The 288,358-nt window shown below is 46.3% G+C and overlaps 1 protein-coding gene across 6 annotated transcripts; it reads right to left on the bottom strand.

The window, feature by feature from the left end:
* Positions 1-7,434: 7,434 nt before the first annotated feature.
* FAM171A2 (family with sequence similarity 171 member A2) lies at positions 7,435-238,703 on the bottom strand. 6 transcript variants are annotated; one of them, XR_011204773.1, is made up of 9 exons: positions 238,219-238,703; positions 137,963-138,190; positions 89,093-89,185; positions 66,018-66,182; positions 63,515-63,691; positions 43,361-43,477; positions 26,149-26,275; positions 9,750-13,178; positions 7,435-7,918 (listed from the first exon to the last, which is right to left on the bottom strand). XR_011204773.1 is itself a non-coding variant. In XM_069237909.1 (8 exons), the coding sequence occupies exons 1-8, from the start codon at positions 238,334-238,336 to the stop codon at positions 11,606-11,608; spliced, it is 2,598 nt and encodes an 865-aa protein (XP_069094010.1). In that variant the 5' UTR covers positions 238,337-238,703; the 3' UTR covers positions 7,955-11,605. The 6 variants fall into 6 exon arrangements, 4 of the variants coding, with proteins under 4 accessions (XP_069094010.1, XP_069094013.1, XP_069094012.1 ...); XR_011204772.1 differs by having other exon boundaries at positions 137,933-138,190; positions 238,219-238,469; XM_069237909.1 differs by lacking the exon at positions 7,435-7,918 and having other exon boundaries at positions 7,955-13,178.
* Between the last annotated feature and the right edge of the window lie 49,655 nt (positions 238,704-288,358).

Genomic DNA, 288,358 nt, shown 5'->3' on the forward strand with positions numbered 1-288,358 from the left:
ATGTGAGTCCTTTACCCCTTCACTCCACTCAGAAGTGCTCCACCAGAGGTTCGATGACTATGGCAAAGAGGGGTGCCAGTGGGCACCCCTGCCTCTGAAGATTTCATATGACTCAAGATGGTGCCTCCCATTTTTACCCTTGCCGTGGGCTTTGTCCCATCTGACCCATCCCTCACCCTGCCCCATACAGAGCATGACCGCCTCAAGGAATTCCTATTGCACAATATTAAAGGCCTTCTCCAGGTCCACTGAGATGATCATGGAGTGGTGATAGTCTGAACAGTCGGGCCATAGACAATGTTATACAGCCTGCGAAGGTTGAATTGTGAGCAAGGATGAACCCATAGTGATTGAAGTGTATCAGTTCTGGCTTTTATGGCTGCAGCCGGAAGGACAGCACCTTAAAATCGGTGTTGAGCATGGAGAGGGTCAGAAGTCTGATGTCCCAACCCCTGGGGAGCTGGATTTAGGTAACAATGCAACCAGAGAGTTCCTGGTCGAGGCTGGCAGTCACCCGAATGCAAGTGCCTCCTTGTACAGTGCCTCCAGTCTTGGAACCAGCACCCCAATGTATGTCATGTAAAACACTAGGGGGAGCACATCCAGACCTGGGGTCATGCCTGTAGCCATGTTCTTGATGGCATTATTTTTTCCTTGTTATAATTAGATCTCCCCCCCAGTTCCTCCCCTGCCCCTGGGGGAGGCTTTGAAGCTCAAGTTGGCCCAGGAGAGAGTTGAGCATCCTTGGTAAACCTCCAGCAGTCTACAGAGAGAGACATAGTAGTCCTGGAATGCCAAGTTTATTTCTGTGGAAGAGTAGAGCGTATCCCCCTTGGGGACAGCAATTGGATGATAGGGAGAGCCTCTGCATTCTGGGCAAATTAGTCAGGCCAAGAGTTTCCCTGGCGTCCCCTCCTCTTCGTGAGCATGGTAAATGTATTCTTTGTAATTATGGCATCCAAGGTGTTCCAGGGTTGTGCTGAATTACTCCCTGGCTGCCAGTAGTTGGGGGAGGAATATCTCAGTCAAGGTCCAGCTCGTAGGTCCGCGTGTTTTCAAGGTGCATGAGTTTGAAGTCTAGCTCCCGGTGGATCCCCACTGTCTCATGCAGTTCCCCACACACCACTGCCTTGAACGCCAACCATTCTACCAGGGGGTCCAGGGATTCATTGTGTAATATTGCACTATTTGGTCCTTTAGTGTATCCAGGAAGTGTATCCAGAAAGCCAGCATCTGTGAGGGCCGCCACATGCAATTGTCACATTGGGATCATGGGGCGTTTGGGTTGGAATGTCCGTATGAGTGGGCTATGGTTTGATATCCTACAGCTGAGGTATTCAGTGTGTGTTATGTATCACACAGTCCCGTCAACCAAATGTATTGGTCTAGTCTAGAGTGCACCTTATACATGCTACAGTAGTATGAGTATGTAATTACATGTCAAGGCTTTCTGCATGCGCCACACGACTTCAGTGTCCCAGTGCATCACCAAATCCCTCATGCCCTCTGCCGCTGTATGGCCTGGTGCCCCAAGCAGTAGGGTACTGATTGGTCAACCAACACAATTGAAATTGCCCCCGAGAAGCAGAGCTCCCACTGCAAATGGCTTAGCTGTGTCGAGATCCTGGTTCAATGCGAGTACACAGTCCCCAGTGTCACCTGCCTGCAACACAACAGGCCTTCTACCAGAACATACCTCTTTGTCTATCTTGACCACCGTGGCCTCGAAGGGGACACCCACCCTCACCCTTACTATTGCCCTGCGTGCAAATACCAAGTATGTGGTGGCGTGCACCTGCCCACACCGGCAGCCCTGTTGTCATTCTGCCTCTACTCTTGTGGGGTGTGTTTCTTGTAGCAAGGCTGCGTGAACCCCTCGCCTCTCGAGGTACACGTGGATTGTATGGCGCTTGGCCGCCGCCCAGTCCCTCTATTTTTCCATGTCATTAGTTTAAATGTGTATAGTGGAGCAGTCATGGCGGCTGCTGTCGCTTCTCTGGGCTTGTGCCCACCGGTCTGCCCCCAAACCTACCCACCCCCTAGCATCCTCACCCCTGAGACTATAAACCTTAAAGAAAAAAACACATTTGTCCCAACTCCCCAGCCCCACAGCAGCACAGCAATGTCTGGCCACCCAAACAATGTTGAACAAAAGTGCAATCATAATGATTGTCCTCTTTTCCAGCTCCTCTGGAACAGCAGTTAGAGTAGGCTCAAAGTCTAACCAGTTTCACAGCCTCTATCTTTCCGCATCTGCCCCCATTGTAAACCTCATCACACCCGCCTGAGACTCTGGATAAGTCACGGGGCCTCCCCCCTCTTCTCCAGTAGCGATCCCCCATTGCTCTCTCGGCAGGAGGGCACCTCCATACAGTTCCTGGGTCCCCACCCTGCGGCTCCCCCAGAGAATCTCATCTGCTGTCTTGGGGTGAAGATCCAGGGGATATCATCAGTCTGCTCCGACCTGCCGTAATCCGCGTTGGCAGTCCAACTCCCTGAGGCGAAGCCTACCTCTGTATCAGGTGCCTTCACCTCTGTGATCTTCACTGTTGCCCACAGGGCAGCTGCTCTATCTTTATCTGTTTGCGCTCTGGTAGGCTTTGCCAGTGTTCCTCGCCATGGGGTCCCCCAAGAGCTCACTTACGTCTTTACCACTCCTCTCGGTCTGCCAGTGCTGGCGTCTTCTCTCCTGCCTGATGTGCCTCCAACCAAGACCATGCTTCCTCTGGATCCTGGCAAAAGTCGGAGTTGCTGTCCTCCTTAAGCTTCAGCTTTGCTGGGAATAGGAGGGAGTATCGAAGGGCCTCCTCATGTAGCGTCCACTTGACTTCCAAGAATGAAGCTCTTTTGGCCTGAACAGCCACTGTGAAGTCCGGGAACAGGGTACCTGTCCGTTGCCACACTGAATGGGCCTCCTTCACATGCATGTTGCAATAGGGTGTCTCTGTCTTTATAGTGCAACAGCTTAGCCACCACCGGTCTAGGTGGGCGCCTCAGGCCTAGCGGCAGGGTCGGGACCCAGTGTACCCCTTCAAGTGCAAAGAAGATAGTTGTTGTGGGGCTACTTCTGTTCGCAGCCTTGCCTCCAGGTGGTCCACCATGTCAGAGCCCTCTCGTCCTACAGGAAGACCCAGCACTTGCACATTGTTGTGCCAATTGTGCCCTTCCGCCTCTTCCGCCCTGTGTTCAAGTTTGCGCACCCGGGCCATCAAGTCCATCAGTTGTGCATTCATAGCCCTCTGTGCCAGTTGCAGTTTGGTTATGGCCGCTTCTGACTCCCTGACTCTTTCGGCCAATTTATGGTGGTCTGACCGCAGTAGGCCCGATTCGGCTGAACTGAGACAATTTCCCACTGGAGAGTGGTCTTTGTGTCTGTAATGGTGTCAAGGATTTTGTCCAAGGTAAGGTGAATGCGTTGGGGCAGATGGTCCAGGGCCATCTCTGCCTCTTTTTTGTGTTTTGGTGTCTCTTGTGCTTTGTGGGGCTGCCCTGGAGGCCTGTCTCTCAGCTTGCCCATCTCTAACCCCCGCTGCATGGGCAGGGCTAGCTAGCACCTAGTTACCCAGTTGGCCTCTCTCTCTCTCCACGAAGGGTGCCCTGGCTGCTGCAGCTCTGTGTCTTTTTCCTCTTCCCAGGGTATCTCCCAGCAGCGGGGACCTACTCTTGCCTTGCCCAGTGCCCTCTGGTTCTGAGCGCCCAGGCCTGCCCCTCGGCAATCGTGCTCTTGCCAAAGGGGTGCTAGCTTTCACAGGGGATCAGGCTGCTTCTCTCTCCCCGACGTGATCCTTTTTGGTCCTATCAGCAGTCATCTCTGGGCAATCGTGTCAGTTTCCCGGGGCAGGAAACAGTGGTCTAAGCTTGGCACTGCTCTAGTCCGCTGAGCGCTTCTGGTCGCTCTGGCAGGGGTTCCCATTTCTCCTACCGGGCACACCTGGAACTTCCAGGCTATCCATCTTTTGGCGGCCCCCTGGTCCGCCTCGCTCATTCACATGTCAAAGGAGGGATCCCCCTCACCGGCACCGTCCATCCTGTCCCCACCTCAATCCTCTTTGCTAAGACAGGAGGGGCGCTCTACCTGCATGTCCCCCCTCTGCCGTACTTCTGGGCCGACTGCCACCCCCAGGCACTGTCCCCATCGCGGAGCACTCAGCATGGCCCCCCTTAGTGAAAGCTGCTTCAGGTCTGCTGATGTTGCATGTCCCCCTGGGGCGAGTGTGCTGCTCCTCCTGCTCCGCGATTTTAGGCCAAGCCCCTGTCTGCGCTCTTGGGTAGGAGCTAAAGCCTCAACATTTGCTTCACGTGAGGTCTGTTGGCCTGTCCCCACCTAAGTCCTCGCTGGTATGGCGGGGGAGGGAAGCTGTCCTTATGCATGCCCCCTCGCTGTACATTCTGGGCTGACTTCTGCACCCAGGCCTGCCACCTCCGACCACTGCTCCTAGCGCGGTTATCCACTATTCTCCAAGCCGCCAAGCACCTCTGGACCTCGGGTCGCCCCTGTCGCCTGTGTCAGATGCCTTCCTGTGGTGAGGGCGCCACCCCCCGTTTCTCACCATTGCAGCCCAGCTCTCAGGTGGGGGCTGCAGGGATCTCTGGGATCCTCTTGTGGATGGTCGGCTGCCGCGGCCTAACCCCAGCTCGTGTCTGCTCTCTGGGCCCGGCCACCTTCAGATTCGGCACGCCCCCAGGCCGTTCCTCAGTGCGCTCCTGCCGCGTCCAGGGCCATGGGGTTGTTGCTGGCCCCCATGAAGGGTGTGCTGTCATCAGGATTTTGTTAGGCCAGCACGGAGCGCTCCGATCAAGCGTCCGCAACGCTATTTGGCCATGCCACGCTCCATGCTGTGCTATGCAATAATGTCATTTATTCCCGCCATGAAGTGTGTCTGCAGTGGAAGTTATTGTGTTGTCATTTTATACCCTGCAGTAGATCACAGGAGGCGAGCATACGCCAAAGAGTGTTACCATGGTATACGCTATGCCACGTAAAGCAATTCTCACTTGCAAGGGGCAAGAATGGAGTCCGCTATTTTCTGGAGCACTCATTGCAGTACATGCCGCGTCAGAACACCTGCTGCTGGAGGTCCCGCTTGCTATTCATCTCTGTCCACTTACGCTGTGTATGTAGGTTTACCCAAGTCAGCCGAACCACCGACAACAATAATAATTAGCTTGCACATCACTTAGCAATGAACAGCTCAGTAAACTTGGGCCCATATTTATACGTTTTTAGCGCCGCCTTTTTACGCAAAAGCGGCGCACACTTACAAAATACAATCGTATTTTGTAAGTTTGCCCGCTGTGCGTCAAAAAATGACGCAAATGCGGCGCCAAAAGTATAAATATGGGCCTTGGTGTGAGAAGCTCCCAATCTCCCAGATTCTAGCCCTGGACTTAAAAAGTTTAGGCGTCCAGTTCCAGAATAATATGGACAGAGGCATTTTCTGTCTGCTGCTGCTGAGTGCATTGTTTTGCATTTCTCTTGTTTCAAGCTGTTTTTTTCCTTAATATTCCCTGTAACTGAACGAGTCAGTATTCATTGGAACACAGAAAACAGCCAAAGCACAGGGAGGGAGACTGAAATATGTTCTGCTATAAAACCTTACGTCATGCTCTTGGCCGTTCCATAGCAACAGAGATGGCAAATGTTTGAAGAATCCTAACATTTCGAATGGTTACTCCAAAGATTTGGTGACCATAACCATAAAACTTGCAACAAACTTGAAGCAAGATTTCCTAGCACTGATATGTCCAACACAAGAAGACGTATGTTGCAGTAACTGATACTAAGACTTACAATCTTGTGAGACGCACTCCAACCTCAAAAATCTGCCCGCTCAACCTCTGCTGTGCCCTCCCCTCCCGCTCAACGTCTGCTGTGCCCTCCTGCTCAAATTCGGTCCTGCTGCTCAACCTCTGCTGTGCCCTCTCGCTCAACCCATTGGTGTGGTTTGGCTGGACGGTTCCAGGAACTCATGTGGGTTTGGAGGTTGCTGCACATTTTGAGTCACCCCTCTGCCTCTTCCTCTATGTTTCTTTGAAATGATCCACTCTTGAGGTTTTGCAAGGCCTATTCTGCTTGGGCATCGCTTTAGGTTTGGGATCGAGGCCTGCAATGATTTCAGTGCATAGTGACTTGTTGTGTCCCGCAAAAACAAAACTCCTATGCTGTGTGACTCAGCGTACCTTGGCTATTTCTGTCTTGTATAGGATCTTCTGTACTCGTCATCTGCTTGAATCCCATGCATTTTGATCCCATTGTGGAGTACATGCATGTGTGTCTCTGAGGAATCTCCAGGGGCTCGTAGTCATGCATTCGTCCTCATCGAAGTGACCCTAGCGATTCGCCTATTGGCAGCATTTCCCTATGTCGAGAAGAGAACATATGCATCTACACTCTCTCATCTATAATGCCCGGTTCCTCCTCCAGCAGGACTTCCATTAGCTTATTCACATGTCCCACTCCCCACTGTCACTGTGGGCCAACTGAACTGTGGAACTGGTTACCCTTAATATAGAAGCAGTGTGTGTTACGTAGCCCCTTGCATTCTTCACTGGTCTGCTCTTTCTTGGCAAAGTTAGGACTGACAGGGCCTGCAGTTCTTGCAGTGACTAGCTCTGCCGTAGGGTTCCTTCCAGCATAGAGTGGATCCTGAGGGACAGCCTTAAGTGTATTTTCTGATCTGACAGTTATGTGAGTTACACTTTATGTGAAATAGTCCACAGTACGTAGGAAGGGATTTGTATCTGCCTATCTTGTCATTCATAGCCCTGCATTAAATCCAGGTGCACCCCGTTCTAGATTCTGAGTCAGGTGCACATTGGCCTGGATTTTCTTCCCATTCACAATCATCCCTACCGGTATTGTATGGAGGGACTGATGTGGAAGAGGTAGTTTGGAATGTTGGAAAACATTGATTATTTGCCACTCTGAAGATCAGATCCACAATTTTGAATTCACTGAGACTCAGTTTGTTTCAATGAGCATTGTTCTCGCGCTGAACATTTATCTGGTCATCGAGCATCTTGACATCATTGTAATCTCTTGCTGGTTGAACTTACATGAGAGCTTTTGACTCAGTCGTGGCCTTTTAGGCTAAGTGATCAATCCTGAATGGCAAGCTTATGCGCAGAATATGAATCGCTTATGGGTCCATGAACCAATATGGCATAAGCCCAGTACAGTATCACCTTGCTGCGTAAAGACCATGCCCATATATCTGTTGTTCATGTGGATGTGAGGTACAAAAGAGGGCCAGTGGTGTGTAAAATGGATTCCCTTTTCTATTTTAAAAATGGACCATCAGCTCACACAGGATTTCTATACCCAATTACTGCATCAGGTGTTATGGTGAATTGCAGCAAGCAGGCTATCATGGGCCTGAGAAGGGACACAGCTACGGTACGTCTTCCATCAGCATCTACGGCATCTTCTAAAAATCGAGAATATAAAGCACATTTTATTTGCAAACTGGCAACTGAGCATGTTCAGCAGTCTATGTGCTTTTGTCATTGCTTGACATATGAATGTGAAATACACGGTGAACTGGAATTCTGGTTCCATATATTGCCCCTCTACATATATCCAAGGTCAATGGGTACACCAACGGAGGTCACAAACAGATACACCCATACACACAAGACATCTACAGATGTGGGTGAACAAGAGGATCGAGCTGCCCAAATCCACGAGCGGAAAATGGTGACAAAAACAGTGGAGGTCACATGGTCCCGCCTCAACTCCCTTACAGGGATATGGAGTCTCATGAAAGAGGCGGCTTCAGCCTCTGCAGCCTGTCTTCCTCCTTCCCCAAACCCCCAAAACAGTTCACCTCATTCCATCTTCTTTTCTAGGCAGCAGTTGGGGCCCCCTGGTCGAGAGGGCGGGGGTCAGTTTTTAAGGGATGACTTTTTTTCCAATCGCCTAAGTGGAGGAAAGAAGACAAAAGAAAGAGTTGGAGACAATTCTTCGAACTGGTTTATATTGCCGTCACACGTCAAGCCTTACAATTCAACGGTCTTGTTCGCATCAATATCCATTCAGACAGGGTTTATGTACACGTAAGAATGCCTTCAGTCCCTCGGGGTGGGAGAGAGTATTCTCGGATATGAGGAAGGACAGATCAAATGCTCAGGGCTACTCTACACATAAATCAAGTTCACAGATGCACACAGTGGTTGGTTCCAATCAATGAGGCTGTTGACTATTCCAATCCCATCATCGCAGACCTCCCTCAAGAATTACAGTCCTTCTTCCGAAAGAGGAGCATAGCACTGGAAGGCAGGTGGGGAGGGGTAGAAATATCGTGGAGGAGGAGGAGATGCTTCATAAGCACCCACAGAATAACCTTCAAAAGCATCCACAGCATGACCCCTGAATGGCACGTGCCTCTTCTCCCCTCAGTTTAACTATGGAGCTAAAACCCTGTTTAAGGACCCTGTTAAAGAAGCTGAAAGCATGTGATTGAACAAACCTGACCCATACATGAAACAAAAGTGGAGATTGTTGTAAAGATTATAAGGCTAGTGTAACCCTGTAATTTAAGTTATTTAGTTAGTAAAAAAAGGTGCTAGGGTAATATGAAGAAAGGACTTGCAAAGGTCTAGGTTTAAGGTGTGTCTTTCTCAATTTATGATTTTCAAACATGTACTTGACTTCACCCTGTGGGATATAGAGTTATCATATATATCTTTGACATTATGGGCAATGAGTATCTGAAGCTAGCTCAAGAATGTCTATAGGGTCCGGACTGCAGGGATTGACACCAGGACATTTGTTTAGTCATGAAGTCCTCATCTACAGATGCACCTGATCTAAGTGTATTATCTGCACAAAGGTTTCCAGCTTGGGTCCTGCTCTCCCTCTATGTGAGGAGCAAGATGCCTTCAGGAAAAGATCCATTTGGCCAGGCTGTAACATGAGTGCTGCAGAAGCATGTGTCAATCAGCATACAGCAATGCAGACTTGCCCCCCTAAGAAATTCCCTCCATTCTTCCTCCACATTCCGACTGGGAAAGAAAACAAACCTCTGATGTACAGGACGAGGGCTGCACCCAATCATATTAAACCACCAGTAACACATAAGAAGCAGTCACGGAGGTCATTTCACAGACATCGTCCCACACCCATTCTCCTCCCAGCCTACAGAGAGAAACCCTGGGACCGAAGGCACTTAGAGAGGAGGCAAAGGAAGTAGACCGAGCAACAAAAGAAATGACCTAGGGTATATCTCTAAACAAAGACATCACATAGAAAATCACATGGGGGCTGCAGAGCAAGAAATATGTCTCCAGGGCATACAAAAAGAGTTCATTTGGCAGTATAGTGAAATGTATAGAAAAGAAGGCATAAGAGAATTAAAACACTCCCTCCCCACCCCCACCCCACCCACTGAAGACCTGTACACTACGCTTTGACATCGTGTGCCAACAGTCCATTCATTGTTCGTTCATAGTCTACCCTTTCTATCCCGTCCCACCACTGTCCCCTGGTCTGCGTTCTCTGTTCTGTGGATGCTTCTGCCCTAAAGAGTTCAGTCAGATGATCTTTGTCATCGGGGAAGGCAGTGGGAGAACCGACTGTTGTGCTTTGCTACACTGCGATTTGCACTTTTAGGAATGACTTGAATTCTCTTGACAGCTTTACACCTACAGATAACACTGCAGTATAGTAGGGGGTAAGAGTTGTGATGTTTTTCTCTTCCAAGTCCCAACATCCTATAACCACACCTCTCACTATGCCCAAATGTCTTCACCTTTGTCCGCAAAGACGAATCATGTCTTTGAAGGATTATTCCAGTTGAATATTGGCACTATATCAACTGCATTCGCCTTTCACAAATGTTTTGTGAGCACTGGTGGACAGGATTTGTTTCCTCGTCTGATCAATTTAGTGGAAAATGAGCAGTCAGTCTGGTTTATTAAGCTGTGCTTAGATGCCAATGGTGTACTTTACATCACTCTCAAGGTCTTTGGCGTAAAGTGTTATTTCTCAAGCCATTGTCTCCTCCTTGGTGATTTCTCCAGAAGGTGGGTTCAGTTAGTTTTCCAGCTTTAAATAAGGAGTAACTTCTGCCTTACAACAATGCTCAGCTTTTCAAGACACCCTTTAGTCGAGAACTTCCCCCGCTTAGCAGCAAGTCTGTTGAGCATCACTAACTTGTGCTAAAAATGGCCACAATATGGTTTCAGTCTTCACAGGTCTTGGTGGGAGTCATGGTGTCTCTGGCCTGGGGTGTAGAATGGGTCATTATCATTATCTCTGCGCTGCTACTACACTTGTACTTGATTGCATGTGTACATGAGTGCACACTATACCTACAAACCAGACAAACCTCACATTCTGTGTCTTGTGTCCTCTTTGGAACACGTAAGTATCCAATTTTCATTGATGTTACACACTGAATGTTTAACTCAATAGATTAAAGGTCAGAGGCTGACCACGAGAAGGCCAGAGGGTTACAGAGCCTGATCCTTCTTAGTAATAGGACAACACACTCTTGATCCAGGCTCCGAAAGGAGATGGACTGATCAGCAGCACTGGAGGACAGACATTGGACACCTGATCTGGCCTGATGTGGAATTAGAAAGCCTGAAGACAATAAAAAATAGTAGACTGATTGCGTAGATGCTCCTCCAGGAATGCAATGTGATTGCTCCTTTCATTGAACATTTTGCAGATCTAAGGGAGGTAAGCGGGAATGTGAAGGGGCAGATGAATGACAGACCATACCCATCCTCTATAAGGAGCCATGGCAGCAGGTCTAGGGTGCGCTTTGCATGCAAAGGGGCTGCTGAACTCTTCCCAAAGTCTTTATTTTATGCACACATAGCCTAGCTAATATATTCTACTCACTGTGTCACTATGATACAGATATCTCTTTACATTAATCAAGTGTGTGTGTATGTTTGCCTACGCAAAACTTCTCGAAGCAGTGGCACCATGGTCAGTTATCAGGACTCAACTTCTGGTCAGTGGCAGGAGAGCCTGTGTCTGATCCAACAGTTATTTTCACATTCAGGAGCAAATATTTCAAGCTGTTTTATCTCATCTTGGTCCACATCTGCCACCTTAGTTTGCCTATCACTTATTAGTCTTTTAGGCAAGTTCTGTTGTTTTTTTAAATTGCTACAAATCGCAGAAGTGTAATGGTGCCCTGGGCACTGGCTAAAAGGGGAAAGACTGGCAAAATGGTATAAAGAAGGAAGAAAGAGCGCAGCAAGATTGAGGAGAGTGGAACAATAACAGAGTGTCTTCCAAATGGATAGTAAATAGGGAAAGAAGGTGTGGATTTTCTTAAGGCCTAATAGATCAGACAGCATCACTTTTGGCATGAAGAGGCCACACAGGCTCCGGCAAACAGATCCTGGAGTTCCTTGTGGCACAAGAGTTAGGCATGTTGGGTCAGTACCTGTTTCTTTTCTTCCTCAAAACAACTCAATTACATATTAAAGGGAAACATATGCCACTCCCTCCATGCCATAATTGCTTGTCCTTTCTTTTCATCCCAGAAAGGAAAGGAGGCTGCTTTTCCTTTAAGGAGGGTACGACCCTATTTTGTGACACTGAGCACAGCTCTTGTCAATAATGGAAAGAAGATGCACGTAGAGTCTATTTTGTGTTGAAGACCATTAAAGGTCGCTCTTCACGCTTCTGCCATGGGCTCTTCCTGTCCCCACTCTGGTCGTCGCCCCCCTCTGACTGGTCGTTCATATCCTCATCTGGGCTGGTCATAGAGTCTCGACGGAGCTCACTGTTGCTGCTCCGCGAGCTGTCCCCTCTGCTCCGACCTCTTCTGGGGATGGTGGCCCGATGATCTGGATTTTCATCCAGCAGAGGTGTCAGAGAGTTGTCCTCGGGAGAACAGATGGCCGTTCTGCTTTCACTGCTGCTTTGCTCTGTGTCATCGGTGAAGACCAGCTTGGAGTAGGCCATGTTCTGTGCAGTTGGCCTCTCACGTTCTTCCTTGATCCTCTTCACTGGCTTGGCCTCGTTGACATCCACTCCAGAATCCTGACTGGTATCAGTTCTGCGGTTCCTTGCGCTGGTTTGAAGGTCAATGTAGGAGTGTCTGACTTGAGAGTTAGAGCGTCCATCCAAGGATACAAACCATGCTCTCGACTGGGGTTTCACCCCAAGTTCCAGCAACTTCTTTTCAGTCAAAGCCTGAATTTCCCCATTCAGCTGTGCCATTGTTGACTCATTCAACATAACTGGGATAGTGACAGAGCCACTGACAGAGGAGGGGTGAGTGTTCCACCCTTTCCCCTCTGGATCATCTGAAGTTTGATTGGACTGCTGCATTTGCTGATAATGGTGATGTTGTTGCTGAAGTAACTGCTGACGTTGCTGCTGGTCTTGAGGCCCAAACTGGTGGGGCATAGGCATCCCAGACTGGAGAGGCATGCCTTCATGTTCCTGCTGGTTCTCTGCCATGGACTGCTCAGACGCCATTCTCATATAATGTGCAGGTATAACTAACGTTGGCATAACATTTCTGTACATGTTTTCTTTCATATGGTCAATAGAGCCACAGAAAATCAGCTGACCCGCTTGGTTCAAGGAGGTGGGGCGTGCCAGGTGGTCAACAGACTGAGACATCATGTAGTCAGGTGGCTTGCCATCCACTTTGTGCCCCATGTAGTGTTCAAATGGAGGTGGCAGAGGTGGCGGTGAGGGTGTATCACGTGCATACCCCTTGTTCTCGTTCCTGCCATTCCTCCTTTGTGTCTCCGTGCTCTTGTCCTCCATGCGTCCATGGGACACCATAGAGCTGTAACTGCGCTTGTAGTCCTCCAACTCGGGTGGCTCAAGAGCACCTGGGACATCCATGGACCGTGCTGCTTTCAAGGCAAAGCTCTCCACTTGCCTTGGGTACTCATCGTTGGAGCCAGTCCGGTGGCTCATGGTGTCGTTGGAGGCTTTGCTGGTGTGCCTGAGCTTCTGGCATGGCGTCTGCTTGAAGAACTCCTCTCGGGAGCTCTCAAACTCGCGTGATGTGGAGAAGGCTGATTTCATGATAGGCGTGTGCATGTCCGTGTCACAATTCGATGACGTCTCGATGTGGCTGTTGCTAATGAGGTTAATCTGGGACATCGACGTTGCTTGGTCTCTCTTGGAGCCATCTAAGGTGGATGTCATCTGAAGCTTCCTGTGCTGCTGCCTGGGCTTCAGGCACCGCCTCCTGAAAAGGAAACAAAGATGATGTTTAACTTTCATAGCCATATGCTCTGTCTTGTTTTACAGACGTTCTTGACTCCCCACTTTACCCTTTACCCTCCAGATTTGACTGTTCATTTTGCTGACCAACATTTAGAGGCAATGATGTGCTGAAACAGTGCTTGAATAGATATGCCATCATGTCTTTACTTACTAAGCTTACTTTACCTACTACACTGGTTAAGCTGACCTCTTAAAGATGGCTGTAGTTTGATCTAAAGATGGGGGTCGGTAATACTTTTAGGAATCTTCCTGTGTTTTATCATTCAGGGTTACTTTTGCGGAGGCAGTGAGCATTCTGAGACCTTATGTACTTCATGGGTTTCATAGCAGGGGTGGTGGGGGGAGACAGTGTTTGCAGACAAGGAGTGTCTTGTGAGAACGCCTCATACCTTGAACTGCATTATTTGCTGTGCCGGAGCAGTGATCTTGGCAGGATGGGAGTTCTGTCACTCTAAATAGGGCACTATGGCTCTGTCATTTGGATTATGTGGTCACTTTGCAGAAGAGGATAAACTTGTCTCAACATGGACAATTGGTGGTTTGTGTATTTGGCCACAGAATGAATCGGTGAAATGAAGGCAATGAAACGAAGGCAATCTCAGTAACAAAAGTAACGCCTATGATTTTTCTTTTTTTGTTTGACTTTGGGGCAAGCACTAGCATGGAAAGCAATTTCACAGGAGTGATTGAGTTCCTGTTTGATTCACTCCCTATGATACGAACCTCTGTTTCTCCCAGTTCAGATAAAAAAAATGCTATAGTAGCAGGAATTTGTCCTCTAGCACCAATTAAGCATCAGCCGTAAATCAGTATCAATTATTACATTAATTCTTTTGAAAAATCATTATTTTTCATCCTCTCTAGCTGCCACTTTCCTGGTTCTACATCCCCCCTGTAGTTCCATGTTTCTCCTTCCCCTTACCCCAACGGGGCCTTGTTCAATAATGTAGGTGAAGCTTTGTCCCAACAAGAAATTATTTCACAGTAGAAAACAGAGCGAGGGATGCTCTTGATGGACCAGCCAAGAGTTGAGCCCTTCTCATCTGATGCTGCCGCAAGAAGCTGATGTGCATAAGGCATGCTTGCGCTGCGTAGGATTGTTTCAGTGCTTCTGTCAGTCTGTACCTGTTCTATGTGTGTGCGAAGCTTGCACTTCTGTTGTCTGTGCTGTGAAGGCTCTCTGTGTGAGGCACACTCTCATTGTTTCTGTAGCTTCTCTGTGTGAGAGGGATGCTTGTCATACAGTTGCCAATGTTCTTCGTGTTGTATGTGTCTATCAGTGCTGCACATGTGACATGGCTGGATTTCTGCTGTTACCCATTCTGCACCTGTTCTGTGCGTGAAAGACAACTGCACGGCTGGCGGTGCAGTCACTGTTCTCTGTGAGGTATGCATGTGCTGTTTCTCACTGCTGTACATGTTCTGCATGTGAGAGGGAAGCTTGCATGTTGTGTGTGTGTCGGTTCCGCTACTACTGCCCTGGGTGTACATGGAGAGAACATACGAGGGCCGATTCCACCACCTGGTATGGGTGCTTGCGCTGTTTCATTCGGGGTGGCGCCAGCTGGGTGTATGACGCTTGCGCTACCAGTGTATTTGGGGTACATGTGCTGCGCAGTGATAGGGAAGGTTCATCCACGTGCTCTGTACTTATCTACGTGCGGAGTGACCGAGTGTGAGAGACGGGGAGAGAGAAGCATACATTACTACCAGCAGGAAGCGGCAAACTACAGGGGCTAAACACGTTTATTACCGAAAAGACAATTTAACTATGTGGAACTAAAATGGATGCATTTTTAAAATAAGTAAGATATTAGAGTGACATTTCATGCTGATTTGCGGTACTACGGCCCAGATGTAAAGCACAGCAGTATAAATACTCAGAGGAAACAGTCATTGCACCGGGGACAGACCTGCTGCCAAATTCCAGCTGTCCCACTCAGCAGTAGTTCCTCGATGCTGACTACACTGGGACCACTATGGTTTCCACAGTTAGGCACATGTAGACCACTGAAATACGTGGCGGTGAACCTACTGTATTAAGTACTGACATTCTCACTCAACAGCAGTGGTTTTTTACTCTAAGCATTTCTGCCATGGAAACACGGCAGACACACCAAAAGCATAACAAACATTGGCAAAGCCTATAGGCCTGGCTTGCATTTGGATTACTGACTAAAACGTTTCAAAAGTTTGCTGCAATAAAAAAACAAAAACAAACAATAATTGTATTATTATGCAATGCATGAGATGAAGACTTTATTGTGCGATGGCTCAGTTTAGTTTTGTCATGTAAAGTAGTTCCTCATACGTTGCAGTGCAGACAGAAAGGGACTTGATACGAGTAGCTGCTTGCTTGGGTCACGTAGGGGATGGGGGCACACTCGGGGTGTGGTGGGAGGGGATACAATTTATTTAAAAATGTATTTAAAAAAAATAAACACTTAGCCTTACCGCTGCGCGCCGCTCTGCTCCTCCGTCTCCTCTCTGCAGGCTGCAGGCACAGGCTCCCAGCCTCTCCTGCGGCCAATCCTGACGCTGCTCAAAGCAGCATCAGGATTGGCTGGGAGCACCCAGCCAGGGTGCTCCCCGCAGACTGGGAGCCTGTGCAGGCTCTCTCCAACCCGGCAACTGTGTTGCTGGGCTGGAGAGAGCCTACTACGCATGTGTGTTTGGCCAGCCCGAGACGCCCAGCCAAACATGCATGTGCAGTGAGGGGGAGTGCTGTGCACTCTCCCTCACTGCTCGTCACCCCAGTGGCCCTGCTCCTTTAACAAACAAAACAATAATATAATTGTTTTGTTTGTTAAAGGTTTTGCAGCTTCTGCTGCTGGCGGGGATGGGGAGCGACGCTCCTACTCCCATACGCAGGAGCCTCCCCTGCTTGATACACCAAACAGCCAATAACATGAGATGAGAGAAAATTACTCCTCTGGGTGGAGCAAACACAGCCCACTCTTTGTATATTTTAAAGCATGATAAGAACAGGTCAGCAGACAGCTCTGTAGACAAGCCTCATCTAAAAAGCAGTCCCTCTTACTCAGTGAATTTTCATGAGCAGATATATGTGATATGGAATGTAGATCCTGGTATTATACCTCGTCATTAGAGCACATTTGCAGTGTCAGAATTTCTTTGAGTAGCGTTCATCACTAACTGTAATTCTGCCATTAAATGTAGCCATCACAACAGAAATTCCACCAGTGAATTTACCACACTGCCCTCACCAACAGCAGAGATGGCTCATGGCCTGATTTATATTCACCATTGTGACAGAGTAATCTATCCACAGAAATATACATCCTGCCTTAAATTTGGCAGATTAGTTTTGCAGATTGTCAGACAGCAACATGCAAGTGTAAAAGGCAATAAAAGTAGAATCTACCTATGCCAAGCATACAGTACATTATGCCATCATTGCTTATATGATGTCAAACTGTAAAGCTTAGGGCAACTTTCCTATACATTCAGAAAATGGTAGACTGATATTTTGGGAAAAAATTATGCTATTCACAATAAATAAAAATCTATTTTCTGCAACAATATGAGCAAAATTTCAGGAAAGACAAGCTGGTATTTTTTATTAGTATAATCAGATTTTGGTAAAAAAATAAAAAAAAAGTGTATTTCCAAACTTTTGCAAGCTGTCCGAATGATAATTTGTTCTGATTTTGATACGCTTACTGCTGATGTCATGGGGAAATGTAAAGAAGGCATTTGGGGACAATGTAAGTGTAATCTCAGAGAAAGACTGCCTGCAGACCTGCCGACCTGCAAACAAAATTCCCAGTATGAGGATGAGGCGGTGCTGTGGAAGGGATGGGACTTCAGACTTGCACCTACCTGAGAAGCAGTGTGCCTTCCACAGATCCCCTCATGCTCAAAAACACAAAGCGTCACTGAGACTGTCACCGATACCCTGGAGTGTTTCACACCCCTTTCTGGGCATTGGCTGCCTACAGCCTCCGAAAAAGAGCTGGAAAGCAGCTCTGAGCAGTGCTTTCCAGCTGTCTTTCCTGCCACAGTGTGATTTTGACTCCTCACTGGGTTACTGTAGGAAGTTAGCGCTGTATGTACTATTTCAAAGTAAGAAATAGCATGACTAGAGTCCAAGGGTTCCCCTTAGAGGTAAGATAGTGGCAAAAAGAGATAATTCTAATGCTCTATTTTGTGGTAGTGTGGTCGAGCAGTAGGCTTATCAGAGGGTAGCGTTAAGCATTTGTTGTACACACACAGGGAATAAATGAGGAACACACACTCAAAGACAATTCCAGGCCAATAGATTTTTATATAGAAAAATATATTTTCTTAGTTTATTTTAAGAACCACAGGTTCAAGATTTACAAACAATACTTTAAATGAAATGTATTTCACTCAGGTATCTTAGGAACTTTGAATCATCACAATAGCATACAGTTTTGGCAAAAATGGCAATAAGCTATTTTAAAATTGGACACAGTGCAAAATTCAACAGTTCCTGGGGGAGGTACAGTTTTAGGGAAAGAACACTGGTGCTGGGGCCTGTTAGCAGGCCTCAGCACACTTTCAAATCATAACTTGGCATTAGCAAAGGCAAAAAGTCAGGGGGTAACCATGCCAAGGAGGCATTTCCTTACAGTGACCATGTGAAGAAAGCCGAAATAGGGTGACACATGGTAGCACCGTGTGAGTTGGCAGGTCTGTTTCTGTGTTGTGTCTGATGGAAAATGGAAGTTTGTATTGTATATGGCAAGCTGATGTTTTGGGAAAAAGATGAGACTATTTATTGCGGATGTATGACATAATTTCCATGGTGGTAGGGGGCACTTTCTTGCTGCTATACATCTGCTAAACCCGATTGCCATCTTAACTGGTATATATTTCTCTGCCTCTTCCATCTCCTCATACAAATACGAAATACACTGACAATAATGGGTAATTCGGGTGCAGTATCAACATCGTCAACACTCACTCTGTGAAACATCACATACCTTCTCACACCATCCCCTGCTAGGGCTTAAGGGACATAAGTCCTAGGGTGGCTTGAAAAAGCAGTGCCATCCTGCACTGTTAATGTTTTTATGGCCTGCTTTACAAGTTATGGATGAGAATCTACCAGTCTATGATTTTGTGAGCGGTTTAATGCCACTACCTGGGTTCTTCTGCAAACAGAGTTCCAAATTTGAGGGGGGGGGGGGGCTACTTGCAAGGTTAAACCAGGATTTGAGGTGATTGGCAGCTGACTGCAGTCCCATGAGCAGAGGACTATTTGCCTGTACCTCTATATTGGTGAGGGCCTATGTGTCTCTTCACTTTAAACTGCTCCCATGCATCCATAAGTGGCAGCCTTATCTTCCCATGAGTGTGTGTGGTGGGTAATCAGTGGTGCAACATTTGTCTTATGTCTGTGCGACCAGGAGACCATGAGTGGGGTGTCTGGTGTCCCTTGAGGTCTCTGCATGTGGATCTTCACACAATGGTGCTTCATCTACAGGGTGTTTCCATCCAGTGGATATGGAAACGTACATATTTACATGTCCCCCCAAAATTGCAGCTCTGTGGTACGCCATCTAAAAATCATGGTAACTTCCCTGATGAAACAATTTTTGTCACCTAGTCAGACACCCTCTTTCTCTTGTTCTTGGTCAGTGCTAGAAGTAACATCCCTCTGCTGTTTCATTAGAGGGAGTGAAGTTGCAGACCATAAAATATTCAAGTTCCTTTTTCTCTTGTTTGATTGATACCACTTTGATGGAAGTAGCCTTATTAGAGGGGAAACGTAGAGAAGACCAACCTGACTTGGGTCAATAAAGCACCTTTGTAGGTTTTGATCAATAGAATATCTACTTGATTGCCTCATAAGTGCAGAAAATAAGTGGACTAAGTCTTAAGATGCTCTTTCTCTTGATTAAAGGAGTACTTTCAACATTGAAACATCCTGTACTTTGGTGGGCTATCCCTCCTCGCAGGAGTCCTCTACAATGGTGTAAATATTGGCCCTGTGGAGACTTAGCCGAGGACAGGTATACATGCTAACCATTAACCCTTCCATCGCTTAACAAATGTGCACATGTGAAGTGATTCGTGCTTTGAAGCGGGTTAAAGAAGACGAGGAGGCAACTAATCAGTAAAGGGTTAATTCTTCTGTGACAAAAACTACACCAGGCACATTGTATTTACTCCGTAAAACCAGTTTAAATATGTAATTACCAACTTCCACAGACACATGTAAAAATATTGTCATTTTCAGTCATTTCTAGGCTTAACCAATTTCACAAAACATACATACAGGGAGTGCAGAATTATTAGGCAAATGAGTATTTTGACCACATCATCCTCTTTATGCATGTTGTCTTACTCCAAGCTGTATAGGCTCGAAAGCCTACTACCAATTAAGCATATTAGGTGATGTGCATCTCTGTAATGAGAAGGGGTGTGGTCTAATGACATCAACACCCTATATCAGGTGTGCATAATTATTAGGCAACTTCCTTTCCTTTGACAAAATGGGTCAAAAGAAGGACTTGACAGGCTCAGAAAAGTCAAAAATAGTGAGATATCTTGCAGAGGGATGCAGCACTCTTAAAATTGCAAAGCTTCTGAAGCGTGATCATCGAACAATCAAGCGTTTCATTCAAAATAGTCAACAGGGTCGCAAGAAGCGTGTGGAAAAACCAAGGCGCAAAATAACTGCCCATGAACTGAGAAAAGTCAAGCGTGCAGCTGCCACGATGCCACTTGCCACCAGTTTGGCCATATTTCAGAGCTGCAACATCACTGGAGTGCCCAAAAGCACAAGGTGTGCAATACTCAGAGACATGGCCAAGGTAAGAAAGGCTGAAAGACGACCACCACTGAACAAGACACACAAGCTGAAACGTCAAGACTGGGCCAAGAAATATCTCAAGACTGATTTTTCTAAGGTTTTATGGACTGATGAAATGAGAGTGAGTCTTGATGGGCCAGATGGATGGGCCCGTGGCTGGATTGGTAAAGGGCAGAGAGCTCCAGTCCGACTCAGACGCCAGCAAGGTTGAGTACTGGTTTGGGCTGGTATCATCAAAGATGAGCTTGTGGGGCCTTTTCGGGTTGAGGATGGAGTCAAGCTCAACTCCCAGTCCTACTGCCAGTTCCTGGAAGACACCTTCTTCAAGCAGTGGTACAGGAAGAAGTCTGCATCCTTCAAGAAAAACATGATTTTCATGCAGAACAATGCTCCATCACACGCGTCCAAGTACTCCACAGCGTGGCTGGCAAGAAAGGGTATAAAAGAAGGAAATCTAATGACATGGCCTCCTTGTTCACCTGATCTGAACCCCATTGAGAACCTGTGGTCCATCATCAAATGTGAGATTTACAAGGAGGGAAAACAGTACACCTCTCTGAACAGTGTCTGGGAGGCTGTGGTTGCTGCTGCACGCAATGTTGATGGTGAACAGATCAAAACACTGACAGAATCCATGGATGGCAGGCTTTTGAGTGTCCTTGCAAAGAAAGGTGGCTATATTGGTCACTGATTTGTTTTTGTTTTGTTTTTGAATGTCAGAAATGTATATTTGTGAATGTTGAGATGTTATATTGGTTTCACTGGTAATAATAAATAATTGAAATGGGTATATATTTGTTTTTTGTTAAGTTGCCTAATAATTATGCACAGTAATAGTCACCTGCACACACAGATATCCCCCTAACATAGCTAAAACTAAAAACAAACTAAAAACTACTTCCAAAAATATTCAGCTTTGATATTAATGAGTTTTTTGGGTTCATTGAGAACATGGTTGTTGTTCAATAATAAAATGAATCCTCAAAAATACAACTTGCCTAATAATTCTGCACTCCCTGTATGATTTATAAAATGTAGAAATTAAAATATATTATTTTTAGATAATTGTGTGCCTTTACCTTAATTTGTTTTTGTAGTCAGGAAGCCACTTCAGATGATTACTAACCTCATGCCCATGTCACTTTTTTAATGTATCACTGATAATTGCCTTCAACTTTACGGATATCAATGTTTCTAGTTCCAAATATAAATGTCATCTTTAAGGGCACATAGCTTCTTATTCGATATTTATCACTTTACATTTGCTTATCAGAGACATATAACTTCAACCATTCATTCTATGCAAACATTATAAATGTTTAAAAGTGCATGAATTATGCATTAAAAGTCGATTTTCTTATAGTTTAAACATTCGCTGATTTGCATTCACAGACCACAAGATGTACATGTATGTTTGATTTGAATAGAAATTCAGACTGCATCACAGCTTTGCCTGTAATATGGTTCTGTTGCACTTCATGTGACAATACTGTAAACTGCATATCCTAATTAGCCCTACCACTGTTTTTAGATATGGCTTGACAGTGCAGCTCTCACCACACCTTATGTAATCAACAGAAAAGAGCATTCAGAAGCACTACTCAGAGAGGGGCTTTGGCGCTGCTACCTTGTCAGTTGGAAAAGCTTATGCTCAATACAGCAGGACGGATTTGGTTTTGGTGCCAATCCAATGACAAAGGATATAAGCCTGATTTGTTTATTAGTTAAAGTTATGACAAATGCAATAGGCCTGGCATATTTATTGTTAAGAACATATGTTAAAGATAATTGGCATTTCATGGCAGATTGTTATTACACTGTGTTAAAGGCTGTAGAGGTCTAGTTCGTAACCTGGAATGTCACAGATTACCATAGTAGTGAAGGGGTTTGGTGTTGGTTACCCCTTCTGACAAACCCTTGGTGTAGGTGACTTGCAATGTGATAATCCTTGTTGGGCCCTCTTAGGAGGTTTTTTTTGTTTTGTGAACTGCACAAACTTATATATTCTTATTGTAAGACTGTATGCCTGATGGTTGCCTTGCAGAAAAGTTTCTTCTCAATTCAGGTGGTCTGAGCTGGCTACCGTAACAACACTGAGAAAAATGTATGTCTGGTGTCATAGGTCTGATCTATACAGTACACATATTATGAGAACAGTAGTAGGCCTGGCTTATTTATTGTGAAGAATGTTTTATAATGCCAATAGGTCTTTAATGGTGATTTGTTATTAGACTGTATTGAAGGCTACAGGCATTTTGTTTAGATGGAAAATCACACATTACTGTAGTACGCCAGGGTTTTTGTATTGGCCTTCCCCACTGACAAACCCCGGAGTGGGGTTAGAAGATTTTCACTATGATGATCCTTGTTAATTACTCCCAGAAGGGGTTGTATATTGCTTTGCTATCTGTAATGTTGTATATATTTTTAATTGTATGACTGAATGATGATGGTTGCCTTGTGGCATAATCTATGTTCACTGCAGTAGGCCTGAAATGATTATGGTGACAAGCCAAAGATGATCGGTATAGACCTGAGAAAATGTATGTTAGATGCCACAGGTCTGATCTGTTTACCATCAACAGTTAGCTAACCGGTTTATTGTAAAATGCGTATGTGAAAGCAATATCCTTGTAAGATTGGATTGTTATTACACTGTGTGTTAATGCTGTAGACAGATATTTTGCTACATGGAATCTCACCGATTACTGTATTAGGCAAGGATTTTGTGATGATCACACCCTCTGACAAACCTTTGCAGTTTGAGATTTGTATTTTGATACTCATTGTTAGGCCATTTTAAGAGGGGTTAGACAATATTTTGCAAGAGTGATTTTGTAGATATTTGTCATTTTATAACTCTTCTTCTGATAGTTACAAGCTTGTGCACAAATAGGTAGGCCTGAGCTGCTCATGGTGACAAGCCAATGATAAAGGCTAGAGGTGTGATTGATAATTTGGGAAAGATTAAGTCAGATGTCAGAAATCTGACCTGTTTATTATGGAAATGTATGATAAAGGCAGTAGGGCTAATTTATTGATTGTGGTACAGTGCAGACAGGTATATTGTTACATCGAAGCTCACAAATCACCGGAATCCATGCTGGGCCATCATAACAGGGTTTGCATATTGTTTTGCCCACTGTACATCTGTACTTATCTATACTTGTGTGACTGAATGCCTTGTGGGAAAGCCTATATTCAATATAGTAGTTGGGAGAAAGATATGGTGAGAAGCAAATTTTGAATATTTTGTAATAGGCATGCTTGATACGTTGGGAAAAGTTATAACAGATGCCATAGGTCTGATTGTTTTTAAAAATGTGACAAAGGCAGTAGACCTGACTTATTTATTATGGAAAACATATGTTAAAGTAAATAGATCTTAGTGGTGAACTGTTATTACATGCTGCAAAAGCCTGCAGACGGGTATTTTGTTACATTGAATCTCAGTGAGTTCCATGTAGGCAAGATTCTATGTGCTGAATAACCACTTCGGCACAACCTGGAGGTAGAAGATTTGTACTGTGTAGTCCTTTATAGACCCTCTTAGCAGGGTGAAAAATGTGTATTTGTCTGGCAGGCTCTCGTTAAAAAACAAACCAATAAAATACACACATACATATAAATACATACATACATATACATACATTGAAGGTATTTGGGTTGGTTCCCTTCTGCTACTGGTCTATTTGAGTCATTCTCACTTTGCTTTCATCCATTAGAGCGTGCAGCATGAGCCAAGGAGTCTGCCAACATCAGCCATAGGCTCTATTGCCCTAGGAGTGGCGGTATTTTCCTTAATCACGTACACATTTGGTTGAAAATGAGTGAACCCATGTTCTCTGTTTGCATGCCCCTTTTCATTTCTTTCTGTCTCTTTTTTATTTTGTCCTTATTTTTTCAGAGCATACTGTAGCTCCCTAGACAGTGTTCCCAAGTGCATCGCTTGCCGCCCCTTTACTCTGCAGTGTGCTGTATTACGCACAGCCAATGTTCCTGAACTGGGCAGCCATCTTGGAATGGTACTGTCCATAATGTACCACTGATTGTCGTTCTAAGATGGCAAACACGTTGTTTCTAAATGTGGCATTCATGTTGGAACTCTAAAACAACAATACACTATTTACAATACAACTAGACGTTTGCCAGTCACTGTTATATTTTAATTTTAGTTTGAAGCATACCATTTAGTAGGCAGCGTGTGTTATTTTTTCTACTTTAATTCTTCTAACATGCTTGTTGTGCATCTGTGTGCATTTTATAGTGGATTGTTAAGTAGGCAAGTGCAAGAACGAGTCACTGGGTCGATGAATGAATGCTTGAGTGCAAGGATGGACGTCAAATGTTTTTGTGGTGATCCAATGAGTGCATAAACTCACCAGTGACAGAAACTGCACTTTCAGTTATAAGCCACACATTGTGGCATTGCAAAGGCTTGCTTTTATGACTTGTGCCCAGACCACACCATTGTGATTTCACTGCAGGATTCCAAATGAGTGCCCATGGGTTTAACTGTGATTAAAACTGTAAACACGTACTTTGTTCCTATCTAAATATATTATTTCACTTCAATTAAACCAAAAAAGCCTCCAGGAGACAGAATCCATGATGGGTGAGATATACATAGGCAGCTGCAGACGGCACTGAAACTTCACCACTATATGTAAAATAAAACTGGAGCCAATTCCTGAAGCATTTCAATGTAAATGTAATTTAAAAATTGAGCATCCAGGCCAGGTATTAAAAGGGAAAACACATGGGAAAATAAAGAGGGGGGCATTGAGTTCGGGATCAGAAGGTACAGAAACTGAGGACAGAGAAGAGCGCCCTCTAAAAGATTAGATACAAGAGGTCACTTAGAGGGAGGGCATAAAGTGCAAAGGTCTTTGTAAGTGAAGGTATACAGGAACGAGGTCACTGAAAGGAGGCTGACAGAATGCAGAGGTCACTGAAAGTAAATAAAGAGGTCACCAAAAGTGTATAAAGCAAAGTGATCATTTAAAGCAGGAAAGGGGTCACTGAAAGAGTATACATGAAGAGGTTACAGAAAGAGTAGAGAAGAATGGGGTAAATAAAAGCAAGACCTGGGAGTACAGAAGTCACTAAAAGGATGGTGGAAAGCGGTCACTGAAAGGGAGGGAACAGAGTGCTGAGATCATTGAGAGAGAGAGAGCAGATAGACAGCAGGGTCACTGAAAAGGATTGCGAAGAGGGCAAAGGCCAAATAATCCAATGCCATGTATGACATTTGCAGCAGTCCAGGCTTTGTAGCCAAGAGGACATTATATTCTGGGAATTGTAGTTTCTGTTTTTAATACTTTATGAGCTCAAAAATCCCAGCATACAAAGTACTGATGGCTAAGAGCCAGGACTAGCTGAAGGTGTTACACATGGCCAGGCGCATTTAAGCAGTTACTAAGAGGTGCCTGAAATTAGGGGAAGTAGCAGGCAGTGGTCACTGGCATGGACTGTATATGGGGCAGAGGTCATGGAAAGTTATGGTGTAGAGGAAGGTATCACGGAAATGGCAAAAAGGGCGAATGAGCATTAGAGGGAAGGCAGGGGTTACTTAAACTGAGGGCTTTTGAGGCTGAGGTTATTGAAATTGACCGCAACAATCAGGTAATTCCATGAAATGGGATGAAGGCAGACAGAAATCACTGATGGAAGGGTCACTACAGTAGGGGAGGTGTAGAGGGTTGGCACAACAGGAAAGTATATTTGGCATTCGGAAGGGGTATGTGGTTGTTTCAGCAGTGTAGGAGTGGCCGCTAAAGGGTGAGCATTCTATGAGTGGAGGGGATACTACAGGAATGGGAGCACGGTACCTGCAGGTTAGGCTAGCTGAATGTGGCTGGAAGGAGGGGGCTGTTAGGACAGATGTTTGATCTCTCCATGGGGTGCACAGCAAGAATGGTGGGCTCACTTCTGGCAGAGGGAAAGAATAGGCACTGCAGGAGAGGGTATCTCACTATGGCAGCAGTGGTTCATCTGGTAAGAGAGCAGCGTGGTCCATGAAGAAGGGTGGGATGTGTACTGTGGTAGAGGAGGGATAGCTGCTGCACAAGTAAGAAGCCAAGAGGCCTTTTTATTTGCATCGCATGACCTAGCGGAGTTGACTCACCTGCAGTAGTAGATGAGGAGGCAGAGCAGGATGAGCACCAGCATCGCCAGAGCCCCCAAGATGGTGAGGAGGAAGATGGTGTGGTATGCTGTGAAATCCTTCATCCCTGGCCCGATGCCCAGGAAACCTGGAAAGGAATAAAAGATCAATACTCAGTAACTGAGGCAAGAGGCCATGTATTCCTAGAGTAAGAAGGGCACGAAACACATGTACTCTTACAGTCATCCTTTTCATGAACCACATCTAGGGCCTGATTACGACCTTGCCGGAGGGGATTACTCGGTCCCAAATGTGACAGATATATCGCCTGCCGTATAACAAGTTCCATTATATCCCAGCTCCAGTTCTTACCATTTGTACACAGTTCAGGCCTCTGTGCTTGCAGGCATACTGTATTACTATGTGTTAATTGTAATGCTGGTCAATTATAAGGGAGGTTCAACAAGTTAATGAAAGCTTTTATTTCAACATTCTAACCTACCAATTGCTTACAAGACATTAGAGAAATGTCATTAATTATGCACAACCCCATGACTAACACATTTTGAAGATCAGTGGTTCCCAGCCTGTGGTCCGGGGACTCCAGGGGGTCTGCAAAGCCTCCTGAGGGGGTCCGCGACTGCTTAGAAAATTAAAAAATATTAACAGAATAATAAAGTGTTTATAAATAAAGTGGCTAAATGTACAATTGAACATTTTAAAACTTACTGTAAATGTCAATGAATTCCAAGTGGTAGGCTAAAAATTAATACCCTCAGATTGGTTTGTGGGAGCAGTGCAGGAGCATCAAACAGAATATAGTATGGACAATGTGTGGCTTCAATTGAATTTAGAAAAACTGCAACATTCCTTTTAAAATTCATTTATTTTTATTTTTTTATTTATATTTGTTATCAAATTAAAAGGTGGTATTATTTGTGTATGCGATTGATTTATGCTTGTTTCTGTATTTTTGTGTGTATTGTTTTGCAATTCAAATCACCAACAGTGTTTAGGCCAGGGTCTCTGGCGTCTAGTAACGACTTAGTTGGGGGTCCCCAGATTCCAATAGGGATTCAGTGGGGGTCCCCGTGATCCAGTAATGATAAAGTGGGGGTCCACAGAAGTCAAAAGTTTGGGAACCACTGTTTTAGATTGGGTAGCAAGAGCCAGAGTTTAGCTAAGTTTACAGAATATTAAAAAATATAAATTTTTAGGGTAATTTGTAATGATTTGGTTTTAATAACTTCTCAATTAAGGTTTCTTCGTTGTTCATTCGTTATTTGCTCCCTCACAGAGGTATCAAATTGACAGAGTGGTAAATGGAGAGCAGAATGACAGGGGAGTGAAAGACAAGCGACTACAGTCACATCAAAGAAAAACATGGTGGACTACATTGACATCAGATTGAGAGATAAGGTAGCAGAGTGACATTAGAGAGAGACAAGATGGATGACGTTGACTTCTGAGTGACACATAGGGAGCACAGAAAAGAGGCTTTGGGGAGTGCTGTGACAGTGATATGGGAGACATGGAGAAGGTGAATTCAGATATTTGGGGACATTTATTTGGAGAGGATATCTCTGCAGTCCCGCTGCAGCATGCACAGAGGAGGATGGTCCCTAACACAATTGCCTGAGTACTGGAGCTTTGTTTCTTTGTATATGTACACTAGGAAAACATTACATACTTGTAACAATCATTTTGCAGCCTGGGATGCTCAAGGTTCACATGCTGTGCACAATCTTGCAATCTAGAGTTTGCCACTGAGCATTACAAGTTGCTTTACTCAGGAGAAGGAGTTTCAGTTTTAAGGTGAATTGTGGTACCTCCCCTGTACCCCTCTACTCACCAGGACACATATCCCACATAGGATATTGTTTCTATGCCAGGCCTAAATATATGTGTTCACTCATATTGAATATATTGATAAGTTGTTCGCAGTGCTCGTTTCCAGTGGAGTGGGTGGGGTGCATGTGAATTTACAGCACTGCAGGATGCAAAACAACTGTTACGGGTAAGCAACATTTTCTGCTTGCAGCATGTGTAGCGGTAGAGCACACACTATGCATAGATTGAAAACCAGTACAGAGATCCCTAAATCAGTAGCTTGCGAGCAGCTGTGGAAGATGGTGGTACAATGTTTTGAGTGCTGTTTGCCTGAATATTGCTTCTTGGCGGGGGTGAATGTTCACACAGTAGGTTGCATTCCATACGTTTACTACAAGGTTTCAACCTTGCAGATGTCTGCTGTGAAATCTTGCCTAGGAACGACATTGTGCACGTGGAATGCACTATTGGTATGGTATGCAATGCATATTTCCCTTTGGCACAACAAAGCTGAATGCATTTAACATTCCATCTTGCTAGTCCTGCTTTTGAGATAGGATTGCAATAAGTGACTGTGAAAAACTAACAAATAGTTTGGTTTTCCTAATAGAAAGAGCACAGTCAACATAGTATGTGATGGGCTTCCAGAGATCTAATGTGGACAGTGTTTTGTCTGCTACTGACTGAGGCTGTGGGGAAAGGGAAGACAGTTAAACGAACCGAATTAATATTAAATTACCTTAGAAAGAAAACGAGGATGAGTGCATGGAACAATCCTGTCTTTCTATACCTGTAGAAAAGGTTCATCAATTGAAAAACTTGAACCTCTTTTAGAGTGCAAACAGCCACAAGAAAATCTAGATTCGCAGACAGAAATTGTACCAGACATGAATGTAGTGGATTGAAGGGTGTCCCATGAGGTTAGTGAAAGGTGAGGTCCCAAAAAGGTCTTAATGACTGGAATTCTAAAAATAGACCGATGCTTTCTAATTTGATGGTTGGCAGCAATTGTCACTAAATGAAGTGTAAGCTAATCCTGCTTTTGCAGGTGTAACAGGTAACATAAAGTGTGTAGACTGTAATTGTTAAGGGATCAATATGAAGACTGGAACAGTACATGAAAATAGCCTGTGAGTGGTTAGCTTTCTAGATTCTTTTATAATCTACATAGAATCCTTAGCAAGATGCAAATTCTAAGACCTCGGGTGCTAGGTCACAGGGTTGTCTTGAGACTGAAAAGCAGGAGCTTCCCTTGGTGTTGACCGAGTAAGTCTGGAAAAAGTTGTTGTTTTTTGTGCAGGTGTACAGTTATCTCTAATAGTAGGGAGTGCTTAGGTTGATGTGCCCATGTTGGAGAAATACAATTTAGCGTTATTAATGCCTGCCTCCTTTTCTCCACTACGCAATGAATCAGTAGTGGTGGGGGAAAGAATAAGCAAATATACCTGACCAACGTGTCCAAAGGCATTGTCCAGAGTCCTCAGGTATGGGTACCTAGAGGTGATGTGTTGGCATTTTGCATTATTATGGACGATGAACAGATCCACTGTTGGGGTCCCTCAACATTTGAAGTATATGTTTAGAGTGTTAGATATGATCTCCCATTTATGGGTTTCCTGGTTCATATTGCACTGCAGGTCAGCTACGTTCCTGTCCACCCCTGGAACATATTCTGCCAGAAGGTGTACCCAATGTCAAATTGTCTGTACTAGTATGTGGAGAAAATGTCCACCTGTTTTGCAGATACTACATAATGGTCATGCCCATACAAATCAGGACCATAATGTTGTAAAGTGTCATTGGAAGGCACAAAGGGTTACCTACACTGCCATAAGCTCCAGCACATTGATGTGGTGGAATGGTTCTTGTAGAGTCGATCGTCCCTGTTCAGTGAGGGCATCCATATACACTCCTCAACCTGCCATGGCTGCGTCTGTGGTGATGGTCACTTGTGGCTATGGATCCAGAAATTATCTGGTGCATAATAATTTTCCTTTGTTCCATTACTGTATTTTGTCCTGGACACTAGACTCCATCAACACTAGGACCGCTTGCACAATCGTCTGGGCAGGCACTCCCCACACTCTTGGGGGAGATGCTTCTTCCTTGTACACCTCTAGCCCTCATGCAGCTCTCTCCATGAAACGCTTCTCATGCATACTGTCTCTGTTTGGCTTGATGTTAACTTTCTGGAAAAAAAAGTTGTGGTTGGCAATGTGGTCTAGTTCCACTGATGTCTGCTATAGATGTTGGGTGAGTTTGCACTTTGCAGACGCCTTGCTCTTTGCTGTTTGTGCTTTAAAATATCCATCTGTGTGGCTGTATCTGGGTCTTTTTGGGTCTATCATCAAACTGAGGGCTGAACAATCCTGTCCTGTCAAATGGCAGACCGGTCAGGTTTTTCTGTACTTCAGGATGAAAATCAGAAATATATTCTCAACCAAGCCTGTTGTCTCTACAAAACACATTTGATAACCTGTAATGAGGCATGTCCGATACATCCAACGCCTACTATGTAGCACAATTGGAAATAAATCTCCCCTCTTCTGTGACTTCTTTGGTGCTTTTCCTGTATGCATCATGAAGATGGTCGAGCTCTTGCCCTGGGCTTGTGTATTACCTGGCAAACAGTCCCATAGAGTTGGCAATATGCCACTGAGTTGCTGCCTTCTCTCCAGTTGCTTAGTTGCTGCCCTGTCATTTTACTATGTCAGGGTTGGGGGTCCCGCATACCCTACATATGTCTGGATGGGCATGCCCCCATATGTCTAAAGGGCCCTCTGGTGCTGGTTTTAACTTCTTTTGAATCCATTGTGTCAAGAGCTATTGCTTAAACCAGGTTTTTGAAGTTTTTTTAGGATAGTTTTAACATTGGTAAAGACTGAGTACTCCTCTCAGTTCTAAATAATGTCTCAGTAAGGAAGTCTTCCTTTTTAACATGTAGTGGACCCTTGTGAAGTGCCACTGCCCTTATGATGATTGCATGTTAGCTAGAAGTATAGTCCAGTGGATGCCTTTACTAGCTAGGACTCTAACCCTCTATCATCTAAATAATCTGCCTTATAATCAGGCCACACAATATCCTGATGTCATGTTGGTTCTGGCTATGTTATACACGAGGGTGGCCTACATATGGATCCTCATCTGACTTTAAGTATACTGAATATGATGGCGAATACTATGGTAGTGGTGTGGTGTTGTAGCTGTGGTGTCAGCTATTTCCATTTTAGGGATTGAAAAAGATCCTTCTGAGAATCCTATGCATCTGAAGGTGTCTTTGCATCAACAACGTGGCCAGTTTCAGGATCAACATTTGTTGTGCTTTGCCTCTTAGACTGCATGGTTGCCTGGCAGGCAGGGAAACTACGGTCTTCTGAGGGTTGGAGTCCTCAAGACCCCACAACGGAGCTGACCCTGGGGGATGGCTCAGGGAGGGAGCTGCATGTCCCCTTACCTTCATTTAAGATATAGATCCTGGGATCCACGGGGCATCAAGCAGAATAAGGGAGGGTGGTCATGCGCCCCACTCCACTTTAATTTCAAATGTCAGCCCCGTGGGATGGAGTCCCTAGGGCTGATTAAGGCACCCTGAAACTTTACAAAAAGGAGCTGGGGTGGATGAAACTTTTTTGTTAGGAAAGGTCCATGAACGTTTGTCAAACTGTGCCAAAGTTATTAGCAAAACTGAAAAATGTTTTGCCTATGGAAATGTGATCCTAACTATAACTACTAAGTGGTGACTGCCATTTGGCAATATATACATATACAATATGTATCTGCAGCTACACATGCCATCGAACATATATATATATATATATATATATATATATATTTATATATATATATATATATATATATATATATATATATATTGTAGGAAGTTGGCTCTGTATGTGCTATTTCAAAGTAAGGAATAGCATGCACAGAGTCCAAGGGTTCCCCTTAGAGGTAAAATAGTGGTAAAAAGAGATAATACTAATGCTCTATTTTGTGGTAGTGTGGTCGAGCAGTAGGCTTATCCAAGGAGTAGTGTTAAGCATTTGTTGTACGTACACACAGACAATAAATGAGGTACACACACTCAGAGACAAATCCAGCCAATAGGTTTTGTTATAGAAAAATATCTTTTCTTAGTTTATTTTAAGAACCACAGGTTCAAATTTTACATGTATTATCTCATTTGAAAGGTATTGCAGGTAAGTACTCTAGGAACTTTGAATCATTTCATTAGCATGTATACTTTTTACATAAAACACAATAAGCTGTTTTAAAAGTGGACACTGCAATTTTCACAGTTCCTGGGGGAGGTAAGTTATTGTTAGTTTTAACAGGTAAGTAAGTCACTTACAGGTTTCAGTTTTTGGTCCAAGGTAGCCCACCGTTGGGGGTTCAGAGCAACCCCAGAGTTATCACACCAGCAGCTCAGGGCCGGTCAGGTGCAAAGGTCAAAGAGGTGCCCAAAACACATAGGCTTCAATGGAGAGAAGGGGGTGCCCCGGTTCCAGTCTGCCAGCAGGTAAGTACCCGCGTCTTCGGAGGGCAGACCAGGGGGGTTTTGTAGGGCACCGGGGGGGACACAAGTCAGCACAGAAAGTACACCCTCAGCAGCGCGGGGGCGGCCGGGTGCAGTGTGCAAACACGCGTCTGGTTTTCAATGGAAGTCAATGAGAGATCAAGGGATCTCTTCAGCGTCGCAGGCAGGCAAGGGGGGGGGCTCCTCGGGGTAGCCACCACCTGGGCAAGGGAGAGGGCCTCCTGGGGGTCACTCCTGCACAGAAGTTCCGTTTCTTTAGGGGCTGCGGGTGCAGGGTCTTTTTCAGCCGTCGGGAAATGGAGTTCAGACAGTCGCGGTCAGGGGGAGCCTGGGGATTCCCTCTGCAGGCGTCGCTGTGGGGGCTCAGGGGGGACAACTTTGGTTACTCACAGTCGTAGAGTCGCCGGAGGGTCCTCCCTGAGTTGGTTGTTCTCCACCAGTCGAGTCGGGGTCGCCGGGTGCAGTGTTGCAAGTCTCACGCTTCTTGCGGTGAGTTGCAGGGGTCTTTAAATCTGCTCCTTGTAACAAAGTTGCAGTTCTTTTGGAGCAGTGCCGCTGTCCTCGGGAGTTTCTTGTCTTTTTCGAAGCAGGGCAGTCCTCAGAGGATTCAGAGGTCGCTGGTCCCTTGGAAAGCGTCGCTGGAGCAGGGTTCTTTGGAAGGCAGGAGACAGGCCGGTAAGTCTGGGGCCAAGGCAGTTGGTGTCTTCTGGTCTTCCTCTTCAGGGGTTTTTCAGCTCAGCAGTCCTTCTTCTTGTAGTTGCAGGAATCCGTTTTTCTAGGTTCAGGGAAGCCCTTAAATACTAAATTTAAGGGCGTGTTTAGGTCTGGGGGGTTTAGTAGCCAATGGCTACTAGCCCTGAGGGTGAGTACACCCTCTTTGTGCCTCCTCCCAAGGGGAGGGGGTCACATCCCTAATCCTATTGGGGGAATCCTCCATCTGCAAGATGGAGGATTTCTAAATGTTAGAGTCACCTCAGCTCAGGACACCTTAGGGGCTGTCCTGACTGGCCAGTGACTCCTCCTTGTTGTTTTCTTTGTTTCCTCCAGCCTTGCCGCCAAAAGTGGGGGCCGTGGCCGGAGGGGGCGGGCAACTCCACTAAGCTGGAGTGTCCTGTGGTGCTGTGACAAAGGGGTGAGCCTTTGAGGCTCACCGCCAGGTGTTACAGCTCCTGCCTGGGGGAGGTGTTAGCATCTCCACCCAGTGCAGGCTTTGTTACTGGCCTCAGAGTGACAAAGGCACTCTCCCCATGGGGCCAGCAACATGTCTCTAGTGTGGCAGGCTGCTGGAACCAGTCAGCCTACACAGATAGTCGGTTAAGTTTCAGGGGGCACCTCTAAGGTGCCCTCTGTGGTGTATTTTACAATAAAATGTACACTGGCATCAGTGTGCATTTATTGTGCTGAGAAGTTTGATACCAAACTTCCCAGTTTTCAGTGTAGCCATTATGGTGCTGTGGAGTTCGTGTAAAACAGACTACCAGACCATATACTCTTATGGCTACCCGACACTTACAATGTCTAAGGTATTGCTTAGACACTGTAGGGGCACAGTGCTCATGCATTGGTGCCCTCACCTATGGTATAGTGCACCCTGCCTTAGGGCTGTAAGGCCTACTAGAGGGGTGACTTATCTATACCTGCATAGGCAGTGAGAGGCTGGCATGGCACCCTGAGGGGAGTGCCATGTCGACTTACTCGTTTTGTTCTCACCAGTACACACAAGCTGGCAAGCAGGGTGTCTGTGCTGAGTGAGGGGTCTCCAGGGTGGCATAAGACATGCTGCAGCCCTTAGAGACCTTCCTTGGCATCAGGGCCCTTGGTACCAGGGGTACCACTTACAAGGGACTTATCTGGATGCCAGGGTGTGCCAATTGTGTTATCAAAAGTACAGGTTAGGGAAAGAACACTGGTGCTGGGGCCTGGTTAGCAGGCCTCAGCACACTTTCAATTCAAAACATCAGCAAAAGCAAAAAGTCAGGGGGGTAACCATGCCAAGGAGGCATTTCCTTACATATATATATCACATACACATGAACACGCACGCTCTCATGCACCCTCCTTGCTGTATAATGTATTTAACAGTAAATACTAGTGTGATTGTTGGAAAATCTGATGCTCACAGCAGCCCCCTAAAGTAAGAGTGCATGTCTTATTTTTCCTTTATATCACTTCTTCTCTGCGACTCTGCTTTTCTGTCATCTAATTTTCTTAGGTGAGCTGCTGCTGACATCATATTCTAATCACAGAGTGATTAGGGCCCAAGGGAGCTTTCTGCTCAGACATTCAGGCTCCTCGTTCTCTGGGGCTCTTTCTATACAGCTGCTGTCCAGAGGGAGCATTGAAAGCAGACTATGAGGCCTCTCCGTCTTGGTACGCAGACAGAGTGTTGCATCAAGAGGGAGCCCTGTACGCAGACACTGAGACTGAGCAATATGTGATGAGGGCAAGGACACTTGTAAATTTGTCACGGCAGCTGCAACTCCAGCATTTTCTTGCTTAGTTCATTTAAGCTGTGACAACCAGAAAGGATGAAGAATAGACTATTTACAACACAGCTTATCACAGAACTCAATAACATGAAGATATCTGTCCAACGTAAGTACATCATAACCTCCTACCCACGTCACACCCTCTTACTGGCACCAACATCTTCTGCCAACTGGACAAATCTTTACCTACATGAAAATATCAGAAACTTTTATTAATACCAAAAATCTAAAAGACAGTGCCAAGTGCAAAAACTTAGATGAATTCTAAAACCTTCACTTTACAAATTAACCTAATGCTAAATATTCACTTGATGCCAAAACTTTCCAAGAAAGGCAAAACGTCCTATCAGACCTTCTGCTAATGATAAAATCTTCTACCAATAGCAAATGGTGTAACTGTAAGCAATATCGAAGCCAAGTCTACTGAAGTGCACAGAGTCACTCAATGCATAAAAGTCCCGTCGGTGCAACAAAAAACCCTGCCCCAGAAGCAAAAGAATGTCTTCCGGGCGCAAAATGTCAACTACGACAACAAATCATGCTGCTGATGTTCGTATCTGTGGATGCGAAACACTTCAACTGATGTCAAAAACTCCTACCTATAAAAACAAAATCTCCTATTGACACGAAAAATATCCCATCAGTGTCAAATTCACTTTCTGGTACCAAGAGCTCCATTTGGTGCAAAAAAGTCAGCATGGTGCAAATGCATCCTAATAACCTTAGAAACTCTTAATAAGATATATACAGCCTGTAAACAACAGGCCCTCTTTCCTATGAGAAACAAATTTAATCCAAACACTTTGGAAACTTACCCCCTCCCATGAAGCCTAAAATGTCTCCAAAGCATAAAACTCCTAGTAACACCTTAACCCTCAATCAATGGCAAAACATCCCGGGTTCAAACGTTTTCTAATGATGCCTCTATCTGTTATCGCACTAAAACCTCCTACCAAGTGGAAAATCATCCACTGGTGACAATATTGCTCTACCATTGACACACCATACTGAGCTTTGTCCCAATCCCAAAATCAATCGTCGCTTCAAAAACTGCTGTTGACACCTAAACATGGCAACTCCTCTTATGAACACAAAACCTTACCAATCACAACTCCTCCTCCCAGTGATAAAACCTCGTGTTGATATTAATTAAACCTCCTTGTGACATCTAAATCTCACCCAGGCATCTGAACTTCCTTCCAGTAGCAGAACATTATCCCAACAAAAAATTATGTTTTAAAAGACATACCCTCGGCTGTCCATCCCAACACCTACATACAACGTGTGTGCTAGGGCAGATCTTCACCTTGATGCTTAAGCCTTCAAACAAAACAACAAACAAGACTGAATCCTCCTCACGTGACGAGCATCACTCCATGCGAGTGTTCAACTTCCTCTAAGGCCTAAACCTCGTCTTGTGGCTCTAACCACTATCAATGCCAAATTATTTTCCTGATGGCCATTTGTTAAGTAATGTATTACCCTTTCCTTGATGCACTGTCCTCCACCGGATGCTTGAAAGTCCTCCCACGGCCGAAGTGTACATCTCATATCTAAACCCCCTTCTGGCATCTAAACTTTCTCTTGACATTCAAAATTCTCTCTAAAGCCTGGGAGACATCCTCTGAGGCAAGTTCAACTGGCAGCTACAAGGCACAGTAGTTTTCCCCAGAAGCAGAACCAGCGTTGGAAGAAATACAAAGGAGACATCGTTGATACTTCCGAAGGACAAAAACAACCCCCGTAGTAATCTAAAGACTCTTCAGTGCCTATTCTGGAGCTTTTTTTGTTTTTCTTTACTGCTGGTGCTCAAGAAAGAACGCTAAAAACAATCTGAAGGTGTTGAGCATTGTGGTGATGAGAATAATGTACTTGGGGGCCACAGCTGTTTTCATTTTTAGAGCTACTGCATGCAATTGGATGAGTTAGCCACTAGATGGCAGGATATTAACGACCAAATCAGTCTATATGAAAGTCGCTCTACAAAACAATAACAAACATTGACAAAGCCAATCATTTTGTGGATTGACGTGAGACTGAGAGTTTAACAAGCTTCTTTTTCGTACAGCAAGGGTAAATCAAGGACAGCATCAACGCAAGTTTCTCGCTCATACAGCTCTGCATTACAGACTGCCAACGCAAACACGAGATGAGTACAGCATGTGCAGTGCAAGCTTCCTTCGTCAAGTCACGTAGTCCGTTCAAGTATGAGATAATTGGTGGTGATATTGGGATATAATCACCCATTCATCCCAAATCTCTGCTCTAGGGTCAATATGTTTCGGCCATTTCCATCGCCCATCCGTGGAGGTACGAGTGATAAAGGTTGGGGCGCCGATCCCTTGATGAATGTGTGACTGCAGGGAGGTGCTCCTACCGAATTCCAGGTGGGAGATAAATAATGAATACTCGATAATTCAATGTCTGTGTACTTGAAGGGGACAATTGAACCCAAGCTCGTCTGTTGATCAAACCTTTTTTTATGACAGGTAGGGAAATCAATTTCGAGGGGATCGATGGTCCTGATGAAGGCCGACCGACCCAGATGGGCCATGGTAATGGCTGAAACATGTTGACCCTAGAGCAGAGATCTGTGGTGAATGGGTGATTAAATCCCAATACCACCACCATTTATCGAATTCCTTTTTAATCCTATCCGGTGAATCCCGGAATAAAGATTAGGAATAGATTCACACGAGATAGTTTTAGTAATTCTGAGTTGTGTCCTGTATGATTGATCCCCCTTTGTCTTTTGTGTTTTTGTTCCCCTTCCCTTTTGCTCCGTTCTTACTGTTGAACAGCGTGAGAATGTGTTAGCATAGCCCTATGATGAAGCATGCCATGATTAGTGGGTGAGGGCTGTTTTTCTAAACACCATGCTGTCTCTGAAGTGTGGTGGAGCCCACTCTGTTGGAGAAGGGTTTCTACTTTGATTTCTTGTCCTTTGTGTGGTGCTGACCATTATATGGTAGCTAGATTGGTGGGAAATCTGAAGCTCAACCATCTTCCCCGCCCACCATCTTTCTGACCAAGCTACGCCCCTGCCAATATGATGCTTATCTAACTGTGCGCTGATTTGCTGAGAATGTAACACATTTGGTCATAGCACGATAATTCTGCAGTTATAGTGATTTGTATGTGAAAATAGTGTATATAAACTCTCAATTTAGTGAGTGACCCAGTAGGCTTTCTGCATATGCTGCTAGGGATGCTGTCCTTTTCTCTCCTGATCGTGCTGCCCAATAGAACTTAAAATATTTTTGATTATACATTTCTATGTAATTGTCTATTTTCTGAGACCCTTCATGGCAATTAATCAGTTGCACATCATTTGATTTTTGTAGTAAATCCTTTAAACTATTCTGCTGATCTAGAACTCAGTTATTGAGTGTGTGCTTTTGCTGAATTTACTGTATTTATAATATTTTTGATGTGTTCGGAGGTGTCTTACCTCAGAGACACACTGACTCACGAAACTGAGGTTTAAAACCTTCTCCCATTCATCGAATTGTAGACGTTCTGTTGAAGCAAAGTTTTGCACGGTTCCCCAGGCCACACTATCAATTGTGAGGAGAGCAGATGGGTGGTCAGGCTTATTACTTGTTTTCTGTGTTCTACTGCTTAAAACACCACTCCAGTGCACAGCAGGTGATACATGCATGTGGGTGTGGGGTGTAGGAGGCCCTTTTTGCAGAGGTGGCCTGGGCAGAGCATGTGCACACAGTAAGGGGGCTACAGTCAAATGATACTCCGCCACAGAATGTGTCTCCACAGTGTGGGTCCCCTGAGTCTTGCATATCTCACGTACATCTGTTGGCCTTGGGTAGAATGGTGATCCCTTGATGGGCTGGGTGGACCCTGAAGAGTTAGTGGCTCCCCAGCACCACAGGGGATGCAAGGGACAGTGGGTCTGCCCACTGTCCCCACTGCTTCACTCTAACTGTGGGTCCGGTGCAATCGGGCACAGAATTATAGGGTTGTGAGTTTGTGGATCCAGTAAGTCCAGTCACGGGAGACATGGTGGAAGTGAGAGTGGTGCAGACCAGTTTCCTCCCTGGGGATACTGCACCGGGTAATTCGTAATGAGGGTATACAGTGACACAAAGGTGAGGGAATAGTAACACTGTAAAGTGGAGTGGAAAGCTGAGTAGAGCTTGGAGACAGGTGATGTGGAGCACAATGTTAGTCTATAAGAGGAGCAGTACTGAGAGGACGTATGACTTTTTCAAAAGGCTAGTTACTGGAAGGGACATGAGCAGTCACACTGCTACCTGGCATACTTGCCGCACCTGCTAGCGGGTCCCAAACTTGCATTGACTGTGTAGTCCTGCAAAGCAAGCCCTTCAGTCTCCCTTGATTCACCACTAAAGTAGCCATTGGGAGGCATGCCTTGGGATTCCTAGGCAGTCAGCTGTTATAGAAGATATGTGCTGCAGGCCATTTTTCTAGTTATCTGGGTCTTGTACAGGTGTTCCAGCAGTCAGGGCCGGTCCTCTCCTGGCGGAGCAGTGCAACTCCTCAGTGTAATAAAAGTCTCCAGGAAGTTGGGCCTGGTCCCAGCGTGAGGAAGAGCAGCCATCAGTAAAGGCCCAGCTCCAGAGAAGAAGTCTGCTTTGGGCTGATGCACACAGTTTCCCGGATGTCACACGAACTGACAAGTTAATGGAGGAAGGGGTTTATTTCTTAGCCTCCTATGGTGGATGGAGTTAGAAGTCTGAGCCAACCAAAGGCCAGCTTTGTTCAAAATTCAAAGTCTTATTACTATCAGGAATCAGTGCACCTTCTTATTTTTGTCCAGTTTTCACAGGCCTCTGGAACTTGTAGTCCAAGGACTAATCAGTTCAGACTACTCAGGGGGCTTTATTCATCTGAGTCACAGCCCTAGTGGACGGACATTGTTGCTATTCAAGAGCCAGTCAGAGATGAAAAGGGCGGGTTTCAGCAGGATACACCTACGCTGAGGCAAGAAAGTGATGGGAAGTCTCCCTACAATTGTAAGGCTGGTTTTGAGGAACTGGTCCCAATATCAGGGGAGAGCTGGCTACCATGCACGCCATGCACAAGGGTGCAGGGAGACCACCATCTTGTTCACTGTGCACCCAGTGTCTAAATGGACAACATCTTTCTCTCTGTTACTGTGCAACACTCATACATACTGCCACACATGAGGGTTACGGATGACCTTTAACAGGGTGAAGCAGCAGGAAGTTTCCCACTCAGTGCAGGTACAAAGGCCACCACTAATCAACTCCCGGCTAGTGAGGAGGAGGCAGTAGCCAGCCTCACTCAGGATAGGGTTCATTGGGCGCCAGCCTGTGTTCTTCTCATAAACAACAGGAGTACGTCCAGTGTGCTCACAGATTGCCAATTTCCAGGACAGACAACCATCTGCATGCCAGATGGGGAGTACATGTCAGGCCGGCGCAGCTTGTGCATGACACAAAGATGGCTTCCATCCTAACCACTGCCACATGTTCCGAGCATGCATCACCACGCCTGGAGAGGGCGACTCATAGTATGTGCACAGCATTCTGGGAAAGAGAGGTAACACAGAAGAAGGATAAGAAGGCTTGTGGAATCCTTTTAGTGGTTAGCCTTTCTTTCTGCTGTTTGAGCACTATGAGAAATAACATCAATTTTAGTCTTAATATAACCAGTTTGAAGACCTTATTATAAGTCTTTTACTTTAGGAATCCACGGTGTGATGGAAACATCATGCTTTTATCTTTTTGCAATAGTCCTTTTTTTAAATGTTTTTTTTTTTTGTTTACAGTACATCAGCTTGTTTCAACATTTAACTATACTATTATATCCCATATTGCTTCAGGTTTGTGCATATGAATTCTAATCCTAGATGACCACCACAATTCTCAATGTTCCAACCTAAGTTCAAGGAGCCAGCTTGCTGTTCTAGTTATTCTGTTTCCTCTGGCCACCTTTGACTGCTTAAGCTTTAAAGACAATCAGTCTATTTGTTGACTATATTAATAATGATGAGAAGGATATGTAAATAGTAAGGTGTCTGACTGTAAGTAATGGCAGAACAGTGAAGCACATCATGCCGGAAGTTATAATGATATCTGAGGAGGAGGAAGAGATGGTGGGCCGGGGAAAGAGCAAAGAGGGCAGGGGAAAGAGAATGTCTGCCCAGAATTAAGGAAAGCATTCAGGATACACCAACTAGTTAATATTAGTCCTAAATGACTAAATCAAGACCAAGAATGAACATGCTTTTTAGTAGGCACTCTGGGTCGTGATTGTGCTTAGGTGTTTTCATGAACATTTTGGAGTTTGTCAGGTAACAAACATGATAAACAGCTGTGCTACGTGTAGATTGGATTATTCCTGACATGTTTATCTGCTTGGAATAGCCAAAATGGCTTACGCATGAAGAAAAAGAACAGTCCTGGGCTTCTTTGTTTGTTAAGACTTTTGCATTCATCACCAAAAGTGACAGGACAGATAATTCCTCTATACTCAGGAAATGTTGAAAAAGTTGCGCCACTTAAACAAAAAGTTGAGGAACTAACGTTAGCATTACTTTTTAGTGACCAGGAATTAAGTATATGGAGTTTTAAACACGAGACCCAAGTACCCTTTGGGGTGCTGGATTTTGGTGTCTGGGGGCTGCTGTAATGATCAGCAACCCGCCCACTGAGTGATACACCGCTTACGTAATGAGGAGCTATGTTTTCTTCAACACTTAGGAGTTTACCCAAGCTCCTCAGTCAGCACCTGTCATATTATTTAACATTAATTCTAATATTTAAAAACTGTGAAAAGATTTTACCTATCTGTTGAATGCGTGTGCACGGAGGTATCGTTAAAATGAGATTCAAACACAGGCACACAATGACAGTACTGATATAGTACACAACTGGGAGACCAACTCCGGCTGAAGTGTTCCAGTAAAAGGCGCTTTTATAAGTCTTCACTCCTCCTGCCGTGCCGGATCTCACCTCTCGGGGTCCTCAGTCCCCAAACCCTGCCTCACTGAATTGTTGGGTCTGCTGTTGTGCTATTTATTCCCTGCCACACCTCACCTGCTGGGCCTTCATTCACCATCTCCTGCCACGCCTCCGCTGCGGATGGCTTCATACATTCTACCCACCACACCTCATCCACTGGAGTGAAGTCTCTTCCTAGCCTATCCCACATCGACTGCTGGGGTCTTCATTCTTTCTACCCTGTCACACTACACATCCTGCGGGTGTCTTTCCACATCCCTCTGCCACCCTCACACCTTTATGGGTCTTCATTTGTTCTATAACACTTCACCTGAAGGTTTCATTCCTTATCCTCTGTCACACCTCACACCTGCTGGGAACTTCATTCATCATGCTCTGCCACTCTTCAACTGCTCCATTCTCCCCATCACATCTCACTTCATCTTCTGAGGTCTTCATTCCTTCTATCCTGTCACACCTCACAAGCTGGAGTCTTCATTCCTTTTACTCTCTCATCCCTCACCTGCTGGGGGCATCATTGTTTCTGGCTTGTCACACCGCATCTGTTGGACCTTCATTTCTTCCACTCTGACAGATTGCAGCTGCTGGAAGCTTCATTCATCATATACTCCAGCACATCACCTACTGTGGACTCCATCCCTCCTACTCCATTACACCTCATCTACTGGATGGCACCCAGTAATCTCGTTCCTGTTTAGTGGGTTTCATTTATCCTTTCCTTTCACACCTTCCAACAAGATGGGTTCCTATCCTGACACTACTCTGCTATTGTGGAGTATCTTCATTCTCCTGTCACATGTATTTTCCATCTCTGTTACACCTCACCTGCTGAGGTGCAGGTTCATTCTACTGACACACATCATCTGTTGGGGGTGGGGGTGGAGTGTCCTGAGGTGCCACATCAGACCTGCAGGGGTTGCAGTCACCTGCTCTACCATACCACGTCACCTGCTGAGGGGTTCACACTTGATCTGACATAGATCTCACCTGCTGGGGTGCAGGTTCTGTCACCTGATGGGCCCTACCACACCTGCTGGGTTGCTGGTTCCGTCTCCTGCCATGCCCTACCACACCTCCTAGAGTACAAGATCAGTCTCCTGGCACACCTCAAGGGCTGGCTGCAGGTTCAGACTTCTGACACACCTCACCGGTTGGATGCAGGTTCATTCGCCTGACCCACCTCACTGGCTGGCTGCAGGTTCATTCGCCTGACCCACCTCACGGGCTGGCTGTAGGTTCACTCTCCTGACACACCTCACTGGTTGGCTACAGGTTCAGTCTTCTGACAAACCTCACTGTCTGGCTGCAGGTTCAGTGTCCTGACACACCTCAACAGCTCAATGGAGGTTCAGTCTCCTGACACACCTCACCAATTGGCTACAGGTTCAGTTTCCTGCTCTACCAAACCTCACCTGTAGTTGGGGATGGTACTGCTGCCGCCCAGTATCCCAGCTGTGGAGACACCAGAGTCCAGTACAGCTGCCGCCCTTCTCTCCTGATGAGGCCGGTTCCATTTCGGATCCACAGCCCTAGAGAAGGAAGCAAGAAAATAAGATGAGTGTCTAGGTCAGCAAGCAGGAGCAAAGAGAGAAGGAAGAAGGGAAATGGAGAGAAGGGTGGAAGTAAATAGCAGCAAGCATTAGCAAAACCAATAGTTTGGGCTTTGGCAAGTTATTGCAATGGTTTCATTTTTCATAACAAGCATAAGCCATAAAAACTAAAATAAAAAAAAGGCACCACCTAAAAGTAGCAGCACTTTGCTTCCAATAAAAATGTTACCGTAAGCATAGCACATAACTTTAATACAACAGTACGAGTGCTTCCTACCAGGTGGGTCTACTTCAAACAGGTATGGAAACCTGTTTAATTGTAATTCACACCACAGAATATGTTGAATACGAGCACGAATAAGTTGTAATAATGGCTTTGAATGACTATAACCAGCAGCCCTACAGGAAACACACAAGGATGACTTTAAAAAAAGCTCTTAAAAAGAAAAGAAACATAATTGGCAAAGTAAGTTGGCCTACCAGCCTTTGCACTGTAGCACATATGTGGAAGTGTACATGTGATCAGGCAAAGAACAAGACGGCCAATGGTTGAAGTGGGCTAACCCCGTGCTCATACTATATATTGCTGGAGAGGTCTGAACCAGAGCCCTTCGATGTATATTTATATTATGTTTTATTTATTACATGAGGTTGCAAAAGAAGAAAAGCTGTCTCTAGCCCAGGCCTAAAAATGAATAATAAAGGAGGAAGGAGTGCATAACGAAAGGGAAATGAAACAAAGGAAGGGAACGAACTAAAGGGCAAAGGAGAGAGGCCTAAAGAGAGGCGGGTAACTAACCAACAAACAGAATCCAACAAAGATATTACCAGCTGAGCGAGGAGTGCAGACCCCCGCGGCATGGAACGGGTTAACCCTGAACCCGACTTGGCTCAGGAGTTGCTCCCGTATGGAGCTGGTGGTGGAGGGTCCGTGGGGACAGATTAATCGTGTGCACGCGCCACTGCAGAGCAGCCATTACTGCCGCCATCCATAGCTTTTAATGCCTATTACTGCCCGGAATCCCCCCGCCTCCACCTGCTCGCTTTACGATCTCAGGCGGGGAGGCGAGGAGAGGCAGAACCGCGACTCCAGTCCAGGCAGACCCACGACTCCAGTCCCACGTCTACCCAGATGGGGACCCCAGCTGCTCCACAAAGGGCTGTCCGACCTTCCAAACACGCACATCACAATTCCAGGAAAGAACCGCGGTACGAGTCCCAGACTCCGTGGGGAAAGGTGTTGTGCCCCCCTGTAGAGTAAGCATGGCTACAAATAAACCCCACCAGGCTCTATGGCACGGGACCAGGACTCCAGGCTACTGCAAACAAATGCAAAGATGTCCAGTGGATGAGGGCTTGCTCGTGATATCTGTGGGTAACAGATTGGCCTGCTCTTAGAAATTACTTGAAATCTAACACTACGCTACCCTGACCTTTGACCTTGGCTCAAATATTAATCCCACTTGACCCAAACGTTATCACGAATCGCTAGCCTGTCCCTACCGCAACTCTGTAACAGTCTGTGAAGATTACCTTCACTCTAAAAAAAACCACAAGCCCGACCCCTAACCTTGACCTTTACCCTGACACTAATTTGACCTCTCCCTAATTTACATGACTCCAACCCTGACGCTTACCTCTGCCCCTCACGCTTATCCTGACTGAGGCCCAAGTCTAACCCAAACTTCTCTCACATACCTTGAACCTCATCAAACCCTACACCTGGGCTCCCACCACCACCTTCTTATGCCAGTATACATACCTTCAGTATATTTCTGTGGTCTTCTTGGGCGATACTAATGTATTTTCATCAAGTATTTACACTGAAAAGTGTTTCTTATACAAATTTGAGAAATTATTATATTAAATGGCTTTACAGAAGGCGAGGGACCTCAAATCCTAAAAAGAACCCACGTTGTGTTCAATAGTTACAATCTCTGTTATTTTAAGTATATTGGCACTATTCGTGCAACCACTCCCCTCCTTCAATCACACCGAACGCGCTCGATGTGTTAATCCAAAAACACTGATTTGGCAGGGGTTCAATGGGATCTTGTCAATTATTTCTGTAGTATGAAGTTGTAGGAAGTTGGCTCTGTATATACTATCTCAAAGTGAGAGATAGTGCGCACAGAGTCTAAGGGTTCCCCTTAGAGGTAAGATAGTGGCAAAATTAGATAATTCTAATGCTCTGTTTTGTGGTTGTGTGGTCGAGCAGTAGGCTTATCAGAGGTTAGTGTTAAGCATTTGTTGTACACACATAGGCAATAAATGAGAAACACACTCAAAGACAACTCCAGGCCAATAGTTTTTATATAGAAAAATATCTTTTCTTTAATTGAGAACCTCAAAATTCAAGATTTGAAGTAAATACATAAAATGCAAGGTACTCCATACAGGTAAGTAAGGAACTTTGAATTAGAGCAGTAACATTCACAGTATAGGTTAAAATGGCAATAACCTATTTTAAAAGTGGATACTGCAAAAATCAACAGTTCCTGGGAGAAGGTAAGTGTGGTCATTTTTGGCAGATAAGTAAAGCACTTACACAGTCAGTCTCCTGGGCATAGGCAACCCACCGTTGGGGGTTCAGGGCAACCCCAAAGTCACCGCACCAGCAACACAGGGTCGGTCAGGTGCAGAGGTCAACGGAGGGCCCAAAACACATAGGTGCCTATGGAGAACAGGGATGCTCCGGTTCCGGTCTGCTGGCAGGTAAGTACCCACGTCCTCAGGGAGCAGAGAAGGGGGGATTTGTAGTGCACTGGGGGGGCACAAGTAGGCACACAAAACACACCCTCAGTGGCACATGGGCGGCCGGGTGCAGTGTGCTTAGCAGGTGTCGGGTCTTCAATAGGAATTAATGGAGGGACCCGGGGGTTGCCTGATGGACACTCCTGCACTCGAGTTCGGTTCCTTCTGGTCCTGGGGGCTGCGGGTGCAGTGCTTGGTCCAGGCATTGGGTTCTTTGTTCCAGGCAGTCACGGTCAGGGGGAGCCTCTGGATCCTCTCTGCATGCGTCGCTGTGAGGTCCAGGGGGGTCGTCTCAGGTTACTCACGAGGTCGCAATCGCCTGGGAGTCCTCCCTGCAGTGTTGGTTCTCTGGAGCTCGAGCTGAGGGCGTCGGGTGCAGAGTGTGAAGTCTCTTGCTTCCGGCGGGAAGAGTGAAGTCTTTGAAAGCTGCAAGAAAGTTGCAAAGTTTCTACTGTTTTTGAACAGTGCCGCTGTTCTCAGGAGTTTCTTGGTCCTTCAGGTTCAGGGCAGTCCTCTGAGGCTTCAGAGGTTGCTGGTCCCTGTCGGATGCGTCGCCATGCAGGTTCTTTAAGTTTGGAGACAGGCCGGTAGAGCTGGGGCCAAGTCAGTTGTCGTCTCCGTCGTCTCTGCAGGGCTTTCAGGTCAGCAGTCCTTCTTCTTGTTGTAGGTTGCAGGAATCTGATTTCCTGGGTTCTGGGGTGCCCCTAAATACTAGTTTTAGGGGGGTGTTTAAGTCAGAAGGGCAGTAGCCAATGGGTACTGTCCTGGAGGGTGGCTACACCCTCTTTGTGTCTCCTCCCTGAGGGGAGGGGGGCACATCCCTAATCCTATTGGGGGAATCTTCCAAAACCAAGATGGAGGATTTCTAAAAGCAGGGGTCACCTCAGCTCAGGACTCCTTAGGGGATGTCCTGACTGGTGGATGACTCCTCCTTGTTTTTCTAATTATCTCCTTCAGCCTTGCAGCCAAAAGTGGGGGCAGTGGCCGGAGGGGCGGGCATCTCCACTAGCTGGGATGCCCTGGGGTGCGGTGACAAAAGGCATGAGCCTTTGAGGCTCACCACCAGGTGTTACAGTTCCTGTAGGGGGAGGTGAGAAGCACCTCCACCCAGTACAGGCTTTGTTCCTGGCCACAGAGTGACAAAGGCACTCTCCCCATGTGGCTAGAAACTCGTCTGGTTGTTGCAGGCTGGCAGAAACTGGTCAGCCTAGCACTAGGAGTCGGACAGGTATTCAGAGGGCATCTCTAAGATGCCCTCTTGGTGCATTTTACAATGAATTCCACACTGGCATCAGTGTGCATTTATTGTGCTGAGAAGATTAATACAAACTTCCCATATTTCAGTGTAGCCATTATGGAACTGTGCAGTTCGTGTTCGGCAAACTCCCAGACCATATACTCTTTATGGCTACCCTGCACTTACAATGTCTAAGGTTTTGTTTAGACACTGTAGGGGCCTAGTGCTCATGCACATATGCCCCCACCTGTGGTATAGTGCACCCTGTCTTAGGGCTGTAAGGCCTGCTAGAGGGATGTTTTACCTATGTCACAGACAGTGGTTTGTGGGCATGGCACCCTGAGAGGTGTGCCATGTCGACGCTGCCTTTTTCTCCCCACAAGCACTGCAAGTACAGTGTACATGTGGTTATTAAGGGGTTCCCTAAGCAACAGGCTGGTCAAGGCCATCATCATTTGTTTGGGACAGGACTGCTCCTATCCCATGCTCAGAGGCATCTGTCTGCACAATGAACTGTTTAGAATAACCTGGAGCTTTCAAAACTGGTGCTGTACACATAGCTTGCTTCAGGGTGTCAAATGCCTTTTGACAGTCCACGGTCCAGTTAACTTTCTTGGCCATTTTCTTGGAGGTCAGTTCTGTGAGGGGTGTCACTATTGATCCATATCCCTTCACAAACCTCCTATAGTACCCAGTCAAGCCAAGGAATGCCCTGACTTGAGTCTGGGTTTTTGGAGCTACCCAGTCCAGAATAATCTGGATCTTGGGATGGAGTGGCTGAACTTGGCCCCCACCTACAAGGTGACCCAAGTAAACCACAGTACCCTGCCCTATCTGACATTTAGATGCTTTGATAGAGAGGCCTGCTGCTTGCAGGGCCTGCAGAACCTTATTCATGTGGACCAGGTGATCCTGCCAGTTGGAGCTAAAGACAGCAATATCATCAAGATAAGCTGCACTAAAGGACTCCAAGCCAGCAAGGACTTGATTCACCAACCTTTGGAAGGTGGCAGGGCCTTCTTTAAGCCAAAGGGCATCACAGTAAACTGACAGTGCCCATTAGGTGTAGAGAATGCTGTTTTCTGTTTTTCTCCAGGTGCCATTTTTATTGGCCAGTACCCTGCTGTCAAGTCAGAGGCACTTAAGTCTTTGGCAGCACCTATTTTGTCTATTAGCTCATCTGCCCTTGGGATGGGGTGAGCATCTGTCTTGGTGACAGAGTTGAGCCCTCTGTGGTCCACATAAAACCTCATCTCTCTCTTGCCATCTTTTGTGTGAGGTTTGGGGACCAATACCACTGGGCTAGCCCAGGGACTGTCAGAGTGCTCAATTACTCCCAACTCCAGCATCTTGTGGACTTCCACTTTGATGCTTTCCTTGACTTGGTCAGACTGTCTGAATATTTTATTCTTGACAGGCATACTGTCTCCTGTGTCCACATCATAGGTACACAGGTGTGTCTGACCAAGGGTCAAAGAAAAGAGCTCAGCAATCTGCTGGAGGACTTGCCTGCAGTCAGCCTGCTGTTGGCCAGAGAGGGTGTCTGAATAGATCACTCCATCTACTGAGCCATCTTTAGGGTCAGTGGAGAGGAGATCAGGGAGATATTCACTCTCTGGTTCCAGGTCCTCATCTGTAACCATTAACATGTTTACATCTGCTCTGTCATGAATGAGTTTGAGGCGGTTCACATGGATCACCCTCTTGGGGGTCCTGCTAGTGCCTAGGTCTACCAGGTAGGTGACCTGACTCTTTTTCTCAAGAACTGGGTAAGGGCCACTCCATCTGTCCTGAAGTGCCCTGGGAGCCACAGGCTCCAGAACCCAGACTTTCTGCCCTAGCTGAAACTCAACCTTTGCAGCCTTTTGGTCATACCACAACTTCTGGAGTTGTTGGGTGGCCTCAAAGTTTTTGCTTGCCTTTTCCATGTACTCTGCCATCCTTGAACGTAGGCCTAGTACATAGTCCTCCACATCTTGTTTAGGCTCATGGAGATGTCTCTCCCAGCCTTCTTTTACAAGTGCTAGTGGTCCCCTAACAGGATGGCCAAACAGAAGCTCAAAGGGGGAAAACTCTACTCCCTTCTGTGGGACCTTTCTGTAGGCGAAAAGCAGACATGGCAAGAGGACATCCCATCTCCTTTTGAGATTTTCAGGGAGCCTCATGATCATGCCCTTCAATGTCTTGTTAAATCTCTCAACAAGACCATTGGTTTGTGGATGGTATGGTGTGGTGAATGTATTTAGCCAATGGCTACTGTCCTGGAGAGTGGCTACACCCGCTTTGTGCCTCCTCCCTGAGGGGAGGGGGGGGGGGCACATCCCTAATCCTATTAGGGGAATCCTCCAACCTCAAGATGGAGGATTTCTAAAGGCAGGGGTCACCTCAGCTGAGGACACCTTAGGGGCTGTCCTGACTGGTGGGTGACTCCTCCTTGTTTTTCTCATTATCCTCTCCTGCCTTGCCACCAAAAGTGGGGGCAGTGGCCAGAGGGGAGGGCATCTCCACTAGCTGGGATGCCCTGGGGTGCTGTAACAAAAGGCATGAGCCTTTGAGGCTCACCGCCAGGTGTTACAGTTCCTGCAGGGGGAGGTGAGAAGCACCTTCACCCCGTACAAGCTTTTGTTCCTGGCCACAGAGTGACAAAGGCACTCTCCCCATGAGGCCAGAAACTCATCTGGTTGTGGCAGGCTGGCAGAAACTGGTCAGACTAGCACTAGGAGTCGGACTGGTATTCAGTGGGCATCTCTAAGATGCCCTCTGGGGGCATTTTACAATAAATCCCACACTGGCATCAGTGTGCATTTATTGTGTTGAGAAGTTTGATATCAAACTTCTCAGATTTCAGTGTAGCCATTATGGAACTGTGGAGTTCGTGTTTGACAAACTCCCAGACCATATACTCTTTATGGCTATCCTGCACTTACAATGTCTAAGGTTTTGCTTAGACACTGTAGGGGCATAATGTTCATACACATATGCCCTCACCTGTGGTATAGTGCACCCTGCCTTAGGGCTGTATGGCCTGCTAGAGGGGCGACTTACCTATGCCACAGGCAGTGTGAGGTGGGCATGGCACTATGAGGGGAGTGCCATGTCGACTTAGTCATTTTCTCCCCACCAGCACACACAAGCTGTGAGGCAGTGTGCATGTGCTGAGTGAGGGGTCCCCAGGGTGGCATAACACATGCTGCAGCCCTTAGAGACCTTCTCTGGCATCAGGGCCCTTGGTACCAGGGGTACCATTTACAAGGAACTTATCTGTGTGCCAGGGCTAAGCCAATTGTGGGAAGAAAGGTACCGTTTAGGGAAAGAACAAGGGTGCTGGGGCCTGGTTAGCAGGGTCCCAGCACACTTTTAATCATAACTGGCATCAACAAAAGGCAAAAAGTCAGGGGGTAACCATGCCAAGGAAGGCATTTCCTTACAGAAGTCCTATTAAGAACTAACCTCATCAATAATACAAGATAATATTAACCAGTTATGTAATAAATTCTGGAAGCTACCTGATGGTGCTATAACCTAATACACTGCAATCAACCTATAGTGTTGTGATCTCATTTACTGCGACACTGTCATTGTTCCAAGGGCGTGTGATGCAATCATGCTGCCCCTATGATTATGCTGAAATGAAACCTCTGGATGATGGATAAGTAGCTATTTTTTAACAACACGAAGGCACAGCTTCCATGAGTTGGCCCATAAGCTCGCTTCCTAATTCCGGATTATTGCTGGATCCTTATGCTAGTAGAAAACCCAGTAAGCGAAACCTACGGTATTACTTTGACCATTCTCACTGTAGACAAACAGGTAAACAAAGACTCCTGTACCAGCTGCTAATGCATCAACCGCTGCTTCACAACACTAGGAGCAATCGTCTGAATCAAGAATGAATTCTGAAACAACTTCTATACCAGCAAAATACTTGTATCTCCAAAATGTTCCAAACGGGTCTACCACAACAGTAGTCAAGGATAACAGAACATCTCAAACGCCCCCCAAATTCCTGTTACAGCAAATACACTAGCACGAAGAACCTGAGAAAGCATTGTTCAAGACCTTAAGCACTTTCCATAAGATATTGGAAGGGCAACACTCATTGCAAAGGAAAAACAGAAAATCCTGCTGAGAACCATTCACCGTCCAATGATCTGCAACCGCTTCCTCCGTTTACAGAAAGCCACTGAGATGGACAGCTTTTTCTCCATCAGTGGTCCCATCAAATATAACAATCTTGCCCGCCCCATTACACCCCGCAATAAGAGAAGCATCCTCAATGTAAGGAACTGAAGACCCTCCTGTCCTGTCAATGTCTCTAACGGATGCACCCTCTATGTGCCTTGTGATCCAATGTCACATTGGAAACGTATGTTCCAAACCTTTGCTGAGAGAACTATACAAACATCTAAGTCACAAATTTAAACCAACCCTAAAATGTCTCAACCTCTAGTGTTACTACCATTTGAACTGGCACCAAAAACAGTGAAATAGGGTGTACGTTGGGGGTCATCCATCTCTCAGTGCTCTTGAAATATGCTTCTCCTTGCCCTCATTATATTCATGCCAGCTGCCCTCTTTCTCATGCATAATCAGCTTTTCATTAGGTTGAAGAACATCCGGATGACTGTGGCAAGACGGTAGCATATTTTTGTACAAGTGATCCCAGTGAGACTGAGCATCAACTGCCCAGAGTTGACTCGCCCTTAAGGACTGTTTACCACTGTTTGGAGTCTAAGGGCACTACCCCATAACCAGCCAAGGAGGATATAAAGACGGGCATAAAGACTAATGCCAACCTAATGCCCAGATGAGGACATTCTCTTGTGGTTGCTCCTACCTCCTAAAATGAAGACATGGATCTTGGCTTTGGCTTGTCCCACTCTCACCGATTGACGTTTGTCAACATGCTTAGACAATCCAGACTATACTACGGCAAGTGCTTATGAGAAGGCGCAACAGTAGAATCAATATACAGATTTGTTTATGTATGATGTTGTAAAGTATGGATGCCACAACTCGGTTTTCAGAGAGCTATACAGTGATATTAAACCATAAAGTTAATCATATATTAACAGTGGCAGCATTTCACACATTTTTCATTCCGTTTACAAGAGACAAAAAATGCAGCAGTGAGATTGGTATATTACATAGAGCATGGAGGATTGCAGAATCCACACCAAACCGTGAAGAAGTTAAAAGGAGACAAGGATTTAAATGATGGATACTCAATATACTTGCAGTAAAGGCTGATGAGCAACCAGGTTGAAAATCAACCCTCACAATTCAAAAGGTTGCTGTAGGAAGCTGGCTCTGTACATACTATATCAAAATGAGGTATAGTGTGCACAGAGTCCAGGGGTTCCCCAGAGGCTTAATAGAGGCTAAACCCAAACATCCACCACCAGCAACACGGGGACGGCCCGGTCCAGAGGTCAAAGTGTAGGCAAAATTAACATGGTCTGCTATGGAGACTGGGGGCACTCGGTTTTAGATCTGCAGAAAGGCAAGTACTCACATCTTTGGAGGGCAGACATGGGGGGGTTTAGAGGAGCACTGGGGGGGCCACAAGTCGGCACCAAACATACACCCTCAGCGGTGCTGGGGTGGCTGGGTGTAGGGTGCAAACAAGTTGTCAGGACTCCAATGATTCTCTATGAGGTGACCCCAGGGGGTCACTCAGAGGCTGCAGACCAGGTCCAGAGGGTTGTCTAGGGCAAACCACAGGCTGGACAGGGGTCTGCTGAACGTTGCTGCACTGGAGTTCGGGTTCTTCAAGGCCAGGGGGCTGCAGGTGCAGCGTGTCTTTAGACATCGAATATCTTCGCGGTCAGGGGGGTCCTCAGATTCCCTCCGCAGGCATTGTAACTGGAGGGGTGGAGAGGTCAACCCAGGGTGGGCACTTGCTCAGAATTGCTTGGTGATCCTCTCTAGGTGGTTGGGTCACCTGGACATGGGCCGTGGGCTTTGGGTGCAGAGTGGTTAGGACTTACGCATTCAGAGTGAGGTTGGAGTCCTTAGTTGTTGGTTTCTTCTTGGACGGGGCCGCTGTTGACAGGAGCTTTTGGTCCTTTTTGGTGCAGGGCAGTCCTCTGGAGCTTAGCTGAGGTAGCTGGTCCCGCTGGATGCGTTGCTGTTCTTTTTCAGTTTCTTTGAAGCAGGAGACAGACCAGCGGAATCAGTTGTCATCTTCTTTCTTCTCTGCTGGGGGTTCAGCTTACCAGTCCTTCTTTCTTGTCAGGTCGCCAGGAATATGGTGAGCTGGGTTCAGGGAAACCCTTAACTACAAGATTTAGGGGTGTTACAGGGGTCAGAGGGCAGTAGCCAATGGCTACTGTCCCTGAGGGTGGCTACACCCTTCCTGTGACCACTCCCTTTGGGGAGGGGCGCACAAACCTAACCCTATTGGTCCCTGTCCTCCAAACCAAGATGGAGGATTCTGCAGGGAGGGGGTCACCTCAGCTCTGGACATCTTAGGGGTGGTCCTAGCTGGGGAGTTTGGGGGGTTCACTTCCTGTTTTCTCAAATTTCCCCACCATACTTGCTGCCAAAAGTGGGGCTTGTCTGGGGGGCGGGCAACTCCACTAGTTGGAGGGCCCTGGGGCGCTCTAACCCAAGGTTTGGGCCTTTGAGGCTCACTGCCAGGTGTTACAGTTCCTGCAGGGGGGAGGTGTGAACCACCTCCACCCACGACAGGCTTTGTTTCTTACCACCGAGAGCACAAAGGCTCTCACCTCATGTGGTCAGAAATGTGTCTGAAAGTGGCAGGCTGGCACAGATGGGTCACTCCTACACTAGCAGTTTGTCTGATATACAGGGGGCATCTCTAAGATGCACTCTGTGTAAATGTTTCAATAAATCACACACTGGCATCAGTGGGGTTTTATTGTGCTGAGAAGTTTGATATCATACTTCCCAGTATTCAGTGAAGCCATTATGGAGCTGTGGAGTTCACAATTACAAACTCCCAGACCATATACTCAATATGGCTACACTGCACTTACAATGTCTAAGAATGGACTTGGACACTGTAGGGGCATATTGCTCATGCAGCTATGCCCTCACATGTGGTATAGTACACCCTGCCTTAGGGCTGTAAGGCCTGCTAGAGGGGTGTTTTACCTATGTCACAGACAGTGGTTTGTGGGCATGGCACCCTGAGAGGGGTGCCAAGTCGACTTTGCCTTTTTCTCCCCACAAGCACTGCAAAGACAGTGTACATGTGGTTGGTGAGGGGTCCCCTTGGGTGGCATAATACATGCAGCAGCCCTTGGGGACCTTCCCTGGCCACAGGGCCCTTGGTACCATGGGTACCTTATAAAAGGGATTTAACTACGTACCAGGGGTGTGCCAATTGTGGAAACAAAGGTACAGATTTTGCGAAAGAACACTGATGCTAGAGCCTGGTTATTAGGATCCCATCACATTTTCAATCAAATTTGGCATCAACACTAGGCAAAAAGTGGGGGGGTAACCATACCAACAGTGGCACTTTCCTACAGTTGTGCTTTACATGATGAAACCGAGAGTAACACATTGCATGTGAACACATCCAGAAAAAAAGACAGAATTAATGTGATTTGCTCCTTGAATTGAATCAAAATGCTACACCATATCTCTGTGTTTTGACTACGCAAAAAAATGAATTAGTCCAATGGCTGGCAGCCCATAGAAGACTTCTGTTCACATTTATGTACTTCCGGGTGGTTTTTCCATTCCTGAAGACGGAACTCCACCAAAAACAACCTAGTCAGCCACTAACTCCTTGTTAAGGACTGAAAGTCTCAACACTCAAATTCAGTCTTCTGGGTACGAACAGCAAAGTAATGGAGCTCCCTTACATTTGACTTAAGCAGAGAGGCGAACCGCATATTCTACAACCCTATGAAACCTTGCCTAGTTACCCTTTACCTTTAGTGTCATATCAAATTCCCGATCTTCTACAGTGCAGTAAAATCAGATCTCTGTGTAATTAAAATAAGGCAAACCCAAGAAATCATGAACCTGGCATAGGGTTCCTGATGAGGCAAGAATACCTACCTTCTCTTGTCCACTTTAAATCTCAATTAAAAGGATAACACACATGGAACAGTGCCAGGTGGATACCTTGGCTTATCACAATAGCCCACCCCATTGAGTACCTGAATGCACAATTCTAGGTCAGTGACTGTGCTGATCGCTTTTTCAATTTAGGATGCAAGTCAGTTTTGCTTACTCAGATGTGGATTAGTACAAATTCAGACCAAATGTTTAGAGCCCAGAAAGAGAAGCTACTACATGGGCAGCCAGCCTGCTGAGCAGCGAAAGACTGCAACTGTTTTTAGTTAACTCCACAATTTTTACTAGCCACTAAGGAGTCCTGCAGAGTGGAATGTGTTGCACGGCCAGCCAGGACACATGCTGCATGGCAAGGCGAATTGGTGATATATTACCCTTTTTCTACTTTGAACTTGTGCTGGAGCTGTTGCTGTGCATGCAACCCACAATCCCTTTTTGAGTTTGAGTTTGAGTTTATGGGTTTGTAAAGCGCATAGCTACCCTGAGGCATCCCAGCACTGAAGTACGTGAGGGTCCAAGAGAAAAAAGAGAAAAGAAAAGATTAGGTCAAAGAGTTGACAGCAAAAAGAATAGTTTTTTATTTCTTCCTAAATAGGAGCTCAGAAGCCTCGTGTCGAAGCTCGGAAGCAAGGGAGTTCCATAGCCGAGCGGCTTTCACAGTAAAGGAGTTCCTTCCCCAGGATTTCTTGGATCGTACTATAAGTACTTGACGGGAGGTAGATGAGCGCAAAAGTTTAGGAGGAGTGTAGATGGAAAATGAATGTCTGAGAAAAAAGGGGCCCCTAACATGTAGGGCTTTATGGACCAGACATAGTGATTTAAATTGGATACGTGGTTTTATAGGGAGCCAATGAAGTTTTACAAGAGCCGGCTTGGCAGATAGCCTCCTAGATAAGTTGGTGAGCAGTATAGCTGCGGCATTCTGCACCACTTGGAGTTTCCTTATAACATAGTCTGGTGAACTGAGAAACAGAGCATTGCAGTAGTCGAGGCGGGAGAGAATCAGGGCCTGAACAAGGATCCTTTTAGCCCTGGGTGGAAGAAGATTCAAAATCTTCCTAAGGGATCTCAGAAGGCCAAAGCATATAGATGAGAGCTTTTTGGACTGGATTTCCATAGTAAGTCGGGCTCAAGCCAAAAACCAAGGCTCTTGATATGGGTCTTTGGAGATGGAAGGTTAATAAAAGCCTCTGAATAAGAAGTTAAAGGAAAAGCAGGAGGGCCATTACCTATAATCATAACTTCGGATTTCCCATCATTAAAGTTCAGTTTAGATAAGTTCATCCGGTTAGCAATGTCTGCAAGACAGCCAGAGAGACTGGAAGAGGAGGACTGCCTAATGCTGGAGAGGGATACTACTGAGTATCGTCGGCATAGGTAACCACTGAAAGATTATATGGGGAGACGACCTTTGCCAGAGAGGATAGGTACACATTAAATAGAGTCTGGCTCAGAGAAGAACCCTGAGGGACTCCACAAGTTAAAGGATAAATATCAGACAAAAAAGAACAATCTAAAACTTGAAAAGATCTTCCTGTGAGAAAAGAGAGGAGCCACGACAAAGCAGTGCCTCTTATCCCCATCTTAGAGAGTCTGTGAGACAGAAGGTTGTGGTCCACAGTATCAAATGCTGCGCTAAGATCAAGTAATATAATAGCGGCATGGCCGCCTTGATCCAGAAGTTGCCTGGCAGATTCAGTGACTGCTAAAAGAGCAGACTCAGTGCTATGCTGAGCTCTGAAACCCATCTAAGAAGAATCCAAAAGATTCTGGTTCTCCAGATGACTTGTCAGCTGAAGATTAACATGTTTTTCCAGCACTTTTGTGAGAAACGGGAGGAGAGCAATTGGCCTATAGTTATTTAACAAAATGGGATCCAAATTAGGTTTTTTGGGGAGGGGTTTAATGATGGCATGTTTAAAAGACAGAGGCAAAAAGCCTGAGGATAAAGAAAGGTTTACATTTTTGTGTCTCAGTGTCCTTTCATGCTGTTGTCAGGCTCAAAGACTTGTTCAATCATTGTTTAACAGCTTCCCTCTCTTTTCCTTTGTACTGGGGAAAGGTATTCACCAGAGAAGCAGCCCCAGCAAAGCCTCAACCTCCAAGATAAGTTCAAGTTCAAACCCTTTATACCACCATCCTTACAGAACTTCTGCTTGAAGTGGCAGCCTGCAGACTGCTTTCCAAAGTACTACCATTGCCTAGTACTCCCTGACGCTGCTTATTCAGTGTCGCCACAGTGCCAAACTCATGCGAGTGAGTATTTAGTTCCTGCCCCGCCATCAAGAGTGTGAGTCCCTTTAAGTCACCATCACCAATGTTCTCCTCATCCTCACTGCCTGCCACCTCGCTTTCTGCTCCAGCTCGGTGCAAGTGTTGCACTGTGCATCACCACGATGCAAATGCGTTCCAGTGTGACCTAATTTTCAGGGGGTAGGGACTGCACTCCTAGATGGGTAGGCCAATTAACAAAACTTTCTCCTCCCACAACTATGCTAGCCATGATTGATCTAAGCATGCAAACTTGTCTAAGCTAGCACGTTAAGCTTAAAATAGAATTGTAAATAAATTATTCACACCATTTATGTTATGGTATGTTGTTGGCATTTGTATAGCACACAAACTGGCTCTGGGACCTGTGTTTTTGGTTGTGACTTCCCAAACAAGTCTAGAGTTTCCATCTCAGACACCTGAGTCTGAGTTGGCCTGTGAAGTAACACTATCAGTTGTATAAAAGAGTAGTTTCCTATGTGGATTAAATTTCAGCTTTAATGAGTTGTGGGTGAATGTTCTTGTTTTTTTATGGGAGGCCTGTACCAAAGCATGTACGCTGCTTATAGGATAGTAGAGATGTCCACTGCTCACTAATAGTATGTAACATTTGATGGTACCAGGTGATGTGTGCTGCAAGGTCTGAGGGACAAGTCTGTCTGTCTGTCTCTCTCTCTCTCTCTCTTTCTATCTCTCTCTCTCTTTCTATCTCTCTCTCTCTTTCTCTCTCTCTCTCTTTCTCTCTCTCTCTCTTTCTCTCTCTCTCTCTCTTATAATAGTGTCCTGCCACACCCCAAACCTCCTCTCCTGTCATATTAAATGAAGACTACACTGAAGAATATATGAAGCACAGTCACTCACTTATGGCCTGATTGAGAGTTTGAAGGATGGAATAATGCTCATTAGGGCGATGGAGTAAATGACTCCATTGCCCTGACAGACATCCTGTCCCCCAGATATAGAAGTGGCCAAAGCGGGCATCTTTTAGCATTGGCAGGTACTGCCATTATGGTGGTTCCTGTCAATTTTGTAAAACTTTGATGGACAGTTCCATTAAACATGATGGACAGCCTTCAAACTTTTACTTAGTTTTAACCTTCAAAAACAAACTCCCAAAGCAGAAGTTTGTTTTTCAAAAAAAGTTAAATTAATGACACCCACACTATAACAGATTTCTCCAATGGTGTGGGGGTAATTTGTAATGTTTTATGTCCCTCACTATTAAGTTTTAGCTGGCAGTAACAGAAAATAAAAAATAAAAAAACTCATCTGACCACCCACTCTAAATTGGTTGGCTAATTTTCGATGGCCTATACTCCATTGGGCCATCACCGCAGTATGTCGATGATGGAGCCGGAGTAGGGTCTGTTGTCAAAATACTGATGGTCCGCCCACCTCTAAATCAGGCAGGTGAACCATGAGTTTGGCAGAGAGGGCAGGCACATTTTCGCCACTGAAATGGAGTACCTTTTTCACCAAAATCCAAATCAGGACCATAGTCATTCCATGGGGTGGATATGCTTGACATGAAACTCACTGAAAGCCCCAGCTCTTGCTGTGCCCTGCTATTAATCTCAGGTAGCCCCACCCTCGCTGGGATAATTTCCCCAGGGCAGCTGGACAGCACTTTCCTGGTTAGCATCCTGATGGCAGAAGGACAACAGCACCTACTACACTGAGTTTCAAAAATCTCCCAGAGATTCCTAAAATTACTAGGCAGCTCTCCGGAAAGGGTACTGTATATTCAACTCATTATGTGCAAAATGTAAAATGTCTTCTCTAAAAGGGTTTTTTCCCCCCAAACAGGAAGTTACTAGGTAATGGACCTGAGGAACTTATGGCTGGGGCTAATTCATTTTTACACTGTACTACTAGCAGCTGGAACGAAAGTCAATACATACAATTTAGAGGGCAGGCTTCTTAGAGGGTGCCCGGTGTGAGCTGATATGGCTCCTGGCACCTGGGCTTCGGTTCCATAGCTTAAAACCCTGTGTTTGTGAAGGAGATACCTGGAGCGCTGAGTAACCCACACGGGAGGAAAGTGGCAGTGCTAAAATAAAGTGAAGATCATGTGCTTTGAGGGCAGAGCTCATAGGGGGTTATTCTAACTTTGGAGGAGGTGTTAATCCGTCCCAAAAGTGACGGAAAAGTGACGGATTTACCACCAGCCGTATTACGAGTCCATTATATCCTATGGAACTCGTAATAAGGCTGGTGGTATATCCGTCACTTTACCGTCACTTTTGGGACGGATTAACACTCCTCCAAAGTTAGAATAACCCCCATAGTCTGTCCTTCATTCTGTCTCTCACTTAGGACAGGTCTTAACTTGATACTGATGGGATAGGCAGTGGATCTCTTAATTTATAATCTCTCTTACCAGTGATGCGCCGTAAGATTACCACATCAGTGACATGATGGATGTTTGGCTTTTTCCCAGATCATATAGCTTTAAGGGAGTATCAAGTAGCTTCAAAGTTTATATTCTCCCTACGGGACCAGGACACTGGATACTAGGAATGGAATTTAAACAGACCGCAAAGCTTCTTCGAATTTCCAGCGGAAGCTGTGGCTGAGCATTCAAGTCATAGCTGAAGAGAGGCAGTGGGATACATTAAATACAACCCAAATATCCACAAAGTAAACAAAAAAGATTGTGCGGTGACAGATATAGTTTTCAGAAAGGAAAATCACTTTAAATGCACATTATTAAGTAGTACAGCCCAAGCAAACAGAATGGCTCGATGTTGTCCTAAGGACTTTCAGCACCACGGATAGCTTCGTGCTGTCCATGGTGCTGAAAGCCTTTTTAATAGGGATCTATGTTGAGGGAGAGGGCTTATGAAAACATGTCCCCTGTGTGGTCATGAGGGTCACAGTTCTTCCCTTTCCAATTTTTCATGGTCCTACTGGGTTTCCACGCTCTGTAACCTTGTGATTACAGAAACAATCCAAAGCCTGTGCAAACATGTTATTTCTTCATATTACTTTTATTTGGTACATCAGGATAAAGTATTTCACATGCACGCTGAGTTCCTGCTCATGCGCTTCTGGAGGCATTGGGAATCTTGCTTAATGAACATCACACAGCAAACAAGTCTATTTTCTCAGTTCATAACAGTTGCAGGCAGGATTTTCCTGTGTCCCTGGGATCTCTGTAGGATCAGGAAACTTGCAGTTATGGTTATAGGCAGCAAACACTACTCATATCTCGATTCTTGATGGTAAGTCTGTGCCCCGTACCCTGGTAGTCACTGAGGGGTCAGTGACCTTGCTTTAAGAGTCAAGGACGATCAAACAGTCAAACTGGCCCATATCGTGGCCCAGGATGTTTGTAATTAGATTATCGTCCATACTGGAGTCTCTCCTGGAGTCTTTCCTGCCTTTGCAACTTCATGCTTCAAATTATGATATGCAAGAGGCTTGCAAATTCGGATACTGTTGTAACGGAAACACGTTTTGGACCTTAAAGGTGTCTGATGGATGCCATATTCTATAGCACACACTTACAGGAAAAATGAGTGTGTCAGGTGCTCCTGTTCAACACTTCCCCTGTCATCGAACATGTTTGGGGTATGTGGCCCTAGAGGCATCTTTGCCAATGGAAAGGGTTGCTGAACAAAGTCTCTTGCTGGGTCTCCAGTGTTCCTCTGTGAGACAAGGCTTAACAGCTCTAAGACGGCCAGTCAGGTTGGTCATAGCAGACTCGGAAGTTTCTTTTTAAAGGAGCTTGTTCGCAGGATGACAGGCAGGCAGCAAGGTAGGCACCATACCACGTCCACGCTCTGTAGCGCTTGTGAAGTCTCTTGTGTCCCTAAGATTATTCAAAGACCTGGGTCGTCTGGAGGTGCAGCACTTATATAGGCGAGGGGCTCTGGGGCAGCCACAGCTTCCATTCAAGAGTAAGGGTTATTTGATTTCCTCACTCCGAGAAACACAATGATTAGGCCATCTTCACATTGCCTCAGCAAGAAGTGGATTTTCCATTCTCTGCTGCTTGTGGGTGGTGTCTGTTGCTTCCATGTTTTCTAATATTTCTAACAGAAGCATTGTTTTTAATTTTACGCAGTAGCCCCCACCTGCTCTGATGACTTCTTAAGGAGAAAAAGATTTTAAAAAAGCCCTTTGCAGTTGGGTGCGGGGTAGACAGAACGACTAGTTAATGCACAAAATGCTGGTAAACAGGACACTGGATTGAAACATTTCTGGCATTCTATGCACCTGGTAATACATGGCTCAGCAATAAATGAAATGGTGCCACAAGGCAACCAGGGGTTTTAGACTAACAGTGTGAGATGTGTGATGAACAATGTTTGAGGTGTATTTTGTATTGACTCTTAAATCTCTTATCTACTAACTGTAAGATACCAATATTTGTATGTGCACTGATCTTCCGAGTTGGTTGTGGGACCCTTTTATTTTTCACCTATAGAGTAAGAGATTCTCTGACAGGTTTGTTAGATTCCAAGCACCCCTAACTCATGGCAATCTGGGTGAGACCTATTGGCTTTGTCAATGCTTGTTGTACATATGTGATAGCAATGAAGGCATGTGCCCCAATGTGCTCTGCTCTTTGGGGTATTTCTGGATTATCTGTAACTTTTGAGTTTAAATCAGATTTTTTTTCATTTGAGTGACTTTTTCTTTTAATGAACTACTGTTGTTGTACTAAATTCCTGGGGGGGGGGGGGGGGGGGGGAGGGGGTTATGATCTGTATTTTTCAACTGCATTGTTGATTGACTAGTTTTTGCACACATGCCCCATGCATTTTCTCAGGCGAGGCCCTGTTTGCTCGAGCCAAGCTACCAAGAGTGATTCAGGGATGTTTTGATAGAACATTGTGGGAGCTCGGTCACAGCGCGCATCAAGCCTGTGGACTCTCTCCCTAAATCCTAATAATCTGATTTCGTACATGTACATTTAATACTGGCCTTTGTGGTGGCTCCCAATCTGCTCTGAAATTGCTACTCAACCGCTCCAGCTTAAAAACATACCAGAATGACAGTGGACTCTAGGACTTGCAGCACCCGCTCCCATAAAAATGCCAGGGATCCTGCACAGCTTGGCAAACAGCCCGCCCATTGTCCTCAGCATCACCTGCAGTCCCACCAATAGCGTAGTTCTTCCGAAAGACTGCCTCACTTACCTCCAACACTCCCATACCTGGGGCTCCTAGGCATCTCTGCTGGTGGACTCCACCACTTACCAGCAGCCTCGCCTGCAGGCAAGAGTCAGGCTTGAGGCACCAGTATAGATCTGACAATGGACACCCCACTTACCTCCAACACTCCCATACCTGGGGCTCCTAGGCATCTCTGCTGGTGGACTCCACCACTTACCAGCAGCCTCACCTGCAGGTCCAGAGTCAGGCTTGAGGCACCAGTATAGATCTGACAATGGACACCCCACTTACTTCCAGCACTCCCTACAGCTCAAGGCTCTGTTCCGCGAAGGGCCCACTCTGCGTAGTAGCTGCACCCTTTGTAGTCACTGTCTACAGTTCCAGCACAAATCTGCAGAGGGATCCCAGCAGTCACCTCAGCATCCTTTGTGAACACAGGCCTGGGCACCACACAACTCAGTTAATGACTGACAGACCTCTCCTGCACTCCCTCCCGCGACAGAATGCTCATCTTTCAACCACTCTGGTTCAGTAGCTTAAAACCACTGCAACCCTCTCCCTTAGTGCAGAACTCACCGCTTTTGGCATCGAACCTCCATGCTGGTGTAGTGCCTGGTGTCACTGGGCCCATGTCACTGGCCAGTGGGACGGACAGGTGCACTGGGCCGGACAGCTGGACCTCGGTTCCGTTGCCAGTGAAGAGATGGACGCTAGCTGCTGCTATGGGAGCCAGCTCAAGCCAGCTGCTGTTTGCTGCAAAGAAGAACATCCGCTGTCATGTGAGTGGAATGGCGATGAATGCCTAGGAGCTCCCTTCTTCAATACTGAAACATGTCTACAGACAGATGATTCCTTTATCCCCATTTCCTTTTCCTGTAGGCCAGCACCAAATGTACGTAACTTTAGGGTGACAAAGACCTTTCCTTGCAATGAAGGTAATGCAGTGAAGGGAAATGCATTCTACCAAGGCAATGGCATTTATAACAGTCTCCCAAGTAAGATACACCCAAGCTTTGAAGAGCCCAGAATCACTTGTCTTTATTATCGTTGATCTGTAATGTCACAACTACACTATGCCTACCCTGCCGAGAATCCGCTGGCTCCGAACTAAAAAAGGATTGGAAGTCAAAACATCATCCATTGTACAAGCCACTGCACTGCTGAGCCTCAGGTGATCTGTCTATCATCTTCCAGCCTTACCAATCTTCTAGAAGCCTGAGGAGGCTTCCTTGACCTGCAACACAGCCGCAACCCGTAGTACAAAATATTCACATTTTGGGCACCACCCTATGGAACAACCTTGCCACCACTCTAACTCCTCCTACGCAAAGCTGATAGGTAGCACACACATAATTAAGGCTTCTTTCAAACTTGGGTACCACCATCCCAACTCCTATCTCATGCCATTAGGTGGCTAAGGCTTTCCATACCACCTAATAGGAACCACGGTGCTCTCCCAACCCAAGGCATTCCCATTCCTGATGATGTATCAGTGAGGTTTGTAAGGCAGACATATGTGGAAATACCTTTGCCTCTGACTTCTCCATGCCACTGATGTTCAGCCAAGTCCAAGGTGCTCTCAGAGGTTAAAATGCAGATGTTGTGCACTTTGCAATTAAAAAGACTCCTCTTTTTTACCTTTCTCTGTTAGAGGTACCTACCTCACCTACCCTTCCTTCTGAGTTCTTATGTTTCCTTCCTCATGGTTTCATATATACTAGCTGACTTCTTATTGTAAATGTACCTCCACGTGTCTCACATGTTGGCTATGTATCCGATGTGTCTGTTCTGGGGCTAAGTTCTACCTCCCGTTTTGATATCTTCCTCTACCTGTTTTTCTTCCTTCTTTTTCCTACCTTTCCTTCTTTCCTACCTTACTTTTCCTTCCCTCCTTTTTCTTTCTTTCTTCCTCGCCCTGAAGGCAATCCTAGGGAGCCACTCATTGAGCCCTTTTCATGAACATAGTAGTAAATCTTCAGTCGTATGTCTACGTCCTGGTGCAGATTCACTATTATTAGGAATTCGGACACATTCCCAATGCGCCAGTCCAGGTTTCCAGCTGTTCTACTACGATTGTCACGTGAAGTCTTCCCGGGGGCCCTACCCCAGGGTAGGTATTTCTACATAGCCTAGAGAGGGGATGGGGGCCACCGTCTAAACACATTTCTTGCCTTGTTCTCTCTTCACAGGGAAAGTGACATTACCTTTGGAGAAAACACTTCCCTTTACCCCTAAAAACCTGTCTGTGATCTGTACCCCATTCCCACGCTCAAAGGAAGTTATTGCAGCTATTGGCTGAAGTGGCTTTCTGTCCATTCTCAGAGTGGCATGAGGACTGATTTCAGTTTGTGAATGCTCACAAACATTTATGTTTGAGGACTTTCTCCAACTTACACGACAAACCTCACCTTCTAACGCCCTCTCCCACCCCTTGCGTGGGATTTACTGCTTCAGATTTCTCCGTAGTCTGGGCAGAGAAATGCACAGTTTTAAAAGCGTTTATGCCTGCCTGGAATTCTTTCGTGAATTTCTAGCAGGCGTAAATGAGGCCAAAATACATCTGTGAATACGACCTAGTCTTTTCTAATAATACATAAAATACCCCTACTCTGTGCTTGGCCCTAACCTGTGGCATTAACTTCTGAGTTTCTCTTTAGAATGACCTCTAACATCTAGGGAACTTGACCGTACATATTTTAAATACTGTGTTGGAAAATTAATAGTTTGGCCCCATTTTTTTTAAAGTAATTCTTGGGCAAAGAAGGTACCCGAGCACCCCCAGAGAGGCTCAATAGTGTTCTCTGAGACTCACTGTAGTATGGGGTTGGTTTTCAAACATTTGCCTGACCTGCTTTTGGCTTCCAATCCTTCCATCTGGATACCCTCTCGAGTGATTAGAGCGCTATACAAATCAATATAACATAACATAACATAGCCCCCCGTTGATGAACAGCTTCCTTCTTATCTTATTTTGCACCTGGTGGTCTTCTTCTCCTTTCAGTGTGCTCGAATCCCTATTTCCCATGAGTCTTCATTTGGCCATCCCTACACTTCTCCCTCCTCCTGCCCTCTCCCTTACCGCCTCCGGTGCTGTTGCTTTCGCTCCCTATGAAGGCCGGGAACCCCTTCAGATCCTGTTCATTGCTGCCAGTGGTCAGTGAGGCTGATAGTTGGCTATAGGTAGAGCTCCTGGGAAGGCGGGCAGCTTTCCTCTGGAACTGGACCCACGGTTGGTTCCTGGCACCTGAAAATATTAACAAGTTAAGCGCAGGTCAATACAAAAGGCACTATGCTACCCACTAGCGAGCTCCAGACCAAGAGCGATATAAAGCACACTGAGCCCGGCACTAGGTAGTACCTTGCTTACCTGGATGTCGCAGACCTGGACCTGATACATATCTGCTACCACAGAGTCACCGCCTGGTGTGCGGGGACACACACACACACACACACACACACACTTTAAAATTTGCCTTTGAAGTTACAAAGTAATGGTATTACCTATGTAGTGACTCCCAATATTGTGACCTGCAAAGCAGTGACATACAACCGTGGCTGTACACAACTGTGAGCACAGAGAACCCACCCACGAATAAATAAAGCCCCTAGTTTTTCTCCATCGCTCTCTCCATCATCTTTCATTTCACCCATTGTCTTTTTTCCCTCACTTTTTCTCATTTCACATCTTTTATCTTTGATTTTTCAGTCCTCTGTCTCTTACCTCACAGCTTGTATTTTCTTACTGAGTGCTCCAATACCTTTCAATGGCACACCTTGAAGTTAAAATGTGAAATGCCAGAACTAATACAGAGAAAGTAAACCTTGCGAAGAAAATATGAGAAGCGAGGAAGAATATGGAGGCAACTGGAGATTTCAATATGTGAAATCAATCAATATAGTGCTATTTAGTTATTGAGTATGTCTTGTTATGTACTAACTCTGTATTTTTATGTGTTGTTACTTACTGGTTGTATTTCTGTGAGATCATAAGTATTGCATTTGGTGTGACAGTTATGGCTTATCTACAGAATCATATAAGCAATATAGAACCATATTACACATCATGTATTTTTTAGATATTCCATGTGTGTTTTGGTGTAGTTACAGTGAAAAAGCTGCTTACTTCAAAGTGCATCTAACAATGAGCACTGCCCGGAATTAAAATGTTTAGGATTTGTTTACGTTTCTTGAGTAAATTGTTCATAATACAATGGGCAAAGATGGGGACTAGTGGATTTATGTGAGTCTCTGGCTGCAACATTTATTGCTGCTGCGGGACGGCCAACAGGAAAAAAAGCCACACACACACACACAGAGTTTGTTAAGGTTTACCCTATAAAAAATATATAAATATTTATATTCGAATATAGCTTGCACTGGCGACGATAGCACCGGCGCAGTTATGGTTAAGTCTGAGTTTCCATAGGAAAGGCATCTTTTGTTTTCTTAATATTTTAATACCTTTAATAAATTTGGTGCCATTCGATGGATCACACAAAAAAGTACATTCACATTGGGACCTTCATAGCAATTTTTGTTCAGCTCCGTAAGGCGGGAGCTAAGAAAAATTCATTCTCATTGGAAAATTTAATTCCCATAGGATGATTTGCTCTTCGATCTAGAAAAAGAAATCACTGACAAGAATTACACCAAGCTTGGACTGAATCTAGAACTTTAAGGATTGTGCTTTTATTTGTTTGGTCTAAAGACATTCAGAAATTTTATGAGAACTTTGCATTTCCAAAGGTGGTCGAGTTGGGCATAATGAAGCTACATTTTAGAGATATCTGTACCTTTAATTTAAGGAGGATCTTTGACTGCAGAACTGCGGACCTCTGTTACTCCAAAATTTAAAAAATACTCAGATCTGGTTGGCTGAGGGAGCTTTTCGTGGTTTGCGTGGCTGTTGTACGAATTATGGATTGTGCGCCTAACTGTAACTTGTAAATTTCAGTGTTTTTTCTGTATTCAGCCATGCATCCACACCAGCAATTTTCTGACCTACTTCATGACTTTCCTCCAGTGGACTCTATGATCTGTGAGCCCACATGAGGTGCTCTGTTTTCCACTAGAGATGCCCTATACCAAAGATTAGCTCTATATACAGGAGCTACACTGAAATTGCACATGCAACCACAGTGTGGCTGGAAAAGTTTCCCTCTTACCAGGCAATGAGATGAAGTGGTATCAGTGAATTAGAGGTTTGCAGCGCTGGCCCGATACTGTTCTGGGTGCCTGTTTATCTGTATGTGTGAGTACCTGAGACTTCCATGACCCCGGAATTTCCCCATTAGACTTCCTAGACTGGGGACCAGAAAAGGAGTGTGGGAATACATCAAAGTAAGAGGCTCATAGCACTGTGTTACAAAGGACAGACACCACTGCAGCATGGAGGCCCTTTCTGCATTTTTTTAAACTTCACCAACTCCATATTTGGAGAATCTGGGCAGCTGTTCTTAGAAAGCTGTGATTTTTGCAAGTTCACACAAGGTTATTTAAATTCACTTCTTTATGACCTGAGGTAGTTTCCAAACTTTAAATAAAGCTAAATAAAGCTTGACTTTGGTAGACCCAGGCTTCCTGACTGTGCCTCCAAGGTCAGATATTATAGGCATCCTAATGTGACGTGGTTGGAAATGTGCGCCAACTTGACAGTGACTACTGCATCCATGGGTAGCCCCATTGAACTAAACACGGAGACTCTTGATACCATAAAGTCAACATTTTTCTTTTCCTTGGGTGTAACCGTTGGTTTTTAGGGGTGGAAACCGACGTCAATAGATGCTGGGGTTGTTTTACTTGGACACTCAAACTTTTGGTATCAAATCCACTGCGTTCTCCAGTCTAGAGTCAGAAAAATGACCCAAGAGGCCCACACATATATCAATACTGCAATATTTTATCGGGCTGTCTGGTACCTCTGGCAGATTGAGATTATTTGTTTACAAACACTGAAGTAAAACCCTAGTTTGCGAGCAGCCTAACAGTGTCCCTTGGAATAACATTGGTCATCCGGCTCACTATTATTCAAACATAAGGTGCGAGTTGCTTAAACGCTATAGTGTTTAGTTTTGTAGCTTGGCTCTGGAAGATGCCAGTGCTGTGTATCAAAATGTTAATTACACTTTTTGCTTGTAAATAAATTACCTATTCTAATTTGAAGAGTAGCAGTGTTATTTATTATGTATATGACTTTCTAACCTCTACCATCATCTCTCAGAGTTAGCCTTGATTGCACAACCACGCTAAGGGGCATATTTATACTCCATTAGCGCCGAATTTGCTTCATTTGTTTTTACTCGAATTTCGGTGCAAAACTAACTCCATATTTATATTTTGATGCTAGACCCGTCTAACGTCAAAATATTGGAGTTTGCACCATTTTTTAGATGCATGAACCTACCTTGCGTCAATGAGATGCAAGGTAGGCATTCCCATCTAAAAAATGGTGCTAACCACATAGCCCCATATTTATACCCCGTGCTAAAATGATGCACGGTGGGAGGAGGGGTTAATAATGGTGCAAAGATTACTTTGCACCATTATTTAACACCTGGGTCAGACCAGGCATTAGGAGACCTTTGGACCCATTTTCATGGTTAAACACCATGGAATGAGTCCACAGGTGCCCTTCCCAGGCCCAGGGACACCCCCACCCACACCAGAGGGACACCAGAGGATGGGGGACCACATCCCAGGTAGGTAGGGTAAGTATTGGTAAGTAATGTTTTTAAAAATTAAAGTGCCATCATGGCACAGGGTGCAATCGCCATGTCCAGTGGACACTCATGCCCTGTGCTGACCATTGGGGTGGTGGGCATTACTCCTGTCTTTTCTAAGACAGGAGTCAGGTGGTATGGATGGTTTTGTGTCAGAGAATGGCGCTATGCTGGTTAGAGGCATTTTTTTTTTTGCCTCTAACCAGCCTAACATCTTTTTTTGGTGCAAAACCCCCTTCTCCTATACCACCAGCCCCACACGGCTAACGTCATTTTTTTTTTAATGCGAGCCCACCCTTTGCATCAGCTTGCGTCATTCCATAAATATGTCACCCGGCTGGTGCTCAGGAATGGCGCAAGCCAGTGCTAAACTTGTTGGTGCAAAACTGCATTAGTGCAGTTTTGCATCAAAAAGTATAAATATGCCCCAAACATTCAAGTGCCTGAAATTGATCAATTAGAGCACAATGGTATTAATGGCATTGGGTTACTAGTAGTAAATAACAGCACCCACACATGGTAACTGCTCAGTAAGCATTGATTTCCCCACAAAAAGTTGAAAAGAAGAGAGAAAAGGTGTAGAAAGCAAGAGGCAAAAGGAAGAAAGAAGGTCTGAAATGTAAAATGTTGGACAAAGCGGTAGAGAAAATGGCATGAAAAAGAGACAATATAAAACATAGGAAAAATCAGAGGAAAGTGAGAAGAGATATACGAAATGATTCGGAGATGAGAGAAAAAGTGAAACAGTAACAGATATCAAAATGAGACATGAAATGGCAAGGACGATGAACAATGTGAGAGTGAAAAACGGGGTGTGAAGCATGAGAGAATATGGAAAAATAGAATGAAGGAAAAGCAATAAATGAACCTATAGAAATGATGGAAAAACTAAGAGAAGGAAATAAACTTTGAAATGAGACAGAAGGTGAAAAAAAGTGAAAGAGAAAAATAACAGAAGGAAAAAAGATAGAGAAGGTTTGCGAGAGAAACAAAATTAATACCAAAAGATGATTGAAACGATAAAAAATGAAAAATGTGAGGGGGAATCAAGATGTGACTCATGAGCAAGACGACTAAAAGTGACAGGCAGAAGAATAAGGTATGAAGATAATGAGAAGATGGAGAAAATGAGATACACGAAAGGTGTAAAAATGAAATACAGAAGATGAGAGAACGTCAGAGAATAAAAAAGGTATAGCGTAAAGCATAAAATAAAGAAATATGAGAGACAAAAAAGGATCTGCGGGGGTGGTACAGAAATGGGTACGTCCAGACACACCAGTAAGTACGTTGCACCCAGCATGGTGCTGCACCGGTGGGGAGGTACCCATAAGAGAAAATAAAAAAGTAAAATGAGAGACAAGTCAGAGAGCTACACATAGAAAGAGTGAAATGAGACAAAAAAAATGGAGAAAGCAGGGAAAAAATCGACCCGAGCTATGATGAAAAATGGCGAAAATAAAAGTGAATAAATATGATGGTAAATATAAGAGAAGATGAAAGAGAAAATATAAAGTCACAATGTGAAATGATAGAAGATGGAGAAAGTAAAAGAGACAACAAAGTAATTAGAAACAAAATGGAGGTTAAAATAAGCAATAGAAAAATGTAGGTGCTAATATGCAATATGAGACAAAACCATTTAAAATGGGAGAGATAAAATGGAAAAAGTGTTTAGGAAAAACAGTGTCTATAGCAGAGAAAGTTAGTGTGAAATAAAAATAAACCGCAGGAGGGGGAGCTAGGAGCCGACCATGATGGCTGCTTCCTGCTTAAAACCCTGGCGGTGCCAGATATATGTCCCAGGGTCCTGGGAGTGAGAGTCCCTTGCAAACCAGAGTTTGGGGTGGATGATCACCATACCCTGCCACACCAAGCAGCGCTCTCATCGATCACCCCGGGAACATGACAGCGCAGCACCAGATCATGATGCAGGTAGGAGAGCTTCATTGCTCTTTCAGTGCCAGTAACGCTGATGCGAACGTTGATGGCAGGACGTTGACTGACCGGCGGAGAGAGGCGAGGTCTGATGCTGAGTGGCCTTGATCAAAGGCCGCGTTTTTGCCACCATAGGAACTAGGGGCCAGATGTAGCAAACTTCCAAATTGCGACTTGCAATTTGTGAGTCCCAGCGACTCGCAAATTGCAACTCGCAATTTGGAATGCAGAAAGGTGTCTCAGACACCTTCTGCGAGTCGCTATGGGGTCGCAAAGACCCACCTCATTAATATTAATGAGGTGGGTCGCAATTTGCGACCCCATAGCGATTCAGGGCACTCACGGGGATGGTGGCCTGCTGGGAACAGCAGACCACCATGTCTGTGACTGCTTTTAAATAAAGCAGTTTTTTTTTTTCAAAGTGCAACCCGTTTTCCTTAAAGGAAAACGAGCTGCACTTTGAAAAAAAAAACGAAACCTTTTGTTTCGGTATTTTTCAGGGCAGGTAGTGGTCCATTGGACCACTGCCTGCTCTGAAAAATTATTTTTTGTGCCAGACACAAAGGGGAAGGGGTCTCTTGGGGACCCCTTCCCGTTTGCACCTGGGTTACCATCCACTTCAAGTGGATGGTAACTGCACTTTCATTTGCGACCGCAATCGCGGTCGCAAATGAAAATGCATACCATTGCGACTCGCAAATAGGAAGGGAACACCCCTTCCTATTTGCAACTTGGAAATGCATTTTGCGAGTCGGTTCCGACTCGCAAAATGCATTTCAACATAGCAAAGACGCATTTGCGACTCGCAAACGGCGATTTTCGCCGTTTGCGAGTCGCAATGTCTTTGCTACATCTGGCCCTAGATGCCTGGCTTCATACATTACCTGACCCCAGCCCCAATCAGGCACAAGATTACTGGGATGATTGTCTTGGGACGCTCTGTGCTCACCGAGTAGCCTCCAGAGCAGGGACCTGACACTAATGATATAACTTTGTTCCTGGCGGAAGGCGGCACCGAGGACCCTGCTCAGTTGCTATGGTGCATTTAAGCCCCGACGGTCAGCGACTGGTAGATGTATCAGGTCTTTTGGATGCGACACTGGAACTTATGTCCTCTTTGAGTGCAAGCTTGTGTGAATGGAGATCTAAATCACTGAGGCTACAGATCAGGATCATTGACTTGTGTAGGTGGTCCTCCTGCAGGGTGTTGGCTTCCACTACTGGTCCAGGATTGTGCTTGCAGAGAGGTGAGCTTCACCACTGATGTAGTGCTGGTGGCCTAGCTCCCCCCCTTCCAGACGGTTCCCATTATACAATGATTTGCCTTTGGAACTACATGACACCATCTGCAAAATCTTCAGAGTACCAGTTTATGTTCTCAGAAGCAGTGGCGCGGTCAATGGCTACTTCCAAAGCAGATACCCCCAAGCTATCGGATGCCGCAAAGGACACAATATCTGCTATTGGCACCACATTGTGTACTGCGGACTCCAAGATGACTGATTTGACGATGGAAGTGAAATCAGGACATCAGCATTTCAGGCTAGAATAGACACAATAGGCAGGAGGTTAGATAAGGTTTAATGTAATTTAGAGAAACCTCCAGACTGGGGAAACACATTGAGGGGCAGATTTATGGAAAGTGGCGCTGTGCCGAGTGCAGCAGCACTTTCCCTGTGCCCCTTAGCACCCCCCTACCGCCACCATGAGTGCGCCGTATTTAAAATACTGCGCACCATGGCGGCAGGATAGGGGGCAATGGTGTAATTTCTCATGACGCTATTGATGTACTCTGCAGTAGTAGCACCAAAATATTGGCGCTTCTCCTGCAGAGTACACAGGGCCCCATTCTAAAGAATCGAAGGCATCTTTTAACACCTGCTCTGGAGCAGGCATTAAAAGTGCCGTAAAAAATGGTGCAAGGAAATCTCATAGATTTCCTTATGCCATTTTTCCGGCTCCCCTAACGGGAGAACGCCCCCTTTGCATACATTATGCCTGGCACACGCATAATGTAGCACAATGAGTTACAGAGTGGCATAATGCATGCATTGCGCCACCCTGTAAATACGGCACAGGGATTTCAGCCTCATTAGGCCACATTAACGTACAAAATAATGGTGTTAATGTAGCGCAAGGTGGAGCATTATAAATATGCCCCACGAGTACCTTAAAGCCAAGGTCCCCGAACTTGAAGACAAGGGAAGGTGAGACAACATCCTTATATACAGTATAGCAGAAACCATCAAGAAGGACAGCATGATAGGCTTTTAATGAATACAACTCCTTAACTTCCAACTCAAGGAACCACCTGCATTATAGAGCACACACCGGATCAAAACATGTACAAAGCCTAAAGTGAGAAACCACGAGCAACTATAGCATAGAGAATTGTGTCATCAACATTTTAGGGTCATTCTTTTATGAAAGTCACCCAACTTCCTTTTTGGTGTACTATTCAGCGAAAACCAACATCAAAGGTAAGAAGTTTACGGCCCCGGCTGTGATAGTGGGACCCAAAGTACAGTCTATTGGACCCAGCTGAAATTATAGTGACCCTGGACGTAAAGACAAAGGAATTTATGGAGATAAATGGCCTGGAACCTTCCTTAGCACCACAGACGACATTTCAATGGGCACTGCTGGGCCACGAAATTCGCCACCAAACCAGAGGACAGTGCCACACCTTGGAACCATCACAGGTATTCTACTAAACATTAAAATGAGACTAGATTATCTACAAGTGAGCTTGCCTACACCAGACTGTAGATGCACTCCACAGGGACAAAGACAAGTCCCAGCTCACCACCGAAGCTAACTACTGAAAACAGGAATGTCAGTGGTGAAGCCTGAGCGACAAATGGTTGTTGAAATGACTTTCCCGTTGGAGGACTACCAGTGCTTAATTTGTAAATAAAAATGTGCCGGTGCCCCAATCCCTCCTTTTAAACATGCGGATGCTGCAATTGAATGTGCGAACACGGAATACTGAGGCAGCGTCATCCTGAAGCCATCTCGGGCATCTTCAATCCATTTACAGCCACACCCTGCCCCTTCAGCCCACTCTTGCAGCTTTCTACTTGCTCCCATTGTGATGCTTTTGTGTTTTTCTCCCCTTCTGTCTTTCCCACATGTGTCTTTTGCTCACAATAAATGCTTGAAGCAAAAAAAATAAGCGCCGGCCCTCAGAAATAGGCGCTGGTGCTCTGCACCGGAAACTACAAGCACAAATTAAGCACTGAGGACTACCAATGATTGGTGATATGCTCTCTACTCAATTTGATTAAAGGGGGAAAGCTGAGAAGCTGCTGGCAGCATAACTGTGCCAGGGAGAACTTAAGGTGGGTTTACCTGCTGTATAGGGTGAAGATGGTGGTTTATTAATGCACCCCTTAGGCAGAGTGGATTGCTTAGCTTCAAACTGTACATATCTATATACTTCAGAATGTAGGGCAAAAATCGATCAAACTGATGCATTTTTAGACCCCGACATCTTCCCACTCTATAGGATGGCCTGACATACCTTGATGGAAAGATAACCGAAGAGACAACGCTATTCTACCTTACCTAAGTGTAAATCACTTAGGGGAAGATGGATTCCCATGTGAGTTTTATAAGATGGGAAAGTCTCTATTAGTACCATGGTTGCACCAGGTGTGCAGGACGACAGAGACCTATCTAATAAGGCTTCTATAAAACGTATACTTATGGACAATGCAGACCTGCTGGAGTTCTCTAGCTATCACCCTATCTCTCTGATTAATGTGGATCAAAACATTTTGGCCAAAATACTGGTGACGCGCCTATGCAGTGTGAAACTCCGACTACTTCATAAGTCACAGGTAGGTTTTTTGCTGGGCAATTCACCCCATAATCATCTATAGACTATGGCACATCCCCCAGTATCAGATAAAGAATGATCCAGAGAAGATTTTGTCCCTCCTGTTGGACGCATAGAAGACGTTTGATTGGGTCGAGTGGGAATACTGTTTTCAAGTCCTTTCCAGGATGGGGTTAAGTGAGGATTTTATAAGCAAAGTATGTCTTGTCTATGAATCCCCTATAGCAGATACTAATTAAGGATGTTTACTGTCCAGAACAACTGGGATAGGGTTCAGTACCTGGCATCGATGCCCGCTCTCTCCACCTCTATTTGTACTTGCCCTGCAACATTTATCAGGAGCTATTCTGTGCTCCTATAGCGTCCAAGGTATTCCTACTGGGTAGGTGATGTTAAAGTACTATTATAAGCAGATGATATTCTGCTCCCTTTATCCAACTCAAACATTTCATAACTTTGCACCTGTCTGGTTACAAGAATAACTAAAGTAAGTGTAAGGCCCTCCCGACGTCTATTGCATGGCTACAAACCTACAACATGAAGTGGTGCCTAAATGACTTAAATACCTAGATGTCTGCATAAACAGAGGCCTTACACATATGGCTTAAGATAACTTTTTACCCCTTATGACTCGCACCAAACAATAATTTGTGAAGTGGAAACACTTGGAATTGTCTCTGTGAAGAAAGGTGCAGATATTTAAAATGACAATTACACCCAGGCGTAATTAGCTCTTTGGCATTTTACCCTTGTGAGAGCCCAGACAATTACTCCCTCAGATTGATGCTAGTATTAGATCAGATATTTGGAATGGCCGCAAGCCAAGACCGAAGGTTGCTAGGGTATGGCTGAGACCACAGCACGAGGACTTTGCTTGCCTCCCATGCTGTTGTGTAGACTGGATTTCCACTTACCACAGCTGTCATTACATGCAGGACCTGAAAAAGGCCCCTGTGTGGGTATCCTTAGAAGGCCATCTGTTGGAATGGTTGAATTTGTAATTACTTGACTATTTGGTCACTGCCAGTCAGACTGTGGTCAGAATCCAATTCTGGCAGCAACCACAACTGCGTGGTGACTGGTCCATAAAACTAATGGGCATCGCCTCTTTTGCACAAAAAAGCACCCATCTAACACAATGCTGCAGTTCAGACCACAGGCAAACCAATCTTTTGGGGGTCCTGGCATCAGAGTGCCCTAATACAAATTGATCATTCACCTGGACAAGGACATATTAAGTAATTTCACACTTTGCAGACTAAGGGGCATATTTATACTCTGTTTGCACTGAATTTGCATAATTTTTTAACACAAATTCAGCCCAACCTTAACTTCATATTTATATTTTGATAATAGACCCATCTAGCGTCAAAATACTGGAGTTAAGGTCATTTTTTGGAAGTGTGAAACCACATTGCGTCAAAGAGATGCAAGGTAGGCATTCCCGTACAAAAAATTACTCAAAGCCTCTATCGCCTTATTTATCCTCCTGTGCAAACAATGTGCACACGGGGAAGGCGGGCCTGAATAATGGCGCTAAGCCTGCTTAGCATCATTATTTAATGCATGAGTCAGGGCAGGCGTTAGGGGAGCTGTGGACCCACTTCCATGGTCAAACACCATGGAACGAGCCCACAGGTGCCCAGCCCAAGCCCCAGGAACACCCCAACACACACCAGAGGGACACCAGAGGATGGGGGACCCCATCCCAGGTAAGTAGGATAAGTAGAGATAAGTATTTTAAAACGTTTTTTAAGTGCCATTGGGGGACCTGAAATGAGCCCCTTACAAGGCACTGGGTGCAATGGCCATGCCCAGCGGGACCTTGTCCCCTATACTGGACATTGGGGTGGTGGGCATGACTCCTGTCTTTTATAAGACAGGAGTCATGTGGTATGGATGGTTTTGCATCAGGAAATTATGCTAGGCTGGTTAAAGGCATTTTTTTATGCCTCTAACCAGCCTAGCGTGATTTTTTGGGGCAAAACCCCCTTCCTCCATACCGCCACCCCCACCTGACTAACGTCATTTTCCCAGATGCTAGCCCACCCTTTGCGCCGGCTTGTGGGATTCCATAAATTTAGCGCCTGGCTGGCGCTCTGGTATGACGCAAGCCGGAGCTATACTTTTTGACGCAAAAATGCATTTGCGCAGTTTTGCGTCAAAAAGTATAAATATGGGCCTAAGTTCGGCCTGGGAGACACTGATCATAGGAGACATTGACAACTGGTATGCTGTCTCTGAGCCATGTTGGGAGCTCAACCTGTAGAACTAATAGTCTCACCTATGGGGCAATGTTTGCAGGTATGTGGTCAGTCAGAGAAGACTCTGGGCTATATGGTATTATCATAAAAAATCTTCATCTTGGTCCTATCCTTCACTTAGCCTGGCTCGCATGACAGTACTTTGGGGAAGGGACTGCACACCTGAATATTGGGTCTAATTTGAAGTTCCTTTACTTCAAGGTCCAAAATGCTCAGTACTTGGAACATGGGTTACTTATTATGGTACCAAATTCCTATCCTTCCGTATCAATACTTGTACTTCGATGTACTATAGTAATCATGTACAACTGGCTCATTACCGAGACACAGCCTTATATTTATTATTCTTGGCGATACAAGACCCACAAATGGAGTCAAGTAAAGCACTGAACAAGTCCAATATACTACGTTAGTCACCTATGTCATTATCTTAAGTACTATAAATGCAAACAGTGGAGTGATGTGTTTATTAGAGGTGTCTGCACCTGTAAATGTTCCTTGTTATTATTCAGCTCATTACGCCTCTCAGTCCTTTTTATAAAACTGACTGTTTTTTGGAAACCTAGAATGACTTGCTGAGGGCCAAGTGGTCTGTGAGCAGACTAGCTCTTTTGATGGAGGTTGAGATTTTTGCCACCAGCACCTCGATCTCTCTGTATCCTGTGTACGCTGGGACTCAAATATATGTACACCTTGAAACCCACAAAATAAATGCTGAGGGATTCTAACTTGTGCACACATTTCCCACAGATATGGAGTTTTTTTGACAGCACAGGTTAAACTTCAGCAGGTTAAACTTTGTGAATGTTGTGTGGGGACATCTGATATTAAGGGGCATATTTATACTCCGTTTGCGCCGAATGTGCGTCAAAACTTTTGACGCACAATCGGCGCAAACCCTGCCCCATATTTATACTTTGACGTCCGACCCCGCGGGCGTCAAAATTCCACCATGTGCGTCATTTTTTGGAAGGGGGAACCATCCTTGCATTAATTATATGCAAGGTAGGCGTTCCCTTCCAAAAAATGACTTTAAGGCCTGTGCCCCATATTTATACTCTGACATCATTTTGACGCACAGGAGGGGGTGGGCCTTAAAAAACGACGCACAGCCTGATGGGCGCCGTTTTTTAACGCCTGGGTCAGGGCAGGCGTTAAGGGACCTGTGAGCTCGGACGGAGCCCAGAGGTGCCCTCCCCTGCCCCCAGGGACACCCCCTGCCACCCTTGCCCACCCCAGGAGGACACCCAAGGATGGAGGGACCCATCCCAGGGAAGTAAAGGTAAGTTCGGGTAAGTATTTTTTTCAGATTTTTTTTGTGGCATAGGGGGGCCTGATTTGGGCCCCCCTACATGCGACTATGCCCAATGGCCATGCCCAGGGGACATAAGTCCCCTGGGCATGGCCATTGGGCAAGGGGGCATGACTCCTGTCTTTGCTAAGACAGGAGTCATGTCAATGGAGGTTGGGCGTCAAAAGAAATGGTGCAAATCCGGTTTGAGGCCTGAATTTTGCCTCAGACCTGACTTGTCCCATTTTTTAACGCACAACCCCCATTTTCCCATACGCCGGCGCTGCCTGGTGTGAGTCATTTTTTTTGTCGCACACCAGTCCGCAGCGCCGGCTAACGGCATTCCATAAATAAGGCGCCTGCATGGCGCGTTGGAATGGCGTTAGCCGGCGGTAAAATTTTTGACGCACAACTGCGTTGGCACAGTTGTGCGTCAAAAAGTATAAATATGGGCCTAAAAGTTTTACGTATGTGGATCTCAGAATAGGGTGCTAATACCGCACTAGGAAAAAAACAAACACTGTGGTAACAGTGTCCAATGCGTTGTATTAGCTCCTTGTATTAACTATGCCTTGTAATGGGGCTCACAGTACGAAGCAATTCAGAAAGTAAAAGATGGGAAACCAGGTGATGAGATGAGAGAAACAAAGAAGCTGACAATTACAAAAGTGACAGTAAGTCTGTTCTGGCTTACCCAACTAATAACAAACTTCATTTCAAAATGTTTTACTGACTAGGCGACCTACTGCAGAAATCTTCGTGTACCGAGCAATTTCCTGGGCATAATAACAGCAAGATACCTCAGGTGGTTTATGCACTTGCTGGAAAAATGTATGTGCGTAGTCATAAAATAGCATAGAGGGTTAATGTGCCTGCTGCAAAGCACAATGTGCGATAAGCAGGATGCGGCATTGTATTATATGCATACAGCTCAGTGAGTTTCTATTTTTGCTTCAGAGTTCCTTGTGTAACCTGCAGATCACAAGTTATAACCCTTGTAATATAACTCAGTGAGTTACGAACCCTTGTAATATAACTCAGTGAGTTACGAACTGTTGTCAAGCAGCTGCATGCAACCTAGCAGGTATACCTGCAGAAGCTGTTTCTCCTCAATATTTTGTTATTCTAAGGCTGCTGAAAGGGTTCCTTAGGGCAATAATAAGGTCTTATCAGTAGTGTGTTGTACTCATGGTTACTGTGTAAGTACTCACATAGACAGATATATCTGATCTTCTTACAGTGCATGCATTTCTTTTACATACAGAGCTTGCAAAGTGAGAAAACATGCAACCAAAATATAGTTTCGCTCAAGCGCTTGTGAAGTGACAGGCAGAATGTCTTTGTTTTCTCAATGGCTTTGGAATCAAAGTGCTAAGCTCCAGCTAAAACCAGCCAGGATGAGGCTGGAACAAAAGGCATGCTGATGACCTTTTAAGTGAGGGATGTGAGTTGGGCCCAGCTAGAGCTGGAAGTAAGAGACCTCTCACCTCAGGTGCAGGTGTCGCTGAATGTGTCCCGGTAATGGCCAACTGCACAGGGACAAAATCAGCACATTTCACCGAGGCTGGCCCGGATCTGGCTAAATGGGATCTTGAAGGATCCACCTCATTTTCAACATTGAAGGGAATGTAGAAAAAAGGACAAATAAAAGAATCAGTAAGTGGGTAAAACAGAAAGCAAGATGGAGAAAAGCAGGACGGAAATAAAACAGGGGATGCCAAAATAAGAGGAAATAGAACGTGGCATGGTAAAATAGGCACGTGGTGTCAAACAAGAGAAGACAACTAAATAGAAAAGAGATGATCTAAAACTAAAAAGAAAAAAGAAAAAGCAGAGCACGAGGAAGATGTAAAAGGTGAATGAGAAAACAAATCAAGGTAGGAGATGAGAGATAAGGTGGAACGAAAAAAGGCGGATGTGAAACCACAGAAAGAGAGGCAGAGAAAACGTGTGATGTGAAATGAAAGATGATGGAAAAAACGTATGTGAGCGAAAACACTGTGTGAAAGAACAGAGTGGGTGGACAAAGTGAGAAGGAAAGGAAATTGGACAAAGGAAACGTGGGAGCGAAAAAACAATGATCAATTGTGGAGGAATCTGGAGAAAGCAAAAGAAAAAAACAAACAGCAAAATGAGAGAAAAGTTAATAAAGACTGAAAATATAAAGTGCAAACAAAACAAGAGAGAAGATAGAAAAAATGAACGAAAGTTAATGTGTAGCAGCAAATACAAGATAGACAAGGAAAATGATGTAAAATGCTAAGTACTTTGGTGAAAGTAGGAGACTGGGAGAAAGGGACCTGTCGAGGTTAAGAATGTCAGAAAGATGTGAGTGAGAAAATTAGAATGGACTTGGAGAAAGACCCAGATTCACTCAAATCTGTGCAATGCTGTGCACAAATCAGCACTGTTGGTTTGTGTGAATGGTAAAAATACTGCAACATCATATCTACAAATCAACAACAGCTGCAGAGACGTTTTGAGGCATGGACAAAGTGGGCTCTGCCCCAACGCCCCAGCCATTCAGTGGGGGTGCCTTGATAGAGCCAGCTCTTTTCTGCAGAGTCTTGCCCCAATGACCTGGAAAAATCTTGAGCAGATTGTTTTAAATACTGTTTTCCTGTCATATATTTTTAATGTGGGTGATGTGTGAGAGTCTATATCAGACACTTTGCAGAGAAATGTTATGCTTATGTTTCATGCAATATCCATAAAAAAGTTACTTTTAGATCAGAACAGGACCTCACATATGAGACATGGGAGGGTACAGTAGAGATTATGTGCATTAATGTTAGTGAGCAGCTGCTGTGTTACAATGTTCAAAACGCACATCACTATCCCTGAATGTTAGATGTAAACATATTTAGAATTTGGACTAGTGTGTCTGTGCACTGTCACTGACCTGGCCATAGAGGTCATGAAAGAGCAGAAACTAGATCATAAATTCAAAGCTATTCCCAACAGGGCCCCCAAAATACGTTTGGTCCAGGGCCCCCAAAATCCTTAAGATGTCCCTGAACCGTGGTTGACATCATCAATGGCACAAAAAGCCCAATTTAGCACTGGGCCAGGGTGCACAGCTCGTAAACTAGCCCTATCTTATGTTACATCTCTCAAAAAATATAACCCTGGAGTACAATCGTCACCCAGACAACTGCCAAAGGGTGGCTCGCAAATATATACGTAACGTTATCAAAAAGACACATGTATCATGACTGGAAAAATAATGCAATGTTGCTCACCCTGATGCATATGCATTGTTTGCGCTCCTAAGCATGACTTTAGTTTATGTAGCTTTGTGAGGAACCCTAGCTGGGATACTCTTTCGCCCCTTTACACTCTGTGCATGGTCTATTATGGGTTTGGTGCAATACAACATCGATTACTGCAGCGACCACTATCGAAACAGCGTGATAATATGAACAAGCACTGGCAAAGCCAATAGGTCTCACCTATATAAGAGCTATTGGCTTTAGCAATGTGTTTTGCCATGTTGTACACCGGTGTAGCTCCTGTTCAGCATGGTTAAAACATAGTGGCATGGAGTGTCAGAATGGAGTGGGGGAGTAGAGTGTCGTAGAGTATCATAGAGTGGATTTGTTTGAATGTGGTGCAGTGAAGTAGGAGGATTAGAGTGTTATAGAGTTGAATAGAGAGAAGTAGTGTTCAGTGGCAGAGAGCATCTTGGAGTGTGGTGGAATAGGGTGTAGTGGGTTGGAGTGGACTGAGGTAGTGGAGTGGATTAGATTGGAGTTGAATGGGGTGGACTGGATTGGGGTAGAGTGGGGTGGATTTAGTGGAGTGGATTGGACTGAAGTGAGGTGGATTGAAATGGGGTGAGGTGGTTGGAATTAGGGTGGATCCGAGTGGGTTGGATTAGATTGGATTGGGTCGGTGGTTTGGATTGGATTAAATTGGAGTAGATTGGAATGGGCTGGGGTGGATTAGATTGGACTGGAGTGGAGTGGATTAGACCGTACTGGAGTGGGGTGGATTAGATTAGAGAGGAGTGGGGTGGGGTGGATTGGGTTGGAGGGGGTTGTGCTGGATTGGATTGGGAGTGGGGGACTAAACTGAGATGGGGTGGGTGGATTGGACTGGTATAGAGTGGGTGGACTGGAGTAGAGTATGGCTGATTGGAGTGAGAGGGTAGATTGGAATGGGGTGAGGTGGATTGGAGAGGGGTGGAATTGACTGGAATGGGGTTGAGTGGATTCGTTTTAGATGGGGTGTGTTGGATTTGATTGCAGTGCATTGGACTGGGGTGGATTACATGGAGGTGGGGTAGATGGGAGTGAGGTGAGGTGGATGGACTAGATTTGAGTGGGTGTGGTGGACTGAACTGGGATGAGGTGGGGTGGACTGGACTGGGTTGGAGTGGATTGTAGTGGAGTGGATTATATTGGAGTAGGGTGGATGCGAGCAGGGTAGGCTAGGTGGATTGGATTGGAGTGCGGTGGACTGAACTGGGATGGGGTGAGGTGGATTGGGGTAGCGTGGGGTAGACTGGATTGGAGTTCGGTGGATTGAAATGGGGTGGGGTGTACTGGATTGGGGTAGGGTAAATTGGACTGGGATGGATTTGACTGGGGTGTGTTGTGTTGAGGTGATTTGGTTTGGTGTGGGGTGGGGTGGGGTGAACTGGACTGCAGTGGGGTGGGCTATAGTGGTGTGTATCGGATTGGGGTTTATCAAACTGGGGTGGAGTGGAGAAGATTGGAGTGAGGTGGATTGGGTTGGTATGGGGTGAATTTCTCTGCAGTGGGGTGGAGTGGAGTGGGGTGGACAGGAGTGGGATGAACTGGATTGGGGTGTATTGGATTGGGGAGAAGTGGAGTAAAATTGATTAAATCGAGTGGGGTTGATTGGATTGAGTGGACTGGATGGATTGGATAGATGAGGGGTGTACTGGAATGGGGTGGATTGGATAGGGGAGGGGCTAACTGGGTTGGGGAGGATTGGAGTAGAGTGCATTGTGGTGCACTGGACTGGAGTGGGTGGATTGGATTGGAGTAGAGTGGATTGGATTGGTGTGGGGGGTTTATTGGAGAGGGGTGTACAGGATTGAAGTGGGGTAGATTAAGGTGGTTTGGAGTAGGGTGGATTCCACTAGAGTAGGGTATATTCATGTGACTGGACTGGATTGAGTGGGGTGAATTTAAGAGGATTGTATTGGAGTGGGTGGATTGAATTGGAGTGAGGTGGATTGGGGAGCGGTGGACTTGACTTGATTGGAGAGGGGTAGGCTGGATTGGAATAGGGTGGGTTGGATTGGAATGGGCTGGATTGAATGGGGTGGGATGACTGGAGTGGGTTGGGATGGACTGGGGTGGATTGGACTGGAGTGGATTGGGGTGTGGTGGATTGGGGTGAGGAGTATTGGGTTGGACTGGGCTGGATTGGACTGGTGTGTCGAGGTTTGGATTTGTGTGGAGTTGACTGGGTTGTAGTGGGGTGGATTGTGGTGGATTGGAGTGGGGTGAAAAGGGATGGAGCGGGGCAGATTGTTTTGGATTGGAGTGGGGCAGATTGTTTTGGATTGGACCTGGCAGACTGGATTGGGACAGATTGTTTTGGATTGGAGTAGGGTAGACTGGTGTGGGGCAGAATGCTTTGGATTGGAGTGTGGCTGATTGTATTAGGGTGGTTCGGAGTTGGGTGGATTGGATGGGAGTGGAGTGAACTGGGATGAAGTGGGGTGGATTGGATTGGAGTGAGGTGGATTGGATTGGAGTGGGGCATATTGTTTTGGATTGGGGTGGATTGAAGTGGGAGGACTATTTTTGACTGGAGTGGGGCAGATTGGTTCGGATTGGAATGAAGCAGATGGGTGTGGGGCGGATTAAGTGGGACAGATTGTTTTGGACTGAAGTAAGGCAGATGGTAGTAGGGCGGATTGGAGTGGGGCAGATTGTTTTGGACTGGACTGGGGCAGATTGGAGTGGAACAGATTGTTTTGGATTGGAGTGCACCAGATTGCAGTGGGGCAGATTGAGTAAGGCAGATTGTTTTGGATTGGAGGGGACAGATTGTTTTGGATTGGAGTGCAGCAGATTGCAGTGGGGCAGATTGTTTTGAGTTGGGCAGATTGTTTTGATTACATTGGGGCAAATTGGAGTGGAGTGGACAGCTTGTTCTGGGGTGGTGAAGATTGTTTTTGATTAGAGTGGGAGAGAATTGGAGTGATTGTGGTGGGTTGGGAGTATTGAAGTGGGGTGGGTTGGGGTGGATTGGATTGGGGTGGGATTGAAGTGGGGTGGGTTGGGGTGCATTGGATTGGGGTGGGATGGATTGGGGTGGGATAAAGTGGGTTGACTGAGGTGGATTGTAGTGGGGCGGATTGGAGTTAGGTGGACAGGGGTGTACTGCATGACCATGTGTTAAAGCATCATTTCATTGATTACACATAATAAAGAAACACTGTTGCTTTGCACTATTTCTAACAAGTTAATTGTCATCTTTCGAGAAAAGCACCCACAAGCAAAAGATAAAGAAAACATTAATGGAAAGTGGGAAGAGATGGCTGGCCAAATAAAAGAAAGTTAGCTTTAAAAAATAAAACGTTGCAATTGTATTTGTCCTGCTGAGCACACTTTTGCCAGTCACAAGGCTTCTGTTTGCAGGGCACTAGAGGTTAAAAAGAACAAAATGGTACTTCAATCAGTTGTGAGCAGCAGACGGGCACTAATTAAGTTCAGTCAATCAGTGCTTTGGCCCTGCTCCTCACAGAGGAACGGAAATGATGCCAGGCCTACCTTGACGAATTACAAGGTTATAAAGAAGAGTGTCACGCAGACCAACAAATGGTGAGCAACAGGCGGACTCCAAGCCCTTACTGTACACAACAGAGTCTTGCAAGCGTTAGCGCATGTACTTGCAGGCTTGACTCTCAAAATGAAGCCTTGATTAAAAAGTTGACAGTGGTAGAAAAAAGAAAAATGTGTGAAAGAGGACAGCTAGAGAAAAGTTAGAGAAAGACAAGAAAGAAACAAGAGGAATAAGGGGGAAACAAGCAATAGGGCATGGAGTTGTTAAAAACAGTAAGGAGGTTAAAGTGGGGGAAGCCAGAGGGAAAGAGGGTGGAAATAAAAAGAGAGAATAAGAGTGAGAAATGGAGGAAAAACTGAACTAGGGTGAAAGGGCAAAATAGGAGACTGAGGGAAAGCGGAAGGTTATGGCAGGGACAGGGTTGGATAAGAATTTCCTTTTCTAATTTTATTGCTGATCCCTCTGTGATTTACTTTCATCCTTGTGAGCAGAAACATCTGCTGGGGGTCTCTGCAGAGGGCTGTGGCCAACAGTTGCACTTTCGCTGGATCTAAATAGCACATTCCAGGCCTTTCATCTAGTGGGGGTGCAGCTGTCAGAGGCCAGCCACAGCCCATATACCCTGCCACCCAACCTAGGAAGTATGAAGCAAGGAAGAGAAGAAGAAAGGGGAGAGAGATGTAAAACGAATGCAGGAACAAATTAAAGATAGCAGGAAAAAAACAGAATGAAAAAAGAAAAGGACAACGAGAAGGGGGTGGGAAGAAAAAACAGAAAAGGGAGGGGGTTATAATAAAAGAATGGAGTGTGGAAATGAGGGGCAAAATGGAAAGTAGAAAGGAAAACTGATGGGATGGAAAAGGGAAGTAAGGGCGACAAGGATGGGGGAGTATAAGGAAAAAACTGAAAGAAGGAAAAAAGGGAGTAAAGAAGAGTGAAAGGGAAGGACCATGAGGGGGGGGAAGAAAAAGTGAACACAGATAAAGATTTGCAAGGAAATCATGATAGAGGGAAGGCGGGAAACTGGGGTGAAACAAAGGGGCGTTGAAGGTAAGAAGGAAAGAAAAGTGAGGAAGAAAAGAACAAAGGATAATGTAGGGTAGGAAGGATGGAAAGAAAGATGAAACAGAGACATGGAAGATGGGAAAGAACGAAGGAGGACATTTGGGTGGAAGTAGCCAGTGTGTGAGGGAAGAAAGGACGTGAGGGTGAAAGGAATGAAGGAAAGAAGGGTGGAAAGGAGGAAGTCAGACATGGAGAAATGTGGGAAAGGAAAACATGAAGAAAGGAAGGAATGACTGAAAGGGCATACACATAATTGGGTAGGGAAGGACCTTGAAAAAAGGAGAAAGAAGAAGGAGGAGATGGAGGCACGACTGAAAAATTATGTAAGTAAATTAAGAAGTAACCCAGGTTAGATGTATGGAGGCAAGACATTGAAGCACAGAATGAGAGAAGAAATCAAGAAAGGAAGAAAAGGGCAACAAGGAGGAAGGGGAAGAAGAGTAATGTATGAAAGGCAAGGGAGAAAGACAGAGGAAGAAATGGGTGCCAGGGAAAGAAAGGGGGTAGGAACGATGGTTCTGGAAGAAGACAGGAGTAAATGTATAGGGGAGACTTGAAGAAAGGAAGGAAGAAAAGAAGGAAGGAGGGCAGGAATGGCAGAGTGAAGGAGAGAAGATCGGAATGGATGAAGAATAAGGGAGAAGAAAGTAGGAAGTAAAGCTGGAAGGTGGGAAGGTGTAGGGACGGAAAGAAGGATCAGAGATTTGAATAAGGGAGGCGAAAATGAAAGCAGGGGAAGGAAAACACTAAATGATGAAAGAAAAGAAGGGCTGTAAAAGTTCTATGTAAATACGAAATAAAGGAGGGCAGGAATGAGTCCAGGATAAAAAGAGAGAAGTAAAGAACCAAAGGAGGGTGTAGTGAAGATAGTGGCTGGGGGAGGAAAGTAAGAATGATAGGGAAGAAAAAGAAAAAAGAAAAGGAATGAAGGTCAGAGGAAGGACAGAGAGAAAATAAAAGTAAGAAGAAATGCATACTGGCAGAAGAAAAGAATAATAGAAAATCGGAGCAGTAAAAGGAAAAATACACATAAGGAAAGAAAAAAAACAAGAGAAATACAGAATGAAGGAAGAGCGAGAAAAGTAAAAGGGAATTACAGAAAAAAGGAAAGAGAAAATGAAAGGGCACAAAATATAAAAGGACGCATGAAGTGGGAAACGCAGAGCGAGAAAAGAAATAAGATAAACAGAACAAGAGGGACAGACGAGAAGAGGATAAAAGAACAGGAAAAGAAGAGGATAGGAAAGGCGGCAATAAAGGGGCCCGAAAAGCTAAGGATAATATGCCAGTGACCATCAGAGTCCTGCTTATCACCTGTCCAAAAAAATATGGCCGAGTCAGGCCCTCATCCGTCCGAGGTCGATGAGAGGTTTGAGCTGGACATGAATAACCCCATTTGTTGAAGCGCTTACAAATTCTTCAGATGGTGATGCGCAATAAAAGAAACTGAGCAGGACGGGCAGATTGTTTTCGTCAGACTACTACACCAAGCACAGGTCGATAATGGAGGATTAAGGGGGAATGAATGTAGGAGAATCAATGATTCTCTCACTGCTGCAGGTCGGAAAGTTACAGAATAATCGATCTGTGAGGTGACAGGTTGAGGCGGATGAATGTGGAGTGTTTTAGGGCGAAGTTACTCTCCTCCACGTCCTGGACGTGTCCCTTAACACCTCCGGGTGGCTGTGGCTGTCCTGCAATCTGAGAGTCTTTGGTGTGTGCTCCCCTCCCCAAGCATGTTTGTACAATCCTTTCCTGACCTTTGACCTCGAGCCCTCCAAACCGAACTCTATCTCCTCTCTAGGCCTATCTCCCAGCCTGCCACTCCAGGTGCGCAGTCATTCACTTTTGACCCAATGTACAGGCATCTCGCCTCTTCTGACCTCAGTTCACTCCATTCTGGCGCTGTCTATTGCCTCTCATCCGTATATTCGCTTTACATCCTTCGGACCCCATCGCACCTCTTTTCCTCTTCTGACAGTCTATGTAGCCCCGCACGTCCTTCTAATCCCACGTGCAGCCATTTTACACCTCAGGCCACCGTGTAAAGACGTCTCGCGTCACTTCTTGCCCCGGGTGCAGCAGATCAACTCACTTCCGTCTCCCTGCTTAGCCGAACCCTCCGTCTGGCTCACATGCAGTCATGTCACCCCCTAGACCCCCCCCAGTTCGTCTCCTTTTGGACCCCATGCTTATCCCTACCACCTTCAGCCCCACAGACCTGCCCGTGCCCTGCTGACGCAGTTTGCCCACCCTCTGTTGTCTTACCTGGGGAGCCCAGCAGGATCTGCACCACGTCTTCGTACAGGATGAGAGTGGCAGGTCTCTCCGGGATCAGGTACAGGCTGACGGAGGCGTACACTGCGGGAGGAAGCAGAGAACAGTCAGCGCGGCGCTGCACACGGACCGACTCTGCAAGCCACACTCACAGGCGGCCAGCACCTCCCGTCGACATCCCCTGGCTACCACCCTCTCACAGGCAGCTGTCACCCTGCGCCATCACCCTGTCAGTGGCACTGGGGGGTGGAATGTGGGGGAGGGACCGGAGGGAGTCACACATCACTTGCACTGCAGTGAGAGGTCACAGGCTTGGAATGCGGCCCACTCACAGACAGGATTGAGCAGGTGTTAGGGATATGCAGAGGCCCAGCACCTTAATCTGAAGTCAGGCTGTCTGAGGAGGTGAGATCCTGCCCTCCTGCCGCCGCCAAAACACGATCCACACTGGCTGGTGGCAAAGCACAAACAGAGCCCGTGCTCCCTCTGCAGGAAGGCATCTGTAGTCTTGCAAGCACAAGGCAGTCTGGTCGTTTTTAGGTCTTAACTTAGCCAAGACATTTTGTTTTTAATAAACATATATATATATTGTAAATCCTTACCTACAAGCGCTCTCAGCACTCTTCATGAATTGGTCTGATGTATTGTCATTCAAGTTTTACTTGCGCCCAACACAGCATACAGTATGAGGCACAGGTTCAGCCCATGTCAGCCATTGGCTTACCTGACTATGACGGCAATCTACTCTTTCACAATGTGCCCATCGGCGTCATAAGTACCCCTAAACAACTTCAGTGCTAAGACCTGCTTCTGCAATGTGTGCTTCTACATTTTGTATATAAAAATATGAGCTCCCTGGATCCATATTATAGCCAGGACAAACTGCCCAGGTCAACATCACGATGCACCCTAACTGGGTGTGCCAGGCGCAGACCAAGTCAGGGATCCCCTTTGGAAGCAGACTGCAGGGAGATGCCTGGTAGTTTCTGGGCCCACCGTGACGCCTTCACAAGGGGCAACCTCAGTGGTGTAACATAAGCCCCCCAGAGGCCCTGGCCTGAGAGCTCCTGACAATTTAGAAGGGGGGCCCTCCATGTAGTTTGCAGGGGGTCTCCTCAAGTTTCGTTATGCTACTGGGCAACCACGGGGGGTCCACTGATTGACACCAGCTCCAGTGTATAAGTTGTAAAAGAATAAGGGCCTCATTATGAGTTCTATGGAAGGAACCTCCAATGGGAAGGTTGCCGCCACACTGGCTACCTCCCTGCCGGACCCATTAAGAGGTTCCCGCTAGGCTGAATGGCGGAAAACAAGGTTTCGCCAGTCAGCCTAGCGGGAAAGTGGAGGCAGCATTGTCTCTGGCTCGAAATCGAGCCAGCAGCAATGTTGTCGTCTTCAGGGTGCACCAGCACCCTCGCAATGTTCACTGTCTGCAGAACCCCGTGCACCTGTTCTCCACCAGACTTTTCATGGTGGTAGAACCGCCATGAAAAGGCTGGCAGAGGACCAGGTAGTAATCAGCAGGGTGTGGCGCTGCATGTGATTGCGACCTGCACTCATCGTCAACCCATCGGGATCACCGATTCCGGCGGCACCCTGGGGGTCTGACCACCAGGTCATAATGTGGCAGTCGGACTGCCACAGCAGGGGCGGTCCTATCCGCCACCACAAGAAGCCTCGTAATCAGTCCCTAAGTGCCAGAACCCAAACTTTTTCTTATAAGACTGCTACAAGTGCTGCTAAATGTCAGGTATGGCAAATACCGAGACAGCTTAGTCTTGATTCTGCCTCATGCCTCTTTCTTCCTCTTCCCCTGTCTTTGTCTCACTCTTCTAGGTTCTTTTTTAGCTTTGCATTTTCTTTGTCACTGTTTTTATATTATATTTCTCTTTCCCTTTCCTTCCCCTCATTCTGGCTTTCCTTTCTCTCTCTTGTTCCAGATCAAAGTCTGATGATGAAAGAAAGGCCTGGTGCCCAAAAATGAGCACCAGTGGGCCCTACCTGCAATTGCTAAATTATGCACTGGACACTTTTTATGGGGCGCACAATCAGTGCGCCTCCTGGCAGCCTCTTTGCCTCTGCAACTGCCCCTACTCTATGGCAGGAGGGCAAAGACAAAGAATTCCCTCATTTGCGTGGAGTCATGACTTGGCAAATGAGAGAATGCCCTTGAAATTGTGTCAGTGGAAATTTAGTGATGGTGTACTATGTATTGTAGAAGGGGCAAGTGTCTGTGGTCCCTCCTGTAATACCAAGGTGGGTCAGGAGACACAAAAAACAGGCACACTCTCCAATTACACTGTGTGCATATAGGGGACTTGCAGTCACTTTGCCTCTTGGGTCACTGCCAGTATCTTGTTATGAGTTGCTTTTAAAATATCTGGCTTTGGGATGGATCCTGTAAAAATGCCATCTTCACTGAAATCTTAGATAAAGCCTCTTGCAAATAGGGAGCTGAAATCCTGCCTACCTTCCTGAATCAACGCATTACTGGAGCTCTAGAGCCAGCATTTTAAACAGCGATTCTTCATAGACCTATGTGAATTAGAGGAGTTCTTACTGGTCATTACTGATCATCTCCTAAGCTAAGACCATGCTGGAAGATTTTGTGTCTGCAGCCTAAATTAACAAGCATTTGCAATGAAATAGGTCTCTCATTTGCTTGACTTAGAGCTATTAGCTTTGTAAAGTCCTAGCCGGACTTTTGTTGCCACATAAATTGAAAATGAAACGTAATACAGTTGTACATTAGCGAGCCGATTAAAGCACCACACCATGAGCATGAGAATGAAGGAGCACACAAAAGGAAACAGAAGTTCGCTTTCAGTCAAACGTATCAGCAGTCATGAAATTATCCATTTAACAGGGTTGATGCCATGCAAAGCGCTCGACTACTGCCCAGCAATATTGCGCTGCATAGGAAATAAAAATAAAAAGTAGTCCAGAAGCCATGCGGAAAACATGGAGCCTCGTATGTTTTCAGTAGTTGGCCAGTGCGCTCGGGGAGGGCTAAACATGGGAAAAGGCATGACAGATGCATGCCTTTCACAAATAAAATCAAGCAATTTTTAAAAGGCAAGCCCATGAACCAACGAAACTGATGGGTGTGCGGTGGGCGTGGTTAAAAGCCCACAGAGAGATTACAGCAGGCTAGTGCACTTGCGCTCGAACCTAAAAAGGATGCCTATTCGCAGTGCTTGTCCGTGCAGCAGAAGCACAAGGACATCCAAGTCAAGAAGGAACAGCCTGTCACCCTCCTGAGACTGTGAAGATAGCCCAAGGAACCGGAACCACATGGACCACATTGGCGATCTGTCCAGCCATAACAAGACAATGACAACTGATCAGCCCAGAGTAGGGGACCTCCCTGGTGGATGGACATATTCAGGCAGGACCACGGAATTCTTAAAGCCCAGTGCCAGCTGTGTCACAGCACCATCCTCTGGCTGCACATTCACTTTCATTGATTGTGATCGCCTGTGGTGCACTACATTTGATCCAAATCATCACAGGGCGTCATATGGGAAACCTTTCACTGCTTCCCTACAAGTACCACCAGAGAGTCAAGTAAGGAGAGTCTTGCCTAAGCAATGTGGTCTCCGCTTCCAGAATTCTGGGCCAGTATGGGAGAATAGGCACTTTTATCTCTGACACTGATGGGTTCTTCTGATAGCCAACGGGATATTGAGAAATAAAAATCAGTCAAAGAAGGCGTATGTCCTCATTACGAGAGACCACTAATTCCTGATGGGGCCTATATCCCCTTTACAGGCCCTAGCAGGCACAATGAGACCCAAGGAGTTATGGTAGACCTCTGAAAGCAGCTGAAATCTCTGGGGAATACTGCAAGGAAAAATCACAAATTACCAGGGCAACTGGAGAAAAAAATACTGATTCCCCCAGTAATACCTCATTACTCGTGGGAGTTTCAGGATTTAACCCTTAATCCCCATTAATTCTATTCCAGATATTCGCATGCTGGAGAATGTGTTTTTTTGTCAGGTGAAGGTAAGGAAAGTATACAGAGTCCAGACCTTCATAAGCAGGAGTTAGTGCATGTCAGCGAGCTCCAAGTGAGCACACAGAGTCAATGGGTATTCTTTCAGCAGCAACTGGTGCAAGAGCAGCATTACCAGATGAATCTCAGGCCCAGATTCTGAAAAGTATCGCGCAGCGCTGTGCAGCAACCAAAAAAGCTGCGCTGCGTGACAAGAAGTGAGCTGGAGAGCGCCATATTCACATATATGTGGCCCTCTCCTCGCCTCTCCCTAGCGCCGATGCTGATTTCAGCTGCTGTGCGCCACGCACACACCTTAGCGCCATAGTGCTAGGGTGTGTGTATGAGTCTAGCATAGGTTTTGTACAGGGAAGGTACCCTTCCTGTACAAAATACTATGCTTAGACAAGTGAAAATGTTTTTCCTACTTTGTATGTGTGCTGTACAGTGCAGCACACATGCAAAGTTGGAAAAGCAGGGAGAAATAAAAACATTTGTCAGTTAACTCCAGGTGACACATAATATTTTCAGATTCTCGCTGCAGAAACTGGAACAAGAGATCCAATTCTCAAGGAGTGCATGGGATACTACCATCCTTTCTTGTTGAGATACTAAATAGCAGTACACCTGATGTATGTAAAAGCATACACCACAGGGACTATTCACAAACTGCATTTTCTGGTACGTTAGTAGTACTACGAAAGTACTACAAACTGGTATTCACAAACCTACCAGGGGCGGCTCCTCCATTAGGGCGGAGGAGCATCGCCCCCCTGCCAGCAGCGACAGCTGCAAACCTTTTACCAAAAAATGATAATAAACTGGGTTTCAGGCCGGCCAAACACACATGCGCAGTAGGCTCTCTCCAGCCCAGCAAAACAGTTGCTGGGCTGGAGAGAGCCTGCACAGACTCCCAGTCTGTCTGGGAGCTCCCGGGCTGGGCACTCCCAGCCAATCCTGATGCTGCTCTGATCAGCGTCAGGATTGGCCGCAGGGCAGGCTGGGAGCCTGTGCCTGCAGCCAGCAGAGGAGTGGATGGAGCGGTGTGGTGGCGGTGATGGAGGAGTTTAAAAAAAAAATATATATATATTTATTTACCCCCACCCCCTGCGTGCTGCCCCACCCTTTCTGCTCGCTGTGAGCCGCTACTGAAACCTACAAGTGAAAATCTCCACCTCTCCTATCTTTCCTATGGGGAGAGCCTCACACATATAAGTTTACTACTTAGTAGTCTTAGTCTGACCAGGGGATGTGGCTGTAAAAAGGGACATAAACCCTACAAAATGGAAGGGGTTTAGAGAAGAGTAAGGGGGGTTAGGGAAGGCTAGGGAGGTGTTTAGGGAGGGACAACAACCACTCACAAAAGAATAAGTCCATTGCTATTTGCAAACTGCACTTCTGAAGCTACTACAGCCAAAAGGGGATCCAAAACAGTAGTAAATTGCTACAGCTGAGAGCTGGAGTAAATCCAGCTCCACACATGACCAATCACTGGTACTGCAACACCCTCCACTTGAAAATAATGGAGCTAGAGACTTAAAATAAAACCCAATATGAAAATAGTGTTAAATTAAACTGCATTATTTAAAATAGTAAAATAATAAATAAATGTAATGTAAACAAAAATCTCAAAATAAAAGTCCACAAAATTTGGGTGGAGCTCTCCCTATGGTATAGGTAAAATTTTAAAAGTTTATTTAACTTTATAATAAAATAGTAAAAATATTTTAATGATAAATATTAGTATAACTTAATGTTATTTATTCTGCATTTAGAATGAAAGAGAAAATGCTACAGCACTATAATGTTTAGTTTGAATTAAATTGTTCATTATTTTAAACATATTAAATTAAAAAAAAAATCTGAAGTTTAAATTAAAAAATAGATTCACACCTAATCCATATTATGGATTATCAATTATTAAAAGTTATATATAGAATTAATATTATTTTAATTATATTTTAATAAAACACAATATTGCATTAATTTCTAATTACAAAACAGTTGGTAAATTAGTTTTACAATTAATAAATATGCTTGACTTTTAGATGTTTTAACAATAAATTATATATATGTATTTATATTTTACCTATTTTAAATGATTTAACATAACATTATTTCCTATAGGGTTTTATTTTAAGTCCCCATCTCCCTTATTTTGATTTGGAGGGAAGTGTCGTATGAGTGGTTGACCATCTGTGGTGCTGGACATACTACTGTTTCTTTTTTGGCAGTAGTAACTTATTCCTATAAGTTTGGTTCCCTCACCATTTTCAGGGTGTCAAGACGTTCAGTCTACACTTTTGAGTAACTACACTCGAAGATTAAATTACACATGTACATTATTCACAAGTGTAAGTTACCTTTGTGAATAGTTTCCTACATTTATCTATTTGACTTGAAGACAGGGGTTTTCTAAGAACTCATTACCTGTTTCTTCTTTTGTGGCAAACAAGTCCTCCTCCCACCCCAATGAAAGAATGTGGGTGTCTGAAAACATTGGTAGGGGCCATTTTGAATAAAGCGAGACTTCAGTATGACACCTCGATGAGAGGATACTTTTCTCCCTCACTCCCTCCCATGCATTCAAACACAAAAGCGGAGGTGGGGAGAGACTCCATGGCACCCCAAGGATCCGCCAAACCTTGACAGTTCCGTGGCTGATGGAAAAGGCCTGGCCGAGCTTAGGGAGGATGCTGCCTGGCAACGGGACAAGCAGCAAGTGAATGGTTTCCAAAACCCAAAGACAAACAGATGTTCTCACACATCAGCAGTGCAGGAGGGGGTCTTGGGGCGGGAGTTCGGCATACACTGAGGTGGGGTTTTTGCAATGAAATAAAAATGTCCTGGTCTCATGTATGAGGGAGAACGAGACACAGAGAAAAATGTGGCTCTTTGTATCACTACAAGAAAAGAGGGGCTTTGGGGTAGTATGCACTGGATGAGACTACATGGTTCAAGTTCAACAGGATGAGTGTGAGATAGGTGGGAGAGAGATAGGATGGAGGACTGAAATTCACTGGAGAGCCCATACTCACCGAGGGTGCCGGGGGTAACATTTAACAAAAGAGGTGACTTTTTCTGGGAGATCAGCTATCCTCTGACATAGGAGAGCTGATCCCACTGAATAGGGCTGACAGTCACTCAAAGAGCCTTCACTTCCGCCGGGGTGGAGGTGCTAACACTCACAGAGTGAACTGACTGAAATGTAGTGTGGACTGAGCTGGATTGGCCATTCTGCCTATGCCAGTTTCTGGGAGGGCTGCAGACTATGGAGTTGGTTTCACAGCAGAATGGGCTTCCATCACTTACCCATCCCCTACGACCTTATTCTCGTTGTAGAAACCTGCAGTGTCAGACTAGTTTGAACATTTTTGCCAGGGCGGATTTTGATTTCCAGTCTGGCCACGAACATGGAGGTGAAATCCACAAGGGGTGGCGGACATCTACTACACCATGGAGCCAAAATTGACTTAGGAAAGGGGTCTTCAAAATGGGGGTGAAGGGCCCTAGGGGGGCCTCAAGTGATCCCAGAGGGGGCTCCAGGCTCTGGCCAAAAGAATGATTATGCATTATTTTAAGCAGAAAAATGTTTATTGCATTTGTAAAAAGGTAAGATAACTTAACTGCAATGTTTAAATAAGTCCAGACGTATTTAAACATTGCCAACTTAATAGAATAGTTATGAAAAAATCAGAAAGGGGCCCGATGATTTATTTTTTCCCACTAGGGGGGTGCGGCATTAACAAGTTTGGAAAACACTTACTTAGGATCATGCACAAATGTGATACAGTCTTTTAAAAGCTCATAAAAGTGCATTTTTTTTAACCCGTAGAAGAGTACATCTTAGTACATCCAGTGGTATCACTGCATTGAGCGATATTTATTAAAAGTGTTAGCTTATAAGAATCATCTTAGAAAATTCCTACCTCCTTGAGCCTTGAAGACAATGCCATTAGTGAACTAAGTAGCAAATCAGTTGTCATATGTAACCTATATTTGACCTAGAATCTTATTGTAGATGGAATAAAAATATAGGGCCTCATTATGACCCTGGCGGGCGGCGAAGGCCGCCCGCCAGGATGCCGCCCTCCATAATACCGCTCCGCGGTCAGAAGACCGCGGAGGGTATTATGAGTTTTTCCCTGGGCTGGCGGGCGGTCTCCAAAAGACCGCCCGCCAGCCCAGGGAAAAACTCCCTTCCCACGAGGATGCCGGCTCGTAATCGAGCCGGCGGAGTGGGAAGGTGCGACGGGTGCTACTGCACCCGTCGCGTATTTCACTGTCTGCTATGCAGACAGTGAAATACTAGCGGGCCCTCTTACGGGGGCCCCTGCAGTGCCCATGCCATTGGCATGGGCACTGCAGGGGCCCCCAGGGGCCCCACGACAATCCTTACCGCCATCCTGTTCCTGGCGGGCGAGCCGCCAGGAACAGGATGGCGGTAAGGATTGTCAGAATCCCCTCGGCGGCGCAGCGAGCTGCGCCGCCTTGGAGGATTCTTAGGGGCAGTGGAAAACCGGCGGGAGACCGCCGGTTTTCCCGTTCTGACCGCGGCCAAAGCGCCGCGGTCAGAATGCCCAAGGGAGCACCGCCGGCCTGTCGGCGGTGCTCCCGCCCCCGTTGGCCCTGGCGGTTCTCTACCGCCAGGGTCATAATGAGGCCCATAGTGTATTAAATAAAACACTTTTTTTTTTTTACAGCGTATATCCTATTAATGTCTCTTATATGTGATAGTGAAGAAAAAGGCAAGTTGCTGAATTACAATATTTGCCTAGACTAACACAGGTTGGTGAAGTGGGGAAGCCGGGATTCATTCCAGTTTTTCTGGTTTCACGCTGTGCAATTCTGCCACTACATGGGTATCTCTTCCTCTCTATCCTTTATCACATGAAGGGTTAGTGCTTTCTCTTTAACTCGTTCAAGAGGAGTGATGGCTGAGCCAGTCAGGCATCCAGCTCAAGCCTGGCTCAAGTTTTCCAACCCGCGTTTTGCATTACAAATTAGAACTTCAGATCCCTGAATAGGTCTTTAAGTAAGTTTGGAGATGGGTAGTATGCTATTCAGTGGTTCTGCTTGGATTGCATAGTGTGGGTTTCTGGTGTAGTTTAGGTGCCTTTTCTTTTTCTTGCCGCATCTTGGCATGAAAGGAGAAATAGCTTGTCTTTCGTTATCTGCCACTATCTGTCTCAGTTTTTTCCCCTCTTGCTTGACTTGGTCTGGTTATTGTCCTCTTCAGTGTCTCCTTTGCGCTGCACTTTCTGGACGTTTCCTGCCTTTTTCCACCACACTTCCCCTCCCGTCCGATCTCGCCACCCTGGCCGTGCCTGTAGGCCAGGCAGTAGGCCTGTGCGCTCCACCCTACCCAGGACCTACTTAATGAAGGCAGCAGCACGACCCCATTGAGCAGATCCTATGCTAGTTTCCCCGCAAAGTCTCTGGCCTACCTGCCAGGGCTCTGCTGCCCCTAATCCTGCTCATGCCAGCGTGTCACTGTCTCTGTTTTTCCTTTTGTTTGGCTGCCGCCTGTTACCTGCGCCATTGTCTGTCTCTGCTTAGCCTGTCATTCCTTATCTGTGCCACTGTCTGCCGCTGTTTCTCCTCTCATTTAGTCTGTCATTCGTGATCTGTGGTAATGTCTGTCTCTGTTTCTCCTCTTGTTTGGCTTGTCTTTTGTTATCTGTGCCACTTTCTGTCTCTTTTTTTTCCCTCTTGCTTGGCTTGTTCTGGTTATTGTCCTCTGTTTGGTGTCTCCTTTGCGCTGCACCTTCTGGCTGTTTCTCCCCTTGGTTCCCGCTGTCTCGCCCTGCCCACTGCCTGCCATGCCTCGCCCTCCCCAGAACCTACTTATTGGAGGCCACAGCACAGCTGTGCCACTGGTGCGCCAAAGGTGTGCCAAAGGCAAACCAGTCTGCACCCGCCTGCGCCTGGACCGCGCCCAGCACCCGGAATCCTGGTCCTCCCACCACTCAGCACTACACCGCCGAGGAACTCAGAGCCTTGGACCCTGGGCACTACAACCACTACTGGTACTGCTACTGCTACTGCTACACCTCGACCCCCGGGGCAACCAGAGGACCATTCACCTGCCATCAATGCCGATTTTCCTGCAACACAGAACCTCCAGCCAACACTGTACCACGCGACACACCCACCCGGAAGACCATGAACAACCGGAAACACTCCACTGCATCCTGATCAACGATCAATGCCTCTTCAAGCATGCCACAGAAATATGGACACCATCACCCCGCTCCCCCCAACCATTGCCTTCATTACTGAAACCTGACTATATCCCTCCTTGAACCCGACATCGCCCCTGCGACACCTTACGGCTACAAGATGATACACCAAGACTGCACCAACAAACAGAACTGGGACATCATCATCACCTTCTAGAACACCATCCGATGCATCGCCACCAACGACGACCCTACCACCTTCATGGATCACCTCATTTTCCAGTTACAAGCCAATGCCAAGACAACGGTAAGAGGCACCCGCATATACCAACCGCCAGGACCACGACCAGCCTTCTGCAGCACCATCCCCAATATGATTGCACCACTAGCCATCAACTACAACCACTAAATCCTACTCAGAGACCTCAACTTCCACACTGATGACCCCACTGATCCCTACTCCACCACCCTACTCGAGAATATGAGCAACATTGGCCTCACCCAACTGGTCACGACACCCACTTACAAAGCAGGACACACACTCAACTCAGTGAAAGAGTCAGCTTCAGCCATATCACAGAACTCTCCTGGTCTGACCACAGCATCGTCCACTTCACCATCGCTGGCACCCAACACACTACCACCAAGAACCACCAACCCAAATACAGAAGATGGAGCAAAGTAACAGAATCACAGTGAACGCAGGCCCTCAGCACTTCACAACCCAGGATCTCATCCGACTTTGAGCAGGCCGCCTGGAACTTCTCCACCTGAGTCACCAAATGCGCCGACAGAGCCACCCCGCTAAAGCCAGCCAGAACCTAAAGAAACTAAAGCCACACCGGTTGGTACAGCCCAGAGCTCAGAGGCACTAAGTGCATCTGCTACAGACTAGAGAAACAATGGTGATCCAGTAGAAATCCATCCAACAGAACAACCCACAAAGCAGCTCTCCGCAGCTATCATAGACAAATCAAAGAAGCCAGGAGCGCTGCCATCACCCTCAGTATTAACTCAGCACCAAAGAAATGTTAAGAACATCCAAAGAATTCTTCAACCCTACAGCTACAGAGAACACGATCCACCCTTCCCAAGAACTCTGTAACTCCCTCTCAGATTACTCCTACAGCAAAATCGCCACTATCTACAACAACTGCACCCTCCAATGTACAATCTCAAACCTCAGCTCCCTCAACCCAACAGGGCACACCAACAGAGTGATCACCTTGTGGACACCACTCACCATGCAATCCACTGCAGCTATCATGTCATCCATCCACTCCGGGGCCCCCACCATCTGTTCAGCCTCGGAACCAACCACATCAGCACACACCTCACCAGCATCCTCAACTCCTCCATCACCTCCCAGACAAATAGAAACATGCAGAAGTCACACTCCTTCTACAAAAAAAAACAGAGCTGACCTGTCAACTCAAAAACTATGGATCCATCTCCCTCCTCCCATACTCTGCCAAATTGCCCAAGAAGCCCATCAATCAACAGCTCACTAACCACCTGGAAGAAAACAACCTATTGGACATCTCCCAATCGGGATTCCGCACCAACCACGGTACCAAATCTGCACTCATCACTGCCACAGATGACTTCAAAGCACTCCTAGATCGCGGGGAGACCTCTGCCCTGATACCTTCCTAAACCCACCAGCATCTCCCCCCACCTCAGACACCTCCACTGGCTAAGAGATGCTAGTTCAAGCTCCTCTCACATATCTACAAAGCCTTACATGATCAAGGGCCCGCCTACACCAACCATCAACTAAGCCACAACCAACCCGCCAGACACCTTCGCTCTTTCTCGCTGACCTTCGCTCACACTCCCAGACTCCAGCGCAGCTGTGGCCTCTCCTGATTGATTGATTGGCAGATAGTAGGCTTTGGCCAATAAGGCACTGGTGTATTCTGTTGTATTGCAGCATTTATATAGCCTTTGCTACCCCTATCTGGGGTACTGAAGCGCTTGCCTTCATGGGTAGCATGCTACACCTTGTAGTGTGTGTGGTTGGAAGAATGTGATCTTTTTTTTTATTCCATGTCATGTGTGTGACCACCAACGTGTGGTTAACATGGTACAGGACGCAGCGTGTAGCAGTGTGGTATATGAAGAAGTGGGAGAGTCAGATGTGCAGTTTTATGGTTTTCAGTACACTGTTAACTTTAGGCAGCTCTACAGGTCACTTTATGGTATTTCCTATGATATAGTTTGCTTAGGTTGTTAGTACAATGGGTAGTTCAGTCGGAGATGTTGTGTATAGTTGTGGTCCTGAGCTGGCACGGTTGGAGGGGAGAGAGAAATGGAGAGATCTGTTGGGATGGATATTTTTATTATCATCGCATACCTGAGTGCCTTTGTGAGATGTAAAGAAGCGGTCAGGTTGCATAGCTATTTAGGAGCTGCAGTGGTGGCCTATATTAAAGTCCTTTGAATTGTCCAGCAATGTGCGACAGATCTCTTTTTTTTATTCCATACCTTTTCATTTGGTGATGCTTGTTTTTTGGCTGTACAGTGCTGGCAATGGACAACCCTCATAGCAGATATGTATTATGTAAATTATGCTCCTAGCATTGTTTCAGAAATATTGCCTATTTCCTTGTGAGGCCTTCATCTGAGTTCTAGGAAATTCAGTCACAACTGGGCAGTATTTATGTTGGCTTACTGTTCACTTTTCTCTTTTATTTTTTACCCATGGAGGAAAGTAGAGTGGTCTGTGTGGGAAGTGTTTAGTGCCATATGTGTATGGCAGTTGCTACTCCTATTGTGCCACTGGGAGTGTGTATCTGCACTTAGGCGTGAAGTGCAGTAAAAGGGAGGAGGTTCACAAGATGATTGTGCCTACCATCCAGTGGGGGATTTTTTAAAATCATTTTTAGATAGGTATGAATCTGAGTTCTGAGCTGTTCGTGCCCTTGAAGTGATGGTCAGTGAGTCTGTTTCCTAGTTGCATGGCATTTTATCATCACCTTGAGAACAGACTGTCTGTACTACCTTCCTGGATTCCAGGAGTTTGTAGATGTTTCTCACCTCTGTTTGGAACGAGTTCCAAAGCTTTGTGGTCTGTACAAAAAGGAAGAATTCACCCATGTATTTCTTGTTATATGAAGGAACGACCAGATGTGGTGCGAATCTAGAGCAGAGAAAGGGGGCTGACATCCACTGGTGGTGGGGGGAGGGTATGGAGGGATATTGGCGAGTTCAGCCACTGAATGCTTCACATTGAGTTGTTTGGATATAACATAAGAAAATTCACTGGCCATATTTCAGATTTTTCTGTTTCCCATCGATATCTCCACCCTTACTTCAGGCATTCCAAGGTAAAGTCCCTGGAATGGGGAATAACCTATTTGACCTAGAAGTACCCACTCAAACACTGCAGGCTTTTATAGATTCCAAACATTTGTTCAGTGACATTGACCCACAAGTTGCAAGCAGCAGGTAGATGTGAGCAGGCATCTACATTGGGGTGCTCTGTAGGGCCGTGGGGTGGAGAGTGTGTACGGGTCATGGCATGCTCCTTGGCTGCTTGGGGACCGTTGCATGTACCCCTGGCCTAGTGGGAGGGTGTTGATTTAGACACAGTCGAAGCATCTGCTCACGATCTCTACCACAGAGCCCCAACTTTATTTTTGTATTTTGCAAACTTGGCCCTAGGGCATTGGAGAGCTTTACATGAGCACCTGTTACATTACACAAGGTCAGATTAATGTTTTGTTTTAGGCCCAGGGAGATTAAGTGATCTGCCCAAAATTACAGGCTGTTAAACCAACACTGCCACTCTAACCCAGTTTCCCAGTTATAAAGTCGGGAACTCTGGCTGTAACAAAACATGCTCTCCTGATGATTTTACCAAATGCACGTCTGTAGTGTTTTACCAGAATATTACATTTTAAATATTGTGTTACCATAATATCAGGAAATTAAATGCTGACCAGATAATTATGCAAAGGTAGGTAAAATAAGTGTATAGGTAAGTTTAGAATACTTAATTCCACAGATACATCGACCTTGATGATGGCTATATAACTCCAACATGCATACAGATATGTGCAGTTGCAAGTAGTAAATCTATACTTACCTTTATAAACATGATTTATTGATATGTTGTGAGCACACTATTCAAAATTAAATATTCTGATGTAAACTCCATTTTTGCGTCCAGTAAAACCAGGCCAGTTACCCTCGCGCTCAATAACACCAAGTGACATGAAATTGGGTGGACTGAAACAGAGCACATGGTTCCATGGGTCTCAATCATGATAACCCATGAAGTTAAATTATACGTCGGACTTGATTGAGAGATACATGTTTATCTTGGTAGGTGAACATTTGATGCAGTAATAAGCCCAAGAGGTTAATGGGAGCTTCTATGATTCATTTTTCTAGGTGCTTGTCAGACGGACTGTTGTGCGGAGGAGACCGATGCAAATTAACCTGTGGGTCAAAACGTTGACACTGGAGTGGGGATTGTCCAGCATGGAATACTTTTCTGTGCTTGAAGCAGTAGGTATACTGGACTGCACACTGAAGTTGTGTACACCCTCGCGCTGTATATATGCCTCACATTTTAATGGCTTCACCACTGCATTTATGGACACTACGCCGGGTGCACATTTTGGTCTATTTCATCACTTTTTGGATGAAAAATAAATGTAAATGATCAAGTCTGACATGTAAGTTAGCTTCATTGCTTATTATGATTAAGACCTATGGAACAATTTGTTCTGTGTTTCAGTATACCCAGGTTCCCTTGTTTGGTCAGACTGGGTTTTGGTCGTGTGTATCTTTCTATGTTGAAATTGGGTCGGGGATCCCTGCCCAGGTCAGAATGAGTAGAGAGTGCCTTTCAATCAGTCGCAGGCTAAAGTCCACAGAGGAGGCCTGATGTACACTAAGGCAAAGGGGCATGGCTGACATCTACTGAGTGGCATGATCTACAGTGCATTGATGTGGGGTGTGCGCTCTACTGACGGAAAGACGGCTTCTAAGAGGAATGAGGGGTAGAGACATCCACTAATCCATTCCTATGGGTGGGAGCCGATGTCCAATGGAATGTGGTCGCACACGCACACAGGAGGGGATAATATGCCTCAAATCCACATGGAGTGGCTTTCGGCTAACATCCTCTGACCGTGGGCTGAAGCACTTCAAATGACAGGTACCAAGCAAGGCTGACGTTTACTGAGGTAGTCTTGGGGGACTGTCATACATGGATTAGGTGACTGACATCATAGCAGGACTGTAATATTTAATGCATTTTATGTGTTTAATTTTGCAATACATATGACTCATAAGGCACCTGCTTGAGATTGGTATCCAAGGACCTGCTCGCCACTAGATCTGCTCTGTCTTAATGGATAGTCACAGTGGGCACTTATCCACAAGCCCACAAACACATCTGTGGAGTGCCTCACAGTTCATTGCTCAGCCTGACCCTCTTCAATGCATACATGGTTCCTCTGGCCAACATCATTTGCACACATATCAACAACCTCTCCCACGCCAACGACATGCAACATATGCTCTCCTTCTCAGACAAGAACCCAACAAAAGAAACAAGTTCACTGCTTCCATGACCGAAGTCACTAACTGGATGAAAGCCAACTGTCTCGAGCTCAACAATGACAAGACAGAAATAGGGATCTTTGGCAAGAACTCCTCACCATGGGAATCAAACAGGTCGCTGGCCAGACTCGGATCCACAACCAGCACCCATGACAGGAACCTCAGAATAGTCATCCACAGCAAACTGGACATGGCTGCACAAGTCAATGTCATCACTGCATCCTGCTTCCACACCCTTAAGATGCTGAGGAAGATCTTCAAATAGCTCACAAGAAACACCAGAAAAACTGTCACTCACATTCTACTCACTAGCAAGGTGGACTATGGAAACTCTCTCTACGTCAGGATCACCAAGCAACTCGCTACAAGACTACAATCCATCCAGACTCATTGTCAACCTCCCACACAGAACTCACATCACATCACACCCCAGCGAGCTCCACTGACCCCTGAAATACAAACGTGCTACTTTCAAACTCCTCACGCACTCATTCAAGGCACTACACAACAAAGGCCCCACCTTCCTGAATAGTGGCATCTTCTTCCACCAGCCACCCAGACACATTTGTTCTGCTGGACTCCTACTCGCACACATCCCACGCATACACAGAACCAGATCAGGAGGACAGGCATTCTCTTACAACCCTCCTTAAGCATGGAACGGCCTCCTATTACACATCAGAGCCTCCTCCTTTCTTCTTGAATTCCTCGGGAAGCTGAAGAACTAGCTTTTCAATTATCCAACCTACCTTTGGAACAAATAAGCGCACGCCAGGTTCATCTTGGATGATAGTGCAACTTACAAATATACATAACCTAACATAATAACTTGCCACGCTGGTAAAGTATTTTGTATTTTATTGTAGTGTTCTCAGGGTGTAAATGAATGCAAAGAGTAGGGAGCTAACACTGAGTAACTGTGGGGCTGGCAGGCCTCACTGCAGCCCCATGGGCAAAAAAAATAAATGTGTGGGAGAGGGTGGGTCCCTTAAGTGGGTGCCTCAGACTCCACAACTGCCAAGCTAGCGCTCTTGTCTCCGATGAGGGATTGAGATTGGGCTCCAGTCCCCGGGAGCTCCTCGGTTATGGCGGGCAACCGGTTATCTCCTCCAAGGGAAGACAGCTAGCACCCAGGCTGAAGGGAAACACACGAGAGAGGGTCCCAGGAAGCACAGAGCATGAGACAGTGTACTGTGCTAGGAGCTAGGGTGTGAGAGCAGCCCCTCTAGATAGCACCATAGATTCAGCCCACATAAAGCCGAGTGCATAATAGCGGTAGCATGTTAGGAAACAGAGTGCAAGGATGTCTGACTCTCCCTTGGGCAGGTGCATATCTATCAATAGTGTAGCAAGTGCAGTGGCACCAAGTCCATGAGGTGTACAGCCAGATGTTTTTTGTATAATCAAACAAGGTGATGGGGCCCACTTTCCACGCTTGCTGTGAGGCCCAGTTCACCCTTGCTGCGTCACTTGCTACGTCACTGCCCCCAGGTGGCAAAGTGCACAAGAACAGAGCAGGTTGTATGTGAGCAGCTTAAGTTGTGGGGATGGACCCCAGAAAGGCTACTGAAAGAGGTCTGGGAGTACAGGAGGTGATAGAGTTTGAGAATGGACCCAGGAAGAAGAGCACATGGTGAATTGTGAGGACAGGTCTTTTGAGAGAAAGGACAAAAGATTGGGTAATATGTGAGGTGACAGAGATAGAGATTGAGCAGGTCCCTAGGACAAGGATGGAGAGCAGTATGTTATGAAAGAAAGTGTAAAGACGGGAGCAATAGCGCACAGAGTGAGGAGGTAGAGTGATAGAGTGGGAAGACAGTCCCCAAGGGTGGGGGGTTGAAGCATGACATAGGGAGTTATGTGAGGGGTAGAGCATGAGGATGGCAGCTCTTGAGGGAGAGAGCATTCGATGGTTAACGTGATGTCATTTATACCTGAGGAGGATTTCTGAAGACTGTCATGTAAGTTAAAAATCAGTTGTGTATCATCGGCGTATAGACATACCGTGACCCCCGAGTGTTAAAGAGTATTTATTGAAAGGAGTAAGAAGGCACTTAGCCCTGCGGCGAACCCCTTAAGACACTGGTGGTGGGAGATACATTGTTATGCATCTGGACCGTGAGGGAGTGCGACGGGAAGTGATCAAGTCTAATGCTTTGTTTTGTTTTGGACTCCTATTAATTTTATCTAGAGTGCAAGGCAGGGTGATCTACGGATAGAACGTATAGCTACTCTGACCCGTTAGCTATCATTCTGAGGTCATCCATAGCTGAAGTGATGACCAATTCTGTAGACAAGCCTGGCCTTAGACCTTGAGCAGGGGCTAGGATATTGCTCTCTTCAATAAAACGTGGTAGTTGTTTTGTTGATTTGTTACTATTTTTCCATTAATTTGGTTAGATAAGGGAGGATAGAAATCAGCATATAAATTAGCCAGGTTGTTTTTTTGTTTTTTTAGGTAAAGGACGGATAATTATATTCTTAAGAAGAGGGAGTTCTGGGCCCTTCTGAAGAGATGTGTTAATGATGGTTGTTACAGCTTAATGGGATAACATATGACAGCAGAATGTCTTAGAGGCTGGGATCCCAGGAGGGATAACACATGACAGGGGACATTACTTGTAGGCATGTGATGATGACTCCCACTACAGGTCGAGCCTGAAAGGAGACAGGGTGAGAAGGTAGACCCCATGCAGGGGTAAGAGCTTGCGAATGGGAGCTGAGGGTGGGGAAGGGTGGTTCTCCTTAGGGATTGTGTGTAAGTTTGCATCCCGGTGAGGGGTTGTTTGTGAGGACAAGTTCCCTTTCCTTGTCGGGTGTAGAGACATAGGGTCCACTCAGGTGTCCATGGAGGTGAGGCAGTGTAGATTATCAATTTCTATTTCTCCCGACTCACACTGTTGGTAAAATTCCGCCCCCTTCTTGTTTGTGGGGTGATCTATGTTGGACGGTCTATATTTCTAGCCAGTGGTTGCTCAGTCCGAATTTGATGAATGTTTGCTTGTGCTTTAAGTTTTTTCACCGCAGGGAAATAGCCTGAGCAAGTTTCTTTCCAGGGATCTTAGCATTCAAGATTGTTGTCTTGATGCCCCATGATTGACTCCCAGTACACTGACAGAGTGTGCGAGGCTGGAAACAGTGGATGTCTTTTGACAGTCTTCCAGGAGGGGTCTTTCTTAAGCATAATTATTTAAAACAGAAGAATAGGCCCCACTGAAGGATCACCACTCTGTGAGCAGAGGTGGGAGAGCCATTGAGTGCTCAAGCCATATGCCTTGCTGTGGCTCAGTTCGAGATTTATCTCTGACCCTTGACCTCAAAAACGAGCCAATCTATAAAAGGAGGCGATGTGGCCTAGTGGCAACATTTTCCAACCATGTATCTCCTGGAGCAGGGTTCCAATCCAGGCCTCGACTTAGCTTCCTGTGAACCCTAGCAAATCTCCTATGCTAAGAAAAAGGTGTAAGTAGTCTATGTTTGTCGTGAGTCGCTTTTATATCCTTGGGCAGGGTTTGCGCTATGTAATACTGCCCAAAATAAAATGTGCATTCTGCCTCTCACCCACTCTATAAATGTCAACTACAAAGAATTAAAGACAATCATTAAACTTTGGTGTCAGAAAGAGATACCCATTGCAAGAAATACTGTGCACACAGGCTGCAAAGGCAGGCCTGAGATATGTTTTACAGTGCTACTTTAGTGGGTGGTACAATAAGTGGTGCAGCACACTAGTATCATTAAATTTACAAGCCCTTGGTATATGTAGTTCCATGTACTAGAGACATATAAGTAGATTAAATGTACCAATCAGATGTATGCCAATTTGATCATGTTTGGAAGGGAGACAATATGCACTTCACTCCTGCTTTCCAAGAATAAAGTGAGCAGAGTCCTAAAGCCAACAAAAATGGGTTCAGCAAAAACAGGGATGAGAAGGCAAACATCTGGGGGAATGCCATGCAAGGATGATCATTTCCAACACTCAACTACTAGATGAATTGCATAGTGTGAAACTAGAAAATCTGGGATCAATCCCAGCTTGATAGTTTCACCAAAAAATGTCTTATGTTTGATTTAGTATCCTAGAATGTTGCTCCATCTATAGTAAGAATCTTCATCTGTGAGGCGTGACCCCCAGGGGGACCAGTCGAGTCATGGGAAGGGGTGTGCATTCCGCAGCCTTACATTCGTTTGTAATCCAAAAAGTTTGCACTTTGTTTTGGATTTGAAAGTCTACTTCTTAGGGGGGCTGTTTGATTGAACGGCATCGTAAAATGAGCCAGTCATACTGTGGCAACACCATCATGATTGCCCTTCAATCAGAGAGGCTGCAGCATAGATACCAGGAAAAGCATGAAAGATTTAGCTGTGGAATGCTGGATGTATTTCGGGGGAGTGCTTGTGCAATATTCAACTGCATTGCTGCTGTCTTTCAATGCGTGCTGCTGCCTTTCTTTTCTGTGGTCGCTGATGCATGGTTTTCATCTGGTGTCCTTTTCATGCTTCATCTTCGTCCTCTTCATGCTCAGGCTGCATGTCTCCTCGCTGTTTCCCCTGCTGGTTTCCAAGGCAACTGAAGCTTCCCAAAATTAGTAGGTAAGTTGCCTCTTCCACCACCTCCTGCCTCATCCACCATGCCTGGGCTTTTCACCACACAGACACACAGTCAAAACTATCATACACACAGGCACAAACACACATTCCTATTTGTTTACATGATTGATTATTTGCTTAAGGAACTGGGTCATGTTGGGGTTTGGCAAGGGCTCCGATTCATGTAATTTGCAATGTATGGAATTGTAAGTGGTCTTTTTTCTTTTCGCTGTTGTAGCAGCATTTTCTGATGTTGGTTTGTTCAACCACAGTTGCTACCTTTTCCACAGAAAAGTATTGGTCATTTACTCACACTTTATAATTCTGCAAAGGCCTGGACAAGATATTTAAATAAAACTCAGCATAAAATCTTCTGTATATAATTTTAAGATAGGATTTGTTTTTGCTTCATTTAATGATCTGTCAGGGATAGTTGTGGCCGCTTTAGAACACATTTTAAATGCTTATCCCCCATGTGCATAGCTTCCATTGGTTCAGCAGGTGCAGTGGCACTGGGTTCCAAAGAACCCTGATTATTGCCCTATTTCACAGGTTAACCAGCGCCAAAGGGGCCCATTTCCTTCTTTGCACTATGGCTCCTGGCACATTGTCTATGCCACTCTTTCTGCTTGTGTTTAATATGTGAAGCTTTTACTGATAAGTGGAAAATGTATTGGCTTTTTTTCCTCTTTGTGCGTTTGTCCCCCACCTGGATCACAGATGCGCTACTTTTTTCTTCACTTTAACTGAGGGCATCTTTCGAAGCTGGCTCCTTTGTGCACTTCTCCCCCCTCCATGTTTCTCTCTCCCTCATCAGTGTTGCTTTCCGCAACCACCCTCCCTCCCATTGTTGTCAGTGTTGTTGCTTGCGCCACCACCTACCTCGCCCCATGGTCCATACGGTTGTTCCCAGCTCGTCCCTCACACCATCTGCTGGCCCTAATGTTGCCTCATACCCTCGTTTCATCCCACTCCAGCCCCGGCCCCGTCACTGCACATCTTTTTGCTAGCTGTGCTGCGGTACACAGGAGAAACTTTGACAAAACGAAAAGCTTGCTCCTAGATGAAATCTATTTGCTTTGCAAATGTTTATTTGTACAGGAGGTTTTCATTGTCCTTGTCTTGAAATTGTGGGCCTGACGTTTAATAAATACTTTTAAAATAATCTGATGTACTAAGGTGGCATGCTTCTCTACGTTCAAGAAATATACTTCTTGAATTTATAAGTCACATTATGGTATTCTAACATGATGTTTGTTGAATGATTTAAATGCCAAATATTTTCAAGGCTCGGCGGTGGGACCTTGGAGCCAGACTTTGGCTCGGCTCTCCCTGTTAATTTGTTGGCTCGCCCACCGTTTAACTGCGAGGATAAGCACCCAAAGACTGAAAGCGCGAGGACGGGCCCCAGGTAGGATTATGTGCGAGGGTGGGATCCAGGACAGGCCTCAGGAGGAGGTCGTGTGGAGTATATAAGGGATTATATTTGGGGGAGGCGTGCCAGAGAGGGACGGAGGAAGCAACGGAGAGAGGAAAGGGGGACCGCCATCCACCCATGGAAAGCGATGGAGCTCTCAGTGTGATTTCTAGAAATTCCCATCTCGGGTCACAAGGGGCTGTGGGCAACGAGAGGTACACAACATTAAGCCCGACTTAGTGGAAATGGATGGGTTGATGCGGCATATATATAGCTCCCTCTCGTGTGAGACATGGTGAACCGCTAGATGGAACGGTTGGACGGGGGGACTGAGCCCCCTGTATTTTAATTATGCGTTTTATATAGCGCGGGCATTACCCAGGGGTTTCAGAGCGTTTTACAAGACGGCCCAGAAGGGGCGTGGGTTTACAGTTCAGTGTGGGGCCGGGATGGGTTTGCTGGCCGTTTTTAGTGCGGGCGTGGCCCTCTGTGGTATGCGAGGGAAATCCCTGAGTTTACAGCTCCGGCGAGCACTTGGCTGTGAATTCCTCTGGACGCTGGCCAGCGCCTGCTGACCTCTGGGGTCACTTCCAGCTGCTGTCTCTGAAAACAAACCGGTCCAGACCGTGGCCAGGAGGACATCTGTAGCGCTGCTCTGTATAAATAAGACAGCGAATGCTGCTTAGCAGACAGCGCTGAGGCCCTGCTGGGGTGGGGGAAACAGGTGGGGCCAAAAACAGGACTGACCCACCACGGAAATGCCTTAATCACTGCACTTATGCTGGACTAAAAGTAAGTGACTTGGGGTGCAAACTCCACGCGCAGCACCCCATCTACGAATTCGAAAGAATTTCCAATTGCCAGCGGGTGCTATTTGGCTTCATGACCACTAGAGAGAGATGCAGGCTCAGAGAGAGAGAGAGAGAGAGAGAGAGCGTGCGTGCGTGAGCGTTTAGGGCGATGCGTGAGCGTTTAGGGCCGAGTTTCGTTATCTAGGCTTAAGTCGCGTGTGAGTGCGAAATTGTGTGTTTGAACAAGAGAGGGGGAAAGATGTGAGGAAGAGGGCGGTACAGAGGGAACGGAAGAGTGCGGGCTGAAGCAACTAAATGTGTGAACACGGAATACTGAGGCGGCGTAATCCTGAAGCCATCTCGTGCCTCTTCAATCCATATAAAGCCACCCCCTACCTACCCTTCAGATCACACTTGCAGCTTTCTACTTTCTCCTTTTGTGACGCTTTTCCGTTTTTCCCTTCATCCGTCTTTCCCATATGTGTCTTTTGCTCGCACCAAATGCTTGAGGCAGAAGAATAAGCCCCTGCCCTAAAAAATAAGTGCCGGTGCTCAGCACCGGAAACAACGAGCACAAATTAAGCACTGCGGTGACGTCTGGGCCGGGGCAGCGTACAGTTCACAAGTCTTGAGTTTGGGGCACTGGTTCTGGAGGGACTGCACACCCTCCGGTCTGACCCTACGTGTCTGACCCCTGTAAGGAGCACGTGACTCAGCAGCGGAAAGCTCAGACTCCACGTGAAACGCACATCGAGTTAAGGAAAAAATTCGGGGACTCGTGCAGCGTAGATTCGGTCATTGTAAGAGGTTAAAATGCTGTTGGGGTGACCTTTACACCAAACAGCAACAGAATAGGACCCTGTCGTGCTTGGGCCTGCTAAAGACCTCCACTGAGTAACAGGACACGCGCTTCAACACCTGGCAAAACAGGCCTTTTGTGAGGTAAGTGGCACCTGTGGGATGCAGGCGGTGGATGAAATAAGATCTTAGACCACCATCTCCTTCTCTGTTCCAGGGTTAGTGGGGAGCCAAAATCTTGCATATGAAGAGGCGGACACGCCGATCACTTATTCAGTTTCTATGCTGAACTTGCGCTGCAGTTCTCTGCTCCTGTTTATTCCTCTGAAGCTGTGTTCTCTTTTTTTTTCCTGGCATCTGTTGCAGGCCTGTTTCTATTGAACAGAAGGCTTTTATATCAGCGCTTTCATTTATATGCCCAGAGACTCATCAAGTTACCAGGTATGTAAACGCATCCAGCTAAATTAGCCACCTCATTTTAGAGCCGTCCTAGAACGGTTAGACTTCATATATGCATTTGCCAAGATTGCAGTAACATCACCAGAGCGTGCACATATAGTTAGGGTGGCCGGGCGACGGCGTCCAGAGTTTGATGGGACATACCCCGTTAGAATTAGCGCATGCCCCGCTTTTCAGTGGTGGTCGACTGAACACAGAGTGAGGCAATTTTTCAGGTGTCCCAGTGAAGAGTTAGATAGACTTCAATACGGTCCGTAAAAAGTGTTACAAACTGTTGCGTGTTGGTGATGTCATTGGCCACACTCAGGTTAAAAAATACAGTTTTAGGTGCCAAAATAGAAGCTTTGCGCCCCCGCGCAAAGACGAGGCGGCAGGATCTTTCTTGCCATTTGCACTCAAGGTAGAGCCTCCAGTACAAATTTCTATGCAATGACAAATGCCGAAAGCGAAGCCGCATGAAATGTGATATTACTGTTGTCCATGGTTTGTGCTTGTTTTCATTTTGTGCTAGTTTTTTTTAATTCAAAGTCAGGTCATGCTACTTAGATCTGGCTTTGAGCCACATGCTGGGTGTTTGTGCTGTGCCTGCCACGTAATGCCCTCTTTCAGAGTTGGGACAGAAAATAGGCCCGGACACAAAAATAAAAGTGGCCTCCATCAATGAATTAGATAGCCAATAAAATGCCCAGGCTCCCAAAGTGGGGCAGTCTTGAACTTGTAAGGACAAGCTGTACAAGTGTTTTGCAAGTTATTGAAGACTGCATGGATTTGTGCTTGCTGCAAGCAATGTTTATGCTCATGTCAGAGAAATCAACAGTAAAAACCAACCCAACAGATCATAAAACCGGACCACAAACAGCCAAAAAGCCAGCCCACACACTGACCTGTCAGACCGGTCCATCCAGGGCCGGACTGGCCATAGAGGGCATTGGGCATTTCCCTGGGAGACTGAAAGGGTGGGGGGTGGGAGGGTTTGGCAGCGGTGCGGGCCGGTTTTGCAGCAGTGCTGCAATATTGGCCTTCAGTAACAAAAGCAGCAGTACTTCACACTTGCCCCCCCACCTCTGGGAGGGTGGCGAGGGGGTTGGTCTGACAATATTTCCAGGGCTGCTTTGGGTTCCCAGTCCGGCCCTAGGTCCATCGGCCTCTGCTGGACCAGTCCGTTTATTATTGGGAGTTAGGTGCATTGCGTCGCCATGCTATTTGATGTTGCGCTCACACCAACTTTTCCATGCAAACTATATTTTACATTAGAAAGTTGTCTGACGCTGCCGATTGCTCCGAACAAGTGTCCTCGCAAACAGAGTAAATCCTGGCTTCACTTTACTTTGTGCTATACGTTGTGCATCTTGCTGAATCTGAATAAGCCTTGACTGCTCGACTTTAGAAACAAAACATTAAGGCCCATATTTATACTTTTTTAGCGCCGCATATGCCCCGCTTTTTAACGCAAAAGCAGCGCTAACTTACAAAATACAATTGTATTTTGCAAGTTTGCGCCGCTTTAGTGTCAAAAAATGACGCAACTGCGGCGCTAAAAAAGTATAAATATGGGCCTTAATGGCGTAACTTTCTTATACTGACTGTAATTGGGGGTACCAATTGAAATTAAAAGTACTCACATTAAATCCTCACGTTTTGATATTACAAACAGAAAGGTATGGATGGGAATAGTGAAAGCTTCCCTCAGACTTGCCAAAGGGTTCAGCATTGGGCCTTCAGTGCAAGCTCCCCTTCCTCACTGACAAGGCACTGCATGGACAGCTGTGGTGCAAGCTTCTCCCGTGCAAGCACTGGTAAAACAAAGACGACGCCACAGCAAGCTTCCTTAACAGATCACAGGGACAACATGAACAGCAGCAGTGCACGCACACAAGAGGTACAGTATGTGTAGCCTACATGCAAGCTGCCCTCCACTTCTCGCACACACTCCCACTCGTCCTCGTGCAGCTGACATGCAAGCTACCCTTCACAACGCACACACTCCCACCCATCCTTATGTACAGCTGATATGCCATCTACCTTTTCCCCACACACACACACACCCTCCTGTGTAGCTGGCATGCAAACTACCCATCCCCTTCATGCACACACTCCCACCTACCCTCATGTAGCTGGCATGAAAGCTACCCCCTACACACACACACACACACACACACACTCCCATCCACTCTCAATTGCAGCTGACATGCAAGCTACTCTATCCCTAAATGTACACGCACAACACAATCTCATGTGCAGCAGACATGCAAGTACTCTCTCCCTAGACACACACACCCACCCTCGTGCAGCTGACATGTAAGCTACCCTCCCTCTACACACATGCAAAAACTTTCTACCACACTCATGTGCAGCTGACATGAAAACTACTCACCCCACACACACACTTCCACCCACCTTCCTGTGCGACTGACATGCAAACTACACTCCCCTACACACTCCCATCTACCCTCAAGTGCAGCTAGAATGCAAGCTACCCACCCCTACACACAACTCGCTCCTTCCCACCCTCATGCGCAGCTGACGTGCAAGCTACCCTCTCCTACACACTCCCATCTACCCTCAAGTGCAGCTAGAATGCAAGCTTCCTACCCCTACACACAACAGGCTCCTTCCCACCCTCATGCGCAGCTGACATGCAAGCTACCCACCCCTACACACACAAGCTCCCTCCCACCCTCATGCGCTGCTGACATGCAAGCTACCCTCCCCTACACACTCCCATCTCCCCTCAACTGCAGCTAGAATGCAAGCTGCCCATTCCTACACACACACACACACTCCCTCCCACCCTCATGCACAGCTGACATGCAAGCTACCCTCTCCTAAACACTCCCATTTACCCTCAAGTGCAGCTAGAAGGCAAGCTTCCTACCCCTACACACAACAGGCTCCTTCCCACCCTCATGCGCAGCTGACATGCAAGCTACCCACCCCTACACACACAGCTCCCTCCCACCCTCATGCGCTGCTGACATGCAAGCTACCCTCCCCTACACACTCCCATCTACCCTCAACTGCAGCTAGAATGCAAGCTGCCCATCCCTACACACACACACTCCCTCCCACCCTCATGCACAGCTGACATGCAAGCTACACTCCCCTGCACACAGTGACCCTCATCCTCAAACAACATGTTTACACATACAAAAGGGGTATGGTACTGGCAGCAACGGAATCCGTATGCACACAGACACAGTGGTAATGTCGCTAATGTTCTAACCTCGGAATCTTGGGTTAGGTTTGGCAAGATTAGTCATGTGAAGTGCAGTGAAACAAACATCCTAGCAGCAAGTGCTGAAACCTCCGAGCTATCCTCCTGGCTGGCCGAAGCCACTGTGTGCATTTTTGTTGTTGCATGATGACTTCATATAAGGTGTCCCTAGCATTTATACAAACCCAATATTTCATTAGTAAAGCGAGCTTCCACTGTTTACCTTACTTTTTCCTTAATATTGTTTTTATCTGATAGAAATATCGTTCTATGTGAATTCTATATTAGTCTATTACTTTTTATATTATTTACTAGCTTTTAATATATTTGCACCTTGCACACTCCTCGCACCAGAGCTTTGTATATTTGTTTGTTTGTTATTTAATGGCGGGGGAGACCCCCAGTGCCCCATCTCTTCACCTTACTCTTTTATGTGCCCTTCCCTTTTGTTTTACCCTTTTCTCTCCACACCTATCAGTTTTTTGCTGTTTTTTATTGTTTTCTTCTGATGTTATTTGTCCAGTGTATCAGAGGATCCCAGGCAGTTGAGAGCTGTCCATGTTTGCAGGCCTCATCTTGGGAGGAAGTGCAGGCACGTGGCAGGCTGACTGGCCTTAGGTGACCTAGATGCTAATCCCAGCTCCCATATTAACCACTGTCTGCGACCTCTAATCCCCTTGTCTTCTTGCATCTCTGATCCTTTATCTGCCTAAATTGGGAGCACTTACCAATGTACCCAATTTGGTGTAATAGACACATAAACAAATTACACCTAATTGAAACACAGCCGCATACCACGGCCAGAATGGCTTCACGCCCTCTAATGAGGTGCACATTTACAGAATGATCAGATCCCTGCTTCTTCATGCTGTGAAAGAAAGACAGTAGGGCTGGGACAGAGTCACATGTCAGTCAGGCGCAAACGACTGATCGTGCCCCATCCCTACTCGCCTTTCAGATGGATTTATACACTGCTGGGAAGTCTCCAGTTTTCTCTGTAGGCCAGGCAGCCTATCCCTGGAGCTGTGGACTTCGCAAGTATGGCCTAGCCTGCGTTCTAATCCTGGCACATCCACTTCACAACGCTGTGTTAGCATGAGCAGAACCAGTGCTTAATTTGTAAATAAAAATGTGCCGGTGCCCAAAGCTCTCCCCTGAAACACGCAGCTGTCACATTTAAATGTGCAAGCACAGAATACTGGGGCAGTAATCTGTTTACAGCCAATCCCCGCCCCTTTAACTCACTCTTGCAGCTTTCTGTTTTCTCCCTTTGTGACGTTTTTTCATTTTTCTCTTCCTCCGTCTGTCCTCTATGTGTCTTTTGCTCACAATAAATGCCTGATGCAGAAAACTAAGGGACATATTTAAGAAAAGTGGTGCTCCACACAGTGCAGCGCGCTTCTCTTGCACCCCTTAGCTCCCCCCTATGCCACCATGTGTGCACCATATTTAAAATACGGCAGACCCTTGCGGCAGTTAAAGGACTACCGTCAGAATTTTTTACGCTAGTCCGGCCCTTTGCAGGATTTACGTAAAAAATTCTGACGGTAATCCTGCAAAGCACCCAGAGGTCCATTGTAACCAATGGAACCCTCCTTTTAACGCCTACTCTGAGCAGGCTTTAAAAGTGCCCAAAAAAACAGGGTAAGGAAATCTCTTAGTTTTCCTTGTGCCATTTTTCCACCCCCCAACGGGGGAATGCCCCCTTTGCATACATTATGCCTGGCCCAGGCATTATGTAGCGCAAAGGGTTACAAAGTGGTGCAATGCATGCATTGTGCCACTTTGTAAATATGGTGCTTCGTTTTTGGCCTTCTAACGCCACATTAGCATTAAAAAATGACGCTAATGTGGCTCTTAAATATGCTCCTAAGTGCTGGCCCTCAAAAATAAACCACTGGCTCAAATTAAGCAAAATACCGTCGTGTACCGCAGTTCCTTTACCTGCAAAAATTCAGAGCCCTTAGAATATTTACAATTGCATGCAATATAAACTGACTTTATATTTCGTTCTGCTGTTGAATCCGCTATCAAGAAATGTAAATGTGTCTCTTAGAAGCCACAGAATGAAGTGAGAAGCAGAACGGAGCATGCACAGTAATGAAAACAGGAACGTTTCACATCTAAATACAGCACCTTGAACTTGAAGCGTGCCAATAAAACATCTACAGGGGAATACATGCCTGTTTTCCATTTACATTGCAAAGTACTCCCTCCATGATGGATAGCAAGCGGCTTTATGTTAAAGAAGCAGCGTTTTAGACGCTACAAAGGAAAAACATCCTTCTCCCTGCCCTGGTTTTACTGTCTTTGTCCTTCTGGCACTGACAGTGATATATTCACTCTCCCTCCACGTTGCAGTCCCTTCTTTCACCTCACTGCTCTGGCTGATAAAGCATAGACAGTTCGGCAATACTTCTTTTTTGTGTGTTTATTTCCAATTTACCATTAAAAACTGCAGTTTGCTTGTCCACTTTTGCATTTTTCAAGAGAATTTTCGCCCCATGCAGCAATTCATATTCCTGAAGGGTTTTTTAATGCAACATAAAAACCAGAACGAAAATTTGTATTTGTTGTTAAGCAGGGATTTTTTATTAGGCACGCGGGGCTTTCGGAATGGAAGTGCTCTTTGCGACTTCCTGCTCAATGCTAATCTCTTGTAGTAAAAATAAAAAAAGGTTCCCTCTTGAACTAGACATCAGCTTTAATAAGGACAGGACAAACAGCGAGCTCTACTAGGGTAGCCTTCAATTTAAGATTGCTTTTGCCAATGCTCTTTGAAAAGACGATATCCCTTTGCATTGCCTGTAACATTGTAATGTGTCTTGATGCATCTGAGCACATGGGGGCATATTTATAATGCTCTAGCGCCATCTTGCACCACATTAACGTAATTAATTTTGATGTTAATGTGGCCCAACGAGGCGGAGTTCCCTCGCCGTATTTAGAGGGTGGAGCAATGTATGCATTTCACCACCCTGCAACTCTTTGCGCTACATTATGCCTGCACCAGGCATAAATGTATGCAAAGGAGGCATTTCCCCGTTAGGGGAGCTGGAAAAATGGCCATTTTTTCCTGCACTTTTAACGCCTGCTCAAGAACAGGTGTTAAAAGGGGGTTCCATTCTTTAGAATTGGGCCCTATGTGCTCTGCAGGAGTAGCGCCAATGTTTTGGCGCTACTCCTGCAGAGTACATCAATAGCATCATAAGAAATTATGCTATTGCCCCCTTCCCTGCGCCATGGTGTGCCGTATTCTTGACGCTAGTCTGGCTCATTTTTTACACTAGTATGGCTCACACATGGTGGCGGTAGGGGGGTGCTAAGGGGCGCAGGGATAGTGGTGCTGCACTCGGTGCAGCGCCACTTTCCATAAATCTGCCCCATGATTCCATGATTTCTTATGGATGGTGACCATTTTTATTTACCTTTGTAATTATGACGCAAGGTTGGCAGCATTTAGTTTTACGTTAATGAAAACCTATTTCAAGATGGCCATGGCATGCGTGCCAACTGAGCCGATTCAGGCAGAAGACTCCCGATTTTTTAGGTTGAAGGTGGCTTTATTTTTGCTGTATGCCGCCTAAAATTGTCTCTGCTTCAATAGCGGTCAATGGGGACAAGGCAATCCCCTGATTTTTCCCCCCCCAAAACTTCCCACTTCCGGTTCTAAAATGTTGGCATGTATTCCGCGGCCGTGCATGTGTTTGTCGTGATGCTTGCACCTGCACCCTGATGCACCCTAACGCAAGGCAGACATTTTTATTAACTGTTCTAACTTGCAGTGGCAATGTTAGAACAGTAAATAAAGAAAAAGGAAAAAAAAAAAAGTGCACGCTAGAGCTTAACAAGTATTGGCAAAAAGAATAGATCTGGCATGGGCTGCTGACCTCTTGGCTTTACCAATACGCACACCCATCCTTATATATTATATGTAAAGGCATGCGTTGCACCAGTAGTCCCTGGCATTGAACAGTGTTGCTTACTGAGCGGCTGTGCACTTGGTGCTAGAGCAGAGTGTCATCACTCAAAGTCAGGTGAGACAATGGCTGACACAGTGCCCCATGCTGTACTCTATGGTCGGTGGAGGCAAAGTTTGATTGACACCACCACAGACCACTGGATGAAGCTGCTGAAGCTAAGTATGTATAACATATATATTTTTATTAAAAACAAACTCCTGGCTAACCCAAACCTAAAAAGCAAGCGAGCGGCCTGGAAGGACTTAGATAAGATATATTATGGTATTGGAAATAATACGTCTGCCTATAGACAGGTAGACTGACTGAAGTAGAGTTCTGAAAACATGGCAGCTATCATTGAACAGCAGTAGGTGAGATCCAGTCTGAAGTGGATTCACTTGTCTGTAGTATTCTTCTCTTTGTTGATCAGTAAAACAAATATTTCTTTATATCGCTATGACTAGTACTTCTCTCGTTGAATAATTAAACTATTCTTGATTTCTTTGCTGATTCAATTAAAGTGTTGCATGTTTTCACTGTGGTCCCAGTGCAATTCCCACGGCACTGAGTTGGCAAACCCTTATTTCCAACATGGGCAACACATGGCGCCATTCCATGTGTTTCCTTCTGCTTCTGTGACCACAAGTGTCTATTAAATTCGAAAATTACTTAGTGAGCACACTTGGCAATTAGCCAAGCTACTAATGCATACTTAAGCAGTTCTATCTCATCCTAAATGTAAGCACTCATGTTACAAGCAGAGCATATGTGGTTGCCTGCATCTGACACAGCACGACCCCTCAGTGAGTAGCATCTTGTCGCCACCTTCCCATGCAAAGTCACATACCCCTCCCTGTATGACCTGTATGGGTCGTTAGTGCAGTACTATAGACCAGAAAGCCTGCTGGTGATGTCACTTCTGGGGTGAGGAGGGCAGAGAGAGGCGTATATACCAGCCGCCACTGGGTCTCCTCCTCCTTGGTGGGTAAGTCCCAAGGGAAGTTGTAAGTCTGAGCAATTGGGGGCTTGCCTGGTAATACTCCACCCTGCGTGTGAGTTCTTATACCTGAATTTTGAGGTCCAGAGGTGGGGTGAGCCCCGAAAGGTATAGCATGAAATAAAGTCTTATCTAGGTGCTCGCTGGCTAATCAGGCGGTGTAGGAAGTTGGCTCTGTATGTGCTATTTCAAAGTAAGGAATAGCATGCACAGAGTCCAAGGGTTCCCCTTAGAGGTAAGATAGTGGCAAAAAGAGATAATACTAATGCTCTATTTTGTGGTAGTGTGGTCGAGCAGTAGGCTTATCAAAGGAGTAGTGTTAAGCATTTGTTGTACATACACACAGGAAATAAATGAGGAACACACACTCAGAGACAAATCCAGCCAATAGGTTTTGTTATAGAAAAATATATTTTCTTAGTTTATTTTAAGAACCACAGGTTCAAATTCTACATGTAATATCTCATTTGAAAGGTATTGCAGGTAAGTACTTTAGGAACTTTGAATCATTACATTAGCATGTATACTTTTTACATAAAACACAATAAGCTGGTTTAAAAGTGGACACAGTGCAATTTTCACAGTTCCTGGGGAGGTAAAGTATTGATAGGTTTCACAGGTAAGTAAGTCACTTACAGGTTTCAGTTCTTGGTCCAAGGTAGCCCACCGTTGGGGGTTCAGAGCAACCCCAAAGTCACCACACCAGCAGCTCAGGGCCGGTCAGGTGCAGAGGTCAAAGAGGTGCCCAAAACACATACTGTAGGCTTCAATGGAGAGAAGGGGGTGCCCCGGTTCCAGTCTGCCAGCAGGTAAGTACCCGCGTCTTCGGAGGGCAGACCAGGGGGGTTTTGTAGGGCACCGGAGGGGACACAAGTCAGCACAGAAAGTACACCCTCAGCAGCGCGGGGGCGGCCGGGTGCAGTGTGCAAACACGCGTCAGGTTTACAATGGTTTTCAATGAGAGATCAAGGGATCTCTTCAGCATTGCAGGCAGGCAAGGGCGGTGTGGTATAGGCATTGGATGAGTTTAGCCTGATCGGAATGCTCACTAGCCTTGCCTTGGGCTGAGGTCATCCATGACATAGGGGTGGAATGTGGAATGCAGTGGGGAGCAGTGTTGATTTTGTGAGAGCTGTTGGTCGAGCTGGATGGTGGATGGGATGTTCGAATAAAAGAACCTACAACCTCTACAACAAGCATTTTGCCTCTCTTCATTTGGTATTTACTACACTGGCGACGAGGGTGCCATTGAACATCTCAACACAGGAGGCACAGAAGGCCATCTCAAGGAATCTACGTCTGCTTACTACAAGTGCTGTGTTTTATTTCAACCTTGACAGATGAGAACATCTTCGTTTGTCATCTTCTCTTCAGCCTATGAAGTGTATAAATAAGGTACTGTTCAACTGGTCTTTCTAATTATTTTGTTTTTCGTCATTTCATCGAGTTCTTCTCTTTAACGGATGAGCGCGTGAGGCAGCTGCACGAGCATTTCGGAAAGGAAAGAATATCGATCGCGCGCATCTAACGCGAGCCGATTTCATCAAGCATTTCGTGTCAGCGCGTGTGTTTGTTTTCAAACACTGAAGTCATCACGTGACGCCTCGCGTTGCCAGCGCGCATCAACCCGATGTCAGAAAGCATCTGATGTTAGCGAGCATCTTACCGCGTGTGTTTGTTTTGTTTTCAAACACTGAAGTCATCGCGTAACGCCTCGCGTTGCCAGCGTGCATCTAAAACGAGCACTCCTGCTCTGGAAATTGATTTTTGAAGCTAGTAATGTTTCAGACACTTCGAGAGTGAGCTGAAATAGCGTATTGTAAACAAGCATGAGAAATTTTCAGATTTGTTTAAAGATCTTCGTATGTTAATGAAATTTGAATCCATAATAGTTGACATGTATTGAACTAATGTATGTGACAATACGACATATTCAAGCATTTTAAAATCTCAGCAGTGAACATCGAAATTCATTATTTTGCTGTTATGTATTTAATGTGATTGGTGCAACGCTTGACTTTTAACACTTAACTTAAGTGACACAACAAAAGGAACTCAACATGCAAAATATTCCTCCTCCACCGTTTTTTTTAACTTCTCCAGGGGAACCACCAATAAAATGGTCCAAATGGAAAAAATCATTTTTGCACTATTCGAGGGTGTGTGGTACGAATATATCTAGTGAAAGAAAGACGGCTCTTCTCATGCATTGCTTAGGGTGTGAGGGCCAAGAGATATTTGAAAATCTACCTGATCTTGGTGAAGAAGCTACAGATATCAATAAGTTTGAAATGTGTTTGAAAAAATTGGATTTACATTTCCTACCTAAGATCAGTACCATCATGGAGCGGTTTCATTTTGGCATGAGAGAGCAGAGATCTGGAGAGACTATTGAACAGTATATAACTGCCCTTAGGAAGCTTGCATCAACATGCAAATTTGGTAGCACGTTGGAAGAAAGAATCCGTGACCAGTTTATGTTGAGGTGCACAAATGATAAAATTAGACAGGAATTATGGAGCAGAGATAACCCAACGTTACAAGAGGTGATAGTGCTCGCCAAGAGTGTAGAACATACCATGGCGTGTGTTCATGAACTGGAGAAAGAAAAGAAAAGTGAAAGGGTGGATGTGAGCAAGATTGTTACAAAACCTGAACCAAGTGCTACCATGCAGTACAATGTTGAACGTGAAGAGAGCAAGGATAGTCTTTCTATGGTGACACGATTTAAAGATGCAAAATGTTTCCGTTGTGGGAATCCAGGACATTATGTGTCCTATAAAAAATGTCCAGCGGCCAACTCGATTTGCAGACTATGCAATAAAAGAGGGCATTTTGCCAAGTGTTTCAGAGTTTCCAAGAGTCAGACTTCGGTGAAGGTAGTTGAAGACTGCATCCTTACGGTTTCCATGGGTGTTGTGAAGAGGAAACACCCCAAAGATATTGTGACCATTTTTGGGGTATCATGTGAAATGTTGTTTGACTCGGGAGCTTGGTTAACCCTGATATCAAATGAAGTGTTTGATGAACAACTCAGTCATAACGTTACGTTAAAAGATCCAGATGTTATTCTTGGAGGTTATGGCGGTCAGACTATTGATCTCAGAGGATATTTTGAAACCGAGATTACCTACCGGTCTAACATCATCCGTGGGAAGGTTTATGTTCCTGTTAAGGGAGACAATGTTCTGAGCTGGCCTCATCAGGGTGACCTGAAAGTAATACTGGATCCAAATTCGCCTTCGCCTGTCATGACTAAGGAAGATTATGTTAACTCTTTAACTTGCATTGAGGAATTGCAGGTACAAACAAATAATCTTTTGCCTGTTTTGGTTGAGGAATTCAAGGACGTTTTTAGTGAGAAATTGGGTTGTCTCAAGAAGTACCTTCACCAAATAAAGTTAAAGAAGGGTTCTATTCCTGTAGCATCCAAGGTACGTCCAGTTCCCATCTCTTTAAGAAATGATGTGGAAAAAGAAATCAAGAGACTTTGTGATGAAGACATCATTGAGCCGGTGGAGTCAGCTGAGTGGATTTCCCCGATTGTAGTTGCCAGGAAACCAACTGGGGAATTAAGGTTATGCATAGACTTAAGGATCCTCAATAAGTGTATAGTCAGCGATCAATTTCCCTTACCCAACATCACGGAAATGGTCACGATGTTGTCAGGTTCTAAGTATTTTAGTAAGATCGACCTAACTTCTGCGTATCATCAAATTAAATTGCATCCAGATTCGTGCAGTTACACCACTTTCATCACTCCGTTTGGGACCTTCAGGTGCATAAGAATGCCTTTTGGGCTGGTCTCGGCAGCTGCGGTGTTCCAACGTTTAATGTATAATTTATTTGGATCAGAGCCTGGAGTTAAGTGCTACCAAGATGACATTTTGATATATGGGAAGAGCGAAGAGGAGCACAATTCTAGAGTAAGAAGAGTTCTAAGTATACTCAAGGAGCATGGTCTGACTTTAAAGCCAAAGAAGTGTTCTTTCGGTGAAACGGAAGTTGAATACCTTGGACATAAGATAACTGCAAATGGATTGAGTCCAAAACCTGAGTTAGTAAAAAACATTTTGAACTTGCGGGCTCCAGAGAAAAAAGAAGAGTTATTATCGTTTTTAGGAATGTTAGAGTTCAATGCTAAATTTATTCCTAATCTGGCGACCAAAACACTCAGCATGCGGAGACTTGTCAGGAAGAATGTTGAATTTGTGTGGGGTATGGAATGTCAGAAAGAATTTGACTGTATCAAGGCAGAGTTATTCTCAATTGGGTCATTGAATTCGTTTGATCCAAACAAAAAATGTGTCATCATGACGGACGCTTGTGAGACTGGTTTGGGGGCTGTGTTGTTGCAATATCTGGGTGATGGAAGTCCTAAACCCATAGTATTTTGTTCCCGGACTTTAAGAGGAGCGGAAATCAATTACTCCACAATAGAAAAAAGAAGCATTGTGTGTGTATTGGGCTATCAGTAAATTGAGAAATTTTATATGGGGAAGAGAGTTTGAAATACTTACCAATCACAAGCCTTTGGTAGAGGTGTTCATGAAAAAGGGTCTTGATTTGATCTCTGGTAGAATCAGTAGGTGGGTGGTCAGTCTCCAAGATTATGATTATACAGTGCGCTATGTCCCTGGGGCATACAATAAGGTTGCGGACTGTCTTTCAAGACTGAGTGTGGAGGAAGAAGAGTTACAGGAGAAGGAGATCCATGGTGATGTCTCTGTATGTATGGTCACTGGAAGTGTGATCAAACACGATGAGTGGGTGAGAGCTGTGGGAGAGGATGAGATTCTGCAGCGGGTTTGTGAACTAATCAGGGTTGGCTGGAGGAATGATGTTAAACAGGACAAGGATCTGGTAAGTTTCAGGAGAGTAAAGGATGAATTATCTGTAGAGGATGGTATTCTTTTACGAGGTCTAAGGTTAGTTGTTCCTGCTGAACTAAGAAACAAAATCATTGAGTTGGGTCATGAGGGCCATCAGGGTATGAGCAGGACGAAGTCAAAGATTCGGTTAGATTATTGGTGGCCTGGGATGGATTTGATGATAGAAAGGTTTGTAAGGGAGTGTGCTAGTTGTTGTAGTAGTGACAAAATGTATAAGACTAGAGTTCCTCCTATGTGCATGAGGGATATGCCTAGTAGACCTTGGGAGGTAGTGGCTGTGGATATTGTTGGACCTATAGGTGGAAGAAGTGGTGCAAGTTATTTGTTAGTTTTGATTGATCAGTTCTCCAGGTGGGCAGAAATTGGCATATGTGGTTCCACTGAGTCCAGAAGAATTATTGACTTTCTTTTAGATATTTTTGGTTGGGAAGGTTTGCCAGAGGCTATTTTGACGGACAATGGACCCCAGTTTGTGTCACGTGAAATGGAGGATTTCCTCCAAAAGAATGGGATCCAACATAGAGTGTGCTCTTTGTATCATCCGGAAGGAAATGGTACAGTTGAGAGGTTTAATAGGTGTGTGAAGGAGTGCATTCAGTTGGAAGTGGCGGCAAGTAGAGATTGGAAGGAAGGTTTGAAAAGGTTTCTTTATACATATAGAGTTACACCTCATTCCACAACAGGGAAAGTTCCATTTGATCTCTTTAGAGGCAGGAAAGCAAATACCTCTCTTTCACCAGCATGGGTGTACTGGAGCAAGAGTGTATCAGAGTGTAGGAGTTGTGTGAGTTAGGAGAGTAATTTTGAAAAAAATTGTGTGCAGAAAAGAAAGGAATATGTTGATATTAAAAGAGGTGCACAACCATTTGATGTTAAAGTTGGAGAACTTATTATGGTAAAGAAACCAACGTGGAGAAATGGTGGGAGTAAATTTTTAGGTCCGTTTGAGATTATCAAATTGTTTAGAAATGCTGTTAAAGTTAAGGATGGTAGGATTTGGAATCTTAATAGAGTAGTTAAATTTAAGGGAGAGTAGTTTTGTTTTATTTCATTTTAGTTCCTGTATTTATTTGTATGATTATTCTTTATTAAGGGGAAGGATGTGTGGTATAGGCATTGGATGAGTTCAGCCTGATCGGAATGCTCACTAGCCTTGCTGAGGTCATCCATGACATAGGGGTGGAATGTGGAATGCAGTGGGGAGCAGTGTTGATTTTGTGAGAGCTGTTGGTCGAGCTGGATGGTGGATGGGATGTTCGAATAAAAGAACCTACAACCTCTACAACAAGCATTTTGCCTCTCTTCATTTGGTATTTACTACAGGGGGGGCTCCTCGGGGTAGCCACCACCTGGGCAAGGGAGAGGACCTCCTGGGGGTCACTCCTGCACCGGAGTTCCGTTCCTTCAGGTGCTGGGGGCTGCGGGTGCAGGGTCTTTTCCAGCCGTCGGGAAATGGAGTTCAGGCAGTCGCGGTCAGGGGGAGCCTCGGGATTCCCTCTGCAGGCGTCGCTGTGGGGGCTCAGGGGGGACAACTTTGGTTACTTACAGTCTTGGAGTCGCCTGAGGGTCCTCCCTGAGGTGTTGGTTCTCCACCAGTCGAGTCGGGGTCGCCGGGTGCAGTGTTGCAAGTCTCACGCTTCTTGCGGGGAGTTGCAGGGGTCTTTAAATCTGCTCCTTGAAACAAAGTTGCAGTTCTTTTGGAGCAGTGCCGCTGTCCTCGGGAGTTTCTTGCCTTTCTTGAAGCAGGGCAGTCCTCAGAGGATTCAGAGGTTGCTGGTCCCTTGGAAAGCGTTGCTGGAGCAGGTTTCTTTGGAAGGCAGGAGACAGGCCGGTAAGTCTGGGGCCAAAGCAGTTGGTGTCTTCTGGTCTTCCTCTGCAGGGGTTTTTCAGCTCAGCAGTCCTCTTCTTCTTGTTAGTTGCAGGAATCTAAATTCTTAGGTTCAGGGGAGCCCTTAAATACAAAATTTAAGGGCGTGTTTAGGTCTGGGGGGTTAGTAGCCAATGGCTACTAGCCCTGAGGGTGAGTACACCCTCTTTGTGCCTCCTCCCAAGGGGAGGGGGGTCACATCCCTAATCCTATTGGGGGAATCCTCCATCTGCAAGATGGAGGATTTCTAAAAGTTAGAGTCACTTCAGCTCAGGACACCTTAGGGGCTGTCCTGACTGGTCAGTGACTCCTCCTTGTTTTTCTCATTATTTTCTCCGGCCTTGCCGCCAAAAGTGGGGGCCGTGGCCGGAGGGGGCGGGCAACTCCACTAGCTGGAGTGTCCTGCGGTGCTGGCACAAAGGGGTGAGCCTTTGAGGCTCACCGCCAGGTGTGACAGCTCCTGCCTGGGGGAGGTGTTAGCATCTCCACCCAGTGCAGGCTTTGTTACTGGCCCCAGAGTGACAAAGGCACTCTCCCCATGGGGCCAGCAACATGTCTCGGTTGTGGCAGGCTGCTGGAACCAGTCTGCCTACACAGATAGTCGGTTAAGGTTTCAGGGGGCACCTCTAAGGTGCCCTCTGTGGTGTATTTTACAATAAAATGTACACTGGCATCAGTGTGCATTTATTGTGCTGAGAAGTTTGATACCAAACTTCCCAGTTTTCAGTGTAGCCATTATGGTGCTGTGGAGTTCGTGTAAAGCAGACTCCCAGACCATATACTCTTATGGCTACCCTGCACTTACAATGTCTAAGGTTTTGCTTAGACACTGTAGGGGCACAGTGCTCATGCACTGGTGCCCTCACCTATGGTATAGTGCACCCTGCCTTAGGGCTGTAAGGCCTACTAGAGGGGTGACTTATCTATACCTGCATAGGCAGTGAGAGGCTGGCATGGCACCCTGAGGGGAGTGCCATGTCGACTTACTCGTTTTGTTCTCACCAGCACACACAAGCTGGCAAGCAGTGTGTCTGTGCTGAGTGAGGGGTCTCCAGGGTGGCATAAGACATGCTGCAGCCCTTAGTACCAGGGGTACCACTTACAAGGGACTTATCTGGATGCCAGGGTGTGCCAATTGTGGATACAAAAGTACAGGTTAGGGAAAGAACACTGGTGCTGGGGCCTGGTTAGCAGGCCTCAGCACACTTTCAATTCAAAACATAGCATCAGCAAAGGCAAAAAGTCAGGGGGTAACCATGCCAAGGAGGTATTTCCTTACACAACCCCCCCCCAAACGAAAGAGGATGAGACTAACCTTTCCCAAGAGAGTCTTCATTTTCTAAGTGAAAGAACCTGGAAAGGCCATCTGCATTGGCATGGGCAGTCCCAGGTCTGTGTTCCACTATAAAGTCCATTCCCTGTAGGGAGATGGACCACCTCAACAGTTTGGGATTTTCACCTTTCATTTGCATCAGCCATCTGAGAGGTCTGTGGTCAGTTTGAACTAGGAAGTGAGTACCAAAGAGGTATGGTCTCAACTTCTTCAGGGACCAAACCACAGCAAAGGCCTCCCTCTCAATGGCACTCCAACGCTGCTCCCTGAGGAGTAACCTCCTGCTAATGAAAGCAACAGGCTGGTCAAGGCCATCATCATTTGTTTGGGACAAAACTGCCCCTATCCCATGTTCAGAGGCATCTGTTTGCACAATGAATTGCTTGGAGTAATCTGGAGCTTTTAGAACTGGTGCTGTGCACATAGCTTGTTTCAGGGTGTCAAAGGCCTGTTGGCATTCTACAGTCCAGTTTACTTTCTTGGGCATTTTCTTGGAGGTGAGTTCTGTGAGGGCTGTCACAATGGATCCGTATCCCTTCACAAACCTCCTATAGTACCCAGTCAAGCCAAGGAATGCCCTGACTTGAGTCTGGGTTTTTGGAGCTGCCCAGTCCAGAATAGTCTGGATCTTAGGCTGGAGTGGCTGAACTTGTCCTCCACCTACAAGGTGTCCCAAGTAAACCACAGTTCCCTGCCCTATCTGGCATTTGGATGCCTTGATAGAGAGGCCTGCCGATTGCAGAGCCTTCAAAACCTTCTTCAGGTGGACCAGGTGATCCTGCCAGGTGGAGCTGAAGACAGCAATATCATCAAGATAAGCTGCACTAAAGGGTTCCAATCCAGCAAGGACTTGATTCACCAACCTTTGGAAGGTGGCAGGGGCATTCTTTAAACCAAAGGGCATAACAGTGAACTGATAATGCCCATCAGGTGTGGAGAATGCTGTCTTTTCTTTTGCTCCAGGGGCCATTTTGATTTGCCAGTACCCTGCTGTTAAGTCAAAGGTACTTAAGAATTTGGCAGCCCCTAATTTGTCTATCAGCTCATCAGCTCTAGGAATGGGATGGGCATCTGTCTTGGTGACAGAATTAAGGCCTCCGTAGTCCACACAAAACCTCATCTCTCTCTTTCCTTCTTTGGTGTGAGGTTTGGGGACTAAGACCACTGGGCTAGCCCAGGGGCTGTCAGAGTACTCAATTACTCCCAATTCCAGCATCTTGTGGACTTCCACCTTGATGCTTTCCTTAACTTGGTCAGACTGTCTGAATATTTTGTTTTTGACAGGCATGCTGTCTCCTGTGTCCACATCATGGGTACACAGGTGTGTCTGACCAGGGGTTAGGGAAAAGAGTTCAGCAAACTGCTGCAGGACCTTCCTACAGTCAGATTGCTGTTGGCTAGAGAGGGTGTCTGAGTAGATCACTCCATCAACTGAGCCATCTTTAGGGTCTGATGAGAGGAGATCAGGGAGAGGCTCACTCTCAGCTTCCTGGTCCTCATCTGTTACCATCAACAGATTTACATCAGCCCTGTCATGGAAGAGCTTAAGGCGGTTCACATGGATCACCCTCTTGGGGCTCCTGCTTGTGCCCAGGTCCACCAGGTAGGTGACCTGACTCTTCCTCTCTAGTACTGGGTAAGGGCCACTCCATTTATCCTGAAGTGCCCTGGGAGCCACAGGCTCCAGAACCCAGACTTTCTGCCCTGGTTGAAATTCAACCAGTGCAGCCTTTTGGTCATACCAAAACTTCTGGAGTTGTTGGCTGGCCTCAAGGTTTTTACTTGCCTTTTCCATGTACTCTGCCATCCTTGAGCGAAGGCCAAGTACATAGTCCACTATGTCTTGTTTAGGCTCATGAAGAGGTCTCTCCCAGCCTTCTTTAACAAGAGCAAGTGGTCCCCTTACAGGGTGGCTAAACAGAAGTTCAAAGGGTGAGAACCCTACTCCCTTCTGAGGCACCTCTCTGTAAGCGAAAAGCAGACATGGGAGGAGGACATCCCATCTCCTTTTGAGTTTTTCTGGGAGCCCCATGATCATGCCCTTTAATGTCTTGTTGAATCTCTCAACAAGGCCATTACTTTGTGGATGATATGGTGTAGTGAACTTATAAGTCACTCCACACTCATTCCACATGGGTTTTAGGTATGCTGACATGAAGTTGGTACCTCTGTCAGATACCACCTCCTTAGGGAAGCCCACTCTGGTAAAGATACCAATGAGGGCCTTGGCTACTGCAGGGGCAGTAGTCGACCTAAGGGGAATAGCTTCAGGATACCTAGTAGCATGATCCACTACTACTATGATGTACATATTTCCTGAGGCTGTGGGAGGTTCCAGTGGACCAACTATGTCCACACCAACTCTTTCAAAGGGGACCCCCAACACTGGAAGTGGAATGAGGGGGGCCTTTGGATGTCCACCTGTCTTACCACTGGCTTGACAGGTGGGGCAGGAGAGGCAAAACTCCTTAACCTTCTGGGACATATTGGGCCAGTAGTAGTGGTTGACTAACCTCTCCCACGTCTTGGTTTGTCCCAAATGCCCAGCAAGGGGAATATCATGGGCTAAGGTCAGAATAAACTCTCTGAAACCCTGAGGCACTACCACTCTCCTAGTGGCACCAGGTTTGGGATCTCTTGCCTCAGTGTACAGGAGTCCATCTTCCCAATAGACCCTATGTGTTCCATTTTTCTTGCCTTTGGACTCTTCAGCAGCTTGCTGCCTAAGGCCTTCAAGAGAGGGACAGGTTTCTTGTCCCTTACACAACTCTTCCCTTGAGGGTCCCCCTGGGCCCAAGAGCTCAACCTGATAAGGTTCCAGCTCCATAGGCTCAGTTCCCTCAGAGGGCAGAACTTCTTCCTGAGAAGAGAGGTTCTCTTTTTCTTGTTGTGTTGCAGCTGGTTTCCCAGCTGACTTTCCTTTTCTCTTGGTAGGCTGGGCCTTTCTTCCAGACTCCAGCTCTACTTTTTCACCCTGTGCCTTGCACTGTGCCCTTGTCTTGACACACACACCAGTTCAGGGATACCCAGCATGGCTGCATGCGTTTTCAGTTCTACCTCAGCCCATGCTGAGGACTCCAGGTCATTTCCAAGCAAACAGTCTACTGGGACATTGAGGAGACCACCACCTGTTTCAGGCCATTGACCCCTCCCCACTCTAAAGTTACCATAGCCATGGGATGTACTTTAGTCTGATTGTCAGCGTTGGTGACTGGATAAGTTTGTCCAGCCAGGTATTGGCCAGGGGAAACCAGTTTCTCTGTCACAATAGTGACACTGGCACCTGTATCCCTCAGGCCCTCTACACTTGTCCCATTAATTAAGAGCTGCTGCCTGTATTTTTGCATGTTAGGGGGCCAGGTAGCCAGTGTGGCTAAATCCACCCCACCCTCAGAGACTAATGTAGCTTCAGTGTGACACCTGATTTGCTCTGGGCACACTGTTGATCCCACTTGGAGACTAGCCATTCCAGTGTTAGCTGGAGTGGAGTTTGAAGTGGTATTTTTCTTGGGACAGGCCTTGTCTCCAGTTTGGTGTCCAGACTGACTACAGCTACGACACCAGGCCTTTTTGGGATCAAGGTTTTTACCCTTGTACCCAGAATTGTTTTGTGAAGAGGCTCTGGGCCCACCCTCCTGTGCAGGTTTTTGAGGGCCTGTAGAAGACTCTTTACTATTTTTGTTTTTGGCTGTCTCACCACCCTTCCCCTGGGGAGGTTTTGTGACCCCTTTCTTTTGGTCACCCCCTGTGGAAGTTTTGGACACCCTAGTCTTGACCCAATGGTCCGCCTTCTTTCCCAATTCTTGGGGAGAAATTGGTCCTAGGTCTACCAGATGCTGATGCAGTTTATCATTGAAACAATTACTTAATAGGTGTTCTTTCACAAATAAATTGTACAGCCCATCATAATTACTTACACCACTGCCTTGAATCCAACCATCTAGTGTTTTTACTGAGTAGTCTACAAAGTCAACCCAGGTCTCGCTTGAGGATTTATGAGCCCCCCTGAATCTAATCCTATACTCCTCAGTGGAGAATCCAAAGCCCTCAATCAGGGTACCCTTCATGAGGTCATAAGATTCTGCCTCTTTTCCAGAGAGTGTGAGGAGTCTATCCCTACACTTTCCTGTGAACATTTCCCAAAGGAGAGCACCCCAGTGAGATTTGTTTACTTTTCTGGTTACACAAGCCCTCTCAAAAGCTGTGAACCATTTGGTGATGTCATCACCATCTTCATATTTAGTTACAATCCCTTTAGGGATTTTCAACATGTCAGTAGAATCTCTGACCCTATTTATGTTGCTGCCACCATTGATGGGTCCTAGGCCCATCTCTTGTCTTTCCCTTTCTATGGCTAGGATCTGTCTTTCCAAAGCCAATCTTTTGGCCATCCTGGCTAACTGGATGTCCTCTTCACTGGAGTTATCCTCAGTGATTTCAGAGAGGTTGGTCCCTCCTGTGAGGGAACCAGCATCTCTGACTATTATTTGTGGAGTCAGGGCTTGAGAGGCCCTGTTCTCCCTAGATAGGACTGGTGGGGGGGAATCACCCTCCAAGTCACTATACTCATCCTCTGTGTTGCCATCCTCAGAGGGGTTGGCTCTTTCAAACTCTGCCAACAGCTCCTGGAGCTGTAGTTTGGAAGGTCTGGAGCCCATTGCTATTTTCTTTAGTTTACAGAGTGACCTTAGTTCTCTCATCTGTAGATGGAGGTAAGGTGTGGTGTCGAGTTCCACCACATTCACATCTGTGCTAGACATTATGCTTCTAAAAATTGGAATACTTTTTAAGAAACTAAAACTAGTTCTAGAATCTAATTCAAACATTTACCAAACTTTTAAACTCTAAAAGAAATGCTAACAGGGACTAACACAAGGCCCTAGCAGGACTTTAAAGAATTTAGAAAAATTTCAAATTGCAAAAATCAATTTCTAATGAAAATTTTTGGAATTTGTCGTGTGATCAGGTATTGGCTGAGTAGTCCAGCAAATGCAAAGTCTTGTATCCCACCGCTGCCACCAATGTAGGAAGTTGGCTCTGTATGTGCTTTTTCAAAGTAAGGAATAGCATGCACAGAGTCCAAGGGTTCCCCTTAGAGGTAAGATAGTGGCAAAAAGAGATAATACTAATGCTCTATTTTGTGGTAGTGTGGTCGAGCAGTAGGCTTATCAAAGGAGTAGTGTTAAGCATTTGTTGTACATACACACAGGCAATAAATGAGGAACACACACTCAGAGACAAATCCAGCCAATAGGTTTTGTTATAGAAAAATATATTTTCTTAGTTTATTTTAAGAACCACAGGTTCAAATTCTACATGTAATATCTCATTTGAAAGGTATTGCAGGTAAGTACTTTAGGAACTTTGAATCATTACATTAGCATGTATACTTTTTACATAAAACACAATAAGCTGTTTTAAAAGTGGACACTGCAATTTTCACAGTTCCTGGGGGAGGTAAAGTATTGTTAGGTTTCACAGGTAAGTAAGTCACTTACAGGTTTCAGTTCTTGGTCCAAGGTAGCCCACCGTTGGGGGTTCAGAGCAACCCCAAAGTCACCACACCAGCAGCTCAGGGCCGGTCAGGTGCAGAGGTCAAAGAGGTGTCCAAAACACATAGGCTTCAATGGAGAGAAGGGTGTGCCCCGGTTCCAGTCTGCCAGCAGGTAAGTACCCGCGTCTTCGGAGGGCAGACCAGGGGGGTTTTGTAGGGCACCGGGGGGGACACAAGTCAGCACAGAAAGTACACCCTCAGCAGCGCGGGGGCGGCCGGGTGCAGTGTGCAAACACGCGTCGGGTTTACAATGGTTTTCAATGAGAGATCAAGGGATCTCTTCAGCGTTGCAGGCAGGCAAGGGGGGGGCTCCTCGGGGTAGCCACCACCTAGGCAAGGGAGAGGGCCTCCTGGGGGTCACTCCTGCACCGGAGTTCCGTTCCTTCAGGTGCTGGGGGCTGCGGGTGCAGGGTTTTTTCCAGCCGTCGGGAAATGGAGTTCAGGCAGTCACGGTCAGGGGTAGCCTCGGGATTCCCTCTGCAGGCGTCGCTGTGGGGGATCAGGAGGGACAACTTTGGTTACTCACAGTCTTGGAGTCGCTAGAGGGTCCTCCCTGAGGTGTTGGTTCTCCACCAGTCGAGTCGGGGTCGCCGGGTGCAGTGTTGCAAGTCTCACGCTTCTTGCGGGGAGTTGCAGGGGTCTTTAAATCTGCTCCTTGAAACAAAGTTGCAGTTCTTTTGGAGCAGTGCCGCTGTCCTCGGGAGTTTCTTGTCTTTCTTGAAGCAGGGCAGTCCTCAGAGGATTCAGAGGTCGCTGGTCCCTTGGAAAGCGTCGCTGGAGCAGGTTTCTTTGGAAGGCAGGAGACAGGCTGGTAAGTCTGGGGCCAAAGCAGTTGGTGTCTTCTGGTCTTCCTCTGCAGGGGTTTTTCAGCTCAGCAGTCCTCTTCTTCTTGTTAGTTGCAGGAATCTAAATTCTTAGGTTCAGGGGAGCCCTTAAATACTAAATTTAAGGGCGTGTTTAGGTCTGGGGGGTTAGTAGCCAATGGCTACTAGCCCTGAGGGTGAGTACACCCTCTTTGTGCCTCCTCCCAAGGGGAGGGGGGTCACATCCCTAATCCTATTGGGGGAATCCTCCATCTGCAAGATGGAAGATTTCTAAAAGTTAGAGTCACTTCAGCTCAGGACACCTTAGGGGCTGTCCTGACTGGTCAGTGACTCCTCCTTGTTTTTCTCATTATTTTCTCCGGCCTTGCCGCCAAAAGTGGGGGCCGTGGCCGGAGGGGGCGGGCAACTCCACTAGCTGGAGTGTCCTGCGGTGCTGGCACAAAGGGGTGAGCCTTTGAGGCTCACCGCCAGGTGTGACAGCTCCTGCCTGGGGGAGGTGTTAGCATCTCCACCCAGTGCAGGCTTTGTTACTGGCCTCAGAGTGACAAAGGCACTCTCCCCATGGGGCCAGCAACATGTCTTGGTTGTGGCAGGCTGCTGGAACCAGTCAGCCTACACAGATAGTCGGTTAAGGTTTCAGGGGGCACCTCTAAGGTGCCCTCTGTGGTGTATTTTACAATAAAATGTACACTGGCATCAGTGTGCATTTATTGTGCTGAGAAGTTTGATACCAAACTTCCCAGTTTTCAGTGTAGCCATTATGGTGCTGTGGAGTTCGTGTAAAGCAGACTCTCAGACCATATACTCTTATGGCTACCCTGCACTTACAATGTCTAAGGTTTTGCTTAGACACTGTAGGGGCACAGTGCTCATGCACTGGTGCCCTCACCTATGGTATAGTTCACCCTGCCTTATGGCTGTAAGGCCTACTAGAGGGGTGACTTATCTATACCTGCATAGGCAGTGAGAGGCTGGCATGGCACCCTGAGGGGAGTGCCATGTCGACTTACTCATTTTGTTCTCACCAGCACACACAAGCTGGCAAGCAGTGTGTCTGTGCTGAGTGAGGGGTCTCCAGGGTGGCATAAGACATGCTGCAGCCCTTAGAGACCTTCCTTGGCATCAGGGCCCTTGGTACCAGGGGTACCACTTACAAGGGACTTATCTGGATGCCAGGGTGTGCCAATTGTGGATACAAAAGTACAGGTTAGGGAAAGAACACTGGTGCTGGGGCCTGGTTAGCAGGCCTCAGCACACTTTCAATTCAAAACATAGCATCAGCAAAGGCAAAAAGTCAGGGGGTAACCATGCCAAGGAGGTATTTCCTTACAGGCGGGCTACCAGAATAGGTCCTATAATCGCTGTCTGCTCTTGGATTGCCTGTAACACATTACCATGTCTACTTATAAAAAACCTGCAGAAAAGTTTTTTTTCTCATAACAGATACTGGTGTGGTCTCTTTATTGGCTTATGTCTTTTACTCCATCTAACTTTAGGCATCTGTGTGGCTATGGGATATCAGCGCTATGTTTCACACTAGAATTAAACCAAATTAAACAGGTTAAATAATATCACATGTTGTTAAAAAGAAAATATCCCACCCCTGAAAGTCTGGTGGCTTCAAACCCTTGTAGTACAAAAATACGAGCTTTGAGGTGGGGAGGTGCCACAAGATAAACATGAAATAGATCTGTTGTTTGTTGTCGGTGTATTTCTTCTATGTCTCCTTTTAAAGGAAAAAAAGATACAATAGGGCTTATTTAAGAAAAGTGGTGCTGCACTCTTGCTCCCCTTAGCGCCCCCCCCTAACCCTACCGTGTGCGCGCTGTATTTAAAATACGGTGCTTCATGGCGGTAGTTAGGGGACAAGCGTCAACATTTTTTATGCTAGTCTGGCGCTTTTCAGGATTAACATAAAAAATGTTGACGCTAATCCTGCAAAGCACCTTGCAGCCCATTGTAACCAAAGGAAGCCTCTTTTTAACACCTTCTCTGAGCAGGCGTTAAATTGACGAAAAAAATGGCACAAGGAAATTTGTAAGATTTCCTTGCGCCATTTTCTTTGGCCCCTTTAGCGGGGTAACACCCCCCCTTGCATAAATTATGCCTGGCGCAGGCAAAATATAGCGCAAAGGGTTACAAAGTGGTATTATGCACTTTGTAAATATTGTGCAGCGCTTTTGGCCTTCTAACTGCACATTTGCATAAAAAATGATACTAATGTGGCGTTGGAATGGCACTAGAGACTCTTAAATATGCCCCAATATGTTTTACCTCTATGCCTTTTGTATGGAGCTAGAACATTACATTAATCACATTCATATTTTTGGTTTTCAGCAAAGCATTTGAATCTTTCACTCCCTCGAACACGTACAGCAAGGACGGCGAACAAGTGGTTCCTTACGTGGGAGCTTGTCCACCCGCCAGGGGATGGAGTTGGTGACGAAGCCTCTCTTTGCTGCTGTAACAAGAATCCACGTGCCCAGCCGGTAGCCAATGGTCAGCATGGCCATGCCCTCATGGTCTGTGAGCCCCGAGGCCAACGACGTCTGACTTCCATAAATGTCCACAGTAGATTGGGCCAGCGGAGAAAGGTCACTGTTTTCATACACCTGCACCTTGATAAGGATTTCTGGGGAAAAAAAGAAAAAATAACAGATTGGTCAATTAATAGGCTAAGGAACACCCATCACGAGTGTTGGTCATCCAATTAGGACTAAGAGAGCATCCAATCATTCAATAAAGGCACAGGCTTAATCCAATCAGGGTGCAAGGTCTCCCTACAGAGAGAGAAGGGTGCGTCCAATGACAGACTACAGAAAATCTAAAAATGAAAACTTTGGAATGGGGAAATGCCTTTGGACGTTGAGCTCATTACATCAACAGAATATTAACTCCAAAGGTGCTCGTTCGACCTCGGAAGAATGAAAGGCAGAATGACCTGCTGAGGTTAGAAACTGTTATTACATGTATGTATTAATCCAATGAGCCACCAGATTCAGCTTTGGTTGGAGCCCCCCAACACATCCGACGTTTTACATGCCTCTGAACGATTGAGAGAGCATGAAAAGAGCACATTTTACGTTCGCAGGTCTAAAAGCTTGGGCACTGGCAGTTATAAACCACTTCCCCGAGTTCTCTTGGGCACTGCGGATTACGAGACACTTCCTCTAATACTGTTAGGCACTGCAGGTTAGAAGTCACTTCCTCTATTACTTTTGGGCACTGCTGGATACAAACCACTTCCTCGAGTACTCTTGGGCACTGCTAGTTACAACCCACTTCCACAAGTACCCCTAAGAACTGCTGGTTACAAACAATTTCCCCAAGTACTCCTGGACACTGCTGGTTACAAGCCACTTCCCCACGAACACTTGGACACTGTTGTTTACAAACTACTTCCACGAGTACCCTTGAGCACTGCTGGTTACCAGCTAACTTCCCCAAGCACTCTTAGGAACTGTTGATTACATGTAATTTTGCCTGAGTACTATTAGGCACTGCTAGTTACAAACCACTTCCACAAGTTCGTCTGAGCACTGTTGGTTACAAGCCTTTTCCCCAAGTACTCTTGGACACTTTGTTACAAGGCACTTTCCCTAGAGTACTCTTGGGCACTGCTGGTTACAAACCACTTCCAAGAGTACTCTTGGCCACTGCAGGTTAAAAACCACTTCCACGAGTACCCCTGAGCACTGCTGGTTACTAACCAGTTCCCCAAGAACTCTTCGGCACTGTTGGTTATACGCCACTTACCCGGGTACTCTTGGGCACTGGCAGTTACAAACCACTTCCATGAGTACCTCTGAGCACTGCTGGTTACCAACCACTTCACCAAGCTCTCTTGGACAATGCTGGTTACAAGCCACATCCCCAAGTATTCTTGGGCACTATCAGTTTCAAGCGACTTCCCTGAGTACTCTTGGGCACTATTGGTTACAAGCCACTTCCCCGAATATTCTTGGGAACTGTCTGTTACAAACCACTTTCCCTGAGTACTCTTGGGCACTGCTGGTTGCAAACCACTTCCACAAGTACTCTTGGGCACTGCAGGTTAAAAACCACTTCCACGAGTAACCCTGAACACTGCTGGTAACCAACCAGTTCCCCAAGCACTACTGGACAATGCTGGTCACAAGCCACTTCCCCAAGTACTCTTGGACACTATCAGTTACAAGCGACTTCCCTGAGTACTCTTGGGCACTGTTGGTTACAAGCCACTTCCCCAAATATTCTTGGGAACTATCTGTTCCAAACCACTTTCCCCGAGTACTCTTGGGCACTGCTGGTTACAAACCACTTGCACAAATACTCTTGGGCACTGCAGTTTAAAAACCATTTCCACAGGTACCCCTGAGCACTGCTGGTTACTAACCAGTTCCCCAAGCACTCTACGACACTGATGGTTATAAGCCACTTCCCAGAGTACTCTTTGACACTGCTGGTTACAAACCACTTCCATGAGTACCTCTGAGCACTGCTGGTTCCCAACCACTTCCCCAAGCACTACTGGACAATGCTGGTCACAAGCCACTTCCCCCAAGTACTCTTGGGCACTACCAGTTACAGGCGACTTCCCTGAGTACTCTTGGGCAATGTCGGTTACAAGCCACTTCCCCTGAGTACTCTTGGGTATTATCAGTTACAAGCCACTTCCCTGAGTACACTTGGGTACTACTGGTTACAAACCATTTTGCTGAGAGTTCTTGAGAACTGCCTTCGCTTGAAGTTTGCCTGCAAGTCACTGAGCAGTAGTTCAGATACAGAGAAACCATCATTTCCCACCTTGTTGTTAAACGTAGTGACAGAGTGTAGCACAGATAATCAAGTCAACTTTAGGAAAAGTGTTGAAAAATGTTAAGACGGACAGAAAATAAAGTAAGTGCAACAATGTAGTTAAAAAAGAACTTGAAGGAGTTTTGCCCTCAAAAATAGCTATTTATTGGTAGTTATAAGCTGTTATACCAGATATTAGCTATTATAGTTGTCATCGTGAACACACCACAACCACTCCCTCCACCTCCCCCCCATTTTATGCATTAGGTAGTTTATGGTGGATATTTCGTTTGATGAACCAGACTACGCACTGCTATTGGTATGAACTTCTGGGATGAGAGTGTTGATGATTTTCCTTCCTGAAATGATTCTAAAACACACGAAAACAAATGTTGCTGATAACAGACCAAATTATTTTGACTTTTCGCACTGCTTCCCACTCCCCTACCTCCCGTAATTTTGACAGCTCCTGTAGGCTTAAATTGCTTCTATTCGTACCCCATAACTTTGGCCCCTCCTTGAACTCTCTTGCATTGCTTGATTCCTGCCCAGGAAGCCTGGCCGATGAGGTTCCCTCCATCATTCCTTTGCTCATTCTCTAGGGAGGTGATTAAAGCTTTCCTGTCTCAGTATTCAATATCTGTCCGGCACCACCTCGTGTCGCGAGGTACACGTGCTTGACGCAAGACGATGCATTATTTATGTCACACCTAATCCAGAGAGGCCTATGCATGCACAACGAGGCCAGGTGCAAGGTTATTACCATAGAAGATTGGAGTCTCAGAGAGAGAAGATGCAGGAGTATGAAACGTGTCTAGTAGGGAACAGATTCAGAGAAGGCGTAAAGTCCCAGAGATAGTCAACCCGGAACCGGGCTAAAATGGCCCTAAGTAGCATTGTTGGTAAGGACAGTATTAAATCCTGCCATACAGAGAAGGTTCCTATTCGTAAAAGCCTATTTTTTTATGCAACCTATTGAGGACTTTCTGAGAAGTTCTTAGTTAAAATAAGCTTGAACCAGATGAAAGATTGACGTGCCACAAATTTGCCTAGCGCCGAATTTCAAAGAGTTGCACACTGAAGATGTCCCCACATTGCTTGGGTTGAAAATGAAATGTTAGTGCACTGCTAAGGATTGTGCTATGTGCAAATGAAATTTGTACTGCAGGATCACTGAGGCACAAATGAAATGTGTTATTAAGGCACACTACAAATTTCTATACGCAGACAACCACAAGGGTAAATTGCCCAAAATCTGTCATTGTGCAGAAATTACACACTACTCTTGGAAATATCATGCAAAACTCTGCTTTTGTTTGCTCCTGATTTCATGTGATGCTCGGATCTCCCCTAAAGCCAGGTCATGTTAGTTAGATAGCTCTGGCTTGGTGTGGAATCCTAGAGGTGAGTTACAGGGTGAGTGGAAGAGATCAGGAGTCAAATTCACAATACTCACCAAAATCCATGTCACTACTAGATACAGCCGCCGCAGGGGGAGTGCAGGTGCTGCAACAAGCACGAGACTCAGTTTTGGCCCCCCACGGTCAGCCCAGTGATACGAAAAAAGTAGAAAGGGATCTGACCACAGCCAACAGGTGAAGATGGCACCGGTGAGGAACCACTGGGTGTCTGAGAGCCTACGGTTGGCCGATCAGTGGCTGTCCCCATCGCGGGAGCATGCAGGGAGAAGGAGGCGGAGAAGAACTTTAAAGAAGAGGTACCAATAGGCGGCCTAAAGGAGGAAAAGAGGCGAATGCTTGTGTTTGCAGTGGCCTGTAGTAATCCAGCACGACCTGTAGAGAGGCAGTGTTGTAATTCCCAAGACCTATACACAGCCCACTGTCAGGTTACCCAGGGTTAGGCTGCTTGGTGGTGGGATACAATACCTGATGTCCAACCTTTGGGCTTCCCAGGACCTTTCAGACTCCTGATGACAATCCTATAAGGAGTCTGCAAAGGTCCCACCCCATTACGCCATGTTTGTAAAGATTAGCAGTGGTTTGAAGCTAAGTGAACCTCAGGCATTTGTGCTGCACCTATGTCATCTTTTAAAATTCTTTTTGCAAGTGAAAGTTGATCAGCACTGCTACTAGCAGCATTTTGTGAGCGAAGCACAGCTTTGCAAATTATGAATGAAAGGCCTTGCTAATCAAAAGTAAGTCTAGGCCTATATTGTGAAGTTACTTCACAGAGGATGGAGAGGAGGGGCCTGAAGACAGTGCCCTTGCTGCAGTCCACAGAAGACACTGAAACCTGGCGAGCTGACCTGTTCAACACCAGCAGCACTAGTCTACACTGAGCTAAGCAATCTTTCTGGCTGTCATGGTAAGGTCATCTAGGTACTGGTCACTGTGCACAGACTTTGTAGGTTTAATGACCAGCTGACCACTGCATTCACAAGAACCTCTCCGACAAACAATTCTTAACCCTCTCCCAGGTAAAGCACAGTAAAAGTGAAGATGAATTTACATATTTGAAGTCACAGACTTTGGAAGGAAAAGCCTCTTGGCAAGGGTTCCTGGCTTCAGGTCCCACAGGGTGACCTCTAATTCCACCTCTCATAGGACATAATAGGTCCAATGTTATACAGAATTCTAGCACCAGGGATAGATGTGCGACAGTTCCAGTTTTGGTAGTGAAGTCCCAGCAGTTTTTCATGCCACTCCCTTCATTGCCACGGTTTTGTGATACTTTCCTTGATTTCCAGAAATAGCCCAAAAACTAAATTAAAAAAATCCAGCTTTTCTCTATTTTCTACTGGCCGCAGTTTAGTTTTCAATAAGCCACTCATATGTGGCCTCAGAGACTAACCTGCCTCCTGGTTAGGATTAAGGATTATCTGGGTCTGGAATAGCCCTGTATCTCAGTACTAGATGGCTGTTGGTCAGGATGTTCTGGTGTACTTTGGGTACCAGGATTCTTCAGTACCTCAGGGTTAGGTTGGACGTTTGGTGTGCATTGTGCTGTACACAGAAATACCCTAAACCTTAAAAGTTTATTATCCAATAATGACAATGAGTGTCTTGATATTTTGATCCAGGCGTAATTGAGCTTTTGTACATTATGTGTTAATGGTCCTGCATGGCTGTCAAAAAAGGGGTGAGGTCTAGCTTTCCTGACTCTTCTGTGGCTACCAGGCTCATGAGTTCAGGAGCAGAGGCTTTCTAGGACTAACCTTAGGCACTTTGGAGACATCACAGTCTCAGTCTAGGATGGGCCTCTAGGCACACAAGCCATCCGGACTCACCTTGCATTTCATTTTCTGCTCACCATAGAGCCTCAACAAGAACAAGAAACTCTGGATATTGGCCCAGAGAGCCAAAATTTGGTGCCTGATCCTAAAGTGTGGTTGGGTAACCTTTTGTAGCCCAAGGTCAGGATGGCAGGACTCAGCTTGACATCAAAGCATGGTTCTTGGTGGTGCAGGGAGTGAGTCCTCCAAGCTGTACTCCTAGGCTGCTCACCAGCATGCATTTCTATGTTGTTGATGTTTGCTGTCCTCTTCTGTATCTTGCTGGCACCAGAAGCTACGGGACAATTTCGGAGACCTTTGGAAACACTCAATATTCCAATCCAGAGACAATGAATCCGATGGAGGCAGGACTTTCGGAATGGCACCTGTCAGATCTCCTCGGGCTTGGTTCCAAGCCTGGTGCATGCAATCCATTTTCAAAATTCTTGTTGGTGGACTCCAGTAATTATCCAGATCAGAAAGTGCTAGAAAAGGTGCAACTACTTACGCTGAGTACATTGTATTCGTAAAAACCTATATTTGGTGCTGAGTACATTGTATATTAAACTGGCGGGCCACTAATGAAAGGAGGAGGTCTGGGGAGGGGCCTGGTATTGGTTAGATGGGCATGGAGGTTTGTGTATTCCCAAACCAATGGGTCTCCCTTTGCCAATTTTCTTTAGTTGTCGGTATTGGCCTTGCCAAATTTGGAACAAGCATCTTGGAATGCTATCTTGGAAGAATAAAATATAACATTCCCAGATGGCGGGCTTTGCTAATACCAATACAATTCTACAGGCATTGTCAAAGCCAATAGAGGCAGGCAGTGGGAAGAGGGTAGGGAGAGAGAGACTTGGAAGGGGCGTGACAGAGACACAGAAACACAAAACCTTGATGTCAGAGATAATAGTAGGAAGTGGGGGAACTGAGGATGCCTGGTATGGCGGGGATAGAGAGGGAAGAGGAAAGGGAAAGGAGCAAGAGAGACACAAGGTCACAGCAATGCCCAGTGCCAGAGAGAGTAATATGGAAGCAATGGGAGTGAGCATGGGAACCAATGATGATTGGTAGGCTAGTGAAAGAAAGAAAGTGGGAAGAGAGGGACATAGAGATAGCATGAGAGAGACTGAGAGAGAGGAGGCAGATATACACACCATTGAAAGCTAAATCTCAAATGACATAGAAAACTGGAAAGAAAAATTGTTCAGTGACATCGAAAGTGGAACATCACACTTAACCAATCAAACAAGCATTTGCAATGCAATAGGTCTTGCTTTTGCTTGAGTTAGAGGTACTAGTGTTATAAATGCATAACTGGACTTTTCTTGCCACATAAATTGGTCAACAAAATCCATGCATTATAAAGCTGAATAAATATGAAAATCATTTTATTACCATATGTAACTCTGTGACATTTGTAGGGAAATCAGTGACATTTCAGAGTACCACTCCCCAGTCTTTACTCCAACCCCACCTCAGGATGTTCTTATGGTACACATAGAGAGATCAGCTGGTGATAACAACATTAACCGAAAGTCATGTTGCATCAGTGAGCTGAGTTCGCAACCTTTGATGAATCGCTGTGACATGCAACAGGCGAATGAAAGAACAGACAGATGCATGTGGGAATGCTTTGTTTAAAACAAAATACGAGGCTGTCTCTAGCCCGCAACCGAAGCCCAGCAATCAGAGCACCGCCGGGTGGTGAAAACAGCAAGGGACTGTGGCAGTACTGCAAAGGAGGCGGCGAACAAACGTCCCTTGGCAGCCATATGTGTAACAGGGCCAGTCTGCAAGGTGTAACAAAACAGCCTCAACGTGGGACAAACGTAAAGCATTTAACTACGAAATCAAGGGAATTTTGAAAGGAAGGAATGATTGAAAGTGATGGCCGTGAGATGGGCGTGCTTAAAGCCCACAGAATAGATTACAACACGTCAAAGAGCAGCGCTTGCGCGCTGCTAAGCTCAACCTAACAAGGAGGATGAACCTTAAATGCAGGGGTGGGACAAACACAAAACAGCAGTGGAAAGCCAATGAATCAGGAGCCAAGGATTGAAATAGACAAGCAAGCCTTTCAATCATAAGTGAGTGGCAGTTCAAAAGTCCACTCAAAGTAGACGTAAAAAAAGCATATGTTACAATGCTGCCCGTAGTGAGACTGCAAAAAACGCAGGGTGGGGCAGCTGTGACTTTCAGCTATGGGCTTTAATCCCAACATTCCCCACTGCATCACTAAAGTAATGTTGGCTACCAGAAAATGCTATTTGTGAAAGTACAGAGGAGGCTGTTGGGCTGATGGAAAACCTTTCTAGATAGCTTATCTGGGCACATAAATCAAAGGAAGATGAGAGACAACTTCCCTTCCTGTCCCGAGATACCTACTGTGACTCCTAATCCAAACATAAATCCCCTTCAAGTGCCCCAATACCACACACAAGGCTTCATATGAATGGTAAATACCACCCAGTCTCTGAAATCACACTGACCTTCCACTGGCTTCTCATAGTCGTCTGCAGGAAACCAGTCCATTAGATTCCTGGTACCAGACACAGTAAATAGACTTCGTGAAAGCTTTCAACAACAATGTAGGTTACTAGTCTTCAGGAAACACCACATTATGCAAATGTCGTCTTAACAGTTAAAGAGTGACCAAGTCCTCACTCAAGCCTCTAATGGTGCACGTTATATATATATATAACATACAAAACAAAGCACTGACTGATTTCTAGCGTTGGGCAGAATTTGCTTAATTTGCTTTCACATAATTACATAAAATTGCAAATCTTTCATTTCGCACAATATTTTAGCGCCAGATACATTCTTGCATTATTTTTTGATGTGAGGACTCATTTCGTGTTTAAAAAAATAGTGTCTTTGTGGTAAATGTTTACTGTGATTGGCACTTAGTTATGTGATGTGGCATTATGGCGTAATTTCAGCAACAAGAGTAACATTAAATGCCCGAAATTACGCAAATTACACTCATGTAATTTACACTTCGCCCAGGCCTACTGATTTCAGAATGAAAGAATGAAAAAGTAAATGAATAGTAGCATTTCTAAAAGTCATCCACCCTGTTGAGTTTTGATAGTAAAGGAGACTTCGGTCACTTCACTCTGTTGTAGGTAAACCTCCCGGACACCCCATGAATATGAGTCAAAAGGTATATTCAGATCTATTTGTGCTTCTGGAGAGAAATCGATATGGAGCAGGCACCAGGAATCCACAGCACATATTTTGGGGTTCTTCTTGTGGGCACCTTCCTAGCCCAGCCCCTCCCCCCGGAAGTAGTGCTTGACTAGAGCTCAACTCAGGACTGCACGGCTGATGCGGACCCACTGCCAAATAATCTGCTGACCTAAAAAGTAGACCGAGTGAAATCATCTGGAGGGAGATATGAGTCAGCAGATGCAACAACCGTGCCAAGAAGGCAGCCTCCCGATGACCCACTTCATGGGAGGGATGAACGCCAGGCGCTATGCTAATGCTGATCTAATCAGGGCGGCGATGATCCGATGCCTGCGCACACCACAAGCATAAACAAGAGCTCAGTGTCAGAGAAATCATTGCAGTCTGAGGACTCTACACACCAGCAAAACCCAGCAGGGCAGTTTATCAAAGCACTGAATCTACTTCTAACAGTACAAACAGTATTTGTTGTATTATTTTTGCAGTTTGATATGGCACAAGCTCTGCACAATGTATGGGAACCTTTACATGACCACCAGTTAAACTACACGAGATCACATTCATTTTTTAGGCATGAAGAGCTCAGGGTCCTCATTTACATGAATCTGATGCATCGCAGCTCCAATGCGTCAGATTTCTTGCAGTGCACTTTGACCCCCTAATGATGGCATGGATGCACTGTATTGAGCTCCATGGTGCACGTTTTCACAGATGCATCGGAACTTCTGACACATCTTTGGTGCTAAACTGACACACGACGCTACTCCAACAATGCAAGCAAGACTTCCATAGAGAAAAGCCCTGCGTCAGTTTAATGCCTGCTCTGAGCAGGCGTTAAAATTCTGATGCAGTGAAGTCGCAGATCGACGCACTGAAATGTAAATTTCACTGCATCAGTTCTGCGTGGCTTTTCCCAAGGAACGCCTACCTTGCCTACATCATACTGGCGCAGGTATAATGTGACGCAAGGCTTTACAGACTGAAGCATTGGGCCCAATGTGTCAGTTTGTAAATGTGGAGCAGTGTAAAGCACTGCTTCTGCCACCATTGCATTAAAAAAAAATTACGCAAAGGTGGCACAAAGGTCTTGTAAATGAGGCCCTAAGTGATTTGTCCAGAGTCACAGGATGTTGAGATGACACTGAGACTTGAATCTGGATCCCTAGTTCAAAATTCGGCAGCAAGAGCCATAACACCACATCCTCATCCCTAAAGTAAGGAAACAGATTACCGTTTAGATACAAACAATCAACATCTACAAAAAAGGACACGGAAAAATAGACTGCAAAAAAATAAAAAATTAAGACCAAAATAATCAACTGGATCTACAACCTTTTACAAACATGCAGTTAACACATTGTAGGTGCTAGCAGTAGAGGTAAGACTACTCCCACCAATAGATAAAGAAACCAATTCACACTGCTATGAGTCTTCATATATTTACTCCCATCAATAGACAAAGAAACCAATTCACACTGCTATGAGTCTTCATATATTTACTCCCATCAATAGACAAAGGAACCAGATCACACTGCTATGAGTCTTCATATATTTACTCCCATCAATAGGCAAAGAAACCAAATCACAGTGCTATGAGTCTTCATATATTTAAACCCGTGGAAGGGAACAAAACCATCAATACACAACAAAGCAAACCGAGCACATAATCTTCACAGAGCAAATATTGATGACAGAAGCACCAATATCTGCATACAATGAAAGTAAAACTTGGCTAGCCACAGGGCAAATACCATAAACAGCAACACTGCCATTTATATACGTAACAAGAAAGCAAAATTTCAACACTGGCTATTCAAATGGAACTATTACAGACAAAAAATGCTGTCTTATACAAAGCAAGCAAAACAACATTGGGGCTTAGTTGGGTAAACAATGTACACAGGAGCACAGCTAAATTAGACAGAAACAACGCAAGCTCCACCACTGGAGTCCTAAAAGAATAAACACTGAATATAGGAACACCCTCATACAAAAAAAGCAATATCCAAAACAATGGTCCTGATTTCAAAGAAGTTGTAAATCATCGTTTGGAGGATTGTCCACCTGTGGAGAGTCCTTCAGCAGAATAATTTGCACTACAGAAGTAGAGTTGAGATACTGAAGATGGAGCAGTCTCCATCAGCAGAGGATTTACCACCTCTCCGAAAAATCTAAATATTTCCCATTATCAGTGACTCGAAATCAGGGCCTACGAGTCATAAAATATTACACGCACGGAGTCATCGGGAGACTGCCTAGAAAATAAGAACGGGAGCATAACTAGTGTATATGCAACTTGCGAGAGCAGTCCGTACAAAATACTGCTTCTGTTTTTCTGGGATGCCCTGGACTGACAGAGAAGATGCAGGACACGTCACCAAATGCGTTACTACCTTTAGGGAGGCAGGGGTCCCTAACGCTAGAAAGGCCGATATAGGCCATGCTCATCAGTTATGGTAAATATATGTCATGTTATGTTCGAAGCATTTGTAAAGCCCACATTCTTCCATGGTATAGACTCACAGCACATTTGGAGATTCGGGTGCCTTCCAGACATGTTTCAGAGGATTCCGTCGCAGACCCAAATCTGGTACAGCCAGTGAGGCTAATGCCTCTATTGTGTATACGTGAGCTCCTCCGTAAGATGGCTGTGTCATGCTCTCTGGCTTCCAGGAGTATGGCATTGACGTCTGACGGAGTGGGAAGCGGAGGACTTTACCAAGGTCCTTACACATCTTCTAGTGCAGGGGACATGCCCATTGTCTGATAGGTGGATAACTGTGAAAGCCATTTGTTCATCTTGGTTGGTGTTGAATGCTAAGTTAGCCAGCTGCTGGCTTGTCTGGTGTTCTTAGATGCATAATATGGATTTTTTTCAATTCTATTCTGCGTAGCATTGCTGTAACCATGGTGGTACTGTGCACTGTGGCATGTCAGTAGTGCTGGATGTGTGCCAAGCATTCTCTCAATTCAATTGCTTGTAGGTCCTGCATTAATTAGTAAGAGCACTTCCCACCTGGCCGAAAGTGGTATAGTGAGTACAATGATGCCCACCTATGTGACATACCTGTGCTCTTCTGGAACATGTGTCGAAGTGTGTCACATAAAATCCACCCATATTATATAAAGAACATACTGGACACCAGCTTGGGGACTAGAGAACCAGAACTCAGTACCATGGTCTTGCTGAGTAAGACATGAAGACGGATACACTTTTTAATATTCATGCTAGAAGTCAATCAACACGTACACAAAGGAGGTGATTTCAAGAAGAAAGACTATGGCATTTAGAGTGTAGAAAAAAGACAAAGGAAGTGAGCTCAACAGTATACAGGGACAGCAGACTGAGCAATCAGGAAATGGCCAAGCCACCTCTTCCCGCTCTTCTCTAGGGTGGACATTCTCTTCTCACCCCAGCCATGAGACAGAGAATTGCTGCGGAGGTGGCAGAAAGGGGCGCGTGTGTGCCACCTTTCTAACACCGGGGCTCTGAAAGGGACACATTTAAAACTGGGGCAACTTCACAAAACAGAGGCCAGAGAAGGAATGGGAGTTTTTATCTACACATGGGAGCCCCATTTTGGCTGAACTGCATTGATACACTTTGTAATTGATCATCGGCTTTGCTCCCCCTCCCCCACCACCACAATACACCAAGCGCTATAAACAAACATCCCTAACATTCACCAAACACTGATGTTTAATTTGTGGTGGTGTCTGCGGATGATGGGCACCAGCACTTAATTCTCAATATCAGACTTTGAAACAGAGCAAGACAGAGAAAGGCAAAAAAAGGGAGAAAGAAGAAGGAAGAGAAGGGTAAGATACTCCAGCCTTACACGAACTACCCCATGCCCTTGGTACCCAGGTGAGGAGGGACATCAGACCTAGGCTGGACACGTTCCCCAACCCCGGAGGTGCAGGCGTGATAAGGCAGCTCAGTTTAACAAATCCTGTGGTCCTCAGACTCCAAGAGGCCCGGACCTGAGGAGACAGCGCAGCCTGACATGTACCCAGAGCCCCAGAGGTCTAATCTTACTAGGCCTCAGACCTCAAGAGGCCCAGACCTGAGGCTTGACATGTCTGTAGAGCCGCAGAAGTCTCATCTTAGCCGGCCTCAGACTTCCAAAGGCCCAGCCGTGTGGTGCAACCTCACCGGAGCTTGACAAGGCCTCAGCCGAGGCCCAATCTTACCCGGCCTCAGATTCCCAGACGTACAGGCCCGAGGAGGCAGCTCAGCTCGACATGTTTCTAGAGATGCAGAAGTCTCATCTTTTCCGGCCCCTGACTCCAAGAGGCACAGACCTGAGGAGGAAACAGAGCTCGATAACGTCCCCGGAGCCCCACAGGTGTAATCTTACCAGGCCCCAGACTCCAAGAGGCACAGACCTGAGGAGGAAACACAGCCAGGTTTGTCTCCAGAGCCCCAGAGGGTTATTAATCCTGTCTAGCTTCAAACTCCCAGAGGCTCAGAACTGAGGAGTCAACTCAGTCTGACAAGTCTCCACAGCCCCGGAAGCACAGGTTTGAGGCGGAGACTCAGGTTGTCATGTCTCCGCAGCCCCAGAAGCACAGGCCTGAGGAGGAAACGCAGCTTGACAGGCCGCAGGTGCACGATCCCAAAGAGGCAGCTCTGTAATAATTCCTTTTCCATTCTCACAGGGGTGGCATGTGGCCAGATGGCAGTAAAGGGAATTTCCTCACAGTATTTCAGGAATCAGTGGCCGCTCCCAGTATTGGACGGGACAAGTGGCAGAGGAACCAGCGCCCGGGGGCTTGTAGTCTGTGCAACACATGTGCTTCTCGGGAGGCCGATGTATGAGATGAATACACAGCAGAGTTATCGACCCACGTGCAACAGCTGTCCTCGGCACACCCCTCGAAGGCATGTGGAGAGGGTGGGTGCTGCCGCCATACCTCGCCGCTGATGTCACTGTGGGCCACCGGTTTGAATCCCACCACATCCATTCAACCTGAAATCATTCTACGATTACAGGGGCCAGTGCTTAATTTGTGTTGGGGGGTTTCTGCAAGAGTGGTCTGAAGGGGCAGTAAATGGATTAAAGAGGCCCGAGATGGCTTTAGGATTACGCCGCCTCAGTATTCCATGTTCGCACATTTAATTGCAGCAGCGGGGGGTTTCAGAGGAGAGCTTTGGGCACCGGCACCTTTTTATTTACAAATTAAGTAGTAACAGGGGCACACTATCTGCTTCTAATTCTAGCAGTAAGCACTCTAGGCGTATGATATTATCGTGATGTGAGTGGAGAGTTCAAAAAGTGAGAAAGGTTTCAAGAGGGCTCTGGAATGTAACGGATAAGGTCCAATGAAACAGGACCAGACCCAAACAAAATCAGCCCTGACAAAAATGTTCAAAGAAGCCTCACTTCAGTAGGCCGTGACTACAGTGGACCATGGGGGCTTTCATGGTTGTGTCAATGGCCAGTCTAGCCCTGCAATGAAGAACGGGAACAGTGAAATATTTATATGAGGAAACTGTTGTCCTGCCTCCTCACACTTCATCCAGACAGACGCATGCCTAAGTGCAGTCCCTGTGTGAACAACCTACAGCGCTGCTATAACCCTCAAGCATTACACTAAATTATTTCTGCATATACCACCCTGCACCTAAACATACTTCTAACCACGCAAGCACCACCTACAGCACTGCAACAGCCCTCAAGCATATACCACCCTGCACCCAAACATGCTTCTAACCATGTACGCACCCCATGACGCACCCCCAGGACCCACAAGCATCTACCATCCTGCACCCAAACATGCTTTTAACTATGCATGCCCCACCTGCAGCACACCTGCAATGCACAAGCACCTACCATCCTGCACCCAAACACACTTCTAACCACGCATGCACCACCTGCAGCACCCCTACAGCCCTCAAGCATATACCACCCTGCACCCAAACATGCTTCTAACCATGCACGCACCACATGAAGCTCCCTCAGGACCCACAAGCATCTACCATCCTGCACCCAAACACGCTTCTAACCACGCATGCACCACCTGCAGCACCCCTACAGCACTCAAGCGTATACCACCCTACACCCAAACATGCTTCTAACCATGTATGCACCCCATGAAGCACCCCCAGGACCCACAAGCATCTACCATCCTGCACCCAAACATGCTTTTAACCACGCATGCGCCACCTGCAGCACACCTGCAGCACACCTGCAACGCACAAGCATCTACAATCCTGCACCCAAATACACTTCTAACCATGCATGCACCACCTGCAGCACCCCTACAACACTCAAGCATACACCACCCTGCACCCAAAGATGCTTCTAACCGTGTACGCACCCCATGAAGCACCCCCGGGACCCGCAAGCATCTACGATCCTGCACCCAAACACGCTTCTAACCACGCATGCCCCACCTGCAGCACCGCTACAGACCTAAAGCATATACCTCCCTGCACCCAAACATGCTTCTAACCATGTACGCACCCCATGAAGCTCCCCCAGGACCCACAAGCATCTATCATCCTGCACCCAAACACGCTTCTGACCATGCATGCCCCACCTGCAGCACCACCACAGCCCTGAAGCATATACCACCCTGCACCCAAACATGCTTCTAACCATGCACACACCACATGAAGCACCCTTAGGACCCACAAGCATCTACCATCCTGCACCCAAACATGCTTCTAACCACGCATGCGCCACCTCCAGCACCCCTATGACCCACAAGCATCTACCATCCAGCACCCAAACATGCTTCTAACCACGCATGCGCCACATCCAGCACACCTATGACCCACAAGCATCTACCATCCTGCACCCAGACACGCTTCTTACATTGCACGCACCACATGCAGCACAGCTACGATCCACAAGCATCTACACCCTGCACCCAGACACGCTTCTAACAATGCACACACCACATGCAGCACAGCTACGACCCACAAGCATCTATCACCCTGCAACTGAACACGCTTCTAGCCACGCATGCACCACCTTTAGCATCCCTACAACCCTCAAGCATAGACCACCCTGCAATCAAGCCGCTTCTAACCACGCATGCACCACCTGGCTGGCAACAGAACAGACATAGTTGAGCACTACGAAGCCGCACAAGCAGCAGTGGTTCACTATGCAGACAGCAAGTATATCACAATTACCTATCTGGACTGTGATACATACATAGAAAACACTTTAAGTTGGCTGGGAAATTGACACATAGCCACCCAATGATGAAAAACATCACACCCACCCAGACTCATAAGATTCTACAGAGATCTTTCATTAACAAACAAATTATGCTCACACTAATCAACACAAATTGCTTAGGGCCTGATTTAGATCCTGGTGGAGGGGATTACTCCATCACACACGTAACGGATATCCCGTCCGCCGTATTACGATTCATTATTATCGTAACGATGCAGACGGGCTAGCCGCCACATTTGTGACAGAGTAATCCCTCCGCCAGGATCTAAATCAGGCCCTTATAAGCTAAACATTGAACACTCTACTAATCTTACACAATCAAACATCAACAAAATCAGAAACGATCAACCGAGGGCCTCCCTGCTTCATACAAATGTGCACCTAGTTTGAGAATGCGCTGCAACGCCATGGAAATTGTGCAACATAATGTAACATAACATAGCACTGGTAACAATACTAATGTATGCAAATTTAGAGGCCTATAATCAAAAGTGCTCACAGAGTATTTAAGCGCTACATAAGATCAATTGTCAGGTGGTTAGTTTCACAGATGGGAGATCATGGTGCAGAGTTTAGTGGTGAGACACTGTGCATATGGTTTCATATCTATCTAAACGCCCACCTGTCAATTATTCTTAGAATATACAGGGTGATGCAGTACATTTACAACATAGTTACATGAGGTACAGACCGTGACCAGTCATTCTGGTGTGAGAGGGAGCTCATTTGGACAGAAGGCAGTGAAGGGAATTTGCTCAGCCAAATCATTCGAGGAATCAAGTGACCGCTTGGTGTAGGAGAAGGGTGCAGGCTCTTGATAGCTGCTGGACTGGAGAATTGCCTTAACTTTTTTTAATTATATCAATTTCAGTACATCTGTTTCAGCTAGCTCCCTCATGTACTGCTACCCCTTCTGCTGTCTGACTTCTCTCCCTACCCTCCCTCCATTCTCTGTGTTGCTTGCCCGCACCTGCTCTCCCTCCTTCCGTCGCTGTTCGTGTTGCTTACTCCCATACACCCCCTCCCCTGTTTTTGTCCATGTTGCTTGCCCCAAATATTCCTTCCATTGTTGTCCGTGTTGCTTGCCTTCACCCATTCCCCTCTTACCCCTCCCTCTATAATCATGTTGACCTCCACCTGACATAGTGAGAAAAAAAGCTCTACAACATGCACACCGCTGGCCACGTCTTAGGCCTTTTTCCCCCCCAACATCTCATCTTGCCCCCCACACACAATTTTACCACCCTACCATCAGCAATCAAAATAATGTCTAAGACATGGTCAGCATTAGTTGCATCATAGCGCTTTTTAAAGCTTCTCAGCCATGTGATATAGCAACCGCACTGCTGTACAACATGGCTAAAACACTGACAACGCTGACCTTGTGTAGGCGAGACCTATTGGTTTTGCCAGTGTTTATTGTTTAATGGGACTTATTTTTAGGTTGAGCACAAGCTGTCAAGTTGAGAAAGTTCTATTGTAAGCTTGCAGTGGTCTTAGAACCCACCCAATGCTTACCGTTTGTTGGATTTATTGTCACTCTCATTTGCCTGTTAATTACTTGATGACTTGCCTTCCTCTTTTGATGTTTTCCGCTACCTGAAGGATATCCTCTTTGCAATCCTTCTGATTGCCTCACTTGTATCCTTCCACTGATCACATTAACGGACTATTTTTTAGGGTTGAGCGTGCAGGTGCTCTAGCCTGCTGTAATCTCTCTGTAGGCTTTTAACCACGCCCACCGCACGCCCATCAGTTTCGTTGGTTCTTTGGCTCACCTTTTGAAAATCGCTGGATTTCATTGGTAAAAGGTATATATTAGTCATGCCTTTTCCAGTGTTTAGCCGTTCTCGAGCGCACCGGCCAACTAATGAAAACATACAAGGCTCCTAGTTTTCCGCATGGTTTCTGGACTCCTTTTTATTTTTATTTCCTACTGAGCGCAATCTCGCTGGGAAGTAGTCAAGCTCTTTGCATGACATTGACCCTGTTACATGATAATTGCGCTTTTGCTGATATGTTTGACTGCGACCAAACTTCTTTTTCCCTTTGTGTGTCTCTTTCACACTCTTGGTGGCCGTTGGCTCACTTATGTTGAACTATATTGCTTTTCATTTTCATTTTATATGGCACTAAAAGTAAATGCGAGACCCATTGAATTGCAAATGCTTATTTTCTTTTCATTCAGCATACCACAAGAGTGTATGTGTTTGCTACCTCTCTCCCTCTTTAGTTGCTTCACCCCTAAAATATCCTCAGGTTGTGTTGCTCCCCACACCTCAGTTTGTCTGTAAAAGTACAGGAACAGGGATATTTTTGCTGAGGTACGGCTGAAAAGCAAACGTTAAGCGTGTTTTTGTTTTATATCATGCATTTCGCATATTGAGTAAAAGCAAATGTTTGAGACAAAGGTTTTCATAGCCTCTTCTACACCCAGATGGTGCTCTGGTGGCCAATATGCTCCCTGGTGTAGTGAAGAAGAGCAAATGGCTAATTCCTGTGGGTAGTAAATTAGGCCTTGGGAAGCGTTTCCCTTTACATGCTGACACTTCCTTTTTAAATTCTGTTTATAGGTTCTTGAGTGAAAAGCGTTTGTGCTATCATGTCACACAGGCTTGCTTTTCAGCAGTATTGGTTTTCTTTCTTTTGTTTGTGTTAAACAATGCTTTATAGCAATGCTTTAAATGGTCCGGTACTGAGTACCGGCACTTTTTTATTTTGAGAGGGAGAGTACATGCTCTTCCCAAGAAAAACGTAATACTTTTAATTGGAGAGTACCAGCACTTCTCAGAAACAAGCAGGTACTCTGATACAGAGTACCTGCACTTGTATTTTTCCATTTCAAGCAGTGCTTTATAGGCAAAAATTGACAAAGTCATTGTCAAAGCCAACAGCTCGGTACAAAGGGAAGACCCATTGGCTTTGCCAATGTTTGTTTATCATTGGGACATTGGCCCAGAATGAGAGAGAGAGAAAAGAGTGGAGATGAAAAAGAGCATATAAACGTGTGATTAAAAAGACAGGTGTAGAGTGGTGGAAAAAGGAGGCAGGAGGTGAAATCAATAGAGGGAAGTATTTGACAACGGCGGCATTCAGCAGGGCGACTTAGAAGATACATTTGGCTGGTGCATTTTTTTGTTTTTTTTTACAAATTAGGCTTTGCTGCCATCTCTACATCAGTGCTAAATCTGAGTCAGGAGGAGCCTCGGCAGAATTTGGGCAGAGCGAAGATAATGGTCCTGGCCACAGTCGTTGCTAGATTTATGGTTTCCTGGGGTCCTGGCTCTTCTGATTTACAGTGACAGGATCTGCCCCAGGGCTGCTCAGCCATGACCATCCCTGGCCGACTCCACGTTACCTTGGTAACGACCTCGATCAAACCCCTCCCCAAAAACCTGCATGGCGATGGGGCAGTAAGAGATAGGGGTATGGGAGGCACTGACTGGGTTATAGAAGTGAGAGGGGCAGGCAAGCAGAGATGAGGTGGACGCACACAGGAGGGAATAGAAAGCTGGTGCGCTATTATTATGTGGAAGTGTGGGAGGAAAAACGCGTTTGGGGGGTGCTTAAAATTGGTAGGTGGGAAGGGGTGGAGGAGTTAATCAGAATCGATTCTACCTCCCGTCTCCCTCATCCGGATTACTAGTCTCTCAATTCCGTTTGGGAGGGCCCGGGCCTCAGGACTGTTGCTCAGAGGCCCGTGGATGAGATATACATTATATGTATCGCTCTACGTCATCACCTAGCCTTCTGGAAGCTTCTGGAAAATGGCGATACAACGAACCCGCCAGTCCTTACTCGGAAAATATAATGTTTCCCAACTCACTACAAATAGACAAGAAATATTCCTCTCTGTCCGGCACTGACTATTTTTTATTATATTTTGTGTTTTGACGCCTACGTTTGATGCATAGTGTCTGTCGTGAGACGCACTGATAAATTATATGTTTTCGCATTAACGTCAATTCACCAAAATGCCAGATGTAGCAGAAGTGAAATGCACGCCCTTCACGCACACTTTTTGTCCTTAGATTTCACTCTCACGCACGCGTTTACACACACACACACACACACACCTACACACACTCATAAAAATCCACATGCAATCACGCACACATCATAGATATAAAAGCATTTTTTTTAAACATGGGCTGCCACTGTGTCCCAGGCACTGAATTTGCCACCGCCGAGGCCAGGGTCGAAAAGGCAGTTTTAGGGATCGCAAGGGGCAAGCCAGGGGTCGCAGCTGCGACCCCTGGCGACCCATAAATGAGGTCAGTGCTTTTTAGCTCCTCTTTCAGTCGGTCCACATGTCTTTATAGGCTATGCTGTGTAGTCTATCAGAAATTGTCTTACTGTCTCTCCTTCTTCAACACAACACCGTAGAAACACTACACCATCTTTTGGTTTGTGGTTTGGTATGTGTTAGCCAGTCTCAGTTTCTCGGCGGTGGTGGCTCAGTCTGTATTTGATACGTGATTGTTTGTGTATTGGATTTCAGATGAGCCAGGTTTTACTCCTTTACTCCTGTGAGACAGTATTCCAGTCATTCTTTGGAAGGTTTGGTTCCTGGTCTTTTATTTCTTGCTTGCACGGGGCATGTGGGTCACATTCCTTAATCTAGCACCAGAATCTAAATATTCACTTTTGTAAACTGATATTATTAACCGACAGAAAATTATTTCCAGTTCTCCTCTGCGCCCGTGATTTAGGTAGTTGTTGTGCACACAGAAAGCTTCATAAAGCAAGGTTGGCTAGATGATGATGTGAAAACTCTTTCAGTGTCAACCATGTTTGTTGTTGGGCTGAAGCAGGGCAATTGTTTCTTGATGCCGCAGAGAACCTGCAGGGAGGTTTATTTAAGTGACTTTATTCCAAGTTTAAAACTTCGTGGCGAGCTCATCTTCAACACTGTTAAAAGTTTGTACTTATATCTATTGTTTTTTGGTTTGTATTGGAGATAATTTTGGGTTTTAAGCTTACCTCCGAAGCCCATATTCAGCTGTCCTCCAGTAAATTAAATATGTGTTAGAATTCCTCTTTGGCGGAGCTAGGGAGACTAGATAATTTACATACAACAGACACCTGGTCCCAGATTAACTAAGGGTTCGTACAGGTATTCTTGTAACACAAATGTGCAGAACCGGCAGGATCATCTTTCCATTTCTAACGTTTATTAAACCAAACGTTGATCGCTGTGCATTGTTAAAACCACTTTGTGACGCACAGGGTCAACCATCTGTTAATTAATGCAAAGAGATCCTGTCTGAGGAAGACGGTGCACTGCCACCAAGCTTTGGCACAGAGTCAGACCACCTGAAGCAGAGTGAGCTGGCATAGTGCCAAGTCTGTACACCAAGCGTAACTCGTCACACACACGAGGTGAACAGTATATCTGATAAACCAATGTGTAACCTGCTTTACATCAAAGAGCACAGCTCACGTGGTTGACCTGTTTGGTCGTTTTCATTAAGGATTTTGTACTGTGGGTGCTCGTCGAGTACAAATCCTATGCTAAACACCGCTGTCTGATCTTTGTACCACAACACAAGGTGTCGTGCAAACACGAGGGCTATGCACGTTTTATCATCTGCGAAATGCAGCGCTGTACTTTTTTGAGCAGCGCTTCGTTGCCTGAGGATAGTAAATATGTGGCTTTATTTCTGAGCCAATCAGCGTCAGGCATGGGGTTCCCTAGCAGCTCTGGCTGGCCAGGGAAGACACGACTGGACACGGCTAGGCTGCGGTACACCCTGGTTTGATTCCTGTTTGAAGGCCTCGTGCGCCCGTTGTTTACCGCCATCTTACAACTGATTGAGGCACACGTAGGTTTCGTTAAGTCATATGTTTCTCTCATTCCATCCTGAAGTAAATCGTTGTGTAGTCCGGGATCCCAGATTAATTCAAATGGTTTTTGTAACTGATTAAAGCAGACAAATATTTCCCCCTTTTTAGGTTTCGCCCGCACAGTGCTTGCGCTGTCCTTGCAAAATCTCTTGTAATTAAAACAAGCATTGGCAAAGCCACTAGGTCTCGCCTATGCTCGAGCCATTGGCTTTGCCAATGAGTTTTAGCCATGTTGTTCACCAGAGTGGCGGCTGTTCATCATGGCTAAAAGATACTGACATAGAGGAGAGTGGCGTGGAGTGTGGTAGAGTGGATGGCAAAGAGTGGAGTAAAGCATTGTAGAATGGAGTTTTAGAGAGTGTTGTGTATCGAAGTGGCATAGTGTGGGGTTGCATAGAGTGGCATACACTGGAGTGGCATACAGTACAGTGGACCGGTGTAGCGTGCACTAGTGTAGAGTGTTCCAGGGTATAGTGGCACAGAGCAGTGGCACTGAGTGCAGTGGCGTTGAATTCAGTTATGTACAATGCAGCATCATAGAATGCAGTGGCTTAGATTAATGTAGTGCGTAGTAGAGTGGTGCAGAGTGGAGTGGCACAGAGTGGAATGGTGCAGAGTAGAGTGGAGCGGAGTGGCATTGAGTTTAGTGATGCAGAGGCGTAGAGTAGAGCAGCATAGAGTGCAGTGGCATAGAGTCGAGTGGCATTAAGTGGTGCAGAGTAGAGTAGCATTGAGTGGTGTGGAGTAGAGTATCGTGCCATAGAGTGCAGTGGCATAGAGTAAAGTAGTGCAGAGTAGAGTGGCGTAGAGTTCAGTGGCAGAGAATGCAGTGTTGGAGAGTAGAGTGCCAGAGTGCAGGGGTGGATAGTAGAGTAGAGCAATGTAGAGGGCAGTGACAAAGTAAAGTGAAGTAGTGTAGAGTAAAGTTGTGTAGAGTTCCTTGGCATAGCATGCAGTGGTTAAGAGCAGAGTGGTGTAGATTGCAGTTGAATAGAGTGGAGTGGTGCAGAGTGAAGTAGGGTGGCATAGAGTGCAGTGGCATACATCAATTGTATTAGAGTAGAGTGGAGCGGGGCAGGCAAGTGTGCAGTTGTGTAGAATTGCATAGAGTGTAATGGCATTGAGTAAAGTGGGGTATAGTGAAGTGTCATAGAGTGCAGAGTAGATTAGAGTGGTGCTCAGTGGATTGCAGTAGAGTGCAGGGGCCTAGAGCTGAGTGTTACAGAGTAAAGTGCATTGGCCTAGAGTGCACTGGCCTCGAGTGTAGTGTTGCAGAGTGGCAAAGAGTACTTTGGCATAGAGTAGAGTTGTGCAGAGTAGATTGGTGTGGCCTAGACTGGAGTGGTGTAGAGTGCAGTGTTGAAGAGTGGAGTGGTGGAGAGCAGAGTTGCATAGAGTGCATTTTCATAGAGTAGTGTGGCACAGGGTAGAGTAGAGATGTGTAGCATGAATTGGCGTAGAGTGCAGTGACGTAGAGTGGAGTGGTGCAGAGTGCAGTGGCATGGAGTGGTGCACAGCAGAGAGCAGTGGTGTGGGGTGATGAGAGTATAATAGAGTGGCGTACAGTGGAGTATTAATTGTGATGTAGCACATTGCCATTACAGACAACACATTTTCAATTGAAATGACCATTACATTTGCACAGACATACAGTTTTAGTAAGAAAAACTATACCGTGCACAGACGAAAATGTGTGTGAATTGCAGCACCTAGTTTAATGATTCGTTTTGATCATATTAAACTATTTGTTTCTAACACACATCAGAGATAACCAAAAATGTGCTTTATTTGTGCATTCATAATTCTGACATATTCTGAAAAATTTACTCAGTTCATTTAAACGTTGTCGCATGCTAGTAAAAAAACTTTTTCCTACACACAGTATCCATCAAACTTGCTGCATAAATTCTCTCACTTTGAAGTCAGAGAAACAAAAATAAACAAGCGCCCTTGGAAGACTGCATCTGACATTTGACCTCGGTCTTTGAATGCACAGCAAATGTGATGATATAAGAACACGATTTAAAGGCCTGTTAACAGAAATCAAGTTTGTGGGAGGATACAGAATACATAGTTTAAGCAACAGGAGGGGCAAACTGAACCTGGAGAGCCTAAAGCAAATAAAGTCAGCAAAAGGAAACCAGAAAGTGTGATTTACATACCACAAAGCCAATGGTGATCAACGAGTGGAATGCATTCCTAGGACAGACTTTCTGAAAGTCCCCAAGATGTCTTTAATATGTCTGGTAGGATGCAATCTAAAAAAAATCTTGAACTTGGATTAGAGCCCAGCCATTACTTACCTTTACTTAGCATTGGCTGGCTCCCACATCACTTTCAATTCCTGTCTTCCTATTGGTCAATGGCTCCCCCTGGCCTCCGACTTCCTCCTGTGCTTCAGAGTCTCAGTCCAAGTCGTGGAGCTTGGACCAAGTACTGCTTCCTGTGCCAGTGTCCTTCCACTGGCCACAGGTACTCTTTTTTTGATATTCCACATGCACTCTTACAAATTGCATGTGTCTTATATCCTTTCCATGTATCTGCAGTCCTCTCCTTATCCCTCACCCGCGCCCTTGGAGTCACCCAAACCATTTCCCCCTCGCTCTACTCGACCCAACGGTAATAGAGCTCTCTATATGGGCCCCAGTTACATTGCACACACACAATTGTTTGTTTTTTAAGGCCTTAGGGAGATTACATGATTTGCCCAGGATGACAGCATGTTGAGTCAGTACTGAGACTAGAATCCTGTTTTCCAGGTCCACAGCTCTTTGCTTTTGATTCAGCATCTGCGTCTTGAACTGTCTATCCTTCTTCAGCATGGAGGGGTCAGAGGGATACCGCACAGTGCACACAACCCCTGTTGGCCACTAGCCTTTGAGTAATACAATCTACCTCCCCGCCTTGATGGCACAGCGCCCTACTCAGCAGCTTTAATTTCTCCTGCTTGGAATGGCATCAGCTCTGGCACAAGATACAACTGATCTGAGCTATTAAAATGCAAGCTATGCTAACCCCAGAGTCGAAACATTTAATATAAATATTGCAGATGTTTGGTGACTGCTTTAAGACGCTGAGCTGCTAGCCGCAGGGCTGTAGTTTTTTACTTTTCCTTTGTTCTGTCGCCAGTCCGACATCAGTTAGTGACATCATATGGTTTCACCCAAACCCCCAATCCTATTTAACTGACCTAGAAGATATTGAGCGCCTTATAAGAGCACCCATTGCACAAAGACACGTTTTTCTTTTTTTGTTTTTGAAGGCACTGGGAGATTATGTGATTGGGTCAGGATCACAAAGTGTTGACCCAACGCTGAGAGTCGAATCCTGCTCTCCAAGTCGCTGCTCTTTCCGTTATGCCACATCTTTATAGTCATCTGCAACATGTAAAAAAACATTGACAAAGCCAATAGATTTCACATAGGCGAAACCTATTGACTTTACCAATGCTGGTTCTCCCTTTACATACCTGCTGATAAGAGTCTGTAATGTAAAGATATGATCTCCTGTTAGGTGCTTGGCTGCTATGTAAAATGGCACTGTTGGTAAGGGCAGCAGTATTTTCATTTCATACGACTGCAAAAAATTTCCTTATATTACCGTTTAGGGTGACAATCCATTAGTTATTTGAACCAAAGTCTCCCCGATCTTTGTAAGTAGAGGAGATGAGCCCTTCATACCACGTTTGGAAGATGCCCAGATTTTTAGGTCAAGCGTGGAATCGCTCTGGCCTGTTGTAATCTATCTGTGAGCTTTTAACCACGCCCACCACCGCACACCCATTACTTGTTCATGGTCTTGGCTTTCAAAAATCCTTTATTACCATTGGTAAATGCTTTACATTTGTCCCTGCTTGAGGCAGTTTTGTTACCACCTTGGCCACTGACCCTGTTACATGGATAATTGCACTTTTGCCAATACGTTTGACTGCAAATGAACTTCTTTTTTCTTTTGTGTCTCTCCTTTGTGCTAATGCTCATGGCTGCCATAGCGCTTTGAATCAGTGTTCTTAAGTCAACTGTTTTACTTTCCATTTTCAATGTATGTGGCAAGAAAAGTCCAGTTAGAAATTTACAACGCTAATAGCTCTAACTCGAGAAAACGCCAGACCCATTGCATTTGAAATGCTTGTTTAGTATGAAGTTGAAATCTTTTACCAATGGTGCTTGGGTTTGGTGCTAGCAGCTTTGAATATCTAACACCATATTTTATCTGTCACTTTTTTAAATGTATTTATTTACATTTTTAAGTGTTGTCGTTTATTTCCCTTTGTTACTGGTCTCTCTAAGGGTTTCTGCTAGTTTGTCATAATTTGAGCACCTAGCTCGAGACTCACTTGGGCAGCGCGCCTGTAAGAGCCGTAGTAGATATTAAAAACATCTGTGAGTAGCGTCGAGCTAGACGCCCGTGAATGTGGCCTGAGATCAGTTTCTTGGTTTTTCAAATTCTGTTTCAAATAGCAAAGACTTGTTGCGTGAGGTCACGAGGTCCCAGCTGCCATATGATGGGTCTCATAAGGACATTACTTTCCCCCTTGACACTTTAAAATCTTACTCTCTAAGCTAGAATGAAACAAAGTGTAGTGGTGATTTTGGTTCAGTAGATATATTTCTAGGTTCAGGTGTCACACTGACATCTTTTTTTGGTGTCGAAAAGGACTTTGGCTAGGTGTTTTGCCGAAGAAGTGATATAATAGTTATTGACAAAATAAATCCCATGCAAATTAATATAAGAACCTAGATAAAGGGATACACAGGATGGAGAAGATAAGAAACTGTGAAAAGAAAAGTTAAAAGTCTGCACATTTTTGTACAATCATGAAACCCCCTCAACTAGAGAGAAACTAGAGAAAGACTGGAGAGCGCTGACCTCTTCATGGCTTTCTTAGATTCAAGACTAGCTTAAGAACGATCACAGAATGGCTGCAGGGCAGTTGCCAAACTCCTTTTGAAGTAAATAAGGAAAAAGCATCTCTGTCTTTGAGCGAAGGAGACTAGAAAAGAATCCAAATATTTTTGCCCTGGAATCTGAATTTAATTTGACTACCAGGTGAACAGAGCAAAAGCAGATATATTTTGGGCTAGCTTGTCTTGCAAGACTCTCCTTTTTATAAATATAATGTGTAGGGAATAGGGGGTTCCCGAGGCCAATATTGGCCCAGAGAGGGAGGCTGCGTGCTCCCCTCCCTCTTTCTTAACTGGCCAGTTCCAAGGGCGATTGGGTCCCCAGCGCCAAAATCGGCCCTGGGAGGGGGGCTGTGTGCCCCTCTCCCCCTTCCTTAACTGGCCAGGTCCAAGGGGGATGGGGTCTCCAGGGCCACTATTGGCCACGGGTGGGGAGTGCATGCCCCCTCTCCTTTTACTGTGTGGCCAGGATCCAGGGAATGGGGTTCCCGGGGCCAATATAGGCCAGGGAGGGAGGCTTCCTACCCCCTCCACCTTTAGTGAATGGCCAGGTGCAAGGGGGTAAGGCCCAGGGGCCAATATTGGCCAGGAAAGGGGGGCATGCATGCCCTCTCCCCATTTACTAACTGACCAGGTCCAAGGAGGATGGGGTACCTGGAGCCAATACTGGCCCAGGTACGGGGGAGTGTGCTCCCTCCCCTTTTACTGTCTAGCCAGGCCCCAGGGGTTGAGTTCCCCGGGGCCAAAATTGGCCCGGGGAGCGGGGCTGCTTGTCCCGCTTCCCTTTTACTGTCTGGCCAGGCTCTGGGGGCCCAGGGCCAATATTGGTCTGGGTGGGGGTGCATTTCCCCCTTCCCCTTTAGTGTATGGCCAGGACCTGAGGGATGGGGTTCCCATGGTCAATATTAGCCCAGGAATGGAGGGGCCACGTAGCCCCCTTCCCTAAAAAGAGGATGCAGGACACAGGGGATGGGGTCCCTGGGGCCGAAATTGGCTTGGGCAAGGGGGCTGTGTGTCCCCTCCTCCAGGTTGAGTGCCTTTGTGGGGTTGGTCACAGGGCCTGGCCCTAGGCCAGACGGCCAGGCCCTGCAGCCAAACCCCCATCATACATGGCTGAATGCCATGCATAGCATGGGATTGGCTGCATGAGGGTGTTGGCCGTGGGGGTTGACCACAGGGCCTGGCTGCAGGCCTGGCCCTACAGCAGAGGATGGATTAATGCATGGTAATTAAATATGACTTTACATTTAAAAAAAACAACATAGAAATTCACTGAAGAAAACAAAAGGTTACAGAGACGTTATAGTTAGGAAGTAGAAATTCACTAAAACAATCCAACGATTAGAGAGGCATTATAGTTAGGTTCACATTTTAAATGCACAAAACCATAGAAATTCACTAGTTATAGTCTCAAGTAACTATAGCTCCTGCCCTAAGCTAACTATAACTCACGTCCTCACCATACACTGCTAATTACCCCACATATTACATCACTCATAACATCTTCTATGACATCATTGATAACATCACTGCAACATGTGCGGCAAACTTATTGATAAGAAAACTGTGTATGGCAAGGGGATGGCTTTATGTGCGTAATATGTGAACCTATTTATAACGTCCCTGTAACCTTTGTTTTTTTTAGTGAGTATGTATATATATGTATATATATATATACAAACACACACACACACATATATTACCTATTGGCAGTCGTCAGTAGGTAGTTATAGTTAGACCATCTTTCCATAGGAAAATAATTTTTTGACTTGCCTATATCTTTGGCGCCGTGTGAAGAATCTTCACAAACATTTCACAAAAGAAATATGTGCCAGTGATTCTTATTATGCATGGAAGGTTTTGGGGTGATCTGTCAAGTGGGAGCTGAGAAAAAGCGGGTGTCAAAAAAAGTGAGTTTCCCATGTTAATTCCCATAAGAGTTTTGAACATGACTACAGCCCGAACTGCTGGACGGAATTATGCCCAATTTGGTAGAAAGCTAGATTTGTTACGCAGATTGTGCTTTTTGTTATTTGGTGTAAATCAGTTTAGTAGTTTTTGAGATGCTAAAGGGAAAATAAATTTGTATATCTAGGGCCAATGACCCATCACAATGTTTTTGTGATTTTCGTGGTGAATTCGCGTATGATCGTGCCAACAGGAATGCAGTTATTGGCTGGCTGCAACCTGACAAGAAAGTTGTGGCCACCATTTTAGGTTATGGGACACGGTCCCCGGGGCTTAAAAACAAAATAAGAAAAGGCATAAGGGGTCAGGGTGGCGGTACCCTGACCCCAGGGGTGTGATATAGGAGTCTTTGAGAGTCAAATTATGACATTAAAATTATTTTTTTCCACCACACGCAGTATTCACTAATTCGTCATAATGCTCAACGCACCCCACCGCCAAGTAACTTAGGAAAGAATTTGTGAATATCTGCAAAAAAAAAAAAAAAAAACATTCACAGACTCATTCATACACTTAATCATTCACTCATAGAAACTCTCAGACACTCATGCACCCACTCACAGACCGAGAGAGTCATACACCCGCTTTCTGACCCACGCAGACACTCACACACCCACTCACTCACGTACCTAGTCACAGACCCACTCAGACCCTTACATACCCACTCATAGACCCTTTCAGACCCTCACAAACCTATTCATAGACCCACTCAGACCCTCACGCACCCACTCACAGCCTCACACAGACCCTGATGCACCCACTCACAGACCCACTCAGACTCTCACACACCCACTCAGACCCACTCAGATGCAGACGCATCCACTCACAGACCCACTCAGACACTGATGCGCCCACTCACAGACCCACTCAGACCATCACACATCTACTCACAGATCCACTCAGACCCTCATGCATGCATTCTCTCACCCAAAGACACCCTCTCACACCTATTCTCATACCCAGAGAGACGGACCCTGTGGCCAACTCCCACCGCACACAGCCGTCGGCCGGGGGAGGGTGGTTATAGGGGGTTGGCTGCACGCCTTGTGGCAAACCCCCGCCATGCTCAGCCAAAGGCTGTGCATGGCGGTGGTTAGCTCAACATATAGTAATTGAAATTACTTTACGTTAAAAAAAAAAAGAAAATCATTGGAAAAAAACAAAGGTTACACGGGTGTTATAGTAAGAAATAGAATTAAAAAAACATAGAAATTAACATAAAAAGCCAAAGGTTACAGGGATGTTATAGGTAGGTTCTAAATTTACTCGTACAAAACCATAGAAACCATAGAAATTCACAGCAAAAAAACAATGGTTACAGTGATGTTATAGTTAGAAATAGAATTTCAAAAAACACAGAAATTAATTTAAAAAGCCAAAGGTTACAGGGACATTATAGTTAGGTCCTGAATGTACTCGTACGAAACCATATAAAAGAAAAAAAGGAGGTAATGGCCACCTCAGGTGTGTTGTCTGAATGCTCCTACTCCACCCTCATGAATATCTTCCTTTAATTTTTCTTTGCAATTCCCACTTGAGAAAAATAAGAGGCAGTGGTCATGTATGGCAAACAGGACATTCCCCAGGGAGCACCCAAAGCTTCTGATTCCCTACTGGTCGCGGTCCATCTAGAGAAATTGATCCTAACATTCTTGGGTTATCAGCCGTAAGAGCTGTTCCCAACTGTGCCCTCTTAAAAGCCTGGCTCCTCCGCGTCCTTGGTACTGCAATCACTGGTGAAGGGCTCCAGTAAACCGCAGTTTATTTGAAGAGTACTGTGGTCCACTATGTCATACGTTGTGAAGCCTGGACTGAAACCGAAGTTGGCTTCCTCTTCAACATTGCAACACTGCCGTCCTACCCATGGGTATTGACCGTAACAACCCAGTACTGGGTTAATAAACCAAAACCATCAGCAGTGTCTGCTCTTGGGTTCACACTGCTGCTTATGTGCTACACCCGTCTTTGGCGTTGCTTTTAAAAGGGAAGACTGTAGTTGGCAGGACCTGCTTTGACACTTGTCAGAGGGAGCCAAAATATCACACTATATTCAAGTTGAAAATTTGTCATGATTAAGGAAGTGAGGGCCTGATTTAAGGAAAGTGGGTCTGCACACAGTGTAGACCCACTTTCTTTGCACCCCTTAGCGCTCCCTAATGCCACCATGTGTGCAGCGTATCTAAGATACCGTGGACTATAGCGGTAGTTAGGGAAACTAGCGTCAAACATTTTGACGCTAGTTTGGAGCTTTGCAGGACTAGCGTCAGAATTATTTATGCTAATCCTGCAAAGCATCCTGAGGTCCACTTAAAACAATTCTGTGTATCCTTTTAACACCTGCCAAGAAAAATGACGCAAAGAAATCTCTTCGATTTCTTTGCACCATTTTTTCAGCCCCTCTAATGGGCAACACCCTCTTTGCATACATTATGCCTGGTGCAGGCATAATGTAGCGCAAAGAATTGCAAAGTGGCACAATGCATGCATTGTGCTACTCTGTAAATCTGGCACAGCGTTTTTGGCCTCATTGAGCCACATTAGAGTTAAAACAATGACGCTAATGTGGTGCAAGGAGGTGCTAGGGGCTCTTAAATCAGCCCGATTGCTCTGCAGAGTGCCCTAGAAGCTGCTGTGTGACCCGGGCTGGTGTTTGCTTGATAGCCAGTTTCCCAGAGGCAAGCGGCCATCACTTGAAGTCTGCACTTCTGACTGGAGGAGGTGATGGATTGCCTAGTTCCTAGAAGCACATCTGCCTGCCTTCTCAGAGATGGAAGGAGAGTGCCTGACCCCTTAGTAAGAGAGACTGTCCAAGTGAAGAAACTCAGCATGTTCCCGGCATCAGAAACACCAAGAAGGGAAGAAAGCCAAGAGCCTTTGTCGTGAAGGGTTTTCCAGTTTTCCCAAGCGGTTCCCATAGTGAACTGAATCAAGACATTCAACTATAGAGCAACACTGTTTCCTAAGCATCCATGCCATGCGCACCACTGCCTGATGCTGGAGTTTCCACAGAAGAGGAGTCATTTTCGCCACGGATGCAAAATCCCTGATCAGACTTAGGAAGCTGCAGCTTCTGAAAATGAGCATACGCTGGAGACTTGGCCCAGGAGTTGCATCTGTGTCCAGTCTGGAAGACTGCAACTGCTGAAGATGAGCACTCTCCATAAAGACCTGTTGTGCTAATCTCTGCCCAGCAGCTCTTGTTCCAAGTGAAACTGCCTTTGTGGTTCTGCATCATAGAAGCCAATACTGGAGAAACAGGGTGCCATAATGCACCCAAGAATTCTACAAGAGCCACATCTTCACCAAGATAGTAACACAGGGTCTAGCGAGATGATCAAGAGACTGAATACACAAAGGCAAATCTGCTATTATGAACCATAGAGTTTGCCTGTGTGAACTCACAGTGGCACGCACTATTGAACTGATCTATGTATTAGCCAGTTAATCAATGGCTATGTCCAAACTTCATGTAAGAGACCATAGAAATTAGAACTCCCAAAGCTGGGATAAGGAACTGTAGGAGTTGTGCTTCAATTAGATTTCTAGATGAGATTACAAACTGACAACTATATTACTGTTTGAACTCTGCAGTGTTTCATTTTGTTGTGAGACTAAAGTGTTTTTGATTCATCAAATTAAGCACAGGGCTGGAAAATACATTATTGTATCTGTTGGTTGATTGCTGAGTTCTGAGCTTTTTTGCTCTGCAAGCTTCCTCTCAGAAATAGGACTGGTGTATGTCTATCACTGTTTGCAATGGGGTCTCTAGTTGACAGTGGTTTGCACCCTATCCAAGTAGGGACCCTCACTATGGAGAAGGGTAATGGTAAGGGAGTCAAACAACTAAGATAACTCCTGGTAACCCCCTTGGTAGCTTGGCACAAGCTGTCTGGCTTATCTCAGTGGCAATGTGTAATGTATTTTACACACATACAGTAGCAAAGTGAAAACACCACGAAAGTACTCCACAACAGTTTAGAAAAATAGCCAATATTCATCTGAATAAAAAAAGACCAAAATTACAAAAATCCAACATACACAAGTAAATATATCACTTTTTAAAGGTTTAAATGAGTCTGAGTCCATAGGCATTTATGGTTGTATCTTTTGAGCACAAAGTACCTGGGATGCATCAAAAACAAAGACGATGCAGGTCGCAGGGGAGGTGAGGCACCAAAAAAGCAAAGCTATACGTCCGTACTGTGCAGGGGAGGTGATGCGTATATTCTTTCCTCGCAGGTGATGCTTTGATTTCTGGACACAAGGCCTTGGTTCTTTAATGAAGTGCGGGGTCGATGAGAAATTGACACCCAGGGACGATGCGTGGAAAATCCAGACACGCTGTGATGATGGAACCGCAGTGAAACAGGTGCTGCGTCAATTCTGCAGGTGCCGCGTCGATTTTTTAACCGCAAGACAGGCGCTGCATCGATTCTGCAGGCGTTGCATGGATTTTTCATCTGCAGCACGTCAGTGCGTGGATTTTCTCATTCAGTTCACCAGCTTACACTTTCAAGGGCACGGGGACTGGAGTTGGCACCACTTGGCAAGTCAGGACTCTAAACAGAAGAGCCCAGGCACTGGCAGATGAAGTCTTTGATTACCCTGAGACTTCTTAACAGGAAGCAAGCTCAGTTCAGTCCCTTGGAGAATCTTGGAAAGCACGATGTAGAAAGCAAAGTCCAATCCCAGGACACAAGCAGTAAGCAGCAGGCCAGCACAACAAAGCAACAGGCAGAGTGGCAGTCCGTTCTACAGCACTAGCTCTTCTTCCTGGCAGAATATCCTCAGTCCAGAAGTGTTCCAACTTTGTGATGTCAGAGGTCAGGTACTTATACTCATTTCTGTCTTTGGAGTAGGCAAACTTCAAAAAGAAGTCTTTGTAGTGCACACAACCCTGCCTTTCCCTGCCCTGTCCCCAGACACACTCCAGGGGGTTGGAGACTGCTTTCTGTGAGGACAGGCATAGCTCTAATCAGGTGCAAGTGTCAGCTCCTCCCCCCACTCTAGCTCAGGAAGACTCATTAGGAAATGCAGGGCACACCTTAGCTCCTTTTGTGTGACTGTCTAGGGTGATTTCACAAACAGCCTAACTGACATCCTGACGCACACATGTATTCCACAGACAGGCAGAGGCACAGAATGGTTAAGCAAGAAAATGGCCATTTTCTAAAAGTGACATTTTCAAACTTACAATTCAAAAATCAGCCTTCCCAAAAGTTGTATTTTTAAATTCTGAGTTCAAAGACCCCAAACGCCATATGTCTATTTGCTCCCAATGGGAAATTACAGTTAAAAGATAATTCCCATGGTACCCTATGGTAGAGATACTGTTTGCAATAATGAAAAACTAATTTAGCAGTATTTTACTATCAGGACATGTAAAAGACACCAGAAAAATGTCCTACCTTTTAAATACACTGCACCCTGCCCAGGGTCTGCCTTGGGCCTACTTTAAGGGTGACTCACATGTAGTAAGAGGGAAGGTTTGGGCCTGGCAAGTGGGTGCACTTCCACTTGCAAAGCCAAAGTGGCAGGTTAAAATTGCCCACACAGACACTGCAGTAGCAGGTCTGAGACATGTTTACAGGGCTACTCATGTGGGTGGCACAATCAGTGCTGCAGGCTCACTACTAGCATTTGACTTAAAGTTTGGCACACATAGTGAACTTTACTAGGGGCTACTAGTAAATCAAATAGGTCAATCATGGATAAACCAACAATCTCCAATACAATTTAAACAGGGAGCACTTGCACTGGACAGCAGTGGCAAAGTGCCCGGAGTCCTAAAGCCAGCAAAAACGGAATCAGGGTCAAAACAGGAGGCCAGAATTAAAAAGACATGGGAAACCATGCCAAGAGCCGACAGGTCTAACAATCACATTTAAATAATGGTTTATATTTAAATATGAATATTTCCTTATATTCCTATAAGCCATTCCTATATCCCACTACGTTTCTGTTTGTGATTACAGTATTAAATAATTTTCACTCTAAAATATTTTTAACAGGATTGGTTTCTACTTTTGAAGATTATGGTGGTCATTCTGACCTCGGCGGTAAAAGGCGCCTACCGCCGGTCAGAAATCCTCCATAATCCCGCCGCGGTCGCGGAAACCCGCCACGGTCATTCTGACCCGCAGAAGGCAAACCTCAGAAAATCCGACCGCCACAACAGACCGCCAGACCAGCGGTCGGCGGAAAGGTGGAGGTGACCAAACCTCCACCGCCACGCCAACAGAAATACGCCCATGCCATTACGACCCACGAATCCACGCGGCGGTCATTCAAACGCGGTATTCCATTGGCGGGACACACCGGCGCGGTCAGAATACACACAAACGAACAAAACTCACCCACATTGGACGATTTGAATCCCACACACCTGATACACATACACACACCACTCCCACACACACAATACAATATAAAACACCCACCCACATCACCCACAAACCCCTACGCTTAAAAATTCGTAAAGAAGACAAGAGCGAGACACCAGCATCCAAAACATAACAGCCACAGCCACTCAACACCATCACCCACACACTATCCACACACAAAACAACACACACCACCACACTCAACTCACTTAAATACACATACTCCACCCCACACATCATACACACCACCCCATGGCACCCCAAAGACAACCCCGCTTCACAGACGAAGAACTCAGGGTTATGGTGGAGGAAATCGTTCGGGTAGAGCCCCAGCTGTTCGGCACACAGATACAATACACCAGCATTGCCCGGAGGACGGAGCTATGGCAGAGGATTGTCGACAGGGTGAACGCAGTGGGACAGCACCCCAGAAATCGGGAAGACATCAGGAAGCGATGGAACGACCTACGGGGGAAGGTGCGTTCCATGGTATCCAGGCACAACATCGCCGTGCAGAAGACTGGCGGAGGACCCCCACCTCAACCCCCACAATTCACATCATGGGAGGAGGAAGTCTTGAACATCCTGCATCCTGACGGCCTCGCAGGAGTCGGCGGAGGAATGGATACTGGTAAGTTGAAGCTTCAATACTGCTTCCCCCCCACCTGCATGCCAAATCAGACCCCAACCCTCACCCCCATCCTCGAACCCCACCCTCACCCCCACCCCCATCCTCACCCCCACCCTCACCCCCACCACCATCCTCACCCCCACCACCATCCTCACCCCCACCCCCAGCACACCTATTCCCCGCCAATGTCTCACCATCACAACCCACACATCCCAAAACCTAGGCCTGCATGCGTCCACTAAGCATGGACACCCATCACCAAAGCATGCCCAATGCATATACACATCCCCCCCACAAGCCACCCTCACCAAAGCCCCCACACACGAATGCCAGCACTTGGGGACACGGGAACCCACAGATACACCCATATGCCACACATTGAAACTATAACCATACCTCTATACCCCTGCAGGACCCGACCGTCAACACACCGCGGCGGAGGGGCCAGAATTATCCACACCCCCCACCCAAGAGGCCGTCAGCGATGACAGCAGCTCTGTCGATCTGGACACCGATGACCAGCCCGGACCATCGGGGACCTCTGGACAGTCGGTTCCCCTCACACAGGCACAGGCCACTATAGACCCTAACCCCTCTGGGAACACCAGCACAGCTCCCACCCAGCGGGCCCATGCCTCTGTCTCCAGGGCGCGTCAATCTGCGGTGTGTCTACCACTACAGGGCACCCAGGATAACCCACCACCCCAACAACAACAGGGACCTGGGGGCAGTGGTAGTGGGCACACCGGCCAGGGGGCAGAGGCCCAGGGAAACAGGGCAACTCGGCGGGCAGCTGTGCGACAGGGGGGGGAGGAGAGGCCCAGGGAACCCACTCTCCACGAGGTCCTCACCACCATCATGGGAGCATACAACCGCTCCCAGGAGACGATGGCGACGGTACTGGCCCGGTTCCAGGAGATCCAGGTGCTGCAGGAGGAACACTATCGGGGGTACAGGGAGGACATCAGAGCCATCAACACCACCCTGGTTACCATGGTAGGGCTGCTGCAGGACCTCGTAAACAGCAGGGCGGACACTGAACAACACCCAAGGGCCCCTGCCACTAGCCTGGACCAAGAACAGCCATCCACCTCCGCCGGCGCTAGTGGACAGGAGGCCCCCGCACAGCAGCAGCCCACCAGACCCCCACCTCCTGCAGGAGAAGAACCACCCCGCAAGAGGGCCCTGAGATCTCGCAAGAAGACAGAGTAGGATGTCAAGACCCCCGCCAGCAAAGGATACCACCTGATGTCATCCCACTGTCCCACATTGTCACCCTGTCCATCCTTGAACTGCCCATGCTCCATCTCTCCACAGGCCTCTGGACAATGCACCTGTGTGACTGTTACTCTGGACTCTGCCATGGACATTCCTTCACCATAGCCCCCACCCACTTGAAACCACCCATCCCATTTTGAGCACTTCAATAAACACCTATTTTGCACCAAAATATCAGGAGTCTGGCTGTGATTTCAATAGATTGTAATTGACATGACAGTGCAAATATGTCCTTGTACATGGTGAAGTCAACAAACAGCTGCCACAAAGCTGTAGTCCATGGGGAAACGAAGCACAGGACTCGTAGTGGGGACCCCAGATCTGAAATAGGGAGGGAAAAGCCAAAACTCAGTCATCATACACTGGGGCAAATAGACAGGCAGCAGAGATGCTGCAGAGTAGTTAACATTTACTAAATTATCTTTGAAATGTTACCTGTGTCCTATTGGAAGTACTGTTCAATGATTCTGTCCCTGTTGTCTGTTTCAGCCCCGTCGTCTTCCTCCTCGTCACTCTCCTCAGGTTCCACCGCTGCCACAACACCACCGTCTCGACCATCCTCCTGCAGGAAAGGCACCTGGCGGCGCAAAGCCAGGTTGTGAAGCATGCAGCAGGCCACGATGATGTGACACACCTTCTTAGGTGAGTACATTAGGGATCCACCGGTCATATGCAGGCACCTAAACCTGGCCTTTAGGAGGCCAAAGGTGCGTTCGATCACCCTCCTAGTACGCCCATGGGCCTCATTGTACCGTTCCTCTGCCCTGGTCCGGGGATTCCTTACTGGGGTCAGTAGCCACGACAGGTTGGGGTACCCAGAGTCCCCCACTAGCCATACACGGTGTCTCTGTAGCTGTTCCATCACGTAAGGGATGCTGCTATTCCTGAGGATGTAGGCGTCATGCACTGACCCTGGGAATTTGGCATTTACATGCGAGATGTACTGGTCAGCCAAACACACCACCTGGATGTTCATTGAATGGTAACTTTTTCTGTTCCTGTACACCTGCTCCCTGTCTCTTGGGGGAACCAAAGCCACATGGGTCCCATCAATGGCACCAATTACGTTGGGAATATGTCCAAGGGCGTAGAAATCACCCTTCACTGTAGCCAATTCGCCCACCTCAGGGAAAATGATGTAGTTCCTCACGGATTTCATCAGGGCAGACAACACTCTGGATAACACCTTCGAAAACATGGGCTGAGACATCCCGGAAGCAATTCCCACGGTTGTCTGAAATGACCCACTTGCCAAGAAATGGAGTACTGACATGACCTGCACCAGAGGGGGAATCCCTATGGGTTGGCGGATGGGGGACATCAGGTCGGGCTCCAGCTGGGCACACAGTTCATGGATAGTGGCACGGTTAAGACGGTAGGTCAGGATAATGTGGCGTTCTTCCATTGTCGACAGGTCCACCAGCGGTCGGTACACGGGAGGATTCATCCGTCTCCTCGCCCAACCCAGCGGACGGTGCCTAGGAAGGACAACATGGAGCACACAGTCAGGCAACCCACAGGTACGTACTCACAGCTAGCACAGTATACGATTCTCTATGCAGTGAATGGCGTGTCTGAGTGGCTATGCAAGGCCTAGGCCTGTGTGACGCAGTTGAAATTGAGCCATGTGGGCCCTGGAAATGGCGGCTGCCTGACCTGTGAAGTGTGACAATGGGATGTGAGGTCAATGCGCTGGCGTGGCACACCGCGGCGGGCGGCGGGCGAAGACCGCGGCGCGAAGCCGCATTGGTTAACATTGAAGCCTATGGGTTTCAGGAGCCAATGGCGAAGGGCGCCGGCGGTGGCGGGACGCACCGCCGCGGTACGCACCGCCGCGGACGTGACCGCCATTTTCTATCTACTTATCCACTTGCGACTTGAACTTTCACAGGAGAGGACCTATACTGCAAGTGTTGCTGTGACCTCGGTCTGGAAGGGACAATGGCTGCTGCGACTGGGGAAAGGGCCCCTGCCTTCACTGGAGAGGAGTTGGAGAAACTTGTGGATGGGGTCCTCCCCCAGTATGCGCTACTCTACGGTCCTCCAGACCAACAAGTGAGTTTAATTCAATATGGATTTGGGGCCACTGGCTGGCTTGGGGGCCTGGCGGGGATGGGGGGCATGTTGGGGGGCCTGGCGGGGGGCCTGGCGGGGATGGGGGGCATGTTGGGCCTGGCGGGGGGCCTGGCGGGGATGGGGGGCATGTTGGGCATGGCGGGGGGCCTGGCGGGGGGCCTGGCGGGGATGGGGGGCATGTTGGGGCTGGCGGGGGGCCTGGCGGGGATGGGGGGCATGTTGGGCCTGGCGGGGGGCCTGGCGGGGGGCCTGGCGGGGATGGGGGGCATGTTGGGCATGGCGGGGGGCCTGGCGGGGGGCCTGGCGGGGATGGGGGGCATGTTGGGGCTGGCGGGGGGCCTGGCGGGGATGGGGGGCATGTTGGGCCTGGCGGGGGGCCTGGCGGGGATGGGGGGCATGTTGGGCATGGCGGGGGGCCTGGCGGGGGGCCTGGCGGGGATGGGGGGCATGTTGGGCATGGCGGGGGGCCTGGCGGGGATGGGGGGCATGTTGGGCATGGCGGGGGGCATGGCGGGGGGCCTGGCGGGGATGGGGGGCATGTTGGGCATGGCGGGGGGCCTGGCGGGGGGCCTGGCGGGGATGGGGGGCGTTGGGCCCCTGGAAAGGAAAATGCTGAGTAACTTGAACGTGGTATTTCTCCCTCCCTGTACGTGTCACATAGGTCCGCGCCCATGAGAAGATCGGGATTTGGCGTGCCATCGCCAAGGAAGTCCGGGCCCTGGGGGTCCACCATCGACGGGGCACCCACTGCCGCAAGAGGTGGGAGGACATCCGCCGCGGGACCAAGAAGACCGCCGAGTCTCTGCTGGGGATGGCCTCCCAACGTAGGCGGGGTGCCTGCCGTCAACTGAGCCCCCTGATGTTCCGGATCCTGGCGGTGGCCTACCCTGATTTGGATGGGCGCGTGAGGGCAGCACAGCAGACACAAGGGGGTGAGTACAAGCATTATCTACTCTGTTGTCGCGCAGTGGAGGTGTCTGGGTGGGGGAGGAGGGCTGGGGGTCCCCCTAGGCCAGGGCGATATCTGTAGGCTGGGCACCCCCGTAAGCCCCTGTGTCCCCAGCCACCACCCTCAGTAGTTTATCAGTACAGCCATCCCTGGGCCGTGTCATCCATGGGTGCAGTTGTCAACTCTAGGCGTGTAGGGCATGTTCCACGGAATGCGTAGCGTACCCCAAGTGCGCAACTTAGTGCAGGGGGCATCTGTGTCTGTCATGTCCGCTAACTGTACCGGAGATCCATGTACTCAATATCCCTTTATTTCTCTCCCCCCCCCCCTTTTTGTTTGTCTTTCTGTGCTTGTGTGCATCAGCATCATCAGGCGGAGGAGAAGTGGCATCGGGGCAGGAGGGAGCTGCATCTCACATGGCCCAGGAGGGCCATGCCACAGAGTCAGACTGGACCAGTGAGACGGAGGGCGAGGGGAGCTCCACGACGGGGACGACTGGAGCCTGCAGCGACACGGACACGTCCTCGGAAGGGGGCTCCCTTGCGGGGGTGGCACCATCCGTGCCCCCCGCCATTACAGGTACAGCCGCCACCCAGCGCACCATCTCCGCCCTCCCAGCAGCCCCTCCGCGTTCGCCCCGTGCCCGCTCTGCCAGGAAGCCGGGCATCTCCTTCGCCCCAGGCACCTCAGGCCCTGCCCCTGTTACCCCCGCTGCCCTCAGTGAGGAGGTCATTGACCTCCTCCGAACGCTCATTGTTGGGCAGACTACCCTTTTGAATGCCATCCAGGGGGTGGAGAGGGAGGTTCATCGCAGCAATGCGTACCTGGAGGGCATTCATTCGGGTCAGGCTGCCCATCAGCGATCGTTCCAGGCTCTGGCCTCAGCACTGACGGCAGCCATTGTCCCTGTCTCCTGCCTGCCTCTACTAACTCCCTCCTCCCAGTCTCCTGTTCCTCTGCCTGTCCCACCCACACCATCAGACCAGCCTGCACACACCTCAACACCCAAGAGAAGCTCATCCAAACATAAGCACCACAGATCACGCAGACATTCACACACGCAACATTCCGATGCAGACATGCCAACAGTCACTACCACCTCTGTGACCCCCACCTCCTCGTCTCCCTCCTCCCTCCCTGTGACGTCTACACTCACACCTCCATTCACCTCACCATCAGCCAGTGTTTCCATCACCAGCACACCCTCCACTCCAGTCCGCACACGTGCAGTCACCACCCCCACTGCCATTTACACGTCCCCTGTGTCCTCTCCCACTGTGTCTGTCACCCCCTCTTCCACACCACACAAACGCAGCCACCCACCCACCCAACAGCCATCCACCTCACGACAGCCTATCCCTCCTGCACCTGCACCCAAAGACAGCAAACGTGACTCACCTACAACCACATCCTCTCCCTCCACTCCCATTCCCACTGTACCTACCACTCTCCATTGTCCCAAGAAGCTCTTCCTCGCCACTACTAACTTCTTTCCTGACCCTGAGCCCCCCCCTCCTTCTCGTCGGGGTAAGAAGAGCACCTCAGCCACCACCAGCCCTGCAGCCCCCTTGACAAGGGTGCAGGGGTATTGGAGCCCGCCAGCCCGCATGTCTGGATCTTCGCCCAGCAGCAAGGGGACAGCCAGCCCACCCCCTGGGAAGAGGAGCAGAAGGCGGAAGGGGCGCCGCAGGAGCCCGCCTTCTACATCCCCCCCGGACACCACCCAGAGACAGTCACCAGCCACAGCTCCAAAGGGAGGAAAGGGCCACAGGCCGACGACTAAGGAGGGCAAGGGCAGCAAGTTGGAGAGGTCAGGCAGCAGGCCTGCTGCCCAGGAGGAGCCCACAACCCCCATAGCCGCTGCCTCGGGAGGAACCGGCACAGCTGCCCCGGGAGAGCCCACCAGCCCCATAGCCGCTGCCCAGGGAGGACCCAGCCCAGCTGGCCAGGAGGGCCCCACCACCCACAGCCCAGGTGGGCAGTGAAGGAGCACCATCCCCGCTGCCCAGGAGGGCACCACCAGGCATTTAGCAGTTGGCCATAGACCGTCCGCCGTCTCAAGAACCGCTGAACTGGGACCTTCAAGGCAAGAACCGCTGAACTGGGCCCCGCCGTCTCAAGAACCGCTGAACTGGGCCCTTCAAGGCAAGAACCGCTGAACTGGGCCCTTCAAGGCAAGAACCGCTGAACTGGGCCCCGCCGTCTCAAGAACCGCTGAACTGGGCCCCGCCGTCTCAAGAACCGCTGAACTGGGCCCCGCCGTCTCAAGAACCGCTGAACTGGGCCCCGCCGTCTCAAGAACCGCTGAACTGGGCCCTTCAAGGCAAGAACCGCTGAACTGGGCCCTTCAAGGCAAGAACCGCTGAACTGGGCCCCGCCGTCTCAAGAACCGCTGAACTGGGCCCCGCCGTCTCAAGAACCGCTGAACTGGGCCCCGCCGTCTCAAGAACCGCTGAACTGGGCCCTTCAAGGCAAGAACCGCTGAACTGGGCCCTTCAAGGCAAGAACCGCTGAACTGGGCCCTTCAAGGCAAGAACCGCTGAACTGGGCCCCGCCGTCTCAAGAACCGCTGAACTGGGCCCTTCAAGGCAAGAACCGCTGAACTGGGCCCTTCAAGGCAAGAACCGCTGAACTGGGCCCCGCCGTCTCAAGAACCGCTGAACTGGGCCCTTCAAGGCAAGAACCGCTGAACTGGGCCCTTCAAGGCAAGAACCGCTGAACTGGGCCCTTCAAGGCAAGAACCGCTGAACTGGGCCCCGCCGTCTCAAGAACCGCTGAACTGGGCCCTTCAAGGCAAGAACCGCTGAACTGGGCCCTTCAAGGCAAGAACCGCTGAACTGGGCCCCGCCGTCTCATGAACCGCTGAACTGGGCCCTTCAGGGCAAGAACCGCTGGCCCTTTGGCAGACGTGGCAGGGCAGGATCTATCTCGGGCAGGGCTGCAGGATGTCCTCTGGCCAACTTGCCTCCTCCAGTGGCAGTGGGGTCTGTTATGGACTGTATGGACTGTGGCTTTGCTCTCCCCAGGATGGCCCAGTGGGCAGGCCACCCACTGTATGGACTGTTTGGACTGTGGCTTTGCTCTCCCCAGGATGGCCCAGTGGGCAGGCCACCCACTGTATGGACTGTATGGACTGTGGCTTTGCTCTCCCCAGGATGGCCCAGTGGGCAGGCCACCCACTGTATGGACTGTATGGACTGTGGCTTTGCTCTCCCCAGGATGGCCCAGTGGGCAGGCCACCCACTGTATGGACTGTTTGGACTGTGGCTTTGCTCTCCCCAGGATGGCCCAGTGGGCAGGCCACCCACTGTATGGACTGTATGGACTGTGGCTTTGCTCTCCCCAGGATGGCCCAGTGGGCAGGCCACCCACTGTATGGACTGTTTGGACTGTGGCTTTGCTCTCCCCAGGATGGCCCAGTGGTCATGGAGTCCCCTCGTGGATCTGGCGTCGTGTACTCAAGTGGCTGAGGTGCCCCCCCTTCCCTTCCCCCTGAGGTGCCTGTCCTATTTTCTTTCTGATGCCCCTGCAGTGTTCTCTCCGTGGAGTTCTTGTCGTGGGACTGGGCCTTGCCCCTTTGCACAGGACCCCTGTGATCCACGGACAGTGGTTGGACTACATTTAGTAGCTGTATATATTTTGTACATAGTTTATTTATTTATTGGGATTAATGGCGTACATATTTCAATATATCTGCCCGTTTATGATCTCTTCTTTTGGTCTTTGCATTATTTCGGAGGGGGGTGGTTTGTGGGTTGTGACAGTGATCTGTGGGAATGCATTGATGTGTGTGTTGTAGTGGGTGTGGGTGGGTGGGTGTGTGCCGGTAATCTTTTCCCTCCCCTGTGTCGTAGGTGCAGTACTCACCGATGTCTTCCGCGCCGCCGGGCGTGCTCCTGGTATATGAGGAGGAATAGGAGTGCGGGGATGACCTGTAACTCTGGCTCCATACTGCCGGAATCTCGCGTGGAGTGCGTAGAGGTGAGCGTTTTCCCGTTCGTAGTCTGTTTCCGCCGTGTTCTTATCGGCGGTGCTCCCGCCCCGGAAAAGGTGGCAGATTGGTGGGTCGTAATAGGGTGGGCGGTACTTTGTCTGCCGCCGGGCTGTTGGCGGGAACCGCCGCGCTGTTTGTTTGTACCGCTGTGGCGGTCGGAGTGTTAAGTTGGCGGGCTGTGTTGGCGGTTCCCGCCAGGGTCAGAATTGCATATTTTAGACCGCCGGCCTGTTGGCGGCTTGGCCGCCGCTTTATCACCGACCGCCAGGGTCAGAATGAGGGCCTATGTGTTAGTGAAACTGGAGATGATCTAGCTGGATATATAAATGCCTCATCAACTATTTTGACACTTTCAAAGCCCTCCCTAAAAAGTAAAATTGTTGCACAAATAGGCTAGTACTTGGAGAGCAGTCATTATAGTGTCAACCCTTTTTCAGAAAGTAGTTTGAATGTTGTATTACCTAATAGTGACTGCCATAATAAGGGGAACGTAACTGGATACTAGGAGGAGAAGATGAGTCAGTCACTGTGAGATATGCAAACAATGTAATTAACTACTTTGCCACCCATTGTATTCATTGTGTGTCTTCACTGGGCCCAAGTTGTGGTGAGGATATTGTTGGTCAGACAGTATTTACTTTCTGTTACTATATTTAAAAAATTGGTCCAATTGCATAGTTTACCTCTAGTTAATGTTGGAGGGATTACCCTTTCTGCTCCCACACAGACAATCATACACAGTTCAGATTAGAGAATGATGGTACACATTCACAAGTTTTCCTCTATCCATCTTTCATTTTTCTGCCATGTTCCATGCGTATGCAAGCCTTCAAGGTTGTTGTCACATGATTGTGTACATGATACCTAATACTTTTCATATAGGCTAGGCTACAAACCCAAAACCTACCAATCAAGCACAACCACCAAGAACAAATTACATGTCTGAAACTGCACTTCTCTCTCTGCTTCACTTCATGCTTAAGCACAACCATGTTTGCTATGAAATGATTGGAGCACATTTCCGACCATCATGCATGACACCCAGTGTTTCCCATATAGGCCTCACAACATCAACAATGCCCAACAAACAAGGCTGCTTTTTAGCTGATGATCCAGAAGTGCTTTGGTGCCTTATCTAGGGCAAGAACTGCTATACAAATTTTGCAAAAAGAAAGTAGCATAATCCTGAAAACGTGCTTCTTTCTACGGTTGTGTAATGTTTCCTTGATTCTCACACTAAGAATCACAGTTTAGAACAGCGTAGACTGGTCAAAATGTTTTTTTTGATTCCAGCCCAGACAGCCCTCTCCATCTGCTCTCATTACCATGGAGACTAATAGCAAATTAGGAAGCAGGGGATCCGTGGGTTTCAATAGATTAGGAGGAAACCTAAAGTGACAAAGGCACTATATTGTCAACTTTCTCCTCATCCACCAACTATAACTGGTTTCAGAAAGGTGGGCTTAGGAAGCAGTATGTGCACACTAGCAGGATCACCAGGGATTAACACAACCTACTGCTCGAGGATTACCAATTTGTGCAACATATATCTGGATCAAATGTACCCCACCATTCACCAAGTATCAGTAAACCACACATAGGGGGTGATTCCGCCCCCATTATACCGCTCCGCGGTCAGAAGACCGCGGAGGGTATTATGAGTTTTTCCCTGGGCTGGCGGGCGGTCTCCAAAAGACCGCCCGCCAGCCCAGGGGAAAACTCCCTTCCCACGAGGATGCCGGCTCGTAATCGAGCCGGCGGAGTGGGAAGGTGCGACGGGTGCAGTGGCACCCGTCGCGTATTTCAGTGTCTGCAAGGCAGACACTGAAATACTTTGCGGGGCCCTCTTACGGGGGCCCCTGCCGTGCCCATGCCATTGGCATGGGCACGGCAGGGGCCCCCAGGGGCCCCGCGACCCCCCCTACCGCCATCCTGTTCATGGCGGCTTTCCCGCCATGAACAGGATGGCGGTAGGGGGGGGTCAGAATCCTCATGGCTGCGGAGCGCGCTCCGCAGCCATGGAGGATTCAAACGAGCAGCGGAAAGTCAGCGGGAGACCGCTGACTTTCCGCTTCTGACCGCGGCTGAACCGCCGCGGTCAGAATGCTCGTTGGAGCACCGCCAGCTTGTTGGCGGTGCTCCCGTGGTCGGTGGCCCTGGCGGCCACCGGCCGCCAGGGTCAGAATGACCCCCATAGTGAGCTTCCATGCATGACGAAGGCAAGAGACCACAGTTTGGGAATCTGGACAGCCTGTTGCCAATAACCTCACAGTGACACGGGTTACAAGTGTTGTGCCCATGCATTATTAAGCTTCTGACACACGGACCTGACACCATATAATCTTGTTTGATGGACCAGTAGCCAATGCCAGAATGGTACAATTTGGGTCAGAGCACCACCAAATAGAGCACTTGCAGAGAAAACACCTGATTCTTCAGTTCACCAGGGGGAATACAAAGAAATCCAGAATAATTGACAAGGTAGGATGTTATAGCATTTGCAAGCCATGCAGAAGACTTTCCTCCAATTAATTTAGTTAAACTTTTCTAATTTTCGGAGTGTACACTCCTTGACAACCTCAATCTTTCGTGATGTTTATACTGTGAACATTTCAAATGTTTCTATAAGTTTTTCCAATACATTTGTTGTTAATACCATAAGTACCATAACACTGGTGTAGAGATGGAAAAATCATTTCATTGTCAGTCTATGCATACATTGGGAAAGCAAAGTAATAATGAGATTTATTTTCCCCAATGACTTGATTTGAGAAGGGGATTATTTCAGACAGGAGAGAAATACACTAAAGCCAGTTTTGGCTTTAAAAATCTGTAGCCTCCCGCCTAAATCATGTCTGTTGGCATGTATGGGTCTACTAGAAACAGAAAGTGGCCTGTTGAAAGACTGCATGCATCGTATTTGGACGCTGAAAGTATAAGTGGTACTGAGACTCAACCGTAGTCCACCTATGTGGTTATTCTTGTTGACTCTGTAGTTTGAGTGTTGGCTTCTAAAATGAGTGCTAGACTATTTGTTAAAAAACAATATAAAGTATTTAATGAGAGGATAAACAATACCTATAGGTATGGAACATCAACTAAGTCAACAGGTTTGTAAAGGTAAAGCATCGAGGCAGTCTCTTAAGAATAATATATAAGAAAATTGGATTACTCAGGATATATCCTTGAGCCACTGCCCCTGTCACTTATTTTTAAAGGAATTAGGGCCTGATTTAGAGTTTGGCAGATGGGTTTACTCCATCACAAATGTGATGGATATCTGGTCCGTCGTATTATGATCCCATTATATCCTATAGGAATCGTAATACAGCGGATGGGATTTCTGTCAAGTTTGTGATGGAGTAACCCGTCCACCAAACTCTAAATCAGGCCCTTAGACTCAAATAACAATGTAATTACCAACAACAGTCTTTTACGTCATATTGAATACTTACTTGATGAACATAGCTACAAAGTCATCTTACAAAAACAATGACTGGCATTTGGCTAGGCACATAGGTTTTGTTTTAAGCTATATAGTGTTTCTTCATACTGACATTACATTGGAGTGACGCCTCTCACTTATACTGCATTGGTGACATGCATGAGGGGTCGTATGTAATTGTTTTGATTTTAGTAGGGTCACCCTAAATATCAGATGGTATAATGTCACTAGGATACAGCCTTTCCTGTTTGGGCCTTGCTTTTTCAGATCATCGTTTTCAGGTGTTTTAGTCTGATGTATCTAATTGAACTGAACTATAATTAAAAATTCTAGAATGCACTGATTTCCTGCACAAAAAGAGGTGTTCTGAAAACATGGAGCCTTTTGGTAATCTTATAACTGGCCCTGCTACAGTCCCACTTTGTGAGAGTGAGCACATAGATGTAGAAGAGTAACTAGTTTTGTCTAATCTTACAAAGGTAGTCATCAATAGCCATCTCTGCAGGTAAACTTGAGAGCAGACACATTTGAGAAGCAAGAGACAGTTCAAAAAAAGACTTCTCGAGGAGCTCTGTCTTAGTCCAAAGCGTAATGGAGTAGCATTCTATGCCTCATATTTTAAAATAACTTGGAACATTTCACACATTTGAGACCTTTAGACCTATGAGTTAGTGCTTAGGGTGCAAATGTAGTTAACCAAGTTCTAGTACTAAGGACCTCATGTAGTAAAACCACAGTGTTTTGTAACCAGAAAAGCGCTATCATTATGTACAAAATCCCTTTTATGTGTTGGAAAATTCTTTTGACTTGTAAAAGGACTTTTTCAACACTTTCTAAATTGGAAATATGAGGGGTGGTGAAAGAAATAGACCCCTTGCCATTTCTGATATGGAAAGGAATTTATCAATAGTTTAAGCTGCAATTGTGGTTGCAAACCATTAATGAGCATCTGACACCTGAGGTGGGATGGTAACTGATTTGCAGAGGGGAAGGGGTCCCTTTCAGACACCTTTCCCTCTTGGAGTCATGTTGGCTGCCGGAAGGGGAGAGGACCATTGCCTTCTCCCCCTGACATTTCCTAAAATGTTATTTTCAAAAGCAGCACTGGTCCCTTTAAGGAACATAGGCCATTTTGGAATGCAGTCATAAGGATAGTGGACTGCTGTCCTTTGCAGGTTGTCATAATCCCTGCAATTGCAACCAATCATAGAGGGTAGCAAATTGCCACGTGCCTAATTTATATAAATTAGATAGGTCGTTCTGTATTTTGTGAACTGATCTAATAATATATAGGTCTGTTTGCAACAAAATACTATTCCAGCTGCAAAAAGTCTGAGTGAATTTTGCAACCACTATTTGCAACTAGACTAATAATGTATCAGAACTCTAACTTGCTTAAGAAGAGCGATGCAAATTGTGTTCACTCCTTACTTGCAGGTCTACCTGGGGGTAAGTGCCTGTTGAAATCTGCATAAGAAACATGAATACAAAAATGTAGGCTGCTTAGACAGCAGCTGGGAAAATAATGAAGTTCTCTGTTATTTACATACTACTGGCCTGGTTGTGCATACTGAATAATGAACTTTTCTATCTGCATGGCTGCTGGCAAACAGTATATAACATCTGCTATTTAGTCAATGGTGAGTTAAATAATTAAGTTTATTTGCTATTTGCAAGGCCTTCGGGCAATTGGTAACGTCTGCTATTTAGCCTGCAGCCGGATAAATAGTGAAATTGTTTTGCTACTCGAACGTCACCAGCCAAACAGTACATAATTTCTTCCGTGTAACAAACAACCAGGTAAATACTTAAGTTTTCTTGTTATTTGCATTGATGCCGGCCAAACAGTACAAAATGACTGTTAGTTAACCAGAGGTCAAGTAAAAGGTAAAGTTTATTTGCTATCTGCATGGCTGCCGGCTAAATAGAATATAATCCCTGCTATTTAGCCAGCAGCCAGATAAATAGCTAGGTGTCCTTATTATTTGCAGGACAGCCAGCCAAGCAGTGCAGAATCTGTACTATTCATTCAGTGGCTGGGTAAATGGTGCGGTTTCTCTGTTATTTGCAAGGCCGTCGGTCTAAAAGTAAATAATATCTATTATTTAGCCTGTGGTAGGGTGAATAGAGAGAAAAGTCAGTATTTGCATTGCCTATTGTGTTCTATTGTTTTGCAATTTATTTAGCACTTTCTTTCTTAACCCTTCTGTAGTGCAAATTTTATATATGCCTCTAAGTGCTCTGTTACTTTACTCACATGTGTGTAGCACACAGTCTGCAATTGGTGAGGTATCACAATACTTTATGCAGTCCGGGTGACTTTCTAAATGGCTCACAGTTTTCCATTGCAGGCCAGGAGTCTGATTCCACTCATGAAGTTCTGCTATCAGTATTGTGAAGGGGTGTTCTTATGTTAGGTGAATTTGTCAATTTCATTGAGTTTTACATGAATATTCTTGCTGTTCGATGGGTGAGAAAGGCTTCTGTTTCCTCTAGTATGGTTGGCACACCATGCCCAGTTAGGTGCCCTAGTAAAAGCATCCACGTGCTTGCCACACTCAGTCACTGAGCAGCACCGTGACAGTGGGCCCTAGTGCAGGGACGGAAAATGTCCCCTTTGACTGCCGTTAGGGTGGTGTAATACAGCATTGTAAATTCCCCACCCCCGGACTCTGGGGCCCGGGACCACTGCACCTGCTGCACTAAAGGTAGCAATGACCCTGAGCAAACAAAGCTCAATGGATTCCCCACAGACAAGCCTATGCGCACTTCCACTCAACCTAGAAATTAAGGCAGAGAAAAAAAATCTATGGCATTCAAATTTCAGGAATCGACTAAAACGTCGAAAATCTTGTGGGAGAAAAATTGGTGCATCAGATTTAGAGGCATATATTCAAAAGCACAGAAACTCCAGACACAATGTCTTCAAAACACCTTCTCTTCCACCACGTCATCTACTTCCTGTTCAGAAAGGAAATTCACAAAATAGCAACTCTCTTTTGCTATGGTATCCTCCCTCCTCCGCAAAGCAGAAAGAGTCTCCTCTGACCGAGGATGTCCGGCTCCTGAACAACAATAGAACTATAACCTCCCGGGGGTGGGAGACTGGCGTGGGAGGGCTGGCAGGGCTGGAGAGCGGAAAGACCTCGTCTGATGATAACACAGACTGACACCATCTCTTCCTGGCCCTCGCTCTATGAGACCCACTCTACTTGTTTGACTGGGCAGTAGGATAAGCTCACACTCCTGGCATTGTATGACTCTCACAATGGTAGCGAGCAGGATAAGCTCAAACTTTTAGCCGTGTATGCATCTTACCCTGGTGGGCAGTAGGATAAGCTCACACTCCTGGGTGTGCATGACTCTCACACTGGTGGGTAGTAGGATAAGCTCACACTCCTGGCTGTGCATGACTCTCACACTGGTGGGCAGTAGGATAAGCTCACACTCCTGGCAGTGTATGGCTCTCACACTGGTAGCGAGCAGGATAAGCTCAAACTTTTAGCCGTGTATGCATCTTACCCTGGTGGGCAGTAGGATAAGCTCACACTCCTGGGTGTGCATGACTCTCACACTGGTGGGTATAGGATAAGCTCACACTCCTGGCTGTGCATGACTCTCACACTGGTGGGCAGTAGGATAAGCTCATACTCCTGGCTGTGCATGACTCTTACACTGGTGAGCAGTATGATAAGCTCACACTTCTGGCCATGTACGGCTGTCCCATTGGTACGGAGTATGATAAGTTCATACACCTTGCCATATCTGACCCTTACACTGGTGGGCAGAATAATACGTTCATTCTCTGGGCTGTGTCTGAATATTACCCTGGTGAGCAGTATGATAAGCTCACATTTCTGGCCATGAACGGCTGTCCCAGTGGTACGGAGTATAATAAGTTCATACTCCTTGCCGTGTATGACCCTTACACTGGTGGGCAGAATAATACGTTCATTCTCTGGGCTGTGTATGAATCTCACACTCATGCTGTTGGGCAGTGTATGATGCCCTCATAGATGCTAAGATAAAGCTGCTGGCAGGGTATGACTCTTGTGGGTAGTGCGAGATTCTAGCACTGGTGGACAGTGTATGATGGTGACGAGGGTTATACTAGTGAGATGTAAGCTAAATTCACAGTGACTGGTACTGTACGAGGCTCAAAATAGTGTGCAGTTTAAACACTGTAATGAAGCAGGTTAGTGTGAGAAACTCTCGCTGGAGAGTGTGGGCCTGATTCACAAACCACATAGTGCGTGAAGTAGCACGCACTACCACAACTTGCTACAAAATGCAGCTCACAAACCTATGAGAGGAAATCTCCACCTCCACATCACCTCTATTTTCTCCAAATATGTAAGTTTACTTCATACTAGTAAATGGGAGAGGGAATGGTGGTGTAGAGGGAATACAGGGAATATCTATTACAAAATGTGAGGGGGTTTAGGGAAAAGTAAGGAGGAGTTTAGAGAGGGACAGGCTACTTGAAAAGAATAGGTACATTGCTGATCACAAACTACACTTCTAAAGTTTACATAGCCCTAAAGGTGACAAAACAGTAGCCACATGTATGTAGTCTTGGAGTAGGCCAATTATTAAACAGTCCTATTACTATTATACAATTAATAATAAACTTCTGTTAAAAATAAAAGAAATTCAACTTTGAAACGTTTATTCAAAAGTTAAAAATAGTTCAAATACATTCAACAAATGATTTCAAGTATGTGAACTAAATATATGTTTTTCAATTATTCTTGAAGAAATATTATCTATACACTAAATAAAGCGCATCTAGATTATTTAATACACATTTAATTAAATAAGTTAATTTGCTGTAATTAGTTCTATGTTAATAACAAAAATACTGAATTATTTTACATTTATTTTTTACATTCATTTTTTTTCTTAAAGACTATTATACTTTAATAAATTCTCCCAGTACTTTCCCATAGTAAGATCCCCAGAGAGCAGTAGACTGTTTCACCTACATGTTAAAAGTTACTCCTAGTAACTTTACATTTCTAAATTTGCTCTTACATGTCTCCATACCCTGAACTGGGGTGGTGGAGATATGTAAATGTACATTTAAGTGTGAATCTACACTTGGAAGGGGTGAAAAGCAAAAAAAGTATAGTGTTACACCTACGTGCAAGAGGAAATCTACAAGTGAGCAAATCTAAATGTGTAACTTTGCCTTTGTGAATCAGACGCAAACATTTCCAAAAGCTGAGCACCTCGCGTGCTCTTTAATGTGCAACATTAACCAGCATGGTCTCCTTTCATGGGCCTGAGGGCCGGGCAGTTCACAGTGTGTCTGGTGTCAAGCACAACACACACTTTCAAAGAGGATTTGTTTCACTGAAACCGCGGCTCTGGAAGCGAGAAGGACCACCAAATTCTTGGTCAGAAGTACTTGGCTGACAGTTCAGAGCCATAAAATGAAACAAGTTAAACAACAAAACAACAAGCCCAAGTAGAAATGTAAGGCGGTACAATCGACGCATAAACACCCCATATGTGAATCAAAACATTACCGACAAAGCAAAAAGAAAGAGATGTGCCTCCATGGTTTACACATGGAAGACACATGGGAAACTCTCTACACGTGGTGCGTGGTGCTTCTGCTCGACTCTCCGGTCCACTGAAGCGCGTCCCGATAACGTCTGCCTCCCGCCTGGTTTCCGTCCGACCCCTGCGCGAGGCAGCGCCAGCGGAAGCTGAGACCACAAAGGATGCTGGGGGTCAGTGCGGGGCTTCCCCCCGCACACAATGCACACACAGAGCAGCGCACAAAAGGAGCGGCCGGACATGTGTTCCTGTGGTGAACGCAGCCGTGCAAAGGAGGGGTGAAGGGCAGAGCCCGACCATTGCCAAGGGCACACTCTGTCCTCGGGGGGCTCCGCTACAAGGTATGGTAAATCCGCCATGTCTTCACAGAATATTCACATTTAGTACACCATTAGCATAGCAGCGCAAGACAGAACGAGTCCTTCTTTGTGCTACAGAGCATGTCTACATTTGTACGACGCACGTGTATCACTACACCACAAAACATGCACCTCACTGCACTACATAACATGTGCTTCGTTGTGCTACAGAGTATGTCTATCATAGCGCCACAGAACATGGTCATCACTGCACCACAAAACATGTGCTTCACTGCACCACAAAACATGTTCCCCACTACACGACAGAACATGTCCTTCATTGTACTACAGAGAATGCCCAGCACTGCACTAGAGAACATGTCCACAATTGCACTACACAAGTCCCTCATTCCACTAAAAAAAATGTTCAACACTACCCAATAAAACATGCACCTCACTGCACGACAGAACAAACCCTTCGTTTCCTTGTACTACAGAGCATGTCCATTACTGCACGAAAGGACATGTCCATCATAGCATTACAGAACGTCAAACATTTTACTACAAAATATAGACCTCACTACACTACAGAATTTGTCTGTCGCTGTACTTACATGTACTACAGACTATGTCCATTATTGTATCAGAAAATACGTACCTCACTGCACAACATAATTAGTCTATCACAAAACTACGAAACATGTCCGTCAATGTACCACTAAAAATGAACCTCACTACAGTACAGAATTGTTGCATCATTGTATTCCATCATCATGTTGGCAGTGCTTTAAGCTCTTCTGCCCTCTATAGGAGGAGAGATTGATAGGATGCTCTGCCTTGCAGTGCTCTGACATGCCTCCAGAGATGTCACTAAGCTAGCCCTATATAGGAGGCGAGATTGGTAGGATGCTCTCCTCTTCCTGCCTTGCAGTGCTGTGACATGCTTCCACAGATGTCACTAAGCTTGCCCTGTCCTCTGTAGGAGGTGGGATTGATAGGATGTTCTCCCCCCTCAGCCTTGTGGTGCTCCGACATGCCTCCACAGATGTCACTAAGCTTGCCCTGCCTTCTGCAGGAGTCGAGATTGACAGATTCTCCCATCCCTGCTTTGCAGTGCTCTGACATGCCTCCACAGATGCCACTAAGCAGGCCCTGCCCTCTATAGGAGGTGAGGTTTATAGAATACTCTCTCTCCCTTCCGTGCCTTGCAGTGCTCTGACAAGCCTCCACAGATGTCACTAAACTTGCCCTGCCCTCTGAAAGATGTCAGATTGATAGGATGCTCCCCCCACCCTTCTTGCAGTGCTCTGACATGCCTCCACAGATTTCACTAAGCTACCCTACCCTCTGTAGGAGGTGAGATTGATAGGATGCTCTCCTCTCCCTGCCTTGCAGTGCTGTGACATGCTTCCACAGATGTAACTAAGCTTGCCCTGCCCTCTGTAGGAGGTGGGATTGATAGGATGTTCTCCCATCCCTGCTTTTCAGTGCTCTGACATGCCTCCACAGATGGCACTAAGCAGGCCCTGCTCTCTATAGGAGGTGAGGTTTATAGAATACTCCCCCTTCCCTGCCTTGCAGTGCTCCCACATGCCTCCACCGCCGTCGGGAGGATTTAGTGGGGGTGTTATAGCTGTACGCAAGAAAGTTGTGCACCTTCCCTCAGGGCTGTTTGCCAGGCTGGATATCTGATGATCCCTCCTTTCATCCATCTCTAGAGAAGCCCACTGGCCCTCAACCTCCTGGGGTTCTCCCTGTATCTCATATAGCCAGTCCAGCAGTGAGATTTAGTGACACAAGGATGTTTACCAGAATAAAGTCCAGCTCAAGTTATAAGTGCAGTTTTTTCTATGTGACCCCATTAGAAGCATGTAGACCAGAAATATCCTAGGTCCCTTGTGGAATACCGACGACCAACCCTCCACATACATCATACACTCTGGCGTTGGCATCACCATATGTGACACAGACACTGAAAAGGAACAGAATAAGACCAAAGGTGGGCAACAGATTCTGTTGCACAACTGAAATTGCTGTTTACCTCCATGATAGCTACATTATTTAATGCAACAAGAGCTATATTGTGTATTCTAATGAAAATATTTTTTGTATATAGCTCTACATACCATACATCTGTCGTTTTTAAGTGCTTTGTTGAACTCAATTAATTAACCTCAGAAAAAATGAAAGGCTGAGCCGGTCCTGTTTGGTGGCAACTGTAAAACTATAAGATCACTGCACAGGTCTGCAATAATTGTTAGGTCACTGAGCTGTCTTGCCAGCTTATACTCTTTTTATGTGGTATAGCGATTAACATATTTTGTTTTACGCTGTTTAGCACACTCTTTAGTGTACATGGTGATACGCTGTGCAATAAGTCAGTAGGTGTATTTTGTATTGCTTTTGAAAACCTAATGTATGGTGAAAGTTAGGCATGTTAAATTGGTATTTGTGGATGGAAGAGAAAGGCATAACAGACCACTGCAAGACAGGGAAGGGAGAGCATCCTATCAATCTCACCTCCTACAGAGGCCAGGACCTGCTTAGTGACATCTGTGGAGGCGTGACAGCACTGCAAGGCAGGGAGGGGAAAATATGGTCCGAGCACGCGGTGAAGTTGGTAGTGTAGTCTGGGTTGTAATCAGGCTGGAAAGGCATTTGCATGCCATCCACCTGCTTATGGAAGTTTGGTTGGTACTGCCCTTTGAGCTATGTCAGAGGAGTACTTAAATGGTGAACAAGAACAAGAAACAGGAGAGAGAATCGTTGGGGGACGCTATATGCAGCCAGATGTGTGACAGAATCAGCTGATCAAAGCCTGTTTTTTTCACTGCAAATGGAAAGAAAGGATTAGACAATGGGCCCTAGGTTCGTGCCCATTGTTATCGCCTGTCAAACAATATTGTGTGATGATGAGACAAGTACACACTGTACTGATGACTGATTCCGCAGCAACCTACACACCAGCAGGGCTATTCACAAAGATAACTTTCACTTGTTACTAAGTTACATCTGTAAGTCTATTCTTACGTGTTTTAGTAAGTTTGCTACTTTTGGCTATTCACAATTTCATCGATGACGGAGATCTGCCTATGGTACACTATATGGAAAAGTAAAGACATTTATTAAACTTGAAGCAAATTAGCACAAATATATTTATGGTAACTGTTAATGTAAATTGACTTTATATATTTTTTAAAATGTAGAACAAAATAAAAAAGCTACAGCACTATTAATGTAATGTTGAATTAAAACATATATATAGAATATATTACATTTTAATTATGTTTTTGAAATTCAAATTAAAACAAAATCCCACCTAAAGTAAACAAAGTATGTTTTTTACTATATATTAAAAATTATTAAAAGTGATGTACAGAATTAAGACGTAATTATATTTTACTAAAAAGTAATATTACATTAATTTCTAAATTAAAAGTTATTAAAATATTTTCGAATAAAATAATGATCATGTTTTAGTTTTAAATGTGTATAATAATACATTATGTTTATTTATATTTTACCTAGTTTAAATAATTTAATGTAACATGATTTCCTATGGATTTTTATTTTAAGTCTGTCTTCCATTATTTTCTAAGAGAGAGTCTTGCGTTACCTGTGGTGGGCCATGTGTAGTGCTCGATTTATTCCGGCTCTGAGCTTGAATACCTTTAATACTGTTTTGAGTCCTTTTTAGCTGCAGTAACTTTGATGTGCAGTTTGTGAACAGCAATGGGCTTACTCTCTAAACCCCTCTCCCACCCTTCCTAAACCCCTCCTTACTCTAACCTAAACCCCCTCCTATTTCTGAAGTATGCTCTTTTTTTTCACTGACTTGCCTGGCCCCTCCCACATTTACTCCTAAGTAGTAAACTTACATGGTTGAATACCTTCCCATCGAAAAGGTCGGAGAGAAGGAGGTGTTGATTTACACTCGTAGGTATTTTGTAGTAAGTAGCACATACTACATTTTGAGGATGATGCCCAACAGTGCCAGTCACCACAAATTTCAAGGGGAGAGGCAGGGGAGGAGGGAGGGTACGGGGGAAATAAAATAATACAAGAAAAAAAAGTACCTGCTGCCACCGCCCGCCTCAGTCCTCTTCCTGCGATTGTGCTGGTGTCCCAGCATTCACTGGGACACCAGCAGAGGCTCCCCAGCAAACCTGGCGCTGCTCTCATGCTATGCCTAGCATGAGAGCGGCATCAGGATGGTCTGAGCGGCTTGCTCTGCCGCTCAGACAGTGCCCTAGGGTCTGTGCAGTTTCTCCAGCCTGGCTGTTAGAGAAACCTAAGTGTGCATGTGTGTTTGGCTGGTCTAAGACCGCAGGCCAAACACAAATGCGCACTTAATGCACACTGACCCCAATCCCCATCCTCCCATGGAGCAGCCCTCCCCCTCCCTGCACCTGCTGGCTGAGCAGGCAGCTTAAAAATAAAACAATATTAAAATATTGTTGTATTTTTCAGCTGCTGGCTCAGCCAGTGAGGCGACGCTCCTTCGCCATTGCGAAGGTGCCGCCTCTGATGCCCAACATATCTGTATACCATAATATTCTAAGATGCTGACTGACCTCACAGCAATTCGTAGGTACTCCATTATCAGACACTTTTCCTCATGTCGGAGAGCCAAAGATGTCAATGGATGTATGCTAAAACTACTGTGTACCACCTTCCCCAGAATCCGTCCTACTTTTAGATCTGCTGAGCATGCACTCATCCCCCCTCAAAAATCACTTCTTCCGGTAGGACTAGTCATACATCAGGTCAGTGCTTGTGACACACAGATCTGTGATTCATGTTTCTGAAGGACCTGTGATACTCAGCTCTGGGCTGTCATCCTTTGCCAGGAGATCTTTATGGATAGGTTGAAATCGACCGATGAACACAGACTTTCATGGCAATGTGATAGCAAAGATTGAACTGGGGACCAAGGAAGACTGATGCTGATACAGTATGCAGGATAATAAGCAGCCTAGAAGGGCTTGGGAATGTTCATTTGGGATCTCTATGGACACACAGTTATTGATATGTATACGGACAGATGTCCCATGCGAAGAAAACAAATACTTTAATGTGCTCAGTGCTCAAGTGATCACACATTGAAGAAACAAGGTACAGTGTTTATGTTAAAATAGGGTAATGAATTACTATGGAGACAAGACTCGGGCACTGGGTATGGCGGTAATAAGTAATCTGACGATGACTGGTAAAACTATTTTCCTATGTTATAATCTTTTCACTGGCTACGACAAGAGGTTCACATTTGTTAATACTGAGAGTTATTGAGTTACAAGTCCATTTTAATGTGAAAATATTCAGGCTCCACGCTTACAAAGTTCATGGTGTGAGGGGAGAGGGCAGGACACGCTTCTTACCGCAGTCAAGTCAGTGCCATGGGAGGATATTTGAGGCACTAGCCAGGCAGAAACATGAAATCAATCAATCCCTCTGTGCAGCATCATGTTTCTAAATGGTGTGCTTCATACTTTATATTTCGATCCATTACAATTAACATTTTCTCAAACGTTTAAACGTGTAACGATGCTGTCATTTGCACAGCTCACTTCTCTATCCATTTCGTACTAACTTTTTATATTTAATTCCTCTTTATTTTCATATGTGGTGTTATGCACTCTGCCACATTGTGTTGCCGTCTAGATACGTTTGTGTATTATAATACCATTTAATAAAATAAATACGTCTGTGTATAGGCATCATATGCACAAGTGCAGCCAGATAATCCCCAAAGGCTATGCCCAGCCTGACATATATAACTAATTTACATTGGCATAGCCTCATAAACTCAGCCGCAAACTTTTATGTCCGAGTATAGCCTTACATGCGTCTTATAGTCCCAATTATTGCTACCATATGACAATTGCAAACTTGTATGCCCAGTCAGAGGTATCGTATGCCATTTGGTGTAACCTAACATGGGGATCACTGACACAATATCATGGTAAACAATACAGTTGACGAAAATATTGTATAAAATTTACCACAATATCGTGCTCCTATACTTATAATGGTAAGAACCAAATTATCAGGAAAAAATATTGTTGACAATAATCACAAATATACAAACATATCAATTTTTAATATAAATAGAGTTTACAGTAGTAAATGTTACATATTGTAACATATAAAATTGTTATAATATACATTGAACAAATTCCACAAATTTTTAACACTATGGGCCTCAATACGAGGCTGGCTGTCAGGACTGCCGCTGCTGTGGCGATTCGACCGCCACATTAAGACCCTGGTGGTCAGACTGCCAACGTTCCGCCGTCTCTGTGGGGATTGGTGATCCCAACAGGTTGCAGGTTGGAATCTGCCAGGGTGGCGCTGCATGCAGCGCTGCCCTGCTGATTACGACCTGGTTCTTCGCCAGCCTTTTCATGGCGGTATCAACATGAAAACATGAAACATGAAAAAGCTGGCGGAAAACAGGTGCAGAGGGCCACAGAGGAGCCCCTGCACTGCCCATGCACTTGGCATGGGCAGTGCAGGAGTCCCCCTGCCCAGCACCCTGCAGGTGACAGCATTGCAGCCGGCTCGATTACAAACCAGAGACAATGCTGCCACTACTTTCCCGCGAGGCTGATGGGTTAAACCTCGGTTTCTGTCCATCTGCCTAGCAGGAAAGTCTCAATGGGTCTGGCGGGGAGGTAGCCAGTGTGGCAGCAACCTCCCCGTCGAAAGTTCGGCGGACAGGTTTTCTGACCGTCGATCTCCTAAGGCGCTATGAGACCCCATATATCAATATATTCTTATATAAACAAACACATATATGTGTTTTCTTTATATAAATATATATAGTGTAGCATAATAAAAATATATATTTTATGTTATATATTTTGTTTATATTTTAAGTGTATGACTATGAAAACACACACATATCTGTTTGTTTTCATAGTTATATATATATATATATACATATATATATATATATATATATAGCCATAAAAATCTAAACAATTAAAATATATATATTAAGTTATTTAGGCAATAAATAAAATACTTACAATATTAAAAAGGTAAAATCCCAAAAACACATTTATAAAAAAACCTAAAAATACTATAAATATTAAAATAAATTAAAAAATACAAACAGATAGTATAAAATATTTTTTTTAAAAACAAAGTGCTGTACAATCTATTTAACCAACTTTATGAAAACTATTGGAGTCTAAGATTATTAAATATACTATTCTCACTCCAGTTTATGCAACAGTAGAGAAACTGTTGGACTTGAGGAGTCAGATTTACTATTATTACTCCAGTCACCACAATAGTCGGGAAAGTGTTGGAATTCGGAAGGGTTAGACTTACTATTCCTACTCCAGTCAGTGCAATAGTAGGGAAAGCGTTGGACTTCGGAGGGGTTACATTTACTATTCCCTCTCCAGTCTAAGCAACAGTAGAAAAAGCAATGGATTTCGGAAGGGTGACAATTACTATTCCCACTCCAGTCTATATAACAGTGGGGAAAGCGTTGGATTTTGGAAGGGTGAAGTTTACTATTCCAACTCCAAACAGTGCAACAGTAGAAAAAGTCTTGAACTGCAAAGACATTAATTTTATTATTCCTACTCTAGTCTTCGCAAGAGTAGGGAAATACTTCACTTCAAACACATTATATATAGCAGTAACCCAATGAATTGTGAAAAAATATTAAACTTGTAATATAAAAATTATTAATTAACATGAAAAATATTTATATATTAAAAAACGAAACACAATTAGTCAATATATATATTTACCATTCAATAAAATAATTAACCATCAAATAATAAATTTTATTCAATTAACTTCTCACCTATACCCCTACAAACTTAGCAGCTCACCCCTAACATTTAACTAAAATAAATAGGTATTCCATAATCTACATATTTAAAATTCAATTAAATAAGTAATTTATAAACAATAATTATTAGTCAATTCATTATTACTTAATTAGCTTCTCACCCTTTCCTTTTGCATACCTAGCAGCCGACAACTATAAGTGAAATAAATCAGTATTCATTTTTTTACATAATTAAAAATCGATTCAAGGATTAATTTACAATTACTAATTATTCATTAATGAATTATTCATTAATTAGCTTCCCACCTTAGATCCCTACAAGCCCAGCACAGAGCAAACTAAATATAAGCATAATAAACCAGTATTCCATATTTTGTATATGTAAAAATCAACTAAATAATTAATTAACAATAATAAATTAATTAGTATTTAATTTACTTCCCACCCTAGACCCCTACAAAGCTGTCATTTGACATTTTGTCAAGTTGAATAAATATTTCATAAATTACATAATTATAAATCAGTTAAATAATTAAAAAATAATGAACTTTTAATTACTATTTAATTAACTTCCCACCCTCTACCCCTACAAACCTAACAGCCTGCAAATAAAATATAATAAAAATAAATCAGTATTACATAATTTACATAATAGTCATATAGTTCAATAAAATTTAGTAAATAATTCATAATTAATTGTTACCTAATTAACTTCTCAACCTATTCACCTACAAACCCAACAACCCACCATGCCACTATGAATTACCATAATAATTAAATAAAACATTCTAAATCACTTAAAATTACGAGCTGTATTTAAAAAACGAAAAATATTTATATAATAGCAACATAAAATTAATACATCAACTAAACATTAAAATAGTTAACAGTATTTGTAACAACTGTATTATTGAAAGTGATATTAAAAACATTGCTATTCTTTAAAACTAAATTACTTACCTAGAAGACAATATCCTTATTCAAGATATTTGTGCATGTATGACCTCACATGTGAAGGTACAACCTCTCACGCAAAGGCACCACCTCACTTATCTATGCAATACCATTAAACGACAGGTACTACCCTCTACGACCAAATATGGGTGTGAATGCCAACTGTGTACAGTTACAGCCTCTTTCACTCCCCCTACACAGATTTAATTTAAACTTCATTCAAGAGACTCGCTGTCCTTTTGCCTTGTGGAAGGTTGCCAATGCCTAAAGGCCCCAACCCATAGATAGGGGTTGATAGAACGCCCCTGCAGGCTACGCTCAATCTCTCTGTCTCTCTTCACATGGGCCACTACCCCTTCTGTATGATATGTCAGCATATCGATTAAAAACAAATGTTTACAAGAGTATCCTAGCAAAATTAAACAAACAAATTATCTTGGCGGTATGCATATGTTTATTGTTCTTAAATTCACATCCGTGTACCGCAAAGACCTATAATTTTCTATATAGACTCATCTAGTCAGCATTTTGGTCGTAAATATTTTTGCTGCAATTTTCGTAGCATGGTATTTAACTCGTGATATTCCAGAACCATACCTACAGTACCTCTGTTGCACTTTCCATGGGAGGCAAGAGAATGAGGCACAATGGAGAAAATCATAAAAAGGGTGATGTCCTGTGCCCATGCTCTTTCAGCCCCTGCATGAATCAGGAGGCACCAAAAACTTGAAAATGGATATAGGAACGCGGGCTTTCCCAGCAGAGCCTTACCTCACAAGTGCCTCCTGCTGCACTCTGGTTGGGAGGCGGAAGAGGCTACACTACTGATCAATTTTTACGCCTGGCGATAGCCTTTTATTTTACTAACATTTTAAATATAAAATTCTTACTCAGGAGGGCTCTCACCAATTGGTTTTGTTGTTGTGGCATCCATTCACATTGTTCTACCCGCAACAACATGCAGCATGGGGTAGTGGGTCAGCCCACTATAGCCATTGGCTAACTTCTGTGTGAGTGACAGCATCCTGCCCATTCGTAAAAAGCACATCCACACACAAAGTAGTTCCCTTAGTCCCAGAGATTACTATGGTGATGTGTGCTTTTTGAGAGTAAAAACATGTATGTTTATATCGGCAAAGGCCTGGCAGCCCCTCCACAATAAAGGGAGGGAGTATCACTGTGAGTCGGCGCAGGCTTGGGGTAGTTTTCAGATGTGGTGCATAGGGTAAGAGTAAATGGGTACACAGTGGGCATGATAGGAGACTCTTTACAATGCAAGGGAGATAGAAGAGGTGAGCCACGGTGGGAGGGGATCAAAAAGAGAGGGGGGGGGGGGGCGCAAAGTAGGAGAGTCAGCAGAGTGATGCAGGCATCAGGATTAGTGGGGGAGTGAGCAGGAGAGGTGGTGGAGTGGGGAGTGACTGGGAGAGGTTCTGTTTAAGAGAAAGTGGTAGGAACATGGTAATTGGAATACATGTTGCATAGTGGGGGTGGTCAGAAGAGGCAGTACATTGTGGGAAGATCAGGAGAGGAGGTGCAGAGTGTAAGTGCGAGGTGGGGCGGGAGACAAGTAGTGGAGATGGGAGTCATTGTGAGCGGTGATGCAGGTTAGAAATGAATACAATGCTGTTTGGAAGGGGAGAGGAAAACAAGAGAGGGATTATCGAAGCAGTGTAATACCAGGGGAGCATACACACAGGAGGTTTTCAGATTAAAACCTACCTTGAACCATCAAAGAGACCCCTTGAAGTGCTCGATCCTCCCAGCAAGTTGTCTATGGTGCTGCAATCGTCCATTGCTCGTGTCTGCTGAGAAGCGAAATCTGCCATGTCGCTAAGCAACAGCCACATGGAGACAGCAGCACGAGCACACTGTGGTCCAAGGAATCCAGCTTACGTAATGGGCCAGAGAGGGGATGTGTTCAAACACACCACACCGGGAGATACAAATGCGCTCACCGGGAGAGAGGCAATTAGGGATTCGAAACGCAGACTGGGAGATGCATAGGGTGGAGAGTCAAGCGGAGGAGGTGAAGACCCGGACCGGAAGAGGAAAACACAGGCCGTGACTAGAAAACACGTCAGGGGAGGAAACCCCAGGCTGCAAAACGTTTTGAACATGGTCAGTGGTTAGTTGCCCAGTGCCCCACCTTCCAAAGTGCCTCCCTCTAAAGTGATTGGGACAGTCAGGAGCGCCACCATAATAACAGTGTGCCTAAAAAGGATTTTAAAAAATGGCCGCTGGGAAAGCACATTCACAGTGCATTTTGTGCATGCCCATTCTTAACATTCTCAGGCAGTTGAATGACGCCAATAAAGTAAAAAAAAATCTTTCTGTCTCACGTTACTTTCCATATGTCTCCTCACTATTTCAACCTCACTGACTCTCAATATCTCAACATCATCACAGACCTACCTACCCTTTCACCTTTGTGTACCTCATTTCTTTCACTATGTCTCTGTACCCCACCTCTTTCTCTCCCTCATCAACGCACCTCTCTCTACCTCTCTGTGCCTACCTGTACAGTAGGCAGAGAGAGGTAGAGAGAGGAAACTCATTTTTATTGAAGATGTAGTTTGGCTTCCCGCCAGTGCGCGGGCCTTCAGTTTTAGGCTTAAAGCCAGTTGACAGAGTTGCCATTCTCAAAAATTAACCCACACCTGCTCCTCCTCAGTGGCTGCAATGGTGTGCATTACGCAAGTGATCCCAGTTTTATCTTAAGGAATTTGGGGGCCCTGTTAGACACAACACTGACATTTATTAAGTAATTCCTTGGTAATTCAACTCCTCATAATCCCAAACTATAGTGAATTATATGTTAAACTTTCAGAAACTGGAACTGGGTCAAATAAAAATAATTTAAATAGGTCTTGCCCGGGACCACAGACAGCCTTAAAATGACACAGGTAGAAAGATAGAGTAAGAGGTATGACAAGCTGAGAGAGTTGGTTAGCTAGTAAAATAGACTTAAGGCCTGATTACGACTTTGGCTGTCCGACCATCGACTGCCAAAGCTGCGGGGATGAGGCCGTCGTCAAGCTGACAGCCTCGCCCCCTGTCATATTACGATGTATCTGCCAGTCAGCCCAGCAGAAACAGTGCATCAGCATTGGCCTCAGCTCCCTCAGGGAGTCGAGGCCAATGCCATTGCACACAAGCACCCCCAAAATGCACACTGTCTGCATAGCAGACAGTATGCATTTCGAGGGTGCTGGCAGGGGGGCGCCTGCACTGTGGCCCCTAGCACTGGCTTTCTGGTAGTCTTTCCATGGCGGTGCAACCACCATGGAAAGTCTGGTGGAAAGCAAAGTCGTGATCAGCACATCGGTGCTGCCATTGGCCCCACGGTGGCTGACCACGACTTCGACCGTCGCCACCCCATCGGAGGCGGCAGTCTGCTGGCAGTCCAACTGCCAGTATCGTTATCTTGTAGCGGGCCACCAGGAGTGCAGCGGTCCGACTGCCACCGTGAGTTTGGCGGTCTGAAGATGGCCAAACTCATAGTCAGGCCCTTAGTAGACAGAGGGAGGTCAAATAGAATTTTCACTTTCCCAGGGGGCCCTTGTAAAATGGGGGCCCTAGGCAATTACCTACTTTGCCCATGCCTTAAAACATCTCTGAGTGACCCAACCTGTCTTTGTAAAGGCACTGAAAGGGGCACACATCACACTTTCATATACTGATTTACAACTGTGCTTATGATTTGAAAACTCACAGACTGTGTGCACTGAAACCCAGACTACTGCATAGCACACAGTAAGAGGGCCTCAGAACCCACTGTACGCATAGTGTGTGCACTGAGACCCAGGCTCCAGCATAGCAGTCTGGGAGGGCCTCTGAGCCAACTCTCCTGGTACAGTGTGTGCACTGAAACCCAGGCTCCTGCATAGCACAGACTGAGAGGACCTCTGACCCTATTGTATGCATAATGTGTGCACTGACACCCAGGCTCCTGCATAACACAGGCTGAAAGGGCTTCTGAGCCCCTCTACTTCTACAGCATGTGCATTGAGACCCAGGCTCCTGCATAACACAGACCGAGAGGGCCTCTGACCCACTGTACGCACAGAGTGTGCACTGTGACCCAGGTTCCAGCACAGAACAGGCTCAGAGGGCTTATGAGCATGCTCTACTGGTACAGTGTGTGCAATGAGACCGAGGCTCCGGCATAACACAGAGTAGTGGGCCTCTGAGCCCACTTTACTCGTAGAGTGTGTGCACCTAGACCCAGGCCCAGGCTCCCACATAGCAAACTGGGACGGTCTCTGAGCCCACTCTACTGGTACAGTGTGTGTACTGAGCCCACACCTCCGCATAGCAGACTGAGAGGGCCTCTGAGCCCACTCTACTGGGACAGTGTGTCCACTGAGACCCAGAGTCCTGTATAGCACAGACTGGGAGGGCCTCTGAACCCACTCAACTGGTACAGTGTGTGTACTGAGACCTAGGCTCCTGCATAGCACAGACTGAAAGGGCGTCTGAGCCTACTCTACTGGTACAGTGTGTGCACTGAGACTAGACTCCGGTATAGCACAGGAAGGGAGGACCTCTGACCCCACTCTACTTGTAGAGTGTGCGCACTAAGACCAAGCTCCTGCAGCTCCCAGACTGAGGAAGTCTCAGAGACCACTGTACCCCACCAATCCATTCATATGAATAGAACATCAGAATCCAGGATAGCACACTTGCAGCGTCTGTGGGGAAGCAACAGGTAGCAGAGAATGAGTGACACTGTGAGTTGCTGGGCAGAGGGTACCAGACGTACACTCTGTGTGCAGCTGAACTGCAAAGGACTGCCCTGTGATAGGCCGACGGATTGACCAATGTGAGCATGTCCAAGTGGAGGATACAGTACTAGGGGCATATTTACAAGAAAGTGGTGCATCGATCCCAATGCGACTCTTTCCTTGTGTCGCCCCTGCCTCACCTAACGACACCATGGTTTCACCGCATTTACAATACAGTGCACTTTTGTCACTAGTGCAGCAAAGCACAGGGACCCATTGATTAAAATAGGTGCGTCATTTTAACACCTGCTCTGAGCAGCCGTTAAAAAAGACTGAAAAAATGGCCCAGAGAAATGTTGTAAATTTCACTGCACCATTTTTTTGGACCTCTCTGTATCGTTATGCCCCCCTTACATACATTATGCCTGGTGTAGGCATAATATGGTGCAAGGGTTTACAAAACAGCGCAATGCAAGCAATGCACCACTTTGTAAATATGGTGTGGGGGGAAGGCCTCCTTAACGCCGCCTTAGTGTAAAAACAAATGATGCTAGGGCGGCGCACGGTGGCGCTAGCGGCTTGAAAATATTCCCTTAGGTGTTACAAAAGGCCAGGACACAAGTGCACAGAGGTGTGTCCAAAAAGTACAAACAGAAATGCCTAGAGCTTGCTTGTACCATTTCCGCACTATGCCTGTCACTAGGCAATATATTCCATCAATAAAAATACATCAGTCAGTGCTGCCCTTCCAGACACTATCTATTATGACTCAAATCTAAACAATAGAAAAACGACCAAATACCACTTCATCAAACCACTTTGACTCCAGACAAAGAGAACCCTAGGATAGTAAAAAAGCACTAGTGGACCACACAAAAGGGGGGCGTGTTCTACACAAATGCACACAATGTAATAGATACGGAAGAACTGATGACAGCCCTGCAAGATGTCCAGCAGTAATGAAACCATTCATTATGCACCCTCAGGCATACTGGACTGCTGGAAGATGCTATGAAAAACAGAAATACTGAAGAATATATCAGATATTGTGATTAATACCTTTTCAGCTAAAGTAATGTTTCTTAACCCTTAGGGGACCATGGCCACCTGCACAGGGGGTTTGTGAGTACTTAGAAAAAAATATTAACAAATTAACAAAGTGTATATAAATAAAGAAGCAAAATATGAAATTGAACAGTTTTAACAGATCTGTAAATGTGAAGCAATTTGAAATTGGAGGCTAAAAATTAAATTTGGTATTCTTAAATGGACTCGTTGGCTCATTACAAGTGTATCAAACAGAATATAATATGGATGAATGGCGGTCTCAATTTAGAAAAGATTTAACCTTCTCTTTAAAATTAAAATAGGAATTTTAAATATTTATGTGAATTAAAAAAAATCCTCATTTGTGCATGTATTTGATGATTGCTTGTTTCTGTAATTTTGCCTATTGTTTTGCTGTTCAAATTACAGAAGTTGCTGAGGCCGGTGTTCCCGGATTCCAATATGACTTACTGGGGGGTCTCCTGATTCCAATAATGATTCAGCGTGGGTCCCCGGATCCAGCAATGATGAAAAGGGTGTCCAAAAGAGTTTAAAAAGTTAAGACCCACCGGCTAGAACATCGGCTGAGGGTAACCCGGGACGGGATCAGAGGAAGGAGAGAGGCTTTATGCACTAAGAATTGAAGACTTCCATCAGTGCGATCTTTCAGCTGGGGCAACCTGCAGCAGGGCGAGATGCAAGGGTGCAGATGACTCCCTGTCACCAGGACACAGTGCTGCCAGCTCCGGGTTTTCCTTTCTCACTTCACGTGACCTCATTATGAGTCGCATGGAGTGGTATTTCTGCAGGCCATGCCAATGCACGTCATTCCAGCTTGTACCACGTGCAGGAATGCACTCCACAAAACCAAACGCGTTTCTGCACAAATTTTCCAGCATCGATTTTTGCCCGACTTATAACAGGAGAGCAATCTGCAGTGAAATGGGCCCGAAAATCGCATGGGGTACTGGATTTTGTAATTCTACGCCCAGCAGGTAATTTCCCATTCTGCATCATACAGCCTGTGATGGCCAGTAACTGCATTAGTGAAACTGTCCGTGATAAGAAACTTGAGTTACAGTTTCTTCTGCTTCAATAGCAGCCATTTTGAAATGGAAGACATTTTTTGCATGTGTGTTTGTCAATTGTCCAATTGACAAATGAGCCAAGACTGCAACTCCCAGAATGCAGTGTTTTAAATGAAAGTTCAGGACTGGGATCGAGATGTCTGAGGTTCTCTGTGTTGATGAGCCATCTATGGTAACTCGGGGAAGCAATAGCTTTCCCTGCACTGAAAAAAACTTGCTATCTCTGTGAGCTTTTTGCAACTTCTGTGATGAAACCAATCTTTTAAAAGTTCGAATGTCTTCCGTTTTGCTAGTTTCAGTAGATGGACCTTTTATGCCTGTTTTAAGCCCTAGCTTCGCTATTTCAAAGATGGTCGTTTAAAAGGGGAAAAAAAAAATACAAGAGACCATTGTTTGGGTCAATGGCCATGTGATGGTGCTTCCTGCGTAGTCGATGGGTCATGAAAGAGCGTTTGATCTCAATTTTGCTTTTCTTATGGTTTTGATGTCCCTGGTGAGCTGACGCGAATCTATTACACAAACGCTTTGGTCTACAAGCAGCAATTTTTACTAGTCCCCGGGTGCCAACGATTCGAGAACCCAGCTCTGGGCCCATGTGGAAGGTTGGTGTAGGCAAAGGGTTGATGTGCTTAATTTGTAAATAAAAAGGTGCCGGTGCCCAAAGCCCCCCTCTTAAACACGCGGCTGCTGCAATTAACTGTGCGTACATGGAATACTGAGGCAGCATAATGCTGAAGCCATCTCGGGCCTCTTCACTCTGTTTAAAGCCATTCCCTGCCCCTTCAGCTCACTCATACAGTTTTCTGCTTTCTCCCATTTTGACGCTTTTTCGTTTTTCTCTTCCTCCATCTTTCCCATTTGTCTTCTTCTCGAAGTAAATGCTTGAGGCAAAAAACATAAGTCCCGGCCCTCAAAAATAAGTGCCGGTGCTCCGCACCGGAAACAACAAGCACAAATTAAGCACCTGTGGGGACTACCAGATCCTCAGGCCAGGTAGGAGGAGATTGGCTGCAAAAGGCAGGGATGTTAACTTAAAGGAAGTGATTTGAGAACAGGAAATGAACCGTGTAGAATGAACTTCTGTCTGTGATAATGAACGCAAGAAATGAGAAAGGTAATTTAAAAGTGACCTGGAACCTATGCTTGGCCAAACCAGTGCTTAATTTGTGCTTGTTGTTTCCGGTGCTGAGCACCAGCACTTATTGTTAGGGACTGGCACTTATTGTTGAGGGCCGGTGCTTATTCTTCACCCAAAAGCATTTGCTGCGGGCAAAAGACACACATGGGAAAGACGGAAGAAGAGAAAACTGAAAAAGCGTCACAATGGGAGAAAGCAGAAAGCTGCCAGAGTGAACTGAAGGGGCAGGGAGTGGCTTTAAATGGAATGAAGTGGCCCGAGATGGCTTCAGGATTATGCTGCCTCAGTCTTCCATGTTTGCACATTATGACCCATATTTATATTTTTTGACGCAAACCAGCGACGGCACTGGTTTGCGTCCAAATACTTACCGCCGGCTAACGCCATTCCAACACACCAGGCGGGCGCCTTATTTATGGATTGACGTTAGCCGGCGCTGCGGGCTGGTCAGAGTAAAAAAAAAATGACTATAACCAGGCAGCACCGGCGTAGGGGAAAATGGGCGTTGTGCGTCAAAAAATGGTGCAAGTCAGTTTAGAGTAAAAAATCATTGCTCTAAACCGACTTGCGCTATTTTTTGACGCACAACCCCCATGGAAATGACTCCTGTCTTAGCAAAGACAAGAGTCAAGCCCCCCTGATCAATGGCCATGCCCAGGGGACTTAAGTCCCCTGGGCATGGCCGTTGGGCACAGTGGCATGTACGGGGCCCAAGTTAGGCCCCCCTATGCCACTAAAAAAATACTTACCTCAACTTACCTGTACTTACATGGGATGGGTCCCCCCCATCCAGGGGTGGGTGGGATGGCAGGGGGTGTCCCCGGGGGCAGGGAAGGGCACCTGTGGACTGCTTCCATGGTCAGAGACCATGGACATGAGCCCACAGGTCCCTTAACGCCTGCCCTCACCCAGGCGTTATAAAACGGCGCACAGCAGGCTGGGTGCCGTTTTTTAAGGCCCGCCCCCTCCTGTGTGTCAAAATGACGCAGGAGTATAAGTAAGGCGCACAGGCCTTAAAGTCATTTTTTGGACGGGAACACCTACCTTGCATGTCATTAACGCAAGGCGGTTTCCCGCATCCAGAAAATGACGCACACAAAGGAATTTTGATGTTCGCGCGGTCGGGCGTCATACTATAAATATGGTGCAAGGTTTGCACCAAATGTGCGTCAACATTTTTGATGCACATTTGGCGCAAACAGAATATAAATATGCCCCTTAATTGCAGCAACTGCATGTTTAAGAGGAGAGCTTTGAGCACCGGCACCTTGATCAAGAAGTGAAGGAGAAGTGATCAAGGTGGCTCTCGTCTTGTGCTTTCGTCCATCTCTTCAATTCGTAGAGGGTTCGACTGCCAAGCAGACAGGAACGGAGCTTCACAGGGCAGTGAGAGTTCAGATCAATATAGCAAGGAGACCACATGACAGATCCATGACACCTCCAGGGAATACCAAGAGATGTGAAATAGGAACTGATGGGAAAATGTTAAATACAAGAAAATGAGAGTCCCTCGCCACAAACAGGGCACTGACAGAGCCAGCCATCGAAACATGGAAACAATGCTGAGTGAACTAATAAAATGACCCTGTTAGGTCACATGAAAGGAATCCCAGGAACTCTTGTGCACGTCCACATCATGTGGGGAACACCCACTGGCCACATCAAGTCATATTTCACAGCTGAGAGCCAGTAAAAGCTGCTTCTAGGAACCTTCCTCTAAAAGGCATACAAGTACCCGAAGGCAGCATCAACAAAACACAAATCCCATGTGAGCAGGAGGTACTGTCCTCAGCAAACTCATGTCTGACAACTGGATGCCTGTTCAGCCCCTTCCTCAAGTAAGAGTGTCTTCTGGACATGACCTTGAGATAGGCATCCAGAGAAACAACTACAGGAGAAAACACATTGACACTCCGACGGCGAACACCCCACCCTTGGGCGCTGCTCCTAGCGACATGGACTGCTCCCAGAAACTCTATCAGCCTCAGCTCTGGGACTGCAGGGGAAGGGCGTCAAGAGAGAAGATCTGGCAACCGAGACGAGCCAGGACATGTAAACAACATAATGGGAGGAAAAAGAGTCAGCACTGTCTACTCCAGAGAAGACGAATCCGAGCAAGAGACAGATTTGCCCATTCTAATCCAAAATAATGAAAGCAAGATTGAGCTAGCGGGAGAGACAGATACCTGTGCACTCTAACCCGAGGGCACCGTACAGACACATACACATATTCAGTAAGAAGACAATGGGTGTGACGTATAACGTCCATACATACGAACTAATCTAAAGCTTTATGGTGACTGTTCTACAATGCGAGAATGTGGCTGGGGAAGAGATGAGCAGAGTGAGGGCTGTCTCCAGCTGTACCCATATTTCCACCGAGAAAGGATGGGACTCCCAGCTTTATGTTTATTCCAGGATCTTCTTCCTGTTGGCCTGGTGTCTTGGCACTGTGAAAGGATGTGCAGCGGGTGCGAGGCACTGCCAATAGGGAAAATATTTGATATTTCACATATTAATTGTGCAGTTAAGTAATCTAGGCGCCTTCGACAAAGTCCAAGGCCAGACTGCGAACCCAAATCATTCCTGGCAAAAATGTTCAAACCAGGCCATGATTTCGTGCAACTGAGCGTGGCAAGCCAGCTAGCATCTGTAGGTTGTGTCTGTGTGTGTAGGGGTGTCATCTCCCAAAGAGTTCTTTTTAAGACAAAAAAGGGTGCAAACGGTGCAAATTAAAGAAGAGTTTATCAGATACATTATCTAGGCCCCTTTGGGTCTGGATCATCACAGACCATGAAGTAAGTAAGTACTTTATTTAGACGTGCATAGTTAATTAAAACCATTACACATGATAACATTAATAAATGACACACAATTCGCAATAAAATGCAGCACAACTAGAAAGGCATACAATCCCTGAAGTGCTAATGAACCTATATACTAAAATACATCAATCCCTGAGGAAAAAGCTCAACATAATCGAAATAAAATTTGCAGCCATTGATAATATTTTTCGCTTAAGCAGTGATCAGAGGCTATAAGAGAGGGGGGCTGTTATATGTTGGAAAGCATAAGTGCCGGACAAAGCCCGCTCCACTACCGCAAGATATCTCACAGTTTGGGAAATCAGTCTTTGGTTTGCTGAGTTAAGGCTACTTAAAACAGCATGCCTGCTCGGGTGCATCCCCAGTTGTACCCATAACGGCCGCAACGTCTTTTTTGGTTAAAATTTTAAAAACCTTATGGTTTACACCTGAAGACCATAGGTTCTCCAGGCGTAGCAGCTCGATTGTGGCATCTAGATAGGCTTGGGCCAGAGAGGACTTCTTTGATATTTCCTCCCATATAAAACAGTTATTGGTGTTCCCAGCCACATTTCTTAATTTGCGGCAGAAGTTAACAAAAGCTACAGACCTGGCTAGAGATTGATTTAGCAGGCCAAACTCCAACCTAATCTGAGCTGGCGAGGTGTGTTGAGGAAGCTTAAACAAATGGCGATTTATGCTCACTATGGTATCATCCAGGACCTTAGAGTCTCCACCACGAAGGCATCAATTCCTTAAGCCAGAGTTGGAACCACCTGTGCTCTTGCTACTTCTCGCAGCGGGCTGAGGGAGTACTTACTCAGGGTTTTCAAGAGCGTCCAAAGCCCTGAAGCCAAGGCAACCCCTTTCTGTCTTATTTCTTCCCTATGTCTGGTGAAGGAGCCGTGGCACTCAAACAGAACGCCAAGATATTTATAAGTGCCAATTTCTTCTAACTTACTTCTGTCTATGCTCCAGGTAGCTGTTTACTTAAGGGATCTCTTACCAAAAATCATGATTTGAGTCTTTTTGTAATTAAATTGCAGCCCATTCTGCAGAGAGTAAACTTCAGTCATGTTCAGTAGGCTCTTCATGCCCACCCTGGTTCTACTGAGTGAGACAACGTAGTCGCGTGAAGGAGATTCAGTAATGTCGCTGAGCCCAGCCTTGGTGCATGCAAGTTTGTGGAAGATAGAGCAGTTGGAAAGTCAGCCAAGAATAGATTAAACAAGGTTGGGGCCAGGACATAGCCCTATTTTAGGCCTCTAGTTGTTGAGATCTTCCTTGAGAGGTTTGATCCGTTTCCCAATTTCATCCTGACCCAAGTTCTGGCATACAAATTCTCAATGGCTTTCAGGAGCTGTGGTGGGTTTTGCCAGCTATTGAGATTCCCCCAAAGCTTTCTTCGATTGACGCTGTCAAAGGCGGCATTAAAGTGGATGAAACAGAGATAAAGTGGCAGTTTATCGGCCTTTGAAGGGTCGAAAACCAACGATAAGGCCGTGATGTTAGTTTTTATTCCTGTGTTGCTAGTGAACCCCGTTTGATTTGGGGGAATTATTGAGTATCGACTAGCCCATGCACGCAGATGTTCAAGAAGGACCCCAGCATAATGTTTGGCTTTGTTGTCAATCAGCGCTATCAGCCGATAGCTCCTTGGATCTGAATTGTTCCTCCCTTTGTAAATTGGAGAAATGATCGATCCTGTCCAGGATTCCAGTATTGACTCTCCAACCAGTGCATGATTGAAAAGAGGAGCCATGACATCAACCCACTCAGGTGGGTCAGACTTATAGATGGCCTGTGGGACCCCATTTGGACATGGAGGCCCTGTTTTCCTCCCCGAACTATCAGCCATCGGACAGCTGCTGAAGCGAAACCAGTTTGCTACCTTCGCCCATGGTCGTGTGATGATCTGTTTCTGCAAGGTAACTTAACCTAGCTGGTCCCCTAGGAAGAGCTGTATTCTCAGCAACGTTCAAGTGAAAGTGAGCTTTAAATAAGGACGCCCAATCAGCATCCGATATACACAATTCTAATTTGAGGCCCTCAGGGTTTTTTAGGGCATTTATTGTGTTCCAGAACTACTGGCATTCTTGTGCTTGATGTCCCAGACAAGTTTAGCCCAGAATTGCTCTTGGTTCTGCCTCCTAATGACCCATACAGCTTGCTTGAGATTTGATTTTGCTTGTCTCAAGTTGGCAAGGTGGCGCTCTTGTTTTGAGGAGCAGCGAACAAGCTGAAGCACTTGATTGACCTTTGTCTTTAGTTATCAAAGAACAGACGAGGTTAACCATTCCTTAATGAACACTGAGGAGGATCTAGAGTTGCCCTTGTGTGTGGCAACCTTCTTAGCAAATTGCTAGGTGAATGATTCAATGAATGATTCCCACTGATCGTTAACTGACCCTTCAGTTTGTAATGAGCTTTGTAAATGATCAATATATCAAAAAATGCTATAACTCCTACAGTAAATAAGCGCACTGGTGAACACGCTGCTGCTGAACTACCAGCAAAAGCATTTAACCTGATTAAATCAGGGCTGCAGATCCTTAACTTTAACATTGGCTACACCAACAAGTTTTAAAAAGTACTTTAAACACTTGGCTCATTTTCATGGAACGATCTAAGACCTTCCTGAAGCCATTTGATGGCAAAGTAAAAAAGTGGTATTATTAACAACACACCAGGGCTACATGAGATGGAAAGCTAATTGGTATAGTTTTATTGTTAACACAACTAGGATGTGTCTGAGTACAATTAAATAGGGGTGCTTCCTATTTCAATATTCTGTCCTGATGATGACCCGCCTGAATTAATTTCTTTGATTAGGGTCGAAACGTCGACATTGTATTAGAAATTGTGGTTTGACTTCAGCAGGCTCACAATACCTATGGTTATAGGTGCTTATTTGAGGCCTGATACTTTTAACCACAGTTTGGTTTTAGTTTTCATGTAAATAGCACTGCAACACTTAAACTAACACATAATTCACTCACACTGCACCGTTCGTTATACAGGAGTACCTCAATTACTTTACTTTAAATTGTTGAATTTAAGTTTCTAATAAATGTGATATATTACTCACAAACCTCATCGGTACAGAAAGTTCCTGATGGTACAACCACTGTCGTGGAGGTTAATTCATATCCTTTCCCCAGAGGGACCAAAACATTTTTTGATATATTATTCAGTTACCCAGGTCCCAAAAATAGTAAATGATCGGCAGCTTCCTGGGCCAAGGTGACTCTTGAGGCGGAGGACCATTTAACTCTTTTTAGGTGGCACTCATACTCCGAGCTAGCGTGTTCACCAGTGCGCTTATTTACTGTAGGAGTTATAGCAAATTCCACTTTGTGAGGTAAATGGTCACTTTCTGACCTTAGGCCCAATGTGAAGAAAAGGACCTTCCAAAAAAGGTGCAAGGAAACTCCTGTGAAGTCTATTAATGAATCTCTGTTTGTAGAGTGAAACAAATGGAGGCGTGTCTTCGCTGAACCAACCATTTAGGGCTCTAGGAGCAAGGTGCTCTAATGACCCCAGAAGAAGGGGGCCCGTGGAGCCCTTACATTCTAGTTGAATCTGGGATTGCTTGGGGATGAACAATTGATATTCCTAGGCCTCGATCACCTTGTTGGTTTCAGACAGGTCAAGTAGGTTTATATTAAAATCCCCCATTAGTATTAGTGAGAGATGAGGATGTAAGATTTCAGGTTGGATTATATGTTCCACAAGTAATTTGGACATCACCTCCTGGTCCTTCTGCCTTGGGGGCAAGTAGATGTTAATTAAAATTACTCCCTGCCCATTCCTTTTGTGGCCAAAGGTCAGGTGCACCTTACAGCTAGCTTTTAGGGCAGTAGACAAATAGATCCCAAGACGGCCTTTGCCCCAACCAAATTTACATCATTGACTGTGGGGAGGCTGAAATGTGAATAACCTGGAATGGGGACTGATTCTAGAGCCTAGGTTTCCTGTAGGGCAATCACCAAAAAGCTTTGAAGATAGTTTAGAGTATCCGTGTCGTCAAGTTTGCCCTTCAGACCATGGGTGTTCCAGGAGCAGAGCCTAAGGTTGGACGACTCCCAAGCCAGTTCTGAGTCAGATGTTCAGTTTGTTAGTGGCTACTGGTTAAGTGTTTTGACAATCCACCCCGTTATCTCTGTTGCTGATTTCCCTCTTTGTGGACATTTGGGGTGAGAGCCAGTCACACCTCGGATGGTTGAAAGATTTCATGGGGGAAACCCCATGGCCCCCTGTAATGCAGGGTAGGGTGCCACGGACTGCCGTTCTTTATCGTCCGGGGCCGTCTTGCGAAGCTTCAGAGATGCCGATAGCCCCACTCAATAGCCACTTCCAGGATGATTCCCCATTCCTTGAATTGTTTAATTTCATTGAAGACTTCCTGTGCCATTTCTGAGGACCACAAGGTGACATTAGTTGGTTCACTGGCATGCCCCGGCATTCGATTGATAAATTCCACAGATTCAATCATGGCTGAGGTAATCCCCATTAAAGCTGGAATCTGCCCTAGATGTTTGAGTATATTTCTCTGTTTGAGGATATCTTAATTCCCAAGAGAACGCTATTTTGGGTGGAATAAAATTGTGCAGCACGGGCCTTGCTCTGGAGTGATCTTGACGTTGCTGTCACCTAGCCCCATCCTGATGGTAGCCCCGTGAGGGCTGGAAGGGAGCCGGGTAGAATTGTTTTCAGCAAGCTTAATTGGAGAGTTGGCATTAGTACATGACCTTGCCTCCCACCGGGCGACAGGAGCTGATTCTGATGTAAGGAAGGCAGTATCGTTCTGCCTCGCAGCATGCTCCCAATTCGACTGTCCAGGCGTAGAGGCATATGACGCCCTTTGAATGTGGGGGGAAGACGGTTTTGTCACACCCGGACAGAGATCTACTGTTACTTTGACCGCTTGTGGGCTTCCAGCAGACTCTGATCGGGGTGGACAATAGTTAATGGCAGAGACGTCCCACCCCCTGGATCCAGAGGACGCAGCTCCTTGGAGGTGGCGCGTGAGGCATGCGTCGCTTGACTGCTTGATGGTTTGCACTGAGTTTTTTGCATCTTTGAGTTTCTTCAGTAGAGTGGCCGAGAGTCACCGCTGATCGCAGTCTGCAGTCACCTCGGGAGCTGCGTCTGTGCGAACTGATGGGTCATTATAAGCGGACTTGATCTCATGGCTGGATTGGTCAAAGGTGATGTAAGATTGCAGCTACGCAGTTTTTGGATAGTTTTAATATGTGAGTTCCTCTTTTGTGACCTTTTGGACTTTGCTTTATTCCCTATTGAAGATGTTAAAGCTATGGCACTTTCTTTACAGTTCTTGCCCTTGTATGGCAGTTTTCGTGGCTCAGGCATGGGAACGTCCCCCCTGGCCTGGAGTGGCTGTCATGGAAAGTGGTTAGATGCTGGTTCTTGCCACTCATGACAGTGTCTCCTGACCTGGTGCTCCTTGATTTAACAAGCCTATGTTGCTTATCACTGGATGCTCCCTTACTATCTCCTTGGACTTGTGTTGTGTTATCAGATAGTTCCCTACAGGCTTTCAGCTCATCTAACACCACTCCTACTACCATCAGTAATGAGCTTAATTTGTCCAGAACCAGAAAGCAGCAGCATCTTGGAGCAAGATCCCTTGTGTCTTCTTGTGCTTTCTTCATTAGGTTATATAGTTTTGCGATGTGCTTGTCAATTCCGGCCACATAGGTTGCAACCATGTTCAGGACCTCGGCTTGCATGTCCATCCGTGCCTAGTGGTAGGGGAGAGCAGCGTAACTGAACCTTCTTGTGTGCACCTGTTCAGTCACTTTCCCCACATCCTGTCAGAGCTCTCCGCCTACTGCTGTTCCCACCTGTCCACCCCGAGGCACCAGTCACAGCTGTGGGCAGAGGGTGAAGCAGCACCTTTGTCGGAACCAGGGTCAGGCCCCTGCAATAGAGCCAGATACGAATGCCGGATGCCGGTGCAGTTGCCAAAGCCGTTGTCAATACAGTTGCAGTACCAGCACCTTGTCCTCTTAGTCCTTTGGTCCCTGTTGCTGTATGGCTGTTTATTAATGCATTGAAGTCAATTTAAAGTCCATCTGGGGACCAGTGAGGGCTTACCATTAAAACTGAAAAATGCTGCAAGATGGTGGTGTACGATGTAGAACTATCATTAAGATGTAGTCAAAACTCCTGTAGGAGTTTTAGCTTGGCATGGCTTTAGGTTTAGGTTTCGATTTTGGCTCAAGGTTTGACTCAAGAGCTCAGCCTTGACTGGCTTTAACAATAGCTCTTTTGCTATAACTTTTCCCGGCTTCCTTTGGTTTCCATGGATTTCCCTTGGCGTTCTCTGGCTGCAGCGACTGGGAGTTGCTCACAATAGGAACAGTAGGAACCTTGTTTTGGACAGAGGGTGGGAGGCGAGTCGGACTCAACCGGACCCCCTACATGCCCCACTCAACACTACCTGAGCCGCTTCCGCAGGGTGCGGGGCACACACTCGCAGCAGCTTACTAAAGCTGCTGCACTCGCCCGCTCCTGATCTCAGCCAACCTTGGGGGGTGAAGCGTGAGGAAGTATCACCTGGTGAGGAGAAAGGCCATGAGAGGCTGATGGCGGAGATCACAGGCAACCCTAAACCAGACAGACCAGTAACGGGGAGGCCACCACAAGAGCCATACCCAGGTGCTTGCGGGCACATACAGCGCAAAATGTGGGAGTAGTGTTTGGAGTGCTTACCACTCTCCGTCCACCTCTCACCTGAACGTAATGTGGACTAGTCGAACAGAACCTCGCTGCTCCACTACTTCACCGGTACTGGCCGGAAGCTCCCGGTCACTTGTCTCAGAGTCTCCGGGTCTCACGCGCTGGCTCACAGCACACGGCCCATGCACCCGTCCATCATACCTTGCTGGGGAAATGCCAGGGGGACCAAAAGGCCAGTCCGACCCTGCCTTGTTCAATGACAAGTGGATGAAGTATGGTTTCATTTCCATGTTAACACAGTATCTGTCACTTCAGCTCCCAACACCATCATTCCCACTCTCTTAAGATTCCACTCCCTCGCATCACTCACTCCTTCCTAGTCCTACACACCCCTCACCTCTATACACCTCCCTCCCTCACTCCAGCTCACTCTACATCACAACCACACTCTACCTAACAATCTTCCCTATCGCTCACTCCAGCTCCTTCCCATCCCTTGATCTTGTTCACAAGTCTCATTCTAGTTGCCGCTTCTTCACACCCATCGCTCCAAGCTTTCATATCCTGCACTCTGGCTCGCTATACTCTGGCTCGCTATCCTAACTATCCCTCAATCCAAATCACATACCACGATATCCAGTATTGCAGCTCCCATTCATTACATCCCTCATTCTAGCTCACAGTGCTCCATAACCCTCATTCTGTTATACACCCCTTCACATCAGAACATCCAGTTCCATCTCCACCACGTTTCATTTCAGCTTCCATGTCTTCACATCCCTCACTCTACCTCACAATTCTCTGCCTCCCTCAATCTCGTTCACACCCCTTCGCATCACTCCCTCCAGGTCTACCTCCTTCACATCCCTCACTCTGGATCAGATGCTCCGTATCCCTCCCCCAAGCTCACAGTCTTCGTTAGCTCTCACTACAGCTACCTCCCTTTTATATCTGGCACTTCAGCTCTCAGCCCTTCTCTCACTCCAGTTTTGTCAGTTCATATGCCTCACTTCACCTTTCTCCCTTTCATTTCCATTATTCCTGCTCAAGCTCATTTATATTTCACTCTTTAGCTCCCACTCCTTCGCACCTCATAGTCCAACTCACATCCACATCTCTCTTTCCAGCTCCTGTGCCTCTCCACTCTTGTCACTGCATGTTCAGTATGTGTTAACACTATAGATCCCTTCTCTCACTTTATAATGCCCTTAAAGCACTAGATGAGATCTAAGGCCAGTTCCTTACAATAATGCAACATGCAAGTGGCTAAATTCTCTTCTGTAGCTCTAATTCACTGCCAAATTACCCTGCCCAGCACCCTGTGCAGACAGTGAGCATTGCGAGGGTGCTGGCGCTCCCTGAGGGCGGCAGCATTGCCACCAGCTCGATTACGAGCTAGCGACAATGCCCGTCAGCTCAGCTGGAAAGTCGTAATGGGCCCAGCGCGGAGGTAGCCAGTAAGGCGGCAGCCACCCTGTCAGAAGTTCGGCTGACGGATCATCTCATAATCAGGCCCTATATCCAGTAACAAGGAACTATAATGGGGCCCAAATGTGCCCACCTATGCAAATGTATTCATGAGATATGTAGAGCCTTCACCATATAGTTTTTGGAGTAGATACATAAGTGAAATCCTAATGACCTGACAGGGAGATGTACCCAAATTCAATGAATAGCTGCACAAGCTTAGCCGCTATAATTAAAACATAAATTTCACTAGCCATGTTAGCTCATTTAAAGCAAGATTCTTGCATATTGAGTCCTACGTTAAGGATTGTATCTTACTGTCTCAAACATACTACAAATTGAGAGTCAGCAATTTGGTTCTACATAAACGCAATGCCCACCCTAGACATCAAATTACAAACATTTCCAAAGAAAACCTACTTATAATAAGAATGCTGACTTGTTCATAAGATAAGGTGTTTGAAGGCAAAGCTCAGGAAGCCATGACCACATTTGCTGACAGGGGATACAGGCATAAAGCTCTAAACATAGTATATATCCATGTGTTGTGTAAACTGAAAGGAAGTCAATACTTGGGAAGCAAAAGTCAGTCATCACAACAACATTTCTTTCATTTCAGCCCAAACATAATTCAATGAAAATGTATCTATGACCATCAGGATATAGGCTTCTTCACATTCTCAAGTTATAATGTGTGATTAGAGTTTGACAAAACACAAGTACAATGTTAGGACAATGATCACTTATGGAATCAATACTCTGATCAACTTTAACAGTACCTACATAATCTATAGATTACACTGTCCCTGCAGAGTGATGTATATTGGCAGCACAAAAACAGTTACAATATGAATGCAAAGACATCAGAGGAGCATGAAGAAATTAGATCCTAAACAGCAATTAGCAAAGCCAAAATAACTACATTAGGCACTTCTGTGTCCTTGGACTGGAACAAATCCAAGGGATTAGAATAGTGAAATACGCCTCCACAAGAAAGAAAGTGTTTGCATTTTGTTATAAATCTGGACAGTAGAGAATGGACTCAATCAAGATGCAGAACTGTATACATTCATAGGCTGGCGTGAATTAAGGCTACAATTACTATTTTATGGTAGCAGAAGACCCACTCAGATACAAAAAAATGTGATATTAAAATTATTTGGGCTGTAGCAGGAAGAAACAATTGTTTTAAACTCTTATTATTTAGATACTTGCGAACAGATTGCAACAGATTTTCGAATTTCGTGGAACATTAAAGAGATGAATAAGAATATAATGAATATGGACGAACATGAATAGTTTGTGATATCAAGACCTGTAATGTTATCAGATCATGTATAAAGATCCATAGGAATATGCCTCTGGTTGATTTAATGTAAAAATTAAATGCTACTCTAGTTATAACTAGCAGTTCATAACAAGAAATGCATGACTAAAAACTAGGGTGTTGAGATCAACAATAAGTCAGGGCTACTTAGCCATATTGGTTACGACATGTCCACTAACAGAATAGACTTTTAATTAACCATTTATAGAGTCACAGAAGCCATTTGTACAATTATTACTGAATGATTATGGTGTTTTGTATATTATGGACATTAAAAATGTAATAAAGTCTTTATGAAATGAGAAATTATATTATTTTATTGTACTACTGAACCTAACAAAATTCACAATGAAACATCTCTGTTACGGTCATAAAGAGACAACTTCAATCCTAATGTTACACAATCTCTAACATATATTAACACTATTCAGTCATTCATTTAATATAACTACCTCGCTGAATATACATTTTATGAGACAACTTATGACACTTGTTTATTTTCAGGCTACTTTTATCATATGTACTCTCAACAAAACATTTTAGGTATACAATCTTACTCCGACCTCTTTAATCTCAAAGAAATCCAACTCTCAATACATATTAACACAACTCCAAGACGGCACCTTGCTATCCAGACCACCCTAATAAGGGCGGATACATTGCTTCGGTCATTATGCTGTGCGTCCATTAGCTAAGGATATGCAACACGGTATGTTGCATGACATTTGTAGATTCTGTCCTAATCCATACTTGCTCGCATTCAAAAACAGACACCAGTGTCTCAAATTAGACATCAATGTACGCCAAAGAGGGCATCTGTCACAGAGTCACAAAAATGTCCATCACCATGTACTGTATACCAGAGGGACTACCCATTACAGGGGGTGCACACCAGAGGGATCCCACTGCCCAGGCTTTGTAGTATTGAGACTGTCCATCACAGATGGATGACCATCATAGAGACGGTCTAACAGGAGTCCACAGCACCATGGACATCTTCTCACAGAGGATGCCAGACATATGTATTGTCTACTGTCTGTAGGGCCTGTCCATCACAGCGGGAGTACCCAACAGACAGAGATGTGCATCACAGGGGCTGTCCATTATAGAGGATGCGCGTCACAGGGGAGTGCCAATTACAGAGTCAGTACAGCAAAGAGACTGTCAATCACAGGGGCTGGCCGTCCCAAGGGTTGTCTGTCTCAGGCGCTGTCCATCTCAGGGGCTGTCCATCTCATGGGCTGTCCGTCTCATGGGCTGTCCGTCACAAAAAATGTTCATTAAATTATGTCTGCTCTGATCACACAACTTCGAGATTCATCCAGATATGGTTCACCCTTGACAGGCCTATGGGTCTTAATTTGACCATTGTATATCTGCCTTGATTATTAACATGTATAGTTTCGCTTCTGATTTTCATCTACTTCTGACAATGTTTTTCTTCCCGCCTCTATGCAGCAAGGAAAGGTTATCTCTTTCCGCATTACCCCACACTTTCCTGTCTAGTGTTCCTACTCCCTTGAGCCCTAGAAATAAAATAAACACGTCCTGTATTGTATAAGGGGCTTCTGAACTGTGTCTTTAGAAAGGATTGTAACAGCATCCATTCGGGTGTCGTGCTGTGCAGAGCGGCACAGCATATCTTTTGGGAATCGGATTACATCGTCAATTACAGGGCGTAATTAACAGCCGTACAACTGATCAGGATTACTGATTTAAACGCAAATCAGCAAAATTAGATTTGTGCTGAGGCTTCACAATTATTAAGGGCTTAAGGGGCCTTGCACATTGTGCAGCACAAATCTTTTATTGTGTTGCCCCTCCCCCATATCACGACAGCCCCGTGATAACCTTCAGAAATGTGGCCGTCTGTGCATGGTTTGCTGCAGTTGTGGCCCACTGCGATGAAAACTGGAAAAAGTTACAAGATTGTTGCAATCCAACTGTGAAATCCGTGGCTGCTGTAAATGTAGGCTGGAGTAACAACTAACTGACTGTCCGAGGCACAAAGCGCACACTGACCGTGGGGATGGCTTGGCCGATATCTAGGTCGGCGTTGAATGATGAACGAACACCCGTTGTTATGGTTTTTAACTTGTCCAAAAAAGTATTTTCTTAGAGTATTAAGGGAGATGGCAGAATCTTAGACCGGAGACGTGAACTTGTAAATCTGTATTTAAATACAAATATGTATTTTAAAAACGGTATTTTGTACACAAGTAAATAAACATCGGTATTTCAAAAGCAAATACATATTCATTTAAATCCCAACGCAGATCCCAAAATCAAATCCTGTATCTGCAGATAAACCTGCAAAGCAAACTCAGACTTAACAAATAACAGAGACTTGAATTCTCGATGACTTGCACCAAGCCCGAACCAGATGTTTCACCAGCTTAAAAGAACTACAATAGACATGCAACGATGATTTAGAAAATTCGAGCCAAAACATTAATTTTAAAATACCTGATTTTGAAGGCTAACCAATTATGTTGACTTTTAGACCCACCTTAAAGTATGAAATGCTGAATTTAAAAAGGAATGCTGAATGTGTTTCAAAGGTTTCCATGGCAAGGTCCCCTCAAGAAGAACTAACAAGCAATCCCAGAGATATGCCTACCTCTCTGGAATTATTTTGAATTTTATTGGGAACGTTTAGTGGTAAGAAATAACTGGACATGAGCCTCTGTGATCACTTTTCTTTGGAATTCAACATATATCTTACAGAAGAAGCTCTCCTGATAGTGGTAGTGAGTACCTGGTCTAAGTTGACTGCTGCTGTAGGGCTAGAAATGCTTTACCCCAACCCTCCTGTAGTCTGTGTTGTCCCCCATCTGCCAGGGGATTAAAAAAAACACTGTGAAGCAGCCAATGCTGGCCGTGTCGAAGAGCTTTTTTACCCTCCCATTGTCTGTGTTGTCTATTCCCTCCCTCCCCTTGTCTATGTTGGCAACCTGCCATAAGGGGAAAAAGCGTTGTGACGAGGCCAGCGCTGGCCTCGCCATAGCACTTTTCTTCGAACTTTTAGCCACGCTGCACATCAGCTCTGATGCTCTGCAACATGGCTGAAAGACATTTGCAAATCCAATCAAAACCAATAGCTCTTGCATAGACAAGAGCTATTGGATTGGCAATGCTTGTATTTTCCAGATGGTAATGTCTGACTGCTGCTTTTTTACTTGAAGCTAGGGCCTGATTGCTGCTCAGAGTCAAGAAGTTTGGGCTGGATGCTGTTTTTGGCCCAGAGGTTTGGGAATAGCTGCTGATTTTGGCCTAAATATATGGGCCAAGCTGCTGCTTTTGGTCTATAGGTTTGGGCCTACCTGCTGATTTTGGTCTAGAGGTTTGGGACTAGCTGATGTTTCTGGGACAGTATTTGGGCCTAGCTGCTGCTTTTAGTCTACAGGCTTGGGAACAACTGCTGCGTTTGGTATAGAGATTTGGGCCTAGCTGCTGCTTTGGTCTAGCGGTATGGGCTGAGCTTTTGGACTCAAGGTTTGGGCCTGGGTGCTCCTTTTACTAAAGAAGTTTGGGCTGAATACTCCTTTTACTGGAGAATGTTTGGGCCTAACTTCTACTGTTATACTATAAGTGTAGCTCTGACTGCTGCTTTTATTCTAGAAGTATTGGCCTGGCTTTTGTTATCATTCTAGAAGTCTGGCCCTGACTGCTGTGACTGCCTAGAGGTATTGGCTTAGCTGCTACTTTGGGTTCAAAGGGTTGGGCCTTGTTGATGCTTTTGGTACGGACGTTTAGGTTCAAAGGCTTGGACACAGCTGCTGCTTTTATTCTAGACATGTTGGACCTAACTGCTGCCTTTGGTCTAAACATTTGGCCTGCCTGCTGCTTTTATTACAGAAAGCTGGATCTGACTGCTACTTTTCGTCTAGAGGTTTGGGTCTAGCTGCCTCTTTCGGTCCAGAGGCTTGTGCCTAGCTGCTGTTTTTGTCTAGAGGTATGGGCTCAGCTGATGCTTTAGGTTCAGGGTTTTGGGATTAGTTGCTGTAGACGTTTAGGACTTGATTGTAGCATTTACACTATATGTTTGGGCCTAACATCTGATTTTGGCCAGGAGATTTGGGCCTTCTGGTCTATAAGTTTGGGCTTAACCACTGTTTTTAGACTGAACGTAAGCATACGGCCTCTTGTATATTGTTAAGTATACTTCTTCTTCTAAAGCTATTTCATTTGCTCATCTTAGTTTTATTAAAAATATTTCCTTGCTAGTGGTCAGGCATGCCTCTTTGGGAGCAGGGACCAACTACTGTATAATTACACTTTCTCTTGTTCATTTCTGCTTTAGAGGACTTTTTTTTCTTAGCTTCGTGCTCGTGTTTGGCAAAGCTTCCCTTTTAATTTGCAGGCCCGCTTGTTTATTTAATTACTTGTTTTCACTTTGCAATATAAGGTAGCCCAAACTCGACCCAAAGGTATTGGAGGCTTTTCATGATTACCAGGTACATTACATAAGGACATATTCATTTTTTGTAGGTACCGGGGAGATTAAGTGATGTGGAGCTGATGCCGTGACGTGAACCTGGGTCCTCAGTTCCATAGTTGGCAGCTCTAGTCTTTGCACCACACCTTCTCCCTATTCTACCACGTTTCCATGGAGTGTCTGAGGCATTCCAGTTCCTTTAGTTGTGGCAGCGCAGCATGCTGCACTTATGTTTACATATGGTGACCATGCCTTTCTCTCCTTCTGTGGCATTCCAGTTCCTTTAATTGTTGCAGTGCGGCACGCTGCGCTTTAAGTTCTGCACGTTCTCTACAATAGAGTTGAAGAAGATCAGTAACACATGGATAAACAAAGTATTACGCTAGGAAGAGTGAATGACAAGATGCCCCTCATGAGGTGGAAATACACAAGTGGAAGGCAGCCGTTGTTGTTGCCAAGTGCAGCTAAGGTTACTGACTCTGCCACGGCTCCACCAGATTTTCACTGTCTTCGTCTTGCAAACCGGCCTTTCAGCATATCTTCCAGTATTTATTTTAGGCATGAATGCCCCTATTTCCGCACAAGAAAAATATAAACATTAAACTGGTGGTAGAGTCTACAGGCAACAGGTTCCGCAGAGCAAAATCGGTTAAGAGCAATAGGTGCATAGTGGGAAACCATTCTGTTGAAACCTTTCCAGCGTGAATATGGGCTGAGCAGAAAATGCCACATTAGTAGACATTTAAACGTGGGTGCAAATAATTTGTACATGTGTGTTAATGTGGGTAGCATCTGTACTTATTAATACATCCACAGAGTCACTCCTTCTGCCTGCCAAAGGTCAACCAAGGTCACACCTGTTGACTGAAAACTTAAGAAATTGTAAGAGAAATCATTAACAATCCCTGTTAACTTTTCTAGCAGGAGCATTTGCCATGTACCCCAAATCCAAGGGGCTTAGCTTGCATTTATTTGTCTTTTTTTCACAGACAAAATGCAGAAAATCCGAACAGCTGTTCTGAGTAGTGGTGCAACCAACACATCACCACAGTAGTCCCCGACAGGAGCCCACAACATTCCTCCATCCCACTAGCCAAACCTTCATATGTTTTCTCTTTTCCCAAAAGCCTCAAAGCCAACAAAAAAGCTCTAGCTAACTGTACTTTTACGACTGCAGCTAACACAGCGAAACACCGGACAACCCAACAGTAGCATCCTTAAAGAGGAAGATGTCACAGCCATACATGTGCACACTCTTAGAAATGGGGCCTGTAGTTGACAGTCGGTTTGCACCCGGTCCAATCAGGAACCCTCACTCTAGTCAGGATAAGGGAGATACCCAGCTCAGATAACCCCTGCTAACCCCCTTGGTAGCTTGGCATGAATAGTCAGGCTTATCTCAGAAGCAATGTGTAAAGCATTTGCACATAACACACAGTAAAACAGTGAAAACACTACAAAAGGACACCACACCAGTTTTAGAAAAATACCCAATATTTATCCGTATAAAACTAGACCAAAACGAGAAAAATCCAACATACAGTAATAAAGATATGTATTTTGCAAGAATTAACTTAAAAATACAGTTACTGGAAGTCAATAGCTCCACCTGGGGCTATCACCGCGTCATGAACAACAAATCCAACAGTTCAGGCAGGCCGCTGTGTCGCGGGCCAGCTAAGGTGTCGGGAACACCCGCAAACAGTACCTTGTAAATGTAGGGCATTGTGATCCTCGTAATGAGATCTGGAGTGTGGCGTCGCTGGTGTCGGTTCCAGAGGTTGTTGCAGGGGTCATCGGTCCCTTGAAGTCACACACATTGCAGATTGAACTCCAGGCTAATGACGAAGTCAGGAGTGCTGCTTGGGTGGATGGCGTCGGGGCTGTGGTGCAAAGCAGGACAATGCGATGTGCAGTGCCCAAAGGTCACAGTGCAGGCAGCGGCTCGGGGATGGCGTCCTGCGGCGTCGGTGAGACCAGGGCTGCAGTGTGAAGCGGGGTGGTGTAACATGCGGTGTTTCCAGGTCATGGTACAGGCAGCATCGTCGTCATTCCTGAAGAGCTGTCATTGGTAGGCCCAAGGTGGCAGTGAGGCGTTGGGCGGGCTTCGTGCGGCACCCACGGGTCGCGATGCAGACAGGGCCCATAGGTCAAGGTGCAAGCAGTGGCTTAGTGACTGCGTCAGGTGGCGACGTCTGTGAGACCAGGGTTGCGGTGTGACATGGGGCACAGCTCCGCGTGGTGTCGTAGGTCACGGTGCAGGCAGCGGTGTCGTTGACGGCATTGTGGTGGTTTTTCTTCTGTTGCAGAACAGAACACACAGTTCCCAGTGCTGTAGGCAGATGAAGCTGAAGTCTTTGATATCCCTGAGACTTCCAACAGGAGGCAAGCTCTACTCCAAGCCCTTGGAGAAACCTCACAAGCAGGATACACAGCAAAGTCCAGTCTTTGCCCTCTTTAAGGCAGAAGCAGTAACTGCAGGCCAACCCAGCAAAGCACACAGGGCAGAGAGGCAGTAATCCTCCTACAGCTCTTCAGCTCTTCTCCATGGCAGAGTTTACGCTTGATCCAGAAGTGCTCTAAAAGTCTGGGGTTTTGGGTCCACTGCTTACACCCCTTTCTGCCTTTTAAGTAGGCAAACTTCAAAGGAAATTCTCTGTTGGTGACAAGATCCTGCCTTGCCCAGGCCTGACCCCAGACACGCACCAGGGGGTTGGAGACTGCATTGTGTGAGGGCCGGCACACCCCTTTCAGGTGTAATTGTTGGCTCCTCCCTCCCCACCCTAGACCAGGAGACTCATCGGGATATGCAGGCTACACCCCAGCTCCATTTATGTCATTCATGTCATTATGAATTCAGAACAGCCCAACTGTCAGTCTGACCCAGACGTGAAATACACAAGCAGGCAGAGGCACAGATTGGTTTAAGCAAGAAAATGCCCACTTTCTAAAAGTGGCATTTTCAAACAGACAATTTAAAAACCAACTTTACAAAAATATGTGTTTTAAATTGTGAGTTCAGAGACCCAAACTCCACATCTCTATCTGCCCACAAAGGGAAACTGCACTTAAAAGTTATTTAAAGGCAGCCCCGATGTTAACCTATGAGAGAGATATGCCTTGCAACAGTGAAAGACAAATTTGGCACTATTTCACCATTAGGACATGTAAAACACACCGGTACATGTCCTACCTTTTAAATACACTGCATCTTGCCAATGGGGATATCTAGGGCCTACCTTAGGGGTGCCTTACATGTGGTAAAAGGGAAGGTTTGGGCCTGGCAAGTGGGTACATTTGCCAGGTCGAATCGGCAGTTTAAAACTGCACACACAGACACTGCAGTGGCAGGTCTGAGACATGTTCACAGGACTACTCATGTGGGTGTCACAACCAGTGCTGTAGGCTCACTAGTAGAATTTGATATACAGATCCTGGGCGCCTCTGGTGCCCTTTACTAGGGACTTACCAGTAAATCAGATATGCCAATCATGGATAAACCAATCAGAAATACAATTTACATAGGGAGAACTTGCACTTTAGCACTGATCAGCAGTGGTAAAGTGCGCAGAGACAATAAACCAGCAAAAACAGAGTCCAGCATACCATAAAAACAGGAGGTCCGAAGACAAAAAGACAGGGGAAACGCCAAAAGATGCCAGGTCTAACACACTACTTAGTAGGTTGATCTCTAAACTTATAGCCGGAGCCACTGGAGTCATGCAGCAGGGTTAAGTAAATGATGCTGCAAGAAAAGGCTTCATTATGCGTCATTATGCTGTACATTTTATAACAGTATTACTTTATTATTTAGTCATTTTTAGGTCGAGCAGATAGAGGAAGAAGGGAAATGGAAGAGCTTTAGTTGTATGCAAGGCCACTGGAATTATGTGGCAGGAAAGGACCAAATTATAAAACCGGGTTGACCTATTTATGTGGTAAGAAAAGTCAAATTAGGCATTTACAACGCAAATAGCTCTAACTCTCGCAAATGCGGGACCTATTACATTGCAAATGCTTATTTTAAAAGTTTGAAACTGACTGTAACTTTTATCCTAGAAGGTCGTTCCTATCTGTAGTTTTTATTTTTGAAACTAATTCCTAGTCGCTGCTTTCATTCTAGAATTTTGTTCCTAGCTGCTGCGTTTACTCTAGAAGTTTAGGGCTGCTGATTTTATTCTAGAAAGTAGTGACCAGTCGCTACTTTTACTCTATAAGTGTGTTCCTGGCTGGTACTTTTATTCTAGAAGTTTAGGGCGGCAGGTTTTCCAGTTGTGTCAGTGTTTGATTATTGTTGTGGCTCCCGGTAAACGCACAGTGGGGCACAAAACTTGACACAAAGCTCTCTAGAGGACTATATCCCTGCTAACATACAAGGTAGAGTTGCAAGGATACTGTTAATGGGGCTAGAAGCACGTGACCCTTTATCATTTAGTTGATCTTCGTGGGTGGAATAAGGCCAGTCTCTATGCGGACAGCGAACAAGCCAAAGGTGATATCTGTCCTTCAACCCTGGCTCTTACAGTCAGAAAATACCGCCCTCCTCATAGCGGTTCCCCACTTTCCAGTCAGAGGCGCTGGTGTCAAGCGGCCAAATAGTGCATTGTTAGCGCTTTCTCCATTTTTTTTTTTTTGTATCACAGAAAAAACAACGCATACAATGCCCATGTCCCCTTCTCAACTACAGGTAAAGTTGTATCATAGTGTAACAAAGTGAAACAATTATTAAATTAATCAAAATAATTTAGTTAAGATTACATTTTTACAACGACCACATCTAACAAGAAATGACTCGCTCCGAAATGTGTCTGCAGCGCTGGGCATTTTATTATGTTGCAAAAGTGAATCTGCTCAATCATTAAAAATATTTGATTTGTAATAAATTATATAGTTGTATATCATGGAAAATTAAGCTCAAACAGATCCACAAAAGGAAGCGCGCTCTACTCGTCGGTGCCAGCATCCGGGAAGGACCTATTCCCGTAAATCATTATACCAGTTTAACACTAAGGTAAAAAATGCCGCACTCACAGGATTGTGATGAATTCACTTTTATTTTCAATAACGAAACATCCCACCACCTAACACCTACGCGTTTCGACCTTCACGGTCTTGGTCACGGTCCATCAAATTCAACAAAGTAACTTCATTTAATGCCATGGAGAAGCTGAAGTCCCAAATAAGTGTTGCTACGGAGCCATGTATTGTTAATAATACACGTAACACCTCAAATGAGACTGGCTGATGATGTCCCCGGTGACCCCATCTGTAACATCATCGGTGACGACAGGCAGTCAGTAAACGCAATGATACAACTTCTAGGCGTAATAAGACAGACAGTATTAAGTGTGGCGGGTACCAAGGTGTGCAACCTACAAATGCCTCTTGTGGAACCCTGTACATCCAGTGACTGATGATCCACAGAGCTGATGTCTCTGGAATGGAATATATCACGTATCACCTTGATCCCAACTCCATTTGCAAATAGCACACAACCACCCAGCCAGAAACACCAGGCATAAACTATCTCGCACATCTCCAGACAAAGACCAGACATAAGAGATGTGTAAGCAACTTGTAAATGACTTCTGGCAGCCCTTCCAGGCACAAAAATCACACACTCTCAGCTCACAGAACATGATGTTGCAAATCAACCACAGACGGAAAGAACACAACACTCAGAACACATCATCACAAGACCACTTGGACTGCAGTCTGCAATGGAAATTCAGGACCCCAAGCAGCCAACCGCACCTAGGGCCACATGTACAAATCTTTTTTCTCGTCGTTAACGGACCGATTCGCACAATTGGGCCATTTGCGATGAGAAAAAAGCATTAGGCAATGCACAAACCCAATTTTGCGATTCAGTAATCTCTTTACCAAATCGCAAATAGGGTTTGTGAGTCGCAATTAGGAAGGGGTGTTCCCTTCCTAATTGCAAGTCGCAGTGGGATGTATGATTGTTTTGTGACCGTGAATGCGGTCACAAAACAATCGGAGTTAGCACCAATTTCAAATTGGTGCTAACCCATTCGCAAACGGGAAGGGGTCCACACAGGACCCCTTCCCCTTTGTGAATGGTAGTGAAAATATTTTTTCCCACGGACCACTGCCTGCTCTAAAAAAATGGAAAGAAAACTTTTCATTTTTTGTTTTTAAATGCACCCCATTTTCCCTTAAGGAAAACGGGATGCATTTTTTTAAAAATAAATTGCTTTATTTATTTATTTGTTTCCTAGCAGGCAGGTGTAGGAGGAACAGGTATAGAACCCACTTTTACAGTTTTAATCTATATCACAGGAAAAAGTGGTTTGTATTGGTGCAAAGAAAATGTTCTGTTAGCTTTGAGCTATTGTAAGCTGAACACATATTTTAAATATGCAGAATTGACTAAAAAAAGAGGATAAAGAATGAAAAGATAAAAACATTGGTAAAGTAAAGTATTGGCCAACCACTTCATGTTAGGCAGCAGTGCACTTGTGATCTGGCAAAATGCTGTCACTCACAGTGTAAGTATTTATGGCTGAAGTGGGCCATTGCCTCATGCTATGTGCTGTGGTGGGCAGACGCCAAATGTAAATGAGTGTTCATGAGGGCTAGCCAAAACCCGTCTATGTATGCATTTTTTATTGATGATATATATATATATATATATATATATATATATATATATATATATATATATATATATATATATATATATATATTAAACATGATGCTATCAAGAAAGAGAAAGCTGTTTCTATGCCAGACCTAAAAATGTATTACAGGAGATGATAATTTGCTAATCTGCCCAGTTGCCGAACACCATCTGTGAATTAGGAAAACAGAACTCAGATGAGCTCAGATTAGCTCTCTCTTACTGCTTCGGGATCTTTGTAGTACCAAACTCTTAAGGTAGTAGTTTATTTCCCATTTGTGAAACAGAACCCCACCAATGTGTTACTAAAGTTGCCCCATGCCCCTCTCCCACCTAAATGTTACAAGGATCGAAACATGCCTGGCAGGTTTGACCTGCATCTTGGAGTTTAAAGGGCAGGTTTTCACATTGTGAGGATGAGGAATTGGACCTGGAGTAGTGAAGCATGCCGGTAAATAATCAAGCCATTAGCTCCTCATCAGCCTTCCTCATCACAGTCATTACTCTACAATAACTTACCAAGCTGCTGGTCCTGCACCATGCGTCCACAGCAAAGAAATCCCGAAAGCAAATGACATCCCATATTTGCCGCTAGAAACAACTTAGGTGCTGAACAATACCAGACGGATTAGTGTGAGGCTTGCCAAGCTTCAGGCGAACAACCCTGATAACTTGACGTAGAGTAAACCTTGTGAAACGAGACATATGTGGACCCATCAAAGTGTTCTCCCAGCCAATTGACTGCGTTAGGTGGGCAAAAGCTGGAATAACAATGCAAACTGACATCCCAAGGGACTGAAGAGGCCCCATTACCCTTGACCCCTGGTCAACCGAGGTCCAGTGAACGAAACAAAAACCAGGAAGTAGAACTTAGAACACAGAAACTTGACGAATATCCTTGTTGGTCAATTACCCTTATCATATGCTACCTGCCTAGCCTGTCCTGCAAAGAAGCAGGATGCAATGATCTTAGAAGCTGTACAGGTGTCCTCTTGATGCCCTGATTGTGGCGTGAAGAGTTGCCCTGTTTGGCAGTGGAGGTATTGAAACAAGGGCTTCTAAGACTTGCAGAAGAGCCTTCGTGGTGGACCTGAAGTTACTTACAGATACATCTCAGAGACTGGCTTCTACAACACTTCCAGGTCTATCCAATAGTAAGCAAGGCATATCCTGTTTTGGTACCACCTGCGTCATCAAGGTGGAGGCACTTCAGGTCCTCACATGTTTTCCCATGATGACTTTGGAAGCCTACAGTATTAGTGCTTAGTCACAGGGGCTGAGGGCATCTTTAAGGCGAACATTGTCGACAAAAGTTTAGAAAAATTAATAGGAACAGTAACTGGTGGCTTTAGGGTCCTAATGAAAGAGCTTCCTTTCTGGAAAGAAGGGGTTGCTTATTTCCTAGGTAAAATGTCAGCCTTGGGCCCTCTTTAAATTTGAATTGTGATCCATGTGGGAACATACATTTAAATCGGGACTGGCACTCCAAAACATGCAGAATTAGGCACCCATTTTGCATGTTATGTTTCATTTCCAAGTGCAAAACTTGGGATAGAAGGGATTTCCTCACACCTATTAAAAACTTCACCCTGTACTAATAACATTTACAGCAATTAGGAAATACCTCACTGAAGTCTGGCCAACTCATAGCCATAGTCAGTCTGTACGGGCAGCATCTAGGAGGTAGCAGCTGTCACTTTAGTTACTAAAGCGCCAACGAAAAATGTTACTTATAGCGACCAGCTCATAATGCCTTATGCAACCACATATCACGGTTTTCATGGTATGTTCACCTTCGACACAACATCGACCATTCTTTGTGGGGCTGTTCCTATACACAAGAACCTAAAAGCCATGGGATACTTTCTTGAGTAATTTGTACAATGTTTTTGGTAATTCTTCGGTTAATTTGGGATTTTTGCATCAGCCTTTGGGCATTCCCATCCGGGAGTGTGCTTTGTGCTGCTGTGTAACATGTAAAAAAAAAAAAAAAAAAACAACATGTGGGGGAGGGGGAGAGGGAGAGGATGTGTTAAGGAAGGCGTCAGGCAACATGAGGGAGGATGGTGAGGTCGGGAGGTTGGCGGCCACCACTTAGGTTGTGATGATGACCCTGTTATAAATTTTGTGTGGGGTTGAAACGTTGACTTGTATTATAGGACTGGTGTTGATGGTTCACTTTTTCCTTCAATGAACTTGTATTTGCAATTTTCCTTAACATCAGTTCCAGACCTTTTATATTGTAAGTAAGTACTGTATTCACGCATGACACTTTGCACTGCGCCCTTTGTGGAGCACCTACAACATGACATTTTCAACCTAAATTGTGATATATTGAATATTAACAAGATTAATAAATTGTATGTGTATACTGTACAGATAACAATTATTATACGGTTCTCATTGGCTTAAGGGGGGGGGGAATAGGCCTTCTCCTCTCACCAAGAGAATCACTGTGTTGGATATCTGATTTATTTCTCAGATTCCTAGGACTACCAGGTTGCCCCTTATTTTGTATATTTAGAACAGAGAGCACGCGGCTGTATGGAACAGATAGGTCACAGCTATACAGAACAGGCAGCCGACAACTGCATAGAACAGGCAGCACACAGCCATATAGAACAGACACCCAACAGCTATACAGAACAGAGATCTCGTGGCTATACAGAAAAGACAACCCTTCGCTATAAAAAACAAACTAGCCACAGCTGTATAGAATAAGACAAGTTACAACTATGTAAAAGTGACGGGCCATGGCTATATAGAACAGACAAGTCACAGCAATACAGAACAGAGAATCCACTGCTATTTAGAGCAAAGAGACCACATCTATATTGAACGTTACAGATCACAGCTGTATAGAACAGACAAGCCACAGCTATATAGAACTGTAAGACCACAGTATTATAGAACAGGCAGGCTACAACTAAATAGAATTTACAGGCCACAAATATATAGAATGTATAGGCCACAACTATATAGAATATACAGGCGTCAGCTAAATATAACAGTCTGGCCACAGCTACAAAGTCTAGGCCACAGATACGAAGAAAAGGCAGCCCACAGCTAGCTAGAAAATGCAGGCCACACATTCAAAGAATACACAGGCCACAGCTATATAGAATACACACTCCACAGCTGTATAGAATAGACAGGCCTCAGCTACATAGAACTTGCTTGCCACAGCTACATAGAATCAACAAGCCACAGATAGAAAAGACAGGCAATAGATAAAATGAAGGCAGGCCACCGATAGATAGAAAAGGCAGGCCACGGCTATATACAACAGGCATACCACTATATATAGAACAGGAAGACCACATCTATATAGAACAGACAGCTCGTGAATATACAAAACAGACAGGCCACATCTACACAGGTCAGACTATCCATTAATATATGAGGAAGGCAGACCACAGGCCACGGCTATGTGGTATAGACTGGCCACAGCTACACGAGATAAACTGTCCGTAGACTTATAGAACAGACCAGTAGTTCCTAAACTTTTGACTTCTATTGAACCCCTCCTAAGTATTAGTGGAATCCGGGGACCGGCATTGAATCATTATTGGAATCCGGGGACCCCATGGTGTCATTATTGGAATGTCACAATCCCAGTCTAATCAGTTTTGCAAAACAATACACAAAATAAAGAAACAAGCATTCATCAAATTATGATGATCAAATGATGAAACATGTTAATTATTTCACAAATATAAAAATCAACACTTGAATTTTATTGGGAACATTGGACCTTTTCTAAATGTAACTGCAGCCACCCACCGCATGTACAATATTCTGTTTCACCACTCCCACGAAGCAATCTGAGTACACCAACTTAATTTTCAGTCCCCAATTTCAAATTCCTTCACAGCTACTGAATTTTACATCTTGCTTCTTTATTTATATACACATTATTAATGTGTTAATACTATTTAATTTTCTAAGCAGTGGCAGAACCCCTGAGTAGGTGCTGTGGACCCCAGGGGTCCCATGGCCCTGGGGTAAGAACCGCTGGATTTGGCGTCCACAGTTACAGATAAATCACTCCCTAGCTGTATGGATTAGATAGTGAAAGAACTACAAGGGTTAGATCACCCGTGACTATGGAGAAGGACCAGCCACAGTTGTCTCGCATCAGCAGCTCCCATCACGGCACACTGCACACTAACACTCACCAAAACACAGTGGGCGGAGCCAAGCATCCAACAAGCTGGATATGCTATATTGTCGACTATCACAGTGCCCAACAGCACACATACACACACGCCTATGCTGGGGCAACGGGCCTGTCTACCGAACAGATGTGTTAGCAAGCACCAAATCCCTCCGGCCTTTGCCCTTAAAAACAGCAATCATACACCCACAGCTCATTGGACATGAGACATCTACTAGCCAGGAGCATGATCAGCTCACAACATCACAACCTGAATCCAACCTTTATCTGGTATAGTAACACCAGAAACATGCGGGCAACTCGTTGAACTGCTACAGGCGCTATGAAGCCATGCCGATGGCAGATTGTGCGCTATACAAATCCGAGGACCCCAGTCTAACCAATTTCGATGACCTGGGCCGCAGAACTACACGCACAAGCATAGAAAGAAGCACACCTCAGCCACAGATCAGAGCCCCCTTCGGAGCTTATTTCCCGCGCTTCGCAGCACTCTCCGCCAGAACATGTAACAGACACACTGTGCATTGTGAAGCTGAACTGCAGCGCATAGTCAAAGCCCTTGTCACCGTCACTGCCCTGCGGCTGCTCCTAAGAGATGTAATCGCTGCCCAGCCCACTCCTGTCCACAGACACGCAGCCTCGGACTCTCCAGCCACAGACACACTGTCCGGAGGCGCCAAGAAGGAGGGCCCAACACAGGTCCAGAGGGGCGGATCACTGCCAGATTTCAAATATACCCACATAAACTAAAAATAACTGCAGTCCATTTAAAATGCAACACTTTATATACTCAGTGGTTGCCAGGCATGGATCAAGGTTTCCTGCGCCTACGTTGGACAACCATGTACTAGGAGCACAATCTGCCCCCCAAAACAGACAGACTGGCTATCCCTTGTAAGAGACAAACACCCTCCCACTCCACCAAGCAGCAATTACACTGCCCCGCCCTCCCAGGCACCAGGCAACCCGTCCTTTCTCTCGCATCATCGGGCCGCAGACACGCTGTTCCTAAATCCCAAGTAACTGGCACACTGTCCCTCCTCCCGGTAAGTGGCACACTGTCCCTCCCTCCAGGTAGCTGGCACACTGTCCCTCCCTCGCTGGCACACTTTACCCCCTCCCGGTAACTGGCCCACTGTCCCTATCTCGCTGGCACACTGTCCCCCCTCCCGGTAACTGGCACACTGTCCCTCCCTCCAGGTAACTGGCCCACTGTCCCTCCCTCGCTGGCACACTGTCCCTCCCTCCAGGTAACTGGCACACTGTCCCTCCCTCCAGGTAACTGGCACACTGCCCCCCCTCACAGGTAACGGGCACACTGTCCCTCCCTCCAGGTAGCTGGCACACTGTCCCTCCCTCGCTGGCACACTTTCCCCCCTCCCGGTAACTGGCTCACTGTCCCTCCCTCGCTGGCACACTGTCACCCTCCCGGTAACTGGCACACTGTCCCTCCCTCCAGGTAACTGGCACACTGTCCCTCAATCGTTGGCACACTGTCCCGCCTCCAGGTAACTGGCACACTGCCCCCACTCCCGGTACCTGGCACACTGTCCCCCCTCCCGGTAACTGACACATTGCCTCTCCTCCCAGCTAACTGCCAGTCATTTCATATATATCACATCTAGAAACACATGGCGACCCATGGCCATCACAGCCATGCAATAAAAACACCCCTACCCCCGCCCCCTCAAAGTGAAAGTCATTCGAAAGAGGCACACACCTCCTTTTCATCAAACACTGAAAGATCAGGTTCTACCTCATGGCCTCCTCGGAGAGCGCTCTATGGCCTCGATAAAGGAACATTAAGCGCTACATGAACGTTACAATATTGTTAAGCTTCATGAACAAGCAACGCTCAGGCCGCTCCCTCTCACGTGATGAGCCCACTACCCACATGTATCACAGATCCCGCTGAAACCCCCTCCCCCCGTGCAGAGCTCAGTGCGCCCCTCACACGTTACAGATCTGCTGACCGGGTGAAAATCGCAGGGTGGGCTTCTTCTCACACCACGAAGCGCTAATGTACCATTGACAACATACACACCGCACAAGCACACACATACCACACCACACACACACACCAAAAAATCACAGTCCAATTCCCTCCCACCCCTTTTGAAGGGGGGAAGTGCACGGGGGAGGGGGCGTGAGGTGAGGGGCCTCTTCCCATCCAGGGTGAAGGGTAAGAATCTCAGCCACACCCCTCCTAGGGGGAGGCGAAAGACCCTCTGTTTATCTCCCCAGCCCAGGTGGGGGTGAGATGAACTGACCTCCCCAGTGCCGTTGCACCAGGCTTCAGAGTGCGCGGGCCGTCTATATCTACCCCCCCCCCCCCCATGGGCCAGGTATGAGGACCCTTGATGGAGGATCCTTCACCATTCATACCTAGATGGGGGTGGAGGTGAGATGCCCTCCATCCTCACCCCCGACAACCACCACATTTATATTGTACAGCCAACACCGGCCAGAGTGGAGGGCATCCCCTTCCGTAGCCCCCTTCCCGGTAGCAGCGAGGGTACCCCCATTCCCTATGTATACCCATCATAGAAAACAGACAATAGCCAGCCCCTCCCCCACACACTCCGCCTTACACTCACCTTGGGGGCTCGGAGGATCCGCCAGGGAGCGCCCCCCGCCCTGCCCGATGATGCCCAGAAAGATTATGAGGAGGAGGAGGTTGAGGAGGGAGGGCACGGAGCCCCCCCGCACTGGCATCCTCGGAGCCCCGGCGTGCCCCCCTGGAGCCTGCTCAGCCGAGCATGGTGGGGGCAGCAAGGATGCAGAGCTGCAGAAGAGGGGAGCGCTGAACACAGCACCCGAAGCTGGGAGGCACTGCTGCGACAGACGGACAGACAGAGGGACAGACAGAGCCGCCTCCCTGCCAGGCTTGGAGCAGATCCGGTTACATAGCGATTGTTTGGCTCCCCCCTTTACATGCAGCCGCCCGTGAGCGGGGAACCAGCACCATCTCAAGGAGGACAGTGGGATAGCTGCGCGCCAGCACGCCGCACGGCGCTATGCAAAATCTAAAGTGCACACAGCCGTGTCCTCGGCGCTGTACAACGGAGAGCCGGGTCTCACTAAGCCATGCACGCTTGCATGGCAGCACGCAGGAGAGTCCTCGCGCTGCGCTTGGCAGGAAGCAGAAATCAACAAGTACGTGCACACGCTTGATGCTACAGACAGCCATGCACTCAGCACCGTACAATGGACAGCGGGCTCTAGCCCGAGTGCACTCGCATCTCTGATCACACGAGCATCCGCGCACTGCTCACGGCCACAGGAATTATGCGACTCTGCGCCCGCAACTTTTTTCGCATGATTATGGATCTGCCGCATTTACCACATAATTCATCTTCTGCTGCATAACCAAAATATTTTGTTTCGAGCTCAAACGGGTCAAACGTTGCTGAAATTATTGGGAGATATGTTCACCCACAGTATAAAGCCCTTCGCAAAGATTAACTGATCGTCTTTCAGTTGCTTATTTTGCTACTTGCTTGTTCAGCTGTGTAGGAGGCTGGCCTGGCTTATAGTGGGTACCTTGTGGTACTTACACCCTCTGCCAGGTCCAGTTATCCCTTATTAGTAGAATAAAGGTGTTTCTAGCAGCTTAGGCTGATAGAAGGTAGCTATGGCAAAGCCGCTTAGGCTGAACTAGGAGACATGCAAAGCTCCTACTATACCACTTATATCATATAACACAATATCACAAGAAAACACAATACTCAGAGTTACTAAAAAGAAAGGTACTTTATTTTTATGACAATATGCCAAAAGTATCTCAGAGAATACCCTCACTTAGAAGGTAAGTAATATACACAAGTTATATGTACACAAACCCAAAACAGGTAAGTAACAGTAAGAAAAGTAGTGCAAACAATGTAGAATCACAATAGAATGCAATAGGTGAACATAGGTCTGGGGGCGACACAAACCATATACTCCAAAAGTGGAATGCGAATCACGAATGGACCCCAGACCTATGGGAGCTTGTAGAGGGTCGCTGGGACTGTAAGAAAACAGTCAGGGTGTCCAGGATACCCCAACCCAAGACCCTGAAAATTAGAAGTAAAGTTACCGTACTACCCCAGAAGGACACAATAGTTGTGAAAGGAGGATTCTACAAGAACCACAAGCACCAGCAAAACACTGAAGGTGGATTCCTGGACGTGAGGACCTGCAAGGCAAGGGGACCAAGTCCAAGAGTCACAATAGTGTCCGGGGGGGCAGGAGCCCAGGAAACCCCGGATGAAGGTGCAAAAGGGCTGCCTCCGGGTGGAAGAAGCCGAAGATTCTGCAACAACGAAAAGGGCTAGGAACTTCTCCTTTGGATGGAAGATGTCCCACGGCGTGCTGGATGTTGCAGAAGTGTTTCCACACAGAAATACCGCAAGCAAGCCTTGCTAGCTGCAAGGGTCGCAGTAGAGGTTTTTGGGTGCTGCTGGGTACCAGGAAGGACCAGGATGTCGCCCCTTGCAGGAGGAGACGGGGGGGGGTGCTCAGCAACTCAGAGAGCCCCCGCAGAAGCAGGCAGCACCCGCAGAAATACCGGGGCAGGCACTTAGAAGATTTGGGAACCGGAGTCACAAAAGGAGGGTCCCACGACGTCGGAGTCCAACTCAGAGGGTTGAGCACTGCAGGACAGAGTGCTGGGGACCCAGGCTAGGCTGTGCACAAAGGAATCCTTTTTTTTTTGTTAAATATCTTTAATTAATTTTAAAACCAACGTTAACACTTCCACTTGTACTATGTGAAATATAGCCCAACTTCCCTCTCCACCCATCCCCCCATCCAGCAACCAGTTACATTCTTTCTGATTTATAAATGAATACTGTGGGGCGTGGCCAAGATGGCGGCAAGAGCGGACGCCTAAAAAGGAGCTCGGCTCACGGCTCGCAATCATCCTACAAATATCTGGTTCCAAACGTTACGAATACTTGAGAAGACATCGCCCTAGACACCCGCAAGAAACACAGATGCTCCCGTAAAGCCCCGTGAAAAATACAGGCACCGGCGGCGCACCACCAGCGAAGCCGTGTTTGCTGGGTGTTAGCGGAGGGAGACCCCGGGGGGGTGGATGTCTAGACATAATGGAACTATATTTAAAGTACAGCTGTCCAATACATCATTACAAAAAACAATGACGTCTTATAATATAATAACATGGAATGTAAGAGGAATGGCGAACATAAATAAGAGTAGTAGAATATATGCTTACCTCAAGCGGCACAGTATACATATAGCCATACTTCAGGAGACTCATCTATCCACACATGAGCTGCACATTATAAACAAAAAATGGTCAGGTACAATACATGGCACCAAACCGTCTACATACGCAAAAGGGGTTCTAATTTGGATCGCTACCGGGGTCCCATATCTAGTTAACGCTACACACATAGACACAGATGGCAGATACGTCTACCTGAACAGCGAGCTAGATGGCAGACACTTAGCCATAGCCGTCATATACGCACCTAACACAGGCCAGGGCGAGTTTTACAACACCACATCTAAATCGATATCACACGATCTGTCAACACCCATAATCTGGGGGGGACTTTAATGGTGTTCCGGATATACTATTAGATAGATGTCATCCCCCATTGGAGAACACGCATAGTAAAAGACTATCTCGGACATTAAAAACCTGGATCTCAGAGAGAAGGCTATACGACATATGGAGGGACCTACACCCCACAGTTAGAGAGTACTCCTTCTACTCCCCGGTACATCAACTACACACGTGCATCAACCTGATACTATGCATGGACACAATCACACACCTAATCCGCAATGCTTCCTATATGGCTAAGACCCTATCAGACCACGGCCCTCTGATTACCGCACTAAGGTGGGCCAGACAACACACACGCATCCCCACATGGAGACTACAGCCCACACTGCTACAAGATCCCCCTTCCGCAAAGAAATGGCAGATAATATTGAATCCTACTTCAAAATTAACACAGGGTCAACATCGACACGTGCTACTGAGTGGGACGGGCACAAGGTTGTGACGAGAGGCATGTGCATGACAATAGCAAGCGGAGTTAAACGCACACTGACCTTAGAACTGCGTGACATTGAGAGGAACAAACGTGCAGCGGAATGCAAAACAGCATTGCATACTGAAACTAGCGGAGACACGCTCAATCTGTAAAAACAATGGAACGAAGTTGAATCTCGCTTGCAAAAATTTGATTACCACCACTACACGACGCACCTACACATGGAAGGTGACCGCTCTAGTAGAATGCTAGCTTGGCTGGTGAAAGGAGAGCAAAAGCACGCTCATATAAATACCATTCGCCTCGATACGGGCACAATAGTTAACACACAGACAGATATTAATGACGCCTTCAGGCAATACTATGACACTTTGTACAGGGCAGCACCCCCCCCCATCAGCGGAACAATTAAAATACTTTTTCAAGTCCTCACTATTGACTCGGGTAACAGCGGACCAAATACTAGATCTGGACAAGCCCATAGAAATAGACGAAATAAAACAAGCCCTGCAACAGTTAGCCCATAATAAGGCTCCAGGGAGAGATGGACTCCCATTCGAATACTACCAAACCTTCCTGTTCCAGACACTGGCTCCTTATCTGTCAATGTTACAGGAGGCATACACCATAGGCCGACTACCTAATTCTTTATGCGAGGCACTAATCATTGTCCTCTACAAAAAAGACAGAGACCCTCTGGATGTTCGATCATATCGACCGTTATCATTGTTGAACAAAGAATGTAAGATACTGGGGAAAGTATTGGCGAATCGCCTTCTCCCAATAATACCCACCTTAATTCACCCAGACCAATCTGGTTTCAGACCAGGACGCAACACCTCCATTAATATCAGAAACCTGTTGCGTCTAATAGCTGAGACTCCGGGAGCAGACAATATTCGAGCAGCGGTGTCTCTAGATGTCGAGAAAGCGTTCGACACACTGGGTTGGCCATTTCTGATGGCCACGCTAAAGGAAATGGGATTCGGTACAGTGTTCACACGCTGGATATCAATCCTGTATGCTGACCCAAAGGCATGAGTCAAAACAGGCGCAACGATATCTGAGGAGTTCGCGATAGGACCAGGCACCCGTCAGGGCTGCCCCTTATCGCCACTCCTTTTTGCGCTGGCAATAGAACCACTCACAGCCAGACTGCGTAGCGAAGCCGCACAATGGGGCATCCCGACGGCGAAAACCATCGCATCGTCTCCCTATATGCGGACGATGCATTAATATTTCTTCGTAATCACTCTGAATCCCTACCAGCCCTGCTACAACTACTAAACTCCCTTGGGGAGTTATCAGGGCTTCATGTGAATTGGACAAAATCATGCCTGTTCCCAATGCGACCGCTATCGGACCCACAAGACAACGCAAACACCACACATGGCTTACAATGGAGAAACACCACTTTTAAATACTTAGGTGTACATATATATCACGACGAAGCAGACTTAAGAGAAGGGAATCTAGAACGGACGATAAGATCTGTAAAAAGTTCACTGCCCTTTTGGTGCTCCCTGCCACTCTCGCCCATGGGCAGAGTCGCGGTGGCCAAAATGATAGCACTCCCTCGGCTGCTATACTACTTTACCGCACTACCACTCGTGATACCTAAATCTTTTTTTACACAACTGACAAGATTATTAACCGACTTGATCTGGGGAGGGAAACGACATTGTGTAGCCTTAGCCAAAACCTATCTCCCTCTAGAAAGAGGAGGGATGGGCGCACCGCACTTTGAGATATATTACGCAGCAGCGCAAGTACACTGGATCATGACTTGGCTGAAAGATCCCCTCGGCCCAGAGAACAACACCCTTGCCATGAGCATAGGGCACTTAGATGTGGTGAAATGGCTTCTTGGCTGCGAGGGCATCCCACAACATAATAACATATTGGTAAAAACAGCTCAACTTATCTGGCAACGGTATGTAAACACGGGGACATGCGCCCCACTATACTCACCTGAAATACCATTACAAGCCATACCAGGAGTAGGTAGACTACGCTGAAGATTAGACCGGTCAACCTGGATTGCAAAAGGAGTCCAGATGGTGGGAGACCTCTTCTCGGTGGGACAGCTCCTCTCATATGAGACGCTAGCAGAAACACATAATCTGGGCAGAGGCGAATTCATTGTGCATGGGGCACTACAGTGGTTAATACGGGACTCATGGAGAAATAGCAATAAAGAACCACAAATATCGCCGGTCTTACATGAACTACTCCTAGGATCGGGAACACATTCAGGTATGTCATGGTTATATAAAACTCTACAAGCCAACCCAGAGGTAGCGCAACCACAGGCTAAGGCCAAATGGGAAAAGGCTCTTAGTGCGCAAGCATTGTCCATGGCACTCACAACCACACACAAGATATCACGCAATGCCTGATTCCGGTATACACAATTCAATTACCTACACCAAACATACCTAACACCAGCCAGAATAAAATGCATGTTCCTGCAAACTGACCCTGACTGTCCAAGATGTGGTTACCAATCAGCTGACTTCCACCACATGACATGGGACTGCCCACCACTGCTACACACATGGCAAGACATCACCAATCAAACCGCTTCCTGAACCGGACTGCCTCTGTCCCCCACCAAGTCCTGCATTTTGGGTATACGCAAAAGACGTAGCAAAGACAAACGGAAACACAGATGCGCAGACTTGGCATTCATTATATTTAAACGACTTATTGCAACACAGTGGAAGTCGCCGAGCGCCCTTAACTTACGCCATTGGACATCAGACCTACTACGATGGGCCACAGCGGAGACACAAGCGCTACAGGCACTATGTGATAGGGGGGTGGTAATAAAAGGAATAGAAATATGGGAATCCTTCATAGAACAACTGAAAGAGAAAGACGATACCCGCCCACCCTGACAGACACATGTAGCACCAAACCAGATTGCATGTTTATTACCCAATAAGGTCGATAACATCACAAGGCACACATGACAACTCGCCCAGGCACTAAAACACACTAACACTTGAATAAACACCTCAGCTGGAACATACGGGGCCACACAGATGTCTCATACTACATACTACTCTCCCTCGCCATAACAACAAGCCCCGAGGGATGGGGCTCCTTACCCCCCCTAGCTGATCTTCCCCCTGCTCTGCTTCTCACACCAGCAGCCACTACAACTCTGTATATTCCCCCAAGGTGACTTCTTCTTTCTTGAATATTTTATTTTCTCCTTTTTTCCTTAATGCAATCAAGTGTTCAGTATTAACTCGTATTTATCTCAAGTTTGAATATGCAATAGATTTGTTAACACACTGATAGGGGCGCAGTAGCGCCCAATGCAAATTTTGTAACTTGATGCACCATTATTGTCATGCTTGAAATTGCTGCATCGTATATAACAAAACTAATAAACAGATGAAAAAAAAATAATGAATACTGTACAGTAAACCAATTTCTCTTAGGGCCATTAACTACTTTGTCGTGTATATTAAGAGGCTTCATCTGAGCTTAGATCAGATATTTTTTGTGAGTTTTCTGATTCTGGTTCATCTGGGTATTTGAGTTCATCTATCATTATGTCCCATTGGTTTGCAGTGTCTCTGGATCCCTTCCTTGGGCAGCCTCTCAACTGTATGTAAAATACATCCCTCTACTTCCGCCCACTTTAACAATGCACTCAACCATCTTTGAATTTGAGGACCTTCCGTTGTTTTCCAGTGGCTTGTAATTTCTCTTTTAGCTAGAAGTAATGCTAAATCAATACATTTATTAGTAGTTTTTTTGATAGCAGGGTGGGGGAAGTCTCCTAGTAAGGCGGTCATCGGGGAAGGCTGGAGTCTACAATCCGTGATCGTTTCCAAGATTTTAAATACTTCCATCCAGTATGGTATTACCTGTTGGCAGTTCCAAAGCATGTGTTCTAGGCCTGCTTCTGCCTCTGTGCATCTGGGGCAGCCACTTCCACTGGAGGTGTACATCTTTGCAAGTCTACGGGGGGTAAGGTAAGCTCTAGGGTAAATATAAATATTTATTAGTTTAAAGCGAGCATTTCTTGATACAGGGTATATATGTGCGGTGTTTCTATCCCATTGTTGTACTTCTATCGTGGTCTCTAGTTCTGATTGCCATTTCAGTCTAAGGTTATCTAGTGGAGTGAGAGTGTCTTTGTGTAGTGCTTTGTATAGTTTAGAAACCAACCCTCTATCTCCTCCTCGGGTACAAATATCTCTGCAGCCCTCATGTATAGGCGGTTCTTGTAATCCCATTTTCCAGGTTATCTGGATAATCCTAGTTATTGCGGAATGTATTATGAAAGTCCCTGGTGGAATCTCAAAGTGCGCTTGTAGTTCAGCGAAGGTCCTAAGTTGCCCATTATGATATGTCGCCCAGTGAGGTAATATTATACCCGATTAGTTTATTTAGACCGGTTAAAGCCTGATTTCCTATCAGATTCAATAGGCTCATTAATGGTATGTCTGGGGCATATGTGGCGCGTGAGTGTGAACGTCTAAGTGTTCTCTCCCAGGTGAATATAACTGCTTGCCAATCTGGGGATAGTGCTAGTTTTTTCCCTCCTGGGGATATCAGTACTCCCAACAAAGTATGGGAAAGTGACTTAGAGCTGTTCTGTAGTTCCAAGATTGTTGAATCTTCGTTTAGGAATCTTGCCAACTATTGTAGTTGGCCCACCCAGTAATAGGTTTCCTTATCAGGGGGTGCAAGTCCTCCTTCCAAAGTAGGCCTCTTAAGCATGTTCAGAGCTAGTCTATGTCTACCTGTTCCCCATATAAAGTTAGACGTGATAGAGTTCAAGTCATTGAATACTGATTTAGGTATGAGTAGGGGTATGGTGGAGAAAAAGTACAGAAATCTCGGGAGCACTATCATTTTCAGTATTGCTACTCTTCCCATAACTGCCAGGTGTAGTGTCCTCCAAAACTGTATATCGGTTTTAAGTTTCCTAATTGCAGTGTGTATATTTCCGTCTAATAGATCTGTGGTTTTATGATAAATGTTGACGCCTAAATAGCGAAATGTGGTAGGGGTCCTGGGGAGACCTCTGGTATCGGTCATTGTTTGGACTCCCTCTGTTAACGGGAAAATGTATGACTTCCTCCAGTTCCTCTCAAGGCCTGAGGCTTCGCCGAAGCTTTCCAACATGGACATAGCTCCGGGAAGTTCTCTGTCTCAAAGGAAGATTAACATATCGTCCGCTTATAGTGCGATATGGTGTGTCTGTGCTCCTACTTGAAGCCCTTCAAAATGTAACCCTGATCTAGCCATTCTGGCCAGTGGTTCCACTGCGATAGCGAAGAGTAGTGGTGACAGTGGACACCCTTGTCTGGTGCCTCTGCTAATTATATAGGAGTCTAAGATTGTTCCACCTGTTCGAACACGTGCTGTAGGTTTCATGTAAAGTAACTGCATCCATTTCACAAATTCAGGTCCAAGACCCGATTTCAGCATTACTTTTTCAAGGTAGTCCCACCGGAGACTATCGAAGGCTTTCTCTATGTCTACTGAGATTATCGCGGCCTGTTGTAGGGATGGTGATCTCAATTGGATAATGGATACTAGTCTCCGTACAGTCTGTGCGGTATTACGCTGTGGGATGAATCCAGCTTGATCTTTATGGATTAGTTTTGTCATAAAGGGTAACAGTCGGGAGGCTAGTATTTTGCTAAGTATTTTATAATCTAGATTTAACATAGCGAGAGGGCGGTATGAGCGTACATCTCTCATTGGCTTATTGGGTTTTAGTAGAGGGATCATAATCGCCTCATTGGTGGTTAGAGGGAGGGCTTTCTTTTCCTTGGCTTCTATATACAGGTTACATAAGTGTGGGGCTAGTTGTTCCCGGAACGCACTGTAAAACTCCACCGGAGTCCATCTGCCCCGGGTACTTTCCCTCTGGCCATGTTTTGTACTGCAGCTCTAATCTCGGGTATCGAAACAGGCTCAGCTAGGGTTAATGTTTCTCTCTCTTCTGGGTGTGGGAGGTCGAGACCCTCTAGGGACTTCACTTGAGTGGGGGGTTAGCAACTCTGGGGGAGGGGCGTACAGCTGAGCATAATAATTTGCAAATCTTTGATTAATTGATTTTTGTTCAAATAAATGACTCCCGTCTATGTCCTCTATCTCCATTATCACTGATTGCTGTCTCGGTGGGGCCGTCATCCATGCCAAGAGTGAGCTCGCTCTGTCCCCCTCTGTGTGTTGTCTGTCTAGAGATTTCTTATAGTCAAATTTGCATCATATTTCTGTGGATTCCGCTACTTTCCCCTTAATAGTTGTGATGTCAGAGGCTACCTCAGGGTGATCAGGTCTCTGGCGCTCTAATTCTCTGAGTTTCCTAAAGTTTTAGGATATCTTGCTCCAACGATCTCCGTACCCCAAAATTGTCTGCTATACACTTCCCTCGAATTACAGATTTAAAAGTCTCCCATTCTATCTCCCTACTATATGCTGTTCCTGTATTGAGAGTAAAAAAATCCTTAATGGATCCAGATATGGAGCATTTGAATGCTTTGTCTTCCAGCATCTCTGCTCTAAGTCGCCAGGTTGGGATGCAGGCTCTTTCCCTCCCCCAGGACAATGAAATCAGGAATGGGTTATGATCGGAGAGGGTACGACATAGATATTCTGCCCAGCCCACCATACTTTGTATCTCGGGGGAGGCTAGGATTGTGTCTAGCCTGACATGCAGGTCATGGATTGTAGAATGGAATGAGTAGTCCTTAGTAGTAGAATGGACATGTCTCCAGCAGTCGCTAAATCCCCATTGGCATTTGCCATTCAGAGAATTGTTTAGCCATTTTAATGGTTGTGATCCCTGTAAGGGAGGGTGAGATCTATCAAGAGTGGGGTCCGCAATGCAATTAAATTCCCCTCCTATTAGGGTAGCTTGGGTGAAATTAGAGCCTAATTCCCTTGAGAGCCTAGTCAGACAGGATCCCTGTTCTTGGTTTGGGGCATACACTCCTCCTATTGTAATATCTCTGCCCGCTAGTCTCCCAGTGATCAGGACATATCGGCCTTCTTTATCTAGTATCTCTTGGGTTTTTTGGAAGGGGACCCCGGAGCGTATCCAGATCAATACCCCCCTAGCGTAGGCTGAGTAGGTTGTCGCAAACACCTAGCTACACCATCGTTTTGCTAGAGCTCTGACTTCTTGCTCCAGTAGGTGGGTTTCCTGTAGTATTGCTATATGGGTGCCTCTACTTTTGAGTTGGTTATAAATGTTATATCTTTTGCTCATATTATTCAGGCCTCTAGCATTCCAAGTGAGAATTTTGTATTTCAGGGGGGAATCCATATTATGCAGTCATAGATGCTTACTTTCTGCACTTCCTCCCAATCCCCTCCTTCCTCGTGTTTCTATACAGTACAATTTGGTTAACATATTGGTGCTGGATGTAACTCCCTTATTACTCAACAGATTACTTTCCCAACTCTACCCCTCCCCACCCCAGGACCGGTATTTAGAACTATCCCCGTCCAAACTATTAGGTCTAGGACTAGCAACTATTGGGTAAGGCAGTGTACCAGGAACTCAGAGCCTGTCTCCAGGCTGGTCCGCCAAGCCATACACATTATATTATAGCCCATTATCAATTTAACACATAGGGGGTCATTCTGACCCTGGCGGTAGGCTACCGCCAGGCCAACGACCGCGGATGCACCGCCAACAGGCTGGCGGTGCATCCATGGGCATTCTGACCGTGGCGGTACCACCACGGTCAGAAATGGAAAACCGGCGGTGTCCCGCCGGTTTCCCGCTGCCCTGGGGAATCCTCCATGGCGGCGCTGCAGGCAGCGCCGCCATGGGGATTCCGACCCCCTTACCGCCAGCCTGGCTCTGGCGGTTTTGACCGCCAGAACCTGGCTGGCGGTAACGGGTGTCGTGGGGCCCCTGGGGGCCCCTGCAGTGCCCATGCCACTGGCATGGGCACTGCAGGGGCCCCCTAACAGGGCCCCACCAAGATTTTCAGTGTCTGCCAAGCAGACACTGAAAATCGCGACGGGTGCAACTGCACCCGTCGCACCCCTTCCACTCCGCCGGCTCCATTCGGAGCCGGCATCCTCATGGAAGGGGGTTTCCCGCTGGGCTGGCGGGCGGCCTTCTGGCGGTTGCCCGCCAGCCCAGCAGGAAACTCAGAATTACCGTGGCGGTCTTTTGACCGCGCAGCGGTATTCTGACGGCGGTACTTTGGCAGGCGGCCTCCGCCGCCCGCCAAAGTCAGAATGAGGCCCATAATTCTTTAGCACATTCAGACTAGTGACTTTTAGCTCTTGGCTTACGAGTCTTGCGTGATTCAATCCGGTGCAGAGAGGAGTCATCCGGTATTAGTTGTACCTAATTGGGATTTTCGATTATTTTATGCAGTTCTCACAGTTTGTTTGTTTCTTTGGTAACACCTGGGTTATCCTTTTTTCAGCGTACTTGGCGTTTCGAGGCCAAATGTTCAAAAAAGATCTTCCGACGTCTTCTGAGTTACTTTTTGCATGCTAACAGATGTGCCTTGAGACGAAAGCGACATGTGACCCGAGTTGGAGTCATGATCAGAGAGTGATTCCAATGACCTAGTAATGGTCAAGTCTCCTCCACTTATTAGAGCTACATTGGACACCGCTTCTTGCCTCTGTTTAGATGGTAGATGGTCCAGCGGGGTCTCTCTTGGGCCACGGTTGCATGCTCCAGTCTGCTGTTTTTTGGTCGTCGTCTGTCTCTTTTTTTGTGGAGTGGACGTAGGCTGCTCCAACGATTCCAACCAGTCCCACACCAGTTGAGGTGATGTGAAAAAGTGAGTTCTGTCTCCGTGTGCCACTCTCAACTTAGCTGGGTAATGCATGGCATATTGGATTCCCATGTCTTGGAGCCTTTTCTTGGCATCTCTAAAGGATGCTCTTTACTTCTGTGTTTCCCTGGTGAAGACTGGGAAAAGCATTATTCATTGAGTCTCACCTATGAAAGGATGTAGTCTCTATCTTTAAAATGTAGTAGTTTAGCGACTACTGGTCTTGGTCCTACTCCTGGTGGGGGGAGTCTAGTTGGTACTCTGTGTGCTCTTTCGCCTGCAAAAAATGAAGACAGCCCCTCTGGCGGGATTGTTTGTTTTACCCATTTTTCAAGGAACGATTACATGCAGTGTGTTCCAAGCTCTGATTTTTCAGGGAGGCCCACTATAAGAATGTTACTTCTCCGGGCTCGGTTTTTCACGTCTTCGGCTCTGTTTTCGAGGTGTCTCACTCTGGCAGAAAGTTTGTTCAGGTCAGCAGTGTTGATTTTATGACCCGGAGTCAGTTGTTCAAGTGTTCTCTCGTTAGCACATACTCTATCTGTCAATTTCCTATGGTCGTCTCTTAGAAGGGAGAGATCTGTTGTCAGAGAGTCTATTTTTGTTCTGGAGCCTCCCAGGATTCTTGGATCGCCAGCAGTATTGTGTCCAGCGTGGTTTCTGTGGAAGGTGAGTCGGTGTTTGCTACTCCCGCTTGAGGTTGAGAAGGGGGTTTAATCAAGTTAGTGTCCTCTTGTTCCGGCCCTTCTCTCTTCTTGGGTTTACCCATTGTGCAGTGTTTGGTGAGCCAATTGTTATTATTAGGGTTTCTGTTTATCCTAACTCTGGAGCCACAAGTGGTGCAGCTTCAGATCGTTAGCGTGAGGGCTGCTGGTCAGAGGCAGCCGGGAGTCGCGCTATCCTTCATCCCAGTGAGCTCTCTCTCCATGTGTTGGTCCACTCCGCTGCCCCTGTTCAGTCATACTCCACCTCCCTGAATGCTGGAAATTGGGCTGCTGCGTGGTGATCCTGCTTCTCCGACTGGGGGCAGAGTCATCAGGACTCCGACACCTCTCGTGTCGCCAGAACCCAAGGGGATAGCGGCGTCCCAGGTTCTCTGTTCCTCTCCTGACTCTCCTGGTCTTAGCAGGTCACCTCGCTCCTCTGTTTGCATCTCGCTCCCTCCCCGACCCCTCAGCAAGTCAGTTTTCCTTTCTTTTGTGTTTTTCCCCCCTTTCCTTATAAAGAGGGGGGGTATAGGGGCTTGTACCTACTGAGGGTTCTGGGGACTGTTTGGTGCTGCTCCGGACACCACAGGTCCCTCGTTTTGCTTCATCGTGGAGTCGCAGCCGCCATCTTGGATCCGCCGAACGGGCTTTTCTTTACGGTTTTTATCTGCATTCCAGTGCTTGTTTGGAAGAGCTGGCCTCCCTATTCGTGCTCTGGATATTCCGGTTTGTAAATCGCCGTTTAGGCAGGCGATTGAGGGCTTTTTGATTTCAGGAAACTATCGGGCTTGGTGGACGCTGCTTGGAGCTCCGGGCTACGCGTCCAGCTCCATCAGTCGCCGGCCATGCCCCGTGTACAAAGGAATCCTTGGAGAAGTGCACAGAAGCCGGAGCAGCTGCAAATCACACAGTACACAGGTTTGCTGTCTGGTGTGGGGAGGCAAGGATTTACCTCTACCAAACTTGGACTGAAGGATCACTGGACTGTGGGGGTCACTTGGATCTAGCTCCTGTATTCCAGGGACCACACTCGTCAGGATGAGAGGGGGCCCAGAGGACCGGTGATGCAGTCTTTTGGTGCCTGCGTTAGCAGGGAGAAGATTCCGTAGACCCACAGGAGATTTCTTCTTGGCTTCCAGTGCAGGGTGAAGGCAGACAGCCCTCAGAGCATGCACCACCAGGAAACAGTTGAGAAAGCCGTCAGGATGAAGCGCTACAATGTTGCTGGTGGTCTTCTTGCTACTTTGTTGCAGTTTTGCAGGCGTCCTGGAGCAGTCAGTGGTCGATCCTTGGCAGAAGTTGAAGAGGGAAGTGCAGAGGAACTCTGGTAAACTCTTCCATTCGTTATCTGAAGAATACCCCAGAGGAGAGACCCTAAATAGCCAGAAAAGGAGGTTTGGCTACCAAGAAAGGAGGTTTGGCTACCAAGCGAGGTAAGAGCCTATCAGAGGGGGTCTCTGACGTCACCTGCTGGCACTGGCCACTCAGAGCAGTCCAGTGTGCCCCCAACACCTCTGAATCCAAGATGGCAGAGGTCTGGGACACACTGGAGGAGCTCTGGGCACCTCCCCTGGTCACTCCCATTTCCTTTGTCCAGTTTCACGCCAGAGCAGGGCTGGGGGATCCCTGAACCGGTGTAGACTGGCTTATGCAGAGATGGGCACCATCCGTGCCCCTCAAAGCATTTCCAGAGGCTGGGGGAGGCTACTCCTCCCCAGCCCTTCACACCTATTTCCAAAGGGAGAGGGTGTAACACCCTCTCTCAGAGGAACTCTTTTGGTCTGCCTTCCTGGGCCGGGGCTGCCCAGACCCCAGGAGGGCAGAATCCTGTCTGAGGGGTTGGCAGCAGCTGCAGTGGAAACCCCGGAAAGGCAGTTTGGCAGTACCCGGGTTCTCTGCTAGAGACCCGGGGGATCATGGAATTGTCCCCCCAATACCAGAATGGTATTGAGGTGACAATTCCATGATCTTAGACATGTTACATGGCCATGTTCGGAGTTACCATTGTGAAGCTACACATAGGTAGTGACCTATGTGCAGTGCACGCATGTAATGGTGTCCCCGCACTCACAACGTTTGGGGAAATTTCCTTGAACGATGTGGGGGCACTTTGGCTAGTGCCAGGGTGCTCACACACTAAGTAACTTGGCACCCAACCTTCCCCAAGTGAGGGTTAAACATATAGGTGACTTATAAGTTACTTATGTGCAGTGAAAAATGGCTGTGAAATAACGTGGACGTTATTTCACTCAGGCTGCAGTGGCAGTCCTGTGTAAGAATTGTCTGAGCTCCCTATGGGTGGCAAAAGAAATGCTGCAGCCCATAAGGATCTCCTAGAACCCCAATACCCTGGGTACCTAGGTACCATATACAAGGGAATTATATGGGTGTACCAGTGTGCCAATGAGAATTGGTAAAGTTAGTCACTAGCCTGCAGTGACAATTTTTAGAAAGCAGAGAGAGCATGAACATTGAGGTTCTGGTTAGCAGAGCATCAGTGATACAGTTAGGCACCACACACGGAACACATATAGGCCACAAACATATGAGCACTGGGGTCCTGGCTAGCAGGATCCCAGTGACACATATCATACACACTGACAACATAGGGTTTTCACTATGAGCACTGGGCCCTGGCTAGCAGGATCCCAGTGAGACAGTAAAAACACCCTGACATATACTCACAAACATGCCAAAAGTGGGGGTAACAAGGCTAGAAAGAGGCTACCTTCCTACAAGCTGTAGCAATTAAATTAAATCTATGCCAATACAGCGTTATCATAAGTAATAATATCAAAAGATGTGACACATTATCTGACATAATCTGCCTTTTCTTGCCGCATAATTTAGTCAACCTGCCACTTCATTCCGTGCTCCCTTGCTACATAATTCCAGTGGCCCTGCCTCTGCTGGCGGGTAGAAGTCAACACAGTCATGTATTCCTCGCTGTATAGAGAGAGGCAGCACAACCCCGAGTACGCTGGTATTGACACACATGATCATCCGCCTAACGGTTATAAACAGGGCCGCAAATTGTAATCCATCCCTATCGTCGACATATTAAATGGTTGTTACTCGTGTACTCGGCGCTTTACAGTGGAAAACCAGCACAACTCCTAGGAGACTAGGCTAGCCACACTCGCGTATTCCCCTCACTTCTCCCTGTTGGAGATAGGAGTTACTTCTGATGTCATACTTATGTGCTCAGCGCTGTACAGCAAAGAGGCAGCACTAACCCGAGGACACCGACACTGCCACATAGACGAACATCTCAGTCCTACAGGCTGGAGGCAGAATTACATATTGATATAATGAATAAGGGGCATGTACCCCGCTCTACACAGAAAGCCTTCACATCTCAAGGAGGGCACCGAAAAAGGTACACACGCCCTTTCCCGCCGCCCACTCTCCCTCCCCCCACACCTTCACCCAAACCATGCTGGAGGCAGGGATTACCCTTATCTAGTATATAGCTAAATAATAGTAAATACATCAGATCGCTAGCACCATCTTGAGGACAACTCCGGAATAGCCATGTCCAGGAGCATCTCTTCACTGCTCCAAACAGAGGCGACTAGAACCTTAATTATATATACGTTTATATTATTATTAAGCTTCCCACTTTTCAATTATTACTGATTTTTACGGCTAAATACAGACTGATAACAATGTGTTTCCTATCCTCGTTTATTTTTTTAAAACGGAAAAATACAGAAAATTGTGTTTCTTGTGAGTAACTGTCTACGCTGGCCTTTATAGTTTCATGCCAACCGCTCAATAGATAGACAGCATTGGGAGTTAACAAACAGGATGAAATTTCCTTAAATGTAGGCATACCTTAACATAGCTCTGTATATAATGAAATATATTCACTTATGAATGCAATGTGTTGTTATATTTGGCTGCTAAACTTGCTAAAACGCAACAGACATCAAAGTGTAAGTGCATGTTTATTAGTTAAATCAATGTGGAAATATACAATTTTATGACTTCATTTATTCTAAAAAGATAAAATAAATATGGAAAATACAAATAAGGTGCCCAAAAAATAAATATGGATAAATACAGTCGGAAATGTTAAAAAAATACTATAAACCAGAAGCCCTAATTATTACTATTTCTATGCACTAGAAAGGCTAAAGCGGGGAGGCTAAATCTCCCCAAAGGCACTGGAATCAGGGACAAAGCTATCACGGATGCAGCAGATGCAGAGGCACCAGAGCCCGGACCCCTGAGGGGTCCACCCAAACCTGATAATTGCTGTATTTTACTATCTGAACAGCAGCCAAAGAGGACATTTTCCTTGCGTGCACCATGGCCCATATCATCCTTGCTATGGTACTGATAGAAATAGCCATACATCTGAGCATCCCTTACCTGCTCCAAGCTGAATGCATACAGCACGCTTTATATGTTATATATTTTTGTATAAAGTGCAACAATTACTCTATTTAAATGTACTAAACCCATTTTGTGGTTCGGTAAATACTTACCAAATAGTAAAATGGATTTAAAAATACATAACAAATTGCAATTCTGAAAAGTTTATCTCTTCTAAATTGCAATTTAAAATGCTATGTATCAATGGTTTTGTAGCAAACCAATAATAGGTTACCGACTCCCCAAAGAATGTGGTAACCCATTCACACAGGGCAAAGGGCCCTCTGGCCCCCCTCCCCCTTTTTTTAATGAAAAAAAAGTTTGTTTGGGAGTAGGCATTTTCCGGGGGACCACTGTCAACTCTTAAGCAAACTTTTTTTTTTGTAAAGTGCATTTTTTTTCTTAAATGTGGATCCATTTCCTTTAAGGAAAACAGCCTGCATTTTAAAATCCAAAAGTACTTTATTTAAATGTGATCACAGACATGGTGGCTCAGCAGGCCACCATCCCTGTGTTGGTATCCAGTCAGAGTGATTCACGGTTTCACCCCACTGGGAAGTCTTTAATAAAAATACATGTTAGAAATGGGGTTTCTGGTTGGCTAGGTTATACTCCTAAGCCAGGCAGAACCCACCCACTCTATTAAGGGTGAGGTGGTGACCCAGGATAACCCCTGCTCACCACCTTGGTAGCTTGGCATGAGCAGTCAGGCCTAACCCGGAGGCAATGTGTAAAGCGATTGCATAATACACACAACACACGTGACACACTATCCCCACCACAAAGGAAACACAACACCAAGTTATATAAAAATAAACTGTATTGCACAAAATATCATTAGACGAAACGCAACGCAACGCAACGTCAGTGATACCCTGCTACCCAGACAGTTGTCAGAACATTACACAATTACTAGTACTCTGCAAAAGCCAGCAGTAGTCACACAAAACACATAGGTTACTTGTTATTCTGCAACTTAAGTAGTAGTCAGGTTGTCACTATTGCCATAAATGCACACAAGGGGAAACATTCCCTGATAGGTCCATGTAAAAAATGAACATACTATAAAAAATGATAAGACATTATCATGAGTGCCTCAGGCATAGCTTACCAAATAAATCACATGCCATAATGCCGTTGCGCCCATTATTGGCATGCTTTCCCCCCGCAAAGGAGCTCCTATGCACTAATTACAGGGAGTACTGTATCGTTACCACGGAGGAAGCAGTCCCGCTTCTCTCACGGGGACTGCAATGGTATGTAATGTCCCTCCCGGCCGGGTGTCCCCCACAAGGGAATGGTGGTGGAGACCCTCCTTGGACTTCCTAATCACAGCACAGAAAAAGGAGGAACCAGAGGGCAGCCACTCATGTCTGCACGAGACAGCTGCTATCTCTTGCACACTTCCTGCACGTAGCGGGCGGGAAAGACCGAGCTGGAGATTTCGAGGCAGCCACCCGTGTCCTCATGGGACGGCTGCTATCTTTTGCACTTTGGCTCTGGCGCATGGTGCGAATCCTCTCCTGCTGTCTGCCCAGGCCGCGCCGGTCGAGCACCAAGACAGGTGCCGGCTGGTGCGCCGGGAGCACTGTCCTCAGTGCTACTCACCTTGGGTGCACTGCAAGGAACATGCTCACTCCTGTCTACGTTCTTCATGACTGCCTAGGTCGTGGCGGTGATTCCTTACACTCCACGGAGTGCGATCACTCTAGACGAGAGGCACAGCCCTGGGAGCACTCTTTGGGCACTATGCTCCCATCTAGGAGCAATCGAAATATAGCGCTTTTTAGAGCCACTAGAATGCTGCGCTTCCCTCAGGCTGGGAAAGCAGAAAAGGCAGCCATCGGACAGCGATGCGAAGCAGGGAACAGGGGCCTATGTCCTCAGTCCCTGGAGACAACAAGAGGGAGCACAGGGCAGCAGGGTCTAACAAGCAGACCAGCACAAAGGGTTGCAGTCAGTGGCAGTTCCTCCTAGTGGCCCAGCAGGTCACAGGTCAGCACAACAGCCGCATTCCAAGGCGGTTCCTGGTGAGTCCCTCCAGCAGCATACTGTGTACAGTTCAGTAGTCCATTAGTGTCTGAAAATGTGGGTGAAAACCCCCTGTACTTGGATTTTCTTTACCAAGTGTGACTGCCTGTGTGCTGAGAGCTTGTAAATGCTTATAGCCTAGGCACCCAGCTCTACCAGGGTTCTGCAATGCTTAGAGACAGTGCCTACTTCTGCTCCATACTGGGATCCCACTCGCAGCTCCATCAGCGCACCTCCCTCAGTTCACACACTCCAAGCCCTCAGCTTTGCCAGTGCCAGGAACCCCACACATGCCGTCTGCCAGAGCATCTCAGTTCTTGCAGTCAGTACACTCTGTTGCTCCAGTACTGGGACCTCGGGCGCAGCTCCATCAGTGCACCACAGTTCACACACTCCAAGCCCTCAGCTGTGCCAGTGCCAGGAACCCCACACACGCTGTCTGCCAGAGCACCTCAGTCCTTGCAGTCAGTACACTCTGCTGTTCCAGTACTAGGACCTTGGGCGCAGCTCCATCAGTGCACCTAAGTTCTACCGGAGCGAGTTCCCTTCCCTTCCTATACTGGGACCCCACTCACATACAGTTCCATTACAGCAGCTCAATTCTAATATTCAGTCCCAATGTCAAGCCAATATTGGACCCAAAAGAGCAAAAAAACAGCTCAGCCAGTGCGCGTTAAGTATAACATCCAACGCCACTGTTGGTGTGAACCATCACAGCTCCGCCAGAATTAATTAATTCTTACATTCAGTGTACATTTCTTCTCAGTACTAAGGTTCACACACATGCCCTTCAGGACTCCTCTCTTCAGTGGTTCAAAGGCAATGCCACTCTCATGCTGGGCCCCACTCGCAGCTTCACCAGGGCACCCCCAGGCTAACACTTGGCAACACAGGCACACCAATACTAGGTTCCACACATAACTCAATTAACATACCTCACTTCTGACCTTGTGTGCCCCTTACTATTCCAGTATTGCAGCCCACATACAACTCTGTCAGTGCACCTCAACCCTAACCTGCAGCGCCCCATTATTCCAATACCAGGAATTACACAGCGCTCCGTTTCTCATTCCTCACCTGCTGCCTTTCTGTTATTCCAGCACTGGGCTGGGACACAACTCTGTCTATACCCCCAATCCTGATTTGAAGCACTCCAGTATTACTGTATTGGGGTTCACATACAACTCTGGTAATACACCTCCTGCTGTTCTGCAGTGCCCCCTGCTGTTCCACACGCTGGCTTCTGCTTGAGGACGTGGGGGCCAATCAAATCTATTCATAGCTGCCATCTTTATTTGGGAGGGTCTGTTTCACCTATCTCACTCCATTTTTTCCTTTACTCTGTTTACTCTCAATGTTTCTCCATTAGCCATCAGCCAGGGAAAGCTACTTCGTAAAGTTTTTTATGTATCAGCCACTTAAATCAAGAAACCTCTATGTATCAGACAGGGAAAGCCCCTTCCTAATTAAACAATAAAGCTTCTGCATATCAAACAACCTCTAGGTATCAGCCAGGGAGAGCACCTTCCTAACTAAACCAAACAGTCTTTAGATATTGGTCAGGAAAAGCCCCTCTCAACTGTCTTTAGGTATCAGCCAGAGAGAGCCCCTTCCTACTTAATACAAGCAACTACTAGGTATCAGCCAGGCCCAGTCCATTCCTACAGTCTCTAGGTATTAGCCAGGGAATGACCCTTTCTACTTAAACCAAACCACCACTAGGTATCAGCTAGTGAGTTTTCTACTGTCGTTAGGTATCAGGCATGAAAAAAAACCTAACTACTATAACTAAACAACCTCTAGGTATCAGCCAGGTAGAGCACTTTCTAATTAAACAATAAAGCCTCTAGGCATCGTCCAGGAAGAGCCCTTTCTTAACTAAGCCAAACAGTCTTTAGATATTGGTCAGGAAGATCCCCTCCCTACTGCCTTTAGCTATCAGCCAGAGAGAGCCCCTTCCTGATTAAACCAAACAACCACTAGGTATTAGCCTACAGCCTGTAGGTATCAGCCAGGAAAGCCACTCCCTATTTAAACCAAATAACCACTAGGTATCAACCAGGGAGGGTCCCTTTCCACTGTCTCTAGGTATCAGGTGGGAAATACCCCTTCCTACTATAACTAAACAGCCTCTAGGTTTTAGCCGGGGAGAGCCCCTTCCTAATTAAACAATAAAGCCTCTGAATATCAAGCAACCTCTAGATATCAGTCAGGGAGCATCCCTTCCCATTTAAACTCACCAGTCTCTAGATATCAGCCAGGGAGAGCCCCTTCCTACTTAAACCAGTCTCTAAGTATCAGCCGAAGAGAGCTCCTTCCTACTTAAACCAGCCTCTTGGCATCAGCCACCAGGGAGACCCCTTCTTACTTAAATCAAACAACCTTAAGTATCAGAGACAGAGAACCTCTTCCCACTCTCTCTAGGTATCAGTCAGGGACATTCCCTCCCTAACTAAACCAGACAGTCTTTAGGTATTGGTCAGGAAGATCCCCTCCCTACTGTCTTTAGGTATCAACCAGAGAGAGCCTCTGCCCGCTTAAACCAAACAACCACTAGGTATCAGCCACAGAAAGTGTCTTCTTACAGCCTGTAGGTACTAGCTAACCAACCAATCTTTAGGTATCAGAGACAGAGAACCCCTTCCTACACTCTCTAGGCATCAGGCAGGGAGAACCACTTCCTATTTAAACCAAACAACATCTAGCCTCACCAATGAAGAGCCTCTTCCTACTTAAACCAGTCTCTAGGTATCAGCTAGGGAGATCCCCTACCCACTTAAATCAACCAACCTTTAAGTATCAGAAACAGACAACCCCTTCCTAGACTCTCTAGGTATCAGGCAGGGAGAACCCTTTCCTACTTAAACCAAACAACCTCTAACATCACCAACGGGCATCCTTTTCCTACTTAAATCATTATCTAGATGTCAGCCAGGGAAGGGATTAAGGAACCGTAACACATTCTGGCTGATTGTACCCAGGATTAAACCCAAATCTATAGGCAAGTGTGCATTCTTCCATCTTTGCCAAACCTTCTGGAATTTAGCCCTCTCACCCCCACAACAGTGCTTATAATTTGACTCCTTTAAAAAAAGGACTAATAAACCATCTTTTTAGGTAATCCTATAGACGTGTGCCAATAAATCTACATATAGGTGGTGCAATCAAATGTAATCAATCAATCATTAGAATAAACAGAGCAATGTGTTCTGCAGTTTAAGGCGGAGAAGTCATATATGTAAAGTAGGGCTAACAGGCATTCACAAATAGGAATCCCCTGACAACCCAAGTCTGGAAGCTATATGGATTGCATGGCTTTAAGCTGAAATGATAACATTTAATTTGATTTGAATTCTGTGTATCATTTAAGCCAATACAGCAGCTACTAATTTTCCAAGCATTATTTTTGCAGCCATGTACTTGGCTGTGTCCAGCCGACACAACTCACAGCCCATGTTTCAAGGTGAAATAATCACTTTTATCATATGTGAAGTACACAATTATTAGTAATGCCCCTGTACTTGGCGCTGCCCATTAGAGAAACACAACATCCGACCGAGAGACACTGAGATAGCCACAAACCCGGTGCGCCCCCTTCATCACTCTCCCTCGATTTATTTTTAGGTTTCGGAGCACGTGGTATTGACAAAATCTTTTGGTAAAAAAATCTTAAAAAGGGCTTAGAGCCCACCAATTACTTATCAATACTTACCATTGGTTGGCTTCCATTTCACTCATTTCTTAGTTTTTTTATTGGTAACACCTCCTGCTTCCCCCTGGTTGCTCATCTCCTCCTGCTTTCTCCTGAAGCTTCTGTTCCTGCCACGGAGCCTGGACCTAGCACAGATTCATGTCTCCTCCAAGGACTTTAAAAAAACTTTTTTCCATGCTGTCTTTAAGATTGCATGGCATTGTACGGTCCCTTCCCCTCACTGTCCATTGTTGATTCTCCCAACCCTCCACAGCAGCTCCCTTGTGTCGCTTTTCTGTTGCTCCCTCCCCATGCTGTTCGTTGCCGCTCCCTCCATCCTCCCAAGCACCACCCATTGCGTCCCCTGCCCCCGTAGATTATTTCTGTTCCCTCCCTCCTCCATCACACCTCGTCATGTTGCTTGTTCCCTGGCACTTTTTTAGACATAGCGATGACTGCTGTGCAGCATGGCTTGACGAAAAAAAAAAGCAATATGGCACGGTCAACGTTGGCCATGTCATATCCCTTTTTTGAATACTTTTTCATGTTGCACAGCAACTGCACCGCTGTGCAACACATCTAAAAACATTTACAAAACCAATAGATCTTGCATAGGGTAAACATACTAGCTTTTCCAATACTTGTTTGAGTATTTCAAATAATAACTTTTTGTAACATTATTTGTATTTCTTATGCCACCTGTAATGGGCGCTCTTCAGCAGTGAAACTGCACAGTTTTATGAAACGCGCCTGTGCAAGCCAACACAATGCACATTCTATACAATCATTAATGAAATACTCCTACACAAACAAGCGTGGTACTACATTTAACATTTTGATCAAATAGCCAAACTGCAGGAAAGAAGACCAGGGAAGCACTACATGTACTATGACATCAGAAAAACAAAGGCAGATGTGCTACAAAGACGAACCTCGTACATTATGGTCATGTTAAACATTCTATCTGTGCAGCAGCGCCGCCGCCGAAGGAGCATTGCGTGGGTTATAGCATCACACAGGGTGTGTTATACAGACAAACTGCATGCATTGTGACATCACACAAACATTCTCAGTACAAGAGCTAAAGGACATTGTGACGTCACACAAACATTCTAAGTACAACAGTTAAAAAACTTTGTAACATCATGCAAATATTTTAAGTACAAGAGCTGAAAGACATCGTGGCATCACACAAAGATTCTAAGCACAAGAGCTAAAATAAATTGTGACATCACACAAAAATTCAACATAAAAGAGCTACAACACTGTGACATCACACGAAGATTTTAAGTACAAAAGCTAAAAGGCATTGTAACATCACACAGCTATTCTAAGTACAAGAGCTAAAAGACACAGCAATATCACGCAGACATTCAAAGTACAAGAGCCAAAAGACATAGTGAAACCACACAACAATTTCAAGTACAAACGCTAAAAGACATTGTGGCATCACACAAACATTCTAATTACACAAGTTAAAAGACACAGTGACATCATGCAAACAATTGAACAAGAAGAGCTAAAAGAAATTGTGACATCGCACAGTCATTCTAAGTAACAGAGATAAAAGACACAGTAACATCACACAAACATTCCATAGTGAAATCACACAAACATTTTAAGTACAAAAGCTAAAAGACTTTGTCACATCACACAAACATTCTGAGTACAAGAGTTAAAAAAAACACAGTGACATCATGCAGACAAACTAAGTAGAAGAGCTAAAAGAGATTGTGACATCACACAGTCATTCTAGGTACAAGAGCTCAAAGGCATTGTGACATCACACAGCCTAAGTCCAAGAGTTAGAAGACATTGTGAAATCACACAGCCATTCTAAGTACAAGAGCTAAATGACAGAGTAACATCATGCAGTCATTCTAAGTACATGAGCTAAAGCACATTGTGACACCACACAAACATTCTAAGTACAACAGTAAAAGACATTGAGATATCACACAAACATTCCAAGTACAACAGTTAAAAGAAATTGTGACATCACACAAACATTCTAAGTTAAAGAGCTAAAGGACATTGTGACATCATGCAAACATTTTAAATACAAGAGCTAAAAGAATGTGATAAATTGGGTTGGTGATTGAGGGGGCTGAAGCCCTACTCAAGCAACAGTCACAACCCTTTTCAGGATGAACCTCAAAAAGTTACTGAATTAACCTATATTTAAACCTTTGGTAGCCTGGCACAAAAGCAGTCAGGCTTAACTTAGAGGTGATGGGCAAAGTATCAAAGCAGCACTTAAACAGTAATGGAGTGAAAACACAATACAAAAAAATCCTACATCAATTTAAAAAAACAGAGTATTTGTAATAAATTATTTGACATCAAAGCAATGAAAATACAATCAGTATAACTGGAGTTAAATGATCAAAGCTCTAACTGTGGACATCTAGTCATGTGAGACCTGGACAAAGTTGAAAGTTATGGCTGACCACGATGGAGTGCGGGTGGATACACAAAGTGGATTGGGCTCGATCTCCATTTACCCTTGGGCTTAGAAGAAAGTTTGGAAGAAAATGTTTGAGAAGATAAAGTTCAGTGGGATAGGGCAGCTGGCGGTGTCCGAGGAGGAAGTGTTGTCATCGGGAAGCCGCTGGATGAAGCTGCAGTGAAGATTCCTACGTTCAGATTTAGGGGATTATTTGAGAGCCCCTGTGCACCACCGGAACATCACTTTTAATGATGGTCCGGAGGTGGACACTAAAGAGCCATATCTACAAGGCCACATAAAGCCACCCTGCTTTGCTTTTCATGGCCTTGTAGATATGAAGTGAGACAATACAGCGCACGTCTCTGCGTTGCCTCACACTGCGACAGGGAGGTGTGCCATGGGCATTACAGTGGGTGTTCCCACGTAACACCCATGGCATTTCACAAATTCACAGATTTACAACATGCTGTAAACCTGGGAACAGGTCAAAAGCCTACGGCTCTCCAGGAGAGGTGCAACGAGGAGAAATAACACTATTTCTCCTCATGTTTTCCACTTTCTATGTGTGCTGCATTCGGAGCACACATAGAAAGAGGAAAATGCCTCCCTTGATTGTTTTTATGCTGGAAAGTGCCCCGTCCTGCACAAAAACAATCATCCTTACAAAGCAGACACCCTTGCACCATGGTGTAAGGGTGCCTGCATTGGTAAATGGTAGCCAGTTGTGCACCAGCGCTGTGAAAGAGGACAGGAATGCACCATATCTTATAGATACAGCACATTCCTTCCCTTTCCTTTGAGGCAGGGTAGCACAGCAAGAAGGCTGGCAGTTCTGCCCTGTGCCAAAATATTGTAAATGAGGCCCTCAGTCTCTTTTTTTGGAAATCAAAACACTCCAGCGGGACAAAGATGCAAGCTGTAGCCAACAAGGGCTCAATGAGGCCGGACAATCCTTGTGCGAGGAGCCGCCAAACAGGATTTTCTGCTGTGGAGAAGAACATTAAAAAACAACAAGGTGATGGATGGAATGTTTGCATTAATCTCAGCCACTGGCAATCACTCTGTGCAGTATCCCTTTCCATAATGTTTTGCCCACCATTCCACCTCAGTTTGGAACCAGCCATATGCAAATCGGTCTTGACCCTGCTTCTTATGGGAAAAGTCCATCCTGAACTGCCAAGCCAGGTCCTTCCTGAACCAGAACACAAGCAACCTAGGACCAGTTTCACCCTAGTTAGGACTCTTCAGCCAGATATAGCTTGGTTCCAGTGGCACAGTGAGCCCAGGACCCATGCCTGGGCATACCCAGTGCACTTAGGGCAGCAAATGCAAAAACAACAAGGTGATGGATGGAATGCTTGAATTAATCTCAGCCACTGGCATTCCAGATGCATTCCTTTCCATCATTTTTTGCCCACCATACCACCTCAGTTTGAACCCAGTTGTATGCAAATCAATCTTAACCCTGCTCCTCATGGGAACAGTCCAGCCCGAACTGCCAGGCCAGGTCCTCCCTGAAACAGAACACAAGCAACCTATGCCCACTTTCACCCTAGTTAGGGCTCTTCAACCAGGGATAGCTTGGTTCCAGTGGCACAGTGAGCCCAGGACACCTGGGCATACTTGGCTCACTTAGGGCAAATGCAAAAACAACAAGGTGATGGAATGCTTGAATTCATCTCAGCCACTGGCAATCACTCTGGGCTGCATCCCTTTCCATCATTTTTGCCCACTATGCCACCTATATTTGGACCCAGCCATATGCAAATCAGTCCTCCCCCTGCTGCTCATCGGAACAGTCCAGCCTGAAATGCTAGGTCACGTCTTCCCTGAACCAAAACACAAACAACCAGGATGAGTTTCACCCTAGTTAGGGCTTTTCAGCCAGATATAGCTTGGTTCCAAAGGTACAGTGAGCCCAGTACTCATGCCTGGCCATACCCGACACACTTAGGGCGGCAGATGCAAACGCAACAAGGTGATGGATGGAATGCTTGAATTAATCTCAGCCACTGGCAATCCATCTGGGCTGCATCCCTTTCCATCATTTTTTGCTCACCATGCCACCTCAGTTTGGACCCAGACGTATGCAAATCAATCTTGACCCTGCTTCTCAAGAGTAATTACCAGTGGCTGAGATTAATTCAAGCTTTCCACCCATCACTCATTTGTATATTAATTGTGTAATCCTAAGTGGGACGGGTATGCCCAAATGTGTGGTCCTGAGCACACTGTGTGACTGGAAGCAAGTTGTACCCCACTGATGTGCCCATAACTAGGGCAAAACCGGTCCTGGGTTGCTTGTGTTCCAGTTCAGGGTGCATTTGGCTTGGCAGTTCAGGCTAGACTGTTCCAATTGGAGCAGGGTGAACACTGATTAGCGTATAGTTGGGTCCAAACTGAGGTGGCATGGTGTGCAAAACGATGGATTGGGATGCGGCTTGAGTGATTACCAGTGACTGAGGTTAGTTCAAGCATTCCATCCATCACTATTTTGTATAAGTGTAGTAGTTGGACTCTCACCCTTAGACGAGACTGCTGGTTTAGGGGTGACAGCACTTTTGTTTGTAGGTGACTGAGTCCCTCCTACAACAAGTTGCAACTGTTGGCACAACTGTCCCAGCTCACAAGCAGAACCTCACCAAAAACCCAAACAGTAAAAGGTGATTTCTGGCAGCGTTAACCATGGACCAAGCAACAAGTCTCAGTCACACATAGGCAATGACGGAGATGCAGGAGAGTTTCAATATATTTATTGAAAAGACTGCAATCTATGGTAAAATGCATGAGCTGCAATGATTAGGACAACAAACATTAAAAGAAGCATAATTGTAAAGATGAGAGTTGGGAATACAAAGACCCCCCACCATTTTGCAATAAACATGAAGTGTAAAATCCCTAGCATAGAGAACCTAGGGCCACATGTAAGAACTTCAGGTTTTGCGACTCACAAATTGCGAGTCATAGCGACTCGCAATTTGCGAGTCGCAAAACCTGATGCACAACAGTGTCAATGACACTGTTTGTGATTTCCAATGGGGTCGCAAATGACCCACCTCATGAATATTCATGAGGTAGGTTGCAATTTGCAACCCCATTGGGAATGGCCGCCGTCACAGGGATGATGGCCTGCTGGAGACAGCAGACCACCATGTCTGTGACTGCCTTTAAATAAAGCATTTTTTTTTTTTTAAATGTAGTCCCTTTTCCTTAAAGGAAAACGAGATGCATTTCAAAAACAAAAAATGAAAAGTTTTCTTTTCATTTTTTCAGAACAGGCAGTGGTCCGTAGGTGCCTGCTCTGAAAAAATATTTTTGCTGCCATTCACTAAGGGGAAGGGGTCCCATTGGGACCCCTTCCCGTTTGCGAATGGGTTAGCACCAGTTTGAAACTGGTGCTAACTGTGATTGTTTTGAACAATCATACATGGGACTGTGACTCGCAATTAGGAAGGGAACACCCCTTCCTAACTGCGACTCGCAAACCCTTTTTTCAATTCGGTAAATAGATTACCGAATCACAAAAATGGGTCTGTACATCCCAAATAGCATTTTCCATGTCGCGAACGGCCTGATTCGCATTTGCGACGTGGAAAATGCTTCGGACATGTGGCCCCTAATCCCTCACCTAATGAGACCTAGGTATGATAAACCTAATCTGCCAGTACCATGTCCATGAGAAGCGCCTCCCCAACCCTTGTTACCTTGGAATGAGGTTTCTAGGTCTGACTCCTTGATAACACGAAGGCTGGGTTCTGCAGGGAGGTGACGTGCAGCATAGATCCCTCTGATAACCTTGTCTGTGTGAGATGTATTTATACAGACCATGTAGGAACCCTGACACAGGTGTGTTTCCAAACATTTGATTATGTAAACAATCCCCAAGTGTTCATTATGTTCCTGTCACACGTAAGTGAAAGAAGGACATTATGTGAATACGTACGTACATCACTTGATTATGACGCTGATATTGACCTCTTTATAAAGTGGCACTGATAACACAAATCAAAACATTTTTATAACTATAAACAATGGCAGCCATCTTAAATGAAATAATAAAATAAATGGACTAAAACAGAGCACACTAAGTAGGCTAAAAGTCATTAGGTGATGGGGTCACAGGCCTGCAAGCCAAAGGGCTAAGCAAATCTCCTGAGCCCCGATAAAAACTAAATTGGATTCACTACACCCTCCCCATTGCCGGAACAAGGATGCTTACACGCTACAGAGGGTGCATGAGACCAAGGTAAATTTGCTCTCAACTGAAAATAGGCTAAAATCGAATTAAAAACTATGCTAAAAACATACAAAGAGATAAAACGTTGACCATGACAAGCACAGCAGTCCAAACGTGAATCTAATTAATAAGGCAATTTGGCATTAAACATTTTAAATTTAGTAAAGCCAATGGTCAAATTATTTAACAAAAGTAGTGATCTTGAAGAATGTTTCTGAAGTTATTGAATGGGAGCGCATCCAGGAATGACTCCACATCGTCATATCGATAACAGGATTGGCAGACGGATCCACGGAGCAGAATTAGGCAGAAGCCTCAAGCACAGGATCACCCGTGCAGGCAGCATCATCCATAGTGCCTGGTAGAGCCAAATAGTTTACAAGAGGTGGCTAATAAGTGGTCTCGCAAATCAACCCCAGTCTCATGGGGCATGACCGTGAATGGACCCTCATCAGGTACATCAGCAGTTCCTTGTACACAGGAGGTACTGGCTTAACAGCAAGACACACCGATGGTAGACACTCGAAAAGGCACCAGGTGCAATGAAAGACAGATTGCATACACCCCAGGACCGGTTGGAATGATAATGACCAACCATGCTCCAATTGCTCCAGCTACGGGGCTCCAACGAACTGTACCATGTGATCATTGCACAGCTGGGCTGGTCGTAGTAAGTCCATCACACCACTTATTTGAGAAGGCACAACCACTGGGTATATGGAACAGCAGCAGCAGTATCCCGCCAATCAGTGCCAAAGTCACAGGAAAGCCACCAAACATACTTGAAAAGATTGAATGGATAGCTGATGGAATGACTCCGAAGACAGTTTGCAAGATGGAAAGAAATCCAGACCCAACAGCCTAAAAGAAGTGAACAATTCCCTTAGTGCTCGAAGTGATAAATATTCTGAAGACCAGCTCTCCAAAGTGCTTGGGGAAGGTGGTATTTAATAGGGATTGTATCTTGGCTGAAGATCTCACTATCTAGAGAGCATATGTCTCTCTAGCTGATATCAATGCCATTTGTTTTTGGAACAGTAGCGTCTTTAGTCTTCTCAGCTTATCATAATTTACACATTTCTACTACTCTTATCTCTTGTGTGGGGGGAATAAAACATGTCCACAACAAGTTACAATTTGAGATGCTGACATTTGTGTAGGCAATTCCTGGTCTCATTCCACAGTAGCTCTGATCGCTCAGGACCACATAATTTCCAATCACAAGTATATGAAATGCTGGACGAATCAAAGGGACGGGAGTACCCTTCAGAAAGCATGGCAATTTCACGACCCCCACAGTGCAGAAACCATGAAGTTACACCTTTTCGCATATCATTGAATGAATAACAGTAGTTTCACATGTGCTTCCGCTCAGAAAGTCCTCTGTTTCGCCATTCAGACATTTAAACTTGAAAGGCAACTCCCACTCTTCTTTAATATAGCCATCTTCTAGCCACTTCCATTGAATTCCACCTGGAATTGGTACTGAAAATGTTTCAAAATTTTTGTGAAACAAAGGGTGGAAATTGCCATGTATAAGCCATACTGTTGAAGGACTTTCTGCTACTGTAAAAGGCATTTATTCTAACTTCTCAATATTGAGCATGGTGTAAATCACTTCCTTTTTAGCCATTATCTCTTATTCCTTGGATACATTAAAAGCAGAAAACAAGTCACTACTTTTAATATATTTCCATGGGTGGTGACCGTTTTCAGAATCTGTAATTTCCAACCCAACTGCATGATGGAACGCAGTTGACTTTGCCCATGTTGTAAAAGGGACATGTCATTCTGAATGATGTCTATTGCAGAAGACACAATGTTATTAAGTGTGTATATTCTGTTAGACAGAGTATTCATGCCATTATCGACAACAGCTAAAGCCTTCTCCATATTTTCCTTATCTATCTGCCTTAAATGCGCAGCTGAGAAAGCTTCCATATTTCATTGTATATGGCATACAAGAATCGTTTTGAGCGTGGTTTTCTTGGCCCTAGCAAGAAATCTTGCAAGTCTATTTCCTCTGATAGGAGACTAAGATGTTCTTTAACCTCTGCTAAGGTATTAGTGCGTAACTATTGTTGGCACAGTTTACCCACACTGTATGTCGTAACTATACCCAAGTGATAACCTGAGACATAGCGAGGGTCCGACTGGCTAGTTTTGAAACTCCCTGTGGAATTCACAAAACATGTCTGACACCCATTTGTGTCTATTGGCCACAATAACCACCCGCTGGGACTTTGAACATGTGGAATTATAGGTATAGGTATTCAGTTCTTCCTCAGAGATGTTGAATAATGTTTGCCAGTCGGTGAATTTGGCTGGTGTGAGGATACTGGGCGCATTAAGATACTGGGCGCATTAATTTCCTCAATTTTTGCTAACCCTAGGTAGGATGTTTGTTGAATCGTGTCATTTAAGAATATCATTTGGACAGGAATAAGGCATGCTCTAAACAAAGCTTCCCTACCCCGAATTTGCCAATCTTGTCTTCCCCATACACTTTTCACATCGGTAGTGCTCTTCCAGTATTCATAACTTTCAACAGCAAGTAGGGAAATTAAGGAATCTGAATAGATTAATTTGGTGTCAGTTAGCAAAATCTTCCATATTTTAAAAATGTAGTAATTTGAATTAATATGACTCTGTATTAGTAGTGTCATGCCCAGAAAAGCATGCAAATTTATATACGTATGTTTTGGGTCTCCCCACAGGTGGAGTTGAGCAGTGTTCCCACTGTGTATAATTAAATACTGCTAAATGTCCTGTTGCTCGGTGCAGAAAGTAATGTCCCAAATGATTATAACAGAACATTTCCCCATAATTTGCTGTTTTGCTGTTTTCATATACACATCATCACTTTCAAATACAGAGTAATCCTGCAGCTCAGCAAGCACAGAATCTAGGGCCAGATGTAGCAAAGTGTTTGCGCCTCACAAACGGCGAAAATCGCCGTTTGCGAGGCGCAAAAGCCACTTTGCCATTCAGAAATGCATTTTGCGAGTCGGCTCCGACTCGCAAAATGCATTTCCGACTCGCAAATAGGAAGGGGTGTTCCCTTCCTATTTGCGACTCGCAGTGGGATGCAATTCCATTTGCGACCGTGTACGCGGTCGCAAATGGACTCGCAGTTACCATCCACTTCAAGTGGATGGTAACCCACTCGCAAATTGGAAGGGGTCCACATGGGACCCCTTCCAGTTTGTGATTGGACCCCAAATTATTTTTTCAGGGCAGGGAGTGGTCCAAGGGACCACTCCCTGACCTGAAAAAAACCCGAAACTAAAGGTTTTGTTTTTTTTGAAGTGCAGCTCGTTTTCCTGTTAGGAAAACGGGCTACACTTAAAAAAAAAAAAACTGCTTTATTGAAAAGCAGGTCGCGAACATGGATGTCTGCTGACGACAGCAGGCCTCCATGTTAGCGAGTGCCTATACTCGCAATGGGGCCGCAATTTGCGACCCACCTCATGAATATTCATGAGGTGGGTCATTGCGACCCCATTGCGAGTCGCAGTCGGTGTCTGAGACACCGTACTGCATAGCAATTTGCGACTTGCAAATTGTGAGTCGCAGGGACTCGCAATTTGCAAGTCGCAAATTGCCGACTTGCTACATCTGGCCCCAACTGTTTTAACATCCCAGTTATCAGAGACAACACCATGTGTAATTACATCAGTCATTTACATTTTTAATGTATAAGAAATTTGAATAACCTCAGTAGGCCCCTATATATCAAAAAGAACTTCATCCCAAACAATCCCATCTAGAATTGGTACTGCTGAAATGTTCACAAGGGACAAGTCTCTTTGGACCTTATGTGAGGAAAGCTATGTTGTTAGAACTTCATCCACTGGCTCGACAGAAGAGCCTTCAGGAAGATAATTACCATTTATCAAGAGAAAGAAAACAGTCACAAAACCAACCCATAACAGAAAGGCAAGCTGTGTCAGAAATATCCACAGATAATACCATGGATAAACCAAATAGGTATTTTAAGCCATCTGTACAGCTTACGTATCTTTGAAACAGTTGCAGGTGCAGATGAAGTTGAAGAAAAGTCATCAGTGTCGATGAGATGACCAGAAGCAGTCTCTGCAAACACAGGAGCCTGTGCATTACTGGTGGATGGATCCACTTCACGTGGAGGTTCATAGTAGACAATGTTGTCCGTTTGTGTTGCATTGGAGTAGAAAACAGCCGCATCTAGGACAATTCTTGTCAGGGAAGTGGTAACTGGAATCAGCAAAAGCTCATTCTCCGCCCTCCCCTTGCTTGAGGAGGCATTTGTAGCATTGTTGTACATGCTGGTATATTCAGAAGTGTTATTGTTTCTTTTTGGAAGAGGTATGTCCTGTTGGGTAGTGAGAGGAGATCGGGAACTACCCAAGGGGGCCACTGGGTCTACTGTGCAGGATCAGCCACATGGTGCAATTTGATATTGCCAATTGAGATGAGTCTGTTTGCTTTGGAGCCTGCCATGTGGTGGTAGAATGACAGTTATGGTGCCTTGTATTCCCAGGACTGGAACTGGTGCTCTGTATGATGGGCCAAATTCCTTCTGTACAGCAATCTTCTCACAAACCAGATCCCCAACTTTAGGAATCCAGCCTGTAGAAGTTGTTTGCAAATCCCTTATTCCTAAAGTGGCAGCACTAACAGATGAATTATCATCACAAAATTGTTGAAGCTCCAGTAAAACAGTGAGACATTCATTTATGTCAATAGGTGTGTCTGCTGACACCATTCCAGGGCCATCTAGATCTGGGACATATATAGGTATCCCAAAGAAGATTATTCAGTGCTCTCTGGACCCCTTTTAAGTGATGAAGCTAACTGCAGCCTGAACCTAATACTCTAGCTGTTAAGGACTGCTTTAGGTCATGATTCCTCCTCTCCATGACAGAATTTCCCCTGGGATGATATGGGAAAGAGTAATGGAGTTCAACATCCATCGTCCTCATGGTGTCCCTGAATGCCCTAGAGGTAAAGGCAGGGCCCTGGTCCAAGTGGAATCCTGCAACCACATTTGTACTGATAAAGACCACCAAGTCTTTTATAACAGCTTGAGCATCAGCTGACTGCTGTGGCTATACCCACAGGAATCTAGAAGAATCAACAGTGACTAAGATGTATTTGTATGCACCATCAAGTTGTAGGGGACCACAGTGGTCCAGGTACATTGCAGTGGCCTATTGGACACTAAGAGGGATGTCTGTGGTGGGCGTTTGATGTTTGAGCCCTTTATTTGCTGGCAAATGTCATAGCAAATGATATATTGCTTAGTCTATTTGTATAGACCTGGCCACCAGAAGTGTTTCTGTAAGAGTGATATTGTGGCTGCGACATCAGCATGAGCAGATGCGACACCCTCATGCGCTGCTTTGATGAGATCTAATCTCTAGCCTTGGTTGTGGATCACTCGATCTCCAACCTCAGGAATTGTCGTAAAGGCATCATTCTGTCCACTGATATGGTAATAAAATTTGGTAGGATATGTTTTTGGTAGAGGCTTGACCTCAGCTGAAGCTTTCATGGCAGCCGGAATTTCATTATCCAGTCTTTTGTGAGAATGGGTCACTGTAGCAACAGAAGCAGTAGCTACTGCGGATTAGGCCAGGTCATCAGCCAGAGTGATTCCAAAAAGGTGTACTCTTACATGTTGGTGACCCAGTGTATGTACTACATGAGCATCTGGTAGCTTATCCTTAAGATCAACCACCCTCCCGCACAGAGGTCTGTGTTTAATGGTGTTCCCCTTTAATTCTCTGAACCGGTTTAACCACCAATGATTGAGATAATCATTGTAGGACTGTAGGTATTCCTGAGAGTGGAATACACCATCCTTCATCATTCCACTCACGGCTGCACAAGCGGTTCAGTATTGATGTTTTGTACCTACAGCTGGTTGTCCTAAACCATCAGTGTAATAGACAATTTGGTAACTGTCAAGTGGCAAGATGTTCAGAGGTGTGGGATACTCCTGTTCATATTGGAGAAATTCTTGTGTTTGACATTTTGGGTCACAGATGTAATCAACATGATGGGCAGTCAGGGAGTTTGCCAATTATATCCAACGTGGATGTAATTCTTTAGCATTAAGAACGCTTGCTTTGGTGACAGGCTCAAAGGCTGGCACTAGGGTAATGTCAATAATGTGTTTCCCTTGGGCAAGTGGACTCTCCTTAATTACAGCCATCTGTACAGCAGTCAGAACTTTTTCTCTGGGTGCACAGTGTTGTTCTGCGTTGGAATATAAATGTGATTTATATGCTATGGACACTATGTCACCATCATTAACGTGACATAGGTGACATAGGTGAACCTAATGGCACCAGCAATTATTCTGATGACCAAATTTGTTTTGTTGTCATGTGTGTGTAAGTGTCTTGCTGCAATTCTCTAAGGATGTGTGTGTGTTCAACTGTACAGTGTCTGCTTGAGAAATCTGGGTGAATTCAATCATAGAGTGGCTTGATGCGTTGTGCATAGTCTGGAATGTACGTTCTGCCAAAGTGAAAGAAACCAAGCAATGACTACAATTTTTTGATAGTGTTTGGTGGTTGAAGTTGAGCACATTTTTCTAAGAAGTGCGGGCCAGGCTCTTGCCCTCATTTGATAGCTCATATCCCAGGAACAATACACTGAGAAAGGCTATTTTAGTTTTCCTAAAACTGAATCCTAGAAAGATCTGATCGATACTGGCAAGATAAATGTTGAGCTCGTCATCTGTGAGATAGACATCATCCACATAGGACAATGCTTCAGGATCAATATCATGCAATATTGATGTTACGCGGGTAGAAAACAACCCTGGACTGTTCTTATAGCCCTGGGGCAGACGACAGAAGTGTTTTTGTGAGCCAAATGACAATGCACTCAGGTCCTGACTTTCATGTGCTACGTTTTGGCAGAAAAAGCTGTTGGAAATATCCAAGGTTGTTTTGTATTTCTTGCGCACTATGTTATTTATTAGTGTGGTGCTGTGTGCATTTTGTATTGCATATGTGCATGTGTAATTGTTTAAGTGTCTGTAATCTAAGACTATTCATTATGAATGGTCTGGTTTACAATGGGGAATAATGGGTTATTCATTGCAGAGACATAGGGCTCTATTACTCCCTGGTACTTGAGTGGAGTGAGGATCTCCCTTACTGGAGCTTTAGCCTCAAGTTTAACAGGATATTGGGGCTGAAGCTGGGGTGTGGACCTAAACGGTATTACATGGTAGAGGGAATCTCTATCCCATCCACCCTGGTTGTGGTATAGCGCAGGTGCCTGCGTCAAAGCCCAGTTAACAGCATAGGCTTCTTTTACTGCTCCTGGAACAAGATCTGAGAAAGAAGGCAAAACAAAATCTTCCCCATGTGGGAGCTTACGGACGTGCATGGGTGGCCAGTCTCTCTTTGCCAACAGGATATCACAATTAAATTAATCCCAAAAAATTACACGAATGGTGCACTCTTCGGCTCCCTCAATCTGGATATTTAAATCATAAACCCTGTCGGGTGGGAGAACATACCTGTCTGTAGTCTTGACTGCAAGAAAGTTGTTAGCTGCTGTTGGATCCAGATGATCTTTCAGACTCTGGCGACATATTGTGACTTCTGCAGTGTTGTCCAGCAGGGTCACTGCCCACGTCTTGTTCTTCAGCAATGTTCTCAAGTTTGCTGGCATGCTTGATTGAAATTGCTGCCACCTTTTTCTTTTTGACTTGTGGCTTTTCTTGGGGGGATTTGGCTTTTTCTTGTCTGAAGACCGCTGTATGTCTTTTTTCTATTTCACGTACTCAGGACGTTGCTCTGACCGGCCACTCTCTTACTACGTCTATCTGAGATTATATCTCCTTTCGGAGCTCTCTGGATGAGGAGGGTCTGCTCTCTGATTTTGTCTGTCTTTATTTTGTTTTTGTTTTTATCCCAGCGTTTTTTAGAACCCTCTTGTGCTTGTTTAGTACCGTCCTTAGCGGTGGTACTCTGAATTTCAGGCTTCTTCGGCTTGACTCCCAAACTATCCCGACCTATACTAGTATAGGTGTCGGAAATAATTTTCGGTAGTTGACGCTCCTGTTCCAACTGTGGAATCTCCCGCAGCCACTGGCATATGGCCAATGCAACAGCTTCCCCTTGAATGTTACTGAGTATTATTGAGGAGACTGTGTTGAAGTTGCTCATCAGTTTCGTCCCCAAATGTAGGGCATTTTGAATTTGTTTTAACACTTCTGATAAATTGGCGGGGTACCATGAGCGGTAGTGCAAATTGCAGGGAAGACTGTACCCCATGTGGTGTAGTCATCCACTGAGGGAACCATTCTGAATGTCAAGCACATTGTGAGAATTCTATGTTTAACTTGGGCTCCCATATGGGGAAACACTGCTTTCAGCGGATTAGTTTCTTGTGCTATCCAGAATGGAATCTTACTCACGATCTGTGGCCGCTTTGCCCATGAAAGAATGTACTGTTTGTGGATTAAACCCAGTAATGGCCAATCAGCCGGTGCAGCCCGTGCTGGGGCAGTATTCAAAGTCTGCATAGTGAATGGTACAAATCGTCTGTAAAGTTGTACTACCTCATTATAAAATTTGCGTACGTCAGCTGTTTGCATTGCCTGTACGCCAGGATGTGGTGTGTATGTAGCAAACACAGGACACGTTGGTTGGTCATTACTTCAAGGATTTAATCACACAGGTTGTATTACATGTGGTAGGGCGCCATTGAACCAGTTTTGATGTTCTTGATAGGAAAGCAGTATCTCTAGATACCGGTAAGCTTGGTACCACTGCGGTATGTTTGCCATTTTACATGTGTGAAATGTATGTGTTCTGTGATCTTCTTCAGGGAAGGTGACCCAGGAATAGAATGTTTCTGTTTGGTAAGCTTCATGAACTTTCATAATAAATGCAACATCCCTGCCCTCATTTGTTAATCCATGGGCTTCTAAGTGTTGTTTTAATGAGTGTCTGACATTTTCTGGAATGTTTATGGTGTTAGTCATATTGAATAATGGGACAGAGAAGGAACACCATGTGGGAAGAAAGTCCTTTTAAGAGTTCAAGCTTGAACAACCTACAGGCTAGTTAGGTACTCCCTATTCAGCTGAGGAGGATCTTCCCTAAGACCACGGGCATCTCCGAATAATGGTACTTAGGGAATATGCTGTGTGTGAGACAGAGATACTCGGGATATCCGTAAATTAGTGCCAATACCCCATTGATGGGGGCACCATGTCGTAGTTTGACTCTCGCTCCTATGCAAGACTGCTGGTTTAGGGGAGACAGCACTTTTGTTTGTAGGTGACTGAATCCCTCCTACAACAAGTCGCAACTGTCGGCCCAACTCTCCTGGCTCACAAGCAGTACCTCACCAAAATCCCAAACAATAAAAGGTGATTTTTGGCAGCCTTAAGCATGGACTGTAGTGTGACATCTTAGGAGAGTCCTGGTGGAACGGAAGTTACCCTTTTCTCACATTAGCAACACATCTCAGTCACACACAGGCAATGAAGGAGATGCACAAGAGTTCAATATATTTATTTAAAAGACTGCAATCTACGGAAAAATGCATGAGCTTCAATGATTAGGATAACGAACAATAAAAGAAGCATAATTGTGAAGATGAGAGTCGTGAATACAAAGACCCCCACCATCTTGCAATAAACAGGAAGAGTAAAATCTGTAGCATAGAGAACCTAATGAGAGCTAGGTATGATCAACGTAATCTGCGAGTACAATGTCCATGAGAAGTGACCACCAACCCATGTTACCTTGGAATTAGGTTTCTAGGTCAGACCCCGTGCTCACACAAAGGCTCGGTTCTGCAGCGAGGTGACGTGCAGTACAGATGGCACCTGGAAGGAATCCCTCTGATAACCTTGTCTGAGTGAGATGTATTTTTACAGATCATGTAGCAGTCCTGACACAGGTATGTTCCCAAACAATTGATAAGGAGGCAGACTTGTGATGGCGATTATGTAAACAATCACTAACAAGTGTACATTATGTTCCTGTCACACATAAGTGGGAAAAGGACATGATGTGAATACCTACATACATCACTTGATTATGACGCTGATAGTGAGGCCTTAACAGAGTGGCACTGATAATGCAAATCAAAACATTTTTATAACTATAAGCAATGTAAAAATAAATAATAAAATAAATGGACTAAAACAGAGCTCACTAAGTAGGTTAAAAGTCACTAGGTGACGGTGGCACGGGCCTGCAAGCCAAAGGGCTAAGTTAATCTCCTGAGTCCCAATAAAAACGAAACTGGATTTACTACATAAGAACGTAGCGGAAGCTGATGCAAAGTGATGTGGACCTACAATGCACCTTGGGCAGATTGACAAGCTGGTAGATCCTGGTCTCTTCTTGGGTTTCAGAGCACTTTCTGGGCTAGAGTGTTCCAAGTTTTGGGATTGGGCTATCTGGGCACCTTTAGCAGCACTTCTAAGGTCCCAGGACTGGGTATGAACCACTTGGAGGGTCAAGACTAACTCAGGCAGGGTCTAGGTGTGGGTTCAAGATGGTTAGAGCATTTTCTGTCCCTGAGGCTCTGATCAGCAGGCCAGCCAACTAGCCCTTGGAGTCACTCTGGAAGTTTTGGGTTCAAGCAGAAGAGCAGGGCTCAAGCAGCAGAGGAGATCTCTGGGGGCTTAGAGCAGGCCTCAGGCAGAAGGGCAGTCCTTCTTGGTGCAGCAAAGCAGTCCTTCTGAAGTACACAGCAGACTACAGCAGTGGGCAGTTCTCTGATAGTCCTTCCGTGGGCCTAGAAACTGAAGAGTGTCTGAGGGTCCTGTTTTCATAACTGATGCTTCCTTTAAGGTGAGAGAAACTTCTGGAGGCTTCTTGCAATGACAAATCTCCACGCTTCTTGAAACTGGAATCAGTATTTATAATAGATAGGCAAAATACACATCCGGTACAAAAGGGGCACAAAAAATAACTGTCAAGGAGAGGCATGGGACACACCTACATCACACCACACCTACATCACACATTCTACAGATTTGCCATGCTCCTCCAGTGCCATCACCACACTTCTCCCCCTCAAACAAAATGTTAAAATCTTACAAGATATAAATATTGAAGTTACAGAATACAGAAGAAGAGATTAAGATAGTCAACATACAAAATACTAAGGGGGTCATTCTGACCTCGGCGGTAAAAGGCCCTTACCGCCGGTCAGAAGTCCGCCATTCTACCGCCGCGGCCGCGGTAAACCGCCACGGTCATTCTGACCACCAACTGTGAAACCGCCAACAATCCGACATCAAAGGAAATCCGCCTCATCAGCGGGCCGCGGAAAACTGGAGATGACCAAACCTCCACGTCACGCCAACACAAACACGCCCATGCCATTCTGACCCACGAATCCACGCGGCGGTCTTTCAACCGCGGTATTCCATTGGCGGTACACACCGCTGCGCTCAAAATACACACACAGCTCCAAAACACAGCCACATTGGACAATTTGAAATACACACACCTGACACACATACAAACAACACTCCCACACATCCAATCAACTATAAAACACACACCCACATCACCCACAAACCCCCACTAGTTGGAAATCGGAGAGAAGGCGATAGAGATAGAGATAGAGAGAGCGAGCACAGCAATCGAAAACCCCAACACACACAGGAACCCAACTTCATCACCCACACCACATCTACGCACACATCACCACATATCACCACGCACATCACCACAAACACTACCCCACACCTCATCCACACCACCCCATGGCACCCCAAAGACACCCCAGGTTCTCGGACCAAGAACTCAGGGTCATGGTGGAGGAAATTATAAGGGTTGAGCCCCAGCTCTTCGGCACACAGGTGCAGCACACCACTATAGCAAGGAAGGCTGAGCTATGGCAAAGGATCGTAGACAGGGTCAACGCTGTGGGACAGCATCCCAGAAATCGGGAAGATATCAGAAAGCGATGGAACGACCTACGGGGGAAGGTGCGCTCGATGATCTCAAGGCACAACATCGCTGTGCAGAAGACTGGCGGCGGACCCCCACCCACTCCACCCCAATTCACAGCATGGGAGCAAGAGGCGGTAAACATCCTGCATCCTGATGGCCTCGCTGGAGTACACGGAGGAATGGACTCTGGTAAGTCGAATCTCAACTACTTCACCCCCCCCCCCAACCACCAGCATGCCACCCCCCCGCCCCCAATCTCAACCCCCCAGCACACAACCTCCCTGCCAATGTCTCACCAGCACAACCCACCCTAAACAACACCAACCCCTGAATGCCAACACAAACCATAGACAGCCACCACCAAAGCATGACCATTGCACATACCCATACACCCCCCCCCCCACCACCCTCACAACACCTCCCACAAGGGAATGCCAGCACTGGGGGACAAGGGCACTCAAAATGCACGCCATGGCACACACAGAAACAATAACCATACTCCTTTACCCCTGCAGGGCCCGAACGCCAACACACCGCCACGGAGGGTCCAGATTTGTCCATCCCACCCCCAGAACAGGCCCCCAGCGAGGACAGCAGCTCTGTCGACCTAGAACCTGATGACCAGCCCGGACCATCGGGGACCTCTGGACAGTCGGTTCCCCACACACAGACACAGGCCACTGCAGACCCAACCCCCTCTGGGAACACCAGCACAGCTCCCACCCAGCGGGCCCATGCCTCTGTCTCGCGGACGCGTCAATCAGCGGTGTGTCCGCCACTACAGGGCACCCAGGCTGACCCAACACCCCAACAACAACAGGGACCTGGGGGCAGTGGTAGTGGGCACACCGTCCAGGGGACAGAGGCCCGGGGAAACAGGGCAACTGGGAGGGCTGCTGTGCCAGAGGGGGTTGACCGGCCCAGGGAACCCACTCTCCAAGAGGCCCTCACCACCATCATGGGAGCATACCATCACTCCCAGGAGACGATGGCGACGGTACTGGCCAGGTTCACCGAGATCCAGGCACAGCAGGAGGAACGGTACATGGGGTTCAGCAATGAACTCAGGAACATCGCTACCGCTATGGGGACCATAGTCCAGGCCCTCAACCAGATAGAAACCACGTTGCGGGACCATGTGGCACCACAAAGGGCCCCTGTCACTAGCCAGGAACAGCCTACCACCTCTGCCGGCGCTAGTGGTCAGGAGGCCCCCACAGAACGACGGCCCACCAGAACCCCACCTCCTGCTGAAGAACAACCACCCCGCAAGAGGAACCTGAGATCTCAAAGGAAGACAGAGTAGGATGCCAAGACCCCCGCCAGCCTAATATCCCCCCGGATGTCATTCCACTGTCCCACAGTGTCACCCTGTCCAACCTTGAACTGCCCCTGCTCCATCCTTCCACAGGCATATGGACAATGCACCTGTGCGACCGAGAACTGGACTCTGCCATGGACATAACTCCACCCTCACCCATCACCGTTTTAATATCATGTACCAATATCTAGCACTAAAAATAAATCACTCATTGCACTGAAATCATTCAGGAGTCAGCCTGTATTATTTACAAATGTATAACACATTACTGATCAATAATGTTCTGTTATTTTTGTGATGACAACATACCGATGTCAATAAGCATTAGTCCATGGGCTAACCAAGCAGAAGTCACGCAGTGGGTCATACAGCACTGAAAAGGGAAGGGAAAATCAAACATCAGTTTAAAAGAACTGGGGGGAAATACACAAAGTAAAGATGCAGGGTGCTTTCAGTAAATGTTAAATGGCGTGGGTGATTCTTACCTGTGTGCTACTGAAAATACTGTTGGATAACTCTGTCCCTGTTGTCTGGGTCGTCCTCTTCGTCTTCCTCCTCTTCACTCTCCGCAGGCTCCACAGCTGCTTCAACACCACCATCTGGACCATCCTCCTGCAGGAAAGGCACCTGACGTCGCAATGCCAGATTGTGAAGCATACAGCAGGCCACGATGATCTGGCACACCTTCTTTGGTGAGTACATTAGGGATCCCCCTGTCATATGCAGGCACCTAAACCTGGCCTTCAGGAGGCCAAAGGTTCTTTTTATGATCCTCCTAGTTCGCCCATGGGCCTCATTGTACCGTTCCTCTGCCCTGGTCCGGGGATTTCTCACTGGGGTCAATAGCCAAGGCAGGTTGGGGTAACCAGAGTCACCAATTAGCCACACACGGTGTCTCTGTAGCTGTTCCATCACATAAGGGATGCTGCTATTTCGCATCACATACGCGTCATGCACTGACCCAGGGAACTTGGCATTCACATGGGAGATGTACTGGTCAGCCAAACAGACCACCTGGACGTTAATAGAATGGTAACTTTTCCTGTTTCCGTACACCTGCTCATCGTCTTTTGGGGGTACTAAAGCCACATGGGTCCCATCAATAGCACCAATTATGTTGGGGATATGTCCAAGGGCATAAAAATCACCCTTCACAGTGGCCAAATCAACCTCCTCAGGGAATACAATGTAGCTCCGCATGTGTTTCGTCAGGGCAGACAACACTCTAGACAATATTTTTGAAAACATAGGCTGAGACATTCCAGATGACATGGCCACTGTTGTCTGGAAAGAGCCACTTGCCAAAAAATGGAGGACTGACAGAACCTGCACTAGAGGGGGAATTCCTGTGGGTTGGCGGATGGGGGACATCAGGGCTGGCTCCAGCTGGGCACACAGTTCATGTATAGTGGCTCGGTCAAGTCGGTATCGTAGTATGATATGGCGTTCTTCCATTGTCGACAGGTCCACCAGCGGTCGGTACACGCGAGGATTCATCCTTCTCCTCGCAAGTCCCAGCGGACGGTGCCTAGGAAGGACAACATGGAGCACAGAGTCAAGCAAATCACAGGTACGTTCACCACAGCATGCATAGCACACGATTATCTATGTATTGAAAGGCGTGTATGTGTGGCAATGCAAGGCCTAGGCCTGTGTGACGCAGTACAAATCATGCCATGTGGGCCCTTGAAATGGCGGCTGCCTGACCTGTGAAGTGGGACAATGGGATGTGAGGTCAATGCGCTTGCGTGGCCCACCGTGGCGGTAGGCGGTCGAAGACCGCTATACGAATCCGCATTGGCTAACATTGAAGCCTATGGGTTTCAGGAGCCAATGACGAGGTGCGCCGGCGGTCGCGGGACGCACCGCCGCGGTACGCACTGCCGCGGGCGTGACCGCCATTTTCTATCTGCTTAATCACTCGAGACCTGATCATCCACAGGAGAGGACCTATACTGCAAGTGCTGCTGTGACCTCGGTCTGGAAGTGACAATGGCTGCTGCGACTGGGGAAAGGGCCCCTGCCTTCACGTCTGAGGAGTTGGAGAAACTTGTGGATGGGGTCCTCCCCCAGTATGCGTTACTCTACGGTCCTCCAGACCAACAGGTAAGTACACTGGGTGCACATTGAGGCCCATATTTATACTTTTTGACGCTAAACTGCACTAACGCAGTTTAGCGTAAAAAAATTTTGCGCCGTCTAACGCCATTCTGAAGCGCCATGTGGGCGCCGTATTTATGGAATGGCGTTAGACGGCGCAATCAGACCGGCGCTGCCTGGTGTGCGTGGAAAAAAACCACGTAGACCAGGCAGCGCCGGCGTTGGGAAAAAATGACGTTAGGGCGTCTTGAAATGGCGCAAGTCAGGTTGACGCTAAAAAATCGTCTTAACCCGATTTGCGCCATTTTTTCGACGCCCAGACGCCATTTCATGACTCCTGTCTTAGTAAAGACAGGAGTCATGCCCCCTTGCCCAATGGCCATGCCCAGGGGACTTGTGTCCCCTGGGCATGGTCATTGGGCATAGTGGCATGTAGGGGGGCACAAATAAGGCCCCCCTATGCCACAAAAAAAATAAAAAAATAAAAAAAATTATACTTACCTGAACTTACCTGTACTTCACTGGGATGGGTCCCTCCATCCTTGGGTGTCCTCCTGGGGTGGGCAGGGGTGGCAGGGGATGTCCCTGGGGGCAGGGGAGGGCACCTGTGGGCTCATTCTGAGCCCACAGGTCCCTTAACGCCTACCCTGACCCAGGCGTTAAATTCAGGCGCAAATGCGGGTTTTTTTGACCCGCCACCTCCCGGGCGTGATTTTTGCCCGGGAGTATAAATACGACGCATTTGCGTCGCCGTCATTTTTTTAGACGGGAACGCCTTCCTTGCATCTCATTAACGCAAGGAAGGCGTTCACGCAAAAAAATTACGCTCTTTCTTCATACTTTGGCGCTAGACGCGTCTAACGCCAAAGTATAAATATGGCGTTAGTTTTGCGCCGAATTTGCATCGAAAAAAACGACGCAAATTCGGCGCAAACGGAGTATAAATACGGGCCTGAATGGGCTATGCCTGTGTGGAGTGGGGTGGATGTAAGTTGGTGGGGTGGGGGGCGAATGAGGAGTGCAACGCACGACAGATGAGAGCATGTGCCATATGGCAAGGTTGGGGAGGGGGGGCCAATCGCATCTAACATGCAGAAAATTGATGAATTTTTCCTTCCCACCCTGTACATGTCAAATAGGTCAGCGCCCATCAGAAAGTGGACATTTGGCGTGCCATCGCCAAGGAAGTCCGGGCCCTGGGGGTCCACGTCAGACGGGGCACCCACTGCCGCAAGAGGTGGGAGGACATCCGCCGCGGGACCAGGAAGACCGCAGAGTCACTGCTGGGGATGGCCTCCCAACCTAGGAGGGGTGCCAGTCGTACCCTGACCCCCCTGATGTCCCGGATCCTGGCGGTGGCCTACCCTGATTTGGATGGGCGCTTGAGGACATCACAGCAGACACAAGGGGGTGAGTATCAGCACATTCTGCTATCTCTCTGCGCAGTGGAGGCGTCTGGGTCGGGGAGGAGGGTTGTGGGTGACATTAGGCCAGGGCGCTTTCTGTAGTGTAGTCCTCTCCTTTAGGCATGGCCCTGTGCTCCCGGCCCCCACCTCTGTAGGGTGACAAGTACAGCTATCGATGGTCCAGCATCACACATGTGCGCGTTTGTCGTCTCTAGACCTGTTGTCCTAGTCAGAAGTACTGAGTAGTGTACCCCGAATGCGCGGCTTAGTGCATGAGGCTCCTGTGTCTGTCCTCTCCGCCAACGGTGTTGACATTGCATGCACTCAACCTGGTCTTCGTTTTTCTCCCCCCACCCTTCTTCTTCATCTTCTTGTGCATGTGTGCATTAGCATCATCAGGCGGAGGAGAATTGGCATCGGAGCACGAGGGAGCTGCAAGTCACAAGGCCCCGGTGGGACCAGGAACAGACACCAAGGGCACCAGTGATCCGGAGGGCAAGGGGAGCACCACAACGGGGACCGGTGGTGACACCAGCGACACCGACACGTCCTCGGATGGGAGCTCCCTAGCGGTGGCGGCAACATCCGGGCCCCCCGCCTCTACAGGTACAGCCGCCACCCAGCGCACCAGCCCCGCCCTCCCAGCAGCCCCTCAGCCTACGCTCCATGCTCGCTCGCCCAGGAAGGCGGGCGTCTCCTTCGCCCCAGGCACCTCAGTCCCTGCCCCTGTTACCCCTGCTGCCCTCAGTGAGGAGGTCATTGACCTCCTTCAGACCATCATTGTTGGGCAGACTACCCTTTTGAATGCCATCCAGGGGGTAGAAAGGGAGGTGCATCGGAGCAATGCCTACCTGGAGGGCATTCATTCGGGTCAGGCTGCCCATCAACGATCGTTCAATGCTCTGGCCTCAGCACTGACGGCAGCCATTGTCCCTGTTTCCAGCCTCCCTCTTCTGACTGCCTCCACCCTGTCTCTGTCTCCTGTTCCTCAGCCTATCCCATCCACACCATCAGACCAGCCTGCACACACCTCAACACCCAAGGGCAGCTCATCCAGACACAAGCACCACAGAACCCACAAGCATTCACGCAAGCAACACCCAGATGCAGACATTCCAACAGTCACTACCACCTCTGTGTCCCCCTCCTCCTCGTCTCCCTCCTCCCTCCCTGTGACGTCTACACTCACACTTGCATGCACACCACCATCAGCCAGTGCTTCCATCACCAGCACACCCTCCAGTACAGCCCGCACACGTGCAGTCACCACCCCCACTACCATTTACATGTCCCCTGTGTCCTCTCCCACTGTGTCTGTCACCCCCTCTTCCAAGACACACAAACGCAGGCAGACACCCACCCAACTGCCATCCATGCAGAAGAGCACCGCTGAAGAGGGCCCCGCCGTGCAGAAGAGCACCGCTGAACAGGGCCCCGCCGTGCAGAAGAGCACCGCTGAACAGGGCCCCGCCGTGCAGAGGAGCACCGCTGAAGAGGGCCCGCCGTGCAGAAGAGCACCGCTGAACAGGGCCCCGCCGTGCAGAAGAGCACCGCTGAAGAGGGCCCCGCCGTGCAGAAGAGCACCGCTGAACAGGGCCCCGCCGTGCAGAAGAGCACCGCTGAACAGGGCCCCGCCGTGCAGAGGAGCACCGCTCCGCTGGGCCCCGCCGTCTCAAGCACCGCTCCGCTGGGCCCTTCCTGTCAAGCACCGCTCCGCTGGGCCCCGCCGTCTCAAGCACCGCTCCGCTGGGCCCCGCCGTCTCAAGCACCGCTCCGGTGGCCCCTTCCTGTCAAGCACCGCTCTGCTGGGCCCCGCCGTCTCAAGCACCGCTCCGCTGGGCCCCGCCGTCTCAATCACCGCTCCGCTGGGCCCTTCCTGTCAAGCACCGCTCCGCTGGGCCCCGCCGTCTCAAGCACCGCTCCGCTGGGCCCCGCCGTCTCAAGCACCGCTCCGCTGGGCCCCGCCGTCTCAAGCACCGCTCCGCTGGGCCCTTCCTGTCAAGCACCGCTCCGCTGGGCCCTTCCTGTCAAGCACCGCTCTGCTGGGCCCCGCCGTCTCAAGCACCGCTCCGCTGGGCCCCGCCGTCTCAAGCACCCCTCCGCTGGGCCCTTCCTGTCAAGCACCGCTCCGCTGGGCCCCGCCGTCTCAAGCACCGCTCCGCTGGGCCCCGCCGTCTCAAGCACCCCTCCGCTGGGCCCTTCCTGTCAAGCACCGCTCCGCTGGGCCCCGCCGTCTCAAGCACCGCTCCGCTGGGCCCCGCCGTCTCAAGCACCGCTCCGCTGGGCCCTTCCTGTCAAGCACCGCTCCGCTGGGCCCCGCCGTCTCAAGCACCGCTCCGCTGGGCCCTTCCCGTCAAGCACCGCTCCGCTGGGCCCTTCCTGTCAAGCACCGCTCCGCTGGGCCCTTCCTGTCAAGCACCGCTCCGCTGGGCCCCGCCGTCTCAAGCACCGTTCCGCTGGGCCCCGCCGTCTCAAGCACCGCTCCGCTGGGCCCTTCCTGTCAAGCACCGCTCCGCTGGGCCCTTCCTGTCAAGCACCGCTCCGCTGGGCCCTTCCTGTCAAGCACCGCTCCGCTGGGCCCCGCCTTCTCAAGCACCGCTCCGCTGGGCCCCGCCGTCTCAAGCACCGCTCCGCTGGGCCCCGCCGTCTCGAGCACCGCTCCGCTGGGCCCCGCCGTCTCAAGCACCGCTCCGCTGGGCCCTTCCTGTCAAGCACCGCTCCGCTGGGCCCCGCCGTCTCAAGCACCGCTCCGCTGGGCCCCGCCGTCTCAAGCACCGCTCCGCTGGGCCCTTCCTGTGAAGCACCGCTCCGCTGGGCCCTTCCTGTCAAGCACCGCTCCGCTGGGCCCCGCCGTCTCGAGTACCGCTCCGCTGGGCCCCGCCGTCTCAAGCACCGCTCCGCTGGGCCCTTCCTGTCAAGCACCGCTCCGCTGGGCCCCGCCGTCTCAAGCACCGCTCCGCTGGGCCCTTCCTGCATGCACTGTTAACAGTTCACTGTGCCCACCATGCCTCCTCCTTGACCAGTGGAGACTGTAATCCACCTGATGGACTGTGGCTTTGCACTCCCCAGGATGGAACAGTGGGCAACCCACCAACTGTAGAGACTTGAGAGACTGTGGCTTTGCACTCCCCAGGATGGCACAGTAGGCATGGTGGCCCCTTCGTGGATCTGTCGTCGTGGACTCATGTGGCTGTGGTGCCCCCCCCTTCACTTCCCCCTGAGGTGCCTGTAGTTTTTTCATCAGATGCCCCTGCAGTGTTCTCTCCAGAGGACTCAGGTCTCCTGTGTGGGCTTTGCCCTTGTGTTGTTACACTTTGGCCCACGGACACTTCGATTTTCTTTTGATGTGCAGGACTAATTGCCTCGGTTATCCATTGCACTGTATATGGAATTATTTTGATATTGATTATTTGGCTAGTTGACCATTACTTTTCAGAGCCTATTTTGTACATAAATTTGTATTCACAATTTAATTATGTCTTTGCATTTTTCTGGGGGGTTTGGGTGGTGTCACTGTGACTTGTTGCTCTGCATTGGTGTGTACATAGTTTAGGGGGGTGGGGGTCGCATATGTGTGTGCCGTAAGCTTTCCTCCTCCCCCCTCCCGTGTGTCGTAGGTGCAGTACTCACCGTTGTCGTCTGCGCCGGCGTTCGTACTCGTGGTAGATGAGCAGGT

The sequence above is a fragment of the Pleurodeles waltl genome, chromosome 6 (genome assembly GCF_031143425.1).
Source record: "Pleurodeles waltl isolate 20211129_DDA chromosome 6, aPleWal1.hap1.20221129, whole genome shotgun sequence".
Classification (NCBI taxonomy): Eukaryota; Metazoa; Chordata; class Amphibia; order Caudata; family Salamandridae; genus Pleurodeles; species Pleurodeles waltl.

Excerpts from the sequence above, each read along its gene's own strand:
- FAM171A2 (XM_069237912.1), bottom strand. The coding sequence starts at position 238,336 with ATGCCAGTGCGGGGGGGCTCCGTGCCCTCCCTCCTCAACCTCCTCCTC. Across the intron at positions 138,191-238,218 it reads GGATCCTCCGAGCCCCCAAG|AAATCCTTATCAAGGTGCAG; the intron begins GTGAGTGTAAGG and ends TTTTTTCCCCAG. Across the intron at positions 13,179-26,148 it reads CTCCTCATCTACTACTGCAG|GAGGCGGTGCCTGAAGCCCA; the intron begins GTGAGTCAACTC and ends TTTCCTTTTCAG.